The sequence below is a fragment of the Neovison vison genome, chromosome 4 (genome assembly GCF_020171115.1).
Source record: "Neovison vison isolate M4711 chromosome 4, ASM_NN_V1, whole genome shotgun sequence".
Taxonomy (NCBI): Eukaryota; Metazoa; Chordata; class Mammalia; order Carnivora; family Mustelidae; genus Neogale; species Neogale vison.
The window spans coordinates 190187820-190476177 of NC_058094.1; the positions used below are offsets into that span (position 1 = coordinate 190187820).

The 288358-nt window shown below is 42.5% G+C and overlaps 1 protein-coding gene across 3 annotated transcripts; it reads right to left on the bottom strand.

Annotated features, from left to right (window-relative positions):
• Positions 1-38647: 38647 nt before the first annotated feature.
• AOAH (acyloxyacyl hydrolase) lies at positions 38648-200263 on the bottom strand. Of its 3 annotated transcripts, none has more exons than XM_044246374.1 (22): positions 200209-200263; positions 199675-199829; positions 181188-181283; positions 167300-167366; positions 159526-159625; positions 142480-142539; positions 137085-137155; positions 131527-131587; positions 130394-130464; positions 129510-129558; positions 128277-128325; positions 126469-126563; positions 106626-106717; positions 87578-87660; positions 72760-72796; positions 71681-71755; positions 63380-63552; positions 56097-56155; positions 55951-56010; positions 54545-54641; positions 48476-48552; positions 38648-39026 (listed from the first exon to the last, which is right to left on the bottom strand). In XM_044246374.1, the coding sequence occupies exons 2-22, from the start codon at positions 199799-199801 to the stop codon at positions 38898-38900; spliced, it is 1728 nt and encodes a 575-aa protein (XP_044102309.1). In that variant the 5' UTR covers positions 199802-199829; positions 200209-200263; the 3' UTR covers positions 38648-38897. The 3 variants fall into 3 exon arrangements, with proteins under 3 accessions (XP_044102309.1, XP_044102310.1, XP_044102308.1); XM_044246375.1 differs by lacking the exon at positions 200209-200263 and adding an exon at positions 200007-200202; XM_044246373.1 differs by lacking the exon at positions 200209-200263 and having other exon boundaries at positions 199675-200202.
• Between the last annotated feature and the right edge of the window lie 88095 nt (positions 200264-288358).

Below are 288358 nucleotides of genomic sequence, written 5' to 3' on the forward strand. Positions count from 1 at the left end.
ATCCAGAACGCACGAAGAAGTTCAAGTGAAACATATGCCTTTTCCCCTTGTCATAACCATGTTTAAGTTCTTGTGTGTCCAGTTAGACTGATTCTAAGCATAATACATAGGCATAGTAATTGTCTCTTCTTCATTAAAAATATTCCACATATATTGTTTGTTCTAAGTTAAGACAAAAAAGCACAACAGAGTGTCCCTTTTCAGTCATTGCTTCTTAGGGTGTAGAGAGGGTATGTGAAGTCTAGTTTTAGAAGAAATTTAATTTAAGATGGCTGTGGAACATCAAGTTAGAGATACCTGGTGACAGCAAAAACCACTGCTCTGTCACCAGCCCGCAGTGGATTGTCGGAACCATGAGAGTAGGTAAGATGATCTTAGGAGAGTGGTCCCGAAGGAGAAGCAAGAACAAAAGGAATGTGTTCTTTCAGGGGAAAGAGAAAAAGGAGAGGCCTGTGAAAGAAAACCAGAGTGATGTCTTGAATTTCTTCTCTGAATTATTAGTTAATGATGATTGCATTTATAAACGCTAAATTCTGTCACCTCCTGTCATTTACTTTTGCAAGAGAGATCAATGTAGAGTAAGCCCAAAGAAGAATCTTAAGATCTGGCCACAAGATCATAGGACAGGTTAAAGAAAATGGGAACTGAAATTTGGAGCAGTCACTTCAATAATATAATTAAAAAAAAAAAAATCAAGTTATGACAAAAATCCATAGAGGAAAAGAATGACAGATTTAATCAGATAAAAAATTTTTCTGATAAATGTCTACAAATAAAGTTTAAACACAAGCATCAGACTAGGAGAAAATATTTATGACATATTTAATAATCAAAAAAGTTAATGTGTAAAATTTAACATAAAGAGCTCCAATGCCTAGCTATCACTGTCTGAGCATTTACTATGTACCAGGTGATATTCTTGGAGTTTTGTATGGATTATTTCATATAATCTTCACCTGACTTTAGGAAATAGGCATCGAAATGAGGACACTAAAGCTTCGATAACTTGGGTAATGAATAAACAGAAAAATATAATTTTAAACAGGTTGAACTGCTTCATTGGCCCCCAGACTGGGGAAACTGGAGTCAATGTTGCTGAGAAACAAATTCAGACTCTTGGTGAGGATAGAAGTGCTAGAGCCTTCTTCAAAGATTTTTATTTATTTATTTGAGAGAGAGAGACAGTGAGAGAGAGCATGAGCGAGGAGAAGGTCAGAGAGCGAAGCAGACTCCCCATGGAGCTGGGAGCCTGATGTGGGACTCGATCCCGGGACTCCAGGATCACGCCCTGAGCCAAAGGCAGTCGTCCAACCAACTGAGCCACCCAGGCGTCCCCTGCTAGAGCCTTCTTGGATGGCCACTTGGCTACCTCCAGCGATCTCCTCTCACACGCAGGGTCAGACTCCCATGCATCCGAGATCTCATCCACACAAAGCTTGGCTTGTAAATTCAAGCACAGAAGCAGTTACGGCCCCGGTGAAGCAGGGAGAAGTCTGTGTCACCGTGTGCATCTCCCAGGTCTTTCATCCCGACATTGGACACTGTCTTTGGCCCAGGGTTATAGGTAGGGTGTCACGTGGGGTCTGTGGAACAGCTCACAGAGGGAGATGGTGGGGGGGATGTGCTGCCATTTTATACCCTATACAGTTATACAGCATGTGTGCCTTTGCCTCCCAGATCCATAAATTCTCAGTTTATTTACCACAAACTATCCCTAACCAGCCACATCCTTCTAAGAGCATTCCACAGATAAGAGATCTAGCAAATATTAGTCCACTAACCAGGAGGTCCGGTTTATAGGTTTACAAGAATTTAAATGTGTCACCTGCCTTCTTTACCTGGAACAAAGAGCCAGCTACTTTAACTCCTTCCTTCCCACTACCCCCAGATGAACTTGCAGGTGAGGAAAAATACCCATAAAAGGATAATCGTTACGATCGTGTTTTAAAGGGAAAAAAACTGAAATAACATGAAAATCCAACAGGGATGAAAATGAGAAAGAATCTTTAAGCCTAATAAGAGGAAATTATGGCGACAGTTTCTACAAAACACCAAGCAGTGTTCAAGAAAAGAAACATGTATGTATATATATTTGGACCAATTTTCCAGAACACCTTCTGGGGAAAAGGCATACGCTGTGCAACGTGACATAACGTAATGTATATGCATGTGAATACCTAGAAGAAACTGCGGAAGGAACCACAGGAAATTGTATATGGGAAAGGACAGCACTGGGAGCAGTGCTGGGTAGAGGAATGCTTTGACTTTTGACTCTTTCTAGAACATTTGATAGGTTTACAATGAGAATATTTTCATATTGCTCATTCACAGGACCTACAAGCACTTCAAAAATTAAAACTGGAAGGGAGCATGGAGTGAGTGCAAGACTGAGTAGAGCCTACAGGCTATCGGGCTGGGAAGGGAGGGGCACCACTGTGATGACAGTATGACGGGGCAATGTTGAGGGGCAGGTGGTCTGGATGAGAAATTGAGTATGTTAGTCCCCTGGTGGGGAAGAGCAGAGGGAAGGTGGGATCTGAGGATAGTAGTAAACAGGAGTGGAAGAGATGAGGGAGAATGAATGCATTTGTGGAGCACAATGAAAGGTGATTGGACCCAGTTGATAGGTGGAGTGGAAACCCCTTCCCAGGAGTCAGCATTTAGGAAGGGAATATGAGTCAGTATTGAACAAGGGCATCCGAACTAGGCGGTCATGCAGGACTAGGTGCCTGGGGCGGGGGGGTGGGGGATGGTGTTGGTGACTCACAGGCCTTCCTTGTTCAGGAAGTGTGCTGGCTGGTGGAGAACCACGTGCAACCATCACACAGGGGGTTCGAATGGGGAGCCAGAGCATGGCCAACCACGGCCAACCACAGCAGACGTGGAGAGCCTGCAAAGGCATATGGGGCAGTGATCTCTAAACTCTGAGAGCTCATATCCCAAAGAGCCTAAACCTGAAGGAACTATATATACTCCTCCTATTTTCAAACCTAACATTTTCCATTAGGACTTTGGAAAGTGCCAGGGGATGTAATTTTTATTACATTATTATTATTATTACAATTATTACAATATTATTTTTAGAAATATTTACATATTATTTTTAGAAATATTAATATAGAAATATATATTAATATATATATTAATCTAATATTAGAAATATTAACATTTCAGATTAAAATGTTTACATTTTTTAAAAGGGTTATTTATTTAAGAGACAGACAACATATGAGCAGAGGGAGGGGCAGAGGAAGAAGCAGACTCCCCATGGAGCACGGAACCCAGTGTGGTACTCAATCCCATGACCCTGAGATCATGACCTGAGCTGAAGGCAGATGCTTAACTGACTGAGCCACTAGACACCGCTTTACATTATTTTTAAGATCAAATCCAACAGAACCTAAATGCATGTGCAATTTTATCCCCTCCTTCACTGTCAATTTAAACATTCACAAGTAGGATATTTTTGGAGATTTTATAGCCTTCTTTTTATCTCAGTTCTTAGTATAATTTTATACTAATGTAATTTATATTTTGTGCTTGAGCAAGTGTATATAGCATGAAATGGAATTTTTAAAATGTTCTGTGATGATAAGATTTTTAATGTTAAAGGATTATTTTGAGCTGTATTATCATTACAGTTATTATTAGTTCACAAATGATCAAAACTACACAAGACATTGAAAAATTTTAAGCATAAAGAGTAAAGCTTTATAAATGTGTTTCTTAATGAAATGGGTGGACTTTTTATCAACTGGCTTATGTATCTATGGATAAATATCATTTATTTTTAGAATCAGATGTGGTTCAGCATCGATCCTTTTTTTTTTCTTTCCATTTTTACAGAAAACCTAAATAGATGAAAATGAAAGCTTTGTTATTGCAAAATCACTCAATTCTCTGGACTTTCAAATGATCTATCAAAAATTATTTTTAATGATAAACTCAATTATTCTTAGCTGATACAGTAGGCAGGATACATACTGTGCTACCATAAAAAATGGAAAATAACAAAAGTACAGTGGATCGAACAGAAGTTTCTATTTCCTATGCGAGTCTAGTAAGGGAGTCAATCTGGGCAGAGAAGTGAACTTGTCGGGCGTCCAGGGACCAAGGAACCTATACCAAGTGTAGCCTAGGATGTGGCCTTGCCCTCATAGTCGAAGCTAGCTCCCTTGCATCACATCCACCTTTCAGGAAAGGAGACAGAGGGGAGCTCATACTGGGCATTGAAAGATGAAGACACAGAACTAGCACACATCACTTCTCACATCCCACCTGCAAGAACTTAATCACATTGCCATACCTCGTGGCTAGGAAAGGTAGTCTTCGTTGAGCGTCTTCAAACCCTGCTGAGATGCATGAGCTTTCTATTATAAACATCACCAAGTGGCATTCGGAGGGCACCAGCAAGCCCTGCCACTGCTTCTAACTCTTTTGTTGAAAGCAAACATATGAAAGCTACCCATCTCACAAAGGATGTTTATTCTGCCTTGAGAGTCCAGGAAACTACTATTTGAATCGTCAGTTTCTCCTGATATTGGGAGGTTTTTATATCCCAGGAAAGTGACTGCAGGGAGAAGTAGGAAGTGTGTTTTTCCTTTGCAAAAAGGGAAAAAGGCAATTGCTCAAGGCATTCAGTCCAGAATATATCACATTAAAAGAAAGCACAGAGAACTCACCATCATGCTGTTCCTTGGGTTTCAAGTTCTCTGGATGGGCTTTCTTTTCCTTTTCACCTCTCAGAGCCTTCTGATGTTTGTTTTCTATAATGCCCAGGGCTTTCACTGCACATAGAGGGAGAAATAGGGAGAAATACATCTTCTACTCCTGGTTGCCACTGATTGAGTTTTAACAGTCTATAATTTCTAAAGTTCTCAAGCACATCTTGTGGGGTTTAATTATGTTAATTTAAATGATCCTCTCTATTATGGAATAAATTTTTTTTCTTTAATCAATTCTATCAAGAAGTGTCCCAAAGCTGATGAGTTCTTTTTAATTACTTGGGCAATTTTGGTAGATTCTAGTGAGGTTGAATATCTTTCCATCTAACTTTTTTCAAACTACATGTGTTTACTGGTCCTATTCATTTGTGAATTTCTTTTTTTTTTTTAAAGATTTTATTTATTTATTAGAAAGAGAGAACATGAGCAGGGAGGGCAGGTGTAGGGAGAGGGTAGGGAAAAGCAGACTCCCCACTGAGCAGGGAGACTGACCCTACTGAGCAGGCAGACTGATGCAAGGCTTGATCCCGGGACCCTGCGATCATGACCTGAGCCGAAAGCAGACATTTAACCAACTGAGCTACCCAGGTACCCCCCTGCTTGTGAATTTCATGTTTGTATCTTTTATTTTTCAGTTGTCCTTATTAACTGATTTATAAGGTTATATGTTAAGGATATTAATTCTTGGTTCTGTGTAACTGGATCTATAATGAGCTCCTTTATTAGCTATGCAAACTACAAATTGGAGTTTCAAGCTACAAATCTGAGATCCCAGTAGCTATCACAAAATCTGCTGGGCACATTAAATAAGACAATCAATATTAAAGCCTCAGGCCAGTAAAAAGGCAAAGAGTAACTTCCTAGTAAGTGACAGTGATGGTTTATTGTGGAGTTAGCTGCCCAAGAAGATCTGGACAGAGGCAGATATAAATCTGGCTGGGCTAGCTGTCTTCCCAACACCACGCTTTCTACTCCATCTGAAGTTAGAGATTACTGAAGTGGCTAGAAATTCACTTGGCAAAGAATCACACTTCGTGGCATTTATCGAAGTTTTGTCACAGAGAAGATAACCGTAATACTACAACTTTAGAATAGTGTACACACAACACAACGTTTTTGTGTATGTTTCCAAGACTTCGAGAAGTTAAAACAACTTTTACTTCTATAGAAGGATGTGTAAAAAAGAATTTGTTTTCTAACAAAAGTTAGTTTTTTGGGGCAAAGTAATTTTTAAAAATAACAGGTACTTCACAAGATCGTGTGGTTTGGGTGTAGTATACGAGGTTTAACAAATTGTGGGGCTCCAGAGTGGAAAGAGGAAGAGTAGGAGGGGATAGAAAATTTACTATTATGGGCATATGGTAGATACTCCGTATTTCCTACTGTTAGGCTCATAACATTTAGAAATGTTATGTGCCCCTGGAGACTGATCCACAATGTCCAGTCTGCTTGACTCCGCTTCCCACAGTGCATTTGAAATAAACATTATAAGGGAGAGCATTTCCCCATCTTCTGGTTTCAGACTGTAGTGGAAAGCTTATAATGCCATCTTAAAATATGAAACCCCAAACAGTATAGTCTCAATCAAAGCAAATATGAAAGTCGATGAGAAAGAAGGGCAAAGAGCTTTAACTGTACCAAACAAAAACTTGTAGAAATGCAGGAAATCTCATATAAGAACGCTTCTGAGAATAAAAACCAAAGGAAAAATACATGCTGATCGGATCCCTCGTCCACTTTTTGGTTACTCAGCTGAGGAAGAAATAGCGTAATGAAAGAGCCCATGTTGGCCCAGAGCACCGAACAAGGAATGTGAAGAAAGATTTGGGTATGAGCTCTTTTTCTATGCCTTAATTCCGTGCTTAACTTTTTATAAACTACTCTGTTGCTCTGAAATTCCTGCTTCCTAATTTTGTAAAATAAAAAAAAATTTAAAAAAAAGCAAAGCTCTGAAGGTGTAGTAAACCAATTACAATCTATCACTGATTTGAATGAGGTCTTGGGTAAATCCCATTCTAAAGGTTTTATATAGCTTGCTTGGAAAATTAGCAGATAGCACCAGACCTCCAAGGATCTTTACACAGAATTCTAGTGCAGCAAGATTCAAAAATGTGTTTAGCAGTGACTCGATCCTACCCTCCTTCCTTCTTTTTTTCTTTTTCTTTTTCTTTCCCCCCTTCCTTCTGTGGATTAGGTAGGAATTAAGAAAAAGGGAGTGAATTGTACATCCAGGTCAACTAGGAGAACAGCAAACAGAATAACGTCACGTACAAAGAAAGGGAAATTGAGAAAGCCCAGCGAGGACAGGAAATTGGGTCATGGCTGCCCAGAAAATGGAAACTCCTGGAATTATACAGAAATCCTGAGAGCGTTAGAGGCACCAAAGATACCTGAATGAAGCCATATTTATCTCAGTTTTACATGGCCTTCAAAGTACTGTTGACCGTTGAGCTTACATGCCCCTCTTACCCCTGTCAGATTGAGCTCAACCCGAGTGATTCTGAGAATGTCAACACAAATCAGGAAGGAGAAGCGGGTAGAAACTGAAGCGAAAACAATTTCCACAGGAGAAAAAAGACTCGCAAGATGAGAGAATTTTCTTCCACTTAAATAAAAAGGCTTTTTATTTTTTATTTATTTATTTAGATTTTATTTATTTGTCAGAGAGAGCATGCACAAGCAGGCAGAGTGGCAGGCAGAGGCAGAGAGAGAAGTGGGCTCCCGCTGAGCCAGGAGCCCAATGTGGGACTCAATCCCAGGACCCTAGGATCACAACCCAAACCAAAGGCAGATGCTTAACCAACTGAGCCACCCAGGCGTCTCTCAAACTGGCTTTTTAGAATGAGTGTTTTTTCCTGCTGTCTCTCTTTTCTGCCCTCAAACTCATGCTAGCACTGTCAAATCCCACTTCCTCTGGAAGTGAGGAGTTTGGGGGCCACATTTGTAATGTGCTGGAGCCCATTCTTACTGGAAATTGCATGCTTTTGTTCCCAAATCCAAGTTCAATGATGTCAGACTGGTAGCCTGAAATCCAGCATGGTGGGGGTCTTCACAGCAGGGAATTAATTGCGAGGACATTACAGATGATAAAACATGTCCCCAGCCCCCAGCCATAATGTACCAACACATCAGTGGACCTGCCTTTACTCTGGATGGACAGTCATTTAAGACTGCTGTGTCTTCCTTCAAAATTAATTTTGTTGTGGGGCGCCTAGGTGGCTCAGTGGTTAAAGCCTCTGCCTTCGGCTCAGATCATGATCCCAGAGTCCTGGGATCAAGCCCCGCATTGGCCTCTCTGCTCAGCAGGGGGCCTGCTTCCCTCTCTCTCTGCCTGCCTCTCTGCCTACTTGTGATATCTGGCAAATAAATAAAAATAAATAAAATAAAAGTAATTTTGTTGTTACCTTGGGGGAAGGAATACCAGGAGCCAGGATCAGGCCAGAAGAGAGTTTTTTTTTTTAGCTGGGAAGTTGCCATTCTGGAGGCAGGTAAGTGGTTTGCATGGAACACCAAAGCTGCGGCCATGGAAGACACTCAGGAAAGAACCTCTGGACCTGACGGAAATGGGGTCGAGGCCTGCCCTGCTCGGAAGTGATACTGAAGACAGACGCATTGCAGACCTATGCGGAAAACATGCTGACTCTTAGAAGGTTTCATGATTCTTTGGTCAGTTTGACCCAGCAGTTTCTGGCGCCCCCAGGTGTAGACGTTATGGGGTCACTTTTCTGAAACGTGCCAGCCTTAAAAATAATACAACTATTTAATCAGCAAAATCAGTTCATTTGGGAACAACAGAGAAATCCGCGATTCGTGACAAGCAAATCTGGGGGCAAACCTTAGGCAAGTCCAAAGAGACAAAGGGAAGGTGAGCCCTATGAGCTCTATTAGGTTTTAGGAGGAACTGGGGTGGGCTGCTCCGAACAAAAGGTCACTGGAGCACGAGAGTTCCAGGTGACGGCGGTTTCTCACTGGCAGCAGGCGGTGGTTGGAGCTTTGGTGCTAAGGCAGGCAGGATCCTGTTTTATTTTTACAAATGTAACCATCTTTGGAAATGAGATGATCAGCAATGCCATCTTCTCTTCCCCAGGACTCTGAAATTGCAGCCCTCTCCTATGTGGGGCTCTGTGCCATTCAACAGCAAGATTTAAGGATCCTTCTGTAGATTTCTGGGGACTTCCTCCAGCGGGGACCCAAACATTATTCCTTGGGTACATGTGGTGCCCTAGGCTCGTCCCTCACTATGTATGCTTTCTGCTCCAGTTGTATATACCAGTGGCAACTGTTGTTATGATCTGAACTTCATGTCCTGTTGAGGCCTGAGATGCATCTTCTCTTTGAGATTCCAAAGTCTTCCCTTCGGACTTCCCCTCGAAACAGCCTTGTGGCGTTGCTGAGGTCCACCCACTGCCGGGAGGCCGTTTCCACAGTTCTCTTGCGTTTCTGCCCAACTTGCACTAATTTTGGAAAGGCACTGGCTACCTTTGTTCTACAGTTTCTTTCCAAGGATGTTACATAGTGAACAGCCTTGGAAGATAAAGCGTTTGCCTCTGGAGCAAAGAGCAAGTTTGCCTACAACCTTGGAAGAGACACTGTCTCTCAAGTGCAGAAGGCAGACGTTCTGTTTCTTACACAAAGATGCAGTTTTCTGCAGCAAAGGGCTCCTCTCTTGTAACACAAGCCAAGCCCTCAGAGGTGTCACCCAGCCCTCTTTGCTTTGCCCAGGGAACCAGCACAGACGCTAATACTTTGACTACTGTTTTTGCTGTGAGTAATACAATCCTTCGTCTCTGACCCAGGAGTCTTGTATCTTCTGTCAGCATCCATGAAACTGTGGTGGACCACCTGGGAAGCCTGACAGTAGAACTAACCTCAGCCCCTTTAACTACCTGAATTGATCTGATCTGTCTCTTGTTTCTAACTGACATCTGAGATGGAAGGGGGAAAAAAGCCCAGGTTGTGAGAAGTAATGTTCATTGAGGACAGACTGAAGGATGCCCATTTCTAAACATTACCCTTGGAACGTGTACTTTTGGCTCTGGGACTTGTCCTAAACTGTGTTTCCATTTTTTGCCATCTGCCTATTTCGATGGACATGATAAGAAAAAGCAATGTGAAATTTACTGTTGTAAACATCCTTGGGATAGTTTCAAGGACACCAACTGTGAGATTAAGCAGTGTCCTTTTTATGAGGGCCCATGGGAGAAATTTGTCTCAGGTATCAGGAAAAGCTGCGTTTCAGCTGAGCATCTGTGGCGTGTTTGTCGATGGACACGATAAATCTTGTAACTGATAGGGTACTTCTATTGTCTCAGCATCTTGGAAGAATGGAGCCAAATCTGTAACCCAGCTCTTAGAATTGAGGCCAGACAGCATGCATCCGAGGTACCAAGTTTACCCCAGGTTATTTCCTTCGCTTCATTTCCTCATGTCTTTCTTTTTTTAAAATTTTTTTATTTTTGCAATATATGTATTAAAAAGTTATTTTGATCAAATTTTAAGGGTCTGACAATTTTCTAAAACTTATTACAAGACCAACACTTTTCTGCCCCCTTTTCCCCTTCCCATGCCCCCCATGCCCTCTTTCTTCCTCATCCTTGAAGTGAATTCCGTTTTGGTGACCCATCTGGGAAAGACCATGGGAAACATATTCAGTAGAGCTACATTGTCTGACAAGGTCCTTACTCTACTGTCATACTCCGCTGGTGATTTGGTCACTTCTAGCCTTGACATAGTTTTACAAAGACTTTTGGAGACTTGGCTCTGGGTTCCAAGCCATTTCTGGGTTCCAGCATTTTTTTTTTTTTAAGATTTTATTTATTTATTTGACAGAGAGAGATCACAAGCAGGCAGAGAGGCAGGCAGAGAGAGAGGAGGAAGCAGGCTCCCCGCTGAGCAGAGAGCCCGATGTGGGGCTCGATCCCAGGACTCTGAGATCATGACCTGAGCTGAAGGCATCAGCTTAACCCACTGAGCCACCCAGGTGCCCCTGGGTTCCAGCATTTCATTTGTGAAGTCCAAAGCCATTCTGATTCTAGATCCTTTGATTTGACTTTTTTTTTTCCTCTCTCTCTCTCTCTGGAAGCTCTCTTGGGTCTTCTCTTTGCTCCCAGTGTTCTAAAATCTTGGGAACATGACATGACTTTGTGGGGTCTTTTTACATCCACTGAGTTGGACATTTGTAATGTGGGAACTCATGTCCTTCAAATGAGTTGTTCTTTTTTTTTTGTAATCTCCTCCCCTGCGTTTTCTAAGTCCCCTGTTTTTTGAGTCATTTCATTAGGTTCTAGATCTTCTGGTTCAGTCTTCTCACGGCATCTTTTTTTTTTTTTTTAAAGACTTTATTCATTTATTTGACAGACAGAAATCACAAGTAGGCAGAGAGGCAGGCAGAGAGAGAGAGGAGGAAGCAGGCTCCCTGCTGAGCAGAGAGCCCGATGCGGGACTCGATCCCAGGACCCTGAGACCATGACCTGAGCCGAAGGCAGCGGCTTAACCCACTGAGCCACCCAGGCGCCCCTCACGGCATCTCTTGACTCCAGCTTTCCTTCTCTTTACTCTCCAACTCTGTTTCTTGAATTATGTATCAATTTTCTATGGCTGCCATAACAAATTATCACAAACCAAAGAGTTTAAGACATTACCCATTTATTATCTCACAGTTTCTAGGAGTCAGAAGTCAGGGCAAAATGTAGCCCGGTTGGGTCTTTGCTGAGAGCCCCACTGGGCAAAAGTCAAGGTGTTGACTGAAGAGTTGGGGAAGAATCTACCTCTAAGCTCATTCTGGTTGGTAGCAGAATCCAGTTTTTGTCGTTGTAGGGTCAAAACCCCGGTTTCCTTGCTGGCTGTTAGTCAGGGGCTGATCTCTACTTCTAGAAGATTCCTGTATTCCTTCCCATGCTTTCTCTGAGCACCCAGAGGCCTTTCTAAGGTAGTATGCTTGCTCCAGGCCCCTACAGTGCAGACCCTCTTATACCTCAAATCTCTCACTCAATCTTTTGCATTCTTCTGCAATTACGGGCTCATGTGATTGCACTGGGCCCCTCTTGATAATCTGGGATCACCTCCCTCTTAAGACCAGCTGATTAGTAATCTTACTTAGTCACATGAAGTCCCTCCGAGGCACTAGGTTAGCCCTAGTTATCACTAGGGGATGGGGATCTTATCAGGACACTTTTTGGAAGTCTGTTCTTCCCACTCCCCAGCCCTACTGCAATGCCCTTGTTTCCTGAATATTTCTTTTTTATAGTGTTCTGTTTTTGGGACTTGCGGCCAGTATCGTCTCTTCCTTTGAGAGTCTTAGCTTTTCCAAAAGTTTTCTTCCCTCTGCATTTCCTGTTTCGCCCAGGTTTCTTCCTTCAGTTTGTTAGCACGGGGCTCCCTTTTGCAGTGTGAAAGGCTTTGCCCCAGTGTTCAATGTCAACCCGCAGCTCTGTGACCGTGTGGACACAGCGGGACTCACTGTTCCATGCAAACTCTGCCCAGGAGGCTCCAAGAGGCATCCTCAGGCCAGGCATGTCACTGGGGAACCTATGATGTCAGTACATGTGGGATTTTTTTCTAGGACCGGTAGGAATCCCCAGAGAAGAAAGTCCCAGTCTCTTGGTGGGGGACCCGGCCACCAATGACGGAAGGGCTATGGGGCTGTCTCCAGATTCAATGGACCATCTCCCCAAATCCCCGTTTGCTGAGTTCACCTCAAACCTCTACTCTACCCAGTGGCCTGGGGCAGAGTCCCTTCAGCTTACCATTTTCTGAAAATAAACCTACACCATTTTGCTGAGGTTGGGGGGAATCCAGGGATCTGCTGCTTCTTACTAGTTGTGCAAGCCCTCCTCTTGCTTTCAATTCTGATTTGACCCTCAGTTTTCAGGCACCCAGCGCTACTTGTCTCTGAGATTTTGTGAAGTTCTGTGAGATCACCTAGATTGCTTCTGGGCTTCCTCTCTGCTGGTTTGGGTTAGCCAAGTCAGCTGCGGCTTCTAACTCTCCACGTGCCACTGTTGCTGTTTCTTCTCTCATTCACTTCGACTCTGTAACCACCTGTCCCTTTACTACAACTTCATTGCTGTCATTTCGTGGGCCTCCAGTGGACAGCCAAGGTGACGACAATGGCATAATGTGCAGTCGTGAATCAGAAACACCACCATCGTAGGTAGGGTTCTAGGGTTCTTTATTTACTCATCCATTTACTTATTTGTTTTAAAGATTTATTGATTCTAAAGAAAAAAGAGAGCACAGGAGTGGGGGCGGGGCAGAAGGAGAGGAAGAATCCCAAGCAGACTCCCTGCCTAGCACAGAGCCCAATGTGGGGCTTGATCTCACAACACTGAGACCACGAATGGAGCCAAAATCAAGAGTTAGGCACTTAACTGAGTTAACCAGGCATCCCTGATTAACTTATTTATTCAACAGAATCCACTCCCAATGTGGGGCTCGAACTCATGACTCCAGAGATCAAGAGTTGCATGCTCTATCAACTGAGCCAGTCAGGCTCCCTGCGTCTTAATTTTATTATTTTTTAAAGATTTTGTGTATTTATTAGAGATAGCACGAGCAAGGGGAAGAGGAAGAAGCCTCTTCCCAGTGAGAAACCCCAGTGAGCAGGGAGCCCGATGAGGGTCTCAATCCCAGGGTGCTGACTGAGATCATGACCTGAGCCAAAGGCAGATGCTTAACTGTCTGAGCCACCCAGGAGCCCCTGGGCTTTATTTTTAAATGAAAAGCCTTAAATCCCTTTTGGAATGTGTCGAGGGGGGAAAAAAAAATCACCTCATTAAATAAATTAATTAATCTTGTGTCTGGGAAGTTACTTAGCTTCTGAAATGAATTTCATTTTCTCATTTGTAAAAATCCAGATAGGACGGCTATAAAGATACAATGTGATGATATTTGAGAGTACCTAGGATTGCACCCAACGTGCAGTTGACATTCACCTGATATGCTTGTTGAATGAAGGAGTAAAATGCATTCACCCAGAACTAAAAGAAAAAAGCAGTACCGGGAGTGTGTATTATAAGTCAGGGCTGCGTGTAGACGTGTGGTGCCCAAGGCATGTTAGGAGTTGCAGCTCTCCTCTAAACCGAAGGACCTCCTATGTTTACTCCACATTCAGTTAGCTGGTGGCTGAAGGAAAGAAACGGATTTTCTCTTAAAAACATTATATGTCTCTTTCTTCCAAATTAAGGGCTTATGATTTACTGTAAATGAAATATAATACTCCAAATTTCTTAGAAAGGTCTTTTAGTTCCCAATGTTCCCACCACTCATAACTCTAGAACATTCTTCATGCTTCCTCCAGATAAAGGATCACGAATGACTATAGTTGTAAAGTTGCATTAAAATATGTTAAAAAAAAAACATTTTTAGGACTTTCATGACTGGCAAATATTTTCAATTTTGGGGTAGATCCTGGGGTTCCTTCGGTGCTATTTTTTTCTGAATCGGACAGTGTTTTGGGAGGCATATCAGAAGGTTACAATACATATAGCAAAACAGGTGCTAGAGCTCTGCCTCACTTCGTCCTTGCCAGAAGACTGGGAGCCTGTTCATGTTCCATCAGTGTCAAAGATTCTCGGCCTCTCTGACACTGATGGACTAGCTTATGGGAAGACTGCCTTCCAAGTGTCCACTTCTACTGTGTGGGAATCAGTGAGAGCAGGACCCATGATAGTCTTCCAATAAAGCAAGGAACTGTATCTGGCACATTCCCTCCTAATCCCAGGATATCTGGGTTCCCATTAAGAGTTGGCACCCTGAGCAGCTGCCAGATGGGCTTGCCCCTCGATCTAGTTCCGCCTTCAACTCCTGCATTTACTACCTTTCTTCCCCAGTGCTCAGTGCCGTGATAATCTCTCCCTCACACTCCAGGAACTGGTGCTTGATAACAGTGTACAGACCTATGATTAGGGAGTTTTGCACTTTAGTAAAGATCTGTCTTGTGGCCACACACATGGTTTATAAGATGGGTTTTTGGTTATCAGCCCAGAGAAGAGCATCCAGCACCGTAACTATCCCACATAGTCTTTGAAATGAATATTGCAGACCCCGTCTCCCAAATTCTTGGTCCTATGGCCTTCCTTTAAGTGGCACCATTTGCTAGAGAAATACTTAGACCACATGAAGCCAAGCTCCAGGGTGCACTTGCCATTTGCGTTTTGAACCACCTTTGACCACTTCCGAACTCCATATTCTGCCCTGCGGCCAACCTTCCCAAATCCTGTTTTCGCTGCTTTTTCTTCCATTTGCATCTTGGCTCTTCTCTGGGTATAGTACTTGGCTCTCTTTGGCTTTTGTGGGCTGTAATTCTGACTTGTTCTATTCTGGCTACGCTGCCTCAGGTGAGCATCCTTCCTAGTCTCACCTGACCTCCTACTTTGACTTCCCCAGGCCTTCTGAGTGGGGCCTGGGCAGCAGGTGAAGCTAGGCCAGGAGACAAACCAGAGAGCCCGAGCCACGCAGAGCACACTGCACGCAGGTTAATGCTTAGAGAGCTGGTCTGAGGGACCGTCGGCTTATCTTCCTGGCAGCTAAATCCATGGTGGTCTATACTGCTAGATGCCTATGAACATTTATTCCTTCTCCCTCTCTCTCTCTTTTTTAAACATCAGAATCACTATACAACTGGGCAAGGTGCGGGAGTCAGAAAGGCAGGGCAATGTGCTTAAATTTAAGACTACATTTCTTAATGCTCCTTGTATCTAGATATGGCCATATGACTTAGTTCGGGTCAATGACATGTAAGGAAGACTCACAAGGGTCTGACAACCAGGGAAATGTTTGTGTTTTTCCATCTCCTTGGAATAAAGTCTTTTTTTTTTTTTTAAAGATTTTTTTTATGTATTTGACAGACAGAAATCACAAATAGGCAGAGAGGCAAGCAGAGAGAGAGGAGAAAGCAGGCTCCCCGCTGAGCAGAGAGCCCGATGTGGGGCTCTATCCCAGGACCCTGAGATCATGACCTGTGCCGAAGGCAGAGGCTCAACCCACTGAGCCACCCAGGTGCCCCGGAATAAAGTCTTGATGATTGGACTACAGCAGCCATATTGGATCAAGAGGATAGATGCCATGTCCTGAGCATAGTAAAGCATAAATATAAAGTAAACATAGGTCCCTGATAGTTTAATATGCCAACACACCTTCTTAGATTATTTCTGGACTTTTCTATGGGAGACAATAAATTTTTATGGGTTTAGGCCATTGTTACTTTTGGCTTTCTGTTACACGTAGCCAAACCTAACCCAAACATATACCAACAGTGTCCATTCCCCTACTTTTATCTTGTTGTTGCCACCTATGAAAGGGAGAGGAGCACCTGTATTGATGGTGACAACCCCAGGATTGCTGCCATCACTGCTGAAGCAAAAATAAAGTACATGGTTTGTTAAATGTTATAATATCCATGGCCACAGACTCTAAACCCCACATTCTCAACACATTGGCATCTACCAAAAATACTTACATGCCCTCCTTGACTCTACCTTTTACTTATGGAAGTGTGTCCTGCTTGGAAAATGTGCAGACAATCTTTACATCTAAGCAAAGATTTGAAATCGTTTTATCACAGTCAATGTAGGAGAGTAAGACCTTTACTGGGAATTCTTAGTATTTGCTGAAAATGACCTGTTGTCCAGGTTCACTCCCTCCCCAGCCTCCAACTTTTTAATAAAACAAACAAACAAACAAATATGCAAAAAAACCCAACAACTTCAAATATGCAGAAAAGTTCAAAACATCACAGTGGATTGTGCTCATATCCCTGCTCCTGAGATTCAGTAGTTGTTAACATGTTGCCTTATTGCTTTATCTATCTATCCCTTGATTTTTAGAGCTTAAATCTGTATCTAGAACAACATATTTTGCACAACCATTTGAAAGTGAGATGTAGACATCCTTTTCCACTCTTGACCTATTCTGAATTTCCAAGTCTTACGTGGTCCAGAGACTAAGAAAACTTACAAGTTTTACATGGTCCAGAGAGTACCATGGTCAAGACCTTTCCTAAGTGTTTTTAGCCCAAGAGTGCGTGTGGCTTAGAAGGAAGCTTTAGCATTGCTGTGGAGCAGCTACTAAAGGAAGAAGACCAGAGAATGGTGTTATACAGTGAGTATCAAGGATATCTGGACTTGTTGACTTTATGTAGAGAAATACTGACTTTCTTCCTAAAAATGTTGTAAATTTGACTAAATTCCACCAGATCCGTTCATTAACATCTCAGCCATAATGTTTACTCCTGTTTGTTACTGGAAAGCCTTAGGCAGGCTCACTGATTTGTCCAGGTTTATCTGGTACTTTCCTTGTAGTAGCATTAAACATCCTGGGGAGCCCTTGTCTTGGGCAAAACTGGGCCACTGGTTTTCCTACTTAAAATAATTCTCTGACTCAACCTCCCTAAGACTTGATAGTTGTTTCTTCATTCACGTAACAAACTCTCAGCGAACAGCTGGTAGATGTGGGCCCTATGTGCTATTTACTACGACACAGCCTGAGCTCTCCAAGGCCTGCACCCAATCCTCTATCTTTGCCCTGGGGAGTTAAAGACAAACATGTGTGTCTCAGAATTGAAATTTCTTTTCTCTTCAGAGTCCCATGTAGAAGAAGGAATGAGAGAATCACCTGGATACTTAAACAGGCTTCGTCCAATTGTGGAGGAATTGCGCTTTCTTTCCTTTGTGTCTCCAGCTATGTGGTTCCTCAACATAGAAAAGTCACGGAGGAAGAGTCACTGTGGTCGCCCAAGAGCCCTCTGGCTGTTCTGTTGCTCAGTGTCTTTTGAAATAAAACCTGATGGCTTTGCACAGCCTGGGAGTCTATTTGAAAAACAAAGCTGATGACAGATTCCTGGCAGGTGGTGCTTATGGCCGAGAATCAAAAATGTCTCTGTCCCAGATGGAGAGAAGTGTTAGCTGCCACCAGGTCTGTGTTCTAAAATCCTGAATAGGGGCGCCTGGGTGGCTCAGTTGGTTAAGCAATTGCCTTCGGCTCAGGTCATGGTCCCAGAGTCCTGGGATGGAGTCCCACATTGGGCTCCCAGCTCCATGGGGAGTCTGCTTCTCCTTCTGACCTCCCCTCTCATGCTCTCTCTCACTTTGTCTCTCTCTCTCTCAAAATAAATAAATAAAAATCTTTAAAATAAAATGAAATAAAACAAAATCCTGAACAGTGTCTGACCAGTGGCTGGAGGCTCCGGAAGGCCAGACGCTGGGCTTCCTCATGCCTGCTTCGGGCTCCAGTTCAGCATTGGGCTTAGAGAGGGCTCACTTGGCTAACTAATTTGCATAAGAAAGTGAAAAAAAAATTCCTATCATCTTACAAAGTGTAAAGTACAATCCGAAAAATACAGGACACAAACGGAATGGCTGCAGGCTGGAGAAATTTTAGGGAATAATCCTAATAATTGTAGAGAATTGTAGGGAATAATTCAACAAATCCTGTTGGATTTGTCTTCTGCTCTGACTGGACTAGGTTTCCATTCAAGTTACTTAAGATGCAAAGATTATGGGGCGCTTGGGTGGTTCAGTTGCTTAAGTGTCTGCCTTCATGTCAGGTCATGATCTCTAGATCCTGGGATGGAGCCCCAGCTTGGGCTCCCCGCTCAGTGGGGAGTCTGCTTCTCCCCGCCCCCTTCCACCCCCCACGCATGCCCTCTCTGCCTCTCTCTCAAATAAATACATAAGTTGATAAAAATCTCTTTTAAAAGCTGCAAAGATTACCGTTCTCTTGTTTAACCCCAAAACAAGCGTGCACACACAAACTCCTAGGCAGAAATGTGGAGTATGAAGCCGCACCTGTTTACTTCTCCGGAGCTACTGAAGTGTCCTGCTTCTTTTGGGCGGGACTTCTTTCCAAGGGTGAAAGGTCAGTTCTTAGCTTCAGTTCTCAAACTTAAGGCCTCTGTGGAATCCTATTATGGTTCCCCCCTTCCCTGAAAGGAGCAGCTTTTGTTAGGAAAGCTGAAAAGCTGTCCATAAACACTCACCTAGGGACAAGGAGATTCCGTCTTGGAGTCTGATCCAGGCTTCCTGTGACTCCCAACAGACCTGCGCAACGGCCGGCCTATAACACTCACCTAACAGGGGAACAAGCTGAGACCCTGGGAGCTTAATTAAGTGGTTTGCTGAAGATCACGGTAGCTACCAAGTGATAGAACCTAGGTGCTTCAGTTCCCTAATCAGCAGTCATTCCGCTGCCTTTCTCTCCACATGGTGACCCATAACGTATATTTTCTTTTCTTTCTTTTTTTTTTTTAAGATTTTATTTATTTATTTGACAGAGATCACAAGTAGGCAGAGAGGCAGGCAGAGAGAGAGGAGGAAGCAGGCTCCCCGCTGAGCAGAGAGCCCAACACGGGGCTTGATCCCAGAACCCTGGGATCATGACCCCAGCCGAAGGCAGAGGCTTTAACCCGCTGAGCCACTCAGGCGCCCCAAGTATTTTTTCTAAAGAAGTAAAACCATGACTTTATCATAACTATAAAATGAGCACATGTCAAAGGTTTTCTGTAACTGTCTAATTAATGAGGGAACCCGTACAGTACAAAAACCAGTTTAAAGAGCACTCGGGCTGTCTGCTGCGCGGGAAGCCTGCTTCATCGTCTCTCTCTCTCTCTGCCTGCCTCTCTGCCTACTTGTGATCTCCATCTGTCAAATAAATAAATAAAATCTTTAAAAAAAATAATAAAAAAAAGAGCACTCACGGAAAAGATATTTAGATCTAGTGTTTGGGTAAGGTTGCTGGGTTAGATACAAAACAGGTTAATGTCCAACAGGGCAATAAACTATACCCCTTGGGGCTATCTGTTCTACTAAACAAATTATTTACATCTCCGCTAGACAAAAATCTACAAATTAACCTCTGCCCCGAGAGATTTATGAAATGGCTCATTTGCTAGGAAGTCAAGCCCAACACGGCACACCACACAGGCACCCTGTAATCTTTTCTATTTCCAAGTCTCAGATAATTTCAGATGGATTTTGAGACATGACTTTCAGTTGAAATTGACAGACACATAAAGAGAAGGCTAACGTTTTTTTCCTTTAAGGAAGAAGGTACAGGGACTGATAGCATTCTCTTTATGCACTATAGTTCCCTTTCTTATACTGTATGTGATAAATTATTATTGCTGGAATACACATGCCAGTTCAAAACCTTTAGGAAATCTGTCATCAACTTTTTTGTATAAAGATAAAGCTGTGAAAAGCTTTCACTTTTGGTGAGAAAAATGCTTTTTGAAACACTATGTGATTACTACTCTAAAAGTCTTGTATTCTCATAATGACTTATTGAATTTCTACTTAATTGAAATTTTAAGGACATAAAGCACATATTTTTCTATATTAGACAAATAGTAATTACCTGAATAGTTTTTTTTCTGCACACTGGAAAGAGAGTACAGAGTTGGACTCACTGTCGCTAATTTGGCAACTTCATTAACCTTAGTTTCATTATCTGTAAACTGGTAATAATACGGAACTAAATGCATTCTTCGGTTTAAAAGCATTATTAAATGTCTCCTAATCTATGCTGTTAATTAGCAAAATATTGAACCAAAGTATAACTGGACCAGTATCATTCTATTTTCTGGTAAGATGTCTTGGGGAATGTAACTTGCTTTGGCCAACTAGCCACAACTGATGAAAGTCCATCCATTTTAACTGCCTCATAAAGTTAGAGGTTAACTTAAACAAAGCTGATATGGTGTGTGTGTGTGTGTGTGTGTGTGTATGGGTTGACCTGATAGGGGACACCCCCAAGTATTATGGTATTATTGCTCTAGAGAAAGTTATTCAGTTTTACATCCAACTAGACTTTCTCATTTCTGCATTCATTTCCCCACTATTACATCCCATGTTTCAAGTGCTCTTCTTGTCAGTTCTTTTATTTATTGATCTCCTCCTTAAAAATTTAAGTAAAACTTTGCCTTATATTTCTATTTGTAAAAGAAGTGGGTTTTTGCCAGCTTGAGAATTCAATGTTTAACCAGCTCAACAGAAACAAAAGAAAATAACCCAAACCTGATCCCAAAATTTTTGAATGACAGTGTAGATTTTTACTAAATACTCTCAGAGATGGACTAGAGGGAATTATCATGCCAAACTGACAAAATGTTCTCCAGAAATTTCTTTGTGTCTCCCAAACCCCTGCCTAAATTCCCTGTCTCTCTCCCAACTCACTGTCTCCCAGGCCCCACCTGTTCCCAGGCTCTTCTGACCCTTCTCCCCTCGTGTGGCAGACACATCCAATGGTGACCCCCAGTGAGTCAAACACATGTAAAATCTCCTCCCTGGGTGAATGAGGGGAGGAATCTGGGACTTGCTTCTAACCAATAGGATATGGCAAAGTTTATAGGGTGTTACTCCTTTAATTAGGTTCTATTACATGCCAAAGGTGATGGAAGGTCACTCCCAAGATTATGCTTCGTTATCTAAGACTCTGTTGTAGCAGATTGGAGGAACAGACTTTCCTACTCGTCTCTAAGAAGCAAGCTGTTCTCACATGAACTGTCTATAGAGAGGGACACATGGCAGGAAACTGCTGAGTCCTCTAGAAGCCAAGGGCCTCAATCCTGTAACCACAAGGAAGTGAATTCTGTTATCACTCAGGAGCGCTTAGAAGAGGACCCCCAAGTTCCAGGAAGGAACATAACCTGGCTGGTGCCCTGATATAACCCGTGAGACCCTAAGCCAGCTCGGCCAGCCTGGACCCCGCATCCACTGGAACTGTGAGATAATAAATGGATGTGGTTTCAAACTGCTTGGTTTGGGTTAATTTGTTACCCAGCAAAACTCTCTAACCCTATTGGCTTTTTTTTTTTTTTTTGGCTTCTTTCTTTTCCTTAAACCACCATTTCCCATCAAAACATAAGGATTTTAAAAAGTTATTATTATGTTCAGTTAGCCAACATATAGTACATCATTAGTTTTTGACGTAGTGTTCAATGATGCATTAGTTATACGCAACACCCAGTGCTCATTACAACACGACTCCTCTCTTCGGATCCGCACTTTGGAGAAACCAGGGAGTATGTGTGTGTGTGTGTGTGTGTGTGTGTGTATGTCATAAATGGGCCATAAGTCTCATTTTACCCTTGGTAAAAATCTATTGACTAACAACCACCCAGATGCCAGTAGGCTGCTCTCCAATGTGTGTATGCATCTCTGCTCCCACAAGCAAATGGTAGAAGAGTCATCGTGGTTTTTTTCCCAAGTCTGATCTTATCAGTTGTAAATGTTATTGTAAATGATATAGTTAAATCTTGCATACACTGAAAGTCTGGAAAGAAAATTTTTTTCTATGCGAACCATAGAAGGTCTATAAAGAAACTGCTGTTATATTAACTAGAATAGGGGCAAATAATAGAAATCTAGAAAGACATTGCTCTGAGATTAATTCACAAGTATCTTTATATTGGAGGGTTTTGTTTTTATTTTTGTTTGGGCATAGGGCACATTGGTTGTTTATGTAAGGAAGAAGCTGTATAACTCACTCTGCAGACTTCTGCTACAAAAAAAAAAAAAAAAGGCCCTGTCCTTATAATATGTTTGATGAATGAAAATGACTATTTGAAATGTGTGTGCAATCTTTTATAATGCGCTCCCACTTTAATTGGCTTTTTCAATTAATTGATTGTGTTAGATAAAAAGATTCCTTCTGAATTTTAATTTTAACATTTTTCCCTCTGTCACAATAAGATTGCATAAATTTCTATTCTGTTTTTAAGAAAAGGAATGTTTTGTGCTCACCGGCTGGAAGTATTTTAGGAAAAGTTCTAAGGCCTTGTCATAAAGCTAACTCTTGAATTCTGTTTGTCTTCGAGCAGCAGCAAGAATAGTTGAAGAGTTAAATGATAGGTTTGACAACAAAATAGGAAAGCGATCTCCAGGTAGCTCTCGGCATGTTTTCAAATGAATAACATAACAGGGTTGGAAGATACTCTCATTGCTGACCTTGACAAAGAATTACTGGCTAGTGTGAATTAATTTATAAAAGGTAAATAACAAAGGACTCCCAGGAAGGATTTCCTTCATTCCTCTTTTTCTCCTTCCCTCCCTCCTTTCCTCCTTCCCTCCCTCCTCCTTTAATCTATATAACCCACATTTGTCCTAAGGCACAATGAAATCCTGTTGGCCAATACAAACACATAAAATGATCCTATAAACTAAAAATCCAGATAACTGGCTTACCAGTGGGGACAGACTATTTGGAACTGGGACATTCACTTCACTTTTGCTGTGGATTTATATAAAGAAGGGCTTGTGACTGTGGCTAAGAGCATTAAGAATCTGAATTTGGACACTGCCTGAAGGGGTGCCTATAAAATTTCTATTCTGTCCCTAGGCAGGCCTTTGGAGAAGACAGATATATCTCCCAGCCAAGGGAATCTTCAAAATCCTGCTCCAGAATCTGCAGATAAGGGGAGGTTAGAAAGTGGGGAAAAGAACCTTGTAAGTGATTTACTTCTTTAGGAAGACTCAAGAAAAAGCCTCCCAGACAAGAGAGCCCCTTCCTTGGTCTCCAAGCTCTTGACACTTGTCCTTTCTTGCTTTGGCTCACCTCCAACCACGCACCCCCTCTGCAAGGCCCAGAACCTGCGTCTCCCCTTCTAGGCCATGCTTCTGGCAAATGTGTCCTCAGAATCCCTTGCACGAGTGACTGGAGTCTGCTTCTAGGGCCTGTGCGAGGCTTTTCTCTGGGCCACCCTGCCAAGGGTTGACTATGATGCCAGTGCTTCCCTGACCCTGAGAGGTGGCTGTGTATGGGTGGTGTGGAAAGAGCTCAGCAGGGTGAGCTAGGGTGTTACAGTGTGAGCACAAGGTCCCCCGAGTATGGGATTGGGACAGCTGCGGAGAGAGGAGGTATCAGCCGCAGGCCAAAGACTGCTCATCCTTTTGTTTTATTTTATTTTATTTATTTGAGAGAGAGACAGAGTGAGAGAGCATGAGGGGGAAGGTCAGAGGGAGAAGCAGACTCCCCATGGATCTGGGAGCCCGATGTGGGACTTGATCCCAGGACCCCGGGATCATGACCTGAGCCGAAGGCAGTTGCTTAACCAACTGAGCCACCCAGGCGCCTCTGCTCACCATATTTTGATGTAGGACTCAGAGGATTCCATGGTTCCTAAATTCAGATTTGGACATCCAGGTCCACAGGAAGATCTATTTTTCATGGCATCAGAATAGGGCACACAGACCTTATTTAGCAGCTTGTTAGCTTAATATATAAGTTTTGCATATACTTTTATGTAACTAGTATATAGGTCTTCCCTGTACTTTGTCCCAGCCGTTGCTTAGAGCTGCGTTGCTGGTAAAAATACAAAGCAGCCTAACCTCGGTGGGGCAAGCTGGCAGTATCTGTCAAAATTATAAATGTGTCTTCTTTGGCTCCGGAAGTCCCTTTCTGGGAATTTATTCTACAGGGTAGAACTCTGACCCACCATCTGTAGCGGCGAGTGCAAAAACCCACTTAGTACCTACAGAAACCAGCCCAGCAAGTCATCTTGCTATCTCCAAGTCATACTTGGAGAAAATTGGGCCACCATCCTCCTACCTGGGCCAGAAAGCCAAACAATGACCTCGGTAACAATTGGCTTGATCAGGCTTAAATCATCACTGACAGCTCCCCTAATTCTTGTCCCCAATCCAATTTAGGACCAACCTGAGAAACCAAAATATGCATCCCCATCCAGTCACACGGGACGCTGTCCTTCTAGTTGGCCTGCCTACAACTTGCCCATACCAACAGCTTCCAACCAGGGCACATGTAAGCCCCCCCTTCCTCCCACCACAGAGCTGTCCCATTCCTCTGCCAACACAAGTGATGGTGACCCCCTTGCTGGGGCAGTCCCCAAATAAGGCCCCTTTGCCTCTTCTCATTTGAGTGGTCTTGTTTGTTTCCAGAATTGCCGCCGCTTTTCTGATCTCTCTAGTTCTCACAGCTAACCCAAAGGCAACGTTGTCTTGCTAAAAATAATTACTCAAAATATTTGTGTCTTTATTATTTACTTACTATATTAAATATTGTTTAAAGTTTTCTGAGGCAGAGTAAAAGGATTACAAGTATTGACTGCTGGGAACTAGGGAGTATATGTATGTGGATTTCAATTCTTGTTTATTCTTTTTTAAACGATTTTCTTTATTTATTTGACAGAGAGAGAGGACAAGCAAGGGGAACAGCAGAGGGAGAGGGAGACGCAGACTCCCCACTGAGCAGGGAGCCCAACACAGGGCTCGACCCCAGGTCCCCGGGGATCATGACCTGAGCCCAAGGCAGACGCTTAACTGAAGGAGCCACCCAGATGCCCCATAAATTAGTTCCTTATGGAACTTCTTTCATGTGAGTTTTCTTCTGGCCTAAACTGGATGGATATCTCAGTCCACTGGTGTGAATTTGTGGGGCTGATTATAGACATTCTGGAAGGAGGGCAGCACTCGAAGAAGCAACACCAGCTGGTGGATCAATAGCCTCCCTGGTCTAAGGTCTGGGTTTGGAACAGCTGAAGGTCGTTCAAGTGCACGTGCAGTTTTCAGTTTGACCAGAGGATGGTGCCAACACCTCTCCAGTAGATTTGGCCAAGCCGCCTTGGGACCCTCCCCAGCAGCATTGGAGACATGGAAAAGACTGGGTGCTTAACTCTCTTCATCAAACTAAGGTTTTTTTTTTAATTATTATTAATTCAACTTGATATGTAGTTAAAAGTGAGTATACACGTATAACATCTTTCAGAACCACTTATGCCCAAGAAATCAGACAGCCTGAAATGAATGGAGAGCTACTTATTTCCTATAAATGTACCCACACTTTATATTTTAATTTATACAACTTCCCAAAACCAGTTTTTACAAGAGAGATCTTTTGAAATTTCCATTTGTGTGCCATCTGCTGCACTGTAGACCAGCCATTTAATATTAAAAGTTGTTCAGAAGCTGTGCTCTTTAACGCAAGTCCCAGCTCAGCAGGGGTCTTGACCCTAAGCTGGGAAGCAAAAAGGAAGTCCCTTGTCTGTCGTCTCAGTCTTCATGATGGAGCTGAGCCAAGGGCATGGCCTCTCCTTCACTTCCCCTTCGTTGACTCCATTCATTTGTTCAATGATGTCTTCTGAATAAAAGTGGTTGTAACATGTCCCCCGTGTCCAGGAGACTTGAGCCTGGTCTGGAGGTAGCAGACTGCTTTGCTCAGAAACTTTTGGAAGATGACCCCCAAACAGCCATAATCAACTCACAAAGACTGTTTTGAGATAAACTGACTCCATACCTCCTGAGTCCATAGTTGGTGCCAACAGCCCAACTCGAGAAGCACCTTTATGAGCTGGGACATGCATTAGAGAGCGGACCTTCCAAACAACTCAGTGGGAGGTCTTAACCTGCCATGAAGTGGGAATAGGAAATCTATAAAGTAACAATAAAATAAGGATGTCAGGTGGTTTCTCTATCCCTTATCTGAAATTCTTGGGGCCAGATGTGCTTTGGAATTCAGAATGTTTTGCGTTTATAAAGCTCGTGTGGTATATATACCTAATATTACACAATGCCCCAGAAGGGTCTAAGGCAACTCCCCATAATCCAATCATTAATATTTCTTCAAAGAAACATGAATATTCACATTAAGTGGGATAAATAAAGACTAAGAGGCCTCTTGTCAGGGTATAGGTCAGGTTTTGCCTCCAAATGAATTAGGAAACAAAGCTTTGGTTTGTAGGAGTTTTTGGATTTGGAGAGTGCAAATAAAGTATTGTGGAGCTGTAATGAGTGCTTTCCATGTGCTATTTCATTTGCCACTCACAGATGTCCTATGTTAAATACATGGATATAAGAATGGGGGGAATGTGTGTCAGAGTGGTTAAGTCACTTTCCCAAGATCACACAGCAGAGCTAACATTCAAACTTCGGCCTGGCCCTTGCTTCCTACATTTAATAAAAATACTAAATATTCTCAAATTATAAAAATGCTCTAACTTCTTTGCCAACTTTTGGCCTTTCACCCATATTCTGCACTACCCTCTATTTCCCTAGTGGCCCATGAAAAATAATAATATGGCATAATGAACTCTTCCATTGTCATGGATAGAAGTAAATCTGTCTGGCGTCTGCACAGAACAGGCTCCCCTGCTTAGGGAGAGAGCAGGGCTGCAGGGCTGAAGAGTAAACTATCAATGCTCCAAACGTGAGATTTGCCAGTGGTTACAGATTCCTGCTGTGTACTTGGTCTGCACAGCTGATCAGGCCTGACGTCATCGGCAATGTGATCCAACATCTAATTAATGTCCGTGGCCTCGTTTGGCAGATTTTGCACCAGCCTGCCCTCCCATAGAGGATTCTGCTTCTTCGAATCAGTGTATCAGAAGTCACTTGGCTTAATAAAGTTGTCAACGGCGAGGAATCTTCGGCTTTTTTTTCTGTACATTTTCTCATGATGGGAGTGAATTAAGATATCTGTATTTTAAATTTGTGCCTTCAAAGTAATTCATGAGCCATGTTCCTTTTTTTGCATTGTTAATTATCCTTTTCCTCTCTTCCTTTATGTCCTTCTCTCTTCCAAATTATAATCCTATTTCTACTCTAAAGTTTACAGGCATACTGTCTTTTCTCCCTCCCCGATGTTTCTTTCTTGTAATGCTTAGCAATTGCATGGACAGAAAACTCTTTTTATATTCTCGTAAAAATATTACAAGTCACAATAAACTGTGGAGCATTTTAATGGATTGTTCCAGTGACCTTTTATAGACTTTCAAGATCTGTTAGAAAGATGATTCATCTATATAGATGTACATATATCTGTATGTCATGCTGAAGGTGATTAAAAAAATGCTTGACTTACTTTTATAAAGGAAGATAGCAGACACAGGCAGTCATGCATTTGCACACCTTGCTTCCCATCTGTCCGTAAAATTTCCATAAAATGAAGTGTGCAAATCCGAAATGTTTCATTATGCTAAGTGATGCATCTGTGTCATAGAAACCTTTATCAAGATAGAAATATCCTTCCAGAAATTTCTTTGATGCTCTTCCTCAGTTCTCTCACTTCAGGCAAACGTTTTTCTGGCTTTTTTCATCATAGATTCGTTTTGTCTGTTCTCGAATTTTATAGGTATACACATACATACAAATGATAAGGTGTATGCTCTTTGTATAAGACTTCTTGAATTCAGTATAATAATCACAAGACTCATTCTTCCTGTCTGTGTCAGTAGTTTCTTTTATATCGGTGGTGGTGTTTCATGTGTTTATTCCATTTTCCTATTGACAGATATCTGGACAGTTTTCAGATTTGAGCAATTATGAATAGAGCTGCTACAAACATTCTCATACAAGTCTTTTTGTGGACATATGCTGGTAAATAATTAGGAATAAATTTGCTGGGTCATAGGGTAGACTTATAATTAGTTTTATAAGAAAACTTTTTTTGATATTTTAATTCCAGTATAGTTAACATATAGTGTTAATTAGTTTTAGATGTATGATATAGTGATTTAACTATTTTATCCATTACTCAGTGCTCATCAAGATAGCTGTACGCTTAATTCCCTTTGCCTATGTCCCCCCATCCCTGACCTGTCTCCCCTCTTGTAGCCATCTGTTTGCTCTCTACAGTTAAGAGTCTGTTTTTCTGGGTTGTCTTTTTCCTTTGTTCATTTATTTTGTTTCTTAGAGTCCACATAAGAGTGAAATCATATGCTATTTGTCTTTCTCTGACTTACTTTAGTTACTTAGCATTAGATTCTCCAGATTCATCCATATTGTTGCAAATAGCAAGAGATCATTATCTTTTTTATGGCTGAATAATATTCCATTGCTTGTATATGAATGGCTACGTGGGCTGCTTCCGTAATTTGGTTATTGTAAATAGTGCTTTAATAAACAAAAGGGTGCATAACTCTTTTTGAATCAGTGTTTTATAAAGAACTTATTCAGAAGCACTTCTGTATAAGAGTTCCAGTTTCTCCACACCCTTGCTAACACTTGCTGCTGTCTGATCTTTTCATTTCTTGGCTATCCTGGCGGACGTGAGGTAGTAGTTTATTGTAGTTTTGATTTGCATCTCCCTGATGGTTAAGGATATGGAGCACTTTCTCACATACTTGGCTCTTCACATACCTTCCTTTGTGAAGTATATTTTCAAATCTTTTGTTCAGCAAAAAAAATGGGTTGTCTTTTAATAATTTTAGTTGAATCATAGGCGTTCTTTAAATATTCTGGAGTCATATTTTCTCTCTGCCTGTGGCGTTTCTGGATGAGCAAGAGTTTTAAACTTTGTGTAATATAACAGAATAATGTTAATTCTGTCTAAAGTTTATCCAGTTTTTTTTTGTTGTTGTTTGTAATTGTTTCTGTGTCTTGGCTAGCAAACTCTTACTTATCCCCAAACTGTGAAGATATTTTAAAAAATATTTTCTTTTAGAGGGGTTTCGGTTTTAACTTTTACATTAAGGTCTATAATCCATCTCAAATTAGTTTATATATATTGTATGCTATTGGGGTGGAGGGTTGTTAAAAACATATAATGTTCCAGTACTATTTATTAATGACTTCCATTTTCCCTTGCATTTCCTCAGCAACTTTGTAAAGGAATCAAATGACCGTATATATTGAGGGTTTTTCCCCCCAGCTACTATATTTTGTTCCATTTAGTTATTTGTGTCTTGATGTCAGTAGCACACTGTCTTGATTATTGTAGTTTTATAGTAAATTTTAAGTCAGGGAGTGAAACACTTTCATTGTTTTTTACTATTCTTTCCAAAATTATTTTGGTTAACCTAAGTTCTTTGTATCTTTCTATAAGTTTTAGAATCAGCTTCAAATTTTATCCAAAATAAATCTCTGGGATTATGTATAGGATTATGTTGAATCTATAGATCAATTTTAGTAGAATTTACAAGTTAGTAATATTTTTTCTTCTTCTTCTTCCTCTTTTTTTTTTTTTTTTTTGAGAGCGTGAGTGCAAGTAAGGGCGGGGAGGGGCAGAGAGAGAGGGGGAGAGAATTTCTAGCCAACTTCCTGCTGAGTGCAGGGCCCAACATGAGGCTTGATTCCACAACCTTGAGATAATGATCTGAGCTGAATTCAAGATACAGATGCTTAACTGACTAAGACACCTAGGCTCCCCAATAGTATTGAGTTTTCCAATTTATGAATAAGGTATATATTTCCATTTATTTAGACCTCTTAGCTTTTTTATCAGCAAAATATTATTTTTGTATATATGTCTTTTGCTAGGCCTGCACCACTTATGACTGGATGTCTTTTATGCGTGAAATAATTTTCTCTCTTTTTAAAGCACTGCCATTTCTTTACTCATAAGCAGCTGAACCTAATCCTAGAGATTCTTGTGCCTTCTAGCAGACTGTGAGTGCGTCTGTATCTTCTCATCTGTGACAACAGTGGAATGAGCTGCGTCTTGAAGAATGAATAAGAGTGTTCCAATCAGAGAAGGGTGTGCAGGCTAAGGAGATGGCCTGTGGAAGGACATGGAGCCGTGAGAGGGCTAGGCCTGTGTTTTGGTTCACTGTTGACGTACAAAAATCTCCTCAAAAATGAGGAAGCTTGGGGCGCCTGGCTGGCTCTGTGGGTTAAAGCCTCTGCCTTCGGCTTGGGTCATGATCCTAGGGTCCTGGGATCGAGCCCTGCTGCTGCCCCTTGGAACAATTTGTTACTTAAACTGTAACCCCTGGAGGATTTTACTAGCTACCAAGCACATTTAGATATGGTCTTAAGAAATACATATACTGGGGCGCCTGGGTGGCTCAGTGGGTTGAGCCGCTGCCTTCGGCTCGGGTCATGATCTCAGGGTCCTGGGATCGAGTCCCGCATCGGGCTCTCTGCTCAGCAGGGAGCCTGCTTCCTCCTCTCTCTCTGCCTGCCTCTCTGCCTACTTGTGACCTCTCTCTGTCAAATAAATAAAATCTTAAAAAAAAAAAAAAAAGAAATACATATACTGGCAACAAGTCTTTGGGGAGAAGGACGATGTACGACCCTGAAGCTGGGCAGCTGGGGATACCTGGTTTGCTCAGGGCGGAAGGCCGCCCCTTCACAGAGGCCGGGCAGCAGGGAACGTCCGGCCCACCCAGGGCTGAACGCCGCCTGCTTCAGGGAAGCCAAGCACCCGGGAACGCCCAGTCAGCTCAGGGTGGAACGAAAACCGCCTGCTTCCCTTTTCTGTTATCGCTCCTTTCTCTTCCCAGAAGCGCCGGTTGTTAGTTAGATGAGTCCTTTGAATGTGCTTGTTTAACTAGAAACTTTATCCTCCTCCTTGCTTGTCTGCAAGACAGGATTTGACCTTCATCAGTCCTTCTGTTGGCCATTGTTTCTATCCAATAAAAGTGAGACAGGGGAGTTGCTCGAGGCAGCAGTCCTTTTCGACTGTTGTCCCCTGCTCCCAGTCTTTTGCAGCTGACTTGTTTGTGCCTAATTCTTCTCTCTGGAAGCGGCAGAGTCCGACATCGGGCTCTCTGCTCCATGGGGAGCCTGTTTCCTCCTCTCTCTGCCTGCCTCTTTGCCTACTTGTGATCTCTGTCAAATAAATAAATAAAATATTTTTTTTAAAAAAATGAGGAGGCTTGGGGCACCTGGGTGGTTCAGTGGGTTAAGCCTCTGCCTTCTGCTCAGGTCATGATCTCAGGGTCCTGGGATCGAGCCCCACATCGGGCTTTCTGCTCAGCAGGGAGCCTACTTCCCCATCTCTCTCTGCTTGCTTCTTTGCCTACTTGCGATCTCTCTCTCTCTGTCAAATAAATAAATAATCTTTTAAAAAAAAATGAGGAGTCTTGGAATAAGAAGTGTATGATTCCTCATGATTCTGTAGGTTGGCTGGGCCCCATGTGGTCTTGGCTGGGATTGCCTATTGGGCAACATCCAACTGGTGGAGGGCTGGGCTGGAAACCCCAAGAAAGCCTCTCTCACACCTCCGAGGTGTGGCTACTTTCTTCCACATGGCATCTCATCGCCCAGGGCCTCTCTTATGGCAGCATGGCCTCGACTTCTTCAGGGTGGCTCTATGACCCAAGAAGTAAAGAGGCAGCTCTGCCTCCTTGTGCTAATCTGGTGTGGAAGTCTCCCTGGACCAGGCCAGCTTCAAGGGGGTGGGAATAGATACCGTGTCTCTCCGTGGAGGGAGCAGCATGTGCATGAGTGGCTGGCCACCATCTTGGAAGACCTACCCATTGCCTGTGTTTTTAAGGACAAGCTTCCTGCAGCTGGGAGGTAGGATAAAAGATGGGACAGGAGAGGAGGGAGCTTGCAGGGGCATGGGCTGTATCAGTTGATGAGTTCTGGTTTTACTCCTCAGAAAAAGCCAACACCAGCGTGTGTGGTGGCCAGACGACACCCTGGGTGTAGAGACTATGAGAGCAAATGTTGATGGATAACTTAGCATCTTCTATAAACGTTATCTTACTTAATCAGAGCGGTGTCACCTAGTGGCTGGCAATGCAGAACCTGGAGCCAGAGGGTTTGGCTCAAATCCTTGATTCATCATTTATCAGCTGTGCAAACTCCAGCAAGTTACTCAGTTGCTCACTGCCTCTGTTTCCTTACCTGTGAAAGCACATAATCAGGGTAGACCTGCCCCGTGTGGTTGTTTAAATGCAAAATATATGTCACTCAGCCCTTTGTGAGCATCGGCTCTTAACATTAATGTTCACCATAGGGCCGGGAAGCAGATGCTACCGCTCCCATTTTGAAGAAAAAGTGACTGAGGCACCAGCGGCTTCAACAACATTCAAACCCAGATGAGAACTTCCAAAGCCTGTTGCTTCACGAAGTCCCTACTCATTGTGTTTTGATGTATCCCTCAGCTTGCAAAGGCAAGCAGGACAGAATTTTGTTCTTGCCACAAGAGTTGTATGCACCCAGAATCTCCACTTCTTATCCCTCAAAAGCTCTCTGCTTCCCCAGCAGCCTCGCTCGACGTCTGTGCTCTGGCTGATGTTTGCAGAACTGCAATGGGGAGGCTGCTGTAAAAATATTAACACCTGGGTTTTTTTCTGAGCCTGTGTAAAGTGTGCATCTCTGAGGACAGAGTCTTTGACGAGACTGAAAGTCTCCGGGGTCTGAAGCTGCCTTAAGCCTCGCTGGCCCCAGAAGCCCTGGGTGCGCCCCTCCTACCCATCCTTCAGCTGCTGCTTATTGACGGAGGCTCTGTGAACCTGTGTGTTACATTTGTAGCACTCCGAGGCTGAAAAGCGTTCTTCTAAATGCTCTGCGTATTTAATTATAAACAAAGCAGCCAGCCAAGAGCCCAAGGCCCAGAGCAATCCTCAGCAAGCCTCATCGTGTGCTCTTTATTTCCCCTCTGCATTTCTACCCATCCAAGATCTTCGGAAGTGTAATCCTTCTTAACGACAGATTCGTGATGATGAAGCCATTATTTTTGGATACTGTGGTTTTAAGAAGCGACCCAGAAACAGCCTTTAAAAGAAACCTCTCCCCAACCCCCTTTACCCCAAGCAAAGGACCAGATTAAAAGAGACCTAGCTCATATGAATATTTATGCTAGAACCTCTGCCAGATCAGATTAGAGGAGTTCATCCCGCCGGGCAAACACGGATTCCGTACTCAGATTTAATGAGAAACTGACGTGTTAATAGCATATTGATGCATCCATTCATCAGGAAATCCATAAAGCACAGTGAATGTGCCCTGGGTCTCAGGGCCCTGGAGAGGTGCTGCTTTGGTCATTTTAAGTTTGACCACGAAAGCTGTTGTTGCAATGAGAAGGATTCCAAAGACCTTCTACCTCACAGAGAAGCTGAGGAGTGGTGATTCAAGTCTAGATATACCTGGGAAATTGCCCTCTTGCACATCAGTGAGTACACTGGACAGACGCTCATTTCTCTAGGCAGGATCTCCCAAGGCAGTTCCATAGAGCACAGTACCTACAGCGTGTTAACAGCTATCATACAGGGAAAAGGCTTTAGGTTGAACATGTGGGGTGAATGGTGAGTGGAACACCCTTCTTCACTACAGAACTTCTGCCCTATGACTTTTTGGGAAGCAGAGAAATTATGCCATGCTTCCAGCTTTTTTGGACTGTGGGGTTCTTTGCCGAACACCACCTCCAAAAGCATATAACCCTTTGTGTCATGAATCCCTTTGGCAGTCTGGGGAAGCCTGGAGCGTCCTTTTTCAGAATAACATTTTTAAATGCAAAAAATAGAACATACAGGATTACAAAGGAAACCAAATATCACCCTACTAAAAATACTTCGAAATATCAAAAACAGGCACACATTAATACATGTGCTTCTTTTGCTTTTACTTTTTTATGTGCTTCCTTTATAACAGGTCTAATAACTAGAATGATTTCAAAGTATTTAGGCCATAAATGATATTTTAAGAAATGGTCAATCCTCATTATTCAGGATTCTGTATTTGTGAATTTGCCTACATGCTAAATTTATTTGTAACCCCCAAATAAATACCCATGGCACTTTTGCAGTCATTTGAATAGGGAAAATTTAATTCCCCTGACCTGTATGTTTCCAGCTGAGGTTGAATAAGGCAGTGCTCTGTCTTCTTGTTTCAGCCTTAACATTGTTAAGTAACTCATGTTTTGGGAAGTTTTATGCTTTCTGTTGGTGATTTCATTGCTTAAAATGCAGGTGCGGTGCTGAAGCGTCATGTGGGTTCCTGAGTGCAAGAAGGCTGTGACGTGCATTGTAGAGAAGACAGATGTGCAGATAATCTTCATTCGGGTGGGAGCTAAAGGGCCGTTGGCTATGAGTTCAATGTTAATTAATCGACTATAAATGAAATAGGTGTCTTTAACAAAAACCACACATGGAACAAAGTTATGTATTGATTGGCTGAATGATAAATGTTATGACCAGAGGCTCGCAGGAACATAACCCTCTATGTCCCCTAGGAGCGATGGTTCATTATTTGCTAATTCAGTGTTCAGAATGACTTAATGGAACATAACTCCTATGAATAATGAGAATTGAATGGATTGTATCTGTAGCAAATGGAATGTGATATGTAAATATTTGTGACAAAAATACAGCTATTTTGTTGCCTACATTCATAATAAAAGGAAATGCCATTGTAGAGGGTCTTGAATACAATTTTTCCCCCACTCAAGTTCATAGGCATTCTAAATTCTGGGGAGAGTAGGGTTCCCATGGGCTTTAGTTAAGAATCCCTTTTCTAGTGGTGTTAATGGGGTGAGAAAGTGGGATGGGGAAGGAAGCTACGTTCCTGGGTTTAGGTCCTGCTATGTCATGTGCCAATACAAGTAGCATACAAAGATTTTTAGCTGATCTACTCTGGCTAGGGGCCCTGGAAATTTGTCTTTCACCAAGGCTTGAGCCCAAAAGGCTCTCTCCCAAATGAAAAATGCCCAGGAGTGGTGGGGGGAAGAATAGAAGTTCTTAATAATTGTTCATATGGAAAATGAGCAGCTCTATTTCAATAGGAAAGGGCTAGACAGGTCTTCAATGTGAAAGTAGGAGAAACCAATGAAAATAGAGGGCTGGATGTTTAGATGAAGATTATATGGGAGCCCAAGCCTCCCCACCAATGGTCCCTGGGAGCAAGGCATCTTCTCATTAATTGTTTTTCTCTTACCCTCTCACATCACAAGTGTGCGCCAATGGGGCAAATTTAAATGTGTCAAAAAACAGCCTCCATTTTTTGTTTTGTTTTTGAGTAACAAGAAATAATGAAATGTGGCTTGGAAGGCAACAGTAATGTCTCCTTCCTTCTTCATTCATTCACTCATCCACTCAGTTATCACTTGGTACTACTCACTGAACATCTCTTGTGTTGTAAGGCTGTGGATACAGGAGGGAACATGACTGGCCAGGTTCTCATCTCCTGGAGCCTCTCTTCCAGTGCATCTCATCAGGAGGCCACTGCAGGAATGGGGGAAGGAGATGGAGAGGGATGTGAGTCCCCTGGAAAAGTCCTTCACGTGCCTCTCTGAGGCAAGCACTCATACACTATGATTCTGAAAACATGGAGGCTAAAGACAGGATCTCAAGAGGCACCAGTGCAGAAATACAAGATAAAAGTTGCGCCCTGCAGCTATCTTGCAAATTCTGAACACTCGGAAGTTATTAGAAGTACACAAAGCACCTTATAGGGACAGAACATCTCTCAGTCAGAGAGAAAGATGTGATTGAATCTCGAAGAAGGAATGTGTTTAGATTGGTGGAGTATAAAGATGGAGGCAGAGGTGGACTTGCTTCACCCATAGGTCCCTGATCCCGGGGTGAGGGCCTGGCCTCGGACTTCAGTTCTTGAGGAGACAGTAGTGGTATTTAGCACTTACTTTGTGTAGTATTGATGTTTTGTTAAAAAAAAAAAAAAAAGTGAGATGGATGTGCCATCTGTTCCCACCCTTGGATTTTGGGATGTCATGCCCCAGGAGCGAGGAGGAAGGCCCGTCTGCCTCCTGACATGAACCTGTTCACGTCGGAGAGGGGAAATATGGTTCTGGTAAAACTGTTCCCCAATGTGGGGGCTTCTGTCCCTAAGAGAATTTGAACAGGGAAAAGTGGCCAGGCCAGAGATGACTTCTAGGGTAGGAAAAAGGAGGCGGATGGTCTCAGGATGTTTCAGTCTGGGAACCTCTTCTCTGTACTTTCTGAATCTCCCTATTTACTCCACGCTTTTAAAACAACTCTAGTCCTTCAGGGCCTTCTGGAAAATGGCTAGGCCTAAAATGAATTCTCTATCCCCCCAGCAACAGCAAAAGCAATATGAGATTATCAGCTTCACAAGTAGCCTGGAAAGTAGAAGTTAGAAGAGCAATAAAATAACTTGAAAGCATCTTAAAAAGAGTGAGGATTAAATAGAATTCTTTCTAAAGGAATAAAAAATTTTAGTGCAGTGTTCTCTGTGTATGTCTTGAGACTACCCGCTTAAGATTTCAGATTTAAAAAAAAAAAAAGAACCAAGAAAACAATGCTATGACATGTATTGGTATCTTGGTCCTTAACATAACACGAGATGTTGGAACACCAAAACCAGTGATGGACTTACCAAGACGCTGTTAGTGGACACATGCCCCAGGAGGAGACAGATAAGATTTCCATAGTCTTACACCTCCACACCTTTTATGCTCCGATTCACTTTCCTCATTTGTATTTCCTGCTGGAAACAAGAGGCCTCCCGCTGGCATGTTGGTCCCCTGTTGATCCATCTCCCCAGGACATGTCCTGGTCAGGCTGAAGTAAGGGTTCTATCCAGGGGACAGAAATTAATGGGTCGACAACATTTTAAGTGTTTAGGCCCCTAAAACGGAACTCACACACCATCTGGCAAATTAATTTTGTGAGCTGAGGTGGATTGACCATGAGTCAAAAAGAGATTAAGTTTAGGGTCCCTTCCAAAGCCTCACAAGGGGCCCAAGCAATGGTTTCTCATGGTTACCTGCTTGTAAAATTGGCAAAAGCAAGGTATTTTAAACACAATTGCTGCTTCTCTTTATACTTTCTTTTCCATCTGGTGACTGTGGGCTAGCCATGGGAATTTTGGGGCAGTGGAAGTAGAGATCCATTTAGTGTGGGTGTACGTGGAAATATTTATGTTGTTTGCAGTCATTTCTGGGCACAGCTGGGTGACTTTCAGTTTCACCAGACTGGTTATAAGGGTGCAGGGCCAATGGGCAGATCAGAGTACGAACGTATCCTACAGCTCCCAGCACGGGAAGTGGTGGATCAAGGAGGAGAAACAGGTGTAAAAGGCACAAAGCCAGACACTGGTCCATGGCAATGGATGGTGTACTGTAAGTAGATTTGGTTTGTGTTGATGTCTAGTTGAAAGAGAAGCATCTGCATAAAGTAATAACGCATATACAATTCTGCACATACCATCATTTTAACTTTGTCTCTATTGAGACCAAGACTTAGGTGCAGGTGGTTTATTTGGGAATTTATTTATTCCTCCAGAGAGCAGGAATGAGGGGACAAGGAGAGTGACAGAGTAGAAGGAAACACCATCCACGGCATTGTTGCAAGAACAAAGGGGCTGATTCTGCCCCTGAGAAGCACACTGAACGCCTCCCCAAACTGACCATGAAAGGAAGAGGCTGGTGCATTTATTCCCTGGCTCCTGGGATCCCTGGAGTAGAATAGCCCCACATCTCTGGGCTGTGGCAAGCAAGCTCCTGAGGGCAGAATGTAGGAAGACGTGCCCATGTGAAGTTGGGCACTGGCAGTGTGATGTGGGTCTGGGTGTACACCTACACCCACTGACCCCCCAAACCCACGGCTGCATCAGAGATGGGCAAGGGAGGTGAGACACCAATGAGAATGGTGTCCAATAGAATTTACCAGAATTCCTGGGCTTATATGCACACAAAACATGAATAATACTCCAAATAGGGAGCATAGCTCTAACAGCTCTCACTCAACAGAAATTTGATAGAGATGCTCCCAATTTGACAACAATCCTAGAAAGGTACATGACTTTACCAATGAGTTCGGCAGCTGAAAGAAACTCCTCTAAATTATCGATAAAAAGCAACGCATTTTTGCTTTTCTGTCCTTTCTGTAGACCATGATATCACTGAATCATTGTTATAGGGAAAGATGATGAGATTATGCAGCCAACGAATGTAAGAAAATCTTTTAAAGAAAGATCAATTGTCATTTTTTCAATCATCAGGATTTTGTGGGGCTTATGCTATTTGTCCATTTTTAAAAAAAATTTGTCATTTGTTGTGATTTCTTTTCTTGTTCTAGATAAACATTCAAGTTTGTACCACATTTTGTGTTTGTAGTCTTGTGTCCTCTTCTGAGAGTCCTTGGCAGCCAGCCAGCCAGCAGCCTTCCCAGGAGCCACCCCAGCTTGCTGGCCATCTCAGAGAAGCAGCAACAGACCAAGGTTCAATCCTGGGGCACGAAGACCCCGGCTAAGTTGCCGGGCATCGCTGGACTTTGAATTTGTTTTTAGAACAATTAGCTATTAGAGGGCAGAGATACCCTCTCTTGCTTGGAATGGCAGCCACAGCACTTTATTAAAGGTGATTTGAGGGACAGATAGAGGGGACTGCTCCTTGAAACACTCAGCATCACACTGAAATTCAGATAGACTCCAAAATGAGAGAAAAGCACTTTGCAAAGTTGCTGCGAAAGAGGGTCCTATGGGCTGGCAAAATGGCAGCCCCATAACCATCTGTTGAATGAATTCACTCAAGTTCTTGCTTCCCTGAGCTTCCCAGGAGTGGGTCTCCTAGAGGCACTCAGTGGCCCCCTTGGTCTCCAAACACCTGTTCAATCTGAGAGTTGAACGGATTCTCCTTTCCCAGAACCTGGGGCCATTGGAGCTGCACCTTCTTCCAGAAGCGATCTGCCAACAGCTGGGAAGCCACCTACAAGAGAGAACCCAAAGGAGGAACAAAAGGAAAATTATACCAAAGTAAAGAATTTAGCAGCAGGATTTACCATATTCTTTGTTGGTGGGCAGACTCTGGGATGGTCTCCCATGATTCCTTGTTTTGTGTCTTTGTAGAATCCTTTTCCCTTGCTGTGGGTGGGACCTATCACTTGGTTCTAATCAATGGAATATGGCAAAGGTAAAAGGATGTCACTTCAGTGACTGTAGAACATTATCTACTGCTTTGCTGGCAGACTTGGGAGACTCTGTGGGATTGTCACAGAGAGAAGGCTTGTCAGGAAGCCTGCATGGCAGCAGGCTGACATCCAGCAAGAAGCTGGGTCCTCAGTCCTACAACCACAAGGAAATGAATTCTACCAACAACCTAAGTGAATCTGAAAGCAATTCTTCCCCAGTTGAGTCTCTGGATGAGGATGGGACTGGGATGACACAACTGGATTTCCACCTTGTGAGACCCTAAGTAGATGCCCAAAACTGCCTGCCTCACAGAAGCTATAACTTCTGTGTTGTTTTGAGCTGTTAACCTTGAGGTGATTGATTTTTTATTTAGTAACAGACAGCAAATGTATGTTTTCATTTATCTGTGGACAGCTAACATCTAGTGCAGGCCTAAGGCCTAGGTTTTAGAGATTAACAGGGTAAATCTTTCCTTCAAGGAACTCCAGACATGCAAAATGACACCACCAAACCCACCGGGGGTTCTGTCAACGCTGGAAGGGGAGGAGGTGCCGGCTCTGCTGGGGGAAGTGACACGTCCTCCCTAAAGAGGGTGATGGCTGAGCTGTTTCAAGGGGGACGTTCCCCCAGATGGGTGATGTGGGAAACAGTGCACCTTGCGGAGGACACAGCCTGTGCAAAGGCACAGAGGTGTGGAAGAGAATGGCACGGTGGGAAACCAAGGATGCCTGGGAGACGAGGCTGCAGAGTCACCAGCTGAAGGAGGCTATAAGCACAAAGAAAGTGGTTGGGATTCTAGGGTGAGCCCTGTCTCTGGCTTTTCCAGCTTAACGCCCACCCTCTGGTTGCTTGGTTTTACAGCAGGTTTCTCTTTATTCATAGTGTTAGCAGAATCCAGTCTTGGTTCTCTAGTCCTCTGGCTCGTCACTAACATGACTTTGATGAGGACTCTTTCTCTGCAGATAATGCCCTTATTTAGCAGATGGGGCCTGGCCAGGCCCAGATGTTCTAACTTGGCTACATCGGCAAAGGGAATGCTGACAGAGAAATGTGGTTGCTGAAGGCCTTTTGGGGGGAACGCACTGTTCAGAGCAGGTGCTCAGGGATGTCCCCAACTTTATTCAGAAGCACATGAACATTGTCCCCAAAGGGCAGGTCCTGTTCACCATTCCAAAAGGTAGTGCTGCCGGGGCTCTGAGGGATGTTAGGCAGTTCCCTTCTACTCTCTGGGCTGCAATTCTCTCACTTGCAAAATGAGTGGGCTAGAATATATGGTTTAAAGACCTTTCTGGGTCTAAACTGCGTGTAAGGTTTTAGCAGCTGTTAGAAAAAACTAGAACTGGTTAAGTTGCTACATTAAATACCCCCAGTATTTCAGTATGTTCCTGAGCCTTCTGAGCTGGACCCAAATTCTGCGTATCCAATACTGTCATCTTGATCATATCCATGTGGTGCTACCCCTACCACATAGAAACATACTCCCAACATCACACCCCCCAACACCTCACCCTCCAAAATCACGCACCACATACCCCAGCCACCCTCCTCCATAACGGACACACACACACACACACTCTCGGGCCTATGCTCATTCCCACCTCCTCTGCTCCCCCTCCACCTCCCTTCCCGCCCAAGGATAACTATTAAGCCCATAGGTTTCCAGGAAGGGGCTACTCCCGTCTCACACACCAAGCGATCAGCATCTTCTGAAGACAGAAGGCTGGTCTGTCTTCAGACCATAGTGGCTGTTTCTGCTATTTCTCAACAAAGGAAGCTGCTGCCAGGTCTGTGGAAAATTACTGGTTCTTCTGTTTTGTTTTCTGCCCTTCTGCTATGTGGTACACCTAAGCTGTCTTCCTAACAATTATGTAAAACCAAGACATTTGTGATTATTTATTTCCCAATCTAAATTAATAAAGGAGGAGATGGGATGAGGATAAGAAGAGGAAAGTTAAAAGGAAAGAGCTCAGCTTTGTGCACGCGGTAATTCTTCGGCTTGAAAGCAATTAGTTGGCTGTCACTCTAATGGAGATGAAAATATTTATGAGTGTGCACTGTTCATATACTGGGTCTAAAGCGAGAGTGGCATGGTTATTATTAAACTGGAGATTTGGGGTAAGATGACCCACTCTCATCACTCACTCATGTGACAAGCGTTTACTGAGCATCTACTGTGGGCTTCTCTTAGGACCAGCCTCCTGTTGTAACTCCTATGATACCCAGGGCAAGGCACGGCCACCCTTTCCCCTGGGTGAGGGTGAGCTATTCCCTGAACCTGAATATTCTTTTGTGCTTCCCTGGTCATGGTTTAAAATAGTAAAGCAATCCCTACTCATGTGAGAAAAATCTGACAAGACAATTAAGCAAAAGGAGAAAACAGAGTAAGTGAAAGTTATCTGTAATTATAATAGAGGGAGCCCACGTGCACACACACGCACACACGCACACACACACAAAGGCACACAGAGAGCGAATCCTTCTGTAAATATCATCTGACGGTCTGCTCTTCCCGAGGTATAATTTACACACTGTGGAATTAACTTCTTGGAGTAAACAGCTCCGCCAGCGTTGACAAATGCATACGGTTGAGTCATCGCCCCCACAGTCTGTAATCCGCTTTTGTTTGCTTCCCTCTGTATTAAGAACGTGTTTCTGTGTCGCTCAAGGTAAATCTGTATCACGGTTTTTTTCAGGGCGCCGTATTCCATCAGAAGCTCGCCGGCGGAGACTCTGGTCACCCACCTCCCTGGCGTCTGTCCTCAGGACGGGGAGAAGAGACCGAGCACCTGGAGGGGGTTCCGAGGCTGTGGGGCTCGCCTGCCTCCCACGCAGGTGCGCGGGTGACCTTCCGCCCAGCGCAGTGCCGGCCAAGAGGAGGTTCTGGTTCAGGGGTCTTCCCGGTTAACGCAGTCAGGCCAGTAAGTGTCTCTTCCTTTGCGGGTGACGCGGCGTGTGAGCTCTGGCAGCCCCCGCTGCGGTGCGTGCGGACACCATTGCTAAGTCCAACAGGTGGGGCGGCTCCCTTGGGCCACCCTCTGAGGAGCCCTGCGGCCTTTCTGCAGGCGTTCCTGCAGCCCCAGTGCTTCTGTGGGATACGGCCACCCTCACCTGTCCGCCTGCAGGCCCTGCTGCTGCTCAGAAGCTCACGGTGCCCATTCCATGTGGGGGTCCCTGGTCCACTCTGAAGGCTCCTCTTCGAAATTCTCCCAGAAGGGGCAACAAAGCAGGGGGACTTACCCCGCCGTTGACTTAGGTGGGTCTGGTAAAATAGATCTTCCAGGGTTGATGTGCGGCCCTAGAATCCCCCAGGATGGAGTCAGGAGTCCCCGGAGAGGGGAAGGGGAAGGTGGGAACCTGGCGAAGTTTCTGGAAGAGCCACTGTGGGTCTTCTAGACTCTCTCTCCCTTCTGATGATAGCTTTTAAATGGAGCCAAGCTTCTTCTCTTAACTATATTTGGACTTACGCCGAGCTCCTCTCCAGGACAGCGTCTGGTCCTCCCCGTGAACACACACCGTTGGGTCCGCCCCACAGGTTCCTGAGACACACCTGCACACCGCAGAGGCCCAGCGGGGCTCACAGCTGGACGCGATCCAGGATTCCTTCGCATTCCTACTTGATAAACTAATTTTATGTATTTTGCTATAGAAATAGAACTCATTAGTAAGACAACTATAAAATCAAACCCTGAACAGTAACTACCTTTTTATAATATTAAAAAAAATAAATGCAATTCAAAGCAAGATTGCATAGGTTTCATCAAAAACTTATCATCTCTGATCCCTTTAAAGTTGAACCCTTGCTAAATTTAACTCTTGGGTTTTATGAGACCAAAGTTAAAAATAAACTCTGAATTTATTTTTCCTGTAGGAAGAACATTCTGGGCTATCTTGGTAAAACTGCTTTTAAACGCCTGCAGGGAAGCCCTTACCACAGGGAAAGCATGGCTCTGCTTCCCTGGGCTCTTAATCTGCCCAGAAACATCATCTATTGGACCCAATTAATTTAATTTTATTTTTATTGAGAGAGATTGAGAGAGAGGAAACCGGGGGGGGGGAGGGAGAGAGAGAATCTTAAGCGGGCTCCATGCCCAGGGCAGAACCCGACGTTCAGCTCCATCCCAGGACCCTGAGATCACAACCTGAGCTGAAATCAAGAGTCAGACGATCAACGGACTGAGCCATTCAGGCATTCCTGTCCCAATTAATCTTAAGTTTGTAAAGCAACAACGTGTCAGTGGTGTAAGATGTATTTAAACATTTACGTCTATGGGAAAATGGAAATTCCCAGCTCGGCCCTCTCTGTGCTGACTCAGTGTGTCATTCCAGAGCCACTGTTCCTAGCTGGCTTTATGTCTGAAGCAAACTGAACAGATACAGTCCTGGAAACACGGGCAGGGCCAGCCCAAAATGTTTGAGGGTTCCCTGGCCCAGGAGGCCCTCCTCTCCACCCTCCCCACTGCCAGCATCATTTCCTTCTTTGGGGGACTCCACAAGTCCACTCAGGACCTTGGGTTCCCAGGGGCTTACATGCTGAGATAAACAAAGACCTGGAGGCTTTAACATTTAATAACCAATTATATACATAATAAATATTAAAGCCAAAGATATAAATACAATTTAAAACCAATCCACTGATTAGTATCTCATGTCTACTTCCAGCGATGCACAAGGTTTAGGGTTCAAGAGAAAGGAGGGGAGTTAATGTCCTGGAAAATTTATTGCTTGCAGGAAGAGTTTTAGGAGGCTGGTTGGAGCTGCTACTGGCATTGTGATAGGAGAGGAGGTGGTCTTGCAGAGAGCTCTGTGGGGCAAAACTGCTAAGGCAGGAGGTGTCGGGGATGGTTAGCTGAGTGGTCTCAGAGTAGCCAAGGACACTGGACTTGATGTATGTCTATGGCTCTTCCAATATTTTCTGTTTACTGTTGTCTGACCCCAGGCCCAGAGGTCTTTTAAGTACCAATTCAGAAGCTTAGCTTTGCAGAGATTTTAAAATATTTTTAAATAGTAGAACTGCTGTGGCTTCCACAGGCTACAGATCTAGGTCTTGGCCTTATTATTTCTTTTATAAGTTGAACTTTCTCTGCATTTGGTCAGCGCTTTCTCAGTCAGCTCTTCTCCCCTCTCTACCATACCTGCTCAAATGGTCTCCTGGGTCTCCTCTCTAGGGGGTCCTTCTGTGATGGGCCATGCTCACAAGTTGAGCCCATGGGCCAGTCTCTACCCTACAAGTGTCTCTAGTTCTCAACTAGATACTGTTGATTTCCAAACTTGTGTCTCCAGGCCAGGCCCCTGTCCCGAGATCAGAACCCATCAATTTGATCTAATGGTGATTCAGACATTTCCATGTGGATATTGTGCAAGCACCCCAAATTCAGAATGCTCAGATCTGCCCCCTTCCTCTTTGGGGTTCCTTGCCTTGGTATTTTTCACTTCTGTTCCTCCAGATGACCAGTCCTGTGAGTCATCTCCTTCCCACCCACCAAAGCCCATCAACTGTCAAGTCCGGCATTATAACCTACTTTCCCCTCTCCTATTGAAGAAGATATTTCTTAAAATTCTGGTTCTACATTTGGGCAGTGAGATGAAAAGGTAACACAGTTGTCAGTTTGTACTAAGATTTTTTTCTGTGCCGGGTTATTTTCCATTAAAATATAAGCAAAGGGTTTAGATGGTCGATACAATTTGGTCAAAATATTTTAGTATATCAATCATAAATTTGAACTGTTCAACACGACTCATGTTTATACTTAATTAAACTTACCTTCCTAAGAAAATTAGAGCAATTGAATTAACATTTCTAGTAGTTCTCTTGTAGGGTTTTAGGAAAAAAAAAAAAATAGGCCAATAGGATAAAGTTTGCTCCCTCCTTGGTGGTTCCCTCCTAGTTGGGCCTGCACCAACTGCTTTTGCTGAAATGCACAGGAATTGGTGGGCGGACATGTGAATATGGCCGGCGTGTACTCCTTTTGTTGGTATTATGTCCATGCCATTAATGTGAGGCCCTTGGGCCAACCTTGCCCATCTGGGAAAGACATGGACTCCCATAGCTCCCTATATTTTGTGGATCATTTGCTTGTGTGTGTGTGTGTGTGTGTGTGTGTGCATGTGTGTGTGTGTGTGAGTACACACGTGTGTGGCAGTTTTAAGTTATTAGTTTTTAAATAATAACCTAAGGTTCTAAAAGGAGCCATCAGTGCTGCCTCAGCTGTAAGGGGCATCATCCGGAAGGGACCTTGCAGGTAGGCCAAGAGGTTCCTCTTCAAGGCTTTAAGTCACAATGTGCTCAGCGGCTCACATCTGTAGCTTCCGCCTAGACCCCTTCCTGAGCTCTAAGCTTGTATATTCTCTGCTAAAATGACACCCCCATTTTGGATGCCCTGCAGGCTCCTTTAATCCAACATGCACCAAACTCCTCCTCAAACCACCCTGCCCTCTGTGTTCTTCACCTCAGCGAGCAACAGAATCATCCCTCCAGTTTCCCATGTCATGCTTAGCATCTCGTTCTCTTCCATGCTCACGTCCAGTAAATGGCCATGTTCTGTTGATTCAACTGTGGGAAACCAGCCAGTGCACACCTTTCTCTCTCTCCCCACGCCCCTGGGCCACCACCTCTCACACACAAAAGCACCCTCCAGACCGTCTCCCTGTCTCTAGGATGGGCCCCACTATGGACCACAAGTCTGGTTATTTTTCTTTCTTGCATGAAAACCTTCAGGGGCTCCTCCTTTCCCACAGGAAAAAGGTCAAACCCCCTATAGACCTTATGTGATCTGGTCCCTGAGTAAGTATGCTTGGTTGCTCTCTCTCAACCCCACGCCCATACTCTATGACCCAGCCATACTGCAGCACTTTCATTTCCTCCAACATGCCCTGCTGGCTTTTTTGGTTTATTTATTTTATTTGCATGCAGGTCTTGGCCCATGCAGTTTGCTCCGATCAGAACACTTGGTGCAGCCCCTCCCTCTTCCCCTGCACCTGACTAGATCCTGCTCTTAGCTCCGAGTGGGCTCCTCTGAAAACTTCTCCAAAACCTGCTCTCTCCCATCCCAACCTGCAGAATGCTCCCATAGCCTGGTGCTCATGTGACTGGAGGCGTCGACCACACTGTATTTAATTGTCTGTTCACTTGTCATTCTTCCCCTCTAGACTACCATCTCCTTAGATGTCAGGGGCAGCTTCCTGTTGCCTCTTGAATTCTCGCTGTGTTAGGCACTCATTAAACATTTTTGCATGGCAAGTTGCAGTCTGGACGCTTTGGCTCAATATATGATAAACAGGCAGGTTTTATGCATGGCTACCCACCGTCGCTCACTTTGATTGTGGCTTTAGCATGCCATTGTGGACCACCAGTAAGGGAACAAATCTCTCAGGAGTAATGTGTGATTATGGCACACACTGATTTTCTGCTTTTTTACTTTTTAATTATTTAACTAATTAATTAATTAAAAGTAGGCTCTATGCCCTATGTGGGACTTGAACTCGTGACCTTGAGATCAAGAGTTGCATCTTCTATCCGACTGAGCTAGCCTGGTGCCACCCCTCCCACCTCCGCCCCAATTTTCAGCTTTTGACCCGGTTCTAAACGATCAGTTATAGGCAAAGCTGTTTCAGTGCAAGATAGAGCCCTAATGTGACAGACTTTGAACCCTAATATTATTTTAAGTGTCAGGGACAGGATGGTCTTTTGATGGATCAGACAAGTATGTCCCAAAGAATAAAAATAAAGCCATTTTTGACCCTCTCCTTTTTAGTTTGTTCCTAATTAACTCCTTCTCTGACATTTCTTCATATACATAATTCTCTCTAGAATGAGAAAAGTAAAACTCTGTGATATGCAGGAATGACAAGAACCACTGCCTAATTATTGCCAGAAAGAAGGTCTCTATATTAAAAATCATCCTAAGACAAAAGTCATCATTCTATGGGGAGCAGACTCTAATATTTAACTACCTTCTAGCCAATAATTCTGTTGGATCAGTTTATCCACACGATACACAGGGAAGTTGATATTCTGAGGTACATTTCCTAGATTTATTTTTTCAGTTGTTTAAAGTGGGAAATGGGCATTTGATGCTCACTTCCAATTTACCCAGCATTTATGGAACTCCACTGTTTATTCATTTGTAGACAGAGTGGCACTCTCTTTTGTTTCCTCCGAGACAGTTCTTAGCCCTGCCTGGGCACTCTGCGAGCCTGCAGCTTGAAGGAAGGTGGGCTGCCATTCCATTCAGGTTCCCAAAGGGATGGCCAGCCCCTGTGGCCTGGCTGACCACTGAGACCAAGCTGTGGCCTGGCTGACCACTGAGACCAAGGCTGTGGCCTGGCTGACCACTGAGATCAAGGCTACTGGGAGAGCACACCAGGGCTGCTTCTCTGGTTTAGACCCTGGTCGCGGCCACGCCATCCTTACCAAAACTAGGCAAGGAGGCTAGAGTTGCCAAAGATGGCCAGCTTTTCAAAATTTGAAAAGTGGCAGGACTACTCCCATACTTACTTCTTTCTTCTTTCCTTCCTTTTCTTTCTTCCTTTTTTTTCTTCTTTCTTTCTTTCTTTCTTTCTTTCTTTCTTTCTTTCTTTCTTTCTTTCTTTCTTCATAAATGAAGAAATACCACAAGCAGGTCCAGTATATATGACAGATAAAAGTAGAGCTTATCTGGTTGAAGCTGGGATAATGAGTGGGGTGAGCACTGGAAGGGACAGAGTCCCACGCACCAGCAATTCAAGCTCTGTGAGGAGGCCAGATTAGAACTACTTTCCAGAACTGAACCTTGGAATCTTAGTTAAGAAACAGCTCTTACTGCAGGATATTGCTATGGACACTGTTTTTCTCTCATCCAGTGTCCTTTCTGGAAAGATCCATAGAAGAAATTTCTCATAGGTCTCGCTTCCAGGAATCCTTGTGATTTCTTTTTTTGAGTATTTGATTTATGATTATTATTTTTTATGGAGGCCATGACGTATGCCCCTTTTTACATCAGCCCCTAGAAAACAGAGCCGATTTTGGAGGCTCTCACTGGCAGTCTGTGAGGACTGCCCCGCACACATGATAGGAAATGCAGGAAGCCAGGTATCATTTCCATCTCACCTGCCTTTTATTCTGATTTTCAGTTTGTTTTAATTGAATCGCCTATCTTTGACATGTGAGTACATCTTTCTGGAATAACATAAAGACAAACATATGGATGCCTGGCTATATTCTACAAGGAACCTAATAGCCTTCAGCAAATGCCATGTGACCGCACTTACCTCATTGGGGTGGAATCCATCAACTGGTTCAATGAGCTGCCAGGGCTGCCCGCCTTGCTTCCGCCACTCCTCCGTGACTGCAGGGCACACAAAAGCAGAGGGTTAGGGACCCTGCTTCTCTAAGTGATGGTCAGTGCTGGAGAGCAAGGAGCACATGGAAAATGCCAGAGCTTCCCATAGCCTGCCTGGCTGATGCTTACTCAGTCGTGGCTGCTCTGGGCTGTTATCTCGGGCTAGAGGCTTTCTCATCAGAAATGACCTTCCCATTGTATGTTCTCTCTCTCTCTCTATTTTTGAATTTTCTAACTCAGGAAGAAAATATGTGAGGGTTTAGGTGAATGTGGTTTGTGCAGGGAGGAGGGCAGTGGGAAAAGGTGAGCTCTGAAATATTCAACACCAATGTAAATTCATCTCACTTCTCAGTGGGAGAGTATCGCAAGAGAAGGGGGAAAATTAAACATTTTGTTAACATCTCTTTAGGTGGGCTGCCGTTCCCAGATACTGCCTGCATATGTCAAGCCGTCACCATTAAAAATCATAGTTTTTCAGAAATATAATTACATGAAATGATCTCAACATCACATTTAGAGTGAGTATGGCTACCGAGGAAATACTGTGAGCCCCAAAGTGTCGAAAAGCAATAAAACTGCCCTTCAAACAGGAGTAAGAGACCAAGACTGTCAGATGCTCCAAGGCAATGGCACCAGGAACTCTCTACTGTAATATTATACGGTCAGGAAGAACTCCTCAAGGAAATTTCGAAATCCCTAGAGAGCCTCTAGAGAGAGAGATTTGAAGCTGGCTGCTCCCAGCGTCACCCCTGCCCTCACTTCCTTGGCGCTCAGAAAGGGGAGCAGGCGTGGCTGCAATTTTTCTAGCTCTTCCCTCTTCACCCCATGAAGACTCAAGAGCAGGAATGTGTGCCCTCTTGGTTCCCCGCATCACACCCCAAAGGAAGGAATGGAAATTCTACCAGAAGCTTTGACTGTGCAAGTGAAGGCTGTCTCAGAGCTGAATCAGCACCACGCTGCTTTTGTAATTAGCCCTACTATCACAGCATGCTACCCCTGCTTGCTACCCAATCTCTGTTCCCTGAGGGGCTTCAAATACTGCTGCCCTTCCCAGAGCTCAGGAAAAAAAAAGTCCTGCTGGGGGTCTGAAGTCCTACACACAGGACCACCAATTCCTATGGGCTTCATCTCCTGCAAAATGGCCACCACCGACCCACTCCTCCATATTTCACGTCTGGCTCTTATTGGGAGTCAGTGATAACATACTCCTTCCTGCCAGGAAACATGTTTCTGCTGCTGCACAAGTCCCTATCCCTCCTCACTACAAAGGAGTCCAGTCTTTAGAAGAACTGGCTTATCGTAGAGAATAATCCAACAGGCATTAAAAGAAATGCCGCAGGTTACCAAGGCTACAATCAGTCTATTCAGAGTGAAAAACATTTTCCAACACGATTATTGTGTCTGGGAGGGTTACCCATCATTGCAAATCTGCAGACATCAGTATTATAACACATAAAGAGAGAATCAGAAACTCACAGGCAAGAGTTTAAGGTTTTATCTGTATCTGTACTGTGACCAGTGCTAGACAGAGTGACCCTTTTATATTTGTTGATCTCAGGGGGAAATTTTGCTTTCTTAGAATAAATGCAATACCAGTGAACTCTATTTCTTCTCTGATTGGTTTTATTTATTTAACTTTAGAAAAGATTTTATTTATTTGTTTGAGAGAGAAAGAGAGAGCATTGAGGGAAGAGGAGGGGCAGAGGCAGAGGGAGAAGCAGACTCCCCACTGAGCAGGGAGCCCCACATGGGACTCGATCCCAGCACCCTGGGATCATGACCTGAGCCAAAGGCCGATGCTTAACTGACGGAGCCACCCAGGCGCCCTCTGACTGATTTTAGAGGAGGAGATCCAAGCAGGGGCAGCATGGTAAGTTGGTCTGTTTTCTTCCTGCCTGGGACCACAATTAAAAATAGGTAAATGAGGCGCCTGGGTGCCTCAGTCAGTTAAACAGCTGCCTTCAGCTCAAGTCATGATCCTAGGGTCCTGGGATCAAGTCCCACATTGGGCTTCCCGCTCAGCAGACAACCTGCTTCTCCTTCTCTCTCCGCCTACTTATGCTCTCTATCTCTTTGTCAAATAAATGAATAAAAATATTTAAAAAAAATAGGTAAATGAATTCCTGTTTCTTCAGAAGACCTGAATTAAACTTCTTGAGTAATCACGAATGATCTCTTGGGATTTGATGCATAACATATTTTCTTTTTTTATTTTTTTTTTAAAGATTTTTATTTATTTGACAGAGAACACAAGTAGGCAGAGAGGCAGGCAGAGAGAGAGAGAGAGAAGCAGGCTCTGCACCGAGCAGAGAGCCCAATGCGGGGCTTGATCCCAGGACTCTGGGATCATGACCTGGGCCGAAGGCAGAGGCCTCAACCCTCTGAGCCACCCAGGCGCCCCGCATAACGTATTTTCTATATCTGTAAAGTCAAGGCAGCTCTGCGAATGACCAGCTTTTCAATAGAAGCCATTGAAGAAGAGTCTTAAGCACTCGGAAGCTCCTGGATGAACAGCAACACTAGCAGATACTTAAAACAAGAAATCTGAATTCTGGTCAGCACCAGGAAGTCATTGGCTGTTTTACAAACAAACACGTGGGGAGAACTAAGAACCAAGTTTACTCCAATTGAGTTGTCTTGGAAACTGAGGGCAGCTGGTATATTTAAACTGTCAGTGTAAAAACGGCCTTGTCAGCCAAGTGGCATTTTCCTTCCTCTGTTTGGGAGGTGCGGTACAGACAAAGAAAAAAGGGTATCACCTGCTCCAGCTGGGGTTTCCTGAAGGGAGAAAAGATTGCTGCTTCTGTTTAGCTCATAACCAGTTAGAGGATGAGTCAGCAAGAGACAAAAAAGAATCTTTGAAGATGAGCAATAGCCCTTCACTGCGGGACTGACGCTGTCAGAGTGGAGAATAGATAGGATCGTGCCTACCCTCAAGGGACGGCGGCCCTCAGCGGCAGTTTGCTCTGTCATAGGGGGTGGAAGAGGCCATTTGCTATGAAAAATGGGGATGTTTGTGAGGCAGTCGTCAGCTCAAATACAGCACTGAAATGAGAGGGGAGATTTCCATGTGACCCGAAGACTGCAGGTTTCAGGGGAGACTGGGTGGTTTAGCAGGTTAAGCATCTGCTTTGGCTCAGCTCATGATCCCAGGATCCTGGGATCAGGCCCCGCATGGAGCTCCTTGCTCAGCGGAGAGCCTGCTTCTCCTTCTGCCTGCCGTTCCCCCTGCGTGTGTTCTGCCTCTCTCTTTCTCTCTCTGACAAATAAATAAGTAAAAATCTTTAAAAAAAGAAAAAGACTGCAGGTTTCATAAGTGGCTATGCGGTTTTTATGCCTGGTAACCGAAGACCACAGTGTGAATGAGATACATATCCACATGGCTTCCTCTAGGGGACTCAAAGTCATCCACAGATATGATTGGTCATGGGAGGTGGGTTGGACATTGGAAGAGAATCAACATTTATTCTTCTATGATAAGCCCTAGGAGAACGTAGTCGAGCACACACGGATGACAGCAGTGGTGGGGGGACGTCAACTAACAGGGTTCTCGCTACATTGCAGTGTTGTTTCAATCCTCACACAGCCCTGGGGATTACCCCTCCACCCCACCTGCTCCCTGGCTTAGTTATTGTTATCCTACACAAAAGAGAGCAAAGCAGAGTGATTACTCTCTTTGTAATCAACTCAAGGTTACGTAGTCACTCTGTGTCTGAGCTGGGATAGGGGCACATTTCCCTCTGGTGCGGAATGCTGGGCTCTTTCTACAATAGCACATTGTACCTCCATGATTTCTGGGGTCATGTGCTTCGCAGGCGTGGCGGTTACCCACGGAGATGGATCTGGGAGTGAATGAGCCTCCTCTGTATTGGCTGTTCAAGGGGAACAGATCATGGGCCGCCTCCTCCTCTGCTGTTGGCTCCCTCCCGCTGGCCCTGGATGTCTTCCCTGGAGCAGTGCCCCTAACTTCATATGGAGAAGGCAAAGAAGGCCCTCTACCAACCTGGATCTTCAGGTTTTATTTTTAATAAATGTCTCTCAGGAAAGTCCCTGAACTGCTGATGATTGTTGCCAAGTAAGGACAAATATGGAGGAGGCTTCTCAGTAAGATGACCCACTGCCATTTGGTTTAGAATGTCCCATTTCAGTGAACTTTTAGCTTTTATCCTGCATTTACTGTTGCTGTGAGGACAAGAAGGGGCCGAGGAGCCTCTGCCTTCACGCCTGTGAGGTCATCAGTGGGAAGCGGGTAGCACTGGGTCAAGGGTAAAGCTCTTTTCCCCTATCCTTCGTGAGGATAAGGGCTGTTTTGTTTTTGTTTTTGTTTTTTTTGTTGGTGATATTCCCAGCACCCACAGAACGTGGTAAGACTTAGTAAAACTCAGATGACTAAATCCTTAAACTTGGAGCATTACAAAGCCCCATTTATTAAATTGTAACGTGCTTACGGGACATCCGTGGATATGTTGAAATGCAAATTTCAATTAGGTAGGCCCTAATTAGGGGTGGGGCCTGACATCTGCATTTATAACGCCCCCCAGGTGGGGGCGGGGCGCGCTGCCTGCCCTAAGCCACATGTTGAGCAGCAAGGGTGTGAGGGGACCTTACTCCTTCCTGGGCACCTGCTATGAACCAAGCAGAGCATTTAGGGGAATTACACATTTTTTCCATATAGTCATCACAAAGATTTGTTATGTAGATATGGTAGCCCCATTTCCAGGTTTGGAAAGGAGCATTTAGATATGTTCAGGGAATTGCCTACATTCCCAGAGACAATAAACGACAGAGCTAGGGTTTACTTTGGAAAAGGGAAAGTCCCATGTGAATGTTCGACTTTATTATATTTTTAATAACTTTATCTATATTCAAGGTTGATGATCATCAAAGATCACTTGGTGGTGCATTTGTTTACACCAGGAATTCATTAATGAGTCTTTAGCTCTGCATTTTAATGAGCGGTTATTTATCAAAACGTCTCTCCCCAGGAGACAATCGTGTATCACCTAGGCAGGAAATCTAGTTAAGGGAGATCAGTCCTGTTGAAAGCCTGTTCAGGACTGAAGTACGAGGGTATGCAATGCCGTACGTGTCAGCTAATGTAAAATTTGATAATTCATGATGGCCATCTGCTTCATTCCAGCTGCTGGGGCTGGGGATGTTGGTGGCAGGGAGAGAGAGATGATAAACTCTGGATGAGACCTCTTCCATCATTTGCATACACTGTAAAGCCTTCCATTAGCATCATCTCAGCTGGCAGTCAATCAACAGGAGGCTTTTCTCTTGTATAACAAGCGCTTAGCCGTGAAAATGAGGCTGGGAGGATTAAAGTCAATAAACAACAATTTTCCAGAGTTAAGACCCAAAGTTTAAATCAGTAGCTCTGATAATCACACCCATTTTTGTGTGGCCACTCCTCAATGACCCCCATATTCTGACAGAATGCTAGAAAAGAAAGAGCCGTGTTCTTTCCAGAAAGCTGGGAGAGTGGACACACTTTGCCACTGGCCAATCCAAGATCCCATCCTTAAAGGCTCTGATAAGTTACATCATGTGTGGGGGGCTGGGAATCTACACTGCCGCTGAGTCCCAAGGTCATTCTGTGTCCACACAGGGGAGGCACTGCCTTATCCCTCATTCCTGCCACACTCATCTTTAGCCCACAGGTAAGCAGAGCATTGGTGAACTGGCAAGAATGATCTAGGTGATTCCATTGATCTGCTGGCTCCGGGCCCAGAGCTATCTCCAACTGGTCACTGGCTCTGTGGCTTCAGGGATTCCAAATTGATGGTGTAATGAGGTGATGGTAAGCTTCCCTCCTCCCTGAAAGGGCCTCACACTCGATCTTTCTTCAGTACTCGGAGCTGTGAGTGTGCCCGAATGTGTGGGAATCACGCTGCCCAATCCACTGCCCGTTGGCTTATAAAGGTTTTGCTCAGTCAGGCTCTAAACTGTGGTGGCTACTTCTTTTGTGTCAGTACCAACTCCAAGCAAAACTTACCTTCTTGGAAGTCAAAATCCACGTAGAGAAGATCGAAGTTCGTAAATTTCTGGCTGGCTGCAATTTTTTTCAGTGTATCGGAGAGTTGTTTTGCTCTCTGAATACAAAAGAAACAGGGAGAATTCCATGAAACCTAGACTTCAGTGAGACAATTCAGGCAGAACAAAGAAATGGATAGTCCCCACCCTCTCTTGGAGCCATCAGCGGAGGGAAGCTGCCTGTGAAATTCTAGTCATGCACAAACAGCTAATGAACATACAAAACTGTTAACATTCATTAGGAATCAATCAGTGAAAATTAAAGAAATAAGATAACCCTTCTTTCCCATGGGGTTGGCAAATAAAAGATGGATAATCATGATAATATAGAATATTGCCATGGGAGAGGTGACTGAGAATGTCAATTTGTTTTGCCTTTCTAGAGAGCAATTTGGAAATGGGACCAAACCCTTAAATGTGGCATGCCCTTTGACCCAATAATTTTTCTAAGAATGTGTCTAAAGGAAATAGACAGAGTATAGAAAGAAATATAGATCTGCGTACATACAGGTTCATTGTAGTGCTATTTTTCATCATGAAAAACTGGAAACAACCTATCTGTCCAACACTAAGTGGTGAAATAAATCGTGGTACATTCATATGCTGTATGCTTTAAAATGATTACAACATCATGATGTGGAGGAATCACTTATGAACATTGGAATGCACAAAACAATATGTGTACTCTGATACTGTGTAGGCAAAAATCCCCCAAAATATCTATGAAAGTAATATAGGAAAGACATACATACATATTGACTTGGGTGATGGGATTTGTGGTAATTTTTGTTATTATTCTTTGTGTCTCAGGTTTTTTATATTCCCTAAGTTTTTTTTTTAATTGAAATATATTTCTTCTGTAAAAAAAAAAAAAAAAAATCAATAGGTCTCTTACAAAGAGATTACCCACCAGCCATGAAACAAGTACATGGACCATGGATCCCCTCAGAGAAGAGAGGAAGGTTACAGAGCACCTGGTCCTCATGTACCTTGAGGGGAATGCCGGTCGTCTGTGCGCCTAACCTTGCTCACTCCTCTACAAATACGCCTAGGACTACAAATACTCCTAGGACCAGCTTTAAACAGGGTATACATGTGTCCATACATGTGTGTGTACAAGAGAAAAACGCACATCACAGAGACAGTGACTGAGAGATAGCCAGAGCCACAGACCCAGAGCATGGCAGAAAGAGAGGGACAGGGCAGCCCACATGCTCTTGGCTTCTCAAACACACTGGCAGTTGGATGTTTTTATTCATCAGCTTGGAGGTCCTTCCCCTGCCCAGATCTTTTCCCCAGTGGAAATGCCAGAGTAAACACAGGCAAGAACGATCAAGGATGGTATCAGAGGAGCTATTACAGTCCCACCTCTGAAGTGAGAGTCCGGAGCGTCTTGTTGGAGGACATCCAGCTGTGGCAGGGGCTGACCTGAAAGTAAGAAAACAGCTTTGATTACGGAGGAACCAGGCCAGTAGCAGGGAATTCGGCCTTGGAACAAGTCATTGTGGGCTCACCTGGAGACAGTTCAGGAAGGAGTAGAAATGTGCATAGGTCACATCCTTATTGAGCTGGCCTGGAAGACACAAAGAACTGGTATGTTGTACTTGTTCAGATCTAGCAGCCAACTAGGGACACTTGTGGGTAATCCTGTCATTTCTGAGGAGGGTGGCACTTCCAGGGACCTGCCGTGAGTTTTCATTCAGCTATTCCTCTTGAAGAAGGCCTGAGTGCCCTAGAAATCAGACTGAGCTGGGAGGGGCCCTAAGAGCTTTTGCCCCTATCTGGACCCCAGGTAGAAGGATACAAAGACCCCATACAGACTGGAATACTACTAACAAAGGACTTGCAGAGCAGTGGCTCTGTCCTGGCAATGGTATGAGATGCCAAGTTCCTACAGGGTATGAAGAGCATTCAAGGTGGTCGTTGGCCAAACCCTCCTTTGTTTGTGACTTTATGTAACACTCAGATCGGCCCAGTTATCCCATGATGAGGACCTGCTGGGACACTCTGGGTGTCTGAAGTTCTGACCATGCACTTCCCTGACGTTTGGAAGACTGAAAGCCTCCAAACGTGCATGGGTGGCTGTTGGATGGGAGAGGAAAACACGTCCTATCCCTTCACAGCCCGGTGCATATCTTATTTGGGCCCTAATTACTAGCTCTAATTTATTTTTTGGTTTAGGTTAAGAGGTGCAGAAGAATAAAGGTGGGGGCACCCAGCTTGCACAGTTGGAAGAGCTCGCCACTCTTGATCTCAGGGTTGTGAGTTTGAGCCCAACACTGGGCATAGAGATGACTACAAAAATAAAATAAAACTTGAAAAAAAAAAAAAAGAATAGAAGTGTTAAGTGCCATATGTGAGTTCATCCAGAGTATTTCCAAACATCAGTTGTAGACCCAGATCTGTGGGGGTTATTTCCTCTCTCTTTTCACACACCTCCCCACTTCCCTCACCTCCCAGCCTATCTACCCCTGGGGGCGATTTGACTTTCATGGTGTGGCTGAGAGACAAAACCCAGGCCCTCCCAAATCTCAGGGGTGAATTACTGATGTCTTATCCATTAACACTTCTCTCACACTTGAGAAAATAAAGGAAAATAATAGGACCTATCTCGGAGTGAAAGGAAAGATTGAAGGTGATAGAACACAGTCTTATTTTTCACTTATACCTCAGATCAGTTAGACTGAAAGATAGATTCAATTTTCTTGTCATAGAGAAAATATGTATTCTCTCTCTGTGTGGGTGAGTGAATCCCAAGCCTGGAAAACCACAGGGTTATTATCGCCATTAAAGTCACAATGACACACCAGGCTTCCTCTGTTCTCAAAGGTGTCTGCATCTTTGTATTTTGGATGAATCCCAAGCCACTGGCTTCTGTCTTTGCTTTCATTTTTTTGCTCAACATGAAGCCTTGAGCTCTCATCTTTCTCCAAGATCCTGCTTTCCACCACTGGGGCTTCTTTCCCTCTCTTGTATATGTGCACATGTGTGCATATGTGTGTGTGTGTGTGTGTGTGTGTGTGTTTTGTAATTAACCTTTCTATATGTGTCTGCATCTGTCCCAGCCTAGCCAGCTGCAGTGACTAACATCCCTACCCGCACTCCCATCCTCCATCCTGTGTCCCAATGACTTGGCTCTTGCCTCCGTTGGCACTGCCCCTGAGCTGCAGCTTTCCCTCTGCCATCTTGTTTTGTTGTGTTTGTTCTTGTTGGGCTGTGGCCTTGTAATTAACCTTAGGTAGCTTGGCTTGAACCCTGTTGACATGCTTGGCCCTGATGACTCCCCTCTCCCTGAGAACTGGCCTCTCTCTCTTTCCCTTGCCCAGTGGCTGAAGTCTTTTTAACCTGTGTGTGGTGTCACCTAAGGCCTGACTATAAGGAACACTCTTGCACTTTCTCCCTTCCCACCAGCAAGCCTGGATTACTCTGCTATCCAGAGGGACCAGAGTTTGTCCTGCTACTGGATACTGGGGATTCATCTGCGGGCTCCCATCTAAGGGCTAAGTCCAGTCATAGCCTTGTCTATTCTGGCTTACTCCTCTCTACCTGCTGTCCTACTGCTGAGGTCCCAGCACACCTCAGGATGAGACCACAAGGTGTGTCCTCCTTCTGAGCCTTCTCTCCATTCCTGTCCCTTTTCCCCATCTTCTTGCTCATCTGGCACTAGCTCTAATTAGACAAGGTTGTTATAGGAAAAATTCTTAGTTGAGTAGATAGGTCTGTTGAATAGGATAAAGGCATGTTAGCTGCAGTTAGGAGGGAACTGGGAAAGGTATAATGAGTTGGTTTCCCTTCTCTCCGGAATTTCTGCTATGGAAGGTAGGGTGACTCTGGAGCTGGCCACGTGGAAGGTCAGCTGGGCTTATAGTTTAAAGAAAGGGAGGAGGGAAAATAATTCTTATGCTTTTCTCCACCTATTGGTACTGTCAGTTGGTTATTCATGCTTTCCTTTTAGGTATTACTTTTCAATGGTATTCTTGCATATCGAGGAGCCTTGGTATAAAGATTGAGCTCACCCACATGTTGTACCTATAAAGAAGCAGTGTCTGCCACATTCTGGTCAGAAAATGAATCTGGTGAAGAAAGCTGGTCAACAGTTGCCCAGGACAGGGGCAAGAGGACTGGAATTATGAGGGCTGAGGCACTATAAGTCTCTCTCTCTGTGTGTGTGTGTGTGTGTGTGTGCGCGCGCGCGCGCGCATGTGCGTGCGCTTATGTTCATGCACAGGCACAAGGAGTGGGGAGCCAGTGGGCTGGCCCAGTGGCCGCCATACTTCCCCTTGAAGATTAGAGGGCATGTTCTTCCCCAACTAGCTATAGCAGCAGCTCACATCTTTATTAGTTCTTTAGGGCAAAGTCTTTGGCATTTACTTAACGCTGGTGGGATTGCAACTCAGATAAAAGCTTAGTACCAACAAAGATCAGCCACACCTCCATGAAATACCATCTGAAAGTATAAAGCCTGAGTAAAACCACATGAACACAGACAGGAGGTAAGCCAGTAATAAAATAAGGTATGCTGCAAGGTACTTTAAAATATATTAGGTTTCAAGTTTAGGAGTAATTGGGGAAAAATTAAGTTGTTGATGTTCTGTGGCAGAGGCCTTTCAAGGAAGGCCTACATGCAGACTTCTTTGTGGCAGCAATCCTGGACTTTTTGACTGTAGTCCTCTGGGAGCTTCAGGTAGTTCCCAGAATGCCCATGGCTTGTGCCAATGTCAGTGGCACAAGGTGATTTCACTGATAGGATCTATACAGTATTTTCCCCAGTGGAATTATCTTTTCTCTCTTTTTTGAGGACAAGGATACCATTTTAGTATCAACTTTACCCCCAAAGCACATAATAGGTCTCTCAGACATATTTATCGAAAGATTGACTTTCTGTGCACCTGAACGTTTATAGCAGCAATGTCCACAATAGCCAAACTATGGAAAGAGCCTAGATGTCCATCAACAGATGAATGAATAAAGAAGATGTGGTATGTATATATATATATATGAATACTATGCAGACATCAAAAGCCCAAATCTTGCCATTTGCAAGGACGTGGATGGAACAAGAGGGTATTATGCTAAGCGAAATAAGTCAACAGAGAAAGAGAGTTATCATATGATCTCTGTGATATGAGGAATTTGAGAGGCAGGGTGGGGGGCGTCACGGCAGGAAGGGAGGGAAAAATGGGAAAAGAGGACGGGGAGGGAGACAAACCGTAAGAGACTCTTAATCAGAAAACAAACTGAGAGTTGGTGGAGGAGTGGAGAGGGAGGGATAGGATGTTTGGGTAATGGACACTGAGGAGGGTATGTTCTATGGTTAGCACTGTGAATTGTGTAAGACTGATGATTCACAGACCTGTAACCTGGGGCAAATAATACATTATACGTTAATTTAAAAAAAAAAAGTTTGCCTTTCTCATAGACTGTGTCTGTGAGCACTTATCCCTGGTCAAGCTTGAAAAGATCTATGTAAGTAGAATCCTAATGTGTGAGACTTACTTTCTGGTAATTCCTCAAAAAAACTATACATTCTTGCTAGGAATTTTAATTACTGGTAGAGACTGTGGGGCTGTTGCAGTCCTTGGCAGCCAGACTTGGATTGGGTAGTAACTCAAACATGGCTAAGAGATGCCAGGAGGGATTTATTACCCCCTCCTCCTTGGCAGGAGGGAGCTAGGAATCTGTTCTTGCCCTGGGCCTCCACTACCTGCTGATGCGACGTTACAGCATTTAACCTTTTTTTAGGTGAGTTCCTACCTTGTCCTACTGAGGCAACAGAAAATGTATCACTGACCCAGGAGTTCTGTTTGGTTCTTTCTGCTTCCCGACCTCTTCCTTAATCCATAATGGGTGGCTAAAGTCAAGTCTAAAGTGCATGGTCACCATGTTTCTAGGCTCAAAGACAGAAATAAATGGAAAATCCTGCTTATTTGCTTACACAATCCTTCGCACAGTGCCCTGGGAATCAGACTCTGTGTTTGGTTATTGATTAAGACAAGACCTACTCTAACCTAGGCAGAGCAGCCAAACCTGAGACTGGCCTGGCTTTAACCTGTTCTACCCTAGCCTACGTTGGATGGGAACGAAGGTCGACAGGCTGGATTTGAAGCAGGAGCGGAGCTGAGATGTAGGGCAGCAGCCTCCCCTCAAGCCTCTCATCTTATGTGAGTTATGTGCCAGCCAAGGGAGAAATGAGGAAGCTGGGTAAATCCCACCTACTTCCCTGGACTGTCTAGGAAGGATACCGATGCTTCGTTGAGGAATTTATAATTTATTTCCCATGGCAACCAGGCAGCAGGGATAATTTAGGATATGAATAATAACTTAAAAACATTAAACAAATTTTAGATGGTTTCAACTTTGTTCCTAATTGGATTCTCCTCCACCCCACCCCCACCCCAAACCAGGTCTGTTTATATAGAACAAACTCATTCTACCTTTTCCTTCTTCGTCTTTTGTGCTGTGACATGCTGGTGCCTGATTAGTGGCTGGTGAAAGGGCATTTGAGGACAAGGCCAAGCCTAAAGCAGGGTTTTTCAACCTTGGCCCTACTGATAGTCTCTGTTGTGGGGGGCGATCCTGTGCATTTCAGGATGTTTAGGAGCATGTCTGGATTATACCCACTGGATGTTAGTAGCACCCCTTCTCCAGTTGTGATAATGAGTAGGGGCGACGTGAGAACTACTGGCGTAGAGAATCCAGCAAAGTGACTGGTGAGTCTCCCCAGTCGCCCTCTTTCCCTCCCTTCCAAATTGTACCGTGTCATTATTACCTACTGTGGTTGAGTCAAGTGAATTGTGTGGCATATCCGAGAGAAAGTATGGAGTTGTCTAACTAGAGTTCATGGAAAGAAAATGGGATTTGAAGTCAGAAAACCCAAAGTCCAGTCCCCATTGATGTGATAGAGTAAACTGGAAGCCCATCTCTTCCCCAAGCATTTCTTAGTATGGGAGAAATCTAGGAATCTGAAAACATTTGTTGGGGGAACTGAAATTTTCAACCTCAATGGCTCAAAGAGACTTCTTGGCCCATGTGACTGTCCTTCCTGTGTTAGGGCAACCTAGAGAGGAGTCACGTTCTCTGTGTGACCGTGATATTATTTCTAAGGGTCACAGTCAAAGCTGTGGAACAGAAGGAATATGCTTTCCTCTTGGGAGGTTGGACAGTGTTTGGCCAGGATGATAATGATATTTGTGGTGCACTAAGTAACTGAAGGGGAAAAATGACTTCCATCTTATTGGTGGGAAGCCTAGAATGTGGGGATTTACTGTTGTTCCCCTGGTGAAGGCACCACAGTCCTTTGAGAACTGGTTAAAGGGAACCTGCTCTTTTCATGTGTTAGGAAGGCCAAACTTCCTGAAGGAGGTGGTGGGGGTTGGCTGAAGCAGAGACTACGGGAGGAGGAGAAGAGGAGACTGGAAAGGTACAGGGAAGTTATTAATGCAAGGAAAAGCACGCCACCCCCACCCCCCAAGGTGAACACTGAGGAAGGAGTTGTAGGGTTTTCCCTTTGAATTGCTCACCTGACTCATTAGAAACTGCTTGGACCTCCAGAACACGTTAGCAGGGATCGGTCTAAGAAGGAGGCTATGGCCATTCCAGGGAAGGGGTCGCCTCTTTAATGAGACTGGCACACGTGTTGTTGACATGGGGCTGAGGGGAGGGAACCCAGGCCCCTCAATGCACATGCCTGTCAGAGAGGCCTGAGGCCAGCACTTCCTAACCCCGTCCCTGCTCAATTTTCTAGTAATACTTATCATCCTCTGGCATACTCCTACTGCAATACAAGCCTATGTTGGCAGGGATTTTTTATTATTGTGTTCACTTTGGTTATGCAGTGCCTAGAACAGTGCCTGGCACATAATAAATATTTTTTGAAAGGACATTCTCTCCCAAACAGAGAGAGAGCCCTACTACTCCCAGATCACACATACAATAAGTCATGCAACATTTGGAGCCTTGGGCTTTTCACCAATAACATGGAATTAACAAAAATACTGTTAATTGGATTAACAGTATTGTTTTAAGGATCAGCATGGCAGCCCTTCCTGATGTGAATTATTATTACTTTTACAATGTTTAGAAAGAATCTCGAATGCTAGAGATGCTACTGACAGTTTCTGGAGATCTTCGAAGCATTTCAGAGCCAAGGACTCCAAGAGAGTGTAGAAGCAGGAAGCAAGCTCATGGGAGGATGTGTTGTGTAGAATTGTAACTGCCACCAGGGTCCACAGAATTTTTTAGAATCTGGGGCGCCTGGGTGGCTCAGTGGGTTAAGCCGCTGCCTTCGGCTCAGGTCATGATCTCAGGGTTCTGGGATCGAGTCCCGCATCGGGCTCTCTGCTCAGCAGGGAGCCTGCTTCCCTCTCTCTCTCTGCCTGCCTCTCCATCTACTTGTGATTTCTGTCAAATAAATAAATAAAATCTTAAAAAAAAAAAGAATCTGGCCACCAGGGGGCACTCACCATTGGGGTTTGGAAAAACCCTCCTCTGACTAGAGCTCTATCCACTTATTCTAGGTTTCACTTTTCCTTAAAGGAGTTTCCTGATTAAACTCTTACCCTTCGGTTTGTCCTAATTTTACATTAAAAATTTCTGCCCTTTCTGACTTTGGATCTGCTTCTGACCATCTTTGGATACTGACCTTCAGAAGCATACCTCAGGGCTCTTGCCTTCCACCAGTTCTGACCTATGCCCTGTGGTGGCACTTTAGGTGTATTCCTACACGGTTTGAACTACATATATTTGAACGATGTAAAACGGTCATTGTTAAAGAGTAAAAGTATCTTCAAACTAATACCGAGAGGATAATATCTGTTGTGCAAATTATCCCAGAGAAACGTTCCATCTGGTAAGCCGTATAAAATAACATGGCTGCCATTTGGCAGGTGGGAATTGAGATACTTCAGAGTCTGCATCATACTGGAGTACAGTTTCTCAGGAGTGGTCATTTCTGGGACGGGGTCAACTTTCCTGTTGGTGAAAGAAATAGAAAATATCTTAGTAGATAAGGATAAATGCATACACATCCATTAACCCTCCCCAACCCCTCCTCTGCTTGCCCCCCCACACACAATGAAGTAGTTATTGGTGTTATTGGCAAAATATGTTAGGCTTCCTGATTCTCTTGTGGTTGGGTGGGCCATGCGACTGATCTAGCCTATCTGTTGTGAGCAGAAGTGACATGTGTCACGTTTATTGATATGAGAACCTCTAGAATGCTGTCATGAGTCTGGGCAATGCTCTATATAGCAGCTGCTTCCCTAATCTGAGTCCTGGAATAGAGTCCCGTGGTGATCCTTGGGTGACAATGTAGTAGAGTAAATGTTTGTTGCTTTATGCTACTAAGATCTGAGGTTGTTCCTGCAGCAATGACCTTACTTATCCTGACCAATAATAGAACCAAAGGGGTCTCGTGTTACTTATTCTTTGTTTGACCCTTTGAGATCTGTAGCTTCATCTTTAAACTTTTCACATATATCACAGTTAGGAAAATACAATTTTACTGAGAAATAAAATGTCATATTATGTCTCCATACTACATCCTTCCTTTCTACATTGAATTCGAACTTACACACTTTCAGGAATAGTTTGAGTTAAGATACTAATCTGCATTAACCTGGGAATACATTGTAGACTTTGCTAAGATTTTCAGGTACTCTGTAAAATGCCTTTTGTTAACCTAAATGGAATAAGTTGTTTTCTATTTGGAGTCCTTAAAATTCCTAATTTACATAATTATCCTACAGTGTGTTGGAGAGTTTCCCTCAGAATGTGACCTTATTCAGAAATAAAGTTTTTACAAATGTAAAGATATGGTCATACTGGATTCGAAATGGCCCTAAATCCAAAAACAAGTGTCCTTCCAAGAAAAAGAGGTGTTATGCAGACTCACAAACAGGAAAGAAGGTCATGGGAAGCTGAAAGCCCAAGGAATATTCTGAGGATTGCTGGGAGCCCTCCCCACGGCCCCTACCCCCAACAGGAGGCAGAAAGGACAAGAAACAATTTTTCCCCTGGACCTCTCAGAAAAAGCAGAGCCCTGCTGACACCTTGATTTTGGACTTCTAGCCTCCGGAACTGTGAGAGTTATTTGAAGTCACCCAGTGTGTGGTGTTTTGTTATGGCAGCTTTTGGGAACTTAATACAGGTTCCAAACCAGAAAAAGTTATTCTACTACTCACAGGCTGGACCTGAGGCATAAGAGACAATGGAAGGAAGAGACAGAAAAAAGCCCCTAGGTATGTTCACTATTATCACTTTTTAAAAAATTTAATTTTTCTTTTTTAAGATTTTAAGTAATCTCTATACCCAACATGGGCTTCAAACTTACAAACCTGAGTCATGTGCTCTACCCACTGAGGCTGCCAAGTGCCCCTCCACTGTTATCCCTTAAAAAGGGCTCCTAAATGGACATTAATGCTGCAATTTTGGAGGCAATTTTTCAAAATGTATCAACATTTGGTGCACCTGGGTGGCCCAGTTGGTTAAGTGTTTGGCCCTTGATTTTGGCTCAGGTCGTGTTTTCAGGGTCATGATATTGAGCCTGAAGTTGGGTTCTGGGCACAGTGGGAGTCGGCTTGAGATTTTCTCTCCCCCCCTACCCCACCCTCTTGCTCTCTTGTCTCTCTCTCAAAAAAAAAAAAAAAAAAAAAAAGTATCAACATTTGAAGTTGGCTTAACTTTTGAATTTAAAATTTACAGTAACATTTCTACAAATGTGCAAAGACATATATACAACAATGCAACACTGCAACATTGTGGAAAATAGTGTAAAGTCAGAAAAAGCCAAAATCCTGGTTATATAAATTATAGTACATCTAAGAGGTAGAAGGCTATGCAGCCACTAAAAAGAAAAAAGTAACTAATAGGGTGATAGTTATACAACATTCTGAGTTACTAAATGCCACTGAATTGTTCACTTTAAAATGGTTAATTTTACATTATGTAAATTTCACCTCAATAAAATAAAAAAAATTAAAAATAATGAAGTAGTCTGTATGCATTAGCCTGGAAAAGACTGCTAAAAAGTACTGTTGATTGAAAAGAACAAATTACAGAGCAGTAAGCATACTATTATTTCATTTCGATGAATATTAATCAGTCTTTAAGTTAGAATTTGCATAGAAAATATCTGGATGCAGATACATTAAACTGTCTCTATTGGGTAGCTTGGAGCAGGCTGGTAGAGGGCTGGTAGGGAGTGATTATGGGGAAACTCACTTCCTACACCTAGTATTATTTGAACGTTTCACAGCAGATGTTATTTTGTAATCAGAAAAATAATAAAAATAAAACAGATTCTCATATTATTTTTATTCTTTCTCAAGGAAAGGGGGAAAAAACTGAACTCTACCAAAGCTTTAATGGGAAGAGCAGAAAGCATTGTAATTTTATGTTATTTGTCCCCCACCTATTTCACTTAGCCAAATAAAATCACTGAATTGCTGCCATCCAGAGGTGACAGGCTGACCATGGATGCAAAGAACACTTCGGCTCATTTGTGATGAGCAGGATGTACCCAGGAAGAGGAGAAGGCAGAGCCAGGCTGATGGGTTGCCAGTAAGGTCTTAGTTGTAGGTGGGGTCCATACTTTTATACTCTCTAATGGGTTGCTTAGAACTCCCCCACCCAGCCCTGGGGAAAAAAAAAAAAGAAAGAAAGATGTCCTATTTTACAAAACCCCAGCATATAGAACAGAATGCTAAATTCATGCTTTTTGTTACCTAGGGAAAAATTATACTACTTTATGAGTAAAAATCTCTCCAACCTGAATAAAAAGATCTCATAAGGATATGCGATTAGGGTGCCTACCTACTAAGGGCCGAAGGCTGGGTAGTGGCTTTGGCTTAACTTGTATATGTGCAGAAAGTGCTCGAAGTTTGTGAAGAGGACTCAGACTGCCTTGAAGGTTTGCTCAGCCCGGGAGGGCCCACCCAGAGTCACCAGGCTTGATATTCACACTGTGTGTGTGTGTGTGTGTGTGTGTGTACTGTCGCAGCAGGGCTGAAATGGATACCTTATCTTCCATCATAGGTAAGGCTAGCACATACTGCTTATTAACTTTTGCCTTGGAACTTCAGCTTCTTCTTTTTATTTTTTTTTCTTTTCCTGCTGATACACCAGCGCTCTGGCACAAGGCAATTATGCTGAGCTATGGCTCTCCAATCACATAAAGCCAAGATGAGTTAAGATGGAGAAAAGTCTCCCAAACTCCCTATTTAATGATTATTTTTTGGCTAGAGACACAACCCTGATGATAACAAGTATTCCGAGCTACTTTGTGCTTTTGCAAAAGCACCCATAACTGAAGCAAGGATCACAGAAATGGCTAACTACTAAGTGAAATCAAAATGGAAGCCTTGGTGTTGCTGGCAGAACATTCTCCAGTCATCTTTGCTCCTTCGTGCACAGCTACATAATTTACACATGTGTGCTGTTAGATAGAACCACTTATTTATTTATTTTTTTAAAAGATTTTATTTATTTATTTGACAGAGATCACAAGTAGGCAGAGAGGCAGGCAGACAGAGAGAGGAGGAAGCACGCTTCCTGCTAAGCAGAGAGCCTGATGTGGGGCTCTATCCCAGGACCCTGGGATCACGACCTCAGCCGAAGGCAGAGGCTTTAACCCTCTGAGCCACCCAGGTGCCCCAATAAAACCCTTTAATGTGCATAGCAAAACTCACTGGTTCTTTTTTTTTTTTTTAAGTAAGATCTAGGCTCAACGTGGGGCTTGAACTCATGACTCCAAGATCAAGGGTTGCATGTTCTACCAATTAAGCTAGACAGGCACCCCCAAATTGACTGATTTTTAGTTCAGGCAAGAGGGCAAATGGATCTAAGTGACAAGGAGATGGGTCACCCCTTCTGGATGTTTCCATAGGTGCCTTCTGACTCCGTCCCTGAAAGATTGTCAATGCCATTTCGATCTGCCCACTCCTTCTTATCTGGTAGTTTCTGAGGAGAGTTAGCACTAGTATCTTGGAGACCCGAGTCCCAGGGGTTTGGGAAACATCTCTTAGGCCTTCCCTGATGTCCGCCGCAGGTTGAGCGGACTGAGCTGGAGGCGTCCAACCCTCTCCAGCCCACGTGTCAGGTCTGCTTTGTGAGCCCAGGCTTCCCTGCGTCCGCCAGTGCCTGCATCCCTCCGCACATACTGGCGAGCTCACACCGGCCACTCAGAGAGGGGAGAAGTAAGGGGTGCTGAGCTTACATAGGGCAAGCCTGGGGCATGTGATGCTGGTGACAGGGAAATGATGAGGGAGCGTTGGCATCCCGGGCTGGGCTCTCAGGTCAGGAGCACGCGGCTGGCCACAGAGAAAGATTCTCGCCCCAGGGGTGGCTCAGAGCCTGTCCTTATCCTCATGAATTGTGTCTGACCGTAAAAATAAGCCTTGTGACTTGGGTGCAGGGCCGGCTGTGGCTCTCTCATTACCCTGGCAGACATTCCAGCCAGATTTCACCTGGCTGATGCCAGAGAGCTGTGCCCCTCTTAAGGAAGAAGGCAAACAGCCTCTGTGGAAAATATTTCCCAGAACCACAGCTGAAGCCTAGACAGGCGTCACGACTGAGTGCTCAGCCCTCACTCAAGCTTGTACTGGAGTTCTCTCAGCGGCCAGGGAAGGCAGGGAGCCCTTTTCTTCAGGCCAGCCCGCTGGAACCGCATCGCTGACCTCCCACCGACCCACCTTGAGGAGGCATCTTGACACAGACTGGGGAGGGCTGGGGACTCCGCGGGCCCACATTACCCCACGCATGGAGATCCTGGGTCCCTGAACGTGGGGGTGACCTGGAACATGCTGGCTGCTTGGGAACCTCATTATCCTTCCCTTGGCTGCCCCCGCCTCCACAAGGAGGCTGGGAGAAAGAACTCCTCTGTGCATTCCCTTCCCCGCTGGTTTTTCTACCACTTGATTGGATGGAATGGAGTGTTTGCTGCCAGTGCAGGCTCCTTGGGGCCAGTGACCTATCAGCATGCTGGCTGGTTTCCTCTTTTTTATTTAAAATTTTTCTAAAAAATTTAAATTCAATTAATTAACATATATTACTGGTTTAAGAGGTAGAGGTCAGTGATTCATGTCTTATAAAATACCCAGTGCTTATCACATCACATGCCATCCTTAATGTCCAGCGTCTAGTTATTCCTGCTGGTTTCCTCTTAATGCAGTGCTGATCGGCTGCCCTGGGTGACATTGGAAACACTGGCATTGAAAATGCCAGAAAAGGGGCACCTGGGTGGCTCAGTGGGTTAAAGCCTCTGCCTTTGGCTCAGGTCATGATCCCGGCATCCTAGGATCGAGCCCCGCATCGGGATCTCTGGTTGGCGGGGAGCCTGCTTCCTCCTCTCTCTCTGCCTGCCTCTCTGCCTACTTGTGATCTCTCTGTCAAATAAATAAATAAAATCTAAAAAAAAAAAAAAAGAAAGAAAGAAAATGCCAGGAAAAAAAAAAAAAAAACAACTTGGGTGCCAGGGGACACAGATAACCTGTGTAGAGTAGTCCTAGCACTTTCCATTAGGTGAAGAATGTACAATTAATTATTTCTGGGTCCACTATTAAAACAACAACAACAAAAACTGAACCATGTCAGTATATGTGGCATGTCATGTTGTGGGGTAGAGGAAGGATTTATGATTTGAGGCCCTTAAAGCCATTCCCTTTCCCAGGCCGCCCGGGCTACTCAAGGTTCTGCTGCTCTAGCTCACTCAAATTTGCCCTATTTCTAGGCATTTTTCTCTTTTTGTATCACAGTCATTCCATTGCTTTTGAGGGCAGTGATAGGACAAGCCAGGGAAACTGGATTAACTTTGGCCAAACAGAGTAGAGCCACGGGGGAAAGCTGTGTTTGTCTATGTGACCTTTCTTCTTAAATTCTAGACATTAAAAAGCTATCTTCCAATCATGACCTTCATTCATTTAGCACGTACTTACTGAGTAACTGGGTGAGTTTGGAGAATTGAGAAAAAGCACAGGGCTGCATTATTTCAGTAAATGCTAGCATCATCATAAAAAAAAGGAAAGAAAAAAGTCAAGCCAATATCCCCAAACTTGTTCCAGGGCGGACTTATTATGCAACTCGTTGCTGGCTGGAGCTTTTTATGCGATCGCTCTGCTCATTTTGGGTTGTCTGCTCCACCTTGATGTGCTGGCAGATGGGGAGGTACAGCTGCCATCTGTCTTTATTTTTCTAACCCCACCGCAGGACATTGCAAAGTGGGCACTGCGGGGACATCCCACGCTGCCAACCCCATTCTTTCACCCAAATGCTCGCTGCTTCTCTGCCCAGATCCCTGGCGGGGGGAGAGGCTGGCACAGGTCTCTGGCGGATGTCTGCCTGCCCTTTGGCTCCTTGGAAAAGGAAAAGCAGGCCTGGGCTGGAAGGGACTCTGAGTAAGCAGGTTCTGCTGGAAAATGCAGGTGGAGAGGTTTGGGTTCTTGGAGTCAAAGCCTCTCTCTGCAGGTGTTCTGGGCTCATTAGCCATGGTTTGCTCTGTGTCCCCTCTGGGAGAACTTGATCCGGATGCTGGAAGGATGCTAGCTGATGTGACACAGGTTCGTTCTGTTCTGTGATAGGGCTGGGGTTGAAGCTCAGTGCTTCCCCTTCCATAAGCTCCTTGTGGTCAGGCCCTGTGGCCTCTTTGCCATTATGTCCCAGAGCCTGGTACAGCATTTGGCACACCATAGGTGGTCAGTACATATGTTTACAAAAGTGATTGTCTAAAGGAAAGCGGTTAAGGCAGGTGTGGACTATGAAAAGATCACAGAACTTCCTCAGAGAACCTGGTCTGCCTCTCAACCTTGCTACTCTTAGCAATATAAGCAAGTTCCTTAACCTTGCAGAACCTGTTTGTTCATACAAAATAGGGACAATCATACTTTCCTCTTAAGGCTGCTAGGGGGTGGTGTGACTCTTGGTGCATGAAGAGTTGGGGGGGTTCTGCTATTTGCCAGGGAGTTCTATGTGGCTCATCACAGAAGTTGGGACTTGAGTCTTTCTTGGGAGCTTTGGGGTTTGCGGGAGGGTGGTAAACTAACCCAGGGGGTGCCAAGGCGGAATTTGGCACATCAGTATTTCTGCACTGCAGTATGGTATCTCCCGACCAGAACTCACTTCACTAATTAGGTCTACACCTCCTTCACCGTGAGAGTTCCAGGGCTTTCCTACCTCATGGAGGTGCTGGTGAGGGCAAATGCATTTTAGTAATATTGAACTGGGTTTCTAGCACAGGCTTAGAGAGCTTGGTGAGTGAAAGCAAAGGACAGGCAGTCAGTAGGATGACCTACTTCTAGTACCGTTTGGGTTGGAGGCCAGCTCTGCCATTAATCAATTAATCAGGCAAGTCACATAATCTCTCTTGGCTTTACTTTTCTGTTTTCTGAGATGGTGGGTGGGTGGCTACTGGGGAGTTGTTCTAGATCTGATCTCACCTTTTTTTTTTTTTTTTTTTTTCCTTTTTGGCCACAATCCCAGGACAGATGGCATTCACATGTGCAGCATATTCTTAGGGGTACACACAATTTTTGAGAAACCTTCCAAAATGTTGTGGGAGACTAAGGCATTCAACAATTTGAAATCACTACTGATATTAGCAGTTTAGCAAAATTGCTTTCTTACTAAGGGCCATGGGCATAAATAAAAGTGGCTGTAAACTATACAGTTTGTTGGCAAATGCTCCAAATCTATGCTTTCTCTCCACATGAATACCGACATCAGAATGTGAGTGAGGAAGCTATTCTTATGGGGTAGCTGTGATTCAGCCTTGTTTTATTTAAAAGGCCATGATATTCAGGCTTGGATTCTTGGCTAGTAGCAGCATGTATCTTGTGATACAACTGAGAACTCATATCGTGACATACCCATCTGCTGGGAATCAGAGCAGAGAATTAATGGATCAGATATTTTTTAAAGGGTCTTCCAGCTTTACGAGTTGGTTCTATCAATTTCATATGTATCTAGGACTTGCTAAGACAGAGAAATTCAACTCAATAGTAGGATACTGTAACACAATGGAGTGCAGAAGAGAAGACGGCGGGCGGGTGGGGGTGGGGCTGGAACCCAGAGTCCAAGATTTTCGAAGCTTTCTTTCTCCTTAACTCACCCATTGCAGACATCGTTTCCGATCATGGCATATATGACGATGGCTGGATGGTCCAACAGTTGGTTCCTAGACAAACTGAGAAGCCAGAGATGGACTCTAAATGGCAAAACCTCAGAAACCAAACTTAGTCTTAGCCGATGTCACAGCCTGGGCCCATGAAAGGATTTTTGTGTGCCCCACTCACCCCCTACTTTGGTAACTTTTTGCTATTTTTCTTTCTTTCCATGATCACTCTTCCCCTTTTCCCCTTCTTCTGTATAATCTGTACATTACTTTCCCATGAGGGGAAGACCGCTTAAGTGCATAGAGTTGAAAACGGTGGACTGAAGTCTCCAGGAGGCAGACACGTTACCATCTCCTTAGGAATTTTCACAGCTTTTGTCCTCAAGTGTTACTGGTTTCCCTCTGTCCAGATTTGTAGGACATCTGGATAGCTGAGCTCTAGTACTGAACTTTCGAAATTCCAGGGCTTCCCAGTGTTTCCATTCTGGGCAGCCAGGGCCTTGCTTCTGAATATTAAGCTCAAAATGAGCACATAAAGTGGGAAAATGAAGTTTTTTTTTTTTTTTTTTTTTGTTGTTGTTGTTGTTGTTGTTGTTTGTTTGCCTTTTTTTCCAGCTACCTCAGCTAGACTTAAGTTTGACCCTCTTTGTATGCATTTTTATGATCCTTCTTTAAGGACATATGCACATTAATCATGTTCTATGTCCACTGGTCCAAGAAGTGATAATGTCCAGTGTGTGGGAGTCACTAGCAAGGTCCTGGTGCTCAGTACAAGTGATTACAGGGTGACAACAGAGGGTTTTCATTCTTTCCTCACAATGAGAAACCCAATTTAAAAACAACTTCGTTGGGGCACCTGGGTGGCTCAGTGGGTTAAGCCACTGCCTTCGGCTCAGGTCATGATCTCAGGGTCCTGGGATCAAGTCCCGCATCGGGCTCTCTGCTCAGCAGGGAGCCTGCTTCCCTCCCTCTCTCTCTGCCTGCCTCTCAGTCTACTTGTGATTTCTCTCTGTCAAATAAATAAATAAAATCTTAAAAAAAAAAAAAACAACTTCGTATATCCCTCTTTCACTTACGTCTCTAGAAATTTCTCCAGGTTTTGGGAAGATCCACCTGAATAATTAAAATTAAGACATAATTAAGGTTAGTGAGTTCATTTTGACACTATCAGTATGGTAATCTGACTGACTGAAAGCTCGGAGAAGCATCGCTGTGCAGCCAGAGTCATCCACCCCATCACAGGGACGGGAAGGACGTCATCCTGGAACGCTCCTTAATGGGTTTTCTGTTTACTTGGTGTTATGCTAACATAATTCTAAATTCTTTGGGTATTCAGATCTCAAGATATTTCCTAAGGATGAGTAAACCTTCTAGTAGATGTGAGAAAATGATATACATCTATCTCCAAGAGGAGACTACTCCAAAGATTAAGAAATTGGATGAGGGGCAAGAAGAAGTAAAAAGGATTCTTTGAGAACTACCCATCCCCCTAGAAAGCCCCATTTAATCCCCTGCTGGGATCCCAGCTCACCCCTGAGGCTTCTTCTGGTTGGCTGGACTGTGCAAGATGCTGATTGTTCAGAGCCTATATTTCAATTCCTATCATGACATGAGTGACCAACCTTGCTCTACCCATTACCACCTCTAATGTATCTCTTCCACAATAGTATTCATTTGATACTCATTTTACTGTGGCCATGCTGTTAGGCACTTACATTATTATTTCATTTAGGCCTTCACACAACTCTGTGAGGTAGGTACAGTCATATTCCCATTTTATAGATGAGGAAACTGAGGCATACTTAAGTGAGTTGCCTAAAGCCACACAAGTCATAATAGGGAGAACTGAAGTTCAAATTCAGTCCCTTCTGTCTGCACTGCTGAGCTCTGGCATATGCTCCTCCTCTAGAAAGAGTGAACCCAAAGAGGTTTACTGCTAGTTTGTCCCTTGGAGGCTGGTCTGCAGTAACAAGTGAGTAATCATGAGGTTAACTCGTGGGTGGTACAACTCATGGGACAAGGCAGTCTCCTGTAATTTCCGGCCTTCAAAGCTTGGGGGCAGATGCATTTTATGGCAGACCCTGAATGTTTTTACGGAGCCACATGGGGAAAGGGGGCCTGCACAGCTGTGAAGGCCAGAAAGGCCCACATTCCCCTGAAGCAGTGTGGCCCCCTTCTTCACATACAGCTGGCATCAAACTATACCGGCAGCCCCGATGTTCCCCGGGTTAACTCAGAAATGTCAGTACATTCAATGAAGGTTGCTTTACTTCCTTCTTTATTGCAGTAGAATATACAGCCATAAACTTTACCATTTTCCCTTTTTTTGAGCCCACAGTTAAGTGGCATTAAGTATGTTCACATTGTGGTGTGACTGTCAGTACTATCCACCTCCAGAACTTTTCCATCATGGCACACTGAATCCCTGTACTCATTAAAGAATAATCAGGTACCTCATATAGAGGGAATCACAGAATATTTGTCTTTTTGTACCTGGCTGATTTCATTTACTCTTCACAATTCTTCCGCTGGTAGCATGTGTCAGAATATCCATTCTTCTAAAGGCTGACGAATTTTCCATTGTATGGATATACACTTCTGGACTGTCCACTCCTCCGAACTGTCCATGGTGGATAGGCACTTGCTTGGTTTCTACCTTTTGGCTACTGTGACTAATGCTGCTATGAACACTGGTGTACAAGTGTCTGTTTAGGTCCCTTCTTTCAATTACCTTAGGTATATATTTTATTGAAATTGCTGGACCATATGGTAGTGCTAGGTTTAATTTTTTTTTTGAAGAACCACCATACTATTTTTTATTTCCTTCATGTAGCGAGGCGGGGCTTATTCAGTATGCACGCAAACACAGAAATGAAGAGCAGTCAGTTCATCTCTGCACGCATGCGTTCATTCACTCTCTCCATTCAATCGCCGAACCTGCCACATGCCTGACATGCTGCCACGTGCCTGTATGAAATTTACAGATGGGCTGGACACAACCTCTATACCTGAGGAGCGGCATCTGCAGGGGTAAGGTTTAATGGGAACCCAAAGGCAATGCTTAAAAAGAGGAAAGCCCAATGTGATTTCAGCCTCTTCTCTCTGCTCAGAGAATGTGCCAGATTTTTACAACCCTGAGTCCTGAAGGTAGAGACTCCAAGCATTCCTGGGTGTTAGATGGCTCCCTACTGTACTCAAGGGGGAGGAGAAGGACAGCCAATGCCTTCTGACATGCCCTATGGGGACTCAGTCATCTCAGCTGGGCCTTTCATTCAGTTCCTGCCCCACAACTCTCAACTTCCCATTTTCGGTAGGATAACAATCAAGAGGTGTTTAATTCTCACTCTTTGATTTTTCTCTTAATGAGAAATGAAAACTAATGAAAGCTCAAACCATGAGTGGGAAAAAAATTAAAGGACCAGGTCAGGCCAATAATTTTCCTCATTATCCAGAGTACAGCTGGGAATTTGAGGTGCAGAGCACCCACAGAGCTTGAGGGAAATCAAAATGAGAACCTGTAATGGCTTGCCACATAAGCAGCCTCCTCCCCTGCCCACACCATCCACATCCCTTGGCTGCTCCAGACAAGGATCGCAGGCCAGTCGCCACTGGGTGTGGTGAGTTTAGAAACGGCCATCACAAACAATCACTCAATGAGAGATCTCTATCCAAATGCTGATTTTTTCTTCTGCTGAATATTTATATTATAAGCACAGAATTCTCTGTGCTCTAGAGTTGTTGTGCCCTCCACAATTTCCATTTCCTTTTGGGAATCTTCCTTTGATGAGATTATGTAATTAGTTTAGGTAATTCCCATACCACTTTTTCTTCTTAATTCCCTCTCGCTGTCATTCTCTACTCTTTTGAAGCCCCATCAACATTTGCTGTCTCTCTCCCTCCTGAGCTCTATAGTCTTTCTGCTCCTGGGTGGAGACTTCTCAACTGTGGATTTTGCTGCTGCTATTGTAGAAAATACTGAGCAGCTGGACATACCTGGAAGATGTGAGCAGGAGACAAAGGCAGTTCCTAGCCTGTGGGATGTAGCAAAACAAGGGGGACATTTGAAGAACCGCCACCACCCCTGAGAGGCCCATAGTCTGGCCTCTACAATTCTAGTTCAGAGAAGTAGAAAAGATGTGACTACAAAAGAGGGGCATTTGATTTATGCATCAAGGTGACCCAAGGGAGAATCTATCTGTCCACAGTTAAGGGAAGAAGGGGGTCTTTTTTGGCCATCAAAATCAAAATTCTGGTTCATTCAGTGCCTTTTAAGTGAGGAAGAGTGCATTGCAAGAAGAGAAGAAGGGTTTCATATTCTCTCAGCACTGGCTCTCCTTCCTAAATAAATTTCAGCTTACACTTCCGCTGCTAGATCAGTGTTGACCACAGCAGCAAGTGCTTCATATCTTAGACATGCAAATCAATTGGTAACATACTTTCAATGGTCTTCTAGATGAGCTTGCGACTTTTTGTGCCTGGCCCAGAATAGGAGTGCTCAGTCTCAAATTCCTCATGGAAAAAGATAAGGTATATTTAAGTATAATAGGTCTTCATAAACTAATGCATTACCTTGATCATGTTTGGAGTACTTTGGGCCAGGCATTGCAAACGGATGCCAGGAACACATCAGCAAATAGAAAAGACATGGTCCCTACTCTTGTGAAGCTGATAGTCATGAAACAGACAATGACCATAAGGTGGTAAGGTTCTGCGAAGCCCTGAAGAAGTCATGTGAAGCTGTGTACTGAAAGAAAAGTAGGTGTTTCCTTTCTTGAATTTCTAAGACAAAAACCTGTTAATGAATTTCTAATAAAATACCTGTGGATTCTTACATCAGAATTCCTAGCTGAATGCCATCTTGGTTATAAGTATCTGAATAGGATGGGGGCAGATCCAGGTTTCAAGCTCTGAAGCTTATATAATCTGGGGGGCCCTCTTTAAGGAAAAGGACACAAAACATGAAAATGAGGCCTGACCTGAAGGGAAGCCACAGTGGAAGGAGACAAGGGTCTTAACCAATTGAGGTTAACTATTTTAAGTTGGCAAATTTTACAAACTCAAATAGTCACCAGGATTGGGGCTGGGGTTGGTCCTTCAGCTGCAGCCTCTTTACCTTCCTAACTCTGCCTCTTGGTGCTCCTTAGAGGTCATCTGTGAAGTCTTGGAGCATCCGCACTGGGTGGGACCTCCAAGAGCAAGTGATCAGGCAGTCCACTTTACAGAGGAGGCCCAGAGGTGGAAAGAAACTTGTCAAGGTCCTACAGCTAGTAAGCAGTGATCCATTCCGGATGCCAGTTTAACAACAGACATTAGTAACCACTGAGATAGATCAGACAGCCTTGTGTCTAGGTTGGGAGATATCAGAGGACAACAAAATGCTAACCTCACTGTCAGTTTGGTGGTGCTCCTAATTCTGGTTTTCTTCTTCAATCGACCTACTACTATTTACTTTTCACAGCTCTCCAGTACCTGTTCCATATTTTCTGGCCACGTTTCACAGTGGTATTCCGTGGGCCAGACTGGGTGGCGTGTACTTACTCTACTGTACCCAGAACAAGAAACCTAAAAAGCACTATAGAGAGTACAAAATGTTCATGGAAAACGTGTTGTCATACACAGACCTAAAGAAAATCTAATAATGCTTTTTAACTTTCATCAGATTTTAAATAATGGAGATTTGGCTATTTTTATAATTGAGGAAACATTTTGAAGAGTATGGATTGTATAAATCTGGCTTAAAAAATCAGCCATAAGAAATTTAAACTCCTTCATTTCTCTAAAGTTGTTTTCTTGAGATAAGTAGAAACATTCAGACTAAGACACTGACCTTGAGCTCAAAATAGTAGGCACTTAATAATTGTTTGTTGTGACAGTTCCTGATGGTGTTTCTACTACTGAAAATGCTTTCAAATTCACAAGTGTGGTTCTGAATTTCTGTGACAAACTAGATAAATGATTCCCCAAACATATATTTTTAAAAGAAAGTAACAGCCTTCCCACCATGGTTCTCACCTGACTCCTAGTCTCAGAACTTGACATAACTTCACAAACATCCTTCAGCCACTCTGAACTTCTCTCCTCCTCTTTCCCAAAGATTATTTTGCCCTTGGAGCCTCTTTGCACTGAGTCACCATCTCCTTCTGTTTTTTGGTTTCCTAATTTTTTTTTTTTTCTGCAGGACACTCTGCTCAAATGTACCTCGTTAGTGAGGTTTTCCTGTCCTTCTCCAAGCAGAGGTAAATGCCTGCCACCTCCAACTAATTCCTCAGACTTCAATCTACCTCTCTTAGTGTCATTTAACAAGAACCATAGTGGTTCCCTTATTTGTCCCTCCCCACCTTATTTTTGCCTCTTTTATGCTCTCCTTGAAGGCAGGGACTTTGTCCGCTTCATCTTTCTATTTCTAGTAGCTATTACAATACTGGAGAGGATACAAAAGGAGTGGTGGAAGCAAAATCGAGTGGAAAATGAGAAAAAGGGAAGTAAAAGAGAAGACCAAAGGTAAAGGCACATCCCAGCAAGATTTGGAGCTGATAAAAAAACCAGCAAGTTCATGTAAGTTACCAACACAAGTAGCAGTGAGCTCCCCTCCCCACCCCAATGTCCCTTATCTCAAACCATAAACAAAAGGGATCTCTTAGAAAGGAGACCCCCTAGGACTTCAGGAACACTTGCCATTGACAATGACATAAAACAGTAGAAGATATTTGCTTCTGTATTTGCCATTGGTAAGTGTGCAGACTAAAAAGGTACAGGATGGAAATCTTGACCTAACAGAAGAATGGAAAGCTCACATTCTTCACATTATGATCATGGTCAGGTGTTCTGCCTCAGACTGCATGAGCTGCCTGGAATAAGGAGAAGCCTTAGGAAGGGCTGCAGAGATAAATCCTAAGAAATTGCTCCACTCGGATCACAGTGTCTCCATTGTTTAATAATTCTTGGAGACTGAAAGCCTTGAAAATATTAAAAAAGGGAATAAATCCCCCTAATTAAAAGGAGGGAAATGTGTTCCTCTATAGAAAATGTGTCAGATTGAAATGTTTTTCTTTCAAAAGTTTCTGTTATAATAAAACATTGTATCTTGGAGATGCCTTTGGCCCTTAGGAGAAATGGCAAGTTTTGATACCTGCGGGCACTGAGCCTATCTGCATTTATCTTTTAGATCAAAGCATCTCAAAAATTGGTATTAAAATCGGGCTTTGTTGCTGTGAGCACACTGGATCGTGGCTCCCAAATAGAAATGTCCTAGTTGTCTTGTTATAAATAATTTCTGTCATCTCCTCTCGACATTTTGGGTTGAGACCAAAAATATGACCCAGGAGTTGGGTTCACTAAATACTTTCCTGAAGGCCTACTTGTACTTGGGAGGGTAACTTCTTTGCTTCTTTCCAGTACTCTGTAGTTTTTAAAAAACTGCCTGAAAATTTTCATTTTGAGATCATTTCCAGAAAGTTGCAATAGTTTACAAAGATTGAAATAATTTACAAAAAGTTGCCAAAACAGAACAAAGGATTTTCACCTTCTCTTTACCCAAATTCCCTAAAGGGACCATCTCTCACAATCACAGTGCTGTGATCAAACTCAGGAACTTCCCACTGGCACAAGCCTACTGCCTCATCTATAGACCTATTCAGATTGTCCCACTGGTGGGTCAGCCCAACTCAGACCCAACGCTTTCTGTGTGGGACCAACTCAGGATCACATACTACCTTCAGTCTCGTGTCAGTTTAGTCTTCTTTAATCTGGACTAATTCCTTGGTGCTTTTTGACCTTGACACTTTTGAAGGGTATTAACCAATTATTTTATAGCATGCCCTTCGAATTTGAGTTTGTCTTATGTTTCCTCCTGATTAAATTCAGGTTATGCATTTTTGTCAAGAACACAATAGCAGATGCTCAGTTAGCCAGTTACAGGTATAAAAAACAGGTACAAATTTTGTTGGAGAACAGAGATCACGAGGCGGCATGTAGTGTGATGAAAATAAGTTCTTGTGTGTATGACCGAATTCAGCAAAGCCTTGATTAATACTCATTTATAGTTTGTTTCTTCATCATTCTTTTACCTTTTTCCTTGTCTATCCTTTTCAAAGAGGACCACTTGTGATAAAGAGGGGACACCGGCACAGAATGCTGGGTCGGGGTATCTAATTGTGATCGCCTACCTCTCCAGGGCTGGTGTTAGTTGTTCTAGACAGTGAGGTGAAGACAGTAGAAATTTAGTAAAGATGCTGGCTTTAGAGGCCAGACTCTGAAAGGGGGACAGCATGGTGTGGCTGGAAGCAGGGACAGACATGCTCTGACACGGCTGGGATAATTCAGACCCAGGCTTGAGCTCTACCATTGACAAGTTGATGGACTATTAATCACCTAAGTTATCAAGTCTATCGAAGCCCCAGTGTCCTCACCTGTAAAATAGGGCTGTTTGTGGATTAAATGGGGATAGAATATGTAAATACTAGGATAGTGTCTGGGTAAGAGAAGAGAAGGTACCTTTAATGAACTGAATATTTGTGTTCCTCCAACATTCATTTTGAAATCTAACCGCCATTTTGAAGGTCCTTGGAAGTGGGGCCTTTGAGAGGAAATCAGGTCCGAAGGATAGAGTTCTCATGAGTAGAACTGATGCCCTTTCAGAAGAGGGGGAGAGCTGGTGTGCTTCCTTTCTGCCGCGTCACAAGTGGGGGCGACCGGAAGTCCACAGTTCACAAGCCGTGAGCGGGCTCCCACCCAGGACCCAGGCCTGCTGGCGTTATCCTTTCGGACTTCCAGCCTCTGACACTGTCAGAAATGCATTTCCGTTGTTTATAAGCGGCTCAGTCTCTGGGGTTTTTTTGTTAAAGCCGTCTGAACTAAGTCGGCAGGCAGGACTTAATAGCTAAAACCTATAAAAGTAATAATAGCACTAGCAACCTCACACAACTGTCCAAAAGCATCCACCCATCGTGCTAACGGATGGTTCTGGAGACTCGAGCCCTGGCCGATGGTCCTGGACTATAGTCCCAGCTGGAACACATGATCAGCTGCCTCGGGCCTGAGAGGACATCAATGTGTTTTTTCTGGCTCAGAGGAAGGCCTGACTCACGTGTGGTGTTTCTGTGCCCCGGGCACGCTCCTTCCACAGTTCTTCTGCTTGTTGAGGAAGGACACTCTTTTCTGGCACATCCAGCAGCAGGATGGATGGCTCCTCCATGTCCAGCCTTGTTAGAACATCCCCCAGAGATGTCTTCTCTCCTCCTGCTTCTCAGCCTGGTTACCTTGCAGGAGCTCTTCCCCACTTTGGCACCTTCTGATTTGTTGTGCTTCCAAGTCTTAGTTCTACTTTTCCTTGAGTAGCTCCTGGCCCCTTAGACTTAAGGGGAGGGGGATGAAGGTTCAAACAGCCACAGGCGCTGGGTAGCTAAACCTGTAGTCCCCTGGAGTGGGAGGCCACCACTCAGCTCCAACGGACTCTCGCCAGGCAGGAGTGTGGCTGTGTTGCCAGGGTTGCTGATTTTTGGAGAGAAATAAAAATTGGATTTTTATGTAAAAGCTCTCAAGTTTGAAAGATCAGCAACAAATCCAATTCAAAATGGAACACTTAAACATGGAGTGGGCCTGAAGATTGAGGTCTGATTTAGAATTTCAGAGTCATCGAGCTGGATGAACATTGAGATTATCTGGTTGAAGCCCTTTATTTGATACCTAGGGAAACTGAGGCCCAGAATGGGGCACAATTCCCTGAAGCTCTGGAGCCATCCAGGGACAGATCAGGGCTTGAAGGTGGTCCCGTATGCATTAATATGTAATCTTTTTATCTTCTGTGTCCATTAGGGCGACCGGTGCTCAGAAATATCAGCAGAGACAACGAAGGCTGGAGATGAATTTAGGGCTCACTTCTCCACCCAACTTTTCACTGGAGAGCAACAGGAATGAGTTGTACTGTCCTGCGGTACACGAATAAGGTGATTTTCTTTGCTGGTAATCTCAGAGCAGTGATGTGGAGAAGCAACAGCTGAACAGCCGTCAGGGGAGAGCCCAGGGCTGAACTTCTAGCCATCATGGACACGCAGTTCCCTGCTCTCCTCTTCCTGCCTCTCCCCTCCCTCCGCTTCTGCTCCAGGACCCCCTTCCTCAATCTGCTGAAGAATCTCCTCCTTCACCTCTTCGCATCACCCACCCCCAACTCCCATTTAGCCTTCCCAGCCCTTGATCATGGAGATGGCCTGAGTATAAATTCCATCTGCTGCCCTGAATGTTGTCCCTTGTCTCTAGTTCTCCAGTCTGCTAGATTCTCTCCCACTCTCCAGAAGGTTTAACGCAAGCTTGAAGAAGGGGACCACTCTCCCATTCTCCAGAAGGTTTAACGCAAGCAAGAAGTTCTTGGAGTGGGGCACCATGGGGAGAAGTGGAGGGATCCAACTCACATCCGGCTTGCAGCCAAAGGATTGAGGCAGGGTCGGGGAGGTGAGGCTAGAACACATGCGCTTTGGCCACATGTTAGAATCCTCCGTATTTCTTATCCATATACTTCCGGCTAGTCCCCTGCTCCTACTCCCTGTGAGTGAGTGAGCGCCCGGGTGTGCACAAAGGTGTGGCCCCACACCATGTAGGAGATTAGGCCTGGAGAAAAATATTCCTGGGAGCACTTCTGTCTTTCTGAAAACAAAACAACTCGAAAGAGGTGTTTACCCTAAGGTTTTGCTACACCTGCAAAAACAGAAAGAGGAAGCTGCCAGAGAAAAGGACATCCCAAGCTAGTGAAGTGTCCCTTGGAGGCCCCTAACCAGTCAGTCAGAGTGGCCTCCCCGGCAGGCTGTGGGCTGCAGGCCGTGGGGGCTCCGGGGCTGTGATCTGCTTGCCTTTTAAAGCAGATGAGTCTTGTTTATTTTAGAAGTGGGTGACTCGTGAATTTTTATTTACTTAAAAATACATATTGAATACCCCTTTAACATTTGTTTTTCTTCTACCCTTTATTTTAAAAATGAAGTGTAATCCTGCCAACGGTGGTTTTTGTCCATCGTGGAGGTATTCAGGTTGGCAAAGGATTACTGTGTGTGCTTTTCCTCTCTTCAAAGGCCGAACTTAACTCCTGAAAGGTATTTGGACTTAAAAGAAAGTGTGTGTCGGGTTGGCAAGTCCCTACTACGCACGGCAGAGCCTGACCTCAATGCCAGGAGTACAACTGTGGGTCCCCCGGGGCTCCTGCTCACTGTCACACTGGGGAGTCAGACTCGAAGCAAGAAAGTCAGCTATAAGCCAAGTAAAGGGGGAGAGCAGAGGCCACGACAAAGGGCTAGTGCGATGAGGCAGGAGGTTGGCTCTGGGGGACGTGTGAATGAGGGGGCAGGGACGTCAGGCAGGGACAGTGAGGGCTGAATAAATAGCATTCATTGAGCCTTCACTGAGCATGAGGCCCTGAGGCCCACTGCCAAGACCCTCAAAAGTGGGACATGCAGCATGGGTACGGGAGGTGGTTTTGGGGTCCATGATTGCCTCACCAGCCACCCAGGCCGCACCCAGCTCCCATTCCCCAGGGCTCCCTTGAGGTCCACCCATTTCTCCTTTGGCTCTGGCTCCAGCTCCCCTCGGTCATCTCAGATCCGCTATTTACCAGGCTTCATCTTTCTCACTCCTATCCTTGGCCCAGATTTTCCTTCCAGAGGGAGCTCTCTTTTTCCAGGTCCAGCCAGCTGCCCCTTACCTGTTCCCGTTACCTCCTTGCCCACTGCTGTCTCAAGGGGCCTGGAGACCCAACCCTAGGTGACCCTTCTTTCTGTTCTTGCACTCTGGGAGTAACAGGCCTTCCCATTACAGACATGTGTATTCTAAATGTATTTTTGTTTTCAAATCTAGTTTTTTAAAGAAACCCTTTACATTGAAAAAGTGACTGATTTTTTAAAATTGCTGAGGAAATAACAGGACAGGTGGTAAGTGGAGTAAGCAATAATGACGGACACTGAGGGAACACTGCATTTTCCCATTCAACTTTATAATAGCCCTGTAAAGTTCAGGTATGGCCTGTTATCATCCCTACTGTGCAAAGTAGGCCCCATCTGGGGTTTGTGATGAATTCCACAATGTCATGTGATGTAGTTTAAAAATTGGCTTTATTGGAGAAGGGGCAAACTTACAAGGCAGGGTTTGTTCCTGGAACCCCATAATCAGACTGACTTTGGGTGCAGCCTTTCCTCCAGGGTGGCCTACTAGAGCTAGCTTTTCGTCTACACAACCCAGGATGATAGCCTGGGTCACTGCTGACAGTTGTGTTCATTGAACCATGACCCCCATTTTATAGATGCAGAGGCAGGCCCGAGAAATTAAAGCATTTATTCTAGTTACACACCCATTCCAGCACCTACATTCAAAACCAGTCTACCGGTTTACAAGGCAAGGAGACGATTTTATGAAGTAACAAGTTGCAGAAACCTCTGTGGTCTGTTCTCTGGGCCTCGCTTTGCATCTCTGAGTTGTGAGGTGACTTTGTGTGTGGAGCCAGCCAGCTACGAGGGTTTTTGACCCTTTTCCCCTTCACTACATGGGTCCCTCCACTTGGGAACCTTGGGGAAAGCTGGAAGCTATAGGAGCCGCTGTTAGCAGGAAGCTTGCTGTGCCTAACCCCGGTGTTGGAGAATTGGTACCCAAATTAAACACGACTTTGACACTTTACATTTTAAAACACTTTATCAGGGGCACCTGGATGGCTCAGTGGGTTAATCCTCTGCCTTCAGCTCAAGTCATGGTCTCAGGGTCCTGGAATCGAGCCCCACATCGGGCTTTCTGCTCAGCAGGGAGCCTGCTTCCCACTCTCTCTCTGCCTGCCCCTCTGCCTACTTGTGATCTCTCTCTGTTAAATAAATCAATCTTAAAAACAAACAAACAACCAAACAAACACTTTATCATCCCTGGCAACCCCTGGATCAGCGGTTCACAGCAGAGGAATTTATAGACGTTTTCCAGGTCTTGTGTATAAACACCAAGAGGAAAATAAGAGCTGTTTCTTTAATTCTTACTGTACAGTTTTTAAGAAAGTCTTTAATATTCTATTCAACTCTTTCTTCTCTTTCTCCTTCCTGTCTCTCTCCACCCGCCCCTCTTTTTACTGGTTCTGAAACGTCAGTGTAGCCATAAATATGCAGGGCAGAGAAGGCTGACTCTTCCTATATCCAATAAACACCTTAGGGAGTAATTGAAATAACTTGGCACGGCTAGTCAGGGTACACACTGCATAATATCGAGAGAAAACCCACAGTGAGGAAAAGCAACAGCAAATAGGAAGAAGGGCTGCAAATAAAACCAGAATGTTGAATAATGAGTAATTATGAGAAACTAAAACGACAGCGACAATAGCAATAAAAACCTTCTTAGAATTACAGCCTTAGAAAACGAGTCAAGAAGCATCTTTGAAGAAGTTACACTAGACGAGGTACACATTCTAATTATTTCTAAGAATTGCAAATTTAAAAAGGAGGAAGGATCTCATTCCCCCACCTCCCCTCCGCCCCATTCTCCCGCACCTACTCATTAGAAGTATGTCAGACAGACGGCATAGGTTTTTGATCCCGTTCTGACATGCATGCTTTTTCATGATTAGGCTTCCCTCCCATCTCCTTTCCCGTTTTTATCTCCATGATCTGAATGTTAAAGGAATGCTGTCAACATGGCATACCGCAAAAGGGAGAAACGTCTACTACAAATTTCACTTTGTACTTTTTGCAGTATCTTTGTTTGGTCTTTTTGATTTTACAAAAGATCTCTGTATGCGTTGTGGGTAGAAAGGAATGTTGAGTTGACATGTCTGGGTGGTGTGCGGGAGGGAAGTGCTGGTGTCCTAGGCACAGGGAGAAAGGAGCTTAGAGCCTGTGTTTCCCCAGAATCCTATTGCTTCTTCTCACCCCTACCGGACACCCTCAGCTTTGGGATCTTGGGCAAGCCCTTCACTGTTGCTACACTGTTTCTTTCTAGGCTATTTTTTTAAAAGGTTATTTCTATGTCAAAATAAAATCTTCAGAAAACAGAAAATTAAAAAAAAAAGAGAAGTGATCATCCATAATTTAGCAAACATCATGATTTTGGTCTATTTTCTATATATCTTATGGATTTTATTTCTTAAAATAGAGAAACTAGATAGTTTCTCCTTTTATTTTAAGAAATATAGAATATTTTAGAAATTAAGCTATACCATCCAACTTTATATCCTGATTTTTTTTTTTTGGCAGTGTTTTGTCTTTCTAAATAAATACATATATAGACTCTGAACCTTCATTTTCTAGCGTTGTATGATATTCAACTCAGGCATTTTTGTTCTTTGTTTTTTACAGTCTGCGTTGACAGAGAGCTTTTGATAGCACTGGGGCTGTTAGATTATCTCACTGAAGGAAAAGAGAAAGTATAAGGGCTGCAGTTCACTTTGTATCTGTGATGATCTGTAGCCAGGTTCAATTCGAACTTTCCACTACATTGTCTGATATGTTCATCTGCAGAGAGGTGAGGCCAATCTGTTTCTGTAGATCACCGCAGATCCCAGACCAGTGACTGGAGTACCTGATTGTAGTAAGACAAGCTAGCTACAAATTCCAGCCCTACAACTTTGTTTGTGATCACAGGCAAGGTTCTTGGTCTCTGTATGTCTCTGTTCTCTCAGCTGTAACTGTGTGGATATCCTGATAATCCCTCAATTCTGAGAAATACATTTTAACACGTTTGATAGGAGGTTGAGTGCTGCAATCAATGTGTATGTCGTAATTCTTCCTTGCTTTTTCCTCCCTTAACACTTCCCAGAGCTATTATCATCAGTGGTATCTTAGAACTGAAGAAATATAGTAATACTTGCCTTACAGTTTATTGAAAAAAAAATCAGCTGAAATATTACACATGAAGTATTTTTAGCACTTGGTAAGAGAGCAATAAATAGCAGCTATTATTTTATTAGTAAGAAACCTTATATTGTTCTTAGAATAGTAGAACATTTATTCTGTGCTGAATATTTATTATAAGACATAAATTCTTTGCAGGTCATATATTTAGTTAAAACTTGAACTGCTTGGAAAATGCCTTAGCACTCTTGTTAATTAGAGATGGCACAGGGATGGCAAATAGGTCTAACTCTCTGTGCCAAGTCTAATCTGTTGATGATGATTGTCAGACGTGCTGTGCTGTGTGAATTGCTGAGGCAGAATCTGGGTGTAGCAGACAAGAGCGCCAAGGTTGATTAGTAACATCCTAGGGAGATGGAGTGGCAACGCACACCCTAAGTGTCTGCCATGTCTGCATTACGTGGCCTGAAACATTACTTGGCAATTCATTTGGCATGAACCAGACATTGGTCTCTCAATCAGGAGTTTCACTGAAATCCTGTGGCAATGGACTACCTCTGGGTCCAAGGTGGGGGCTGAGAACCACGCAGGTAAGAAGCAAGCCCAGAGGACACTGATATCCTGTGAAACATGGGAAGCTGATGGAGACCTGTAAGTCTCCACGACACTCTGAAAATGCATTCCTTTCCTTAATGACTTTGGAGATTTCAGCCACAATCACTTAGCCATTTTTCTTAAAATGCCAACCCAGTAGAAATGTGGGAGACTTTGCACAAAGGGAGAGGCAGAGCCTTTGCAATCTTTTGATTTTGCTCAGCCCTTATTCTGCTAAGGCTTGCTGAAGTTCTACCTCCTGAGCTTTGAATGCCCTGCACCTTGGCCTTTCCAGAACCTGGCTGGGGAAGGATTGACCGCATCTTGTTCTTGTTCTCCTCTGCTGTGGGTAAGATGCTCAAATCCCAGGGCCCTTCTGTAGAAAGGAGACTACTCATTCTATTATGTGGTTCTGGTCATCTAACTCTCAGCTTTTGTGACACTTATGAAACAAAATCAATCATTAAAGGCACACTGCTAAAGGCTTAAGTGGAAAGTTACATACCATTTCTTGAAATATTCTGGTAGTCTCTGTGATTGCAGTGGTTTCTTTTCCGTAATCGAAGGTAAACAGAGTTTTCCTTAATTCTGAAACAAATATATATGTGCGTAATTAATACCAGGACAGTCACATGATGAAGTTCAAAAAAACAGGATTTTGTTACGATTTTTCAAAATGGGTGGTTCAAATGAACTCAGAAAAAACAAATTTCTGCAGACATGTTTTTCTCTAAACTGTTAGTACATTAGTGAGCTGTTACAAGAAGCAATCCTATAAAATGGGTTGCATCAATGTAGTAAGATTAAATTCTTTTTGTGAAGACCTCCAGAATCATCCCCTTCTTTTTTTTTAAAAAAAAAAAAAATTCAGGCTTTTGTCATATCCACAAACCTCAATAATTATTTAACTAATAAAAGAAACCAAACAAACCCAAATATGCAGAATGAACTTTTCAAAGTTGAGTTTCTAGATCATCATAGAGTTCAGTTAATGGGTGGCTAAAAATGTGATTTTGTTTAAACAACCCCATATGCAGAGTCATCCCTTTCTAAACTTTTTACCAAGAGCTGCTATAAATTTCTTGAGCAATTGGTCACCTTTATAAAATGTCTTTTTAAAATAATTTTATTAAGTTTAAAATTTTAATTCCAGTGGTAAATAGACAGTGTTTATTAGTTTCAGGTGTGCAATACAGTGATTCAACAATTCTATACATTGTTCAGTGATTTTGAACCTGACCTTATACACTTTCTTCTTTTGATTGCTGTGAAGCTGTGGCAGACACTCTTGCTGATCTTCAGATCCATCCCTCCCCTACATCCATTTTAACAGAAGTTTTAGTAGGAATGATGACGCCACATGACAACTGCTTTACCCAGCTTCTCTCGCAGCAACAAGTGGCCACTTCACTCATTTCTGGACAATGAGGTAAAAGTATCCAATTTCTGGGAATATTTCTTAGGAAGCAATTGCCAAGTGACCTTTTCTCCTTCTGTGTCATCTTTCTCCATTTTGCTGCCCAGAATAGGTAAAAAGCTGTCATCTTGGACAGCGGGGGTGACTTCTACATTGGGAAGGCAGAGGGGTGAGCTGGAAGGACCCTGGATTCTGGAGGACCAGGGGAGTTGACATCCCATACCAGAACCGGACTACACATCTCTGAAATTTTACGTGTGAAAGAAATAAACTTAAGTATGATCTTATTTTAACCACCCACATGTGGAGTCTCTTTGCTACTTGTAGCTGAATCTAATACTAATGGACACAGAGTTTAGAGACAAATTTGTGACCAGTATCAGGTTATAACTGCACACATACTTTAAGTCATTTTCTTGGCTTCTCTTGGTCCCATCTTTGATTTTCTATCTTCTTTTGCCAAGCCTTAAATTTAATTTAAATGTAATTTAATGTTATGTTCTTTATGCTTTTATAGGCTTCTGTAAAATCCTTTTTGAAACAAGACCAGGTATAGACTAATGAATAATAATTAAACTCAGAAGTATTTGATTACTCTGCAAATGTATTGTATCTTCTCTTCATCACAATAACTTCGTATCTCATGACCTTACATAAATCACCATTTACCTGTGTTACATGAGTCTCACTTACTGTATTAGAGTACTTGCCAGCTGTCTTAGTGCTTCAGAAAGGTAAGCATGTATGAGGCTTGGGCACTTGGCATGCACTGAAAGTGTCTTTTTGAAGTCTGAGAAAACTAATGATAATATTTTTTGATAGAAGAGCATGATGCCTGAGCAATATTTTAAGGATGGGATTTTTGCTTTGTGGTGGAGTTTTGAGGTGAATGGTTTATTTTATTTTTAAAAATCAAACCTACCTATGCACATAGTTTTAAAAAGTCAAATTAGTATTACCTGAGTGATGTTTAATGAGCCCTACTATGTTCCAGGCACTCCTGCAGGCACCTGGGTTGTATTGGTAAATGAGGAAGACAAAGACCCCTGCCCTATATTGCTGACATTCTATCAGGAAAAGCAAAACCACTAAGCATCCTCAATGAAAAAGAAGAGAGGATGCTAGAAGATGGTAAGTGCTATGGGAAAAAAAAAAAAAGGAGGTAGCAGAAACAGGGTTAGAGTGGTTGGAACAAGCTTCACTGGAAAGGTGAATGTGAACCAAGACAGTTGAACTCTTTATGTCTATAAGGCTTGTAGAGATAAAGAGCAATCCCATACTACCCTCCTTTCCCCATTTCTCCATTCCCAGAGACAACTAATTTCAGCCTTAACTGACTGAGTCACTGAGCATTTCCTTTCTTATCTCTAAATAACATACCTTCAAGTCCACTTTGTAGTCTTTGGCATTATTTACTTTCCACCACCAAGAGGAGGATTTAGCTATTCACAATTGATCTATGAATGCTTTCTCTTCCATTCCAAATTCTTTTATTTCCCTGGAGTTAATAGCAGCTTTCTGTTTCTTTGCCTAATTTTCTAAGTATTTGTCATCAATTTATTCTCAAATCTTTTACAGTTGTTTGATACCCTTTCAATATGCTTTATCAGAGAGCTTATTTATTTTTGTCTTGTGGAAATCTCTTGACCTGATTGCTCTGGACTTGCTACCCTCTCACCCTTGTGCTCAGTGGATATCCTGGGAGCCTCCATCTTCTTCATCCTGGGGATTCTCTTTACTTAGCAGATCTATTTTCTAGAAGACATGTTTATTTATTTATTTATTTTTAAAGATTTTTATTTATTTGACAGAGAGAGATCACAAGTAGCAGAGCAGCAGGCAGAGAGAGCTTTGCTGAGCAGAGAGCCTGATGCGGGGCTCAATCCCAGGACCCTGAGATCATGACCTGAGCCGAAGGCAGAGGCTTAACCCACTGAGCCGCCAGATGCCCCAATTTTTATTTATTTTAATTTTATTAAAAATTAAAAAAAATTTTATTTGACAGAGATCACACGTAGGCAGAGAGGCAGGCAGAGAGAGAGAGAGAGAGAGAGGAGGAAGCAGGCTCCCTGCTGAGCAGAGAGCCCGATGTGGGGCTCGATCCCAGGACTCTGGGATAATGACCCAAGCCAAAGGCAGAGGCTTTAACCCACTGAGCCACCCAGGGGCCTCTTTTATTTTATTTTTTTGATGGAGAGTGTTTTTAAGTAACTTTTGAAGGATGTGGGAGAAGTAACTTTTTTTTTTTATCATTTGTATATCTAAAAAGTTTCTATTTTTTCATTTGCTGAGGTATAAGGTAGGCCCAGAAATACAGCTTACATCATTAATATAAACATAAATATGGTTAATAAGGCTTGTTGGGGAAAAACTTCAAGTAGAGAAGTAATAGTGCTTCCTTGGTCCCTGAACTTTCATTACCTAATAGAAAGGTGTTTCAGATAGGGCATAGCTAGACTAGACACATCTAGGACACCCTACATATTTTTAGGGAAAGAGGGTTTTGGTGTTTATAAGCCGCTATGTAACAATAACAGACTTATGGTATAGGCGATTGTTTTGTTAAGTAGGAGAAATCCCAAACATGATGAATCAGCTTCTTGCTAAGCCATCAATAGGAAGATGGAAATAAGCATCCTGGACCATCAGAGTTTGTCTCTCCTTGGCTGGTGTAGTAGCTTAGAGATAGCCTCATTATCTTTGACACCCTTACCCTTAAATCTTGACTGTTATGTGACTTTTTGACAAACAGGGTATAGTAGAAGTGATTCTATGTCAGTAATGGCCTGGTTTTTAAGATAGCTGGCAACTATGGTCTACTGAAGCTCTGATACACCATGTAAAAAGCCTGACTATCCTGCTGGAGATACCATGTAAAAAACCCTACAATGGAAGTAGCCAAAATATCCTTCAAAGGGTGAATGGGTAAATAAACTGTGGTATGTCCATACAGTGGACTATTATTCAGCAGTAAAAAGAAAAGAGCTATCAAATCATGAAAAGACATGGTAGGACCTTAAATACATATTGCTGAGTGAAAGAAGCCAATATGAAAAGGCTATATTCTATATGATTCCAGCCACATGACACTCTGGAAAAGGAAAAACCATGGAAACTATAAAAGATTAGTGGTTTCCAAGGATTTGAGGAGAGAGAGAAGGGATTAACAAGTGGAGTGCAGGGGTTTTTTTGGGGGAAGGGAGTCAATGAAACTCATCTATATAGAATTGTAATGGTAGACACATGGCATTATGCATTTCTCAAAACCCATGGAAGGTTCTACATCAAGTATAAACCCTTAGGTAAACTAATGGACTTTAGTTAAGAACAATATGTAAATATTGGCTCTTCATTTAAAACAAATGTCAGAAGTCAATAATAAGGGAAATTGCCACACTAATGCCAGAAGTCAATAATAAGGGAAATTGAAGAGATGAGAGAGTATATAAGAATGCTATATTTTCTGCTCAATTTTTCTGTAAACCTAAAATTGTTCAAAAATTAAAGTCTATTAAAAAAAAAAAAAAGCCCTATCTGGAAAGAAAGAGGGATGCAGCTAAACCAAGTCTTCTAACTCCTTTTTCCCAGGCACCAGTTATGTAAGTGAAGCCATCTTGGACCCTTTAATCCAGCCACTAGGTGAATACCATTGAGTGACTATGGTCAATGTCACATGGAGAGTTAGAATTGGGCAGCCAAAATTTTCCTGAATTCCTGATACCCTAAACTGAGAGATATAATTAAAATGGTTGTTGTTTAAGCTAGAAAATCTGGAGTACTTTGTTACACAGCAATAGATAAGCAGAACAGATGGTTATAGAATTCTAGGTTAAAATCATTTTCCCTTAGAAGTTTGAAGGAATCAGTGCATTGGCTCCTAGCCTCCTAGTGTTGTTGTCTGAAGCTTTTCTGTGCCTTGATCCTTTGAAAGCCCATGGTAGCTTTCAGCCTCCTCTGTTCCAAGAGTTCTAAAATGTTGTGATGACAGGCTTGGCATGGCTCTATTTCCATTCACAATGTAGTCACTAATGGACCTTTTCAACCTGGACTCATGTCTGTCAGTTCTGAGAGATGTTCTTGAATTATTTCATTGATGATTTCTTCCTTACTTCTTTTGCTTAGAACCCCAATTATTTGCATATTGGGTCAGTTGGGTTCTGGTCTTCTGATCTTCCTAGTTTTTCAGCCCCATTTTCTGTATCTTTTTGTCTTTTGCTCTATTTTCTGAAGGATATCCTTAAATTTATCTTTCAATCCCTTTATGGAAGTTAACTGATGTCACTAGCATAACTTCCAAGTGACCTTTTTTGTTCTTTGAATATTTTAGTTTTAGCATAACCTTATTACATGAATGAAACCTCTTTACATTTTTGAAGATATTAATTCTAGTTAATTTTTGTAAATAGGATATCAATTAGAATCTAAGAAAAACATTTTCTTAGAAAATAGGGCAATAGTTTGTTTTCTTGAAGTTGCCTTTTCTCTTTTTGTGTTGTCATTCACATTCAAGGTTTCCCTCAGATGTCTGATGATCCTGGAATGTTTATTGGCTTGTATTTAAAAGTGGAAACTCGTTGAAAATATAAAAACTGAATGGAAAATGGACTCCTGGGTGTGACTTGTTGACTATGGTCCTCACCGTAGCATGGGCCGACTTTCTCAGGGAACCCCTGCTGCCTGTGTCTGGAACCTTCTTCCCTGAGATGTGCAGATTTCCCCTGGGAAGGATCTTCTGGTCTTCAGCTGGCTTGCCAGCACTCTGGGGATGGTTCTCTGCATTCAGCATGCATGTACTTTAGTGGGCTCCTCTCCTCACTTATGTCTGGTGTCCCTCAACCCAGAAGCCTTTGATTTTAGCATCTCCAGAGAATAATAAACCTCTAGTCTTATACCAGAGTAAGGGGAGGCAGCTGCCCACCTGTGTAAAGTTGGGCAAGTGTCGAAGTATCTAACTACTTCTTCAGCAATCTTTCAACTGACACTTGTTTTTACCCTCGCCTCCATTTCTAGAGCTGCCATATGTGGTTAATCGCCAAGTCTTTGGGGGGCTGCAGTGTAAACTGGTTTGCTTCTTGACATTCCTTTCTACTGGCTTGGGATGCAGCTTTCTGAGTCAACTAGGTCATTTACCTTCTGGCCTGCTTTCTGGCTTACAGCGTTTTGTAGCGATGACTCTTCCTGTTCTCTTTGTCCTTGTAGACCAAATCATTTACTGTCATTTTAGTGGGGTTTCTCAAGGGAGAGAAGTAAATGCTTTGTTCAATCTGCTATCTTACCCAGAAGCCTGAAATGAATACTTTATACTCTGCATCATTTATGCCGTCTGCCTTGACTATTTTATTATATTTTGAAAAAGCAGATGGGAAATGGACATTAGATCTGAGTTCAATGCTAAAATAATTTCACGGTCAATAAAGAGGGGTTACTTTCCTTTGGGAAAGTAATTGTTACCAATATTTAGCCATAAATGTATTTTTGATAATTCTAAAAATGGAATTTATGTACCAAAATACTGTTTGGCTCATGACCTGCTCATGGAGAGTAAATAGTGTGGATATTAATATTATAGATACAGTTAGTTGCATCTTTCTTTATAAGAATACAAAATCTTTGCCAACTGGTGAATAGTTTCATTAACATTTCTGACCAGAAATAGTACATAGAATTTTGAGATCAACGATTTGGATAGGCACTAGAAAACATTTCACATAATCAAAGATAATGTTTTCTTTCCTCCCACCTCGAATACATAATCTGTCTTGTAAATTCTAGGGTTGAATTTCTCATGCAGTGCTCAAGAATCCAGAGAAGACAGAAAAATCAATACAATATTTTGTGAAGCCTATAGCACAGTATTTTTGAGATGTTAACAAACTGAGAAGAATGCTTGATGGAAAGTCATCTGTATACAAGGTCAGTTGGATTTGAATTCATAGGAGAAACCAAGGATACTGTGGATAGTAAGGTTAACCCTGATGACCTCTCTGGTTTCAAATCCCTACTTCTCGGGCTCCCCAACCCTACTTGGACTCAAGTTTCTCAGTGTGACCTTTCATTTCTCCCTTTTCCCTCTGTTGTATATTAAAACCAAGTCCAGTGGGCTGGTAGAAGAGGTAACAGTATAGTTTGAGGGATGCGAAGGAGAAGTACATGAAGTACTTGAAGGTTCTCTGCCTTCCACTTGCCCCAGTGCCCAAGATTCTGGTGTCCTCAACCTCCAGGGCTGGCTTGGAAGCAGGCCATGTTGAAGTCCCACTTTGACCAGATCTGTCTACTGCAGGGAGTTTCATGGGAGGACACACTGTCAGCTTTCAATTTCTATTATTTATTTAAAAGATTTTATTTATTTATTTGATAGGCAGAGATCACAAGTAGGCAGAGAGGTAGGCAGAGAAAGAGGAAGGGAAGCAGGCTCATCACTGAGCAGAGCCCGATGTGGGGCTCCATCCCAGGACCCTGGGATCATGACCTGAGCCGAAGGCAGAGGCTTCAACCTGCTGAGCCACCCAGGTGCCCCCAGGTGCCCCCAGCTTTCGATTTCTAACACCAAAATTCAAAATAGGTAAATCTCATACAGAATGTCTATTGGCTGCTCTCCCCAACGTGGGTTCAGGGAGCAGACAGAAAACCCTTTCTCTGAGAGCCTTCCAGTAACCTACCACCTCATACCATTTCACTATCAAGAAATGGAGAAAAACAAAACAAAGAATAAAACCAAGAATAAACCTCAAGCATGATACAGACAAATGAAAGGGGTTGATTTTAAAACTAAACAAAATCATCACCTCCTATATTGAGTCAAAGTGGAACCTTCTTGGAAAGAGGCATCAGAATGCCTTCCCAATAGACTTAGCATGTCAGAGCGTTTGGGGATAGACCAAGTGTGATATTATGCAAGCAATAATAGTGTATCAGGTGCCAGTGAAGTTTCTGGGGGCAATTTCTGACTCTCTGCAGAGCACTGCTAGTTTGGATATAAATTCTGACACCCTAATTAAGTTGCATCATAAAGAAAAAGACACACAAAAAAGACCAGGGTGTGGTAGACGAGCAGCAGGGTCTGTGAGAGAAAAGTGGTAACATCTGATGTGAATGGTTAGGGCAGGGGAGTGAAGTAGGATAAAACTGAATAATTTAGAGACTGGAACAGCTTTATGCAAGGACTGTTATTGCTAGGAATTTTAAGAAAAGGGTGGATAGTTTTCTTTCTGATGTGGGTGGAAGTCAGACCAGCATGGGACCAGGGAGACAGATTAAAGAACTTTCAGAATTCCTTTTAGTTCTTTGATACTAGATCCCTGTGTAACGTCTAATTCACCACATCATGGAACAACCAAGATTTCAGCCTCAGAGAGAACTAAATGTGCAGAATTCGACTCGTTCTGTATTCAGAGAGACCGGCAATGGGCTAATTATGCAGGGGTGTGTGCAGGGGTGAGAAGGGCTAGAGAGGAGGTCCTAGGAGTTCAGACATGAAAAGATTAGTCAGACAGAATGATAGATTTTGAATTTGGAGCAGCAAATAATACAGGGAAATAGACTTCATGGGCCTTGTGTTCAATAATTCATGAGCCGCTGTACTCAGACAAGGCTTCTTACCTGTTACGTTAACCTCCCACTAAGATTCTTCCCTCTGTCCTTTTCAGAGCTCGGAGCAGTGATAACTGTTTCCCTCCTGGCATGTTTGGTCTCAGATTTGATTCTAGGCCACTGCATCATCATAAACATTAAACTATGATAAAACTGAGAGATAGAAGGTGTGGGCGCTTATAAAGGTAAAAAGATCACTTGTGATGCACGAAAGATTGTTTTAATAATCTAAACAGCCTTTCTCAAAAGATGCTGTGAAACACTACTTTCTTGAGATGTATCTTTCTCATAAAATATACACACATACATACAGGGAAGGAGAGAGAGGGGGAGGGAGGGAGGAAGAGAGAGAGATTCTACATAGTTCTGTGGTCAAGTATGTAAATGAATTTAGGAACTGTTCCATATTAAACCTTGGAGATATGCAAAGTATTTTTGCCTTATCAAAGCTCTTATTAGTCTTATACTAGATAAATGTATTTCTCCTTGTTCAAACCAGCATCTCCAAAACTTAGTTGACCCAGGAATCTTGTGAAAAATGTATGTGACAGCTTGTGGAACTAGACCTTCCTGGAACAGTGTTTGGAGAATACTGATGAATTATTTCTATCTGTATGTGAGCACGGAGATGGCCTAAAATTTCAGGTTCGGTTGGTTATAGGAATCCTGTTAGAGAAATTTGGAGGTTTTTCCTTTGCTTTGATCAATTTAGACTGCGCATTTTATTGTTCTGGACAAAACTTTACAATGAGGCTTGACTCATCTATAATTGGCCAAATTCACTTGTAGCAGACCTCTCTCTCATTTGTTCTATTCCCTCTACCTGGCTACTGAATCAGTATTTTACTTGAAGTTCACTATTTGCAACTTGTTGATTGTGTGGTTATTTTAATATTTTAATGGATCGCACTAATCTCTTGCAGAATATTTATTCTGGAACACACTCAGAAGTCCGAGGGCTTACATTATGCTGATTTATTTTTACGTGATCACATCATGCAGCTGGAGATTCGATTCATGCTGTTTCTATTCCTCCTCCCTCATCCCTAGCATTTTTTTTGGAAATGTTAATTCCTGCAAATCTGATTTGATTTAGGCAATCTGAGAAAATGCAAGGGAAAGAGCCTCGTAGATTGGAAAGCAATCTACAAATGTAAAGTGATATCGTTATGAATGTATTCAGTAATTCTTTTATTGAGCACCTCCTATGATGTCCCGTAATGTGGGAGGGGGGTATGTGTGTGTGCTGGGGCTACAGAACAAAGTCAAGCCTGATTCTTGTACTCAAGAGGCTCAGGGTCTGGTGTAGGGTAGGTGGAGGGGAAAAACAATAAAGAAACAGTTATGACCAGTGAGATGACATTGGTATTGAAGAAGCACAATGGGGAGTATGAGATAGAATCATCCAGTTAGATGGGAGTTGGCATGAGGAGGTTGTCTAAAGGAACCAACTCCTGAGCGGTGAGTGTCAGAGCGTGAACAAGGGCTAAGTAGATAAGACAAAGGTGAATGTAAATGCTCCTGAAAAGATGCTCAAACTCACGAGTGACCAGGAGGCTACATATGAGAACAACAATAAAATATTATTAGACTGGAAAACATTAAGAAACTGGGCGATACTCAGTATTGGCCAGGATGTGGGGAAACAAGTATTCTCATCTACTGCTTGTGGGAATGGAAAATGGGATAGCCTTTTTGGAGGGATGATGAAAATTTAAGAATATATACATTCAGATTTAGCCAATTTCCCTAAAGAAATCCTCATGTGTGTTCATAAAGAGAACTGCCGAATGTTCATTATGGTATTACTGGGCATAATGAGGATTTGGAATCGATTGTCTGTTGGTAGGAGAACCAAACAACCTTGCTACGAAATACTGTGTAGAATTACACAAGAATAGAAAGCACTTCAAGAAGTATTGTTAAAGCAAAGCATTAATTTACAGTATGTTATGCACAGTATAATGTTATTTATGGAAAAATCCCAATGAAATATATTTTTTTATATACTGATATGCACATGTGATCACACAGAAGGGATCTGAACAAAATCACACTAAATTGATAACAGGGTTTTCTCTTGGGAAAGGGGATGAAATTGGGGGAAAGCTTTGGCTTTTTACTTTACATACGTCGGTATTTTTTTTGTTAAGATGAAAATGTATTCATGATTTGAGTAGTTAAATTAAAAAGTGAAAATTTAGAAATGAGTAGAGTCAAGGGAGAAGTTGTTGCAAGTGGAGAGACTTGCCAGGGTGTGGTAGGAAGAGTCCTGGGCTAGGAGCCGTAGCGTCCATAGACGGTCCTTCCTAATCAAGGGATGGTGCCTCTCTCCCGTGCACTGCACCCCTTCTTGCCTTCTCCAGGACCTGGTTCCTTCCCTCATCCACCTTTCTCTCCTTGTTGGATCGTCCTCTCACTAAAGGCATGCTATAGGAGTTCTCATCTAAAAATGTCTCCCTGACCTTTTATTCCCCACGAGCTATCACCCCCTTTCTCTGTTCCCTTTAATAGTGAAACCTGTTAAGTGAGTTGTTGATGTTTACTTCCTTCATCACCTCCTGGAAACTATTCTCAGCAGTCAGGCTCCCCTCTCTGTCCACTGAGACGTCTCTGGTCAGTCTCTCCTGATCACCACCCTGCATACCCAGGGTTCTTTCTTCATTCCCGCCCTCCTCTGCCTCTGGCAGTATGTGGCTGAAGGCACCTGTCCTTTGTAAACACTTCTTCGGTCTGTAGGATGCTGAACTCTTCTAGTTTTCTCTCTGCTTCGAGAACTATTCCTTTATCCTCTCTTCTCAAACTTCTGCATATGGGCATTCCCCAGCCTCTGTCCACAGCCACATCTCCCTTTCACACTCACTTCCTGGCACAGAAGTTCTCAATTTGTTGCTTTCAAAACCATTTTATACTCTCAAAATTACTGAGGAACCTAGAGAGCTTTTATGTGAGTTACAGCTGTCCGTATTCATATTTTAGAAACTAAAGCTTAGAAATTTGAAAGAATATTTAATTATTACTTCATTTAAAATAATAATAAACCCATTACATGTTAACTTGAATCTTTTTCTGAAAAAAATATATTTTCCAACCCCTCCTCCAATTAGTGAGAAAAACAGCATCATTTTACAATTCTGTGAATCTCTTTAGTGTCTCACTTTAATAGAAGACAACTCAGTTCTCATCTCTGGTTCTGCATTAAATCTGTTGTGATATGGTGTTTTGATGGAATTATATGGAGAAAATCTCATCTTAAACATACATGTGGTTGGAAAAGGGAGTAACATTTTCATATCTTTTTTATGTAGGTTTGATAGCCTTCTTTGATTCTATACCAAAACTCGAGATGTGGTATTTTCTTATAAAGATTGGTTAGTTGCAATGTACAATCTGAAATTACATCAATGAACTTTTTTGCACCACATTACATTAAAATGCATTTGTCTGTCTTGTATTTTGAATGGACCTTTTACCCTGCATTTTAAAAAAAAAGATTTTATTTATTTATTTGACAGAGAGAGAGAGAGAGAGAGAGCGAGCACAAGCAGGGGGAGTGGCAGGTAGAGGGAGAGGGAAAAGCAGGCTCCCCACTGAGCCCGGGGAGCCTCACGTAGAACTTGATCCCAGGACCCTGGGATCATGACCTGAACCAAAGGCAATGGCCTAACAAATGAGCCACCCAGGGGCCCTACCCATGCATGGTTTTATATATCATATACTGGCCATTTAGAAAATTTTGGCTCACTGAGTTGTGTGGATATTCTAAATGCTGATACATTTTCTGATACAATATTGAAAAATCATACTTGTTGGTACCACTACGTATCTAGTAGAAAGGTTTTGAGTATTAGGAAGCTGTCAAGTTCCTAACAGAAAATTCAAGTTTTCAAAAATTCAAAATTTTCTCTGAAAGCTCAAATTTTAATGATTAACAATCAATACTGTCAGTTGTTTTCCTTGAAGCTCCCTCACTTCAGATGCAATATCTGCCACATATCCAATCTGAATAACTATAATTTATTTTCTGGTTCTTTTCAATAAAACCAGTGTTCCATGAAAAACTGACTGGAGTGGAATATAGCTCTCAACTCCCTTACACTAGTGTTTTTCCTTAAGAAAATCGTATTTTGTTACACGGCAAAAGTGCTTTATATGTATCTCCCATTTCGTCAGATGAAAATGTTAAAAAATCATGTGTATACGTTAATAAAGTTAATGATTTTTCTTCTTTTAAGTGAACTTTTCAGGGGAAGATGTCCCCCTCTTTTTCAAAACCAGGACCATGTAGAGGTGAAGACCACAGTGACTACTAATATAGTTCGGTGCCACCACTTTGATTTGTGCTGGGATGTCAGCACCTTCATCCCCTGCTGCTCTTGCATGTCAGTACAAAGGGCTGCAGGGCGCAAAAGACAAATGCTGTTTTAATTCCGTTGTGAAAATGGCTTTTACCTAGTGGATCCTCTGAAAATGTCCGAGAGAGCTACCTCCAGGCAGTCCACGGACCACACTTGGAAAAAATAACTGATGTAGACTATATACTCCACTCCAATCAGCCCCAGCTAACTTCAAATGACCAACTCTCTGGCTAATTATTTGTTTTGCAAAGTATAATTATAAGACGGCTAATCATTGGCACTTACATCACATGTAATTTTTGAATAATGGATTTAATAAGGTTATTAAACCCATTAGTGTTTAGTACTTACATGTCTTTTTTTAAAACATGAAATTAGGTTAGCAAATCTTAGCTGCAAATCCCTTCTCTCCAATTTTCTGTTTTTAACACCCCAAGTGACTTGGTTTGGAATTATACACTGCTTTTCAAAATTGTTCTCTCATATAATGTCTGCTGGGTTGGAGAGAATAGATAACCTTTAACACTCGGATTCTAGGACACCTCTCATCAAAGATGTGTGTTTAAATGTCCTTGAATAGCATTACTGTGCCACTTTTCACAATACCTTTGTCTATTTCTTTCTAAGCATGTGCTATGTTTCTGGCCCCAAATAGCAAGTCTAAGCCAGAAGCAGAGGGAGCAACATTTACTCTAGAAAATTCCAAGTAGTTTGCATCCACTTACATTGACCCACTGCTCTCATTCGTATTCCTCCTGCTTGATATGATAACTTTGGTAATTGCTCTTGGTTCTTTAGCTTTCTTGATTTTCTATGGCTAGCTTCACCTTCTTTTTTAAGGCTCTGATTGGTAACCTGTTTTTCCTCCCAGTCTCCTCTGCCCTCCAGCTTTGAAGGACTTCTCTACCATTTAGCCCTGGCCTGCGGAACTCTACTGACTGGACCATCCCTGCCTCCATGTTCAGAAGGGGATTTGGACAACCATAAATGCTCAGGTTATATGCAGTTGGGTTCAAGTGGTTATTTTGTTAAGGGTTTTGTGTTATCTGTTTCCCTTGCCGAGGTTTGCCTGGAGGAAAAAGTACCCATAAAGGACAATTACGGAGTGCCATTTTAATTAATAGCTGGTCCAGCACCCAGTATCACACAGTGCAGTGCTTACTATGCAGGGTTTCAAACTTTATGACACAGCAATGCTGGCCCTAGAGAAACATGGTTCCTAGAATGTTTCAGGCTCTGATCCATTAAATTACCCAGGTCTTGTCTGAAGGCACAGCTAGTTAAAGGATGGAGAAAACATATTTGGTGGGAAGAAGCAGGAGCATTGTTCCCCACCAGCTTCTTCCAGTGCTTCTAAACGAAGCAGCATCATGAGGTCGGTTGTGGACTTTAATAACACCTTGCCCTATAGCCACTAAACTTGGACACTGGGGAGAACTTCAGAGATGGCTAGGTACAACTCAACTCAAACATATAAATGAGGTCCAGGGATGCTATCTATTCCACTGAGGGTCGTACAGAACCAGAACCCTTGTATGTGTAAACATGATCTTCCTCCTACTTTTCCACATGACTCACAGGGCTCTGAAATTTCAGATATTGCTTTTAAACTAAAAGTTATTCCCCATATTTCCATATTTGTTACTGGCCTTGGATTCTCTCCCTTAAATAGGATTTTTCTCTTCCACTAATTGCTTTTGAAGGTGATCTGAGCATGAAGTACTATTTTTAATCTTTAGAAAAAAATACCTTTTTCTTCTCACTCACAGTTCTAGTTCTCCTTCCCAGTGTTAGTTATCGTTGGGCTCCCAGCTTCCACGCTACCAACCTCACAAGGTGGGTTTTTGTTTTATGTTTTTGCCTTTCAATCACTCAACTGCTTTCTGAATCACATTGGGAAGACAAAATAAAACACATGGTTTTACAGGAAATTGCTTTTTGAATTTTCTGGGGCCTGAGAGTTAAGAGAACAGATTTTGTTAATGTTGACTCAACTGAAGGATGTGAGGTGTTTTTTTGTTTGTTTGTTTTTTGTTTTTGTTTTTGAGAGAGAGAGAGAGAGAGAGAACATGCACTAGCTGTGGTGGCAGGGAGGGAGAGAGTGGGAACCTTAAGCAGGTTCCACACTCCCTCAGTGCAGAGCCTGACCAGGGCTTCCTCAATGCAGAGCCTGAGCAGGGCTTCATCTCATGACTTTGAGATCATGACCTGAGCCAAAAACCAAGAGTCAGATGCTTAACCAATGGAGCCACCCAGGTACCCCAGAATGTAAAGATTTGTAATGTAAGGGCTTGTGTTTGTCTTTTAATGCATGTGTGTAATTTCAATTAGTTACATTTAGATATGAAATTTTGATGGTTGAAGGGTATATTGGAAAAAGGAAAGCAGCCATTTTCTCTCCCAAACAGCATTCTTCTGCTTTCAAAGGTACAATTACAAAGAACATTGTTAATACACAAAGCATGAGGCTGATCCCAGATAACAGGAAGCACTTTCTAGAGATCCAGTTGAACAGAGAAATCAATACATTCTATCCTGTGTTGATAAGCATTTGGACTCAAAAGGACATTTGCTGGAAATGCCTGTGGAAGCTGTCTACGTGGCTCACGAATGCTGCCTCTGGGTCAACATTCTTTTCATTCTCCCAATTCCACCGGAAGAGGATCTTTATCATACACTAATCTTTAATATTTTTTACACACTTTACAAATCTTCATTCTTTTAAGAAGGAGACTGGCTCAGCATAGATTATATGCAGGTATATTTTGCATGCGACTACAGAGCTAGTTTAACAGGACCTACTGCTGGGGTGGGGGGGGACACATCCAGAATGGTGACACACAGCGGGTGTCATGCTCTGTGTCTGCCTAATGGGGGGGTCCACGGCAACTCACATTCCAGACGGAGAAGTTCCTTTTCTATCTAAAGGAACGGAATATATTTTTTCCCATTCCAGCTGGTGGCAGAGGACACAGGCAGAGCACACAGAAACAGGTAGCAAAAAGAAACAACTAGAGAGCCTGGGGCCCCAGGCAGGGTAGGGGACCTGACAGCCCACCAGTGGGGGTGCTCACCTCCTTAGAAACAACAGATAAGGACAGCACTCAGAGTCACACCGAGGGATCTGTACAGGCAGACTGAGTTTTTGTAATGGCAACACAGAGTCTCACACTGTGCAAAGTCAGCACAGACTAGCTCAGGATGCCCCCGTGTTCATATAACACGCACCTAGACAGTCGCTTCCTTTGTGAGATGAAGTCAGAATGTCTCTGCACAGCCCTTAGAAGGATTATAACCCATGCGTGTCTGAAGACTGGCAACTTTCCTCTCCCTCTCTCCCCACTGCCTTTTTCCGAAGGAAGATCTGGCTGCCTGCTGGGCTCTGATGGGATTACAGGGGACCCCCCCCCAAATCCCCACCCCCAGAGAAAAACCCTAAAACAAATGAACAGTGTACTTGGGAGCAGGAGCTATTTTGGGGTAGAGTTTGCGGGAAAATTCAATGCAGGAGATGTGGGGCACCTGTTGGCGAGTGTGTGTTTTAAGTGGAAAGAAATGAGCAAATGAGTTTTCGCTTCGGCTGGGCCTGCTGAGTGAAGTCTTTCATTCTTTGCATGAGTCCAGGGAAGATTTAAGGTACTTGGCAATTAATTTTAAACATCAGACTGGTATTTCTTCAATGGCAACTCTGTGAGGCTTTAGGCCAAAAAGTGGCTGAATTTTACAGGGTTCAACTTAAAGTTAAGCTTCCATCAAAATTATAATAAATGATGTCCACTTCTCCCTCATAATGAATTCCTTTTGTTATTGTCATAAAAGCCTTAATACAAAGAAACTTCTAGGTAGTATTATACACGGCTGGATGGTGGAGGCCCACTTAAATATTTTCTCAGTTCTAATGTTGGCAGTGGGAGATCAGTAAGAGTCTTTCTTCCAGGAAGCTGCTCCAGCCCGGCCATCTCTAGATGTAGTCCAGGTGACAAAGACAACAGAAGGTGCAGCTAAGGAGAGAAGGACCAAGGCTAGGGAATAGGGGGCCCCAGACCGCTGGCAGCATGGGTGTCCTAGAAAGGGGCTCCTTGAATGACCTCTGAGGCAATGCATGCCACATCTCCCTGGAGAAGGGCTCCTTTAGCTTTTAGTCATTTCTCCAGCCCGTAGCCATGCCCTCAGACAGAGTGACAAAGTGACTCCAGATAGCCACATTCCCATGGCTGAAATGAAAGAGCACACAAAGATTGGGAGCTGGGGGCTAGGAAGATCCACACCAAATCACTCTCTGAGACAACATGACATCAGGTTCCACGACGAGAGACTGCAACACTTCTTATTAACATGGGACCCTAGTCAAGTTTCTTAACCTGTCTACTTAACCCTTAGATTCCTCGGCTGTGAAAGAAATTAATGCCATCTCCCTTGCATAGAGATGAAATGAGAAAAACCTCTATGTAACACTCAGGACGGTGATTGGTATATAGTGAATGCCTCACAAAGGTTACTTCTTATTCTCCCTATCACTCTTATTATTATTACATTAACCTAATTTTTCACATGATTAAACTTGAGAAACTACACTTAAACTTGAAAATGCCTTTCCTCTGCTTTCCCTACATTCACAGATGATTCCTACATAATTATGAGTAATTATGATCACTTTTCCTAGTTTCTTCTCTACCTTTTTCATTACCCCAATCTCGTAAATCCTTCAGGGTTTGGGCCCCCTTGCCTAACATCCCCCAAAGAAGTGGCCGTTGATAAATTCTATGCATTATTTCTTCAATGACTCTGCAGCTCTGTGTTGAGAGTTGTCTTTTGGCACATCTCTCTTCTACTATCATCATTTGTACATTGCCTTATCTGCCCTACTCCGTTGTAATTGGCTGTAGAGATCGGTCAAGCCCTATTTACCTTTGAAATATCTGTAGCTCCTGCCTGATGAGATGGTATTTAATGAGTACTTAGATGAGTGAGAGAAGATAGTAAGATAATAATCAACTAAATTATTCATGATACACAGTGTCCTCTATTAAATTAAAAAACAGGGTGCTAACCTATGAATGGCCTTTCCCACGTTCTGAGTCAGCACCCAATCGCACACAGCAAATTGGGATTGTGTGTCCCTCCGATTTGCCATACATTGTCTCCACCTTCAAATCCAAAGCATTAAAGCCAGGGTGATTCCAGGACCTTGTGACTTGCCTGTTAATTTTAGCCGTTACCTTTATAAATATTAATTTCTGAGAGTGAATAATCATAAACATCCTTGTCCCCTGAGTGAGAAAAATTCAGTGATGTGTTTATGTATTTTCCATTAGAGGTCAACAATCGTGCCCCTGCAGCAGGAATACTCCCTCCTTGCCAGCAGTGATAAAATACAATTTGCAGCAAGCTGGTGCAGCCACTCTGGAAATCAGCATGGAGGTTCCTCAAAAGGCTGAAAATAGAGCTACCCTATGACCCAGCAATTGTACAACTGGGTATTTACTCCAAAGATACAAATGTGATCCAAAGGGGCACGTGCACCCAAATGTTTATAACAGCAATGTCCACAATAGCCAAACTATGGAAAGAACCTAGATGTCCATCAGCAGATGAATGGATAAAGAAGATGTGGTATATATATGCAGCCATCAAAGAATGAAATATTGCCAATGATGTGGATGGAACTAGAGGCTAAGCGAAATAAGTCAATCAGAGAAAGACAATTATCATATGATCTCAATGATATGAGGAATTTGAGAAACAAAATAGAGGATCATAGGGGAAGGGAGGGAAAAATGAAACAAGATGAAACCAGAGAGGGAGGCAGATCATGAGAGACTCTTAATCTCAGGAAATAAACTGAGGTTTGCTGGAATGGAGGGGGTGGGAGGGATAGGGTGGCTAGGTGATGGACACTGGGGAGGTATGTGCTATGGTGAGCAGTGCAAATTGTGTAAGACTGATGAATCACAGATCTGTACCCCCTGAAACAAATAATACATTGTATGTCAATTAAAAAATACAATTTGCATTATATCCCAGTACATAGTACACTCTATGTCAGTGGTGGGTTTCTAGTCTATTACTCATGTTCTAGAAGAAATTCCTAATGATTCCCATTTCAACATCTTGGGAACAAGCCCCATTTCTTGTTCTTTCCTTACATAGATACATTGAAAGGCTTAAAGGTGGTCAAACATACATACCCACTAATGGAGTCCAGAAACCCAGTAACACCAGAGAGTTGGGGCCAGTCAAGCTCATTGGTAAGAGCTACCGGTAAATCGATGAAGGATTTCTAAAGAAAAAATAAAGTGGTGATTATAAAAACAGTCATTTGTTTTTTATAGATAGTAAGATTATTGATTGCCTAGGCATTGTCCTCTATCTCTCTTACTCTCTTGTTCTTAATCTCTTTAAGAGACTTTGACATATATGAAGCATATGCCTCTCTATCATGAGAAGCTTCACAAAGATCAGCATCACTCATGAACTGGCTTCCATTCAGCTTCTGTGAATGATGTGAAATGCATGGCAGCTTCGGCCCATCCCTCATTTGAAAGGGAGGCTGCAGTAGATGAGTAAACTTTCGACTCTTTTAAATGTGCTGAATTTTCTTCATATTTTAGTCGAGATATTCAGGAAATCAACTGTCTAAAGAGAAATAATACCCAAGCCTCCAGCAAAAATGTCTTCCCTGAGTTCAAAGCTATGCCCTCAGTCAATAAGATATGGTCTCCTGACCTCCTTGGGAGTCTCAGGCACCTGTGAGAATCTAATTTGGGCTCCTTTGCTCCCAAAGAGGCACATATACTCAACGTGGTCTACAATTTCAAGGGGTTCACAGACCCCCTGCCTCTCTAGCACAGACTCCAGTTCAAGAACTCCTGACACAGAGTGTTGACAAAACCAGGATTCATTTGAACCGTGTTTCTATGGTTTGTGCAAAATCAACAGCCAAAAAATGATGTCAGCTATGTCCCCTTATGTTTTCTTTTATAAAGGCCTTCTGGGATCAACCTCTATTCTGGTCTAATTTCTACAAGAAGCTTATTTAGACTGATGTGTTTAGAACAGGGTTGCCAAATTTAGTGGGTAAAAATGGAGGACGCCCAGTTAAACTTGAGTTTCAATACACAAACTGTGGTGTAGACATACAACGGAATACTACTCAACCTTTAAGAAGAAGGAGATTCTGACCCAGGCTACAATGTGGGTGAAACTTAAGAGCGTTATGCTAAGTGAAATAGGCCAGTTTCACAAAAAAGATAAATACTGTATGATTGCATGTATATAAGGTGTTTAGAGCTGTCAAACTCATAGAAACAGAAAGTAGAAAGGTCGTTGCCAGGGGCTGGGGGCAGATGTGGGCCCAGGTGGGTGAGGGCCCCATCCTTATACCTGTCCCAAGTGTGATTTCCAGCACAGGAGAGGCTGGAAGTGGCAGAGAGGTGACTCAGAAGGATGGCTTCTTGGGACTGACAATGTTAATTCACAACAACATGGTGTATTATCATTAGTAATTATAATAATTAGGTATTAATTATATAACAATACTAATGGATCAGTTACAATGTGTCTCCGTCAAAGGAGTAGAGACAAGGTCATGGAAAAAAGGCTCCTGATGAGTCTTGAAGCACCATGCAGTTCCAGTGACTGGCACTTTGTCACCCGTCTCCCTCTCCTTAGCAGGAGGCACCCACCACTTTCTGCTCAACACTCCACCATTATTGTGAGTCAGATACTCTCTTTTGGTTTTTCTTTCTGTTGCCACCATAAATCATATGTTTTCTCTCTCTCTCTCTTTTTTTTTAAACCTTATTTTTTCGCTAGGTCTTTCTGCTTACAAAGTGTGTCTGCTGTAGGATCTGAGAATATTCAGTTCTTCCAGAGAAGACAAGGAAAACAAGCAGAATGGATGAAACTTGTCAGACATTTTAAGAGGAGGTAGCAAATAAGCGAGTGGCTTGTGAGATGAAGACAGAATTCATGCGCTGTGCTAAGTAAGCTAGTAGCCTGTAGAAGACACTAGAAGTTAAAAGAAGGACACAACACTCCTGGCAACCATTCTCTGTCCTTTTTCTCAGTCATCTGCATAATGACCACCCCAGATTTGGGGAACCGGCAGGAAGTGAACTAGGCTTCTCATTCTGGGCAGCTGGCTCCACCTTTCCTAAGCAGTGAGACAGGAGCCCTGCTGGCACAGGGAGGCAAGTCTGATGCTCTCTGCAGCCTGGAGCCAGAACGGAGGGGACAGCAGTTCGGAACTGTGCCAGCAAAGTAGGAAAAGACTTTACTTTAGAAATCCAGGAGCTCTGACTTCTGTGGCTGGCTCTCCCAGTACGGTAAAATGCCACAATTTGGACATGATACATTGGCAGTGGTTTCCATATCCCATCCAGCCCCATTCTCAGGCGGGGGTGGCTGGTGAAGTGTTTTTCTTCCCAGCTGGGGAAGAGCAAATGGGGAGGGAGAGGTAGGACAGGTGAGGAAATGGCCGGCAACCTTATCTTGGGAAGGGGGTCTCTCAATTCAGTTAATTGATCAGTTGCTGGATCAATCTGAGGAAATGGATCTTAAACACGTGGGAGATTCTGGGACTTCTTGATGCTCTCAAAGAAGCCCCAACCACTCCTGGAAGCATCCCCTCCAAGATTTAAACCAGAGCAGATGGCAATTGATGCTGAATCACAGAGGGGACCAGGATGGGTCTGCATCTGGCTCCTGGAGCCCCGGAAGGCCCAGGAAGGTCAGCTGCATAGGTTTCTCTCTGTCACCTGATTAACTCTGACATAACACACATATGTGTTTTCCTGGTTAAGTGTTTAGACTTCACTTACAGTGTTATGGCAAAGTTTTACTATTCCTAACTGTGCAAAATCAGGGAAGATGAACTTTATTATTGTGTCAGTTTTGCTATCTCTGATGGCTATCAGATATTACTCTCTCTACTTCAAAAGCAATGTCGGGAGGATCTAAGGACAGCGAGGAGAGCAGGTTGACAAGTAGAAGCCCTACACTATGTAAAGGTTTATGCTTGGATGGTCACTTAGTGTCCCTTGCCAAGTGGATTGTCCCAGGTTTAAGAGAAGTGAAGTTTATTGCCAGATAATAGAACAGATTTGAACAGACAAATGGAAGCCTCGACATACTTTTTCTTCCTTAGTAAATCTGGTAGATAAAAATGAGAAGTAATGGCCATTAATAGCAAAGGTTTTATAGACCCTAGAAAAAGAGAATGTTTAAGTCATATCACATTAAACACTAAAAGCCTTATTCACGCAACATTATACCCAAGATATTTCAGGCATTTAAGGCAGGAAAGATGCAAATTAAGATCTCCCTCATCAACTCCTGCTTATTCCTCTCGAGCATTTATGTTCTCAGGAAACTCGTCTTAAATGTACCTTAAATGTACATATGTGGAAAGACTTAATATTTACCAAGAAAAATTTCCCCAATTTGTAAAGAGCATCAGATGCTCAGTGAGCACTAAGTCAACTATAGCACTGCCTCAGATGTTATTCTGATTTTATCAGCGACATAAAGTGTTTTTATGTCATAATTGGCACGTATATACTATATTTGTGTGATATTTTAACATTATTCTCTGTGTGTATGTGCACTGAGTAAGCCCACTGGCTCTCATTTTTAATGCACATTCAGAAAACGTAATACTTTGGATTTAGGTATATCTTAAGCCCTAACCTCAATGAGCAACTTATATTTGGGTTTCTTAAAACCATCTTCAGTGAGAGAAAGAGAGTAAAGGTATCAATCAATCACACATTCATCTGGTCTTGCCAATCTTCCAATGATAAAGGGATTCTTTTTTTTTTTTTAAGATTTTATTTATTTATTGACAGAGATCACAAGTAGGCAGAGAGGCAGACAGAGAGAGAGGAAGGGAACCAGGCCCCCTGCCGATCAGAGAGCCCTAAGTGGGGCTCGACCCCAGGACCCTGGAATCATGACCTGAGCTGAAGGCGGAGACTTTAACCCACTGAGCCACCCAGGCGTCCCAAGGAACTATATTCTTGATGCTTTTATTTCACTGTTTCCACTCGAGCCCTCCCTATCCAGCAATGCTATGTACTCCCTTTCCCAATACTGCTAACAGGGTTAGATCTCAGTTGTTTATTTTCAAATAACAGACAGTCACTTGGCAGAATCTGCAGCTAATATTCCGCTGGAAAAATAAATGAAAAACACCATCCTCAGTTAAATTAGTATTTTTAAATTTATCTCCCAGGAACTAAACTGTCAAAGCAGACAGGTTTTGTTGTTTTACTCAAAGAAGAAGATAGCTCTTAGGCTGGTCTTTTGATAATGGTGCAAGAATTTCAAGGCCTGAGAATCAGAGGCTGCTCTCTCTTGAGCTTTGGGAAGAGGAGTCTACCAGCTGGTCTGCCACTACTTCATCTGTCCTGCAGGTGGCGCAGATGAGGCTACCCTTCCACTCTCTGCCTTTCAATCCCAAAGGCCCGCTCTGATTTCCCCATTCAGCTTGCATCTCAATCTCATCACCTCCGCCTCTCCTCCTCCTTTAAGTTAGTGGCGACTAAAAGCCCTTCCTTATAGGAATACCAGCTCACGAAACTTGAAGGGCCCTCCTTGACCTTCACACAAACCCTCCTGCTCTGGTCCCATTCCTTTAGACTTTGACATTGAATAGATCCAGTAAGTGAACGTATATCCATTCATGATGTTTGCATGTGCTACGTTTCCCAGATAACTTTTGTGTTTTAGGCCAGAGTAGGGAAGGGAAAGAGTAATGAATTTCCCTTATGTGCCAGGCACTGAGACGCAGAAACTTACACACCCTGTTTAACTTCATCAAACATCTCTGTAAGACAGGGACTCACTTTTTCCTTCCTTCCACTCTCCCTCCTACAAACACTTTTTGAGAAATTACTGTATCAGATGTTGGACACTACCTCTCAAAAAAGCAATGAGTACCCAGGCCTCAGACAAACAGCAGTAAACTGAATGAGCATGCTTCAACCTACTTGAACCTACAGAAAAAAAAAAAAAAAAAAAAAGTTTACCGTGGCCTTTCCCATCCCCAGTTCTAGGCCACAGAGGAGTCTATTTTCTGGGGAGGAACTGGGCAGCATGGGACCCAGGAAAACTATGGCAGACAGAATTCAGAAGGAGTTTGGATGACTTGCCAAGGTCACAGAGCTGGTAGTAGGGGGTGAGGATTTGAACACAGGTTCCGGTGGGGCTAGGAAGAGAGAGGCTTGGAGCACGCTGGAGTTCTAACGGTCCTTACTTGTTCCCTAAACAGCCAACTCTACAGAATCACACATGTGACTAACCTGGGTCTTCCAGCTGTTGAAAATGAGGCTTCCTGGGTGTCTACTGAGTGGATGGTCTCTTGGATACTGCTTTGGCTGAAAAGTTCAGAAAGCTACAGATAACCCAGGAGTGGCTGTCATTTTTCCTCTCTGTTTCTCTTACATGGAAGCCCTACATAACTTATGAGGAGTACAGCATGAGTATTTTGGGGATGCTTACAGAAATGATTTGTGACCCTAAGCCGACACCTACATACACACCCCACCTTACATATTCCCAGAGCCTGTTCTGTCCTCGCATCTGGGGAGAGGCAGTCAGGGCGCACAACACACACTGCTGACCCAAAGGTTTATCTTCCCGTGCGGCCTGGCAGATGAAGCTCTGGGAGAGCGGGGAAAGTGCATTTCATTTGGTTTCTGCCTCTGCAATCTCTTACTTAACTCGGTCGGGCAGCATCATTCACATAGGCTAATGCTTTGATATAGACAACCTCAAGAATGCAATTTAACTCCGAATTTGATGCTACAAACTTTCGAATCCCATATGCAGCCAAGTGAGTCTCCTACTGAGGCCCCTGTGGCCCAGTAATTCATTAAACATACAGAGAAAGAGAGCAGAGAGGGAGGGACAGAAACGTCAATGCCAGCAGAGAGGGAGGGACAGAAGCGTCTGTTGACCATCGAACCGGGCAGCCATAAGTTCCTCCTTCTTGGAGCTCACAGGCTGGAAAATAAAGTCTTCCCAGCTGGGTAACCTTGAAGACTTGCTTTCACTCCTCTGCATCTCAGTTTCCTTGTCTGTACAATGGACTCACCACAGCACCTATCTCATCAGGTGGGTGAGAGGACTGGAATGGAAAAACCATGCAAAAAGTTCAGAATTATCAGTGTTCAATGAGAGTTAGCTGTTAGCAGGATTGACAGGGAAGCCCAGGGTGCTAGAAAGGACATCCATCCCACATGCGGGGGTCGGGGAAGGAATCTTTTTTTTTTTTTTTTAAAGATTTTATGTATTTATTTGACAGAGAGAAATCACAAGTAGGCAGAGAGGCAGGCAGAGAGAGAGAGAGAGAGAGAGAGAGGGAAACAGGCTCCCTGCTGAGCAGAGAGCCCGATGCGGGACTCGATCCCAGGACCCTGAGATCATGACCTGAGCCAAAGGCAGTGGCTTAACCCACTGAGCCACCCAGGCGCCCCTTGGGGAAAGAATCTTGAAAGAATTGTTATCCCATGTGAGTCCTGTGAGGTTGCTAAGAGGGAGCCAAGAGGCAAAGAGAGGCAAGGGAAGAGAGAGTTCAAGTGTTGGCAATATCATATGCAAAATTCCAAGGCTGAATTCATCGTATTATGTACAAGGAAGATGAACAACGTCTCCTTCAAACAAACCCAAATAACCAGTATGCCAATTATCCACTGCCCTATCTGTTACTGGTCATAATATTCATATATTATGACCAGTAACAAGAACTGCTCAGCTCCTGCAACGATGCCTACTGAAGGCACATTTAGACTTTGGCCAGCGCTAAATAAGTAATTTTCAGGGAAAAGGAGTAGCATTTCATCTTTGACCCTATGCCAGTCCAAAACCTTACAGGGCAGTGAAGAAATAGTCAAATAAAGATTGCTAGCAAAATGTGACCAGGAAATATAAAGAGGACAGAATAGCGGGCAACAATTTTTCATCATTTTCCCTGAATATAGTTTTTTATTTATCTATTTTTTCACCTTGTCAGCTCCTCTTAGTCTCTTTCTTTCCCCTTTTCTTTTATCTATTATTTAAGCTCTAACCCCATGATTTATTTATTCAATGACGCTTTATGGACGCTTTATCTAACTGCCCCATACCAAATGAAAATGCATCGCGCAGTTGGATTTCTTCCACAGAATTCAATTCCCTCCAACATTACTTCCAGAGTGATTGAAGAACTGTATCCAAATTCATAAAACTGAGAAAATAAGAGTTTCAAGTGTCCCACTGTTATGCAGAAATAATCACAACTCAATTCTTACACGGAGCCTGGGAAACAAATTCTTCCACAAACAGAAAAAAATGATTCTTCTAAGGGCCAGGAACAGGCAACAAGGCATGCATATCATATTATAAAGGTCCCCTCTTCAGATAGTTTCTTTTGATTTGTAAAGGTTTGGTCATTTCTAAAGCAGCCAGGCTGTCACTTACTCTGGCATGGAGTAGTTCTCCCTTTTTGAGAGGTAACATCCAACTTAGACTCTAAAAGTCCAAAGTCCATAGCCAAGCTATAGAGGTGAGAAGAGGGGAAGCCACCACGGGGATACCTCATGACCAGGCCAGAACTGGGGTGTCACTCCCCACTATCTCACTCATAAAGGATAATATCATTTTCTTCCTCTCCCCTCTTTCACCTTCTACTAAGAAGCTGTCACAAACCTCACTGCTTCTAGCCTTCCAACCTGCACGTAGGATTGGCCTGGGTTACCACCAGAGCCTGTGGCCAGGGTCCCTGCCTTCTCACTCTCCTCCTACTATCTTCAGCAGTATATTCCAGAATCTTGTGGGGAGTTTCTTGAAGATATGGATCCTGTTTGGATAGATTTGTGGTGGAGTCTTAGAATCCTTCTTTTTAATGGCTGTGGCGATCGGCCAGGTTTGGTAAACAGTGCTTTCAGAGCTAGTGTAGCTATTCAATATCCTCCACCACACTGCATCACCCCCTGTCCTAACCTCTTCTCACAACCCACTCTACTATCAGTGGGCCACTCAGACCTCCAGGTCTGTCTCAAGCTCTTCTTCCTACTCAACCGTCTTTACTGATTGATCGCTGCTCATTAGTCAAGAGTTAGCTAAATCCTGGCTTCCTTGACTGGCCCACCTCTTCTCTGTGAGGGGCTCTCCTCCAGCTCTCGTCATACCCTGTGCATGCCCAGCTAATTACTAATATAGTAACTATTTCATCTAATATAGTAAATATTTCAGGCTTTGAGGGCCATTTGGTTTCTGTTGTGACTACTCAATTCTGCCACGGTAGTGGAAAAGCAGCAACTGACTATGTAAATGAATGCGTGTTAAAACTTCATTTACCAAAAAAAAAAGGAAGGGCTGCATTAGGTTCAAGGGCCATAATTTGCTGACTTCTGCTCTAGGGTTTGACAGAATCAGTTTTTATCTGGGTTCCATGTTTAACTGCATTATCTTGGATCAGTTAGTTAACCTCTCTAAGTCTTCATTTCTTCATCTATAAAATATATATAATAATGGAGTCATTTCAGTATGACAGGAGGTAATGCTAAGTACAGTGCCTGGCGTTTGGTAAACACATGGTAATATCTGCTTACTGTTATAATTGTGAGTTTACTTGTCTATCCTCCCAAGTAGACTTCAAGCTCTTGGAGGTTAGAGCCTGCTTTTCACATCTAAAGCCCCATCTGTCCACCCTTATCTCTTTTTCTCTGCCTTTAATAGAATTCCCAGAGCGTTCGTTGGGCACACAGCTGCCCAGCCAGGCACTCCTCCCCAGCCTCTGCTGTCGCCTGGTGTGGCCATGAGACTGGGTTCTTCACCGTGAAGTGTCTGAGAGAGTAATGTGTGCCACCTCTAAGTCAGATTCTCCCAGGGAATGTGTGTGTCCTCACTTGGTCCTTTTTCTTTCCTACAGGTGGGAGGTGGCAAAAGCAGGAGCAGCCCCCTTAGACCCAGGGGTAGAAGCTGCATGTTGAGGGTGAGCTGGTCATCTTGCCAGCCCTAGACTGCTTCTCTTCGGATTATTATATGAAAGGAGAGCACATTTCCATGTTCAGTCACTAGATTTGGGGATTCTTTGTTACAGCAGCTAAGCCTATACCCTGCTGGATTAATAACTAGTCTTTTAAGAAAGGCTCTCCCCTTCTTCTTGCTCTACTTGCTGGCTCACAACTATGATACCAACAAGAGAACATGACCTTTTCGCTCCTTATTGATCTATTTTCCTATGGGCTCTTTCACAATCAGTCTTTAAATTCTTGGCTCAGCACTGCTGTCCTTAATCTATCTGAAATTTTTGGACCTTGTGTTTCAGAATGTTCCCCTTGATTTTCCTCTAGAAGTTATAGTTTTGCTCACACCTCTCACCAATCTGCCAGCCATAGCCTTGAGTAGAAAAATCCCCAGGAAATCATTCAGAAGCCCGGCACTGGGCAAGGGCTGAGCTGGGCTATCTCTATTCTTATTACTCCAAGGAATGGCATGGAAGAAATTAGCTAAATGAACTAATGAATGAATGGGGTGTAGCAATCAATTCCAACCAGCTCAAATTATTTCTAAATGCCAGAATTTCCTCTTTCTACATCCCCACTGGTTCAAGATCCTAAATGTTTTTCCTGTGATGAGTTAGTTCCCTGAGACCCATTTCATGGTTGAGGAACTTGAGGGAGAGTGAAGCAAAGTGGTAAATATAATTAACTAGAGGGCAAGAGATTGCCTCGAGTCTTAGCAGCACACCGGCTGGCACAGGTGTTTATGGACTCATGCTGCCTGTCTCTGACGAAATCTCCATCTCGTGTGCTGGGAGAGCAGGCATGTGGGCTGGCTAATTATAAATGCCTTTCAGAAGTATGGAGCTTAAAATAATTTTTTCTTGTAGTTTTTCATAACAACGAGCGTTTGTCTTTTTAATTCTTGCAGAAACTGGTGAGGGCTAAGATCACTGACGTTTTTGGAAGAATGAGCCCCCGAGAACACCATACTTTGCTGGCAGGTAAGAGCCCCAGATGCTCACCTTGAGCAGGGAGAAAAGGGCATCACATTGATCAGGCCTCAAGGCAACAGCCTGTCTGGGCTGTGCCCATGAACAGGGAATGAGAATCGAAGAACATTCTGTCTCTTGTGGCCTAAGAGCTGCTGGAGAGGATTCACCAAGATGAACACAGGTCTCTTTTTCTGACAGAATAAATGAGAAGTAACATGGATTGAGGCTTCTCTTCTCACCAGTTAGCATCCTTAATCTGCCAGCCTGCAAGATGTCTGAGGAGTAGAAAATGTAATCTTGTTCCAGTTTTACGGAACTCTGGCCTTTCCTCGCTGGAAAAACAATAATCAAGTATTCTAACCCCTAAGTCTTTCTGGAGTTGACACGAAGTTAGTGGAAGTAGGATTTTCATATTTTACGTGCGCCGTGAAAATCAGCCTTATGCTTTATGGAAGCCTCATGCTCACTGTTAAATCGAGCAGGGCAAGTTAGGGAAGGTCAGGGTGTGAGCTCTGATAATACCGGACTGTCTGCGGGCTAATAAAGGGCAGCCAAACTTGACCTGGACACTCATCTCAAAGAAAGGAACGAAGCACATGTGGGCTTGAAGACAGGAGCCGCTAGGCTCTCGGGTGAATATGCATTTTCTGCAGCCAGATTAAGGATTCATTTTGTCCTTGACACAGTACGAAATTCAATCTGCGCCTACTTACCCTACAGACAACAGCCTGCCGGGGGTCGTGCTAAGATTTTATAATAGTACAGGCAACAGCCTTCGCTAGCAAAATAAACATTTGGAAAATTGTATTTCAGAATCTCGTCTCCCTCCTCTCTCCCCCAGCCCCAGCCCGTCATGCAATTCTGGTTCAGCGAAATGCAGCATTTAATATTTTGGAAATAATTTTCGAGCAGATGGGAAAGAGGCAGGAGGGCAGCAACTACTGCTGCCCTTGATGATCTCTCTGCCTCCCTTTCTTTCTCAACAAAACATCTCAAGCAGTGATTGTTTTTCCTTTGAAAGAAAAAAAAAAAGCACGAAAGTGTTTTCAAATTTGCTCGCTGCTTTGCTTTGCAATCTTTCTAAGCTGAGATCTTTCCTGTGGCATGGGAAGCTCATTCTGCATCTGATGACTACGGGTATCTTGGAGAGAAGTGAGGCTTGTTTAGGGAGGGAGGGGGCGAAAGCCTCTTTCTGCCCCCCCCCCCCGCCCAGCGGAACGAGGCTCCTTGTTTCTGTGGAGCCAGTAGGGTGATTCTTCACACTCTCTTTATTGAACTACAAATATCTTTCCAGATGAACACACTCCTAATCTAATTAGCTGTAAACAGGCCTCTCGGGTGCCACACTGCTTAACGAGAGGACGGCAAGAAGGGGAGAGAAGAGGCCGTGGCAGGAAAGATACCCCAGGCCGTGGAGTCTGTTTCAAAGGTGCAGTCGGGATGGGGCGATGTATTTGCGGCAGCGTTTTCTGCTTTATAGGGAGACAGAGGCCAAGAAATGTTGAGTAGTCTCATAAACGGCAGAATGGCCTATGATGAAACAATGATTCACTGATTTTCTTCAGCACTCCCTGCACTTTCCAGACGATATGATGTATGACTTGGCGCAGCAAATGCAGAGCACCAGACACGCTGGGGCCGTCCTGACGGGTCTTTGTTGGCCATACCTACTCCCACTGGCAGACCCCAAGGGAGGCCACCACAGCTTGGGGGTTACTACGGTTCCTGCATGAAACCAGAGTTTGTGGAGGGATTGCCAGGTGGGGTCACGGGACGGTGGATATTCTCTGGTGTCAAAGCAAAATAGCAAAATTCTGTAGCAAAAATGCTACAGAATCCAAATTCAGAACCCCTGTCTCCCAAATCCCTCAGAGAAAGATCCAGAGGCTTCATTTTTAAAGGTGATTCCTGTTTGTTTGCCCTCTTCTGGTCATTTTGGGAAGGCTTCCTCAAAGGTAGTTCACAAGGGAATCTGGAATCTGACATTTGGTGAAGAGAAGCCTTTACGGAACTCCAGAGATGAGACAGGTCCCAGTGTAGAAGGACATAAAGGGATGAGGCTCTAATTGGCTAAAACCATGCAGACAGCCAACCAGGCCTCCCATTCCACTGATGGCCTCTGGTCTCTAAGCCCATGCCTCTACTCTCTGTTCTGCACAACGGGCTTGGACTTTGCAAACTACACTTCCCAGGCTCTTCTGCATCCCCCAGCCAATGGGAGGCACAGGTGGGAGAGGGGCATATGGGAGAGGAACTATTTTGTGGTTTCCAGCTGAGGTCAGCAACCTCCAGCAGCCTTCAGCCTCCAACCTCCCGCTTCCTTTGCTACTTCCCACTCATCTCCACATCCCAAGGTGGTCCCAGTAGCGGCTGGTCTGTGTGCCCCTGGCAGTCAGTATAGGATCTGCCAAGGTTCAAGCATCGGCCACACCCCTTGCTCTAGCTTCTGAGAAACCCCCATCTTCCTTTTTGTTCACTAGCCTAGCGTCAGCAATGATTAATTTCTTCAGAAATTCCCTTGTAGTTCTAATACCGATGTAATCAGTTGCTTGTATTAAATCCAACATTGTGTAGCCAATCTCCTGTATTAAATCCCCTCGTTGGAATGCTTTTATTCTCCTGATTGGGCCCTGCTAACTGCTGAGTCTGACACTGACTAGAAACCCAGACTAAAAGGGGTTCCACCTACTGAATTAGCCAAAAGGTTGGAGGTTCTCTTCCTTTGTGGTGACATTACTAAAAGGCTCTCAAATAGTAGAACCCAGGGGCAGAGTGAGCGTTTTCATGGACACTCTCTTTGGGAATCTCACATATCCCAGTGTGCTCTGGGAATCTTGGGTTGAGAGGTTAGTCCACCATGTACTGATGGTTTCCCATTTTGCCCTAAGATATTCTATCTTAGAGTACCTCTTTTTTGGCATTTCTCGATTTAAATAATTTTGGAAACCACACTGTGGTACTCCATAACCACATCTTTCTTTTGTAAATCCTCCAAGTTTAGACACTGGAGGCAGCAGGAAAACTCTGTGACAGTGGTTCTCAAAATATGGTCTGGGGAACCCTGGGAATCTTTGGGACTCTCACAGAGAGTTTATAGATCACTATATTCCTCATACTTCTAAAACTTGATTTGCCTTTTTCATTTGCCTTTTTATTTCACCCATGAGGGTACAATGTAGTTTTCAAGAGGCTACATGAATGCATATGAAAACAGATTGAAGAGGGAAGCAGGTATGGGGATCTGGCTGTCTTTAGCCAGATATCAAAGAGATTCACAATAATGGAAAAGAAAACTACCCTTCCAGCTTGTTTTTTGTTTGTTTTGGAAAATAAAGTTATAGGTCATAAAAATGTTACTTATATTGATTGTTTCTTATTGTTATTGCCAAATGAATTAATGAATAATTCACAGCGGAGGCTTCCGACCACAGGTGGTGCTGGGTGAATGGAGAAGAGGTATAATCAGATGTGATTCTTCTGGCTGGGCTGATGTCCAAAGCTGGCTCTCTCTAATGGGGGCTCTGAGAGGCCCTGTTGGGAACACGTGACTAACTTTGCAGGTGCAGTCAGTGCATTCTCTTCAGCCCCTCTAGTCTTTTAGTATTCGTGCTTCAGTCCCTGGTCAACTGGTTTATCCTCCATGGTGCAGTCATCTCCAGGCAATCTTCTCCAGGATTTGTGATGATTCAGGCTGTCTCTCCCTTCCTGGGGTCCTTGTCCTTGCCCCCAGGACACACATTCGTTCTTTCCTCAGTCACCACTCTTACATTATTCATGAGAGTGTTGGACACCAACCCCTTTGACCCCAGTCTCCGGAGATAGCTACCCAGGTCCGCTAGTGGTCGCCTACTCTGAGGCGGAAGCATGTCCACCCTTTCCCTGAGGGGAAAGCTGAGCCCCACTGCCATGCTGACACCAGCCATGCCCTGCCTCAACTCTTAGAGATTTGAGGCGGGTCTTCTGCTACAGGTAGCAGAAGTGATTTTTCACTCCCTTCTGGTGCATGTCCTGCTGAAGTCCTTCTGATATTTGACTGCGGAAGGTGGGAATTGTTGGCCCACATTGTCTTGGGGCCTCAGTTGAAACTTAGGTAGAAATAAATAGTCCATTTTAAAACATCCTCTTGCAAAATCTTCCCAAATTTCTGATGAGATAGCTATCATTACTTATATATAGTTTAGGTGAAGAAATTAAGCTCAGGGAGGATTAGTATGTGGCTAAGCTAGGATTTGAACCCAGGTCTTCTTAAAAGTCCAAGATTATTTTATAGAGAGATGATTTAGGGGCTGGAAACTCCTCTGGGCAAGGCTCTTGGCTCAAGGTGTCAGTTTCCTACATGGCTGTCATGCTATCAGTTGGGTGGCCATACATCCCAGTTTGTCTGGGCCAGTCTAATTAATGCCTATTATCCTCACATAATTACCAGTGGTGATCTCCCTTCCCTCAGGTTTGGATAATGAACTGTAAGTTCACTATAACTACTGGGAGTTAGGGGTATGATGCAGAAGAGCCAGAGGCATCCGAAGTTTCTTAGGGGGACAGACTCTTCCAGTAGAGTCTCCAAAAGCTGGTTCGACCCTGCAGGGAAGACCTGCATAAGGGGGGTGCAGTCGATACAGCAGCCTCTTCTGATGTGTGGATGCCCTCACGGCCCCAGGGTAAGCCGGTCAGGCGGGACATCTCCCTCCGGGAGGCTGATCTCTTGAGGAATTGGCTGTAAAGTCCACAGGGTGGGAAGTGTATGGGAAAAATACATGTCCACTGTGCATTCTAGATAACTGCTGAGTTTGCCCATTTCTTTTCTTCCTCACTATACTCTTCCAGGTTAGGGCACTTTCACTAGAAAGAACCTAGCTGGTCTACTTTCCTGTCTCCCCCAACCCCTCACCAGTCCAATCCAACTTGCCACTGGAATCAGGGTGATATTTCTAAAATTCAAATATGAATGCTGCTATTTCTCAGTTTAAAACCCCTTGACAGCTACCTACTGCCTTCAGGATAAACTCTGAATTCCTTAATGTGGCCTCAAGGACCCCTGAGATCTGTCTCCTATGCACCTTTCCAGACTCTTCTCATACCTTCTGCACTTCATATTCTATTATCATCAATGCAGCCACACTAGACTTCTTCTCAGAATGCTGAACCCTCTTACTTCTGTGAGCCTTTGTGTGCTCTTTCTGCTCCTGGGACACTCCTTCCTGTGAGGACCAGACTGCCCCAACTCCTTCTTTCCTTGAGTTCGGGGCATGCGTATGCATTGCAGCAGCTATGGAATCTGGTCTTCATTTGCCCATAAGACTTGAAGCCTTCTGAAGGCCTGGTTCTTTCCATGCCCTTTACTTCTGTGTCATTCGCTTCTATCACAGGACTTGGTATACAGTTGGTCCCAGGTTAGTACTTGGCAACATTTTGTTTACTTGCCACAAGTATTAAAGCCAAACAATCAGAACATGAGACATCAGAGCTCAACATATGCCATGGATGTCTGCCAGGCATTGTAGTTATATATATATGCTGACTCCCTGGCAAAAGAAGAGATTCTATAGATAATACGTTTGAAAGATTAGTTTTTTTTTTTTTAAAGGAGTATGATCCATAGTAGTCCAGAAATGAATCAGCTTAATATCCAGTCGTGGCCAGATGGTTTAGTAGATTATGGCTTGTATACTGAAAAAGATGCTAGAGAACACTGACAAATATAATGAATACAAAGACTAAGTAGCAATGTGGAAAAATGATTATAATTAGTGCTAATTGAAAAAAAGGAGAATGGCCAATTGCATACTTGCTACTCTTATAACTACATAATGTGTGTGTGTGTGTGTGTGTATGCACAGTAGGAGTCGAGTTCTGGGAAAGAATGGAAAAATAATGAGAAAAGGTCAAGATGGTGGGGATTTTTTTTTTTAACTCTCAAAATTGGTTCTAGTACTGACTTCCTATATTCTTTTTTCCCACAATAAGAAGAATATTAAGAGAATATTTTAAAACTAATCTGATACTCCCAAATGTTAAAATGATTCTCCCCGGGTGGTAGGATTAAAGAGAATGTTAATGATTTCCTAATAATTTCTGTATTGCTTATTTTTCTCGATTGAATATTTAACATTTATAATTAGATAAAAACAATAATGCAAATATTTACTTTCTTCCCTCTCTCACTTTGAGCAGATATACTTGCTTCCCCACTGATCTTGGGCATGGTCGTGTGACTTGCTTGGGCCAATGTACTGATTGTGGACAAGACGTAGCAAACGTATTTGTGTGGGGCCCTTGTCCTCTTACACTTCCACAATTACCATGAAAAGAATACTTTCTGGATAGACTGCCCAACCAAGAAAATGGAGAGATACATGGTACAGACTTAGACCCAACCTTTAGCTTGGAATCAAGACCAACAGGGTTTAGCTGACCCCAGACAACCCACAGATGTGTGAGTGAGAAGAAATGGGGACTGTTTTAAGTCCCTAAGACGTGGGGTAGTTTGTACAGCATTATTTTGATAATAACTTAGTGATATACCTTCTTTTCAATGCTAACTTTCTAAGCAAAATATTTCGCTATTATCCTTGTCTCATCTTCCATCTTATAAATGGCACAACACAGAAGTGGCCCAGGCTTGGAGTGGCTGGATTGATCTGTAGCTTGGAGATGTATATTAACCCCTTTGAGAACACTAGAACATCAAAGGCTTGAAATAGGTGACAGAATGCCGCTAAATCTGTGGTGTTGTCCCTACCACCAACAGCATTATTAACATGTTGGTGAGATTCATGAACCCAATTACCATTATGCCCAGTTTGGCTTCCACATCAACTCTATGTTATTGCCCTTCTTGTGGCCATTTCTCAAGACTATAATTTACTGCCAAAAAATGACAGGGGAGTGGGGTGGGAAACACAGGTTTCCCTGGCTATCTAAACAGGGAGAGTTCTCAAGGTTTGAGTTAGGCCATTCTGCTTTTCTGAAAGACCTACATTAGCATGGTAATGGTTTTTGTTTTTGTTTTTTTAAGTGAACATCTTTAGATTTCTTTTGGTTGGGAATAAAGGGGGCTAATATAGGTCTTCTGTAAAAGCAAAGTGGCATAAAAAAAAATAAAAAAAAAACTTTCAGCAACCAGGGGACTCCTGTAACCCAACCCAAACCAACAATGCTGAGCTGCAGTATTTCACTTAATTTGTTGTTGCAAACAGCAGATGAAAAAATGTTAGAATTCAAATCCCAGTTGTCAGGACTTCAGACTGCTGGGCTAGCTTCTCAGTGAATCTTTCTCTTCCCTAGAGATTTCGCACACTATAGAATGAGCTGCTGGCTCTCGTGAGAGTTTCTGAGATGCCATTCTCTCCAGGAGAACCCTAAAGGGAGAGGCACCCTTCACCTCAGCCTCCAGAGGCCCAGATGTGGGATAAGAAGGACAAGCACAAGGACATGGACCAGCCTGGTTAGCTGCCACCACTGCACTGCATGAGCTGTGAGTCAATCTACTTTTTGTCTAGTTTGAACCCAACATAGAGTCCAAAGCATTTTCACAGCCCTTAGATCATGAAACACATGGCCTTGCCTGAGATTGTTCCTACCATCATTTACAGAGTTTCTGGGTAAGTGGCTTATTCAAGATGACAATGAAAGGAACTGAATCTTCCACCCGTTAGCTGTGTGACCTTAGGCAGTCTACCTAACCTCTCTGAGTATATGTGTGTACAGTGAAGCTATGTTGTGAAACACCTACCTTGGAGGGCTTTTACAAATACTAAGAAAAACAGCGCTTTGGTGTGTTTTTTAAGCTATTTGCTCAAAACGAAACAAAATGATACCCCAGGTCTTGGATTGCAATATTTGGTACCTACATAGTACAAATTCACTGAAGAAAAATGAAGAAAATGTTACCCTGTGTTCTACAATCCAGACATATCAGTGTTAATGTACTGATCCACAACCTTCCAATTATTTTCTTTGCTTGCACACACAGATGCACTTACATATTCACAAAACTGGTTCATACATTATTACTTCATAACCTATTTTTGCCCCCTAACAAGTTATTATTTGTATATTTCTTGCTAAGAAATATGTCTATGACATGTGTATTAGTGGTTGCATAACATTTCATTTTATGGGTATATTTTTGCATGTCTAATCCCTGTTTTTTATTTTTAATTTCTAATTTTTGCTCTTATAAGTAACTCTTTGATGAATACTCATGTACACAGATTCTTGAGAAAATGACTAATCAGTTTTAGAGGTAAACTTCCAGATGAAGAATTAATGATTAAAACCACCACCATTTTCATGTCACTTTATATATTTTGTCAAATTGCCTTTCAGAGAAGTTCAACCAACTTAAACACTCTTGGTGGTGAAAGAAAATGTCCATTTCACCATATCTTTGCTGAAAATAGGTCTTTTATCACTTCAAAGCTTTATCTGTTTGACAGATGATAAATGATATTCCATTGTTTTGTGTTTCTTTGATTACAATTAAAGATGAAACTATGTTTATATTTATTAGTTATGTTATTAAAACATTAAAAAAATTTATTATTGACATGCAGGAACTGTGTGCTATTAGGGGATTTAAATATTGCCTTGTATGTTATAAATATTTTTCTCATTTTTCATTTGTCTTTTAACCTTATGGATTTTTTTTACATTGTTTACATTTGATAATGTTATATACTGAAATCTAGTAATATTTGGAATAGTTGGAATAGTAATCTGGAATACTTCTTAAAATAATCTTTCTCAGGAGGGCATATGTCTGTTATGTTTTCTGAATCTCTGAAAATGGAGAATAAGTTTCTGGAAGAACAAACAATATTTTGGCAGCCTGAACAATTCTGACATGCAACCCTCAAAATCCTGTCGAGGCTATTCTACTATTTTCTAAAAGTTAGCATTGAGAGGTAAGTCTGATGCTAAAATGTTTTTTTCCTCCTAGTAAGTACCTTGGTGGTTTTTGTTGTTGTTGTTGGGCAGAATGATTGCAAGATTTTTCTTTATATTTGGAATTAAAAAAAAAAAAAGGAAGACATGGTAAATAGAGTCTATTTTACACTTGGGCCTGTGCTCACTGTGGGTGAGGATTCCCTCAACTCAGTAATTGAGTTATCTTTTATTGCTTATTTGGTCACCACTTCCTCTTTGCCTGATATGTTCTCTTTTCTGGTTTTCCTATTCAGTCTCCAGAACCCATCCCGAATGCCGGTTCTCTGAGTTCCAGAATTTCCCCAGCAGGAGGACTGGTTTGCTAATCTTGTTTTTTTGCATCATCAACTTGCTCGTCAGTGTTGTCACTGGATTTTTACATCGGATGATTATTGTTCTTTCTCCCCAAAGTAGTCTTTCCTGATGTCTGACTGCTCCTTTTTCATGGGTATAATCTCCTGTTGACCATTATTGAGAACCTGAATTTAATATTGTACAAAATGCCACTCTGTCTCCTACAGCAAGCTTTTTGCCTTTTCTTTTTTTTTTTTAAAGAGCATTCCTCTGTTGAGACCATGAGCATTTTTTTATACATCCAGATGTTTCCCTCCTTGCTCCCCTTTACAAAGGGAAGTCTATGTCTGTTCAGTTTTGGGACTTGGCACAGGTTCAGTTGGAGTGTTTAGATGTATGTTCAGTTTCTCTAGTTTGAGAAGAAGGGGTCAAGGAAGAATTTATAATTCCTGTAGTTGGATTTCTCCAGATTGGAGTTTCAGGGTTCTTGGAGAGGGAGAAGGGAACCACGGCCGAGGTGGCCATATGACCAGGGTTTCCCCATTGTGCCCAAGTCTCCTTTCCACCTGGCAGAGGCACTGGCCCCCTTCTCTAATGGACAGGACAGTTGCTGTGATGAGCCGGCTGTGACAATGCCCTCACATTTCTTATCACATTGTTTGAAATGAACCAAGCTGGAATGGCTGTGGCTGCGCCTTTTTACAACAGATTTTGCTGAGGAGGGAGATTTGCACCTGTTTGGAGTTGGCATCGCATTTAGATGGAGCAAGGGGGGACCAAACACAAAGGGTGGCACATCCGGGATGATTACTGCCAAAATTACTTACCAAAGACATCTGTGAAGCTGTGATCCATTCGGGAGAGATGTGAAAATGAGCCCCAGCTGAGTCTCCCAGCAGAATGATTCCCCTGGGCTGTGAACCTGGGAGGCACAATTTATTTGCATTATTTATGCACTCCAGTAGTTTGGAGCTTCTGGATTGGGTGGTCAGAAGGGTAGATACCCTGGTGTGTATCCCACACAGAGCCTCATAACAGTGACGCACTGCCGCTTTTCCAGCGTTGGGGAGCAAGGGGGATCGCATTTAGGAGTTGACTGAGATTTCTAGGCCACTGAAACTGCTAGCTAAGCTGTACAGATGCAGGTGTGCTTCCTAGCTCAGCATAAAACAAAACTGCTGTGCAACCTCATGAGTGAATGATGGATGAATCAAAGAATCCATACTTTATCTGAACTCAGAAATACACCCTGGGTTTTGGTTTTGGAAATGGCTCTCTTGAATTCTATTGTAATTCACTATAAGCATTAGTGATCTCATGGAGCAATTTGGACTTTTCAAAGTTGTTATGGTCTTTTAAAGCCCTTAATCCATATACACGAAAGCACTGGGTGGACAATTCTGGCTGATTAACGGGAGATGAACATAAAGGTCTCTGCAAAGCCCTGTCTGCAGGTTAGGAATCTCTTAATCTGCCTCTGAGGTCCATCTGCATGATTCGTCTACCCATGGGTGATGGATGTACTCTTTTTTTTTTCTTTTAAAGATTTTATTTATTTACTTGACAAACAGAGATCACAAATAGGCAGAGAGGCAGGCAGAGAGAAAGAGGAGGAAACAGGCTCCCTGCTGAGCAGAGAGCCTGATGCAGGGCTTGATTCCAGGACCCTGGGATCATGACCTGAGCCAAGGCTGAGGCTTAAACCCACTAAGCCACCCAGGCACCCCTGGATGTACTCTCCTAAATTCCTTAAGATCCTGAAAGAATCAACGTATCCCTCCCAAAGTCAGACAGAGGGGAGTCTCTTTCCCCTGGACAATCAGACTAAGTTGATTCAGGGCAAAGACTGTGTGGCATCTGCCCAGGACAACTCAGAGCCAAGCATAGCCCTTGGTGCATAATAGGGATAGGCATTCAGGAAATGTCCATCAAGTGGAGGAATGAATGAATGACTGGAATGCTTTTCAATGTTAGGGAAAAGCACTGCCCATATGTAAAAAGTGAGGCTAGCAGAGGGTCTTGCCTGAGACCCTTTGGGTATTACCAGGCACAAATTTTCAGTAGTATGTGGGTGATCATAGGTTTTTCCCAACAATACTGGCAGCTCAGATGTCTGTGGCATTTGGGCATTTAGAACACAGAGCTTTTGCTCAGATTTTTGGGAACTCCCCAATGGCTATAACTTGGAGGTGTCCCTCAAGTAACCCAGATATGAATCTTTAGCCCAGTTGCCTGCCACAGGGATTCTGTCAGCACAAACCTAGATGTCTGACCTTGTTGTGTATTGAGAAGGACATGGAAATGCCAGCACCTCTATTTGTTTTCATATTTGAGAGAAGCCCTAGGTTTCCATTACCTTGTGCTCTCTCCTGTTGCCTTTTCTGCCCTCATCATTCAAGTTTCCAATCGTTTCCAATCTCCACATAAAGGGGCAGTCAGAAAAATTAAGTTGTACTTTTTCTAGGTTCTGCCTCCATTTTCTACAAGTTTTTTCATGAAAATAAATGGACATCGATCAACTTGAAGCTCTAGCACCAGGCACTTCCTCCCTTGGGTGGCCTGTTGGCTTAAGTGTGACTCAGACTAGAAAAGAGTGTCCCTCTTGTGATAAGCACATTAACTCTACAATACATACCTTCACAGAACTTCTTCTCATATGGAACTCCATCTTTTGGATCAACACCCTTCAAAAGAGAAATGATGGGATTAGCAGTTTGTTTTTAAATGTATGAGACACATATACTGTGGCTTTCCCTAATGGCTTTAAAAGTACAAAGGCAAGTCAGTGGATAAAACCCATTAAAGTCTCCTGAGCCCTTACTTCAATAGGGACACTCTGTGTGAGCTGGGCTTTAGGGTTGGGGGCAGCAATAAGGAGAGATCCAGAGGGCCAACCATCTGGTCCAGAGGATGCCCCTCTGGCAGTGTCTGGAGGGCTGGCAGTGTCGCCGCAAGGGGGCGCTCTGGGCCCACTAAGTGACCGAGACACAAGGTCAGTGTGTGTCCCTCTGTCTCTGAGCTGGACCTCTCAGTGCGCTGATGTCTTCACTCCCTAAACATGGATGCTTCCAGAGCAGAGATTCTCAGCAGGGCTGGCTTCCCCCCACCTCTGCCCCAAGGGACATGTGGCAAAGTCTAGACATTTTTGGTGATGACAACAGGGGGAGGGGGAGCGCCTGGCATCTAGTGGGTGGAGGCCAGGGATGCCGCTGCACATCCTACAATTTTCAAGGGACCTGGATTTCCAAGACTCTGGGATTTTGTTGGGATTTATTCTATTGTTCTAATTAACTATTAGTAATTTGGTATTCTTTTTGTTCAGGAGGATCCTCAGTCATGTATTAGCTCGAGACCCCACAAAACGGGGGTCTGCTGCCGTTGTTGTCCTCAGAGAAGTATTTGGTTGGGCTTCCTCCTTTCTTCCCTCTCTCTTCCTAAAATCTTCAAATCTGCTGTTCATGGAGAGCTGGAACACCAGCATTAATTTCCACCCTGACTGACTAGCTTTGTGGAATAGAAAGAAAATGGCTGCCTTGACGCAGTGGCGCAGGAAGAGCTTTTCTCCAACAGCTATGTGGGTCATGTAAAACTTTGCTAACAGAATTCTTCCTTTAATTTCTCCTGACTCAGTGCAGAAAAAAGGGGTTGGATGTGGGTGACTTCAAGGGACTGTGACTGACAGACCCTCAACTCTCATTACATCCCCGCCATCCATCATGTGAGATCTGACTCTACAGCCCTCTTCCAGTTTGCAGAGAAAGGTTGCTTTCATCTGTCATCTTCTTCCATAGGACTGACTAAAGCAAATGGGCTTTTAAGGAGAGCGGAACGTCAGAGGATGGGACTGGGTTTGAATCTGGTTGCTTACCCAAATGCCATTACAGTTTGAATCCTCATGTATATCCCAGTTGTCTGGCCTAAGAAGAAAACAGCAACATTGGCCTTCAGCATATACTTCTCGCCCCGTGAATGTCAGCTGAATGAATGAGTGAACAAGTGCTGTTTGAAGGGTCAGTGATGGACAACAGGCTTGTCAAGGAGGCGTGCCACGCATGACTGTCAGTGGCACACAGAAACCTCCACTTGGCCTCTGCCAGTATCTCGGTTTGGGATATTTTCTGAGCATGGCGGACCAGCTTCAGTGGCCTCCATTCATGGACTGTGCTGGGGGATGGAGCCGATGGCAGAGTGAATGAGTCGGCAGCCCACTTTATTCAGATAGGTGAGGCATCACATGGCACTCTAGACTCCCAAACATCTGGTAAACAGAACACTGTGGCCCCACAGTCAAGAGGAAGGTCACGCGTCTACTTTCTGAAGTTCGAGATGTGGCCGGCTGAACATCAGCCCGGGACCGAAAGGCGACGCATGGTCCACTCACGGGAGCTCCTGCCTCACTCCTCAGTCCTGCGTGTGGACCTCAAGCAGGAGGCTGGACACAGCCCCCCACCCCCGGACCCTGTGGACTCGCATGTTCCTCCTACTAGACCAGAAGCTCCACGAAGGGAGGCCCTACTTCATTTCGTTAACCGCCCGACACCAGGCAGAGTGCCAGGCAATGAGCAGGTGCTCCAGGAAGGTTTCCTGGACAAATGGTGAGCGAATGCTGTTCTTTCTTCACTGAGCTTTACTTTGGTGAGGACACGGAGGTCCCTTCTCTAAGTTCAAATCCCCTAGGCTGGGGCTGGAATGACGCCTCCTGCCTCCTTTTTAGAAGGTAATTTCCCGAGTCAGTGACCATTGGAGACGAACCTTCTGCCCGGGTATGCCATCCTGTTGCTGTCATTGCAGTCTCTCCCTCGCCAGTGGTAGCCCCTCAGCGTCTGGAATTGAAGAACACACCCAAGAAGGGTTCATGTCCGCCCCTTGTTATCCACGAGGAAGGGCAGTCAAAGCTGTCCCAGGGGTACCAACATGTGTAATTCTTAATTCCAGTACAATCTAGGAACACTAGAGGTTACTAAGAAAATTAAGATTAATATGCTGAGACATGCTATGTGAGGGAAATGTAACAGAGTCCCAGCGCCAATGCCGAGTGGTAGTGTGTGTGTGTGTGTGTGTGTGTGTGTGAGAGTGTGTGCGTGCTGTTGGGTGTGTGCCTGTACGTGGGTGCACAACAGTGTATGCATGTGGGCACAGTGCATGCCTGCTGTACGCACATGTGCATGTGTTCTTCTGTGTGTGTTCGTGTGTGTTTGTGTGTGTGTGTATACACTTCCATGGACAGCACGACATCCAACTCTCTGAACGTCATTAGTTATCAATCTTCTTAGCCTCCAAAATAGTTGATTTATTTGGTCAAATGAGTAATCGTTGTACTGGATAATTTAAAAATCTCTAGCCGAGTTGGCTAACTTTGTGGATTTATTATATGATTGACCTGTCTTGATCCTTGATTTGAAAGACTTAAGAGTCACAATAATATCAAACAACATCTTCATTTCCCCCATTCCCAGGTAGACTATCTGAGATCCCACCAACTTGGCAGAGTTATACGTGCCAAGTTCGCTTGTTCGCTTTTGCAGAGAACATCCTGACATCCTTACTGCTCTAAATCAAACATGTGGATACACATAAACACAACACACACGCACTCTAAAAATAGGTTTAAGAATTTCCAAAATAATTCTCAGTACCTTTCAAGATAAATGAAACACCCAGCTGGGAATGGCATCAAGAAACAAAAAATAGCCCCGGCCTAAAGACCCACTCTGATGGTTTGTGTCCTATTAAGATGCCAAAAAGTCCATAAAAATCATGGGATCATATATTAACAAATTTTAATACATTCCAATGGAATTCAGTCTTGTCTTATTAAAGGTATGATATTTGTAGAAAATGACACAATATTTAGTGAACATCTGGTTACTCTTAACAATACTTACTGGGAAAACGCTGTGTTTGTCTGAATCTACATCTTTGAATGGCACAGAATTTTGTATCGTTCTAGAAAAAAAGAAAACAAAACAGCTGGTGAGCTAAGAAAAAAGAAACTGTTTATGGAAACAAACAGGGACATTTCAGATGCGCTGTGTTGAGTGTATGTGATAGAAGTCCATTCTAAAAATAAAATGAAGTGTCTCCATGGTATGGAAGAGTGCCAGCCCCACTTTGCCAATCTCTGCTCTCCACCTAATTAGAACTATTTTCTCTCTGATATTAATTTGGCCCATATGGGGAAGTGAAACAATTACATCAACATTTTAGAGAAGACAGGATATTGATGTTGAGATGCCCAGAGAGGAAGGAACTGCATTTTCGGTCCAATGAGCTCAGCACTATAGATTGAATTTGTGCCATTTTACACATTCTGTGATGGAAGTTTTTTCTTAAAATCTACTCTTTTAAACCACTACCTCAAAGAATCTTGAGGCATTGAGCTGGCAACGTTCACTCCCATTCATGAGCCTGGAAAACCAAAGACTTGGATCATTGATGACCAAGGAAATTCATGCTAAAGCCACACACCCCTCACCCGAGGGAGGCTCTCCCTCTGTGTCTTCACTACCAAACTTTTCCCAGCTCCTGCATGGCATGCACTGCTTTCCCTCTAGGAAAATCTCTTACGGGGTAGTAGGCTAGTGCCATCAGATGGCAGGGTGAGACTACTGGCAGAGCCTAGAATGTAGAGAGTAACATGAGCCTTTACAGAATTTATTAAATGGTCTTTCGAATCAAGAGCATTCCAGCAGTTGTAAGAGCCTCAGGGCAAATGGATTCAGCAAGAGCTAGCATGGAGCTTAACTGGTGTCTTGGAGTCTGTCTTACTAACTCGGGGATGGTGGACCCAGAGTCTAGGTCATAAGCTTCTCTGGAGATGGCCTCATGATCTTGTGAGGCCTTCTTGTGATCTCTGTGGGTCAAATAAATAAATAAATTCTTTAAAAAACAAAAAACTGTATGTAAATCTGATACTCATGTATCCTTATAGACGCCTGGTTGTAGGCTGAAACATACATTCATTCATTCCATAGGTATTTTTAGAATCCCTTCTGTGTGCCAGACACCACATTAAATATTAGGGATGAGTGTAAGATATATTTCCAATGTTAGAGGAGCTTCATGGGGGCAAACAACTCATCAGTAGGCAACTACAATGCTATGGAGAAAATGTTAAAAAGGGTTGGGCATCAAGAGCAAAAACATTTCTAATGCAATACAGGGAAGAAAGTAATCTTAAGTTTAAATTTAAAGGATGACAAAGCATTTTCAAGGCATGTAATTGGGTGAAGAATGTTCTAGTAGGAACAAAGAGTCATGGGAAGTCTCTTAACATAGCTCTGGGTTCTGAAATTAGACTCTCAGGGTTTGAATCCCAGGTCTGCTGTCTACTTGCTATATAACCTTAGGCAGATTATTTAATCTTTTGTGCCTCTGTTTCCTCATTTGTAAAACAGGGGCCAATATTAGCACCCGCTTCCTAGGGCTGTTGTAAAGAGTGAGTTGCTCCATGGGAAGCATAAAGACCTGTGCCAAGTATGTGGAAAACGCTCACAAAACATTAGCTTTTTATTATTTTGTGTAATGGTTACAGTTATTCCAAGGGTGATTTCTAGGGCTGGGCAAACAGGAGGCAGGGATCTGCTCCTATGGCATTTTAGTTTCTGGAGCCATCCCAAATCCAACCCATGGACCCTCTTCAGATTTTCAGATTTCGAGGCACACGGCATTCTACCCAGTTGCCTTGTCGGCTGGGACTTGCTCAGGGATGAATATAAAATCTATCTCCAAGAGAGCCATTGCTCTAGGACTGCCGGTTGTCGAGCTAGCGGGCTTGATCCAGTGAGCAATTGTAATGCAGGTGAGTGTTATTCATTACATAATAGAATAGCTATTCAAGTTCAAACTCCCTAAAATTATTTCATGAAACTGGAGCATTACAACAAAAGAAAACTAGGGAGAATAAAGTTTCCATGTGTAGCTGTCTCACATTCGAGTCCCAGGCAGCACTCCAGGGCTGGGAATGGTTCTGTTCAATATGCATGTGAATGTGTCAGATGCATCTCTGTAAGAGGAAATGAGAGCTGAGAAAACCAGGAAAGAATACACCCGGGCTCACCTTGGTGGCAGGGACAGGGACCGATATGGTTGGGAGGAGTGGGCCATAGGGAAGAAGGAACAAGTAGAAAAAGAAAAGAAAAGAATGATGAAAAAGGCAATTAACATGGGCTAGGATGGTCTGTATGCCTTTATGTGAATTGATCCACATGCAGGTTTATGCATATGGGAATTAAATAACAAGAAAAGATTATTAAGAGGGGATTCTCTTGACTTACCATTGTTACAATAAAAAGTAGACAGTGCATAGGCACTGTGAATTCTTACTAGCACAAAACAAAACACAAAAGAACAAAAAACTTGATTGCCCCATGGTAGTAGCTTGGTATCCTACATATTTCTGTCCTAGTAAAATAGTGCCTTTTCTTTCTTTATGCCTTGTTTCTTCAGTGAGTCCCTACTAATTGGAAGCAAAGTGTCTAAGTACAAGGATAAAAGGTTTACTAAGAGATGGTGTCCCCGCCCTCTAAGAGCTTTGGGTGGTATGGGAGCCCGATGGGGAGAGGCCTAGAAGAACGGGGTGCACAAGCAGGCACTGGTGAGCTTGGGGTATGGAGGGCTAGCCAAATGCTGGGGAGCAGGGAGCTAGGAAACTGCCCACAGTGGGGACACCGTCACTGTATTTTGAAGGCATTAGACCAAACAGGATGAGGCAGAAGAGGCACAGAATAGGAAAGGCATTACTCCTGGAAGGGACTTTAATGAAGGATTATGTAATAAAAGACAGGTAGGCCTTATCTCTACCATCTGCTGACTGTGCTTTGGGGTCAGACATCCAATATGCTAGAACCTACTTGCTCATCCAAAAGTGGAGAGAAAAGTCAAGGGACAGACAACTGAGTGGCTCTGAGCCCCGCCTTTGTAACCTGGCTGCTGGGTTCCAAAGCCTGATTTACTGATTACTAGCATCACAGCCTTGGGCAAAAGACTTTACCTCTTTAGAAAGGGGACAATGATGCCATCTGCCTTGTAGGGCTGCACTGATAAGAGTTCCTAGTGCTTAGACCTTATCAGACAACATTTAGTCATTGGTATTATTACTAAGCCACAGGTTGCTTTGAAGAATAAATGAGGCTGCATTTAAATGTGCTTTGTAAATCATAAAGCACGGAATAAATTGTGATCTGGTGCAAATTATATTAGAAGCACAATTATTTTTTAGAAAGAAGGAAAAAACACACTGCTTTTGCTTTTTCATAAAAGAAAAATTTCCCTTTTAAATAGCGCCAGGAAAATCCCTGGTCACAGATGCTCTTGAATTCAATTTTTCGAAGTTGGTTCAATTGCAGAATTGTCACTTTGGGTTCTGCTGGCCTATGTTTGATGTAGAAAATGCAATGACGCTTCAGGAAGGAGGACAGGGTGTCTCAATTCAGTAAGAGTTAGGCATGATGAAACGACTGGGGGCCTAGGGAGCTGCCTGCAACTCAGCCTTCCAGCATCTTCTTTCCTGTCTATTTCTCCTCTGCTCCCCGTGTCATGGTAGTCACTACATCCAGCCCTAGTCATGAAAAGTGGGGCTGATCCTGTTTCCACGACCCACGACTTTGCATAGCTGACCTATGGGAACTCATGTAGGCAGATGAACTCGGAAAAGTTTTAAACTCTTGGATCTCTAAGAGGTTTTGAATGTAGGTCAGAAGATAGTCTCCTCCTCTCCTGAGAAGCTTTCACAGCAGACAGGAGATGTTTAGTGGATTGAAACTCATGAAACTCCTGAGATAAAGGAGGAGGAATGTAGAAAAAGTGCCTCTTCGTATGGGTTGAATTGTATTCACGAGAAGTCATGTTGAAGTTCTAACCCCCAGGCCGCATGAATGTGACCTTTTTTTGGGAAACAGGGTCTTTGCCAGTGTTACAAAGTCAAGATGGGGCCATGAGCCCAGCCCCTGATCCAGTATGACTGGTGTTTGTATAAAAGGGAAAGACAGACACGCAGGGAAGACGGCCGTGGAGGAGGCTGGAGGCAGAGACTGGAATTGCCAGCAGGATTGCGGGCTCCCATCAGAAGCTAAGAGGCAAAGGGTTTGACCCAGAGAGTCGGAGACACTCTTGGAGAGAGCAGAGTCTCAGAGGAACCCTGCCAGCACCCCGCCTTCGGACTTCCAGCCTCTAGAACGGGGAGAGGATACATTTCTGTTCCTCTAAGCCATCCAATATGTAGGTATATTATTATAGCTGCCCTAGGAAATGACTAGAGCCTCTGAGTCCAGATGTGCAGCCTGAATCACATCCAAGCCCTTGCAAGGGGAGCTAGATGGAGCAGACACACGGGGCAGCTGGGAGAAATTATCTGTTTAAGACTCAGTGCCCTTCGGGATTCCTGGGTGGCTCAGTTGGTTAAGCAGCTGCCTTCGGCTCAGGTCATGATCCCAGCGTCCTGGGATCGAGTCCCACATCGGGCTCCTTGCTCAGCAGGGAGCCTGCTTCTCCCTCTGCCTCTGCCTGCCATTCTGTCTGCCTGTGCTTGCTCTCTCTCCCTCTGTCTCTTTGACAAATAAATAAAATCTTAAAAAAAAAAAAGACTCAGTGTCCTTCAATGTAGGAATAATAACAATTAGGAAAACAAGTAGGAATAATAACAATCCCTACTTCACGGAGTTGTTATGAGAACTAACATGGACAGGTTTGCATGTTTCCATGTGTGGCACCCACAGCAGTGACCGTATGCTGTGGGACAGCTGCCACTGTCACATGAGGAAAGTGGCCAAGTGCAAGGTAGAGCCTGTGATATTTTGCCTCTTGGTCCAATGTCCCTCTTGGCACACCATTGCATCTTTTAATGCTGTGGACGGTGATTATGATGACACCCAGCATAACCCCAGGCTCAGATGAGAGCTAGGGTATGGGATTTAAATAGAGACAGGAGGTCCTGGGAATTGGGACAGTGTCTCTGCATTGGCAACACTGTATATGCATTTCTGAGCCAGAGCTTTTAGGTAATGGGTTGGGTTCTGTGAAATAAATTAGTCCCTTTCCAGCCTCGTGAGTGCCTTGGACTAAAGATGCTCAGTGTTCCTTTCATGATGAGGCACCAACCTTGACCTTGTCTGTGTCTTACACAGCAAGGAGGGGCTGTCCCCGTGTGCGGCATGAATGTGCACCAAGTTGCCCAGAAGTTTCACCAGCAGCCTGCCTGCCAGCCCAGGGGATAAGTCAGATTTTTGGTTCAAAGATACTGTTATGCAGTGGATTTCCAAAATGATTTGTGCAGACCTCATTTGTCTTTTAGTTTCTGTCCAAGTCATGGTATGAGACACGACCAATGCACACCTTCAGGAAGGTGCCTTTTGCGTCTGACAATTATTTTAGTCATTGGAAAATGGGGACAACCAACGGTGTCATCTCATGCCAGTATTCAGGGAGGTAGGAATAGTATACATACGATTTAATCCTCTGACAGATCTTGGCCAAAAATGGGAGCGAACAAATATCAGAACTACTTCTGGAATGTTTCTGGAGAGGAGAACAAAAATAACAAAAAGAGTTGCTTAGTTCACGGAATAGCCCTGCAACTTATAAAACTCCTTTTCCCCCTGCTGGCTCCATAGTCTGGATTTCGGGAGCCTCTTTCCTTTAGAACCTGGGCCATCTCGTTTAACTGAACTGACCTCTTGTTTCTGTCTGCACACTCTGCCCTCACTCTGTCTCCATGCCTTTGTTCTTGCTGGGGTCTCAGCCTTCAGCTCCCCCTTCCTCCTGCCACCTGCGACCCCCACCTTCACCTATGCTCCATTTCTTTCCCAAAAGGTCTGGCCCACCACGATCTGTTCCACTTGTGCAACAGCATTCTTCTCCCTCCTTGTACCCAAGGGCTTTGAGAAAGGGTTTGAAAAAAGAACGTGTTCCAATAGAATAATCCCAGCCTATTATGAGAGAAAGACAAGACTAATTGGAGAGACATGCCAGGGCTTGGAAGAAGGAAGGAGGAAGTCCCCTTTCCTGGGGGGTGCCATGGGGGCAGGTGAGGTGGACGGATGAAACTCCTGAAGCGTCATGAGCACAGGATTTCAGAAAGCAGTTTCCATAAGACTCTGGCTGTGTGACGGATGGAAATCCCGGCTCTTGACTAAAAGATATGTATACAATGATCATGGTTTCCATGATATGTTCCTCAGATGAAAGTAAAAGACAACAGGGTTGAAAAAGTTAGAAACTAGCATTTATCGGTGAGCGGGGAGAGCGGGGTGATTTTCACCAGCCAGAAGAGTCCTTCAGACGGCCATGAGTTGGATCAGTAGCGTCGGTGATACATTGACCCTGACAGAGGAGAACAAATCAAACTCATTTTCATGCTATGAATCAAAGTTGAGCAAAACTTCGTGAGGTTTGCTCAGCTTTCTAGAATGAGAGGAGCAATCCTTATTGGTGCCCCATCCATGTGTAAGATACAGAGACAGAAGAGGCTGTCCTTTTCCTCATCAAGCTTACTGCTTAGGGGAGTGTAGGGGTGAGCATCTCAGCTCTTGGTGTGCTTTGGGATGTCTGCAGTGGTCCCGGCATTAACACAGCTGTTTAGAAACCCAGTGGAGGAGGCAGGAGATGAGCGAGAAGGCCTGTAGGAAGGATGCTGCAGGAAGGGACAGATATTCTAGGCTTTGTGACCCTAAGTGTGGTCCAGACTTGCAATAGGTTCAATTTGTGCACTCCTCCCTGATCTACTGACTTGGAAAGCCTGGGGTGGGTCCCAGAAATCAGTGTTTTCTGAGTCTTCAGGTCATTCTGATGGTTGCTAAAGTTTGAGAACCACCGATGAAAGTGTGATCACAAACCCAGAAAGTGTGCCTGGGAACTTCCGGAAATGCAGAGTTTTGGGCCCCACAGCAGGCCTGTTGAATCAGTCTGTGTTTTATCAAGGTCCCAGGTCACAGGGAGCGCCCTGTGAGGGGCCGTGGAAGTGTGAGGTGTGGTATCAGGGGACCGCCGAATGTCTCACCCTGGCTGGGGGATAGCAGAGCACAAGGACGTGGTGAACCCCAGAGGCAAGGAGGCACCATGACCAGTCTGGGATGCCGCACTGTGCACTCTCCCCCATGGAATTATTTCTGAAGGGTTAGCCGAGGGATCCCATTCGTATTTCAGGAAGGTATCCTGGGGGTGAGAGGGTGGCCTGGAGGAGGTGAGCTGGGGCAGAGAGACCCGATCCTGGGGTTGCTAATCTCAGCATTAGTGCTATTTTTGGGCTGAATAAGTCTTTGTTGTGGGGCTGCGCTGTGCCTGGTGGGATGTTTAGCAGTGTATCTGGCACCTAGCCATTCAGACGCAAGCAGCCCCAAAATGTCACCAGACATTGCCAAATGTCCTCGGGGGAGAGGTGGGGAGGATCAAGTTGCTGCTGACTGGGAACCACTGCTGTAAGGCAGGAGAAGGGGGATGTCAGGCCAAGGAGGGGTGTTCAGAAGGTCGAGTCCAGAGACCTGGTAAGTGAGAGAGATGAGCATTGCGGACACACGTAAAGCAAACACCAGCATGAAATTATACGGCAACAAGGGTGGCAGTTTGGAAATACAGACACATTCTGAGACTCAGAGCTCAAAGTCAGGTTGCATTTCAATGTCTGAGCTCTGTCTTTGAATATTTACTTGAACCTGAAGGCCTCGGTCTAATTAACCTAACGATCAGGTAGATTTTAACACTGATGTAACCAATACATCAGAAAAATTTACATGGACAGCCTTATCATTACTGCACAAGAGGTACAAAAGAATTAAATGTTCTATCTGCACAGCTGTTCACTGTCAGAATTCAACGGAAGGCTGTGGCTGTCTATGACATTCATTGTGCAGAAATGGGGTATAGGGTGTGTATAATAGATGATGAAGCTTGCCCGGGGACCACCTGGTCCCCCCACCCTGAACTCCTCCTGTTCAGACAGAGGTTTTAATTATCCGGTCTTTTCATCACATGGCATGGGAAGGACTAGCCTCTTTTCCTTTCCTTGCAAAGAGAAATGAGACAGACACAGAGTAATGTTGCAGAGTTCCTCCCTTGCAGTTTGCCAGCCCCTTCCTTTCAATTTGAACTTTGCTAGACAGAGGGAAAATGAGAGCTGTTATTGATTCAGCAATGGTTTTAAAATATTGCACCTGGCGGCATGTAATCCCATTTAAATGAAAGTCTCAGTCTGGGCTGTCCTTGGGCACAGGAGCCACGCAGCATCTTCATTTAGCAATCTATTCGAACCAGTTTCTGCTTGTATCCTGAGCTTTCCCATGCACCAGGATGTTAAATGAAAACAGAACAATACACAGGGGTTGAATAAAGAAAAAAAATGTGGTGACTGGGGTAAACAGAAGGTCAAAGGGGAGAGAACAACTACTCTTCTATACACAGCCAAAATGAAGTTGGATTTCTCCATGGTGAAGTGCTTTTCAACACTTGCTACATATTATTTTACCTGGTTTTAATTGCAGCGGGGAAGATGATTCTATTAAGTAGGTAGGTTTTTGATGAGTGATGTCAGGTACAGTTGCACAGGTCATGCACTGCATAATTTTAACCTACATAGCCTGTGATGTGAATGGTGCTTCTTGAAAGTTAGTGTTGAGGAGGTTGAGAGCTATTGGCATAGTGGAGAAGGTAGGAACTTGGAAGTAGCTAGATCTGAATTTAAATGATGGGTTTCTCCCTTACTAGCTATGGGGAATGAGTGTATTACTTAACATACCTGATCCTTAGTTCTCTCATCTATAAAACAGGGTTGATAACAAAAATATACTATTTTCTATGAGTTTTTGTGAGAATTCAACAAATTGATTCCACAACTCAGGTACTCTAAAACTTAGATGCTCCGTTTTCTGCTAGATCCATGAGGAGCCTCTCACTGAGATGCAGATATTTTCTGGAACATTCTGGAACATTCCACAATACTTCACTTTTCCCCAGTCTGATAGGCTGTGCTGAAATGATATGCAACCCACTGCATGTGTCCTTCTACATCCCAGCCAGGTCTGCGGTTAGACCAGCCATCCCAACGTAACTAATTGTAGCTGCTATCATCTGAGCAGTAACTCAAGAGACACTTATTGGCGTTTTCTGATTATTTTTTCCTTGATAGCTTTGATCTAGAGAGTACATAAATTGGAGGAGGTTTTTGAGGGGTTTTGTATTATTGTTTGGTAGTTTGTTTGTTTTTGGCTTCTCACTAGAAATTATTGGAATCTGGCCCTATGAATTATGCTTGCAATTCTGATGACAGAAACAAAAAAATCATAAAATCCTAATTAGCTTCTGAGCTAATGCCAAGGCAGTTTGTGCTGGTGGTTAACAATGCTCCTAGAAGAAGTTTTTAGATGCGTGTGGAGAAGAAGGAAAGAAGGATCGTATTGTTCTCCAGTTTTGTTTAGAGCTCTGAAGGTGGTCAAGGGTTTCCTATGATGTTTCAATTCCCTTTCTATGGGTTCAGCTGATTAGCTAACCCACTACTGTTGGTCTTTAATTACTCACTGAATTAAATAATGGTTGACAACATTGTGATTGATTAACTGATTGCATAGAAATGCCTGAATAATGCCATTCCCTGCATCCCAGCTCTGTACATCAAAACCCATATGCCCCCCAAGAGTGGGGTTGCCAGATAAAATATGGCACTGAACATACTTACACTAAAAATTTATTCATTGTTTATCTGAAATTCAAATTTAACTGGTCTCCTCTATTTTTATTTGCTAAGTCTGGCAAACTGAGCCATGAGGGCTTTTCCTCCTCCTTCTTTCTGTGCTGCCAAATCAAGATTACCTTAAATGTACTGCATCGGGGGAATGACGAGCAGGGTGATGAGGGAGAGGCTGAGGAGAAAGGCCATGCCCTCTCATCTCTGAGGAATGCTTCCTTATTGCCGGGATCTTTAGCATGGAGGGAGACTTGGTTCTTTGAAGGTTTACTTTTCTGCTTCCTATCCAGTTGGGGCTCATTTGCATTCAGGGCCCAAGTCAAATACTTGACTCCATGATAATCAATTTGAACTAAACATGGTATTGATTGAGGGCTAGAGAATTTCCAGGCATGACACCAACACTTGACACACATCGTTCTCTTAGTCCTCACAGCCATGCTTTGACAAAGGAGCACTACCACTGTCTCTATCTTGCTGATAGAGAACCTGAGGCTCACCTTGAAGTCACATATTTAGAAAGTGGAGGATCAGGGGCGCCCAGGTGGCATAGTGGGTTAAAGCCTCTGTCTTCAGCTCAGGTCATGATCCCAGGGTCTTGGGATCGAGCCCCACATTGGGCTCTCTGCTCAGCGGGGACCCTACTTCCTTCTCTCTCTGCCTGCCTCTCTGTCTGTCAAATAAATAAATAAATAAATAAAATTTAAAAAAAAAAGAAGAAAAGAAAGTGGAGGGTCAGAAAGCTAGAGCCTCCTCTAAAATGGTCTGCTGGCAAGTAGCTGTCCTCAACTGCGCATACCAGAGGACTTTTGGCAACATCAGGAGCCATTCATAGTTGTCACGACTGGGGAAGGGCGATGTGGCCGCGGGCATTTAGTCGTTAGAAGACAGGGATGTGGCCATACACCCTACAGTGGACAGGACAATGCTCGCAACCAGGGAGTAACTAGCCCCAAATGTCAGTACTGCCCAGTTTGAGAAACACTGCTGTTGGGAGAGAGGGAGGAGAAAAAGGGGGGGCGGCGCTCACTTTCCTACTGCACTGCAGCGACGGTGTGTTGTGGGCATGGATCTGGAGTAGCCCAAGGCCTCAGGGGTGTAAGGGCAGGGGAAGGGGAAGATGAAGGCACCCAGCACAACGCTGCTGTTCTTCTCATCTGCTGCTTACCAGAATGGGGGATTTCTTCACAATCTGTCTCGCCTTCTCTAATGTAAATTTCCATGGCTCCTATAAAAACAAAGTTAGACAACATTACAGCTTGCGCTTCATCTCTTCTTTGTATGTCTTCTCTGAAGTTAGGGCTTTTAAAGTCCATAAGTTTGCAGTAAAGAAATGATTTCATAAAACTGTGAAAAAAAATTCGCAAGAAGGCGATTTCATGCTAATAACTCTTTATTAAAGGATTTACTCTGTGCCAGATGCCAGGCTAAGTACTTTGCAAACAGGATCTTATTTAATTTTCACAACAGCTCTGAGAGATACGACCTTTTTATAGATGAGGAAATTGAGATGCAGGAAAGCAAAGAAACTGGGTGAAGATCGCAGAGCCAGGTCTGGCAGAGACCCAGTCTGAACTTTTACCTTCCTACCTGCTCTTCTATGTGGAGGCCTCTAGATACCTCCTCCTTATGTCTGGAAGCCCCATGGCAGAAGGTTGCCAACAGCTCACCTGAGTGGTGACTGCTCCCACACAAGGTAAAACCCCATCTCCCATGCACAAACTCTTCTGGTTCCACACCCCTATTCTTTCAGCCATGTCTACAGCAACCAGGTTTATCTTCTTAGTTCACATTCCATGTGTAAAGAGGTAGGTGATTACGACCAATGACTATTGCTACATAATCCCATATTTGTATACTTGTGGGCAGTTTGGGAGAAAAGTAACCCTTAGGGAAGGGGGTGGGAGAATTTGCTCCCAGCACTGCTTCCCAAAGCTTTTGTCCTCCCCCCATCTGGACCTAACCACGTACTTCCTTGTGCTGCTCTCTGTAAAACCTAGGAGAGCCTGGGCGATGGTTTGCACACCGGGGTTCAAATCCCAGGTCTACTGAGTATTAGCTGTGTGCCCTTGAGCAAGTTAAACTCTGAGCCCTTCAGTGTCTACAGATTTACTTCCTTAACATGTAAGAAAGCCCTATTTTTGTCATCTGTCGTATGGGGGTGATGTCTACCTCCTAGGAGTGCCGGGAGGATGACAGGACATCATGCATGTAAACCCCTAGGCCAAGGCCTGCCCCAATAATCCCCAGCTCAGTAATTGATGGGTTGGTTGGAAAATTTCTGTTTCAGCTCCGGATGTCCCCTCACGCACATCAGTAGGGAAGCTGGGATTATGGGAGAGTGCCATAGTTCTCACTCCAGGAAACTGAGAACATGGCCCTGCATTTTAGCAGAAAGAATGGGGACTGGAATGGGATTCTGGAACTGGCTGACAGCAGGAGAGGCCTCCTGGGACATGTGGCCCTTGCTGCTAATGGACGTTCAGGACTTGTGTCCCTGCTTGACTCCTTTGTGTATTCTTCACCCCTGGGGAGATGCCTCCCTCCATTATGGAGCACCGTGCTATTCTGAAGACCTCAGCCATGCGGAGTGAATGCGGGTGGAGGAGTGACCGCTCGGTGTGAGCTTGAGTTGGAGCCAACTTTCTAGCAGGTGCTTTAGGAAGGAGGAGAGCAAATCTAGCCACAAGAGCTAGCTTGCCCTCCACAGGCTGGCTCTGAAACCCTCTCCCGGGCTTCTGCCCACATCACACTCCTCCAGCTCAAATTCAAAGGAGGACAAACTAAGCCTCTTGTGTCAGAGGCAGTAGGCCCACTGGCATCTAAGAGTGCATGTTAGCAACTTGAGAAAAGAAGATGCTCTCCAGGTCAGTCTGGTCACCAGGATGCCCCTGTACAGTGTATGTTTCATAAAATACTGAACCACGAATGTGCCAGTTGATGAACACCCATGTCCCTAAGCCCCTGAGTGTCCCCATCATTGATCTGGCCATACAGCCTCTCCCTAGAACTTCCAGACTTCCTTATGATCCCTCCACGAAGGGGCCAAGGTCATGGTACAACCTCACGGGCACCTGTAGACTGAGCTCCAACACTACACCCAGTGTCCAGTCTGATTGGCTGACAACAGCCCCAAAACAATTCATTATAATCCTCCCTTTAAAATCCTAGATGCGTGAATGCAATTTTGGCTTCTTCTGGAAATTCTCACAAATCCTTGAAGCTCTCTGGTAAGTAAGCCTCTTGGGCAAGGTCATTTAAGAAACTGGATCTGGGCGCAAATTTCTGTCACAGTGCCCTTTTTGGCTGCTCTCATTAACCTAAAACTCATTCTCTGTGATACCATAATGTGATGTTGGTGTCCCTCCACCTTAATTAAGTGCCCCCTGCTTCTCTGCTTGGAAATACCCCTTTCATTCTAAAGCTCAGCTCAAGCACCCGAAGGGCCTAAAACTGTCCATGCTACACACTAGATGCTCAACTGATATGTAAATAAAAAGCAAGAGAAAACCTGTAGGATATTATGTTAATCAAGGAAAAGAGGCTCCCAGATATTACACACAGAGAAAAGAAATCCTGCAGAGAAATATGCCCTAATAATTGTAGGTGACACCTTTTTCCTTTTTGGTTCTTTCTACATTTTCTAAATTTTCGATAATGAGCACAAATTCAGCAATGCATGCTTTTTAAAAAGAACTCAATATATATTGCCCTGTTCCTTCCTGAAGAAACAAAAACATGATCATGGCATAGGGACGCAGTGAGAACACTGGAGATCTAGTGTGAAGAGACATTCCTGCCCTCCCAGGGTTTCTGGGTAGTGGAGGAGACAGATGAGGAAGGAGCACAGCAAGCAGAAGCAAGAGGGGCAGAAAGAGGCCTCAGCAGGGTCCTTGTAGGACAGGCCACTTGGGTCCCCTTAAGGGGGCTAATTTGTTTTTCATCCGGCTCTGTTCTCTGAGGGGACTGATGTGTAGTGAGGGATAAAGACAAGCAAGCAAAACAAATAAACCAAAAGCCCAGTGACAAGGGCTGCACCAAATACCTTCTGACCCCCATAGTGCCATGTGTGATGATGCTTCTGTCGACCTCCCTGGAAGGCCGAGGGCAGGAACATCAGGACCTGGCTTGACTAGAGTGTCACTTGCTCCCATAGTTCAAGTGCACAAATGTCCACATAAAAAAGAGAATATAGATACCAGGCCTGATCTTCTGTCCCCAGAAGAAAATGGATGTAAGGATTCAAAGATACTTGGAGGGGCAACTGGATGGCTCAGTCAGTTAAGCATCTGCCTTCGGCTCAGGTCATGATCTCCCAGACCTGGGATCGAGCCCCAAGTGGGGCTCCTCGCTCAGCGGGGAGCCTGCTTCTCCCTCTCCTGCTGCCTCTCCAACTGCTCATGCCTTCTGTATCTCTCTGTCTCAAATAAATAAAATCTTTTTTAAAAACTTAAAAGAAAGATACTTGGAAAAGCTAATCTTTTTGCTTGTTGTGATGACGGGCAAATGGGCAAATTGTTAGCCATGGGCAAATGAAGATAATTACTCCCTCTCATCGGTGACCTTTCACCGTTGGCAATCTGGTGCTTACAGCGCCGCTTCTGAAGTATGAGGACCGCTCTTGCATCCTCCAAAAAATTAAGACTTCAGAATGGAGGGGGCAACTGTAATCAGTGGTTGCAGAGAACATTCGGGCGAGATGGTGAGCTGGATATGACCCCTTTCTGGTTGGAAGCCATACTGGGGTTTATGACTCAGAGCAATGATCTGAGGCATAAACAGATTCTCCATCAACAATGAGGAGCTTGGTTCTGGAGTGTTCATTTGATCCTGCAACTTTCTATGGTCGATCCTTTCCAATTTCTCATTACTTTCTGCCTCTAGTTAGAGTGGCTCCTATTCCAGGCTCAAATCCTCTTCAGGGTCTCTTTAACATTCTCACGAGTGGCTTGCCAAGGAGGGCCCCACACAGGTTTACAAAGAAATAAGCTCTCAGTGTGGGAGCTTTAGAGTCCCAAGAACCATGGATACATAGAGTGCATTTCTTTACTCAAGAATTTGGAAAATTCCAAGGACGGTATGGCACCGTGTGCCAGCAGGCTACAAAATGGGGAGAGGTCGACCTTTTGCTTGATCTTCAGAGCATAGAGTAACACATAGCCATGGTTGTTCACAAAGACATCTGCCTAGAATGACTAAAGTGTTCATGCAGACCAGAGCCAGCCCAGTCTTTGGACAAGAGGAGAGGTTCGGTGACTCCCGATCTTCCATGGAAGATATTTAAATCCTGTACCAATCACCAGGTCATGGTCTCCATCATCATCTTCTATTTAAAGTGAGTTTGGACTCCAGAGTGCTTGCGGGTTTGAATCCTAGCTTTGCCATTCACTAATTGTGGGACCTTGGGCAAGTCACTTAAGCACTCCGAGACTCACTGTCCTCCACTGCAAAATGGGGATAATACTCTGTGTGTGTGTGTGTGCGTGTGTGTAATGAACAAGAAAGCCCTTGGCACAGTGCCTTGCATGTGGTAAGCACAACATTAGTGTAACAGCAACCGATGGTTTTGAGTTGTTATGTCACTAATGCATAGCTGGAAAAATTACTGTAATTACAACATCAGCCTACAAAAATGGATGCCGTATTTCAATGATCTTCAAAACCACCCTGAGTGGAAAGCGGTGAGGTTACATAATGTAAGCAGGGCCACTCAGCAAACTGAGCAGACAGTACTCAAGTCCCTAGACTCCAACACCTTTTCCACCATGTCCACACTGTTTCCCGAGAACAAAGTAAGCCTGAAATTTTAACCAAGTGAGAAAATATGACTCCCAAGGTTCCACCGGGGCTTAAGGGAATGCAAGGGGAATTCACGTGTGTGGGGGGTGCTTTCGTGCAAAGGCTCACAGGGTCGAGGAGAGAGATGTGGCTCTGTAAGCCAACGCATGCACCTGTGTGTGGAAATGCAAGTACAAACATTGTAGCCAGCGTAGGACTGATCATGAGAGAGAAAGAAAGTCATTCAGTCAGTCATTTTGTTGGGCTGTCATTCACTCTACTCATTCATTCCACAAACGCTTACTGATTATGCTGTGTGGCAAATTATGTATTAGGGCTGTAATAGTGAATGAGACATAATCCTTCTCATCAAGGGTTTTATAACCTGGGAGAGACGATTGGCAATAAAATGTAATTAGAATACAATGTAGCAAGTGTTAAGTAATAAGTACCATTATTCCTATTTTACAGATGAGGTAGACTGAGTCTTAAGAGTGGCTAAAATCCAAAGTCACAGAGCCAGTGAGGGGCACAGTCCAGATTCAGTTCATACCCCCTGGGCACAAAACCTGTGCTTTTAACCCTGCTCTGGGAGTTGTTAATAGGTATGCTAGAAAAGAAAACTGTTGTTTTAAGTTGAAGAAGTTGGGGAAATCTGCGAACTAAATGCTCCTCTGAGAGAGCCCTAACACACATTAGCATATTCAAGGCTTTCAGCCACTTTGTGTTAAGAAGCACTAGTTAGGAAAGCATTTCCAAACATTCAAATCTTTCAGCCAAAGTGTAGTGTACCGTATTGTCTATGATGGGGAAACACGTAAAGAACACAGTGAACGGGGAACGCTCCAGAACTTGGTATCATTTCTCCTGAAATTTTAGGAGTACTGGTGAATTGGACAAGACACATTCATTAATTGGGCCTTCTCAGGTTTTGTGATGTTAAATAATTAAATCCCGGTACACTCAGGAGTGAAGGAAGTAAAGAGAAATAGTATTTTTAGGCACGAGTTTCTACGGTGAACAATTTTTAGCAATTGCGTTCTCTACTATCAATTATAGCAGCAGGTAGATTTAAAAATTACAGAAAGTGCCTTTTGTTCACTTCACACTCCTGACAACAGTGACAGGTACCCACAAAGGAGAAAGCCCCTTGGGAAGTGAAATGATTTTAGATGCAAGATTTTTATTGTCAAAGAGCAGGCATGTACACGGGAGGGTTTGAGGGTGGGGGGATTTCACTGATCTACTTGGATCTTCTCTAGAAGTTTATTAGGACAGGTTTTTTTCCCACACCCCCATACTTAATGGTGTAAGTTGATTCAAAAACGGAGCAAGACTTGAGAGACGCTATCTCCAAAGACTTGACCACCAGAAGCAGTAAGCACGGGACACCTCTAATGTAAGGCAGACTAGAAGAGCCAAGAGAAGGGAGGAAAAGCCCTTTAAGGTGATTTCTATTAAGTAGAAAGACAGAGGGGGGAAGCGCCTCTACTTGTAAGATTTTATGAAATCCTGGTATGTCTGGCCTTTGGGTGGGATCTGCTCATCTATCATTGTATCTCTATTCCATTGTATCCTACAGTGGTGATTTTCCAATATGTAGGATGAAGTCTACCAAAGTCCAGTTTGATTTCCACGATTTCCATGTTCCAACGAGGCCCAGCTCTAAAGGGCATTTATGACTCTTAGCTGTGTGGAAAAAATGAAGTCAGTTCATGCCATCTTCTTCTTCCAGGAGCATGAAGGAAGCGGAGGAGGGATGGAGGAAAGGAGGGACAGAAATACGAAAGAAAAAAGCCATTATCTTCAAATGTATTCCCTTTTTATCACTGAATAGCTCTTCTTCATAGGTATTTTACCGTTAGCTACATTTTCTTCTTTCCTTCTCCTGGGCTACTTCTGCATTGTAGAGCTATTAGTATCATTAATATATTTAATCATACTATCCTTATTCTTCTCCCAGACAGCATCTTTTAAAAAAAGCATTGTTTTAAACAGCACAACTCCCATTCCGCTCTTCTGACATTGTCATCCATCGAGTTTCCCACCATCACTGCACACATACAAGGTTCTTCGATGCTTCCAGGTCTGTACCAGGCATTGTATATGCTGTAGCTCTTCACCTTATACTGACAGCAGTGGGGTGGGAGGGATTAACAGTTCTTAATCCTGCTTTAGAGATGAGAAGTCCAAGAACCAGCGCTGGAATTCTCCAAGGCTTTACAACCAACATTCTTCAGCTATATTTTGACTGTTTCTTCCCTAGAGTCTGCGTGCACAGAAGTTCTCCAGTGCTAGACTCTATGGGCTGTTCTTATTACAGGTTATTGTCCTACTTTTAAACACACGATTTCTGGCAAATAAGTGGGTTAGCTAGATGGTTAAGTGTGGTTTGGTCATTGGGTTGTTTAGACCAACTGTTTTGCAACATAATACTCTATTTGTTGTCGTTGTCGTTACGATCTATTATTATTCCGTTTGCATTCAGGTTGCTAGATCAGTCTTGTCCAATGTTTCACAATTAACCTGTGTTAGTTTCCTACTGTGGCTGTAACAGATTATCACATAGGGGCTTCAAACAACATCAATTTGTTATGTCACAGTTCCAGAGGAGGTCAGAAGTCTAAAATGAGTCTTAGGAGGCTAAAACCAGGTTTCAGCTGGGCTAACAGTTGTAGTCCTGGGGGAATATCCATTTCTTGCCTCTTTGGTGTTTCATGGCTGTATACACCCCTTGGCTGATGGCCTCCTCATTCCATCTCTGTTGTTGTATCTTCTTCTCACATTCTGATCCTCTTGCCTCTCTCTTATAAGGACCCTTTGGATTACATGGGGCTCATCCAGATGATCCAGGAGAGTTTCCCCATCTACAGATGCCCTGCAAAGTCCCTTTTCCATATAAGGTAACATTCACAGGTTCTGGGGATAAGATGTGGACCTCTTTGGGTCCACTGCTCATTCAACAAGTATTTATTGAGGGATTAATAAGTGCAGTGAATTGTGCTGGGCTCTGGGGAAATCACACATAACAGCATGTGCCTGGGGGATACAACAGCTGGGTTAGCTGTTGTCATGGAATTTATACCTTAACAGAAGGAGCAGATGTTAAATAATAATTGTATAATTTTTTAGCTTATTGTGCAATTGTTAATTATAATTGTAATACGTTCTGGAAGGAAGGGGTCTGATGAAAGGCAAGGAAGTCTGGGCACCAGGAAAAGCTTCTTTGAGGAAATGACTTCAGAACTGAGTTCTGATGTGGGTGACTATTTAGGTGAAGGCAAGGGCCAAGAGTGGATATTGGAAGACCATTGATTGAAACTTGAGGGAAGCCTGGCTGGCTCAGATGATTAAGCGTTTGCCTTAGCTCAGGTCATGATTCCAGGGTCCTGGGATCAAGTCCCAAATCAGGCTCCTTACAGCGGGGAGCCTGCTTCTCCCTCTCCCACTCCCCCGCTTGTGTTCCCTTTCTTGCTGTGTCTGTGTCAAATAAATAAAGAAATTTTTTTTAAAAAAGTCAGAATTTGGGGACGCCTGCGTGGCTCAGTCATTAAGTGGCTGCCTTCAATTCAGGTCATGATCCCAGGGTCCTTGGATGGAGCCCCTCATCAGGCTCCCTGCTCAGCGGGAAGCCTGCTTCTCCCTCTCTCACTCCCCCTGCTTGTGTTCCCTCTCTCGCTGTGTCTCTGTCTGTCAAATAATAAATAAAATCTTAAAAAATAAAAAAAAATGTCAAAAAAGTCAGAATTTGAAGTATCTTTTGAACTGTTCAAATTCACTAGAGTCATTAGCTTTTCTTGAGCTAAGGAAGGAAAAGAGCATATTATCAAGAAAAAAACAGTTATTTTTTTAAACTTTTCTAAAGTAGGCAAGAAACATTTTTAAATCTTGAATGCCATATAAGTACATTTCTTGGAATCATTTGATTTCTTCTACTTAGCAGAAAGGGTAACTTAAATTTGCATTATTACTGCTGTATTTTGAAGCTTTTAAAGATCATATGAGTTTAATCACCTCCAAATTTGTCTTTAAACAAGTCTAAGTAGATAAATTCTCTAAGATTCCAAATATGGGATTACACCAAAATAGAGGATGGTATCTCTGTCAAGATACCTCAAAATGCCCAGAGAAAAGACTGAATAGTATAGTCTGTATATCCAAGTATGGGGCTTAATGCTTTCCTCAGTTCTGTTAGTGTTTTAAGCCTTCAAGTCTTCAGGAAGCAATTTAATGTAGTAATTTCTGATATTTAAAACCTTTCTGTTTCTTCAATAATTTCTTGTCTAATGACCTTCAAAGAGGTTTGCAAAGGCAAAATACATAAGAGACAGTTGGCCTCTCATTTAATTTTCACTCTTTTTGTTATGAGAAGAAGATCGGTATTTCCCCCTTAAATTTTTGGTCCTTTCATCTTCTTTCTCTGTGAACTAATTGTTTGTGACCTTTGCTCATTTTTCCTTTCTTTTTGATTTTATAAAAGCTCTTTGAATTGTGGAAAAATAATTCTTTGTGTGGCATATTACAAACATATTCTCCCCATTTACTATTTTTTTGACTTTGTGTACAGCAGGTTTTTTTTTTTATCAGTCAGATGTATTCATATCTCCCTTTATGACTTCTATATCACAAATCACAATTAAAATTGCTCAGATTTTTCTTCTTTTAAGGTTTCATTTTTAATGATTCAAACTTTAACTTATTTGGAATTTATCTGGCTATAAGAAATAGATAAGCATTTAGCTTAAATTTTATTTCCAAATGGCTAGTCTTTAGTTCCATCCATTTATTGAATAAGCCAGTGTTGAACCACTGATTTGAAATGCTGCTTTTATCAAAAACAAGAGTCTCCCATGCACCTGGGTTTATTTTTAGGCAGTATACTCTGTTTCCTTTTCAGCTGACTTTGCACATCTAGAAGGCTATATCGCCCTGTCATTTATCTCATTGTTCAACATTTCCCGAGATGTTTAAATAGGAACTTTACAAACATTGTCAAATAACTCCACAACCAGCAACTTATTTGGATTTTGATTTCCCACCTGTAAAATTAGGATAACAGAATAAGCTTGCAGTTGTGTGGAAGGACTTTAAATGCTGTATGACAAGTACATAGGCCAGCTTTTGGTACAGGTATAACAGGTACAGGTATAACAACTCAAATTGTGTTTGCCATTGCCTTTTACCATTCATCCCTAATGTGTGCCTGTCACACAAAAGGAGCCTAGAAAAGGACTTGTGGGAATAAAAGAATGACTGTCTCTGCCTTAAAAGCCTATCAATTTCACCCAAGACACGTCTGACCCTAGTGCCATTTCTGGTCTCGGTTAATAAAGATATGGTTACCTTCTAGCAATAAACATGGATTTATAAAATGGGAAACTTTATTAACTCTTCCAGGTAGTACACAAAAAAATGGTCCAAAATTGTAGGTTATTCTTCCTGGAATGTATGTTCCCTTCACAAGTAACACCTGATTTTTTAATAGTTTGCCAAGTCACAGCTGAAGATCAGCCATCATTCAAGAAGGAAATTTCCTTAACTTGAAACTCTGATGATCACAAAAATGGGTATTATGTAATGATTTGTTTGCCCCTAAGCTTGGATATGGGAGAAAACAGTCACATACTATACAGAGTTAGGGTGGAAAAAGGGGAAGAGCAAATACGAGCTGGAGGGGTTGACCAGATGACCAAACAGGAAGAGAGGCTTCTATTTAGTTTAGGTTTGAGCTACTATTTTGCTAGAATTGTCCATGACAGTAGCCACGGAGGCTCCAGTGTAGTGATGATGACAGAGGAAGTAATTTTTTTCTTCCATGTTTGAATACGGATTCTGTTTAATGGAGAGCCCTGAATTCATTTTTATTTTCTCATAAAAAAAGACAAGTCATCATTACAATGTTGAGAGGACAAAGGCGGACTTTAGAGGCTTGGGTCTTATTAAACAGAGATGGAGTAGAGAAATTTACCCCAAGACACACACACACCATATTGGACAAAACAGAACTCATTGAAAAACCTTGGGGGAAGATTAGCTCGCACATCTGAAAGCACTGTGCACAGAGCTCAGCTCATCCTTCGGAACAGAAGGGCCCAGCTGATGGTCCAGAACAAAATGTAGTGATTCATGCATTTTAGAAAATGTTCAATTTCCTGTCCACTTGTAATTTTTCCTGAACTTTACTACCTGAGATATTTGAAGAGATGCTAGATATTTTATTTTACACTTACTGTTTAAAAAATGAAAGTTCCTGAGATCAGCTTATTTATCTCTCAGCTGAACAGCAAGAATTTGTTGCGTGACATTTTCTCATAAAAAGAGTACAAACTTATTCCTTCCCAAGCCTTTTTATGTCAGCTTTGTGGTAATTTGGGTCCCAAGAAAGCATGAGTTCCCTGTGTATGCATACACTCCCACACACTCAGCCTTGGAGAGCTTCGGGTTCCTGTAGCAATCAGACTCACTCAGGAAAAGCCATTTCAAAGTCTGGATTGCTTTCCTCAGGCAACGGGTCCCCTCACAGCAGTTTACTATTTTTCTGAAATACTTTTCAAAATTGGTATTAATATGGTACCTGCATTAGAATCACCATTTATGTAAGATGAGATAAAAGATGAAGACAAATGAGAAATAACTGGGAAGTTCTTCATAGCTCAAGGATGACCTCCATACTAGGCTAAGATGACTTAAAAGAAGATCGTCATTTCATTTCATATTTAACCCCCATTATACTTTATTTTATGTAGTGCTTCTTTGAAGTAATTTTTATTTTTATTTTTTTAAAGATTGTATTTATTTATTTGACAGACAAAAATCACAAGTAGGCAGAGAGGCAGGCAGAGAGAGAAGGGGTGGCAGATTCCCCACTGAGCAGAGAGCCCGATGCAGGGCTCAATCCCAGGACCCTGAGATCATGACCTGAGCTGAAGACAGAGGCTTTAACCCACTGAGCCACCCATGTGCCCCAATTTTTATTTTTATATTAGATACATTTAATGTATATTTCAGTATATTTGCATTTTACTTCTCTTTTATGAACTTTTGTATTTGAAATGTATTAAATAGTCTGTTTTACTGATTTCAAGTACTTAAAATTTGTTACGTGAAATAAATACCAAAACATGCTGAATTTTCACTCCAGAATTTGAATGACTCTTTAGTTTAGCACTGGAAGCCCTTCCAATCTGCCCCTTGTCTCCATTTCCAGCCTCCCTTGCACTCTGCCTCATCCAGTGATAAATATGTCTATGTTTCCTTTCCCATATAGAACTCACATCTGGCTACCTCTCTTCCTTTGCTTAAGGCCCCTTCTCCTACCTGTGATGTTTACACTGAATAAGCACAACTGGTAGAATAGGCTCTTAGAGCAAATTCATTCTCAACTCCCCCCTCCCTCTGCCTCTCAGCCCTTTAAATGGGTTGGAGGCCCCAGGGAAATGAGGAGAATCTATCTGCAGTAGAGCACATGCTCTGAATATAATTCTCTTTTAATGTGGATCAAAGTGGTGTCAAGTAGGTCTTGACTATGCCTTTGAGATGTCTGTGAATGTAGCATGTCCCTGCAGCTCGGGGGTGGTTAGGAAGGGCATCTGTTCCAAGTTACAGGGTGTGCCCAGAGGGAGCCGCATAAAGCCAGGGAGGCTCCACTCCTGGCCTGATGGGTGCTCTCTAGCACTGATCTAATAAAGACACAGTACACGTGGAAGAACCACATTCAATTTTCAGGGTCAGAGTGCTGCTCGGGCACATAGGTGCACATTTGCAAGAGTGCACGTGCACACGCATTCACGCAGCAGGTGCTGCCTAGTTTTGTGTGCAAATGAGATCGGAGTGGGGTATAAACAATACCCTCAAAGTCGGTAACAAAAAACCACCTGGGTGGTCTTTACAATGCAGTCTGCAATTTTCTTCTTTCTGTTCCTTTCCTATTCTGTCTCGTCCTCCTTCCCCACCCCCCACCCCCAGCTGGTGCCAACTGAACACTGTAGACTGTTTCTTGCTTCAGTTAATCATGGATGACGCTCTGTCATTTTGAGCACACGGCAGGTAAGGATATGAGCTGCAGCTAAAAGATGGGCAAAAAGTGGGCTTGGAATGTCAACTGCGCCGTAGGTGATGACTAGACAGTTTCTTCAGGTCCCTAAATGTGCTTCCACTTTTACTTCTGTTCCTACTGTGGTCAGACCCCATTGCTCTGCACTTCTGGTTTCTGCCCACCAGAGCCCTGGAGCAGAAGGACCCCCTTCTTCTCTCCACCCTGCAGCATGCATTTCACAGGGGCAATGGCTCGTGTCATATTATTTGTATTTCACCAGAATTGGAAACACATGCAAAGCAGGACACTGAGGGTGTAGAGTTCCATTTGTGAGGAATTACTGACCCAGGATCGGTGGTTCAATTATAGAAGTAACCATAACCCCGGAGTAGCACGTGAGGCCTAGAGCACAGTGGGGTAGAACTTGGGCTTTAAAGACAAACAGACCTGGGGCTGAATCCTCTTGTTGCCACTTACTAGTTTGTAATCTCTTAACTTCTCCTTGTCTCAATTTCTTCTCCCGTAAAATAACCCCCGCCCCCTGGGAGCACTGTTACATGAGATCGCACATGTCAAGGGCAGTGCTGGCATATCATCCAGACACCAAACACGTGCCTGGCACAAGGGAGGCAACAAAGATGGCAAGACACAGACCTGTCATCTTGATAAGCTTACATCTTAATAAGAAAATCTGTGTAAACTTAATATTTTAATATCTCTGTGCTATACTTTCCTCACCTATAACATGTGGACAACAACAATACCTATTCATAAGATTAAATGATTCATGTACCTAAAGCATTTAGAACAACACCCTCACATAATAGCACTTCAAAAGGTATTTAAGATGTTAGTGGAGAATAGAGTTAATATTTTGCGGAGAGGATTAGGAATTATCCTACAGAGAAAGTGACAGAGACATGAGCTCAAAGGATGGGCCTGGTAATGGACAGGGCATCCTGGATGGAAGGAATGATTGAGAACAAGGGCACAGAGGTGGGAAGATTGGGCACAGAAGGTGAGCTCAAGGAAGAGCCAATCACTCTATTTTGGCTGCCGCAGGGGGTACCCAAGGAGAACCATGGAAGTCCAGGAAGGCTTTTTGAGAATCCTGAAATGCTAAGTGAAAATGTATACCTAACTGGGTAGGCAATATAGAGATTGTAAGCCAGGCACAGAGACAGGCACTGGGAAAACTAATGTGTCCATGAAATAAGGGAAATCAGAATTTTCACCAGCGATGCAAAGGATAAGCTAGAGGCACTTTATTCATTCAACAAATATGTCTTTGTTATGTGTGAGGCAACCTAGGCATTGGGTGTACAGTGGCGACCAAGGCCAAGTCCTCTGGGAGGTGACAGCATAGTGGGAGAGATGGACAGACAATCACCCAGTTCTATCGTTTAAAACAAGGCAGGTTCTGCGGAGGGACCTACAAGAGCTTCAACAAGACGGGTGTATAGGACGCGTCAGGGATGCACTCCCTGAAGAAGCAACACATGAGCTGAGATCTGAAGGACGAGGGAGAAACTGATTTCCGCATCAAGGCACTGGGGTGGAGTTCAAGATCAAATTTACCTTACAGAAGGGCCTTTCTGGCATCAATGTGGAGAATTTTTTGGAAAGCAGGCAAGAGCAGAATTTGGTTGGACTAACTGGGAAGATAGAGCAGGAGTGACCCAGAGGATGATTTGTGTGTGTGATACCGTCACACACACAAAACACAATGACCCTCACAGGCAAAAGAAGCCAGACGTGGAGAAGACCATGTTGTATGATTCCCTCTATGTGACATTCAAGAACAGAACTTGATATGCATGAACTAATCTGTGGTGATAGACTTTAGAACAGTGGCTCTCCTGAGGGGTAGGTATTGACTGGGCGAGTTATGGGGGAGGCTGTTCTGACAACAGACTGGAAATTATTTACATCTTTAGTATGTAGGTAATTCTACCCACTAATTCACATCTGCTTTGCAGGTGTGCCACAGCAATGAAAAGAAGGTCTGATATATACCATGAAAAAAATACATGCTCAAAGTGTAATGTTAAGGGGGCAGAGTAGGGTAAGAAATTACATACACGTTATCGTAACTCTCAAAAAATCAATATAATAGCAATTAATTTAAAAATTAAAAAGAAAACATCCAAGATTTTGACATTGGTTATTTGTGGTGGTGGGAATTCAGCAGACTGATGCAAAGAGACAACCTGGGGAGGATTTTTAGAAACATTGACAATGGATAAGAGATTAACCAACTGCTCTCAACAGGTTAGGGATACGAATCCCAGTTCTGTTCTTTCCTAAGGGAATGACCTTCAGCAAGTTACATAACCCCTTTACCCCAGTTTTTGTGACATTAAAAAAGGGCTCATAATGAACAATGGTGCCTCCATCCTGGAGTTATCTGGGGAACTAAATAAGGTGACGGGTAAGCACAGCACCATATAGGACAGTGAGTCCTCAGTAAGTATCAGTTGTTGCTGTTAAAGAAATCTTGGAGGCGGTGGGACGCCTGGGTGGCGCAGTTGGTTAAACGACTGCCTCTGGCTCAGGGCGTGATCCTGGAGTCCCGGGATCGAGTCCCACATCAGGCTCCCAGCTCCATGGGGAGTCTGCTTCTCCCTCTGACCTTCTCCTCGCTCATGCTCTCTCTCACTGTCTCTCTCTCTCAAATAAATAAAATAAAATCTTAAAAAAAAAAAAAAAAAAGAAATCTTGGAGGCGGAAGAGAGGGAAGCTGTTCATGTTTGCACCAACTGCCCCTCTTATTTGGGGCACTTGGAGGGAGGGAGGCTGGTGATAGGGATTTAAGGAGGTGGGTGAAGGTCCAGAACAGCAACTAGGGGAATGTCAAGCTGAGCAGGGAGCATGGCCTGAACATTTCTAGGGTGAAATCTTCCCACCTGCTCTGAGCCAGCTAGGACGGCTGGAGCCATTCTGAGTGAGGAACTACAAAGGGTGTCATGACGGGAAGACAAGGAAATGGTATTCTGAGTATAAACTGCATAGGGTAAGAAAATAAAGAAATGTCATTTTACATGGGATAGTTTAAAGTTGAGCATTTTGTGACTATATATAACTGTGAGTGTGATGTATATAGAATGTGATGTTATTTAAGGAAATGACGAAAAACCCCTATCACCTGCCTTTATACATAGAGACACGTTTCCTCTGTACGTTATCAAATAGTGAATTATTATGACACCATATTCACATGCTATTTGAACGTATGAAAAAGAAATTTTTAAAATTAAAAATGCCTATCCCTTCTAGAAACAAGTGGATTCCAAAGCTTCTCAGGTAGATTTCAGGGACATGTAATTGGCACATGGTCAGTCACTTAGGAAGCATGACATGTGCTCATACTCTAGGTATTTGCACCTTTTTCTTCCTTCTCCGGGGGACAGGCTAATGATGTTTAATGCTGTCAGTCGGCAGCATCATGTTCATTGGTTAGGCCGCAAAGTGTTAAACTGAATTTATTTCAATGAGAGTAAAAAGGAAATTACATATGAAACAGAAACCTATTGTGTCATACACAGAAAAACTACAATTCTGGAATAGGAGGCACAGAATTTTCTTTTCTTTTATATTTTCTTTTATTTTTATAGGAAGCTTCTGAAAATTCAGTATTTTGAAGCCTAATTAGATCCAATATTATACTCTCACCCAGAATGTGAGCTGAGAATTTTCTCAACATTTGCAGTCCTGTCTAGTGCATTCCAATTGAAAATTGTCCAACGTGATACAATGCACACAGGGTGTTCTGAAGAGCTATCTCTGAATAATAATGATACTGATAATAGTGATACTGACTACCGCTTTTATTAAGACTTCTTTACATAGCAGGGATTGTGCTGAGCATCTTGGGTGCCTTAGCTCACTTACTTCCTACAGCAAACCTATGAAGGAGTTATTTCAGGCATTTTATTATACCCATTTTATTGGTGAGAACAGTAAAGGTCAGACCAGAGTGACCAACAGCTCAGGTTTTCCCAGGACGTGGGAATTTTAGGACTTACCCCAGGAAAGTCCTGAGCAAACTGGATGAGTTTATCTTGCTATAAAAGTGACCTGCTTGATTTTTAAATGTTAGAAAGAAATTTAACCTCTTCTCTTCTTGGCTGATTAGATTTCCCACTTAATGCAAGCCCAGTTCTAGATTATAGTCTATGGTAGTTAAATAGAAAAGACATTCTTTGGCAACATGGTGGAGGGAGGGGGAAGGGTCTGGGTTAAAACTGGGCAATATGATTTGACACGATGTAGTTGAAAATGTCATCTTGCCTCTCTCTGTTCCCAAACCACTGGGCCTGCGAAGCTGAACCTCCCTTTACAACATTTTCAAAGGGCTTGCATGTCACCATAATCTGACATTCAGAGTGAAAACCCACTCACCTTGGGAAGTGGATAGAGATGACACAATGGTTGGCCGGGGTCCTGCTTACAAAACTCCAGGGTATGACACACCACATCAGCATTAATATCTGTGCTAAGCCTGGAGGGAAATGGGACAAAACAAAGGCTATTTAAGATCTCTCAGGCATTAGGAAATAGAGCCTATTTCAAAGGAAGGTAAATCCCCAGAATGGATTCTAGCATGGTGTTTGAGTCCAGCCCCATGTAGGTGCCAGGTCACAACCATCTCCTGCAGTGTTGTTCTCTCCTCTATGTAGAAGAAGGTCCTGGGGGTGGAAAGGGGGCACGGACAGCACTGAGCTGTGGTCAGCCTCTCACATGGGCACTGTGATTCTTTTCAGGAAAAGCCACAAATAAAACTGGGAAAGGAAAAATGAATGGGGGTTATAATTTGGTGGAAATAATATTTTAAAGTTTGCTAGGACTTATAGCAAAAAATCATGTGTGATAAAGCCTTAAACACCTAAAATTATTTTTAGGCATAATCCAAATTTCTTTCCCTTTAAAATAAATACATTTCTTTTAGAATAAAATACAATAGAGTTGACTTCCCCCCACCCAAGGATGGTGCAAAGAAAGTGTTCTTCAAACATTTTGGTTTAGATCTAGTTTGAAGGGGCTAAAACAAACCTTCCATATCCATTTCCTACCTGACACTTCCCAAACCCTTCTTACCAAGAAGAATGAGAACAATGTGCTGCTTCAAATGAAGGAAGAAATAGAGTATCATTTTCCAAGTAAATCACGGATTCAAGCCCAACCCAACCCAAATCAAAACAATGAAAAGCATCCATAAATATAGGATGATCATACCTAAAGACTAATCTCAGAAAAACAGATCTAGATATTCTTCTCAGCTCACATGATCATTTAACTGTCCTCCTTCACCTTATAGGGGCAGGTTCCTGGCAACTGTGTTTGTACTCCCTATCTCTTGGCCAGTTGTTTGGACCTCATTGGATGACATTGGACAAGCAGGATCAGTCAGATTCTCTCTTATGGAAATTTAGAATTAGTACTTAAAGATTTCAACTTCATTCTGGGCTGTTCCCAGAATAAAAAGAGCCATCGTGACTTGGGACTGTAATGTCATCTTCTGCCATGTGGAATAGCAGTTGGAAAGCTAATCTCTAGGATGGGGTACAGGGGTGAGAATCCAGTCTCTGCAGTGAGGAAACCTGGGGAGAATATGCCCGTGTTCCTTGTGGCTTTCAAGTCCTGATGCCATCTCTGTCTGAGGCCTGGCAAGATGGTGTCTTAATTTTTTTGAGCCACTGAGTTAAGAGGGAAAAAGAGAGTCATTTGCTTGTCCCCAGGGCTCTTTCGTGAGAGGTGGAGGGAAAGGTAACAAAGTAGAAAAGGAGGCCACATCTTCTAAGTTGTGGGGCAAGCTGTATATGGCAGATAAAGTCTATTAGCAAACTAATGTCTACTAAGGGTCAGTAAATCAGGAGAGGGTAGCTGTTTTCACACATCTGTTCTCAACTTAATGGTTCATTTATTTAACTGATGACTTCTTTCTTTATGGGGGTATAATATTTAGTGGGCTCAGGAGGGTGATAAATAGGGCTCTGCTTAACCTTTTTTTTTTTTTTTTTAAACCTACAGCCAATATCCCATCTGTGGTAATCCAGGACCACTAACTAATCATATGACATCCAAGATCTACTCATTTTCTCTGCAAGTAGAGCACAATTTCAAGTAAGTGAACTTGATCACTGGACTGGTAATGGGGTCCCCACAGTCAGAGAGTGAGGCTGATGGTCTTTACGTTGAGGAATAGGAGTAGAGAACTAGGTATGTGGTATTCTTCCCAGAGTCCTCTAAAGTCAGAGCTTCATCATCAAAAGACTGAAAGTGAGAAACGGTCCTTCAGACAAGAATAGAAAATGCTGAGCCTCATAAATCCAGAGAAGTGTAGGGCCACTAGAATGTACAAGATGGAAAGAAGTGCCAATGTGTGGCAAAGAAGTAGCATGTGTGCTCTTCACCAGCCATGGAACAGAAGGCTCAAGTGACTCATAAAATGTGAAATCCTTAGGAAATCTCCAAATTCTTTTTTTTTTTTTTTTTAGATTTTATTTATTTATTTGACAGACAGAGATCACAAGTAGGCAGAGAGGCAGACAGAGAGAGAAAGGAGGAGCAGGCTCCCCACTGAGGGGAGAGCCTGATGTGGGGCTCCATCCCAGGACCCTGGGATCATGACCTGAGCTGAAGGCAGAGGCTTTAACCCATTGAGCCACCCAGGCACCCCAGAAATCTCCAAATTCTTAATAACTATTCCCACCCAATATTGTTTTCCTATAGCAGCAAAAAGACCAAAATAGTCACATTTTAGTTTACTTCCTTTTACTACCCTTACTGGTACAGAGGTGTGCAGGAATGAGGCATGTGGTGGGGGAGCAGGGCTGGTGGGGAAGGAGGCGTTAACACATTTGGCAGAGCTAATTAACAAGTTTAATTAGGATCACAGTAGAATGAATTCAATGAGGATGATCATCACCATAAATCAAAAGAAGGAAGCAAGGTCAGGGTTAACAGACAGTGAGAGTAACAGCCTATGGCAGGGAGTAAGGACAGGACCTTCCACACATGAAAGCTCTCAAATTTAGACCTTGACATCACTTTCAAAGAAAGTTTAAATATTAATATATAGTCACAGAAATATACTCACAGCACTGAAAGATCTTCCTCATGCAACTTAATAATTTTATTCCATTTCTAAACCACATCCATAGCATGTTATTAATTTATTAATTTCCCTAAATCTTGTATAGTAGTCCTCCTCTTATCTGTGATTTTGTTTTCCATAGTTTCAGTGACCAGTGGTCAGCTGTGGTCTGGAAGCTGATGATTCTCCTTCTAACATATTATCTGAAGGTCAAGAATAGCACACACACCCCAATATTTGTAGCAGCAATGTCCACAATAGCCAAACTATGGAAGGAACTGAGATACCCTTCAACAGACTAATGGATAACGAAGATGAGGTACATATATACAATGGAATATTACTCAGCTGTCAGGATTAACTAAAGGATTAATAACCACCATTTGCATTGACATGGATAGAACTGGAGGGGATTATGCTGAGTGAAATAAGTCAAACAGAGAAAGAAAATTATCATATGGTTTCACTCATATGTGGAACATAAGGAATAGCATGGAGGACCACAGGAGAAGGAAGGAAAAACTGAATGGAAAGAAATCAGAGAGGGAGACAAACCATGAGAGACTCTGGACTCTAGGAAACAAACTGAGGGTTGCAGAAGGGAAGGGGTGGGAGGGGGAGGGGTAACTGGGTGATGGTTTTTTTTCCAATGATTTTATTTATTTCTTTGTCAGAGGGAGAGCATAAGCAGCGGGAGTGGCAGGCAGAGGGAGAAGCAGGCTCCTTGCTCGTGGGATCATGACCTGAGCTGAAGGCAGTTGCTTAACTGACTGAGCCACCCAGACATCCCTGGATGATGGGTATTAAGGAAGGGCCTGTGTTAGGATGAGCACTGGGTGTTATATGCAAATAATGAATTGTTGAACACTACAACAAAAACTTGTGATGTACTATATGCTGACTAACTGGACATAATGGAAAAAAAAAAAAAAGTAGCCTAACTCTACATCACAATGCCTTGTCACTCAGCTCTCTTCACTTCAACATGTAGGCATTTTATGATCTCACATCATCACAAGGGTGAGTACAGTGCAATAAATATTTTCAGAGAGAAAGAGAGACAGAGACCACATTTACATAACTTATATTACAGTGTATTGTTATAATTGTTCTATTTTATTATTTTTGTTAATTATTTCCTATGCCTAATTTATAAATTAAACTTTATCACAAGGATGTATGTATAACAAAAAATAGTATATATAGTTCAGTACTGTCTGGTTTCAGGCATCCACTGGGGGTCCTTGGAATGTACCCCCCCTCTGAATAAGGGGGTGCTGCTGTAATTATCTTGTGAATGGCACAGATATTGCTTTGTATTTTGGGTGTCTAAATAATACATTAATTACATTTAAGGTGTACTATGTTATAAACCCTGTTACACATTTTCTTCTAAAAAATGTTAGTAGTTTAGGCATCTCCTGATCTCTGAGAGTTCCTAGGTTTGGAATACAAGGGCTTAAGATTTAGAGGCAAGCATAAATAAATCCCAGGAAGCAAAGTGAGATGTACAGAAGACAAGCATCAGCCTTGCTATGGCAACAAATGGCACGATGGAAATCAAAAGCAAGTAGAGGAGGTCCTGGTACTGGCTAAGATTGGCTGCTCCTGGAAGTAGTCCCTCCCTGCACAACCCAGGCTCTTGGAGGAATGCCTGAATGCTCAGGTGTCCCATTTCCCAAAAACATCCTGTGGCTTGACAATGGGCAGGAAATGTAATTGCTGAATAATTAGTTCATGAATCATTGAGAACTGACTGGTATCAAATAATGAGGAGGGATGCCCTCTGGGTTAGGAAACACATTTAATCCTGGAAGCCTGAAATTCAGGTAGAACTAAATCATAAGGTTGTCATTTTCAGCATCTATAACAACCCAAAACTATATGTGATTGATTAAAACAAGTTGTAAGAAGGGTACAGTCTAAGAGAAGAAATGTCTATCAGCAAACAACTAATATGAGTACTGGAAAATTACTCACAAATCAAACTAATGGTGGACTGAGCCATGAAGAGCGATGATTTACTACATTTGACTTTCTTCAAATGGCCCAGCCCATACTAAGGAGTATTTGTCATCTTAGTATTTTGAGTCATCTCACAGGGAAAAATGTCCTCCCCTCCCCGACACCTACTCAGGGTGTGCTCCTCTTTTGGTGGTTTGCTGGCACCATTCTTCTCTATCACCTTGTATTCATTTGTTGTCATTTGAGGTGGGGACTGTCCCTTGTACAGTTCACATCTGCAGTACCTAGTATAGTGTCTGTCTGTCCTTTCTGATCCTTGTGCTTAAATGTCTCCTGCACTTGCCACTCTCCAGGCAGCTACAGAAGAGCAATGGGTTTCTCCACCAACCCACACCACAGCCCTTTTGTTCCCAGCACACGTGGCAGCTAATCTCTGGCTCCCCCTTTTGGGTATCCGTATGCCCTGCCCTTTTTAGCTTATGTGACTTTTTCCCACCTACCTTTCTGGTTCTCTGATCTAGGCTCAGCAGAACCTCTCTGGTCAAGCTGACATTTCCCCCAGAGCACTTGGCTTATACAAGGTATATAAGCAGATTCAATGAATAGGCTAAAAAGTTTTTCTTTTTCTCATTTAATATGTTCAATCTATTTCTTTGGGGCAGTCTAGTCATAGCTCATAGCTCATCTGTAGTGATACTTTTGTTCTTTTAAAATAATTAATTAAACAAGCATTTATGGAAGGCCCTCAATATATATTGAAGACTCAAATATAGCATCAAGCCCTGAAGATTCAAAGCCTTCTCTTTCTTCCCCTCCTTCTCTCCCTCCCTTCCTCTTTCCCCCTTCCCTCCCTCCCTCCCTTTCCTTCCTTCCTTCTTTCCTTCCTTCCTTCCACATATTCAGCATTTTGCTCTCATAAGGCTTTCAATCTAGTTAGCGACTCAGAAAAGTCCACACTTTTACACGAAGGTGGGGTAAGTGCTGTGCCAGGGGTTTGCATGGGGCCCTAGGTGTGAGTGAGAGAGAAAGAAAGAAAGAAAGAGAGAGAGAGAGAGAGAGAGTGTGTGTGTGTGTGTGTGTGTGTGTGTGTGGTGGTCGTGGTGGCAGCAGTTGACATGTCTGTCTTAGTCTGCAGAGGGTCAAGAAAGCTTCCACAGGAAGTGACCCTGGAGCTGAGGTCTAAAGAAGTAGAATTTGTCTGGGGTAGGGGTTTCGGATGCATCAAGCAGGGCAAATGTCCTGAGGCCAAAACATTTGGTGTGTGTGTGTGGAGAATTACAAGTGGTTTGGAGTATGGAAGGGATAAATCTGAAAACGTCCTCAGGGACTGATTTATAAATAGCCCTGTGTATGCCACTAAGGAATCCTGCTAATGGCATGAATACTGAAGAATTTCACGTTTGTACCATATTAGTTTGGCATTTAAAAGACATTGGCCAGCTAGAATGTGGACTGTCAGCTTGCAGGCCAATGGGCAGACCCAGAAGCCTAGAATCTAGTTAGGAGGCAGGGACAGTAATAGAAGTATGAGTTAAAAAGAAAGTGTTCCTGCCTTCCAAATACTCACAGTCTGGGGTCATTAGAAATCATTTACCATAACAAATTGAGGTACATATTGATAGAGGCAGGTGCAGAGCATGACGAAGCACTCATGACCACTGAGGACTGTATGATTTTCAATTCCTCTTGTCCTTAATATTCTGCCATTCTAGGCTACCTAGCTGTGGGGAATGATGCTTCCAAGACTCTCTGCTTTGAGTCTTATGGCATATAAAAGAGGAATCACATAAGAATATTCATCATATCATTCACAAGAGAGAAAACCAGTAAACAATCCCAAAACCCATCATTGGAAGAGTGAAGGAACTGACTTTTGTAGAGGCACAATATTCTATATAGTCAGAGGGAATGAGCTACAGCAACAACACTAGGTTATGTTATGGATGAAACTTAGACATATAAATCAAAGTGGTATGTCCCAGAAGATTATATACATTGTGTTACCCACTTCATAAATTAAAGAAATAACTAATATATGGTTTAAAGCAATATATATATAATAAATGTAGTAAAATTCTAATTATTTTATGTAATTATATTATCATTCATTATAATGATTAATCATTAAGCTATTAATCCTATAATATTTGATTAAGATTAATTTTCTATATTTGATTGACATATTTCTTATATACTAATTATTGATATTGCATATATTTGTATATTACATATATTTATATTTATTGTTCTTTATAAATATATTACATATATTTATTAGCATAAATAAATATATATAAATTTAATATAATATATATTAACATAAGTATTTATACACATATACGAAAACTACAAAAAAAGAAAGCAAGAGAAAGATGAACATGGAGATTATTACTTGGAAGGAGAAAAGCATGAGAATGACAGAGGAACTGGACTGTTAGAGTAAATTATAACTAAGGTCCTAGACTTGGTTTTTTGGGTGGTGGGTTTGGAAGCTAATTACATTATTCAAAGTAACTAAATCATAAATGTAAGAAAGCCATGTATGGATCCTTGATGAGAAAATGCCATGAATAGGAAGGAAAATCATTTATCTGATTCAGTGCACCTGAGCTCAAAATAGAAAGAAACATAAGAGACAGAAGGAAACAGACTGATGATAATGACATGCATGTGGGAACCTGAGAGGCATGGGCTGGGGCTAGGGAAATGGAGAGGGCCAGGAAACCCAGGAGAATAGCCTAGGAAGAACACAGCCTGGGACCGGAGCAGGAAGAGAAGGGAAAGGCTGGGGCTCCTTGGGGAGCTCAGGAGAAAGGGTTAAATGCTTAGGTCCAGACAGTAGGATCTGGTTACTTGTTGGTAAAATTCCTTCTGAGATGCTCTTGAAGAGAAATCGAGCTAGGTGCCACACTGTAATTCAAGGGGAGTCTTTGCCTTGAGTAACAACCGATCTGAGTCAGGTCTGAATGCTCCACTACTAACAAGAACAAGAACACAGCTCAAGCCCTTGTTCTGTGAATACATCCTGCTGGAAGTGGAACCAGCTGCCTGGCAGCTTTCCTGTTGCCCCCATGTCCCAACACCGGACCCAGGTTACTGTGCCGGCATACTCACAGTTTTATGAGGTCCGGTCCAAACATTCTTATTACTAAATAGCAGGTCGTCTTCAAGAACAGCTTTTCTAAGAAGAAATAAAGAAAGGGAAATAGATTATTTTTTATTCTGATGAATTTAACACATGAGTTAAAAATAATCATCTTTACTAGGAACTGATGCTGAATGATTAATTTAGCATTAATTCAAGTGATTAATTATAAAGGGTTTAGGAAAAATGTTACAGTTAATGTATTCATTAAAACCTCATTTTAGGATTATGTGAATGCCACTTTGTTTACCGTGCATGATAAAGATCACCAGTTTATTATAAAAATACAGTTACATTTTTGGGTTTTATTTTCTTTTGTACAGCAAGGAACATCTGAATGTTGATGAAGTTCTCCTTTGTTGAAATAAAAGAAACAGAACTCACATTGAAGTAAGCAAGCTGAAATATAGCTTTGTTAAAAATACACTTCTTTTGTGTTCATTCAGGGAAAAAAAGATTGCATTTAGGCTATTTGGTTTTGGGTGTTGGTATTCCAGAGACAGGAGACTGTCAAGATCCCTGCACAGCTATCTACCCCAGAGACACACAGACCCCCCACCCCCACCAACACATACACACATTAACAAAGCAATCCCTGTGACAGTGCAGGGATGCCCTGTGGATTGATCTGCACAATAAAACCTATGAACTCTCTGGACCTGTTTTTCCAGCTTGTAAGTCCACTGTGAAACCCTGGGAATTAGAACCTTAGCACAATTAGGACAGATGGGCTATCCTGGGAAAAGATGGGAACCTCTCCCTGATGAGAATTTATCTTGTCATGCTTAACTCAAACGGGGCTACACACACCTTGCCTGGAGGGCAGGTAGTGAAAGAACAGCATAAATATGGGGAACTCAGGCCAGTAGTTCATTTTTACTCAGTAGTAAATAATGTAAATAGTATTTTTGTATTCCGATAGATCTATTGATAGACTTCTTTTTTCCTACAATAAAGCATGAACTTCAAACACACTGTGCTTTGGGAGTAGGAACTTAAAACCATATCCCCACACTGACCTTCCAGAAATGAAAAGAACCATCAGGGAATACTATGACATGTGATGACAGCAAATTAGATAACTAGAGGAGATGAAAAAATTCCAAGGAAGACAGGATGTCAAAACTGACTCAAGAATAAATAGACAATCTTAATAGATGTATAACAAGAGATTGAATTAGTAATCAAACGCTTCCCCCAAAGAAGAGCCCAGAACCAGGTGGCTTCACTGGGGAATGGTACCAAACATTTAGGGAAAGATTTTCTGAATTGATTTTCTCCAAAGAATATATATGAATGGCCAATAAGCGCACGCTCAACCTTTTTAGATATTCAGGAAATGCAAATCAAAACCACGGAAAGATACCACTTCATACCCACTATGATATGCTATAATAAACACAACAGATTAGCAGGTACTGATGTGGAGAAATTAGAATCTTCATCACTGCAGGTGGGAACAGAATACGGTGTAGCCACCTTGATTAATGGCCTTATAGTTCCTCACATGGTTCAACATACAGTTGCCATAAGATCCAACAAGTACACTTATAGGTTTATACCCAAAAGAATAAAAAATATACATCCACACAAAAATGTGTACATGAATGTTCATAGTGGCTTTCTTTAAAATAGCTGAGAAGTGGAAACAACTCAACCCTAATGTCCATTCACAAATGAATGAATGAACTAAGTGGGTTATATCCATACAATAGAATGTTATTCAGTTACGAAGACTAATGGAACTCTCCTCCATGCCACAACATGGACAGTAAAACCATTATGCTAAGTGAAAAAGATGTAATTGTATTTATATGAAATATGCAGAAGAAGCAAATATGTGGAGGCAGAGAATAGACTCATGGTTGTTTGGGTCTCTGGAGGATAAATATTTGGGGTGGTGAAGCTTAGAGGTGCTAGGGTCCTTTTTGATATAATGAAAATGTTCTAAAGTTTGTGGTGATGAAAAAGGGGAATTTCAGAACAATATCCCCGATGGATATGGATGCTAAGATTCTCAACAAGATCCTGGCTAATAGGATCCAACAGCACATAAAAAAGATTATCCACCATGACCAGGTGGGATTCATCTCTGGGTTGCAAGGATGTTTCAATATTTGCAAATCAATCAATGTCATAGAACAAATCAATAAGAGAAGAGAGAAGAACCACATGGTCCTCTCAATTGATGCAGAAAAAGCATTTGACAAAATCCAGCAACTGTTCCTGATTAAAACGCTTCAGAGTATAGGGATAGAGGGAACATTCCTCAACTTCATAAAGTCTGTCTATGAAAAACCCACAGCAAATATCAGCCCCAATGGGAAAAAGCTCACAGCCTTCCCATTGAGATCAGGAACACAACAAGGATGCACACTCTCACCACTCTTGTTCAACATAGTATTAGAAGTCCTAGCAACAGCAATCAGACAACAAAGAGAAATAAAAAGTATTCAAATTATAGAAGAATGAAACTTGACCATTCTCTTACACCACACACAAAGATAAACTTGAAATGGATAAAAGACCTCAACGTGAGGCAGGAATCCATCAGAATCCTAGAGGAGAACATAGGCAGTAAGCTTTTCAATATCAGCTACAGCAACTTCTTTCAAGATGTGTCTCCAAAGGCAAAGGAAACAAAAGCAAAAATGAATTTTTGGGACTTCATCAAGATCAAAAGCTTCTGCACAGCAAAGGAAACAGTCAACAAAGCAAAGAGGCAACCCGTGGAATGGGAGAAGATATTTGCAAATGACAGTACAGACAAAAGTTTGATATCCAGGATCTATAAAGAACTCCTCAAACTCAAGACACACAAAACAGATAATCATGTCAAAAAACGGGTAGAAGACATGAGCAGAGACTTCTCCAGTGAAGACATACAAATGGCTAACAGACACATGAAAAAATGTTCATCATCACTAGCCATCATAGAGATTCAAATCAAAACCACACCAGTTAGAATGGTCAAAATTAACAAGACAGTAAATAATGTGTGTTGGAGAGGATGTGGAGAAAAGGGAACCCTCTTACCCTATTGGTAGGAATGCAAGTTGGTACAGCCACTTTGGAAAACAGTGTGAAGATTCCTTAAGAAATTAAAAATGGAGCTTCCCTATGACCCTGCAATTGCACTACTGGGTATTTACCCCAAAGACACAGATGTGGTGAAAATAAGGGCCATCTGTACCCCAATGTTCATAGAAGGAATGGCCACAGTCGCCAAACTGTGGAAAGAACCAAGATGCCCTTCAATAGACGAATGGATAAGGAAGATGTGGTCCATATATACAATGGAGTATTATGCCTCCATCAGAAAGGATGAATACCCAACTTTTGTATCATCATGGACGGGACTGGAAGAGATTATGCTGAGTGAAATAAGTCAAGCAGAGAGAGTCAATTATCATATGGTTTCACTTATTTGTGGAGCATAAGAAATAATAAAGAGGACATGGGGAGATGGAGAGAAGGGATCTGGGGGAAATTGGAGGGGGAAATGAACCATGAGAGACTGTGGACTCTGAAAAACAATCTAAGGGTTTTGAAGGGGCAGGGGGTGGGAGGTTGGGTGAGCCTGGTGGTGGGTATTATGGAGGGCATGTATTGCATGGAACACTGGGTATAGTACATAAACAATGAATTCTGGCACACTGAAATTAAAAAAATAAAAATAAATAAATAAAATTTGTGGTGATGGATGCACATCTCTGGGAATATACTAAAAGACACTGAGTTATACATTTTAAATGGGTGAATTGCCTGGTATGTGATTATACCTCAGTAAATCTGTTTGAAAATAAAAACATCTCCCTTTTCTCCCGGGGAGCTCCTTGTCGGGGCACTGCAGTGGAGAGTGTCGAGAACCTCGGATGTCCTAGGACTCAGAGATCGGATTTCAGCACCTGTCCACCTGCCTCTGACCTTCGACTACTTACCCTTTCTGGATTTCAATTCCTTCATCTGAAAAAGGTGGGACAGGGACTCAGTCTTCTTCACTAGACCATCTAGGAACTTGGGAGAATTAAGTAACAGACATTCAGAATTAATGAATCGGCAAAGCACTCTGCCAGCCAGTTGCAAGTACCCTGACACAGAACTAGTTTAGCTGAGAGCTGGGCAATAGTTTGCTCTTGCAGTACTTCTTGGAAGAGAAAATTTGCTTTCTTTCGGGTAAAATAAAAGACGTTGGGGTGTGTGTGTGTGTGTGTGTGTGTGTTTGGAACCTCGCTTTGCTCAAGTTGAAATGAGTGGCTGCAAGTGTTTCCCCTCGCTCTCTGAGTCGGACCATCTGAATGACCCATTTCTTGAACGGATTCTGTGATCATTTCTCAGATGGATTCTATGATGCTTAAGAGTGAGGGGCTCCTGGAGCAATGGCTGGTCTGAAGCATGAGATGGCTCCTTGACAGCTAAATTCTAGATCAGCACAGTAGGGTACAGAGTGAAGACATGCAAAGTCCCCAGAGCAAGCCAGATAGAGCCTAATCCCCATGATCAGTTGTAACCTCGCCATTAGTGATGGAAAACAAAGTTGCTCACATATTGTTAGTTACCTGACTTAAAATGTACACAGTTAAACTCTCTGTGACCAGGAAGGTACGAGAGCATTTAATTTCTACAGAGTCAGACTTGGAACAGCATCGGAGAAAAAAAATCGTGGCCATTCCCAAGGGCAAAGAAGGGTTAAAAAGGAGCCAGTGAGCAGTCATCATACTTAGATGTACACAAGTGTATGTAAATAACACCAAGCACATTCTAGGTTGTCATTCACCTTCACATTTACTGTGAAGAAGTTTCTCATAAGAATCTTTTGAGGGAGTGTTTATTCTTACCCTTGTTGTATAGGGAGGAACGTCCAGGTTTAGAGAACTTAAGGCCCCAAGTCACAGATCGGCCAACTGGTTCTGTTAGAGATTGTATTTTTTACTCTGAAAGCCCATGTTATTTGCAGCATGACTGTCAGGTGTACTTAGGACATTTTATTTGATGCTTTGTCAACTCCAAGTATGACAGGGTCAGTGACAGACTAAGTACTGGTGAGAAATTTGAAGCACAGGGAGATTAACTGACACACAGCTAGTTTTGAGGCTATGTGTTTTCTAGCTTGTTCATAGATTTTCAGAATCTCCAGAACACGAGGAGAGTTGCCTTCCTCATTTCAATCTACATGAGTTTTTAGCTATCATATTCCATGAAGATAAGATTTTTGCAGAGGTGACCCCCAGAAGAGTGAAGTTCCGGCAAGGGTCTCAGGGCATAGGAGTCTGCTCACCCCTAGGGAGAATGATTCCATTTATCATTTTTTCATTAACAATTCTGAGATTCTTCCAAGGTGTTTACTAATGAGAGCCAGAGGCAAAAGCAGTAGGTGAAACGGAAGGTCAGTAATGCTTTGCAAAATTCAAAAAAAGAAAAAAAAAAAAGTCTTCTCAGGCAAGAAAAAGCCAACATGATTTGCTGAGTGATTATTCTCAAGAATGTTGTTTACATGCTTTCAGTCTGCTAAAGTTATGTTTTCTGAGCTTGTGTTGCTTTGGAGGTAAAAGCAATACTATTTTAAAATAGTTTTTAAAATAGTATCTGTGGGGGCGCCTGGGTGGCTCAGTGGGTTAATCCTCTGCCTTCGGCTCAGGTCATGATCTCAGAGTCCTGAGATCGAGCCCCACATCGGGCTCTCTGCACAGCAGGGAGTCGGCTTCCCCCTCTCTCTCTGCCTGCCTCTCTGCCTACTTGTGATCTCTCTCTCTCTCTCTGTTACATGAAGAAATAAAAAATCTTTAAAAAAATAAAAATAAAATAGTATCTGTGTGTTGAAATCCATAATTTCACTTCCTCTGTCCCCATTCTCATGGCTCAGCAGACAGGAGGCAATACTGGGGTTCAGGTAGGCACTATGGTTCAGGCCTATTTGATTTCAAGAAGGAAAAGTCCTGAGGTAGGAGGCCGAGTGTCTTTGTCTCCCTCTACCATCTGCATGGCCATTCTACGCCCTGGTTTCCACTTCCGTAAAATGGAAACAGTAAGGCCCACCCTAACTTAATGTATGTCAAATGAAAGAGCCTTTACTGAACTGAGCATCTTAATTTTTTAAAATATTTTATTTTATTTTTTTAAAGATTTTATTTATTTGTCAGAGAGAGAGAGAGAGAGCAAGCACAGGCAGACAGAATGGCAGGCAGAGACAGAGGGAGAAGCAGGCTCCCTGCTGAGCAAGGAGCCTGTTGTGGGACTCGATTCCAGGACGCTGGGATCATGACCTGAGCTGAAGGCAGCTGCCTAACCAACTGAGCCACCCAGGTGCCCCTTAATATTTTATTTATTTATTTGACACAGAGAGATAGAGAGAGACATCATAAGCAGGCAGAGAGGCAGGCAGAGGGAGAGGGAGAAGCAGGCTCCCCGCCAAGCAGAGAACCTGACTCGGGGCTCCATCCCAGGACCCTGAGGTCATGACCTGAGCCGAAGGCAGAGGCTCAACCTGCTGAGCCACCCAAGGCACCCCTGAGCACCTTATTTTTATCCAGAGGTAAAACATTAATTAATAAAATGAAAATAACCCCAAGCAGCATTCTTAATCCTTTGAAATTCTTTCAGTTGAGAGGTAACCCACCCCAGAAACTGAAATACCTACTTTGCTTCCTTTGGTAAAAAAACAACTTTCATTTTACCAGAATCTGACCTTCTGCCTCTCATTTACCTCAGCCGACACTGAAATGTCCTGCGTTGAGTCAGAAGGAGCCCAGACCATACCCCAAAGACCAGCAATCTTGGTCCCTGTTGTGCTACATTTCGCTAGTACATTAGGACAAGGTCATCTAGGAAGGAGAATTTTTACTGAGCCTTTCATCTTTGAACAACACAACCTTGCCTAAAAAGAGAAAATCAAACACTAGGTACAAATGGTGATTATCTTCAGTGTGGTCTATTACACGGAAATGACAACCAATAAACAAATCTTAATGATAATTATGACTGTTTTCACTTTTTTTCCTGTTTTGTGAAATGGTAATAATGTTTTCCTCTTCTTTCTCTAATCCAGGGATGTGAAAATGCAAAGTAAGGTTTATGATACACTGTAAACATCCAGTAATGGGGGATGGGTCAGGAAAATATGGGACATTTATGTGGTGAAGAACTGTAGAGTAATTAAGGGACTTGACCTAAGTCTCTATGTCTTAACATAGATCTACAGATCTCAAAAACATACTGTTGAGTGAAAAACAGAAGTTGCAGAGCTATACATACAGTAGACATTACTATGAAAGCAAAATCCCACATGGGGAGGATTCTGGAAAGATAATGTTGAAGGCAGAGGAATTTTGGAATTTCTTTGAGTTTCTACCTAAGAGGGGAAAAAGAGCTCCTGGAAAGAAAAACCCCCAATCCATGGACAATTGTTAGAACATAAGTAGGTATCTCCATGAACCCCAAAACACATTTAGGCAAGGATAAACCACTCATGGCCACAAGACCTATGGGTTATCAACGTCCATATGACAGAAAGTAAAGGGAAGCAATGGAATGCCAGAGAAACCTGAGAGTAGGGGACTCCCCAGATAGCCCATAGGTATTGCTCAGAAAGTATGGTGGGCCAATTAAAGAACAGCACCCGAGACTGGGAGGGGTTTGGCCCACTGTGACAGATGAGTACAAAGGGCCCAAGGCCAAAGGACTAAGATGGCTGGCTTGTCCAGGCATCTATAAATTGCAGAAACTGACCTGCCAGAGCTCCCCAACAGGACAGTGTGCATAATGAGGAGAAACTGCTGGGTTTGGAAACAACACTGAGCTGGACAGAAGCAAAGGAAAGAGAAAATCCAGATAAAAGTGGGCAGGGAAATAGTCAGAAACTCTCTCAGCAAGCAAGCTTCTGTGGTTTGTGTGTCTGTGTGTGTGTTTTAACACTACACAGGAACAACAAAAAAAGTTTTATGCATTCAGAAAAGTACCCTGAACCACTTCTCTTTAACTAAGAGTTTTGGAAAACTAATTTCACATAAAAATGAGCAACAGAAATGTATCTAGGTCAACTCCCATACAAAGTTATTATAAGAAAAAAAGAATAAGGAACAGAATCACATCCTTATAGATAGCAAAAGCATGCCAGAAAGTCAAGCCCAAAAAGGACTAAAAAATAACATAGTATTTCGTAATGAGTTAAGAAGCATTAATAAAATGTTACAAGTCGTGAAAGAACAACAGAAATCCGAATTAGAATAACTCAGACATGGAATAAAAGAACTGAGGGAAAAATACAAGATTAAAAGAGAAATGAAGTCTAAACTAGAGTGTATACAGGAACTGAACACAATAGCTAATGTCTTAAGTAAAATACAAGGTGAAAAGGAGTACAACTTTCAAGAGAAAAAATAAAGGGATAGAAACTATTCAATAGCTAGGCAACATATCGAGGTTAGGCAAAGAAGATTCAAAATACGGATATTAGAAATCTCTGAAAAAGAAAACCAAATCAATGAAACTGAACAAGTAAACAACTTTCTTGAAATTATAAAAAAATGTACTCTGAGGAACAATCTGGGGGGTTTGAAGTGGCGGGGGTGGGTGGGAGGTTGGGGTACCAGGTGGTGGGTATTATAGAGGGCACAGCTTGCATGGAGCACTGGGTGTGGTGAAAAAATAATGAATAATGTTTTTCTGAAAATAAATAAATTGAAAAAAAAATGTACTTGAGAATATTCTCTGTGCCTGACGTCAACATACAACAACTAACACCAAGACACATTCTACTTAGATGACTGAATTTTGGAGAAGAAAGGAAAAAGCAATCTTTGAATTTCTAGGCAAAAACAGCAAGTGACTTACAAGAAAAAGGGAATTAGATTACCAGCCGGCTTTTTAAAGACACATTTAAGATACTTAGGGAAAGAAATTGTGTGCCAAGGATTTACATATCCAGAAAAACAACTGATTTTCAAGTGTAAAGGGCACAGAGAGCTAGCTATTGACAGGCAAGAATTCAGGGAATATTGTTCCCATGAGTCCCTCCTGAGGAATGAACTTTAGACAACAGCTCAGCTACAGAGACATCCTCATAAGGGCTGGTGGTGAACATCAATCAAATAGTTGCTGATGGGACCGAGACAAAGTGAGGGCGGGCAGGGAATGGGTATCATCCGTAATAGCTGTATGCTCAGGGCATATAGTCAATGACTAGAAAGGGTGGAGAAACAGGAAAAGTATATACAAAAAACAATGTTAACTGCTCTCAGTGATTATAAAGTATATTAATGGTAGCAGGACGAGGATTAACATTCTGAGACGTTATATATGTAATGAGGGAGAGGTGAATGAGTAATGATGGGATATTTTATCCCTCTGCCCTTGAGAATTAGGCCTTCAAGTATGGAAAGAAGAGATACAGATATGATTCAGAAGAGATTAAGAAGAAAATCCTGTCAAGAAAAGTATCCTGTAGGGGCGCCTGGGTGGCTCAGTTCCTTAAGCTGCTGCCTTCGCCTCAGGTCATGATCTCAGGGTCCTGGGATTGAATCCTGCATCGGGCTCCCTGCGGAGCCCGCTTCCCTCTCTCTCTCTGCCTGCCTCTCTGTCTAGTTGTGATCTCTCTCTCTCTCAAGTAAATAAGTAAAATCTTAAAAAAAAAAAAAAAAAAAGAATCCTGTAGTCCTGAATTTGAAGTGTTAGTATGAACTCACTAGACATTTTGTCTTAAAATTATATGTAATATAGGTAAATGTATGTATATATAAATTTATGTTTTTTTCCTAGCATTGTCTACTGAAGAAACCCAGAAAGAATGACAAACTCAGTGGCCAATGAACACCCAAATTGTGGTCTTAAAATACTATTTCCCAATAATGGAAACCAGAGCTTTTGAGAGAAATGATTGATTTCAAGCCTGGGGCTGGAAAAGCACAAGTCAGGGCTGGAACATCTTGTATCAATTAGTAAGGAAGCTATCAAAGGTTACTTAGACTCGTGTCAAAGGGACTCAGGAGCCAACTTGAAGTTCCCACTGGTCAAACATGATACAGTTTGAGTTACAGAAGGATGGTAATTGAAAAAAACAAAACAAAACAAAACAAACTCATGAAATACATATAAATTCAAGAGTTCATATTGGTATTTTAAAGAAAAGTGATTGACTACTGTGGGATGATCATAGAAAGGCAATGAATTATTTGAAAACTGGCAAGTAGAGCAAAGGAATCAGGAATGTATCTGGACTTTCCTACTATAAACATTATCATTAGTGACTGTGGGGAACATGTCTTTAAAATATGATGAGGATGAGGGAAGTGTCTCTAATGCATTTCCACCACTAAATATAATATGAATGTTATATTAGAATAGCACCATTTTGCAACTCCCAATGAACTAATAGATCGGGTTATTGAGCATCAACAGCTGCTAATATCACAAAAAGGAAAAACCACATTTAATGGCATCTCAATGAAAGAAAACATCACCACTTATAGTCTTGCCAAAGAAATCAAACTGGAGTCTGATCAAGCCTCTGGATCTAGCTGCAAATTTTCACGAAATACAGAACACACAACAACATACTCAACCATACCACAGGGAAGCAATCAGCAAAATCCAGGCTGTGGGAAACTCTACAGAGCAAATCCCACAATTAAATTACATGGCGAAGAAAGGGAAGGAAAGAAAACTTGTAGATTAAAATAGACTTAAAAGACATATCAAACATTTTAAATACATTTTTTAACCAAAAACAGGTTAAAAAATTATTCACTGAATAATACCATACATTGTTTATTAATTCATACAAGTGAATGTGAAAGTATAAAGCTCAACAAGAGCAATACTCATCAAATTCATATGAGTGGTTCCCTCTAAGGAGATTGGAGGAGAATGGAACTGGGGGCAAGGGGAAGCCAAAGGGTGCTTCAAGTTTATCTGCCACACTCTAATTCCATAAAAGAAAGATGATGTAAATATGTCAAAACCTTAGCAATGGTTAATCTGGGACACTGTAAACACATCTGTTCTATTCTCTCTTGATCTTTAAATTCCAAGAAATTTAGCTTGTGAATGCATATTATAACTGGATGCAGTAAATCCTCCAAAAATGCTTCTGTGCTGTTCACACAACATGCTGTATAAACCCAAGACACAGACGCCATTAGTCTAGCTTTCTTACTTCGAGAAAAAATTCATCCTTGATGAATTTGTTTCTTAACGTTAAATCAATGACAATTTGATTCTCAAAGAAGTTTACCCATTGTGATTGTTCACTTAATAGTATTCTATAAAGGATCTATAAAGGAAACAGAATCAGCATTTTCTCAATTTTGTTGAGATTGAAAGAGAAATACACAACTTGTGTATTTTTGTACCTAATCAGTTTTATTCATTCTAGAAGATGGAGATAATGTTAAATTATGATTGAATCATCAAACATAATACCTATTCCACCCAAATCTGCAAATTCACTAATTATGCTATTTCTTTTTTTTATATAAAATTTAGATAGTTAACATATAATGTGTATTGATTTCTGGAGTAGAACTCTGCGGTTCATCACTTACATACAACACCCAGTGCTCATCGTAACAAGTGCCCTCCTTAATACCCATCACCCACCTAGACCATCCCTCACTCACCTCCTCACCTCCCTCCATTGACCTCCATCACCTCCCCCAGTTTGTTTTCTTATCAAGAGTTTCTTATGGCTTGTTTCCCTCTCCCCCTTTTTTTTCCTTTTCCCCCTTCCCATATGTTCCTCTCTTTTCTTTCTTAAATTCCACAGAGTAAATGAGATCATATGATATTTGTTTTTTTCTGACTTATTTCACTTAGCATAATACTCTAACTTTATCCATGTTGTTCCAAATGGCAAGATTTCATTCTTTTTGATGGCTGAGGAATATTCCATTGTATATGTATCACCTCTTTATTCATTCATCTGTTGATGGACATTTGGGCTCTCTCCATAGTTGGGCTATTGTTGATAATGCTGCTATGAACATTGGGGTGCATGTATCCCTTCAAATCTGTACCTGTGTATCCTTTGGGTAAATACCTAGTAGCGTGATTGTTGAATCACAGGGTAATTCTATTTTTTAACATTTTGAAGACCCTCCATACTATTCTCCAGAGCGGCTGTACCAGTTTGTATTCACACTGTCAAGAGAGTTCCCCTTTCTCCTCATCCTCACCAACATCTCTTGTTTCTAGTGTTATTAAATGAAAAAATAAGAAGAATAAAAGAAATATAGAATACAAGTAAAAAGGAAGCTCAATCCTATTTCCCCTCTAGCTGAAGCTTTGCAGCACTCAATGATAATAAACTTGGTGGGAGCTAGTTGTTTATGCTGGTCAGCTGCGGGAGTGTCCGCTGCAGTGATTCTCAAGCTGACCTGTCTCCGTTGGAAACCCCTCTCCAGGGCTCAGTGGGGTGAGGCTTGGGGGCCAGGGCTCCGGCCTCCACTAGGTGGCGCTGTTTTTGCTCCCTGAACGCTTATCAACGCAGACGTGCGGGATGAATATGGCGGCGCCCTGCTCTTCAGCCTCGGAGCTGACAGTTCACATCCCCTACTCTTCTGTGAGCCCTGTGTATTTTGTCCCCTGTGTATGCTAGAACCCTGCATTCACTCTGCCTGTGTCCAAGCCTTTTTATTTCTGGCATGTGACTGAATTTCAAAACCAAATTTTGGGGTGGCCCACCCCTCAAACCATACTGTTCCCCTGGGAGAGATTCTCCTCACGCCTGCCTGCCCTTCCCAGGAAAGGGGTCGCCAGACCGACGGGGGGTCCACACTTTATAGCGGAAAGCCTGCACGAAGTCCCGCTGCTGCTCTCTCGGACCTCTGGCTTCTATGCCTGGGCACCCAGGCGCCCCTTGGTGCCACACATTCTTCCTGAAACCCAGGGGATCCTCAGACTACCTTGTCACTCCTGGGATTCTGTCCCTCTTCGCCACCTGAGCACCTTTAATTCTGGCTTATCTGCCCCCATAAGGATCTTAAAAGTTCAGATTTTGCGTAGAGAGGCCTCTAATACTTAGCAGTAGCTCGCCCAAGCAGGTTCCCTCTCTGCCCCGTTTCCACAGCTCAGTCTCCCCCGGTGAATTTCTGCGCTTCCTACCTCCCAAAAGGTGGTCGCTTTTCCACATGGAGCCTTGCAGTTCTTTCTGACCCCGAACGGACTTCTTGGGTGTTCAGAATAACTTGATAACTATCCAGCTGTGTTTGGGGGGCAAGAGGAGCTCCGGGATCTCCTACTCCTCCACCATCTTAACTCCTCCCCCCACAACTTGTTTAAATCATCAATCAGTTCTTTTTTTTTTTTTTTTTTGGAGGATGGGTAAGTGATTTAATTGAGATCCTGTTCAAATCCATCGGCTGTTCCCAGATTATTTTCCCAGTTAGGTTTTTAAGATCAGCTGTCTTCTCAGCCTAAACAAAGCTCCATGTTGGTAGGGCTCTGGGTGCCTCTGGGAATGTGCATGCTGTTAAACTAACATAAATCACTGAAAATTATCCATTTTTTCATTATTTTGACCTTCTTGGTACTTAAGGCAATGAACCCCAGTTGGTGGGCAAATCCTTATAAATGTAACACATGAAACAAAAATTAGCCATTCTATGTTTTATTCCATAAATGTCCACAGCAGTCTCATCCCGCCATGATGGAAAATGAACATCGGGGAGCACAAATATACTAGAGTGGTTTTTGTGTGTGTGTGTTTGTTTTAATTTCTATTAGTCTCATAAAAATATCAACTCACATAAACACCTCAATTACTTTCTCCTCCCTAAGCAGGTGTAGGGTATAAAATCACTCATGATGACCCAAGAATCAAATGAAGAAGCAGACCCACAGCTGCATGACCCTTTCTGTACTTACCCGGCAGGTAGCTGCAGAGTCTCTCCATCGAGGCCTCCACCGTGGAGTTGTGAACGTGAGCAAGCTGTTCAATCACGGAAACTACCACCACGCAGGCTGCAAGGGGGGAGGGGGGAGGGGGCAGAAGAAAATGTCAGCAGTGTGGAAAAGAAAACAGTGTTGGGGGGCCAGAAGAAAGGAAGGGATACGTGTGTGTCCTTAGGAACATCAACCTCCCCACAACACAGAACGTTTGTTTGCTAAGCCTTTTAAAATCTGCCGTGTGCATAGAGGCACTGTGAGTTGTAATGAGGTGTGAAGTGTGCTAAGATGGTGTGTTTGAGGACCAGAAAGACTGGTTGTCAGTTCAGTTTTGCTACTTGGAAGCTATGTGACTTTAGGGAGCTAACGGAATCTTTGTTTATTTCTATTTTGATCACATGGGAGAAAGACATGACATTTAAAGGAGATAGCGCAGAAATAAACCAGCCAGCACAGAGTAGAAGCCCAGTAGGCATTGGCTTCTTTCCCCTCTCCTTTTCTTCCTTTTTGCAGTAGTTGGCTTCATTGTGACTAGGATCATTCCCACCCCATACATGCTCAGCTGTGATCCAGGGTCAGTTTTTTAATTTTAGAAAAGTGGTGGAAATTGCTCAGCATTTGGAGTCAGAAGATCTGGTATTGAGTCTTGCCCTTGAATCTTGGACTCAGCATCCTGGCTTTCTAAGACTTGGTCTCCTCACTGCAAAGTAGGTAATAAGTTTTCTACAGGGCTGCTGTAATGCTTAAGGGAGATAACAGTGCAACTGAATGTGGCTTTGAAATCATAGTACTATTGTAAAATATCATTTTACCTCCCAGCTATAAAGCACTCTGCTTGAAAGCATGTACCAATATAATAAGTGTCTAGAAGGAACCTCAGATTAAATTAAAAATATATTCCTTCAGCTATCTTGATATATAAATGTGTAGGCCCAGAAGTACTAGGCTGACACCCCTTAGAAGGTTCTATTACCAGCCTTGATCTCCTGAATGCCTGTGGAAGCCCAATCCTCCTTTTTCCAAAGGGAGGGGACTCTTTCTTCTATACACAAAGGGTTGGTTGGCCAAAGATCAGTAAGTCTGTGCGAGAAAATTGATAGGCCTTCTTGAGATAACAGGAGTGGCGTTTATTAGCAGAGGTTGGTTTCTAAGGAGGCAAAAGAAAGCTTATATCCCAAATGAAGAAGTTCCAGGGGGCCTGGCCCAGTAGTAAGCTCGCTATTATCCATATGCTCAAGGAGCTGGGAACCCAAATTCACATGCAGTGTCATTAAAACTAGATTTCTACAAGGACCCCTTGAGGGAAGGTGGCTGATAACAGATGTGATAGTACAACCAAACATTTATAGACAGATAAAACTGGACAAAGCTGGACTCCCCTAATCTGAGATAGCATGATCTTAAAAACCAGTCTTACTGTTCTGAGAGCAATGGCACGTTTATCAACGTCAAATATCAAGGCTGATTAGATGTGCTTTTAACCTAATCCATGCATTGAGAGTCTTATTACACCCAGTGAATTCAGTAGCTAATACTTATTAGCACTTTATAGTCTAAAAAATATATTTTATTTTAAAAACATTTCAAAAATACAGATTCAATGCAATCTCAGCAAACACAAAATACAGAATACTGTAAATAAAATAAACATCCTTTAAATCACCCAGAGATAGACCAATTTCATTTTTATTTTAAATATATAAATATATTTAACATATGTGAATATATTCAGCATTTATAATATGCTTTTATACCTTAATATATGTCTCCGCCAATCACCTCTTAAGTTAGGTGGAGCCAAATAAATTTTAATAGCTGCAATTGAAAAGCAATTATAAATAATTATATTGCAGTGTGGAAAGGGGATACAGTGAGGTATAGTTCAAAAGGGAGAGGCTTTGAATTAAAGAATAAACTTGGGTTCCAATACTGGATCAGTCCATTATAAATAGTGCAACTTGGCACAAGTTACCTACTCTTCTAGAACTTCTTTTCCAAGAGTTTAGAGTTGGACCTTAAGTTCCTTGAGGGTGGGAATGGGGTCTTAACTCTGACTTTGAGTGCCTGATGCAGGGTCTGTTTTGGAGTCAGGGGACAGCGAGGTTTTCTGACTTCAAGCAAGCTGATTGAGAAGCACTGAAGGGACATTTCAGTTGTTAGTTGCCAGGGGTCTCCACAGGAAAAGCTGAATGGGTACACTCGAAGCTGTGTTCTGACTCAGTCACGATCCCCAACAACATTGCTTATAACGGTTTTGTCTTGTTGGAGGGCACAGGGCATGGCGGTACTTCTATTCTGGTGTGAAACAACCAGAGCCATCAGCTGAGTCATATAGCAGATTCTATAGCAAATAGTCATGGCGTGCAGCTCAGTATCAAAGAAGGCAGAGGAGGGACATCTGGGTGGCTCAGTTAGTTGAGCGTCTGACTCTTGGCTTTGATCTCAGGGTCATGAGCTGGAGTTCTGAGTCAGGCTCCACACTCAGTACAGAGTCTGCCTGGGAGTCTCTTTCTCCCCTCACTTGTGCGTGCATGTATGCACTCTGTCTCTCAAATAAATAAACAAATCTTTAAAAACAAACAAAGAAGGTGGTGGAGATTGGGTTGAAATCTTGCATCACAGTCACTTCATCTGCCATTTCATCAATGAGCGGCTTCACCCAAAGTGGACTTGAAATACAAGTATGCCTTTGTTTTAATCCAGGGCTTGGAAGGATCAATGCAAAGCGAATTGCGAATCACGCTGCTCAAAACCAACCTGCTTCTTTGTACTTATAGATATGGGTTTTTCTTTTACGCAAAGGAATCCCATCAAGGACTCTTATGACTTTGGAGGCTCCTTAGCACGGCTTGCTAAAATTGGAAATCATTAGATAAAAAGGAGCAAAAAAAAAAAAAAAAAAAGTCAGCTGCCTCTGAAGATCAGTAGGATCTTGCCATTACCCTCACTCTGCCTGGTGAAAAGTTACGATCAAAAGAGCTCTGAAGAAAAGGGGGTAATAGGTTTGAAATATGTAAACGCCCAGGTTGGGCTCCGCTTTGATTTGAGTCCTGCCCACTTGGACATCCCTGCCCATTTCCAAAGGGGCTCGACTCCCCTTCCAGCTGGATTGTTAATTTAGGGTCTGCAGTGAGGTGTGTTCTGAATCCTTCAGTTGGCAAGAATAGAGAAATTGACTTTGCTGTAGTTTCTAATAAGAGGTTTCCCCGGGCTTGACAAGCTAAACAATGTTTTCCTTGGGAGAGATGCATGAGCAGAGTAATTTCTCCCATTACAGACCATTCTCTGGCTGCTAATAAAAGGCATGGCTCTGCGCAAGTGAGTTTGTCCAAGCTACTGTTCATATAGGAAGTCACGAGAGCCGGTGAGAGCTGTGCATTTAGCTCAGTGGTCACCATTTGAAACCTCACCTATGACAAATCTCTTCTCACACGGCATCTGAGACTAAGGAGGGTAATCGAAACAGACACTCCTGATATTGTACGAGAAGATGAGAACGGGCCCAAATGAGAACACCTGCCAAAGGGATCTGCTTTTGGACACATACTGGAGGTGGGTTGCGTACTATACCCAGAATCCTTTTGAAATGAAACAGGAGTCTTGCAGCTCTAATTATAATCATATCCACACTGGCTGGAAATGCAGGCACTGTGGAGAGCAGGCTAAAAGATTTCCCACTTGTCCGAAGTCCACCCTTCATGGAAAAGCCTGGAAAGCACTTGGCACTTGTCAGAGCCAGGGTCAGCATGACTCTACTACCTTTTTGACCCTAAGTGGGGGCATAAATAATTCATCACATGGCTAGCGTGTGCCCTACACATTGTTTTTTTTTTTTTTTTAAGATTTTATTTATTTATCTGAGAGAGTGAGAGAGAGAGAAAGAGAGCATGAGTGGGGCGAGAGGCAGAGAGAGAAGCAGACTCTCTGCGGAGCAGGGAACTTCCATCCCTGGACTGCGGATCATGAGCTGAATTGAAGGCAGACGCTTAAACAACTGAGCCACCCAGGTGTCCTTGCCCTACAGTTTTTGAAGTGTTTTGCATATATTATCATTTCATTTAAACTTCACAACAACTCTTAGATGTAGGAATTACTGCTCTCAATTTACAGACTAGTGGACAGAGGCTTGGAGAGGTTAGCATACCTTGCCAAGTAACCAGCTGGGACTGGAACAGAGTATGCATTGAGTTCCTTCTAGATGGAGGCACTGTGCTGGGCTCCTAGTACATGCTGGAAACAAACTGACAGAGTTCCTGCCCTCTTAGAGATTATACTATGTTAGAGAATAGTGATCGTAAACAAGTAAACAAACACAGAATTATAAATAATTTTAGGTGCTAAAAAGAAAAAGAACAGGGTGAATTAGTAGAGGGTAATGAGGATGCGGGTGTTATAAACCTTAGCTAGAGCCAATAGAGAAGGCTTCTTTGTAGAATACACACACACACACACACACACACACACACAATGACTAATATAATAGAAAGGATCATGAGGAGCTGGGACAAGTTTTGTAAGAGGTGGGGGCTGCTGATGGCCACTTCATGGCATAAAACTAGGAAAGCCAGAACCCAGTGGTCAAAGATGAAATTCAGGGAAAGGAAGGGGCCAGGTTCAAGGGATCTGTAGATTGCAAAAAAGCCAGGGATTTTTCCAGAGAGTGATGGGGAGCCATGGCTGGGTTTTGTTTGAAGGGGCTGCTGCTATCTGATCTATGTCTTTAAATTATCATGCTGACTGTCATGGGGAGGAAGGGCCTTAGGGGACAAAGGTGGGAGCAGAGAGATGAAGTAGGAGGCCATTTTGGTCCTGGAGAGAGATGACAGTGGATCACAGAGAGTAACAGGTGGCAGGGGAGACCGAGGAAAACAGACAGATTTGGGATCTACTGTGGAGGTTCACCTGATACAATTTATTAATGAAGTGATGTATGAAGGAAAGAAGTGGGAGGAAAAGTGAGAATCAAAACTGACTCCTTTGTTCTTGGTTTGGGCCCAGGGAGGGGCAGAGCACAGGTCTGGGAGCCATGCCACACCTCAGTCCCTGAATTTCTGTTGGACTCATGTGACTTTGTACATCCCACCTGCCCCCACAGTGCCCCTCAGTTCTGTTCTCCTCAGATTTCCCTCCTTGGGTGGGAGCAGAAGACATGGCTTTACATGTTAACATTATTTCTCATATTGGTGAAAAGAAATAAGAAAGAAAGGCATGAAAATGATCACTTACAATTATCCTACTCTCAGTCTAGTTTCCCTAAGCTATTAGTTACTAAGCCAGAGCTGGTGGCACACCACCCAGGGAGGGAGAGGCGGGCAGGGAAGAAAAGAGAATGGAAGAGAGGGAAGAGAAGGGAGAAGCTAGGTACCAGGAGAGAGTAGAAGAAAGTGGGGGGTCAGACAGACCTGGGCGCACATCCTGCTTCTACAACTTACGAGCTGATGTATTTGGTAGGATGGTTAATCTTTCTGAACCCAGATTTTGGCACCCACCAAATGGAATAATAACACCTGTTTGCACAGTACACTAAACATGGATGCCACTGTTTTGCACTTATTCCCACAAAGAGGGTTGACCTACTTCCCAGTCTTCCAAGTGAAGTAACCTGCTTTGATCAGTGGACCATGGAGGAAATGACAGCATGTTGGGTCTGAATCCAGACCTTCAGAGGCCTTGCAGCTTCCACTTTTGCCCTCTTAGAAATATCTAGCTGTGAGCTGGAGGCAGCCTGCTGGAGAGGCCACAGGAAGGGAAATCAAGGTGCCCCAGCCAACAGCCGGCCAACTACTAGATTTGTGAACGAGGCCATTCTAGAACATGCAGCTCCCGTCATCTCCCCGTCTACCACCTGAATACAGCAGCAGGAGTGAGTTGAGGGGATACAAGTGGGAGGACCCCCCAGCTGTGCCCACCCCAAATCGCCAGCCCACAGAACTGTAAGCTAATGAACGACTGTTGTAGAAGTGTGGGGTGGTTTGCAAACGTAGCACAGGCTGTCTGACACACCGGGCAAAAGCGTTGTGAGGTTTAAGCAATCCAATACATAAAAATGCACAGTTTCTATTCCAGCTGCTGAGACTATAGGGCAAAGACACATTCTCTGTGACTCTTTTTTTAAAATGGAAACTCAGAGGGGCGCCTGGGTGGCCTAGTGGGTTAAAGCCTCTGGCTTCGGCTTAGGTCATGATCCCAGGGTCCTGGGATCAAGCCCCGCATTGGGCTGTCTGCTTCAGCGGGGAGCCTGCCTCCCTCCTGCCCGCCTCTCTGCCTACTTGTGATCTCTATCAAATTAAAAAAAAAAATCTTTAAAATAGAAACTCAGAAAACTTCTTTGAAAAACATATTGCAGCATCAATAGCATTTTCACTTTTCTACGGCCGAATTTTGCTTTTATTGCCAATAGCTAGTATTTTCACTCCATCTGGGCAGATCAGGCTCTGTGGTCTAAACTGACCATCACCTACAACACCATCTTTTATGAGAAAGTGCTCAGTGAGTTCCAAACTTCTAACATTCACAAGAACATTGGCAACAAGAAGAGGGCCATTTTCTGGTGAGAGGCTGAGCACACTCAAAGCTGAGCAGAGCGCAAGCAATGACGAAGAGAAGAAATAAGCAAACAGTGCTGAGAGATGCAGGATGGTGGGCTTGGCTACTTTACAAATACATACAAAGCTAATAATCAAGAAAGAAGAGTACAGACGCAGGAGTCATCCCATCCTGTTATTAACTCAATGCATACTTATGAGCACCTGCTATGTGCTCAGAGGCTTAGGATACAAACGTGAATAAGAGAAATCACGGACCAGGAGGGCAGCCCGAGGACTAGAAAGACAGTCTAGTCCTGGCAGCCTGTAAGCACTACGGTTCAGGGACCCGTTAATGCTTTGGAAGCACAGAGGAGAAAGAAACGCACTCTGCCTTGAGGAACCGGGGACAGTTTCCTGGAGATGTTGAATATTGGAAAATGGGGGAACCTCATTCAACAGAAAAAGGCAGGAAAGGGCTTCAAGGAGAGAGGTGTAGCCTTTATAAAGCCTTGGATGTAAGAAAGAGAACAGTTGGGCATCCCCAGGCTCCGTGGGAAAGACGGAGTGAGGGAGATAGGAAGAGATCCCATCTTGAGGTGCCTTGAAGGGCACACGGCAGTGCATGGGCTCTTAATGCTCTAGAATCTAGATTATACACCAGTGGTGTCAAATATTTTGCTTTGTACCCCCCAAAGGAAATTTGAAAAATTATGTACCCCTTTCACATTTTAATGGATGTTAAAATATTATTAATGGATATTAATTTACCTAGTTGCAAAGAGTATAATTCCAGGCAGACTATAAATATTATAGTAGAAATCATACATTAATCTCTATGTATCCAAAGGAATCTAAATACTATAGTGATTTATACCTACTCACAACCACTGGGAAAAAATATAAGCTCAAACTCTTCTTTCACAGTGAGAAATTTATGTTGATAATCCCTCTCCTTGAATTCATATTTCAATAAAAAGTTGACTTCCTTGAATTTTTCTTCCACTATAGAATTTTATCCCAATGTAATATATTTTGGGGGTTGAAAGTATTTTATCAATCACACTGTTATACCTCTTAACACTAAAAATATGAATAAAACTTACATGAAAATTTTAGTTTCCTGTGAATATAAATCTAAGTATTAAAAAAAATTCTTCTGGATAGAGTTTTCATTATTAGTAAAATTAGCTTTTCTAAGCAATATGTATTGCCAATTTGATAAACAATTCCTAAATAACAAAAGTAAAATTTTACTGGAATTGTACTCCTTAATGAGATGATTGGTCTTTTCGATTAGTACTTACATCTGTTGAAGAATGGCAAGACTCCATATCATGTCTGTTCCTATTTTTCATTATTAAAGAGGTAGGTGCTGAGAAAACATGTTTACTTAAGTAAACAGAAATGGAAGGACTTTTGATAGAGTGATGTCCCTCAATTCTGTTACTTCTTCTGAGTTAAATATCAAAAATCTTTACGTGATCTATCGTTGGAAATTATTCCAAATGATCCATCACCTGACAACTCCATTAACTACCCCTTCAATTGTCTTGAAAGCAAAGAACTAGAAACCACCTGACTTGCAAAAATAGTTGTCATCTAATCAATGGAGTTTTCTCAATTTCTGGGAAGTTATATTAAAATAAGAAAAAAGTTTTAGTAAGACTCTCCTTTTAATTATACCCATTACAATTCACCCAGAGAGACCTTGTTAGAACTTAATATACTCAGAAAGAATTGGGAAGTTGAAATATTGTTCGTTTCAATGTACTTTTGCCAACATAATATTTTAAGCATAATCTTTTCTCTTAATGCATACTTCATATATACCTTTGCTGAAGTTGGAGCTGCAGATTTAGTTCATCATGTTATGAGACATGTCCTCTGTGTAATCCAAAATGGCAAAGTCTGACCTTATCATTAATGCCATGAACTAATCAGATTATCTTTCAGAAAACATATGGTTTCATTTTTCCTTTCTCTTCTGTGTTTGAATTCTAAAATAGATACTTAGAATATAGATGAATAGAAAGATAGAGGGATGAAAGGGTGAGTGGGTGGGTAGGTGAGTAGAGGGATGAATGAGTGGAAAGAAGGACAGACTGATAATGGACGGAGGGATAGATGGGAAGATAGAAGATGTTTGGATAGATAGAAATAATAGCTCATCTTTGACCATGCCCAACAGTTTTTATGTACAAACCTACTTTTTAACTTGAAAAATTTCCACCTGCTAAAAAAGACTTACAACTACAAAAATTTTTACAAATGTTTGTTGGAAAAAAAAAAACCAGTATTTGATTTTAGATTGTTTTCTTAGCCATCCCCATTTAGAAATCAAACAATGAGATAAGATCCAAACACCATAAATATATACCTAGACAATTTTGAAAGGAAATATAACAAAATATCAATAGTGTTCATCTAGATTTTGGGCTTACAGTTGATTTTCTTCTTTTTTTTTTTTTAAGTGATTTTATTTATTTATTTGCGAGAGAGAGAGCATGAGAAGGGGAAGGGACAGAGGGACACATAGACTCCCTGCTGAGCACAGAGCCGGACACAGGGCTCGACACAGGGTTGGATCCCAGGACACTAAGATCATGACCTGAGCTGAAGTCAGATGTTGAACCAACTGAGCCATCCATGCACCCCACAGCTGATTTTATTATTTAAAAAACTTCTTCAGTATTTTCTTTTTTTTTCTTCTTCAGTATTTTCTAAAATATCCCTGAAAGTCACATACTTCTCTACAATTAGAAAAAACAATTATATTTTATCAAATAATTTCTCATTGAATAAGCTTTTTAATAGTTGCCCTTTACCTTACAAAGCTCTAGGAAAACATGAAATGACATTTTCTAGAATACCTTCAGCTCTCTGCTGGGTGTTTTTGTGCACTGTGTCTCAGTTAATCCTCTTCCTCATGGGATCATTACTTTTTACAGATTGTTACATTCGAGGCTCAGAGAAGTTAAAGGACATATCTAAGGCCTTTTATACAAGCAGGAATTGCACTGTTAACTGGCTAAATCATTCTAATCCAGACCAGCTGAACTTTGAAATCTATAGGCTTCTAAGTGTCACACTGAATATATAAAATATGGGATACTGAAAGTGAACATTGTCAATAACATTTATTAAAATAATCATTGCTATATTGTAGTCTATATGATTTGTACATACTTTCCCACAGTATTCCTTTCACTTTCTAATGACATTTCCAGGAAAGCAAAAATGTTTAAATTTAATAAATTTGTAAATTTATTATTTTTATTATGTATAACATATATATTTATATATAACTTATATATGTTTATATATAACTTATGTATTTATTATATATAGAATTTTAATATAGCCCTTTTGATGTCATATTTAAGAATCTTTAAATCCAAAGTCACAAAGATTTTCTTCTACGTTTTCTAGAAGTTTCATAGTCTTAGCTCTTATCTTGAGACCTAAGATCTATTTTGAGTTATAATTGTGTGTGATTTTGAAATCAGATATATCACTTCTCAGGAAATCAGATATATCACTTCTCCAACAGTGGTTTTCTAAATTTGGGGCTATTCTGGTTTCTTTGTGTTTTCATTAAATTTTAGGATCAGTTTGCCAATCTTTACCAAAAAAAAAGACATTAGGATTTTGATTAGAAGTGTGTTTAGTGTATAGGTCAATTTGGGGAGTACTGCTATCTTAACACCACTGTCTTCCAATCCATTACCATGATGCTGCTCTCCATTTCTGTAAAGCACACTTTCATTTCTCTCAGCAATGGTTTTTAGTTTTCAGTGTCGCATTGCTTTTGTTAAATTTATTCCTACATATTTTTTGGTATATCGTGCATGGAATTTTTTCTTCAGTTTCAATTCTTAAAACTTTGTTGTTAATATAAACAAATATAATTGGTTTTTACATTACTCTTAAATCCTGCAATCTTATTAAACTTTCCTATTCAATATAGTCATTTTATTTAGATACCTCAGGATTTTCTATTCAGGATCATGCTGTTTGAAAATAAAGACAGTCTTACCCATTCCTTTCCAATTTTCAGACTTCTATTATTTTTATTTATTAAACTGATTAGAATTTTTAATAAAATTGAATGTGGTGAGAGTGGACATCCTTCCTATGTTCCTGATTTTAGGACAAAAGCATTCAGTCTTTTATCATTAAGTATGAAGCTGGCAGTAAGGTACTCAAAGATGCCCTTTATCAGGTTAAGAAAGTTCCTTTTTATAATTTGTTGAGTGTTTCTGACATGGATAGGTGATAGATTTTGTCAAATCATGTTTCTCTTTCTTTTGGGGTTGATAATGTAGTTACAACCTCTACTAATTCAGTATATTCCATTAACTGATTTTCAGATGTTAATACCATCGTACATATCTAGGATAAATCCCAGTTGGTCATGGGTATAATTCTTTTTATATGTTGCCGGATTCAGTTCGTCAATGTTTTGTCAAAGATTTTTGTCAATTTTGGACTTTTCTCGTAGCATAAGTGTTTAAAGTTTTAAATTTTCCTCTAAGCACTGGTATAGCTACATTCCATAAAATTTGGTATATTGTATTTTCTTTTAAGCCAAACTATTTTCAAATTTCTCTGATTTCCTCTTTTATCTATTTTTTTAAATTGTGCACATTGGTTTTTTTTTCCAGATTTCTTCTTGTTGTTGATTCTTAATTTAACTGGATAAATGTTTGTATGATTTCAGATTTTAAAAATGGATTGATACTTGTCTTATTGTCTAGTATATGGTCCATAGAGGACAATGTGCCATGTATAGTTAAAAAATAGTGTGTACTTTTCTGTAGTTGAATGGAATGTTCTATAGATGTTAGTTGGGTCAAGTTAGTTGTTAAGTGTTGTTCAGGTCTTCTATATCCTTACTGACTTTTTGTTCCCTTGTTCTATCAGTTATAGAGGGAGGAGCATTGACATTTTCAACTGTATTGTTGAACTATCTGCTTTTCTTTAGAATTTTTTAATTAAATTTTTAAATTTTTGTTTTTTGGGGCTCTGTTATTAAGTGTATGCACATTTACAATTGTTACTTCTTTTTTGATATATTGATCTGTTTATCATTATGGAAGATACCTCTCTGTCTTAGGATTATTTCCTTTTTCTTTTCTTTTCTTTTTCTTTTTCTTTCTTTCTTTCTTTCTTTCTTTTTTTTTTTTTTTTAGAGAGATTGAGACCGTGAGCAGGGGAGGGACAGAGGGTGAGGGCGATGTAGGGCTTGATCCCATGACCCTGAGATCATGACCTGAGCTGAAATCAAGAGTTGGACACCACATTGACCGAGCCACCCAGGCACCCCAAGATTGTTTCATATCTTAAAGTATATTTTGTCTGATAATGCTTTATTTACTCCAACTATCTTACTTTCAACCTATTTGTCTTTGAATCTAAAGTGCATCTCTAGGAGACAGAATGTAGTGGGGTCTTGTCTTATCTCTTTGATCGTCTTATGTTTTGATTGACAAGGGCAGGTCATCCACATACGTGGAAACTAACAAACAGCTGTGCAAATAGGTGGACATACCATAACTTTACAGGGATTTTACTACACTTAATGCTTTGTAACATTCTTTTCTTTCCTCTTTCCTGTAGTACATTTGATCTACGATCTAGTTTCACCCTCCTCCCCAAAATTTATTCATAGTCTTCCTGAAGAAAAGCATACTGTTAACTTGAGTTCTTTCAGTTTTGCTCACTTTGTGACCTTTCCCCAAAGTTGTGGCTTGCTCTGTCTCTAGACTGTCTTTGTGGTCTTCCTCTTCAGAGTTGTGAGCCCAGAACAATCCAGGAAAAAAACGTAGACGGAGTGAAAGTTGAGATGATCAGAAACCTACGATTTGTGCTAAGGTTGGAGTTAAATTCTAGAATTTGAAAATAAAAGTAGGGGAATTAAAGAGAGGAGAAGGTGTGAAAAGTGGGGGACAAAGTACAGGGGGCTTCAGCGGGGACCCAGGGGGTGACCTGTTAGAGCAGCTCGGTCTGCAGGACCTAGGAAGGTGAACGTGAGCTGCAGACCCCGGAGAGTGACTTGACTGTGTTGCTGAGACAAGCCCCGGAGCTACACCAGCCGGGAGACCCCACGTGGGAGCGGCCAGGACTGGGGACAGAGACATCCGAGAACTTAAATGGCAGAGGGGTACATAACCCGGCCCTCAGAACTGAGACCAGCCCTCAGAGAGGAAAGAAGAGAACCCTGGTGGAGGAGGGGGAGGGCGACTAAATGTAAACACAGAAGGGGTAACATGAAGAGTTTTCTGTTAGCAGCAGCAGTGGTGGCTTAGCAGCAAGTGTTCAGTTACAGAGAAAAAGAGAAAATGAAATTTCTGGATATAAGATTGTGATCGTAAATTTTTAAACTTTTCTGCCAGCTCTGTCTAAATCTTCCCTATTTTTGTTGGTGACCCTGTCATTTTACCGCTCACCACTTTTTCATCATCCAAACTAAAAAGTCATCTCTTACCACTCTGTGTGGGATGCTGGGGGTGGGGGTGGGGAGACGGGGGTTAATGGACTCTGAAGATGTTCTGTATATTTAACCAAACATGGATGAGGGGGAAGAAAGGTAATGTCTTTTTTGGTTTTGTTTTGTTTCTTAATCTTTTAGAAGGTTTCCTGAGCACCATGTGGTGCTTTATAAAATAAAAAATTTTTTAAAACCCTCAAAACTCAATGAATTAATTTAAAATGTCAGTGATTTAGAAACATAAAGATTACTTTGCCCCTAAATCACCCAGGTAGAGAAATGATGTTTTGCAGAAATGAACATGGCTTATTATTGATTCCATAACATTTGGAAAGTGGCAGGAAGGAGCACTGCTTATTCAAGCGCGTTAGAAACAGCGTTTGCTTAGTGATCAAATGAGAGGTACAGATCCATGCCAACAAATCATGGTAAATTGGGAGGGGGCCACTGGGGCTTTGCACAGCTTGATTCTGCAATATGTTTAAGTCCATGTCCTCCACTTCTGCCTGTGGTCTCTACTGCAAAGGCTACTTCTGGGACTGATGCTGAAGGTTTTTGTTTACATAGGGATATTGGCTTAATCTCTCAGTCACATCTGTGGTGGTTTCTTTTAGAGTTACCTCTCCAGTGACAGCATCCCCACTTCCGTGAGAGCAGTCTTCTCACCCCACAAATGCATCTGTGCAGTAGGCTCTCCTCATTCCACCTGCCCCTTACTTAGTGGCCTAAAACTTGGCCCAGATTCTTGGTTTAACAGCAAGGAAAGTCCATCTCTGTGTGTGCTGAGAAATGGTAGGCAAACACTGGACTGTGGGAGCCCATAATCAGCCAAAGGGCCTAGAGCAATAAAACCAGCTGGTCTGTGGGGTCAGAGATGGAAGCAGTACCAAAAGGCCAGGGAAAACTTGCTGGGACCCTGGCAGCCACCATTTTTGGGATCCTGGATCATTGTTTTTAGAAAAATGGAGTGAACTCTGTTTTTGTGACTTTTGGTTCCAAAATTCATGCTTGAGATTCTCATAAGAAAACTCCTTCCTTTTTCTTTTCTGCTTACCCTAGCTTAACTCAAGTTAATTCCTGCTACTTACAACCACAGGAGTGATGACTGGGGTTGCCAAAACCCAATGTCTAGGAAACAAGATAAGGGGATGGGCACATGACAATAGGAAAACAATAGTTAAAACAATAATTTTTTTAAAAATATAGGATTAGATAGGACACAAAAAGCACAACAGGCAAAAGAAAAAAAAATAGATAAACTGGACTTCATCAAAATGTAAAACTTCTGCACTTCCAAGGATATCATCCAGAAAGTAAAGAAACCCCTACAAAATGGGGGGAAATATTTACAAATCATATATTTGATAAGGGATATATATATATCTGGATGATATAAATAACTTTTACAATTCAACAATAAAAGGACAGTAACCCAATTTAAAAATGGGCAGATGAGGGTCGCCTGTGTGGCTCATTCAGTTAAGCATCTGACTTTGAGTTTCAGCTTGGGGTATAATCTCAAGGTCTTGGATTCGAGCCTTACGTTGGGCTCCAGCTCTGTGCTCAGCATTGAGTCTGCTAGAGATTCTCTCTCCCTCTCCCTCTGCCCTTCCCCTTATTCATGCTCTCTAAATAAATAAATAAAATCTTAAAAATAGAAGGGTAAATGGCTTGAATAGACATGTTGTTGAAGGAGATATGCAAATGGTCAATAAGCACGTGGAAAGCTGTTCAACATCATCATTATTTTGGGAAATTCACATCAAAACTCGAAGGAGGTATCCCTCCATATCCTCTAGGATGACTATAATAAGAGAGATGGGTAATAACAAGGGATTGGGGAGGTTATGGGGAATTCGTACCCTCTTGTTCATGAGTGTAGAGAAGTAAAACAGTGCCACAGCTCTAGAAAACAGTCTGGCAGATCCTCAAAACGTTAAACATTGAGTTACCCTATGACCTGGAAATTCCACTTCTGGGCATATACCCAAAAGAAAAGAAAACAAATGTCCACACAAAACCCTTGTACATGGATATCTGCAGCAGAATTATTCAGAATAGCTAAGAACTTGAAACAACCCATATGTCCATCAACAATGACTAGATAAACAATGTGGGGCATATCCAGACAATGCAATATTATTCATTCATAAGAAGAAAGGAAGTTGGTGCATGTTACAGCATGGATGAACCTTGAAAACCTTGTGCTAAGTCAAAGAAGCCAATGACAAAAAGCCATGCATCCTTCCATTCCATTTATAGGAAGTGTTCATTAGAGACATAAGGGAGACTAATGATTTTCAAGTGCTGAAGGGACAAGGAGATAGGGAGTGACTGCTAATAAATACTGGGTTTCTCTTTAGCTTGATAAAAATGCTTGAATTAAATATTGATGATCAAGACACAGTTAATGAATATACTAAATAAACATTATACTTTAAAAGGGTAACTATTGTATTGAATTATATCTCGACAAAGCTAGAAAATAAAACTTTATTTAAAAAAATGTGGGGAAGAAATACTGTGTCCCAACCTAATCATGTAGAAAACAAACAAACAAACAAACATAATCACACTTGCAGTGACATCTAAGGCAATTTTTTAACTGGCTGTGTAAACTTGGCCAAGTTGCTTGTTTCTCTGAGTCTCAATTGTTTCTCCTGCCCAGTGAAAATAATGATGATTTATAAACCATAAGGTCATTCTAATGATTAAATGAGGTAGTCCATATAAATCTCTTGGAAGAATGTTAATTACACAATATGTGCTCAATAAATGTTAGCAGTCTCATAGTTATTAACTTACAAATGTAATTGCTACGGCTGAAGAGCCCTTCCTTTCCCCACGCACCACTCCAATTAGCCCAGATGCAACTCAGAAAAAAGATAGAGGGCAGCATCGAGAAATGCCAGGAAGCTGCAAGAATGGCTGCAGACCAGCAGCAAAAAAATTTCATGAGTAAGAAACAATTACGATCACTAAAAGTGCGTCTTGATCAAAATGGATGGAACCCAATTAATTCAATGGAACTGCATGAAAAATGGGAAAGCAGAACTACTTCCATGTGTTGAGAAGGTGACACTAAATATTTTATTTTATTAGGAGCTTATAAATCAAGGCCAGTGTATACTTTAATGAACAAGGGAACATTTTATTTTGGAATGGTGATTAGGATATTGCCAGCAGCTAACTAAGATGACTCCCTACCACTCAGTTGGGTGGCCAGAAATCCTACTGGCTCACCAACTTTTCTCAAGGTTGCCCAGCACTTTTAAGCAGAGAGGTAATGACAATGGAATCTTTGACACCCCTGAGACTTCCGTCTTCAACACTTGGGTGGAAACTCTTCTAGAATTCTAACACTTTACCCGACTCCTCTTCCTTTTCACCCAGCTTATATTTTCACCTTCCTCTGGAGACTTTATGAATATGATGAGGTTCTTGCGTTCAGCAGTTATCTGCTTTGAAATGGCTTGCCTTCGCTCTGTGCCTCTGGGCTTTCTGCTGGCCCTCACAAGAATGCTGTGGTTTATAGGGTTCCTGGGAAAGTGGGTATCACCATGTGCACTAAGTGCCCAGTTTGTCTTTCATCTTAAACACCGTAATCTTTACAGTCCAGATTCTCTCTCTCTCTTTTTTTTTTCTAAACTGGGTAGTGAATTCCTGAGGACAGAGACATTTTAAAAATTATTGGAGTGGTGGGGGTGTGGGAGGTTAGGGTACCAGGTGGTGGGTATTATAGAGGGCACGGATTGCATGGAGCACTGGGTGTGGTGAAAAAATAATGAATATTGTTTTTCTGAAAATAAATAAATTGAAAAAATTAAAAAAATATTATTGGTATTCACCTTTGTGTCTCTAACTCAGAGCACAGGGCCTGGCATGTGGTGGCCACTCAATGACCATGTGGAGGATGGACACGATGAAGGTGCCTTTGTGCCAGTGGACTTGAAGTCATATTGTCCTGCTTTTCATCAGAAAGGAATGGAAGACTAGCCAGTATCCCTTCTCTTCTCCTGCCTCCTCCGTAATGCTCCTCCACTTACTACCAGCTTCCCTCACTGCTTCCTAAGACATGTCCCGCATTGGCCCCATAAACCAGAGCACCCCCAGATTCCCTTTAAGGAGATCCGCCCTCTCCTTGTTGCTGGGACTGTTGGTGTTAAGAGCTCACACCAAGTGCCTCTGAAGGCATTGCCTCTCCCCAAGGAGCTCCCCATGGGGTTGGTTCCTATCCACTGACTGCTCACTGTGGCAGTTCCAGAGTCTAGACCCACCTCAGACCACTCTGAAGAGCCATTCTGGCTCCAGAGTTCTCTGTGGGATTGACAGAGTGTGTGTGTGTGTGTGTGTGTGTGTGTGTGTGTCTACAGTATATCCCATATTTTCCTCCTAACTATTCCTGTTCTTCTCCCTTCCTCCTGGTGATTTCCCCAAAAACACACCTCGATGAGACACCTGGGGGCTTAGTGGGTTAAGCCTCTGCCTTCTGCTCAGGTCATGATCTCAGGGTCCTGGGATGGAGCCCCACATCGGGCTCTCTGCTCGGCAAGGAGCCCGCTTCTTCCTCTCTCTCTGCCTGCTTTTCTGCCTACTTGTGATCTCTGTCTGTCAAATAAATAAATAAATAAATAAAATCTTTTTTTAAAAAAAGGAACACACCTCGATAAACTCCCCTGTGTACAAATGTCTGACCCTGTTTCTCCAAGGAGCCATCCAGACAGTGAGCCCTCCAGCTCTGACGGCCGGCAGGCCCTGGCTCAGCACAGTCAGTGACGAGTCGATGTTGATTGCATGACCGACTCCTCTTACCCTTGCCTTTCCTCTTACCATGAGGACAGGTCAACAACTCCAGGCAGAGTTAGCCAGAAGTTGTGAACTGGGAAAAGGGGTGTTAAAGCATCATCAATCCTAGCCACAACAGACTCCCTGAGCTCTGGGGGCCACATTTGCATAGGAAACCAAATGAACCCCCATGGCTAAAGAGGAGGGCCACAAATTCCTCAACACTCCCCATGGAAAGGAGGGAACTATGTCCTCTACTCTTGAGTCTGAGGGGAAGGATCAGGACCACCTTCAGCAACAGAAGATGCTGCTGAGGTCACAGGCCATTTTCCTTCTACTCTGCGATGCTGCCCACTATCCTGACAGAGGTAAGAATTTCAGGCTCTTCTAAGGGTTGCCCACCCAAGAGAAAAAAAAGTGCCAGTCACCAGCAAGGTGGAGGACTTTCACAACTAATTCAAACTAGCAACTGGGTAAGGCACTTTTGTGCGATCGTGTGAAAGCTCAGTCTCAGGCTCAAAGGTTTTCTCTGTTGGTGAGGCTGCTGGTTCCCGACCTGGAACTCACAGCTAGTGACGTCATTAGATAGGTGATTTACTACCCAAGGGGAGTATTTGACCCCATTGTTACGTCTACTTGAAAAATAGACAAAACCCTCACTTACCTACACAAGTGTGGCCCTTGGAGTGTCCAGTGCTGGGCTGGTCGTCAGAGGCTGGAGAGGCCAGTGTGTGAAGGGGTAGGAGTAAGGACAGAGTCGTCGCCAAAAGGATATTCCAGAGGGACGTCATCTCAGGCCCGTGCACCAGAGAGATCAGCCTGTGTAGAGAGGCCGCCCTCTGAGGGACGCCGAAGCTGGGGCCACAGAAGCTCTTGCTCAAGCCCCCTCCTCTCACGTCCTCTCTTGGAAACACTCCCACCACACACGCCCCACACTCTCACATAGACACACTTTTCGTAAGTGTGAAGGGACTAGAAAAACATACAACCACTCACAGACACCCTTGTTCCTCTTGCGGAACCCCCAGCGAGAGCCAGAGGCCTGCGCCCGGTTAAGAGCTGCGAAGCTGGGAGGCAGGGTTTCTGAGTTACAAGCTGCAGCCAAAGGACAGACCCAGGTGGCCGCAGCGGCAACAACGTGCCCTTCTGTGTCCGCCAGCTGAAGTCAGTCAGAAGCACGGGGAACCTCAAGGCTTACCGGAATCATCCTGTGGGGTGGTTAGGAGGCCCTTCCCCTTTCGCTTGTGCAAAATGAAACAAAACTAAAACTGAAGGTTTGAAAAAAAAAAAAACCACAAACACACACCCTTTAGCAATGTGACCAGCAGCATCTACACATTCTAGAGATTATAATTTGCTCTATTCAGAAGTTATCTAGTTTTGCTCTAAATAATTTTATATGGTGAGATCGAGCTCCTTATTCTGTTGCTGAAGAATATTCTGGTCAAGTTGTTCTTTTCCTCAAGCTTTCTGAGGGCCTTCAGTCCAGTACGCAGGGAAAAAGCAATATAGACAGGAAAGAGCACTCAACATGGCTGGATTTTAAATCTAATGAGAAAAAGGACGTGCTGGAATTAACCTCTTCATATTTACTTGACTTTGTGTGATGCATCTCTTTTCTCCAGAATTTCAAAACATGTTAATATTCCCTACCTGTAGATGATTTGTTCACTTTTAAGAGACCAATTTTCTGTTTGGAAGATGAGAACCAAATACTGTTTCTCTGGGTTGGGGGGGAATGGAACCAGATCATAGATAGAGAAGAGACATATAATCTAAGTGCTTTGCTTTGAAATAGGATACAGCAAAGTCATTGCCATTCTCAGGCAAGATAAGGGGATTGGGCCAAAGTCCCACCATCTAGATAAGCCTGGGAAAATCCTGCAGTTTTTATTCCCCTTTGTTTAGGCTCTGAGGAAAGCTTATTATAAAATGTGTGAAATATTATGAAAGCTATCAGACTTGGTAGAGAGCTTTCCTTCTCCTCTTCCTGCTTTTACTTACGAAATAGCAATTAAGGGGTGCCTGGGTGGCTCAGCGGGTTAAGCCTCTGCCTTCGGCTCAGGTCATGATCCCCAGGTTCTGGGATCGAGCCCTGCATCGGGCTCTCTGCACAGCAGGGAGCCTACTTCCTCCTCTCTCTCTCTCTCTCTGCCTGCCTCTCTGCCTACTTGTGATCTCTTGTCTGTCAAATAAATAAATAAATAAATCTTTTAAAAAAAAAAATAGAAATGGCAATTAAAATAGCAGGCAGAATTTTAGAGTTGTATTCTTTCCAGGATGTAGGAAATACTAATTTTTATGGTTTGAAGATTTCCTTGTAAGCATTAGTTTAATAAATGCCAATTGGTCAAATCTCTGAATCTGCAGCGGAGACATCATATGCCAGAATGTTCTCCTGCTTATGTCCCAGGACAGGTTGGACCAACAGATGCCATGGATGACCTTGGTCACCAAGGAACTGCGATTTCCTTTGAGGCTGGTCCTCCAGGTCCCTGACCCTGTGACCAAGGAAAACTCTGGAGGTCACCAAGTCATAGGTCACCACAGAGGGCAGGGCCTAGAGAAGTTCTAGAGACTTCCTGGAGAGGCCACATAATGGAATGATTAAGAGTTTTTATTGCAAAGACAAAAAGACCTATGTCCAAATATAACCTTTAAATGCTTCAGTTTCCTCATTTATATTGGAATAGTAATAATATTTGTCCTACAGGGTTGCTGGAAGGACTAACATAAATGATGTAACCCAACTATAAAGCAGTGTACCTGGCAAGAAGACAGCACTTAGTAAATCAAAGCTTTGGTTATGATTCCAGCAGCTGTGTGATGAAATCTGCACCCCAGGCCAGCCTTGGAGAGAGGGATAAGACACCCGCACAAGGTGCAGGCCAAGGTGTGGGAAAACGGCATGGGTTGGAGAAGGCAGCATCTATCGAATGCCTTCTGTGTACTGGGCAACACTCCAGGAATGCACAGTTTCATCTGCTAACCCATAGGTAGGTGAGGAATCTTCCGGCAGCTTCCAGAAGAGCACTTGGCATCGACTCTGGGCCTCCTGAGGTTCTTTTGGTCTAGATTTATAGCTGTGAGCAGGCTGTAAGCAGGCCTCTCGGGGTGAGAGGAATTTCTCAGCCTAATGCTGTATGCAAGTTTTCAGCCTTGGTCAATGTGTGTGTAATGCCTGCAGTTCTGCCTACAACCACCGCCCCCCCCCCCAGCCCCGGGCAGGAACAGTGAGCCCTGAGGCAACCTGGGGTGCTTGGGCTTCTGGGCTGGCCAAACTGGAAATTCCTCGCTTAGATGTACAGCGCTGACCAAGTCCTTCACTGTTTCCAGGGGTGAGATTTCTCAGCTGTGCTGGTATGTCATAGTTATACTTGACACATGGTATGTTTTCCACAGAGTGATTTTCATGCTTGAAGGTCAAGTTCTTACTGGGCAGGGTCAAAAGAAGAACATAGAAATCAGGAAGTGATTTCTGCTAACTAATGTTAAAGCAAAATTATGTGTCTCTATTCCCCCAAACATAACCTTTCTGTCACCAAGTGGGGGGTTCCTCGAAGTGTCCCCCAGACTGGCTGCTCTCATTTCCCCCCACGGGGCTGCCTTTGTTCATTGATCATTGAGTGCACAAGACCTAGGATCTCTGCCCAACTTGCTCAAAGGCTCTGGATCTGCCCGTGGCTTATAATAACTAGCTGGACCCTGGACAGTGTCCCTAGGGGACACCTGCTGTCAGATGCTCCAATTCGGATTTTCTTTTTTTTTTTTTTTAAAGATTTTATTTATTTATTTGACAGACAGAGATTATAAGTAGGCAGAGAGGCAGGCAGAGAGAGAGAGAGAGAAAGGAGACAGCAGGCTCCCCGCTGAGCAGAGAGCCGGATGTGGGGCTTGATCCCAGGACCCTGGGATCATGACCTGAGCCGAAGGCAGAGGCTCAGCCCACTGAGCCACCCAGGTGCCCTCCAATTCGGATTTTCTTGATATCTGCTTTGAGGAATGAGATTTCTTCCTTGCAGCATTTTGTTACTTTACTTGGGAAGTTTCAAACCACAGTCCCTGTAGCAGAAGGCTGAGTGTTTCTGATTCCCAGATGCTGGACCTGTGGCTCTGGTTTGCTCTGTCTGAATATGCTTCCTGATTATTTTTTGACCTGCCTTGGCCTCAGCCATCTCATTCATAGCAAGTGCCTTAACGGGGGGGTGGGGCTGGGGGGTGGGGGGGAAGAGACCTAGATGGCAGGAGATACTGGAGAAGCTGATTCTGTCACAAAAGCATATCTTCCCTTTGACTTTCTCCCCTTCCTGACACCAAGGGTCCCTCTCTTTGCTTCTGGCTTCCCAGGATTCTCTGCAGTGGTGCTCGGTTCAGACCCACCAACCTCAGACGCTTTGCTGACACTCTCCTTCCCCGTCAGAGCTTATTTATTCTAGCTTTAGCCAGTCCTCTTTCTGTTCGTGCTAGGGAAATAGTAAATTAATCCACAACAAGGCTGCACATCTGTTAATTAAAAGAGATAGGAATTTAGGAGGGAGTGCCTACATTTTCACTGTGGCTTCACTCTTTCTTAGCTGTGTGCTTTTGGGTGAGCAGATCCACCTCTCTGGGATTAGCTGATGTCACTGTAAAATGGGACATGATGCCAATATTATAGAAAATTCCTAGGATTAAAGAGACGATGTGAGGGGCACCTAGGTGGCTCAGTGGGTTGAGCCTCTGCCTTCAGCTCAGGTCATGATCCCGAAGTCCTGGGACCGAGCCCCGCATCGGGCTCCCTGCTCAGCGGGGAGCCTGCTCCCCGCATCTCTCTCTGCCTGCCTCTCTGCCTACTTGGGATCTCTTTCTCTCTGTCAAATAAATAAATTAAATACTAAAAAAAAAAAAAAAAAAAAAAGAGAGAGGATGTGAGTGAAAAAACCCTAATAGCAAATGTTAGATAAATTTAAAGCTAACGATCAATTAACATTGTCCTTCTCAAGTAATATTGGAATTTTATCATGCTTTGCTTTGTACATTTTCTGAGGACATTTAAAGAGATTTCCATTTTAGTAATGCACATAAGTAGATGCAAAGATGGAATTCAGAAAGCCCCAGGGAAGTGGCCAGCCACAGTTGCTATCCCTGGTCAGCCGGGGGACTTGTGATGTAATATGAGTAGTAAGCGTACAGTGGGCAGTGGGTGAGAGTGTAGAGACCAGGAATGTCTCTCCCAGAGGTATGCTGGTAGCTTCCAACAGGAAGAGCCATGCACCAAGAGATAAGCCAATGATCCTCTGGTGATGGGTGGCCAAGCAGCGGTGCAAAGTAACCTAGACACACAACAGGCTGTGTGCTCCAACACTCTCCACAAACCCCATACCCTCATTCACACAATTCTAGGTTCTGAGAGTTTTAGAGCTATGTATCTGGCAGGGGTATGCGATTTATAACCACAGCCTTCTAAGGAGGGTGCATTCTATTAGAAACCATTGCGTTTGTCTGCTGGGCACCTGATCGAAGTTTGGAAAAAGGAGCTGTGGTGAGTGAACCACTTTTCATAAGCAGGGCAGAAGAATTTGGACATAATCTAGAAGGAAGAGTGTATGAGCAGAGAAGAGTGAAGGGAGAAGCAGGACAGATGAGACACTAGGATCTCTCTGACTAGAAATCAAGAGAGAAGTGCGGGGAAGTGGGGTGATAAAAGACTGAGCTAATAGAAAGGTCTGATGTAGATTTGCAAGTTGTTTGCTATGCCATGTGTGAAATGGTCCTTGGCCCAGATCCTGAATGGATTTTTGTGGAAATCAATGAGAGCACCTTTCCTGTTTGGATCAGAACAAGAAGAATCAGAGGCAGAAGAAAGTGCAGAGGCAGAAGGACCAAGAGAATACAAGCTCAGGAATTCACAGGTGTCTTGGGAAGGGATTTGGACTCTCATGTGCTATAGACTGGGGAGGGGGTAGTCTTCAATCACTTTGAGTAACATCTCCAAAGTGTAAAGTTTGAATGCACAGAGAATAAAATCAAATAAACATCGTCAAAATAAGCTTGAAGCTCATCCATTCATTTTTTCATTCATTTTTAGATAAAAGAAGTCCAAGGTTAGGCTGTTCAGTGGGAGGCTGGCAGTCCCCTGATATTTTCAGGGACATAAGCTCTTGATTTTCTTTTTTTTAAATTTATTTTTAAGATTTTTATTTAGTTATTTAATGGAGAGAGAGAGAGAGAGAGAGCGCACAAGCAGGGGGGAATGGGAGAGGGAGAAGCAGGCTCCCCACTGACCAGGAAGCCTGACGTAGGGCTCCATCCCAAGACCCTGGGATCATGACCCGAGCTGAAAGCAGATGCTCAACCAACCGAGACACCCAGGTGCACCTCCTCATTTTCTGTCCCACTATCCTAGAATTGATTTTCATCTTCAAGATCAGCAAAAGTCTAAAACGGCTGCTAGTGCTCCAGCTCTTGTGTCTACACTCCAGGCCAACAGTAGAAGAAAGCAGAAGGCTAGTGGAATCCAAACCTACCCCTTTAAAGGTGTTTCTTCCCAAACCTCCCCCAACACCTTTGCTTCCATCTCAGGTAAGCAAAACCCAGACTTGGCTGCAAGGGATGCTGGGAAATAGATTCATATTCCCAATTGCAAGGGAAGCTGGAGCAGGTGGTCTTTATTCTGGTGCATGTTCAGCTAAAACCCAGGGTTCTGAAAAGAAGGAGAAATTGAATTGGAGGCACTTGCCTACCATGTATATTACGCATAAACGCATGTACACATTTTTCTTTCTGAATTAAATATGTTTGATTAGGTTGTGTGAGTTTTTGGAAGATAAAACGAGCAGGCATCCTGACCTGTCCTATTCTTCTCAGTGGGTTTTCTTTGAATGCTGGGTAGACTGATGCTCCCCAAAGGCTCTATCCCCTCCAACTCTTGTCCTAGAGACTACGGGAAAATGAGCTGGCAAAAATCCTCATGAAAATCACAGCTGAGGCTGAGATGCGTTGGGCCAACCTGAGGTTGGGGGACCGTCATGAGTAAGATAGGCTCCCACTATACTGGGGAGTTGGCCACTATGTAGAAAAGTAAAAACAAAAACATGGACTAAATCTCTTCTGCAAATACTTTCTTGAAGGAACCCCAAGGAAAATGCAGTCAGGTGCAAAAGAAATGTAAACAAAATGCTAAAAGCAGCTTCAAGTTTCATGGCACAGCACATATAGGGCGCTGCAGTTGCAGAGGGCCCTAAGATTACGGGGTCGACCAGAGGGCTCATGGTCAACATTCTGGGTGATCAAGCGGCTACAGAAATGGCAACCCTGTGAACTTGCCTCAGCTGGAGGGGACTCTGTTCTGTGGCATGGGCCCCAGCTGCGCACAGCAAGCTCAGACCACTCTGTCGCTTCAGGCTTCCCCAGAGCTTCTGCATCAAGACTGAAAGTCTCTCGCTGACTCGCTGAGTTGTTGCATCAGGAGTCAGTGAAAGACAGAGTGAGGGGGGATTGCTTTGCTAGTGCCTGGCACAGAGCAGTGCGTCAAGTGTCGTCCCCAAACTACTGCCAGTGTTTCATTTGGGAGGATGGAAGGAGGAAAATGGGGTGGGGTTGAACATAGAGTTGGGGAGAAAATAAGCAGAATCAATATATCCCTGAATGACCTTATGTTAAGATTAAGTGGGCCTTCAGGAAAAAGAGAAAGATAATGGGGAGCGCAAATATAAAATCAGTGTTAAAGAAAAGTAGTAATCTTAGTCAAAACACAATAGATCATGTTATCCTGTTGCTTACAACTGCTCCAAACTCCTCAGGGCCACCAAATGAAAGGGTGAATTCCTCAGAAGGTTTCCTAGGGATCTTAATCATCTGGAGATTGTTATCCCCCAGCCAAGTTTCTAGGCACTTTGCTATGTGCTCTGTGTTCTGGTGATACCAAATTACAGTGATGTCCCCAGACATTCCCAGCTGTTCATGCCTCAGTGCCTTTGCATGAGCTTTCACTCTGCCTAGAGTCTTCTCCTTATCTTCCAGGACAACTCCTCCTTTTCCATCAAGGCCACCTCACTGAAGACTTCCTCGTCCTCTGCCAAGTACAAGTTGGCTCTGTCTTCAGTGCCTCCCTAGCCCTCGCTTCTGCAGCACGGCCACGAGAGTAGGCATCTGACTCCCCCACCAGTGGGCGGTTCCTAGAGGGCAGCTTATTTAGTGCCGTCCCCACAGAACATGCACTGGACTCATGGCAGGTACTCAGTCATGAAAAGGGGAAAAGAGGAGTGAGCCAGAAGAGAAAATATGTTAGCTATTACAGCAGAGAAGTGGAGCCCATGAGGATATTTTTCAAAAATGTCCTCAGGAGTGTTATGTGAAAGGAAGAAACATTAGAGGCAGGCAGTATATTTGGGGTTCAGAACTCAACCCTAGTGCAAATACTTCTGAGTCAGATGAGGGAAGGGCTGAGCATCCAAGTCGGATTTGAGAGGCTGGTCCCGGGTACAGAGAAAACAAGAAGTGAGAGAGTCATGCTGTCAGGGAGTAAAATCTAGAGTCATGCAATTTCCTCCTGGTTTTTCACAGTTTTTGTAATAAGGTGGTAAAGCTGATTTCCTGGGTGACTGTGGACCTGAGCCAGCCGAGGGGAGCAGAGAAGGGAAGCACGGGGAGGAAAGGGTGTCATCTTGCCGAGGGCGGGAATGAGCTGCTTTGAGGAGCCATGAGGAGGTGACCTCACTGACCACACTGACCCCCCCCCCCCGCCCCAGAGAAGGAAGACAGAAGGGTCTTAGTCTCTGCACCTGCAACAGCAGATCCTCTTTGCCTCTTGGAGATGCCTGAACCATCTTTGCAAATTACTTCTTGCGGTGATATGGGGTGGGAGGAGGATGGCCAACTTAAACGGAGATCATAGAGGAGCAAAGTGAAGCGAGGGCGGAGGGCCTGGGTGCTCTGCCACAGGGGCCGACACCTAGAGAGTCAGTCTGAATTGACCTGCAGTTTTCTCATCCCACATCCTAAATAATGCTTTTAAAAGTCACTCTCTCATAATTTTTTTTTTTTTTAGTTTTGCTGAGTTTTAGTGTATGTGCGTGTGTCCATGTGTGCATATGGCTGTTGGATTGAAGATGGTCCCAAATTCTTTGACACTCTCACTATCGAGAGATGGGTCCGTTGGCCCTTCTCCTGAATCTGGGCTGATGCATGACTGCTGACCAAAGCCGTCTGGAAGACATGTTTCTGGGCTAGTGCCAGGCACAGACTTTCAGAGGACTGGCAGCCTCTGCTTTGGTTTCTTGGAGCTCTAAGCTTCCAGGTAAGGAGTCTGGTGGCTTTGCTACAGAGACCACATGCAGACCCTACGACCGTGTGTCCCCTTCTGACTCAGCCTTCCAGCTGTCACTCCAAACACACCAGCCATGAGAGTGAGACCAACTTTGACCTTCCAAACAAGAGTAAAGCCATCCTGGACCCTCCAGACCAGCCCAACTTCCAGCTCAATGCCAACAAAGCTCCTCCCCCACCCCCAGTTGATATTACTTGAAGCAAAAAAACCCACCAGTGGAACCCTACCAGGAAAAGAGGTAATAAAATAGTTGTTGTTTTAAGCCCTTACATTAGGTGTCACCTATTATGTAACAGTGGATAATCAGAACAGTGTGTGAGATTGGAGACTGAGGTAAGGTTGGCCAGTCTGCATCAGCCGGGCGTTAAGGGTTTGGGCACATCTGCCCCATTTCTTTGGTGCTGTGCTTTTCAGAACACTAAGGTCCTTCATTTGAGATCAAACCAGCCCCAAAGCACTGGACTTTTCTAGTGATCAGTGGTGGTTGCTGCACATCCCAAAGCAACAGTAACCCAGACTCAGAAGATGAGACCATGTAAGACTGTCAAGGGCATGTATCTTCACCTTGAGAGCAAAAGTCACATTTTCTGGCTCACACTTTTTAAGTCCCCCAAGAATATTAACGTTGCTTGTTTGGGTATATCGGTTTTTATTGCAGGGAAGGTAAGGAGAAGAGGGTGAGGTGAAGGAAGAGAGGTTATCTGCCTGGAGCTTGTTAATATGTTGCAACTGGAGTAAGGGTTTAGGTTGTAGAATCCTTTGTTAACATTTGCTACCTTTGTACTAGGTTGAGATAACACATGACCTGTTCTCAAGCACCAGGAGGTTGATACAAATCTCAGAACCAGCAAACAAGGAGGAACTTTGCCTTGATTCCATTCCCCCGAGAGCTCAAGGGAGGCCATGTCTCCTGAATCAGGTTAGGAGCAGGTAACACATGCAGAACGTTACCCAAACTGAGCCCCAGAGAGGTCAAGATGACTTTTCTGGAATCAAAGCCCAGAATGGAAACCCCAAATACGATTTTGAATCCAGAATCCTTTCTGCTTCTTCCTTCCATATCCTTTCAAAGACTTGTTTCTTCTATTCTACTTTCAGGGGCCATCATTTTTATTTTATTTTATTTTAATTTAATTTATTATTTTATTCTATTTATTTATTTATTTAAGAGCAAGCGAGAGAGAGAGAGAGAGAGAAAGAGAACGCACAGGGGCATGGGCAGAGGGAGAGAGTCTTAAGCAGACTCCATGCTAAGCACAGAGCCTGATGTGTGGCTCCATCTCATGACCCTGAGATCATGACCTGAGCCAAAACTAAGAGTTGGACTCTTAGTCCAACTGCGCCACCCAGGTGCCCCATTTTATTCTATTTTATTTTAGTAAATGTTTTACAGATGATGTAAAAGTTTAATGTTATATGAATTTAATATATATTTAAATATTAATATTTAATATATACTTAAATATACACACACACATATATATATACACATAAAATTGTTAAATAGGAACCGAATGTCCTAATATAACTAGGATACAATAAATTTATTCTAGTATAACTACATAATTTTTAAAATTCAACATTGAAAGAAATAATTGATGCAGAATGTTTTGCTAAAACGTTATTTATCTCCTCTCTTTTACTCCATGTGTTTAGGCAGCGAATCCTAGACAAGGACATTGCCACTGGGCAAAGCTTCAGGTACAGGTGTAGTTTGCTTCAGCCTCCTTGTGCCTTCGCTTAGATAGTCCGGATCTGTCTGAAACCTTATGGGACACACAGACCCAAGTGAGTTGCTCCAGGCTGATGGGGATGTGCGTTCCCTCCAGGTGTGTCAAATTTGCTTTCCCCGGCTTCTCCCCGAGAGGACAGTCCTCCCAGATCCTCGCTAACTTATCCCAGAGCAAGAAGGCAGCTAGTTGCAGCTGGAGAGGTCTGAAATTAAGACTAATATATGTCAAGGCTTTGTGTTTTGGGGTGAGACCTTGTGCCATCGGTTCTCCAGGCTGCCTGCTGGCTCAGTGTCATTGACATTGCTTCCATTCCCACTAAGCTCTCCAGGTGCCAAGCTGACCTGCATTTCTGTGAGGCTCCTGATACCAGTTGAGCTCTTGCCCCTCCTAATGGGGCTAGAAGGCCTCATTTCCCCACCTTACAGATAGTTGCTGGAGTCTCACTGCATGTGGCCTGACCTCTCAAACCACATCCCGTTTGCTCACATGACTATCTGTGTTATCTGTTGCCTGCATTTCCATTATGCCTTGCCTCCTGGACTGTACCTCTTCTGGGTTCTTGGTGTCTGCCTAAAATAAGCTCAAGCTTTCTTTAAGCATTAGACCCTGAACTCTGGCCCCGATATCCACCTTGATAAGAACCAGCTTCATCAGTAATGGTGGGGCCACTTCCAATTTGTCTGTCTTGGTCTTGCAAGTTTTTCCATTCTCACTGGTCTACAAGGCTAAAGTCCATAAACTAAAGTTGGTTTTGCACCCAAGGCCATCTTAGATACCTGAGTCTCAGTCTTGAAGCCACTCCAGGGTAGAACCAGAATTTTGAATCATTCCAACACCTCCTCCCCCACCCTTCCCCCCAAAAGTTGCCAATTTTCATGATGGTGGTTGGCCAACATCTCAGATATGACTCATTGCCCTTACACAGAGTGCATTTGCCAGTTTGCTCTGACCAACCCAGAGAGACCTTCAGACCCTCATCCCTCCATCTCCTGGGACTAGATTCTTGACAGCCATTCATTAGACCCGCCACTCTCCCTGGAATTCACTGCTTTGCTGGAATATGTTTCAGGAGTGAGTTATACTCTGTCCTCACTGCTCTGTGGCACCAACACTTCTACTTTCCCAGAATTTAAGCCAAAAGAGAACAAGACCATCTAACCAAGTATTTTTTTTGTAATCGGGCTCATTTGCAGTCAAGTCCCTACAAACTGACAAGTTCAGGGAAAACAACCAGCCAGCACCTTGCTTCACCTGGTGAGACATTTGTCCTGGAGGGTCCGAATGCGTCTTGGCTGCAAGCCACAATATAAGAAATCGACTTAATTTCTGATTCAGAAACTTTCCTTACACTCTTTGATGTGAGAAAGTGATCAGATTTCAACACAGACCTGAGGGTTCAGAAGGCTGCTGTTTGGTGGGTCTGACATAAGATACCCGTGTGGGAGTGATCCATGCCTGGCTCAGACCAGCTCTGCCAAAGACAATACAACTAGCACAGGCAACACGAATAATGCCCTTGAGTTCCACCATGCAGGGAAAGAGTTCATTTTCAACCAACAAAAACAGAAACCTTTCATCCTGTCACTGTTAACTCTGGAACTTTGATCTCTTATCTCCATGGGGTCAGAAGTCCTAAATTACATGATTCCAAATGGAAAGCATCAGTTAGTGGTCTTGCCTCCCCATTTGCTTTCATATGTGACTTTTTAATATAAATATAAGAAAATGCTGCATTGATGAAAATCAAAATGTTTCAGGGAACAGCTTTCAGAATTTCAGCATGAAAACAATCACAAATAAAGTATTAAAATTTTCTATTCGAGGCCAATGTGCGGCTTTTAAATAAAATCAAATAAATTTCTTATTAGTGGTAGAGTACATTAAAAAGCCAGCCTAATTTAATTGGACCCACAGTCTTTGTAGGTTTTTAGAAACTCTTCATTGATGGATTCATTCAGGGTGTGTTATTGATCACCTTCTAGTCAGACATTGCTGGAGGCATGAGAGTGAGGAGAACCTACAAGACTTCTGCTCTCATTGAGTTCACATTTTTGGACTCACAGTTGACTTGCTGTGCCCTCTAGCAAATACATGTATTTAAGTATGGTTTAATTGCTTTTGCTTTTTGTCATTATTCATCCACATGATCAGAGGATACATGCTCCTTGGGACACTCAAAACCCCACAATTTCTCCAGAGCAGAAAGTCTGCTTTCTTCATCTGGACTTTGGACTTTGAGTAGGTACTGAGAATGGGCTCTAGGGCCGCCATGTGGATTGGTCCCCATGTTTACTGTGAGCACATTTCACAGATAAAAGGAAACAACTTCTTATACCAGGAAATTAATGACACAAGCACTTTTTATCTTTTTCTATTGATTACCTTATGGGAATACCTTATATTTTATAGAATCACAGACCCCTTTGATAATCTGATGAATGCTATGGATCATCTTTCCAGGAAAACATATTCAATTTTATACCTGAACTTAGAATACTATGGACCCCCTGAAACCCATTTATTTTCTAGGGGTTCCTGGATCTGAAGTCAAGAACCTCTGGTCTGGAAAGTCTTACTTTTCTCACTGCCTTACTCTGTTTCCCATATACATGAAATTTCCACAAACTGGAGTTTTCCTCTTTAAATTTAGCTACTTGGGTTGAGAAATCGTACAAAGTTTGGGCAAACCTATTTCTAGATTAGCACTGTCATGTAAATGCTTCCTCCTGAGAAAGGCACCAGAGCAGACACTCCCTGTCCTCTGCGATGGAAGCTGTTTTCATGAAGCAAAGTGTGGGGAACTCCAGCCCAAGGACTGGTCTCCTTTCCCTAAGCCAGACACCATACAACAGCTTTCATTTCTTCTTTCCAGTTTATGGCAAAAAAAAACCAAACCCACAAAAAAACAAAGTTCCTTTGTATATTTACTTCACATATTTGAGCGAGCTCTTTTATTTCAGTTTGTATTCCCCTTTTTGCATTTTGAAAAATCTGCTGAGCACCCTACTTTAGGCAATCAGAAAAAGAACAGGCGGACACCCGCCAGCACAGGCTGTCTCCCTTTCTGCTGCCATTAGAGAAGGCTTTCAGAGGATAGAATGCTGACATGAATCTTGAATTGGTTATGAGATTCATTTGCCAGTATGGCAGCTTGGTCAGTGGTCCTTCAAAGATGTTCATGTCTTAATCCTGGAATCTGTGAAAAAGGTTTTTCAGAAATGCTTAGAGGGACGCCTGGGTGGCTCTGTTGGTTGGACGACTGCCTTTGGCTCAGGTCATGATCCCGAAGTCTCGGGATCGAGTCCCGCATGGGGCTCCCAGCTCCACAGGGAGTCTGCTTCTCTCTCTGACCTTCTCCTCACTCAGCTCTGTCTTTCTCTCAAATAAATAAATAAATAAAATCTTAAAAAAAAAAAAAAAGAAATGCTTAGAGATCTTGATTGAGAGAAATTACACTCGACTATCTAGGTGGACCCAACATAATCACGAGGGGTCATAAAAGAGAGGCAAAAGAGGGGTGCCTGGGTGGCTCAGTTGGCTAAGCATCTGACACATGATTATGCCTCAGGTCATGATCTCAGGGTGGTGAGATCAAGCTCCAGAAGCTTGAGGAAGATTCTCTCCCACCTTCTCCCTCTTCCCCTAACTCCTGTCCCTGCTCATATGCTCTCTCTTTCTCTCTCTCTAAGAAAGAGAGAAAGGCAAAAATATCAAAAAATATCAAAATATCAGAAATAGGAGCTGAAATATGACAATAGAAGGAGAGGTTGGGATATAAAGAAGGAGTCATGAGCCAAGAAAAGCAGGGAGACTCTAGAAGCTGGGAAATCAAGGAAATAGATTTTTCCTTAGAGTGTCCAGAAGGAATGCAGCTTTGCCAACTCTTGGAGTTCATCTGTAAGATCCAGTTTGGGTTTCTGACCTCCAGGATTGTAAGATGATATTTTGTGTGGCTTAAGCTACTAAGTTTGCTTGGAATTTATTATAGCACCAGCAGGGAACTGATACAGTTATTAACTATTTTATTAAAAACAAACAAAGGGTCAACGTAGAGGCAAGAGCTACCTTCCTTAGGAACCTACTTGTGTTCTCTCCTCTAGACCATCTGTAACATAAGATGCTCTAGAGTTCATTCAGGTGTTTGTGGTTGATTCTCCTCATTGACTCTAGATGGCTTCAAACCTGTCAGAATGGCTCAAATCAGAAGGACAAAGGAGTAACAAGTGTTGGTGAAGATGTGGAGAAAAAGGAACAGTTGTGCACTGTTGGTGGGAATGTAAATTGGTCCAGCCACTGTGGAAGAGAGTGTGGAGGTTCTGCAAAAGAATGAAAAGCAGAAATACCATATGTTCCAGTAATTCCACTACTTGAAAATGAAAACTAGTTCAAGAAGGAAAATACATGTAGCACTGTTTATATGTTTATTGTATTTATTTATAATAGCCAAGGTATAGGAGCAACTTAAGTTCCCATCAATAGAAGAACAGATAAGGAAGATGTGGGGTATGTCTATATCTATCTGTCTATCTATCTAGAGGTATATTATATATATATATATATATAAAATGGAAAATTACACAGTCATAAAAAGATGAGATTGTGTCATTTGTGACAACATGAAGGAACCTAAAGGGTCTTATGCTAAGTGAAAGAAGTCAGACTAAGACAAATACCAGATGATTTCATTTGTAAGTGGAATCTCAAACAAAACAAATAAATGAACCTATTAGACCTATAAATATAGAGAGCAAACGGGTGATTGTCAGGAGGGAGGGCAGAGGGGGTGGCCAGATGGGTGAAGGGGAATGGGAGAGACAGGCTTCCAGTTTGGGAATGACTAAGTCACAGGAATAAAAGGCACAGTGTAGGGCACATAATCAATGATATTGTATAGCCATATATGGGGACAGGTGGGAGCCACACTTGTAAACATAGCCTAATGTAGAAACTTGCCAAATCACGCTGTGATACACCTGAAACTAATGTAACATTGTGGGTCAGCTATAAAAAATAGATGCAAACATTAAAAAAAAAAGGGGTAAGCTTTATGTGCATTATTCACAGGATGAAAGGATGATTCCATCATTAGCAGAAAAGAAGGAAGCTGTGTCTTCTTCACATAAACTGCAGTGTGTACAATTTTGGACCCCAGTCAACATGACAATGATAATGAGGAAGGAGGGGTCTGTAACGGGTGACCCAGCCCTGGCTCTTGAATAAGATGTCTTAGTACAGGCTTATGAGTGGCCACAGAATGAAGAGCTCAAGATCACGACAGAATCATGTCTGGAGACTTGAGGGTCACGGAGCCAAGGGTGGCTAACTCAGCCTAAGAGGCTGAAAGACCACCCCAAGGGAGCTGGTAGAGATACTGGGTGGGGGAAGGGAGATGAATGTGTTCCCTTCTTCCAACAAAAGAGGCCCCCCACCACACCAAGAAACTGATACCTTCCTTAGGCTCTTTTGGTTTTAAGTTATAGGAACCCATGGGAATCAGCTTGAGGAAAAACCTTAATTTCAATAGAAGGATACTGCAGAAGCACCTGGATACCAAGAAAAGGAAAAGCCATGGGTGAGGGTGCCTGGGTGGTTTAGCTGTTAAGCATGTCATGATTCCAGGGTCCTGGAATCGAGTCCTGCCTCTGGCTCCTTGTTAACTGCTTCTTCCTCTGCCCCTGCCTGCCACTCCCCCTGCTTGTGCTCTCTCTCTCACTATCTCTCTCTCTGTGTCAAATAAATACATAAAAATCTTTAAAAAAATATTTTTAAAAAAGGAAGAAAGAAAAGCCATGAGGACTCAGGAGGCACAGCACCCTGGAATCCATTAGGAATCTGAATGCCTATCTTCACTGTTTTTCTCTGAGCCTCCACCTCATTCCTCTCTTTGGTTTTGGGTTTTCTTCCTCTGTTTCCAGCCTGGAATGGCCACCAGTACCTCCTGAATTTGCATGTCGCAAGGCCAAGCTTCCCTCTCTCTCAGGTGAAACTCTTCATTTACCTCCTTCTGATCCACCTACTCTGGCCAGGAGAGAGGGAGTCCAGGTGTGCAAAACTGCTCCCAAAGCCACACTGTATATGGGAAGGGAGGGACCAGGTATGTATAAGGGGTCTAGGCTCCTCCCTCCAGGTCACCAGGGAGGGTCTGGTCCTCTCTCCACTGAGTTAAGCAAATTCTAGAGCGCAGGGAGAATGACTTGAGGGAGGGGATTGGGAGTGGGCAGAGGAGAGTCCCTTCCAACTTCCTCCTGGCTTTGGAAAGCAGAGTCCGTTCTTTCTGGCCAGAAATTGGAAAGCAAAGGTGTAAGGAGGGTGGGTATAGGACCACTGACACATTTTATTTCACTTTTTCATGATGTCCCCTTAAAGAAATTAAATGAAACCTTCAGCAAAGGGAAAGAAAATTAATGATGAGGAAGTTATCCAAAGGCAGAAAATCTGTTAAACATTATACCGGAATTTCATAAGAGGTTGGTGTACTGATTTTCTCATGGCTCCTTAACGAGTCTTAGGGAAAAATCATGATATAACTTTAATGTGATTTCGATTGCTTTCTTCTTAAGTCAACCTGTTAAGTTTCTCATGATGCTAAATTATTCATTTTTATAAGAAGCTCGCATAAATAAAAGTATAAGGGCTGAGGTGTCCAGGGGTTTGGAGAAAGAGGTGGAGATAAGTATGGGAAGAAAGTGAGAGGTAGCCAGAAAGACTGGATTTGCTCTTTCCCAGAATGATGACATCACAGAGAACTGGCTTTAGGCGTTGTCTACAGCCTTTAAGAATTGCCCTGCAGGGGCGACTGGGTGGCTCAGTGGGTTAATGCCTCTGCCTTCAGCTCAGGTCATGATCCCAGGGTCCTGGGATCGAGCCCCGCATCAGGCTCTCTGCTCAGCCAGGAGCCTGCTTCCTCCTCTCTCTGCCTGCCTCTCTGCCAAATAAATAAATAAAATCTTAAAAAAAAAAAAAAAAAAAAGAATTGCCCTGCAGCCCAAGACCACTGGAGTACAAAGGTAGTCAACAAAATTAGGCTTATTAATTCTGCAGCAAGGGAGAAAACATATCCTGCAGAGCTTAGGAGCCTCTCTAAAGGGAGGATTAGAAGGGAGGAAGGGACACTTAACAAGGTGTTAGGGGCTGAAGTTTAGTCATAGGAAGGTCTTGGCAGGATTGGATGGCATTTTGTAAACTCGGGAGTTCCTAGAAAAACCTGCAAATGGTCCTCTCTTTGAGATACACAAATCTGTGGAATTACTGTTAGATCGGTCTCTCTACGGACTCGGTGCACACAGGTCTGAAGGAGCTGATGTTTCAAGACTTTGAGCTCAGATGGTCTGTGCTGCACACACAAGACAGTCTGGCATGACTGATCTATTTTATGAGGGAGGTTTATGTTTCACACGTGTCATTTCTGTTTCCCTTCTCGGGCCTCCCCCCCTCCACTCTAGTCTGGGTGTTGGCTGGGTCTGGTTTCATTTCCGCCCTACTGTTCTGTGCCAGAGCCACAATTGTCCCCCTGCCCATACACACATATGAAACAGAAAGAGCTCTCCAGCTGCATAACCTCCTGCCAGATGTCTCCTGCCATCTGCACCAGAGAAACAGCAACTGTGCTCACCTTCCGGAATCGAGTACTCAGAAAATCATCTTGTTTGATTACTTGTCCCCCCTCCCCACAGGTCTACACCCTTCACTGCATATGAAAGACGTAGTATGTAGAGTTGACAAACAATTCAGCTCAACAAATGCCATATTGGGAACTATGAGTTCTAGGAAGTGTCCTCTCTCCCTCTGTTCAGACTCTTCCTTAGGAGTCTGGCTGGGATGGCCATTTCTTGGGGCTGGGTCTTACGGAGGGTGCGCGGTTAAGAAGGCCAGCAGAACCACAATGAAATACCACCTCACATGCACTAGGATCATTATTATCCAAAAAAACAAAAAAAGAAAAAAAAAAGAAGAAAGAAAGAAAGAAAAAAACAAGTGTTAGCAAGAATGTGGAGAAATTGGAACACTCGTACACTGTTGGTGGGAATGAAAAATGGTGCGGCTCCTGTGGAAAACAGCATGGCAGCACCTCGAAAAGTCAAAAATACAATTTTTATTGTACATATGATCCAACAATTTGACTTCTCAGTATATACTACCTAAAGGGATTTCAAGCAGGGTCTCAAAGTGTTATTTGTATACCCATGTTCATAACGGCATGATCTATGGCAGCCAAAAGTAGAAACAACCCCACGTGTCCATTGACAGAGGAATGGATAAACGAAATAGGATATACACATACTGGAATATTAGCTTTAAAAAGGAAGGAAATTCTGATACGTGCTACAGTGTGGATGAACCTCAAAGACATTATTCTAAGTTAAAGAGGTCAGTCACAAAAGGACAAATACTGTATGACTCCACTTATGGACGTACCTAGTGTAGTCAAATTCATAAAACGAGGAGTTATTCAATGAACACAGAGTTTGGGCCACAAGGGAGGCTTCTGGAATGCAAATGTTCTTAATCTGGGTGGTAAATACATGAGTGCATTCACGTTTTAAAAATTCAGGTCAAGACTTACAGACTTCATGATATACATATTACACATTAAGCTTCCAAAAAAAAAAAAAAAGTGAAACAAACACAGACTTTTCTAGGGACCATCCACTGCCTACACTCCAAGCCATACACCAACACTGTCTATACTTGGCTTATCTGTGGTTTTCAGATGCAATAGGCCCCTCTTGATCATGAGTGAGATGAATGTGAGTGAGATGTTGGGCACTTGTCTTTGCCCTCTGTTCACCCACCTGTCATTGAGGTCATTGTCCCAAGTTCAGAGTCAGTCTAGTTTCAGCTCAAGAATTGGTATTTTGATGCTCATCCTAACCCTTTTGAGGGAAGCATATGGTATATACCCGAAATGGGAATGACCAATATTATTAATAAAATTCTCTACTAGCAACAGCTGTGGGCCAGTCTTTTAAGCCAGGTGTATGCTTGGAACATATCCACCATATCCACATACACAGGTACTATATTAGGAAGTAGAACTTCCTGGATGCAAAGACTACCCAGTCTGATCTTTAGGAGATGACACAGGTATCTCAAAGGACACAGATTTGCTAGCCATGTGAACAAAATAAGACTCAACAACAGAATGCATTCAATTTGTCTTTATTTGGGCAGTGAAGAAACTGCTCTTCACTTTTTTTCCTATGTAGTGTATCCTCAGATGAGGTATGGATGTTCAGATAAGGATCACAAGCCGACTTACTCCTTTCAGTGACCAATACTCTCTGTATGGGCTGAGTGCAAATCAGACCTTCCGGAACATCAGCTCCCGAAAGGGCTTGGCATACTTGCCTCACATGGGCCCAGGCTCCTGCGGTATTAATGGCTCATTGATTTCCTCTTGGATGGGCTGGGGTGTGTGGCCTGAACTCTGAATGCCTAAGGGCTCTTGGGTTGGTTACACACATTGAGCTGCCTCACGGCTTTTAGAAATTGCTAATAGTGTCCTTCCCCTAGGAAGTGTCTTCAGATGCTCCGGAGCTAATGTCACAGCTGGCAGTGTTTCATTGCTCAGAAAGGACCCAGCATCATCAGACTGGTGTCTAAGCCATATTATAAATTACTGGTGTCTGCCCTGTGCCTCAGTCCTGGATTTGTGTCCTTCTCTCTCTCTCTCTCTCTCTGCTTCTCTAGATCCTCTGGGAATAAGGTCTACAGTCATGTCATCTGTGAATAGTGACACTTGGACATCTTTCTTCCAAGTCTTCCTGTTTCTAACCTTTCCTTTTTCCTTTTTTTGCATTGGCTAGGCCTTCCAGTTCAATGATAAAAATAAGTGGTGAAAGCAGATATATTCTTTTCCTACTCCCAGTCTCAGGGGAAAGTTTTCAGTATTTCCCTGGCAGATGTTATGTTTGCCCTGTGTTTGTTTTTTTGTTTGTTCGTTTTATTTTCTGGATCCCATCATTTCTGTTTAAAAAATAGACTTAAGACTTTTTGTAGGTAATGTATCTTTTTTCTCTGACAGCTTTGAGGATTTTTGCCTTGTCTTTGGTTCTCAGCAACTTAATTATCTGTGCCTAGGTCTGTTTTCTTTTGTATTTATCCTACTTAGGGCTCATTGAGTTTCTTGAACCTAGCTGCTGCTGCTTTTTTTTTTTTTTTTTTTTTAATCAGTTTTGGAAATTTCTTTGCCGGTCTCTTCAAATATTATATCTTACTTATTCTTTTCTTTTTTAAAAAGATTTTATTTATTTATTTGAGAGACAGCTAGAGAGAGAGAGCATAATTGGGGGGATGGAGGGGAGCAGCAGAGGGAGAAGCAGACTCCCTGCTGAGCAGAGAGCCTGATGGAGGGTTCCGTCCCAGACCCTGGGATCATGATCTGAGCAGAAGGCAGACACTTAAGTGACTGAGCCACCCAGGTGTTCTATTCTCATTCTTTTTTCCCCATTTCTGAACATCAGTTATATACTCCCTGAGTCTCTTTTGCTCTTTTCTGTATTCTTATTTTCCATCTTTTTCTTTTCTCTCAGTTGTTTTCTGTTTGTGGTTCAATACAGATATTTTTTGTTGGCCAACTTTCTGTTAAATTAGTTCATTGTTCTTTGATATCTAACATGCTGCTAAAACCATCTGTTGAATACTTAGTATCATTTACTACATTTTCCAGTTCTAGGATTTCCATTTGACTTTTTCATAGATTCCAATTATCTGGGAAATTCATCATTTTCCATTAGTTTTCTTTTTGTATGTATTGTAATTATCTTAAAGTTAGTATTTGATAATTCACATATCTACAGGATTCTGGGTGTCAATTTTCTGGGATTTTTATCTTTTATTTTTCAATGATTTCTTTCTATTTCCTGTTATGCCTATCAATTTTTTATTGAATGCCAAAATGTATGAAAAAGAATAGAAGCTCCAGATGATGTTATTTTCTTCCAGAAGATGTTGTTTACTTCTAGAAGGCAGACAGAGTATTGGCATATCATCTGGGTCCAGTGGAGTCAAGTCTACTTCTGTTTTTCTCTACTTATAAGTTGTGTCCTTCAAGAGTTTCAACAAAAGCTTAGAGGTTTAAAAGCTTAGAGGTTTATCAGGGCTCCTTCTTTTTTGTGTGTTCTCAACCCTTTTCTCTCTCTCTCTCTCTCTTTCGCATTTGCAGAAATAAAAATATCTGCTTAGTTTTTCCCACTCCAAAGTTTCTTTCTTTTTTGTTTCTCAGTATCTAGCCCCATGCAAACACAGCACAGGGGACAGAAAGTGCCTCAAGAGGTATTTGTGCACAGAATGTCCATCTCCTGTCAGTGCATCCCTTCTCTATAGGATTTTCAGTTTGTGAGAACTGTGTTTTGTTAAGGAAACGTGGCTGCCTTGGTTCTTCCCCAATGCCTTCAAATGGTCATTGTTGTTGTTGTATCCAGCTTCTGTAGTTGCTTTCAGTGGGAGTTTTGTCTGACACCAATGACTCCATCAGTCAGAAGAGGAAGTCCTCTCTGTTCTGCTTCTAATTGATTCAATATTAGAGACCCATTAAAAGCTCAAGACAAAAAACGTGAAATATTTTATGTCATTTTTATGAATGTCTTTATTCTTCTGCCTTCACGTTTTAGAGGAATGCTTGCATACAGCAAAATGTGCCAATCTTAAATGCATTGGTCTTGACACGTGTAGACTCATGTAACTGGGTCATTTAAGCTTTAAAAGCATTTTCTTTATAGCACCTAATTTTGCCAACACTGAAAAATCTTTGGCATGATGGTCAAAATTCATAAATCAAACAAATTTTTATAATTTGGAATTTAACAAGATTTATTTAAGCAACTGTGTGAATTACCATTTTAACACAGTGGTCCCCACACCCGCATATAGCTATGCTGGCCTTTTAGATCAGTAAATGTCTTCTGGATTGAAGTAAATTGCTGACTTCATTTTAAAAATTAAGTTGCTTCAGTCTTTGCCTTCAACAATAAATAACTCTAAGTTTGGCAATTTTGTTTGAGTTATTTTTAAACAACTTCTTATTATAAAGATAAATCATTTTTACTATTCAAAGATGGAAAAATATAGAAAGGTTTCCCCAAAATTTCCTCACCAGCAAGTTTATTCCAGATATAACCAGTATTTATAGTTTGGTATATACTCTCCCTGGCATTTTATTATTTTTTTAAAGATTTTAAATTTATTTGAGAGAGAGCATGAGAGAGAGAGAGATCTCCCTGACATTCTGTGCATGTACAGTTTTTAAATAAAAAATCCTGTCATATTTTTATAAACTCCTTTCTCTTAAAAATTTACCAATAAACATCTGTCTCTTGTTAACAATTATGCTTCCATACTTCCCTTTTAAATAGATGCATACAGTGTATTATATGAAATTTATTTAAAAAATACCCAATTGTTGGAACTTTGGATAATTTCCATATATTCTCCATTAAAACCCACACTGTTACACATTCCCAAAGTGAGAAAAATTCTCAATCTACTAAGTATTTCCTTAGGTTAAATTTGTATCAGTGGAATTGCTTTGTCACTGTTACACACATTTTTTTAAAGACATTTTTTTTCACACAGCAAAGTTTCCCAAGAGAAATCTTTGCCAATTTATACTTCTCCAGCTGCCTAGGAAAGATCTTCATTCTCTCCTTCCGTCACCTACAAAGGCAGAAAATATGTCATTGTTGTTTTAATTTGTATTTCTTCTGTTACTATTGAGGTTGGGCTTTTCCCCCTTATGTTTATTCTCCCTACATATATTATATTTTTCTTCTTTAGAATGCCTGTTTATATATATATATATATATATTTTTTTTTCTTTTTGAACAGTTCATGCTCTGCTTCCTGATCTGTGATAGCTGTTTATATATATCACACACGTGAGAATTGTCACATTTTCATATATGTAACAGGTACCACCCCGTTTGCCACTTACCTGTGTTTACATTCCCCGCTGCAGTTCTGCTAGAGCCCCGCAGGTCAGCCAGCAGGGCCCCGAGCACCAGTCAGACGGGGGTGTGAGAAGGCTGAGGCCGGAGAGCTAAGCACAGGTCGCCCAGGGCTAGCTTGTCGCACAACGGAACTGGAGGTTTCCACCAAAGAAGGAAGGATTTAAGAATATCTAGGGAGTGAAGTCTTGAGGTTTTGAGGGAAGTAAGAGGGACAGAGGTGACAGTGACAAGACTCTGACTTCTGGGCTGGGCAGTGAGAGGGAAAGTGGTGCCTTCACGTGGTTGAGGGTCAGCAGGTGCGGGAGTGCCTGGAAGGAAGGAGATGAGCATTGAAGTTACTGTCCTGCGGTGTCTGCAATACTCAGATATCAGGGGCCTTCCGGGCCCCATAGCTAAGTACAGTCCCTGCACATGGTGGTTGCCCACTGGGTCAAGTTTATTTATTTATTTTTTAGATTTTATTTATTTGAGAGAGAGAGACAGCAGGCATGAGTGAAGGGGGAGGGGATAGAGGAAGAAGCAAACTCCCCGCTGAGCAGAGAGCCTGATGTGGGGCTTGATCCCTGGACCCTGGAATCATCATCTGAGTCACAGGCAGACGCTTAACTGACTGAGCCACTCAGGTGCCCCTGGGTCAAGTTTAATTAAGAGGAATTCATTGCCAGCCTCTATCAAGTATGATCCACTTTTCTTTGGATCCTCTTGAGCTCTGTGCCTGGTGCCAGCAAACTCATAACTAAATTTAATAATCTCAGTTCTGCTTCTTTGAAACCCACAGATCCCAAAGAGAATAAAGGCCACAGGTGACTTTCCCCTCACATTTGGCTGAGGGCCAGCACTTTCTTAGGGGCCTTAATTATTTTCCTTCTCTACTCTGGAGTTTATGTGGCTAAGGTAAATGTTTCTAGAGCTCTGCATGGATTTCCTGGTGGAAGTCAACCCATGATTCGCCCGTTTCCCATCTTCAGCAAGCTTGGATGCTGGGCGCCTCCCATGGACTCTCGTTCAGCCTCTGGCAGCTCCATCCCTAGAGAAAGCACAGCCCCGAGCAACAGTGGCATGAAATGCTGTTGCCACACAGACAAATCTGGGGTGCTGCAGGGTAGGGATGAGAGAAGTGGAGTCCTTGTACTGGGGCAAAGCAAAGGCGGTCATTAAATGCTTCGTGTGGGGTGGAAGGAGGGGGTGGAAGAGAGTGGGATCTGAACAGAAAAGATCACAGGAGACGCAGAAGAAAACCTCACAATTCAGCAGTTCTCCATATTTACAGCTATTACAAAGCTCGTATTTGGGCTCATTCTATAAGTCACTCATCATCTGCTACCAGAAGTACTAGGCCCGTGGTCATATTAGAGTTCTGTAAGCAGTTAATACTTCTCTTTTGCATGTGGAATGGCCCAACGGTAAATCTGAGGAGGGTTAGTCTGTGCAGAAGAGGCAGCTGCATCAGCTCAGGGCCCAAGATAACTTGGAATGCACGGGTGGAACAGATCTCCGATCCACAAGCAGACCTGAAGATTCTGCAGCCTGCCGAGCAGCTTTGTCCTGGGGGCTAGAGAGGGACTGGAGGCGGGTGGGGGGGGGGAAAGGAACATGGTCTATCCTGTAAGAAAACTGTGCTTCCCTCTGGTATTTCATTCCACCTCTTCTTTTTCTTTTATACTTAAAAAACTCTCAGCCCCTACTTTGAGCCACACCATGCTGGGGATGGAAAATTCAGAGAGAAATAAAACACAGCCTTTGTCCTGGAGAAGCCAATGGGCAGAGGGAAGCGATAGACGTGTGAACATTTAGAATTCAGGGTCACTCTTTCTGCACAACTGCATGAAAAGAGTCCCAGGGGGCCCTGAAAATTAATGCAAGTAGCTCTCTGGGTTCGGGATTCAGAAATGTTTATGCAACATGGACTTTGACAGGTAAGAGGGATTTCGGCACGAGGAACATGTGGAGGGAGAAGCTGGGAAGCAGAGGGAGCAACAGCGTATGCAGAGGCATGAGGACTCCTGGATGGTGGCCAGAGTAGAGGCTGGCAAAGGGGGGCAGAGCCGAGAGTGGAAATGTGGGAAGGCTACGGCTGGCTGGGGAAGAGGCTGGAAACGGGGGTGTGCCTGTTTTGCTGATGAAGGGAGACCTGCCCTTTGGGTCATCCTAGATGGTGTGTACAGAGGGCTCTGGAAGACCGTGCAGAAGTGGACATGGCGTTGAGGGCTACTCCCAGTCCTTTAACAGACAGTGATAGTAGAAACTGGAGAGCTTGTCCTAATAGCTTTTCATTTCATTATCAACATCAAATATTTATGCAGCCTCTGTAGGGAAATGAGTCCCACAGACAGTGAGGGGTAGCAGATCTAGAGGTTAATCAAAGGATGCAGTCCTTGGGTCCTTATGTTTGCAATTTAAAATGGATACCCTGGGGTGGAAATGCCTGAGAAGAATTAATCATGGGACAGATACAACATTTTTGCTAATCAAATGTTAGCTAGAAGACTTTGCTATGTTCCTTGATTTTGTTAGCATCTCAGCACAGTGGCTTGCTAACATTTTTAACCGTGGCCCAAAGGAAGAAACACATTTTATGTTGTGACCCAGGAACCCACACAAAAATTTCACCAAGTACTATTGCAATGTGCTCTGATACTTTATACTGTATTTTACCATTTGATTTTACTATTTATTAAATGCTGGTCACTGACCCTCTAAATCAATTTCATGACCCATTGCTGGATTATAACTTGCAGCTTAAAAATTGCTATCTTCCCATTTCGTGAGGGGGAGATGCATGTGAAGGGAAAAGAATGAGATCAGGCTGGAAAGGGGTGGGTGAAAGACGGTGCACGTCCCTGGTGAAGGAAGGGGTGACATGCACAATCGCTCCAGTAAATTCATGTGTCCCAAGAGGGGAGTGGATGATCAACGGTGCTGCAACAGGAAGGGGGACTTACTTGCTCCTAATAGATTAGAAGGGAATTAATTGCTCGGTTCCCAGTAAAGATGTGGAGTAGCACTGATGAACCTGCATTGTGTGAAACACTAGGAAATAAACATAGTATTCCTTAAAAGGAATTCCTGAGTGGTGGAACGAGTTTGGGAAGTGCTAAAATTTATCTCCCCAATCTGGAAGGTCACAAATCATAGTTAAAGATCAGAGAACATTTCTAGTCGCAAAATCATTTTATCCTTAAAAACAAAAAAAAAAAACAAAAAAAAAAAACAAACCAACCCAGGATTTGATTTATCACAGAACGTTTTCTGTTCCATGCAACACCGATCGCTACCTCACAGAGCAGTTTGGGACACATATGTTTAGCCAGGCAATGTAGCAGAAGACAAAGCAAAGGGTGCAGAGTCACATGGGGCAGGGTTAGGGTCCGCGGGAGCCGCCCCGTTCGTGAAGGTTCTAAGCCAGGAGAGCGTTTTCTGTGAAAGGCCAGAAAGATTTTAGGCTTTGCTGGTCCCTGTTCTTTGTTGTAACTTCTCAGCTCTGCCCTTGTACCGTGAGAGCAGCCATACATAATACATAGGAGAGTGCCTAGGCTGTGTTTCAACTCAACTGTATTTATAACCACTGAAATTTGAATTTTATATGATTTTCCTGTGTCAAGACATTTTAGTCTTTTTCTATTTTTTTTCTAACCATTTAGAAATGTAAATATCTCTGCATAGCTCCCAGTGGATTTGGTCTGCCAGCCACTGGTCTAAATCTTTGGTACTTGCCTCTCTGCAATGACAAGGGAGAGTCCAAGATAGGTAGAATATTCCCTTTCTCTCTGCTGAAGTAGCCCTAACCCCAGGAGAAGAAAGTCCCCACAGGCCTAACTTGTTTGTGCCCTAAGGGTTTCCACTGTCAGTTGTCAACTTATTTCTCTCTCACACACAGATAAGAAACTGTGCAAGTTAGCTTAGGGAGACTTTGGAAGCTTCTTTTATTTATTTATTTATTTTTAAGATTTTATTTATTTCTTTGACAGAGAGAAAGATCCAAGTAGGCAGAGAGATAGGGGGAAGCAGGCTCCCTGCTGAGCAGAGAGCCAGATGCGGCACTTGATCCCAGGACCCTGAGATCATGACCTGAGCCGAAGGCGGAGGCTTAACCCACTGAGCCACCCAGGCACCCCTGGAAGCTTTGTTGGTTCCAGAGCTGTTTGAGGGCCCTTCTTCTGTCCCCCGTCCACCATGGGCATGTGTCTCTGGCTCCTCTTTCCCCATGCCTCCCTCTGTGATGGCTGCTCTGATCGGCAGTGACTCAGGGCTACTCCTGCTCAAAAATTTCCACCAGAGCAGGAGGAAAAAACGATGTGGAGTCTCAAATCTTGAGAAAAATAAATTTCAATTTTGCATTCTACTCCATGACACTTCCTCTAATCTAAAAAACAATGTGTTTCCCTCCCAGGAGAGTATTCTAGGAAAACCAATGCTCCATGAAGGGCCTTGCTTACCTGGTTTGAATATCAACTCCTGGTACAGCGCCGCTTACTCCATGGTTGGAAGCGTAGGCTTATGGGGTAGGTTTCAAAATCCTGGCACTTAATACCCAACAGAACCTGGTCCCAGCCTATCTTTGGGGACTCCCCGCAAAATTTCTCCTGCCTACAGATGCCAACCCAGGTGCACCCCTTCAGAAAATGTTCGTGATCTCGTGAGCTGATGTGATTGCTGCAGCCTAGAGATCATAGCATTCCTATTTGTATTATCATGTATTTACACATCTTGTTTGCTCAACTCAATGGAAAGCTCCTTAAAGCCAGAAACTATAATTTATCATCTTTATATTATAAGCTCCTCTGGAAATCGATTCCAATATTTTCTCCCATAATCCTTGACTCCTGATGTACACCCTTTCGTGTGATCCCTCCCTTCCAGTGTAGACTCATGCTATGACTTGCTTCCAACCAACAGAATATAGCAAATGTGATGGGGTATCATAACTCCATGATAATTATCATCTTCATCATCATCAACACCATCATCATCATCACCACCACCTAAGATGTTGTCATGCTAGTAGACTCACCCTAGAGATGTTCCTTCTGGCTTGTTGAAGTATTCTATGTTTGGGGGGGGGTGTAGGTGGCAAAGACTGTAGGTGGCCTCCAACTGATACCTGGGAGAAAGCCAGTGCCCCCAATCCTACATCTACAAGGTACTGACTTCTGCCAACAATCGAGTGAACTTGGAGGAGGATTTCCCCCAGAGCCTCTAGAAAGGACTGCAACCCACTGATACTTTCATGGTAGCCCTGGGACACCACAAGCAGAGGACCTGGCCAAGATGTGCTCAGATTCTACTCAGAAACTGTGAAATGAAGCATGTATGTCATTTTAAGCAGTTAAATCTGTGGCAATTTGTTGTATAGCAATAGAAATATAAGACACCTCCATCCCCCACTGGACTGCCCTGACAGCTGTGCCTTGCACGGCTTAGCTTGCAATTGCCTTGCACTTGGATGCTCACTGAGGACCCATGAATTCTTCACAGATTAGCCTCTAGCACGCCACACACTTGGAAGGTACAATCAACGTAATGTTAGAGGCAGAAACTTCAGCTTGTGCCAGCTATTTGTTTCTTTTTCTGCCTCACCCTTCTCATCCTCATAGACACAAACAATATAGTTACAGAAATAAGTGTAGGAAATGAAATCGCTAGAGAAAAAAAGGAACACCAGGGCTAGTACAGTTATTATGATCAACCATCTCCCTTCAGCCTGAGAGTCCTGGGGCATCTGGATCGCTTAGTCAGTTAAGAATGGGACTCTGGATTTTGGCTCAGGTCACGATCTCAGGGCGGTGGGATCAAACCCCACATCAGGCGCCGAGCTCAGTGCAAAGTCTGCTTGAGATTCTCCTCTGCCCCCTGCCCCCCACGTGCATGTGCTTGCTCACTCTCCCTTTCACTCAAATAAATAAATAAATCTTTAAAAACCAACAAGAACCAAGAAAAAAACTACCAGAGGGTCCTGGCAGCTCGGTGAAGAGGGAGGAACATGATTAATTACATGGCTCACAGCTCGGGGATAGGTGGGCCATAGCAGCTCTTCCAAGGAGACAATGTTTTGTACTGGATCTGCATTTTACCCCTATTTTCCTTTGGGGTTAGAGCTCGGCCTGTAAAATTGGACTTCCTCTAGGCAGAGTTGCCTTATGCCTGAGGTATGAGCCCATTTGGGAGTTCATGGAGAAAGATTATGCATGTGTGTTTTGTGTGTATGTATACATGCATGTGTACATATGCACATGCACGTATATATGCACGCATGTTCACTTGTGTTCCTATGTATGTGCACGTGCATATACATGCACATGTGCGTGTATGTACATGCATGTAATTATGCACCTGCTTGTGTGTATATGTGCATGTGCATGTGTGTGTGCATGTGTATATGCATGTGCGTGTGTGTATATGCATGTCTGTGTGTGTATGTGTGTATATGTGTGTGCATGTGTGTGTATATGTGTGTGTATGTGTATGAGTTTTATAAAGGGCTGCCGAACTCCTCCGACAAATCATGACTCCATCCAAAGCTCTTCCTTCACTAAGAGATGGCCAAACTCCCATCAGGCTCCTAGCAACGTTAAGGCCATGTCCCTAGGATGACACCAGTTCTCCCTTCAATAATTTTTTTGAGAAAGTTCAGTGCCGCTAATGCATTCAAGCACTGAACGGAACGATGCTTTATTCATGTGGAAAGAGGAGAGACAGAGATGGACTGGCTCCAAGAATGTGTGTTGGACCCCATGACTAGCAGTGGTGGCTGGCAGTTTAGGCAAGGCTGTTGGCCTGTGCTCACCCCACTGGTGCCACAGCAGAAGGACCTCTGCTCTCTCACCGGGAGTCAGAAATACTGAAAGCTGAAGGTGTGTCATCGGACAGCTGACACCCTTGCTTAAGTGGAACAAAGGAGCACAAGCAGGCCCCAAACAGGGGAGGACATTCCCACACAAGGTAATAAGCCCAGTGCAGACTGTATGGGCTCCTTAGCTCCTGGTAAGGAATGTTCCAGGCCCAGGACCCTTTCTTATGTAAGTGAGAAGACTGTGCACCGGAGATGCCTTCCTCAGCAATTTACTATGAAGTTCTTACAGTTGAAAATATGCATCTCCGGGGCGCCTGGGTGGCTCAGTGGGTTGGGCCGCTGCCTTCGGCTCGGGTCGTGATCTCAGGGTCCTGGGATCGAGTCCCGCGTCGGGCTCTCTGCTCAGCGGGGAGCCTGCTTCCTCCTCTCTCTCTCTGCCTGCCTCTCTGCCTACTTGTGATCTCTGTCAAATAAATAAATAAAATCTTAAAAAAAAAAAAAGAAAATATGCATCTCCAACAACTCAGAGACATCTTTCTTAAGGACCTGAAGGCCATTCCTATGAAATGCAATCATCAGGAAGGGTAGGGTCTCTGTCCCTCAGTTTTGATGGGAGGACAGAAACCTCATTTGGGCAATAACCAGCCAGCAGACACAGCTGACCTGGTCGCAGTTAACTGACCAACCCTTTGTAATTTTTCACTTCCCTGACTACTGAGTCCCTGCTCACCCCTCCCCTTACTCCCTTGTTCCCCTTTTAAATTTCAGTCACCTCTGCACAAATTGGAAGGGAGCTCAGCTTTCCCCCAGCTTTCAATAGTTACTGAATAAAATCTGTCTTAACATTTTAATGCCTCACGTTGTTGATGTTTGTCTCTATGCGTGTGTAGTAAGTAATATAAATGTATATGCATGTGTATAATGTGCATATAATATATATAATATCTGTGAGATATGCACAGATTTTATAGGCAACCAAAGGAAGAACCTCTGCACCCATCCAGGGAGGCAGGGGGCACTTCTGAAGATTTTAAAGCCATGTCAAGAAGATCTGTTACTAGGGGCGCTTGGGTGGCTCAGTGGGTTAAAAGCCTCTCTCTTTGGCTTAGGTCATGATCCCAGGGTTCTGGGATGGAGCCCAGCATCAGGCTCTCTGCTCAGTAGGGGGCCTGCTTCTTCCTCTCTCTCTGCCTACTTGTGATCCCTGTCTATCAAATTAACAAATAAAATCTTAAAAAAAAGAGACAAGGTCTGTTACTAGAGTATCTAGAAGAAAAATAATTATGTAAATACTGGCAGCCAAATCCTTAAAGGAAATAAGCCATGTTTTTGCTTGTTGTGTTATTTCTGTTTTCTTAGACAATTAACTTGGTAGAATAATTTGGCCTATCAGGTCAGGATCAATCAGAAGTGGAAATCATTGCTTTGCAAATAAAGTGGAAAACTTTTGCATTTTCTTCTTTTTTTAAAAGATTTTATTTATTTATTTGACACAGATAGAGAGAGAGAGAGAGAGAGATCACAAGCAGGCAGAGAGGCAGGCAGAGAGGGTGGAGGAAGCAGGCTTCCTGCTGAGGAGAGAGCCAGATGCTGGGCTTGATCCGAGGACCCAGTGATTATAACCTGAGCTGAAGGCAGAGGCTTTAACCCACTGAGCCACCCAGGCACCCCCAAAACTTTTGCATTTTCAAAATCGATGGCAGGGTTGGGCGTGGATGAAAAGAGTGGGGAGAGAGTGAGGACCCCGAGGACCCAGAGAGGCCAGAAGGTGGGATCTGGAAGACTCCACGCCAGAGAAAGACTCCCAGGAGCAGGTCAGGGAAAGGATATTAGAGAACAGGTATCAAATATTCAATTAAAGTTTTCTGTCATGAGCTCATCCCCAGGCCCCAAACTGCAGATGTAGCCTATGTCCAATGCCCAACTTTTTGGCTATACTTTTATTCCATGAGAGGTCTGAACCCTGACGCAGCACTCAATATTCCCCAGAGGAAAAACCACTTCACAAATATCATCACCGATGGTTTTGGGAGAAGAGTCAGAAGAGGGTTTTATATCATGCAGTCTGCAGCAGGTCCCCTCTGATCTGTCCCTTCTTCCCCAGACCTCACTCACCTGCTCTGCTGTCCAGTGAGAGGAAGGACAGAAGAGGTGCCCTGCTCCGGGGCTAGATTCATAAGTCCATGCCCTGTGCCCAAGAGCAAAGAAGCCCATACGAGATAAAATGCTCTGCTTTCATCTCTTTAAAATAGTTACTGTTTAATCTGTGAAACTCTGTTTTGTAGTAGTTGCATAGGACAACAGAGCCTGTGTCTAAGCCCAGGAGGGAGGTGTAAAACATACATCCACCATCTCCCCATTCACAATCAGTATCCACAATACCCCCTCAACACAGAATTTTGGGGGACCCTGGTGTGTGGGACTTCAGCAGGACTCAAAGAGAGAATAAGCCAATGATTCTCACACCTTCCACTCAAACCAGAACACACTTGGAACCCAGAAGGAAGGCAATGGTCCTCTAAGAAACATGAAAGAGCAAAGAACCTCATCCTGTCCTTTCCTTTTTTTTTTTTTTTTTAAATTTTTAATTAACATATAATGTATTATTAGCCCCAGGGGTACAGGTCTGTGAATCGTCAGGCTTACAAACTTCACAGCACTCACCATAGCACATACCTTCCCCAATGTCCATAACCCCAAGGCCCTCTCCCTACCCTCCTCCCCGTGGCAACCCTCTGTTTGTTTTGTGAGATTAAGAGTCTCTTATGGTTTGTCTCCCTCCCAATAGCATCTTGTTTCATTTATTCCTTTGCCACGATGTGGATGGAACTAGAGGGTATTACGCTTAGTGAAATCAGTCAATCACAGAAAGACATTTATCAAATGATCTCCCTGATATGAGGAAGTTGAGAGGCAATGTGGGGGGTTTGCGGGGTAGGAAAAGAATAAATGAAACATCATGTCCTTTCTTACTCCTGTGATATCAGAGCAAGATGTGATCAGGAGAAAGTAAGTCTTTCAGGAAACCCAGGAGATGTTGGTAGGGATGGAGGTGGGAGGAGGAGAGCCATCTTTCCCCACCCCCAACCCCCCAAGGAATTTCAGCCTTTAAATATCAAAGACTAGGGAGTTCCCAGCCAGCTGGAGGAAGTCTGAGCAGTTAACATCTGAGCTATGAGTGCCCCAGGAAGAGGAAGACTATTATTGGAAGTCAGTTGTTACTGGTTATGGTAACCCCAGCTGCTGAAACAACACCTAAATATAATAAAAGCTCATTTCTCCTTTTCCAAAATAGGTATTCCCAATGATCAGGAGGTCTGATCCTCTGAGGGCTGTCCTCTGAGTGGAGATTAAAGGACAGATCCTTTCTTTCTTCTGGCCCCACTACTTTATTCACGCAGGTCTCCTGGAACTGTGGTCCCTTCATTAGTCTGTATGGAGGAAAGAGGTCCTTTGGATCAGGCCTGCAAGTGACACAGATAACTTGCGCTATCATTCTATTGGCTAGAATCCAGTCTTTAGTTAATCCAGGCTATAGTTAACAGCAAAAGAGACTGGGAAATGCAGTCTTCTCTATGTAGCCAGGAAGAAGAGGAAATAGACGGACACTGGTCAATGAAGACGTAAGAAAGGCATTCTGGTAAATAAAGGCACAGAGGGCGAAATGCTATGGTGAGGCAGGGAACTCTGAGCCACGGTGGTTGTCAGAATGCCTGTAGTATAGCTCAGCCCTTCCCCACTCCACCCCCTCTTGCCAAGGACTAGAGATGACTGGAGTTTTAATGTGAAGAACATGAGTATTTATAGAAGATGGCTGGGAGGCTCTCTCCCCTCTTCTCTTCCTTGCCTTCCAAGTAGTACAATCAGTAATGATGGAACCTGCTAAGGTACCACCATCATGTGCGGCTTGAAAACCCACCAAGCCAATCCATCCAACAGAGACTGGAAGTCAATGCTCCAAGTATAAAGAACCCATGTTTTGGTTGGTGTGTTCTTTGTCTTCTCTCCCCCATAAGCCTGAGATGCCCCGGTAGACAACTGGACATGGGAACGGGGAGCAGGGTCAGATTTCCAGGGAGCTACTGGCCAAGCACAACACTAACCTATGAGTTCTCCCAGGCACACCCACTTTATGCTAATGATTCTCTTAGGCTTGCGCTGTGTTGTGCAACCTCCTCCTCCAAACGCTGAGAGGAAGAGCCCAGAGCCTTCCCCGGACACTGTGACATCCTCCTGGAACATTACCATGGCCAGGGTGAGGTGTGTTAAAGGGTGAAGGAGGCAGCCATCTGCATTAACTAAGTCCAGCCAAGGAAATTGTTTCTGTCTGCAGGGGCTTGACAAATCAATTGCTCTATCATGCTGCTCGCTGGGTTTCCTGAGTACAAGGGCTTAGCTTTGCTGCACAAATACGTCCCGGTATTGAGCTCGAGTAATAGACAGAAGGTTATCAGCGATCATATGAGAAAAGAGCCTTTCTCTAACATCACTTCTCAGCACTAAATTGCAGAGAAATCTGTGCAGTTTAAAGAGATGAACCTGCCTCTTTACACAAAGCATCTCTCCTTAGTGATGTTGTCCCTGTCATTCCTGGAAAGTTGTACAAGGGGCAGTGCCAAAGGAAGATAGTTGATGCCACCACCTCCCTTCCAAACCCCTTTCTCCCTGCATCCTCTCAGTGATGTTTGTGCAGCTTCTTGGCCTCACCCCTGTCTCCATCAGGTTACAACCAAAATGTCCTAAAGCCACTTGAATTGATGGCCCATGCAATCACAGGCAAGGCTGGCTATGTAATTTGCAGGGCCCAGTATGAAATGAAAATGTGGGACCTCTTGTTCAAAAAGCAGGTAAAACATAGCATTAAAGGTCCAAAAATACAGACCTTGTTTTTTCCTCCACAGTTTCTTTCTTACCCTGTCATGGTGTTTTTAATTTTTTTGTTTAGTATTAGAAGTGAAAAAAATTAGATTTTACATTATTAGTATGAATTTACCATTTGTATTCATATTGTGCAATACCAGGGTTAAATGCAAATATAAAAGCATTTAACTCTTATGTGAAATCACCAAAATTACACAATTCTTATTGCATATCTAATACATGCATATATATTTCATTTTTACGAAATACTGGAAATACTGCACAAGAAACCCTTCACTATTTTATGTCATTTCATATGTACCAACATTTCTACCAATACTCTCTACCTTTGGCTTCCTGATTTGGGAGAAAGGAGTGAAAGCAAAGGAACTATAGGTGCTAGATCTTTTCCTTTTGTTCTATATGATCATTTTCAGTACATGGTTGGCTGCTGCAGGGGAGGAAGAAGGGTAAGAAAGAATCTGACAGGATACCTTGACCGTTCATGTTTTTTAGAATGCTACTGCCTTCTTTTTGTGTTCAAAGCAACTTCTGGTTTGAACAGAGAGCCTGGGCTCTCAGGGCTGTCAGTACCTCCACTCACTGCATCATGGACACAACAGGCTTCCTCAGATTTGCTCTGAGTCTTGCTGAACTTCATGCATTATGGATCCTCTGGGATTCTCTGCTCATGGGCATCTCAAAGGCTAAATGTAAATGGGACAGCAGGAGCCAGAAGCCCTGCATAGAGCACCTGTCACCTCTGCACATTGCCGTGGCCCAGCGGACTTCACTTATAAAACACAAATCAAAGATAAAATTATTAAGAATTTCAGAATGGGGGTGTCTGGGTGGCTCAGTTGGTTAAGGGTCTGACTCTTGATTTTGGCTCAGGTTGTGATCTCAATATCATGAGATCAAGGCCCAATGGGGCTCCATGCTCAGCACTGAGTCTGCTTAAGATTCTCTCTCTCCCTCTGCCCCTCCCCCTATTCTCTCTCAATCTATCTTTAAAAAAAAAAGAATTTCAGAATGACTATAGCAGAACATTAAACCAGGCTCGGGTTCTTCTGAACTTGACCCTGTATTGCTGCATAGGTCACCCCTCTGTACAACCAGCCCTCATGAAAAAGCACAGCCCAAGAAAGCTAAGCTATAGTTTAATGGTCAGTCCTGCTTAATTTCCCTACCAGAATACTGACAACAATAGCCAAGGAAGGCATGGATATTTACATCTTACTTTACATGCATAGATTTAAAAAATTCTTGGATCTTGCAAAGACAATAAAATGTGAGAATTAAAAATCCTACAGAAATATAATGGTGTTAACTCAGATATCTTTATAATCAACAATCCCTAACGAGCATTAGTGGGGTTCTCATATTAATTTCACCAAAAGACTGGTAAAAAGCCTTAGCCTGGTATCACCAAGAGAATGGTCTGGTCTGTGCCAGACTATAGTTTGGTGTCTAAAGACTTACTGCATTCTTGTTACACAGCAATCCTTGCTGTAATGTGCACAGAGAGCTTTATCCCCAGATTCTGCTTATAAACATGAGCAATGTCCTTATTTAAGTGGTCTTATTATCCCAGGATGAACATATTTTTTCTGTTTTTTTTTTCAGTTATAAAAATAAAACATATTTGTGGTTAAAAATTAAAATGACACAGAAGGTATAGAGAAGGAGTAAGAAATTTCCCATCTAGTAATCTGCAAACATAACCACCATTAACATTTTTGTTAAGTTCTTTCTTTATTTTTTCTATTTACACACATGCACTCCTATAATTCTGGAACACACACACACACACACACACACACATTTTTGTTTGTTGTTTTTCCAAAATGGTAGCATTCTCGATGTACCATCAGCTGCTTCTGCTTTTCATTTCAATATTGTGATCATTTCCCCATAGATCTACAGATCTTTCCATTAATGCCTAATTGTAATGTTGTTTCTTTATCCAACTATATTGCTAGATATTTAGATTGTTTAAAGTTTGTTGTTGTTGTTCTGCTTTTAAGTCTACAAAGTGAAATAAACACGTTCAGGGGTATAAAAAGAAGGAAAGAGGGTCATCTGGGTGGCTTAGTCCATTAAGCATCTGCCTTAAACTCAGGTCATGATCCCAGGGTCCTCGGATCAAGCCCCGTGTCAGTCTCCCTACTCGGTGGGGAGCCTGCTTCTCCCTCTCCTCCCTGCTCATGCTCTTTCTCTCTCACTATCTCTCTCAAGTAAAATCTTAAAAAAGAAGAAGAAGAAGAAGAAGAAGAAGGAGAAGGAGAAGAAGAAGAGGAGGAGGAGGAGGAGGGAAGAGGAGGAGGAGGGAGGAGGAGGAGGAATGAACTATCTCCTTTTTTTGTCTTAGTATAGATCCACCATAATGTCTTAATTACCCTTCCAGTACTTCAGCCACCCACTGGTGCACACTTGGAGCCCCTCCCTGGCCGTGCCCTACTTGGGTGCCTTCTCCTACTTGGACCCTGCAGCAAACTCTAGTCTGGTCCCTCCTTCAGTCTACCTCTCCTTCATCCTATAGCCAGAGTAATCCTTCTAAAAATAGTTCTGCTTGTCTCACCTCTATTTAAAAATCCTTGCACAAGCACAAGCTGGAGAGGGCCATGCTCAGAAGCTTCTGGTGTCTTTCTTTCAACAGAGTCTAGTCAACCTCTTTCTGCTCACTCTATTGCCAATGTGAGTTGACTTGACTTATAACCTTCATGTCATATTTTATAAATCATTGGGAGGTGAAGTTCAGATCATTTTGTTTCCCTTGTCTTTTCTTTTGGCATATTGCCTCATCTTCCAGGATCCATTGCTTGAAACATACCCTATCTACAGAAATTGAGTTTGAATGAGAACATGAAGTGGAATTAATTCTTGGCCAGAAGTCAGACTTTGGGAGAAATATTTTCTATTTTTTGACCACTTGAGAATTACATGTAAACTATTGTTGGTATTAGAAATGGCTCTGGTGAATTTAAGCAAAAGAAAAAGAAAGAAAGGATCAGAGCAGGAGACAGGTTGCTCAATGAATTGAAGAAAAGGCTGAACACCCTGAGTTTGGAAAGCAGGAGAACTCAAGCTTGGTCAGTTTTGGACAGTGCCATTGCACAGTCTGCTGTACCATCTCTCTTTCTTGAATTGAGATTTCCTGAAGAGAGAGAAAGAACTGGTCTACTTGGGATAGGGAGCCTGTTGGCTTTGGGGATCATGGCTTGGGAGTGGTATGTATTGATTTTGTCATGCCATGAAAAAGGGGGAAGAGCAGTCCCTTATTTTTAGTCTGCTAGGATGGCTATAAAAATACACCAGAGACTGGGAGGCTTAAAAAAGGAAATTTATCTTCTTACAGTTCTAAAGGCTGTAAGTCTATCATCAAGGTGCTGGCAAGTTCGGTTGCTCCTAATCACCTCTCCTTGACTCGTAGAGAAGCACCTTCTCACTGTGTTCCCACACGGCCTTTTCTCTGTATGTGCCTCTCTACTGTCTCTTCCTCTTCTTTTAAGGACACTCATCCTATAGGACTGGGGTTCCTATATGACCTTATTTAGTCTTAATTTCCTCTTTAAAGGCCCTATCTCCAAACACAGTCACATTGTAAGACACTGGGCAATAGGGCTTCCCCACAGGCATTCTTGGAGGTCAGAGTTGAGCCTGTAATACTGCTCAAGATAACAAGTGACACTGTCACCAAATGAAAGGGGAAGTGCTGCTGGGCAGGCAAGAACAGCAGATGGCCTCAACCTTGCTCCTCTAGACCCTCATCATACAAACAAGCTTGTCTGATCTATATATATTTTTCTAACTGGTGCCATTCTGTTTTTTTAATGATATAAATATATTGAAGTTCAAGGGAGGAGATTTAGGAGCCTACAAGAGTGAAGGTTCTCAGTTAACCACGGCTCCTTTTATCCCCTCCATTGCTATAATACTGCGGCTGAGAGAAGGAAGGGGAAGCACGGAGTAAGGTGGGGGAACAAAGGGAATCTTGGGGGGTGCTCAGGATAATTAACTGGACTAGGTAGGCCCATTTCAAATGCTGATCACTTTCTCTTAAAAATCCTCAAGTTAAATAATATATTGCACTTCTATGAGATGAACTAGAAACAACAATCAAACACATTCCTCCCAGGCTTTCTCTCCTTTTCTAACATAAATTAAATCTCTCCTGCTGTCATCTGCTGTCTCCCTCTTTCTCTCTTCTTTCTATACCTTATAGTTTTTCTATCTCCTCTCTTTAAGATATCTGGAAGATTAGAGGTTCATCACTGGTATATCAGCTCTTAGGTTTGCCTTGTTCTCTGTCTAGCTCCTTCTTGTTATTCACAATTCATTGTTTTTATTCATCTCTCTATATATAGGTGATTAAAAGAATATATATATATATATATCTCCTATATGTACACCATTGTTCTTGGTAATTTGGAAGCATCAGGAACCAAAACAGATAAAGATGCTTGGGCCAGGAGGGCTTACTTTCCACTAGAAAGATAAAGTGCCATAAATATAACAAATAGGTAAATTACATATGGCAGATGATAATGGAACCAGGGAAAAAGAAAAAGCAGGGGCATGGTAAGGAAGAGTCCAGGACCTGGGGACATACTGATACATTAGAGAGCTCAGGGTGGGTTTCCTGGTGGAGATGATATGCTGATAGCCCCTCTTAGCCCCTCCAGGTCTACTCTTTGCCCTTCATCCTGCTCTCTGCTGTGGTGGATGACCTATATGGGCTGCACAAATAAGTTCTCTTGTTCTTTGGCTTCACTTTGGGTTAGGCCTATCAATGACACTGATAGGACACTGAGGGAAGTAGCACACTGAGGTCAGAGTATTAATTCTTCTGGCTCCCTCCTTGCTAAGCCAGAGTTTGGTAGTGGCTGCAATCTTTATTGGCAGTTACGGTTCTTTGTGGGTCTCCATAACTATTCTTTTTGAGTTCCAATTGTTACTCCCTGATGTTGTTAACCCCTTGGTACTTCTCTGTCCCTTATTGGTTTCTATTAAATCTACCCATACTTTTGTAAAATGTCCCTTTATTACACTCTTTAATTACCCTAATTTGGATGTACTACTTGTTTCCTGCCAGAATCTTGAGTTACAGAATAATTAGTATTGGAAGAAGTGGGCCCAAGACACGGTCTCTCAAAAAAAAAAACCCCAAAAAACCAAACCAAGATTCTATGAATGGATTGTTAGATAATCTCCTTTACGGGAAGAGAGAGAAAGGGATAAGATACTAGTAATCCTTGGCAAGAAGAAGTGTCTTCTCTGGTTATTTCCTCACTTCCAAAAAGTATAGTGAGAACCGATATACTCAACTGGCAGGATACTCACATTAGTTCTCTACTATGTGGAATGAATATTGTATTGATAGGAAAAGCTAAGTGGAAGCCCCAAAATAATAAGCTCAAGGCAATGTGGCATTCCTTGGAGGAACTGCAAAGATTAATGGCACCATCAGAGACTTGGGAGACACAGGGGTGATTATTCCTACCTAACTAGTGTTTGGCAGGTGCAAAAGCCAGATGGGTCTTAGAGAATAATGGTCGATTTTTCCAGCCTTAATAAGGCGGTTATGGCAATCAGCTGAGGTTTTGGATATGGTACTTTTATTAGAAAAAAGTCAGTAACTACTCCTGGCACCTGGTTTCCAACTATTGGCATCCAAATGCTTTCAAGAAACATGTGTGAAAAGTGGCTGTCAGTCACTCTCCTTCCTTGGCCACTTTGGTGCTTATTCAATGAGCCTATGTAGAAAGTGGCAACAGAGACAAAGATGGAGGCTTACAATGGATTTCTCATCCCCACCGCTAATTTGACAAGAGCCACTGCTGATTGCCTAACTTTTCAGTAGCCATAGTCAACTCTTGAGTCCCTAATAAAGCATAGAGAGAGAAATTATTTGTCTTCACAGGAATATGAATATATATATATATCAGATATATATCAGATACACAGATATATATATATATATATATATATATATATATCAGATATATATATATATATCAGATACACATTTGCCTTCCTTTATCAAAATTTTTCTACTGGCATTCCTATTTGTGGACCTACAAATGCCTTACTCATTGACATGATATCTCACAGAATGTCACAACTATTTGGCGACAAAGAGGTAAGGTAATCGGCTCTTTGATATTTACTATTCTCCTGTAACTAAGAAGCAGATGGTTTGATATATTATTGGAATGGCCTGGTGAAGAAAATCCTTTATAAGCAGGTGCCTTAAATTAGTGGCCAATATCTTGTGCCATCTTCTCTGCAGGCAGAATGCATGGGCCTATGAACCAAGAGAGATGAGAGTAGCTGGAGTAATGTTTGATGTTATCTGCAGAATCTTAAGATCTGTACTCTAAGGAGGAATGTCTTAACTGAAAACAGTGTCATAGTTCAACTTAATTGGGAGCTGGGATTATTCCAAAGTCATTTTTGGGTTCTTCATGTTACTGAACTAACGAAGAAGGTGGGGAGTGGTCACTGTAGTGACTAGGGTAATTGATACAGTGAACTTATCAAACTAACTTCTGAAAACACAGGAATAAATTCACAACCAACTGAAATAAATGTTTAAACAAACTGTACCACCAAAGGAAGTACATAAATGTAAAATATTCATCAAGGACTTCTTTCGAGAAGTAGAAAATAATGTCCCATGAGTCAGTAGTAATTACCCTATTCCCTTTCTTCCAAGGGAAATATGTGCCAAGATGTTCTGCCATTCTGGCACTTAAGCCTTTGGATTCTGCAAGGCTTCCATGGCCATCTTTGTAATTTGTTCTTCATATTCTACATAATTTTTATTCATAGCCACATCAGGATTTGAAGATTGGCCCATAAAATAAATACTGAGCCAAAAATGTTCAGGCTTTAGCCAAGACTAAAATAATTGCCGAAAATTCTTGTTTGGGAAGAAGGCAAGTTTTTTTCTTATTGGCATCAATGTTTTACTGCTATCTATTGCAGGAAGCTTTAAGAACAATGATTCTGCAAAAACCCTGCACTAATTGACATCAGAGGGAATGAGCACTAAATCCCCTGGCCTTTTGGGTGTTGGTCTGCCAGATATAGTTTGATTGAGAGTCAGTGGTGTCAAGGTCATGGATCAGGAGTGGTAAAGCGGTACTGGTGAGACAATAGTATGGTCTGACATCTGGGTTGTTGTCCATCATTGGGGTTAAACAACTTGGAAAAGGAAAGATCTGGCTGTCCTTTGTCTGAGGGTATACAACAGTTCAGGGAATCTGCAAAGCTGCATTAGGAACCATGGGCAAAGAACACTTCTGATTATACCAGCTAGACGAGAGTCATGGCTATAATGGTTTCAATAGTTACGTGAGGGCTACCACAAAGTTTTAAGATGAAACTACCTGCTCAGGTCTGCCTTGCTTGGTCAGATTCTACAGATTTAAATGGCCTTTGATTATGAATTCAATGTCCATGTCTTCTATCAGTATCTTATTGCCAGTTGTTTGGAACTTGGGTTAAGGGTTTAAATTCTGACCCTAACATCTACTGGTGTGGGTCCCAAGTCTAGTTATATAACATTTCCCAAATTATCAGGTTTCTCATAAGAAAAATGGGAATCATATTTCACAGAACTAAAAAAATAATACCAAAATGTGTAAGGAAAAAAAAGGGCATCATAATACTGACTTCATAAGGATGTTGTAAGGATTAGATGAGATCATGTTTGTAAAGCACCTTCAGTAATGTCTCATGCATATCAAGACCCAATAAATGGTAAAGGTGTTTATCAGTGTTATCATCACCATGAAGGCAGTTTCTCCAGAGTCCAGAGGGGAAGGAGATTCAAGCAGCCTTGGAACTGGTCTTCTTTTTGATGCATCTTTCATGAACTGTGCTGGGCAAGAGTTACACTAATAAAGATTCTGAGAAGGTAAGAATGAGAGGAATATATTTGAGTCACTGGTCCTAAGTATAGTCAAGACCATGAGGATTGAAGTCCACCTATATGAGAGAAGGAAGAGGTATAATATATGGGCGCCTGGGTGGCTCAGTGGGTTAAGCCGCTGCCTTCGGCTCAGGTCGTGATCTCAGGGTCCTGGGATCGAGTCCCACATCGGGCTCTCTGCTCAGCAGGGGGCCTGTTTCCCTTCCTCTCTATCTGCCTGCTTCTCTGCCTACTTGTGATCTCTGTCTGTCAAATAAATAAATAAAATCTTTAAAAAAAAATAATATATGGCAAAAACACTCTTAGGAAAACGACCAAAGTTAAAGGAACAAGAGGAACCAGAACAGGAGAGAGAGAGAGAGAGAGAAAAAGAGACTGGGAAGAGAGTCTCAGTGGTATTTCTAAAACCAAAGGAGAAGCAATCTAAAGTGGAGATGTTGCTGAAGGCATCATGCAAAATGAGGACTAAGAATGCGTTTGAATTTGGCAGGAAGGAGGTCTCAGTCTCATTAAATGAGCAGTTTCCATGAAGTGGCACATGAATCAGTCAGGGTTCAATTAGGCAAAAGCTATAGGATACATATATTGAATATAAATATTATGAATTATAATAATACTTCTTATCAATCATAAAAATTATAAATATTAATATAGATATATCAATTGGTTAATAATACATATTAATGATAAATATAATACACTCATTCTTATTAATATATGATGGTATTTATCACAAAAAGTTGAGTTACACGATTATGGAGACTGGCTTAGCTACCCTAAAGTCCATAGAGCAGGCAGATGGGAGGAAAAGACCATGTACAGGCTGGAACCCCATAGACCCAAGCTGAAACTTACTGTCCACAGGCAGGCAGGCAGGAAGATCCAATGCAAACAGAGAACCAAAAGCTAGTTTCTGTTTGCAGTCTCTAGCTCAAAAAAGGCCTAAGCTCTCTTTTAAAAGGTTTCCAATTAATTAAATAAGGCCCATCGAAAGTTAACCCAAAGTTAATGTACTTTTTGATGAACTTAAAGTCAACTGATTAGGCAATTTACAGTTTATGGTTTACATCTGTAAAATCCCTTCACTGTACCATCTAGAATGGTATTTGTTTAGCTAGGAGAACATTAGAAAATAGTTGCTTCTGCCCTTCTGTCCTTCAACTCACACAAAGGAATATTCCTTGAAGCCTGCCCAAACTAGAAATACCAGAAAGATAATTCTCTGGTAACTCAGCCTAGCCAAGTTGACATATCACAAAGTCACCACACAGGGGCTAAATGGTGGAGGCACAAAAACAGTGTTTCTTTTTTTTTTTTTTTTTTAAGATTTTATTTATCTTTTTGAGAGAGAGAGAGAGTGAGAGAGAGAGCGAGCACACACCAGCCGGAAAAGGGGCAGAGGAGGAAGAAGAAGTAGACTCTGTGCTGAGCAGGGAGCCAGATGCAAGGGCTCAGTCCAGGACCCTGAGATCATGATCTGAGCTGAAGGCAGACACTTAACTGAGTGAGCCACCTATGTGCCCAAGACAGTGTTTCTAAGAACTTTAGGAATTAAGTGGGAGACATCTGCAACAAGAAAGAGAAGGAGCTATAAGAGATATCAGCAAGGGATGATTCCAAAAGAGAACAAAAGAGTGAAATTGCAGTTAGAGAGAATAACTAGGAACAAGGCCTTATTTTTGCCTAGAGAGGGACTCAGTTCTAGAAGGGGCAATTCACCATGGGCCTTTAGCCTTCCTACACATTCTTGCTGGGTATGCCCAAAATGCAAGGCACAGTCTGCTACTTACCTCGGCCATTTCTCAGATCTGTGTTTGCAGGTAGGCAATCTTGAGGGATGAGGTAACATCTTCCCCAGACAATGAATATGCTTGCCATCCCTTGCTATAAAAGCAATAAATCCCCAATTTTAGTGTTCCTCTCCTGTAATGCAACCCATACCATGTGTGGTCACTCACCACAGGCTCTCTTTGTCACCCTCATTGGCCTTAGTGGTTCATGAGGATTGGAAACAGACCAACACAAACCAACATAAAGCTCTGGCTATTACTTTTGCTGTGAATAATAAACCCCTTTGTCTCTGACCACAAGTCTTATGCCTTCTGCCAGCATCCACAAAATAGTAACAGGCTAGTTAATTCATGTCTAAGTAGGGTAAAATCCCAGACCCTTCACAATTCTTGACACACAGATGAGGAGATACAAATTTCTAGTAACTTCTGAAAGCACTAGACTTAAAATCTAACAAAAACCATTCACAACCAAAATTTAAATAAATTCTAAACTTCTTTAAAATACTGGTTGATTGGTCCTTGTAATCAGGAAAGAAAACTAAGCCTATTCTCATCAAAGTCCCAAAGTCTGGCTTCAAATGTATTTTCTGGACAGTGGAATAGTCTAGTGATTCAGTTGTAGAATCTTAAGACCTGGGATTTGAGCCTCATTTTCCTCAAATATAAACTGGGGACACTAATGCCTGACACCTGCAGTATTGCTTCAAGGGTTACATCAGAGCCCGTGTGGTAGACAGTAAGATACTGTGGATACCTCACAAATGCTGGTTCTCCTTTCTTCTCTTGCTTCCCGCTCCTATCCCATACACGGCCTTAGAACTGTTTTCTAACTTTTGTGTAAATTTTGCATATGTTTTTATTCAGGCCAGTGACATTAAGTATTGTGTGTCCTTTAGATGCCTTATAGAAGATCCAATCATTAACTAGTTGGCTTCCCTATTCCTCTCTCAAGAGTTCAGCTACTCAGAGCCCAACTTTTCCTTTTTGGTCTCTGTTTCAGTCCAAAGTCTCCTTTTACTCTGCTGCTTTCTATGTAATAAGTGCCATTTTAAAGCACTTAACATTTACAAAGAGTGCTCCCGTTTATCATCTCAGGTGAGCGTCTCCCAGCGCGCCGTGTTATATATGGCAGCGATATGATAGTCATCCACTCTGTAGACCATTAAATGGAAATGTTATGCTGTTACCCAAGGTTGCACCTTACCAAGGTCATTGGTAAATGGCAGAGCTGGATTATAAACCCTAGTGTTCTGACTCTAAGTCTTGTGCTCTTCTCCGTCTTATCGGCTGCTATCACCAGTCTTTTTTCTTCCTGTCCCTGTCTCGCCCACCCCTGGGTTGGTTTTTTTCTGAGGTCTTGACAGTGTTTTTGCAATGACCCTGTGTATTAGCCAGGGCTCTTTCAATTTCAAGTCCTAGAAATCCCACTTAAAAAAGATTTATTGGCTCATGTACAGAGAAGGATGGGGAGTAAGTGGTGTCAGGCACTGTTGGGTCTGAGGGCTTGGAGATGTCATTAGGGTTTTTTTCCTTCGCTCAATTTCTCAGCCCTGCCTCTTTCTGGTTTTTGGCCTCATTCACTTCCTGTTGATGTGTTTCCTTTCTGTGGTGGCAAATATGACAGGCAATAGCTCTGACATACACCTCCACTGCTTGTTGTTCTAGCGGAAAGAAAATCAGGGTCTTCACCTCTCCGTGTGAAACTGGCTTCGTTTGGATCGTGTGCCTACTCATGTGACCAATCAATGGCCAGGTAAAGGGCTGTTGTGATTGGCTGGGCCAGTGTCACGTGTCTATTCCATCACCCGGAAGTTGGGGTTCTGGGTCCAGCAGTTTGCTTGGGTCACCTGATGAGAAGGGAGGCAGCAGGACTCAGAGGGAAAGAGTAGGGGAAGGGGACATCTGAGAGCAGAGGAAAACAAAACAAAACAGAAACAAAACTGTCCCGATGGCTACCAAACCATACGTTCTAGATTATCATGAATAATTCAAATTTCAAATATTATAAAAACCGGTCTATGTTTTCCCTGAAGTTTTGCTTGAGATTCGATTCTTTGCAGTAAAAATTATCCACTAAATTTCATGTGATTTAATTTAATACCTGTGAAAACCTTTTCATAATGCTAAATTAAAACTCAGGAGCAAACGTGCTTGTCAGACCACACATCCTGATTTGGAGCTCATAAAACGTGGTTCTGCTAAGTAAGGACAGCAGAGTTTATGGGCGGTGGGGGTGCGGTTTTGGTGTCTGTCTTTCCTCCACCTGCCCACCTACGGGACTCCATTTCTTGGCGGGGAAGCCAGCCTGCTCGAGCACTCATTGAATATATATTTAATGGTGCGACATTTACACGATGCCAAGGAGACTTTGAAATGACTAAATTTAAAATAGATTTTAATACCTAAAGCAAGAGAGAGAAAGCAGAAGGAAATGAAGCACATTCTGTGAGTTAAGAAGACACATTAGAAAAGAGCTAAAACCAAATATGCCTGCAGATTTCCAAAATAGACTTTTATTGTGTTATTTCCCATCTTTTTTCCTCTGTCTCTTCCTTCTCCTCCACCCCAGATGTATTAGGCCAATTAGTGAACAACAACATTGATGATATTAAATTACTACTATTTATGGAGCACTTACTCTGTGCCAAGCACTTTACCAAGATTTTTAGATATAATATCTCATTTAATCCTCACAAGCACACAGTGAATATGATTCCTATTAACAAGATGCGACAGGGGGCTTAGGAAGATTAAATGTCTTGTCCAAGTCCATTCAGTTGATAATACTTCTATTAGTTTCCTATTTCTTTTGCAACAAATTACCACAAATTCAGTGTCTTAAAACAACATGTGTTTACTATCTTATAGTTCTGGAGGTCAGAAGTCTGAAAGGGTCTCACTGGCTAAAATCACTGTGTTAGCAAGCCTGTCTTCTTTTCTGGAGGCTCTAGGGCAGAACCCACATTCTTGCCTTTTCTAGTGTCTAGAGGCTGTGCTCATTCTTTGGCTCATGGCCTCTCTTCACTACCCCAGCCAACAAGATTAGACTGAGTCCTTCTTACACAGCCGTCTCTCTGCTTCTCCATCTTTTGCCCCAATCTACCACTTTAAAGGTGATTACCTTGGTCCCACTAGAATAATCCAGGATAATCTTATTTTAAGATCAATTGATTAGCAACCTAATGTCATCTGAATCATGAGTTCCCCTTTTCTATGTAGCCAAACATATTCACAGGTTCAGGGATTTGGGACATGGAATCTCTAAGGGCCATTATCCACCTATCTACAATACTGTCTTAGTTACTCCACTCCTGATCTCCCTTGCTTCTGAGCCTTGGACTTGGCATTTGAACTCTTAGCCTCACTTGTTCCTTCAATGGTCTCTGAAGATGCTGGCTATACTCCCAGCCTCTGGCTGTTAGGCTCCTGGTACTTCAGTTGAGATGGCTCAGTCCCAGACACATGTGTACATAGTCACAGATACGCACAGACTTCCTCTAGGGAAACTTTGAGCATACGGAGCTTCTCTGAATACTCACTTAGTACACATTTGCTGAGCCCCAACTATATGTCAGAGATACAAGACAGACCCTGCCTGCAAGATGCTTACAATCAGAGAGAAGACACACAGGTAAACCAGGGACCACAAGACCTTGTGGTAGAATTGGCAGAGTTTTGTGGGAATAGAGGAGGGGTGTGGGGAGCATATTAGGAAAGATTCCAATGGGAACTGACTCTTGACTGAAGTCCTAAGTCATGAACAGGAATACTCAGGCAGAGAAATAAAGGGGCAGACTCTAGACAGAGGGATCTGCATGGGCATAAACCTGGAGAATAAGAGAAATGGACCATTTAGAAATGCAACTAGCCTGGTTTAGATGGAACATAAGAGCCAATTCAAGATAAGGACCACAATGGCATGAGAAGGCCATTTAACGAGTTCAGGTAAAGACTAGGGTAGAGTGATAAAGAACCCCAAAGAACAATACCCTAAATAAACTAGATTTTAATTTCCCTCTCACAGAACTATCTTGCTGGCCTAGGCTGGTGAATAGCTTTGCTAGATGAGTATGTTCCAGAGTCACATTTTCCTCTACTTCTGTACAGTCAAGGACGAGACACTGCAGTGTCTGGTTCCAGCTTCAGGGAGTAGGAAGTGAAGACGTCTGGGCCAAGCAATTTCCTCTTAAGCAAATAAGGCAGAGCTGGTTAGGAGGATGCTATTGACCATGTGACAACATTTCAACTTTATCCTAAAAACAACAGGACATGGTTAAGGGCTGAAAGATTTCATTTCAAAAATGCAAATTCTAGCACTAAGGAAGGATAGTAGAGTGGACCAAGTCACGTCTAAGAATTAGAAGTCCATTTAAGATGCATTTAGCAGGACCCCAGGGGAGAGGGGATAAGAAAAGAGTAGATGGAATGGAATTTGCAGAAGCAGATACAGGTGAGTTTTAAAAGTGAGAATGTGGAGTGCCTGGTTGGCTCAGTGGGTTAAGCCTCTGCCTTCAGCTCGTCATGATCTCAGGTCCTGGGATCGAGCCCTGCATAGAGCTCTCTGCTCAGCAGGGAGCCTGCTTCCCCTTCTCTCTCTCTCTGCCTGCCTCTCTGCTTGTCAAATAAATAAATAAAATCTTTTAAAAAAATAAATAAAAGTGAGAATGTATTCAATTGTTAAATGCTACAAAGATATCAAGCAAAATAAGGACTGTGTTTGGCATTAGGGGTCATTGGTCAGGATGCTGAGAGGACTTCCAGTGTAGCAGTGACACAGAAGAAGGGGGTGGAGAATTGGAAATAAGGAATAGAGAATATTGCCCAAGATTTTTGGTGATGACAGCATATATGAGGCAGCATTTTTTTTTTTTTTAATATAGAAGAGCCTGGAGATGGAAGGGTTGAAGATAAATGTGAGCACAAGGTAATTAATGAACAAACGTGGTTAGAAGGAGGGAAAGAACAGGATCCAGGGCCCCAGGGAGGAAATAAATTCAGGGATAGAAGATAGATCCAGAGCCATAAAAAAGCACATTTTCCCCTTCTACTGAGACATTTAGAGAAAATGCCAGAGAAGCTGCCAACCATCAGCATAAAGATGGAAGACAGTAAGCCAAGGGCAGAAAGGTCCATCTGTGGTCTAAGGGTTTATCTCTGCTTCAGAAACTTAAGACTAGATGCAGGACAATTTTCAGCGATTAGTAAAGTTGACCACAAGGCAAAGATTACAATAGGAGTTGAGTTTAAGTATTACTATGAGATATAATGAAGTCCCTGCAGCCACAACCACAATTATCTTAACAGTCGCAAAGAGATGCACTGGAGTGTCAATTCTCTTCTTCCCATTCCTCTTCTCCCCATATCCCCAAGTGTTTCCTCAAGGTTCTGCACTAACTCATCTTAATGATGGGCCCTCCTTAACTTGGTTTGTTCTCCTGCCTGTGGCATCCTTTTCTGCCTTCCTAACTCAACGAATTCCATTTTGTTATCTCAGCATTTCCCTGAGGATCTTTTAGGCATAGACATTCTAGTTTCATTTTAGTATCTTCACTGTGTCTTTTGCATTACATCCACAGTCTGTTAGTTTCAGACTTTGCCTTCTGGTACCAAGTCAATTAATATGCGATTTTGAACATGTAAATATGCATACATACAGCAAAGTGCACTGGAGTCAAGAGAACAAAGAAGCAATCTGTGTTGGCCTACAGGCTGCAAAACTGTGCAGCGTAATGAGCCCTGAACCTATAAAGAGAAATTGGACTTGGTTTCTGCCCACCCAGATGATGTATGTGAATTTCCCAGTGGGGTTCACTGCAGGTATTCAAACACTGATTTTCCTTCTCCTTTCACTCTCTCGCAGAGTATACTTTCATAGGGAGGAGGCATAACTATGGCATAAGTACATATTTATAAAAGGAGAGGAAGGCAGGGGTGTGTCTGATGGCTTGGTGGGTAGATAAAGCATCAGACGTGACTCGATTTCTGCTCTGGTCATCATCTCAGGGTCATGAGATGAAACCTGCATCAGGCTCCATTGAGTTTGGAGCCTGTTTGGGATTCTCTCTTCCTCTCCTTCTGCCACTTCCAGACCACTTGTGTGTGTGTGTGTGTGTGTGTGTGTGTGTGTGCATTCTCTCTCTTTCTCTCTTTCTTAAAAAAAAAAGGAAAAGGAAGGGGAAAGGAACTATAGAAAGCTAAGATGTTTGGACAATTTTTTTCTATTCTTTATTACGTGAAGGAACAGAGTCATGAAAAAGCACATATCACACAAAGAAAAATAAGCAGAAACAAGTCCACCTGCAATATTCTCCAAGACCTTGTCAAGAACCATATTTAGATTTTGATAAATCACTTATACTAAAATTTTTTTTGGTCAGAGAGACCCCTGGATTAAAGTTATTTTGGTTCATGAGATCACCAAATCTAGGTTATTAAATTACACAGAAAATGCCAGTTTTCTTTTGTTTATTTATTGATGTAGACAGTCTGGATTTCATTCCCCAGTGTTTCTGATAGCAAACCTGTTGTAGCATTTGAGAAACATGCTTTGGGATATGATAGTCACTACCCGCTAGCCTTGTGAATCTGGTAAGTTATGAAATCTTTCTCCCTTAATAGCCTCATTTTCATAAGGATTCAATTAAGATAACCACAGAAAGTTCCTTGGCACATAGTAAGTGCTCAATAAGTTGTCACCATGTTGGAGGAGGTAGTCAAGAGGATGTACTGCCCCCTTGACTGAGAGTTAGACCCAGATAATCAGAGGCTCCTTCCTCCCAATCCTGTCCTTGGATTGTGCACTCTGCCTACCATTCCCACAGTGGGAGCTCTTCCAAGGACATAGCCTTGAGAGAGTAAGATGTGTTCATGACTGAACCCAGCATAGACCTTTATACTAATTTGACAATAACTCTGCAAAAGACAGCACCCCTGTCAGTAGGTTTTCGTCAAGCCACTCTGTGAGCTTCTGGCCAGCTGTGTATGGAAACTTTGTACCACCTAGAATACATCTGTGATTTGCTAGGTTGTAAGCAGAATAGTGGGATAAGTTGTCCAAAATGAATGATGCCCAAGAATTTCTTGCACAGAAATAGCGATGACAAGCAGGAGCCATCAGTAGAAATACTCCACCATACACAGACCCACCCTCATGCAAATTTGTGAAATGCGTTACATTTAGTGTGCAGATGCGGGTATATGAAAGCATTAGAGAAGAACATGTGTTTCCTTCCATTTTGCCCCCTTATATTCAATAGAAAAAAAAGAAATACTCAATAAAATGCTAACTAATTCCCCAAGATTACCAGTGTGTGTGGGGAAAGGGCTATTGGTAGCAGAGAGCACTTGCAACAATGGCAACAATGATTGAAGATCTCTTTAAAACCAAGCTGATTCTCTGATTATTGTATTTTTCTGTAATCATAGCCATACTCCAGAAGTAAGACAGTAAGCAAAGCTCTTTGCTGTTACTCTAAAATGTGCAGAAAATAACAATAACCCTGCTATTGAAATAGCAAACAATCATAAAGATTATCTTTTATAGCATGGTTAAAAGTGGGGAACATAGGAATGAATTGAAATTTCCAACAGTTGGGTAAAGGAGGGGTGACAAATTCATACAAGAGAATATTTTTCAGCTGTAAAGTGATGCTCTAGAAGGATAAGTAATAACTGGGAAAGATATTAAAATGCATTGTTAAGTGAAAACAAGTTATAAAACATGTACCTTAGATTATTTTTTGCTAGGAAATACCGCCTATCATTTATTCACCTAGCTTGCCATCAATCACCCACCTACTGAAGTCTATGCAGCAAACAGCGAACACCAGTTATCTCAGCATAGAAAGATTACTGGTCATTTTATGTTTTCTTTTTCTTTTTCTTATCTTTATTTCTATGGTATTGTTTTCTATGTTGACTGTTTCTTGCTTTTTAGAATAAGCAAAATAAATGCTATGTACTATAATGAGAGAGAGTGCAAGAGAGAAGCAGGGTGTGCTAGGGAGTGTGTCTATGGGAGAAGAAAGAGAACATTCATTCAGAGACAGACTGGTGTTTCCAGGCCCTAAACTCTGATTCTGGCTTTCAACCTGCCTTCTACATAAAGTAATTCAAGCCCTATTTTCTGATGGATAACTAGTCCTTTTGACTCTGAGATGCCTCCCTATGGCTCATACCTATAACCTGAAAATAAGTCTACATTTAAACCCCAAAGGACCCCACCTCCTTAAATCTATGTATGCAGTTACAGTATAAGAAGATTTTGCTCTAACTCGAAGCTGGATCATAGATGATATACCAGGCTATGTCAATTTTATGTTTGGTCGGGACTATCTGTAACACATACACAAACATACATGCAGTAAACGTCCAGTCTACAGCGGAGGTAAACTAATTGCCAACTGTCATTTACTAAAGCTCTTGTCACTTTTTTTCTTGACACCAAGATCAATTTTCTCAATTATATGACCTGCCCCTGATCCCTGGCATATATTGTAGAAGCATGAGTGTAAATTTTGTATATTAAAACTTATTTTTAGGTAAAATTTCAACAATTGGAATTTTAATGTATTGGGAAGTGAACTTAATATTTATAGCTTTATTCCTTAATGTTAAAAAGCGTACACTTGAAATTACTTTAAACTAACTAACTCTCAGTCAAGGGGCAGTACATCCTCTTGACTACCTCCTCCAACATGGTGACAACTTATTGAGCACTTACTATGTGCCAAGGGACTTTCTGTGGTTATCTTATTGAATCCTTATGAAAATGAGGCTATTAAGGGAGAAAGATTTCATAACTTACCAGATTCACAAGGCTAGCGGGTAGTGACTATCATATCCCAAAGCATGTTTCTCAACATGTTTAAAGCTGATTTTCTAAATCTTTTCATTTATCTATTTCATTTATTCACCATAATAGGGTGATGAAGTACAAAATGTAACTCATCTGGTTCGAATGAAGAGTTTAATGAAGGGATGGTGCTATGGGCTGAATGGGTCCCCCTCAAATTCGTATGTCGAAACCCTGACCCGCACACAGGACAGAGGTACCAGGAGGCAGGCTTTTGGATGTGATTAGATCACGGAGGCAAAGCCCTCCTGAATGGGATTATCCAGTTTACCGCTAAGAGAGAGCTCTCATCCCTTCCATCAGATAAGTTTAGAGCAAAAACCCAGCTCCCTTGTAAGTGGGTTCGCACCACAGAATCAGCTTACGCCTTCACCTTAGACGTCTCAGTCTCCAGAACTGTGAGAAACAAATTTCTGTTAGTTAAGCCACCCAATTTATGGTATTTTGTTAGAGCAGCCCGAGCTTACTAAGACAAATGGTTTGCTGAGATGTGGGCAGGGTCGAAGGAACCAAGAAGGGTGTGGAGAAGTCCAGGAACTAGCAGTGTAGGAAGGGGTTATCGGCCTCAGACCTAAAGGGGCAAGAGGAGAAAGTAGTGTTTCTGAAGCCCAGGAAGGGTTGGCGCCATGGAGGAGAGGCCACCCCATGGGACCTGTGGTTGTGGACACAGCCATCCCAGAAGCAGAGTGCAGGAGAGGGGCAAGGGAAGAGGTACTTGCTGGGTCTCTCTTTCTACCTTTTACCCTCCTGTTTCCTGTAACCAGAGGACAGTCACCTGGCAAGAGCACCTGGGTGATAATGTCTACAAGAGTCGGGACAGGAACCAGGAGAAGAGGGTGGAGAACAGAGAATGAATGGCAAAAGAGGAAAGAAAAACAGTAGATTCATGCAACAACTTTTTTTTTTTTTAAACTGATGGCTATTTTCCAGACATTGGGCTAAGTGTATTTGATTCCCTAAACTTAATTTGGGATTTGTAAGTTGATTAGTTGGGTACAATTTTGAAGGAAATCTCTGCTTTCTTGAATGTTTTTTCTATTTACAGCATTTCAATAAGGACAGCACATCATGGATTAGACTTCCAATGAGCTCCGCTACCTTTTGCTTCTGCTTGCTGTTCTACATAATGGTGCCATTTGAAAAGCCGTTAAGTATAGAACAGGCACGACTTCTCATAATTAAGCTCAGGAGTAAAAGACACAATTCAATTTTGGAATTTTACATAAGGGAGGTTTCCAGGCTCTTTGTTGGCTTTTAAGAAAAAGGACAAATAAGGACACAGAACACAGGAGATAGGAGGCAGGAACAAAAGCAAATAACTTAATGAGCTATTCAAAGGGGAATTCACAAACTGCTTCCTGAGCCTTAATGAGAAATATGGAGGCATTTGGGTGAGGAGCTCATGTTATTATTACTGGAAACGTGTTGTATAGAGAAAGGTAATGGATTCTCAAAAAAAAAAAAAAAAGCTTCTAATGAAAGTGAAAAATTATAGAACATGCCTCTTCATTCAGAGCTACAGAATCCTGGCTGTGGAGTACTGAATGAGCTTTCATTTCTCTCTTCTACCCTCTGGCAAGTTCGGAGTCCCAGTTCATTGCTTTTTAAGCACTACCCCTTCCTTTCCTTTCATAGAGACCAAGCAGAAGAATTTGGATAGTACAAGTATATCTTATTTCACACAGTAAATTAGTTTCTTTGCTACTTTATATAGGCTAGTATTTCTGGTATAGGTTTTGAAATTCAGACCATCCACCTTCTGATTCAGGTTCTGTCACTGTGTAAACTCGGACAAGTCACATGATTTCACAGGGTCTCAATTTCCTCATCTGTAGAGATCAACTGGAAGACAGAGGGTTTACCTGCGCCGTAGGAAGTCATTAAATGCATGCGTTGTAAAAACAGTTCTATCTGTACGTATCTGTGTGTGCATTTCCCACTGGAGAATAGGGGATCAGTACCATTCACCAGATTCTCCAAGAACTTTGTGTTCCCTAAAAACAATTACACAACTCTAAACCAACAGTATTAGGCACGCCCTATTTTAAACTAAGAAATTCTACAGCTTCACAAAAATCTTTGGGTTAGATGGCAATTTCCTAGCTGTCAGGTCATTTTCTTGAGATTCAGTTGATAGTGGCTCTGCCAATTTAAGTTTCTACTCTCCTCCCAGTTTTAATGATCTGTAACCAAATACATCAGACTTTAAACAAGGAGATAAGCCATCAAATATATTAGAAATATTCACATTTAAAAGAACATTTCTACAATATAAATAAATATGCCCTGTTTTATCTGTTTTTAAAATCATCATTTTAATATTTGGTTTCTCATAACATGCAAGGAACTGGAGCTTGAGATATTTAATAGAATTTCACAGTAAAAGATCTTGCAGCAGCGCTATCCAAAAGAACTTTCTGAGAAAATGGAGTGTTCTATAAATGTGTACTGTCTAATACAGTGGCTACTAGTCATATCTGGCCATTGAGCACTTGAAATGTGGCTAATGTGAATGAAGAATTATACTTTTGATTTAATTTTTTTTAATTTCTTTTTTTTTCAATTTATTTATTTTTAGAAAAACAGTATTCATTATTTTTTCACCACACCCAGTGCTACATGCAATCTGTGCCCTCTATAATACCCACCACCTGGTACCCCAACTCCCACCCCCCGCCACTTCAAACCCCTCAGATTGTTTTTCAGAGTCCATAGTCTCTCGTGGTTCACCTCCCTATCCAATTTACCCCAACTCCCTTCTCCTCTCTAACACCCCTTGTCCTCCATGCTATTTGTTATGTTCCACAAATAAGTGAAACCATATGATAATTGACTCTCTCTGCTTGACTTATTTCACTCAGCATAATCTCTTCCAGTCCTGTCCATGTTGCTACAAAAGTTGGGTATTCATCCTTTCTGATGGAGGCATAATACTCCATAGTGTATATGGACCACATAACATATAATGTATTGTTTCAGGGTTGCAGGTCTGTGAATCATCAGTCTCACATAATTCACAGCACTCACCATAGCACATATTCTCCCCAATGTCCATGACCCAGCCACCCTATCCCTCCCCTACCCCCAGCAACCCTCAGTTTGTTTTCTGAGATTAAGAGTTTCTTATGGTTTTTCTCCCTCCCTGGTCTCATCTTGTTTCATTTTTAATTTAATTTTAATAGTCACACACAGTGAGTGACTACCATATTGGATAACACAATCTTGGAGAATGCCCCTATGTAACTCGTACCAAGAGCTAAAAATCTCAAAGCACCTCTTATCAAGCAGGATTACTCAACAGCAATACTATCTGTTGAGGGGGACCAGATAATTCTTTGCAGGGAGCTTGTCCTGTGCTCTGGAGGATGTTCAGCAACATCCCTGGCCTCTCCCCACTTGATGCCATCTTTACTTGATCTCCAGTTGTAACAATGTCTTCAGACATTGCCAGTTGTCATCTGGAGGTTATACTCATCCCAGGTTGAAAAGGAAGTTGTCCTTTGAGCTTTTCCTCAAAAGTACCCAGGAAGCAAGCACCTTACCAGACGGACTAATTCTGTATCAGATTCTTGAAATTATTAAGAGGTTATTCCATATATATGGATGTCCAAAATTCTCTTCTCTAGTCTTTGTACTTCTTGGCAACTCTGGAAAACTGTTTGTTGAGAAGGAAGGCAGAACTAAACAAACTAGTTGAAATGTATATTCACAGGAAGCTCAATACACCGTGGTTAAGAGTATGAGGTCTAGGACTAGAGACAGACTCAGTTTCAGGTTTTGTCATGAGCTAGTTGTGGGTCATTTGCAAGTTAATCTCTGTTCCTTAGTTTTTTCACTTATAAAATAGGGATGATAATAGTAACCAGAGTTGTTTTAGAATTAATTGAAATAATGCCAATAATATGCTTGGCTATTATTATTTTAAGTAATAATGACAGTCATATTCTATTTTCTTGTTGTGGTACACAACAAAACAATGGTAAAATATTAAATATTGTATCACATGACCTTCTGAATGATTTTTATAGGTATTGGTATTCCCATTTGAAAAACATGGCAGCTCTCATAATTTAAGTGGTGTGTTCAAGCACATGCTTGGTGAGTCCAGAAAGCTGGATTCAAATCCAGTTCATCCAGTTACAACGTTGGTGTTCTTTCTGCCATACACCAAGAATTCTGCCTGATCTCACCATCTTACATTCTGTGTCTGTGAGGGATCAGTCTATGTATACCAGGTATGGAGAATTTTATAGAGTCATCAGGAATGTGTGTAAACATTTGAAGGGCCCAAGTGTGAAAGTCAGAGAAGCCTGAAACACTAAACCAGAGAGGTTCTCAGGAGCCGGTGGAAAGCTGCTGGGAAGCTGCTCGTGCATCTAGATACAATCACCCCTGCAGGATAAACTCCTCTGCTTCTCCTCTGCCTTCCAGATAGCTTACTGATACTCTCACCAGGAGCCTGCAGGGAATGGGATTCTGGGAAATGTAGTTCCTGCTCTGCTTCTGCAATGCAGTGGAGACCTAGAAGGGGATGGTAGTGATTCTAAGCCAACAACCAAAAATCCAGCACATAGCCAAGGGATTCATTCAGTCACCAGCAGATTATACAAGGCAGGGTGATATGTGGGAAGGACCATGGGTTCAAATTTTCCCTTTGGCAGCTATAGTTATCAGTGAATAATTCATTTCACCACTCAGCCTCTTTGCCTGTCAGGATTAAGGAAAATAATGTCCTGAATGATTCTCACAGTCTGGAATACACTGAATACTCAGTTAGTGTTGGTTCTTGCCTCTCCCAGCTTTATACAGACACGTGTATGCTGAAGCCTGTTTGTCCTAAGTGCTCTTACATAGTTTAAGGCAAATGTTCTTTGGGAAGAGATTACTGGTTGCCCCAATAGCCACTCTTCCTTTCTTCAATAAAGATAGAAACCCCATGATGGCCCGGATGAAGATCCTATTCCTGGGCTCTTTTGAAATCAAGTGTGACCACATTCTCACCGGCAGCTGTGAGGGGGAGGTGCTGCTGGATCTTCCAGGTCTGGCCTTTGAAAGGAACTGGATCTACACTGTCTTCCTCTCCCTCTTTCTGCAGTCTAGGATGCCACCATGTTGATGAGAACCAACAGTGGGCTGGCAGCCATGGATCAAAGGCAGCAGAGCAATAACCCAGAAGGAACTGGGCTCCTTGTCCCTCTGGGACTGCATGTCAGCCAAGACAGCTTGGGCTCGGACTCCTATGTGAGTGGGAAATAAACTTCTGTCTTGTTGCCACCACTGAGCCTTCCTTGATGTAGCAGCTTGGCCTGTCTTCTAACTATACACCACTGAATGCAGACACTCCTACATAATTCTTCAATTATTACATGAAGGCAGCTTTCTGTAAGGGTGTGAATGCTCACTTGAGACAGATTTCAAGCCAGAATGGCCAATATCTCACTTAGCCAGCTAACTTTATTTGAAAGACAGATCCTGAAAGTGGTGGGTGAACAACAGAAATGCAAAACTGGGGAGAGGCAGAGAAGCATCTGGAACCAACGCCAAGGGAGTTCAGATACCAAGCAGGGGAAGCAGGTAGCCCTTTCATACCACAAGCTGTCCTGTCCAAGATGACAGGAGGGCTGATAAAAAATGCTCTCAATGCAGAAGTCTGACATTTTTTGGCTTTCAAGAATAGTGCTAGTATTAAAAACAAACAAACTTGACAAATAGAACAATACTTCCCTCCGCTGAATGACGGGGTGATCATCTGTGTTTAGCAGAGCAGCACACATGCATCCAATAATCATAACTTAAAGATTACAAGTGATAAAAGCATCACATTGAAATATCTGTTGTCTTCATGCTGGCCTGGCTACACAGACACAAAGAACTGGAAAGTACTGCTAAGTAACTGGGATCACGACTGGCACATTTATTGCGGCATTCACTACACCATGACCTCATCAGTTGCATAGATGTCCTTTCTCTAGACTGCGAGCCCTCTATGAATTATTTGCCTTTGTACCTTCTGCTCCTAGGATGGTCAATAAATATTTAAGTGGATGAAACTGTTCAACCTCTTTACTTTGCAGTGACTCGTTCAAAGTCAAAATTAATAATAGAAAAAATCTGATTGCTTTTTTCGTTCTATGGGAATAGTTCCATTTTTTCCAGGGCATGAATGGCTAATACAAACCTCTTATTATGCATTCTATAACCCAGATGCACATATACACACAGACACACAAAAAATCACACATGCATGTACATACACACAAACACAAAGATACATAAGCGAACGTAAAACACACATAAACACAGAGACCCACACAACACACATGCAAATATACACACAAACACATGGGTTTTACATTTGAATTTCAGGCAAAGAATGAGTAATATTTTAGGATAAATAAGTTTTAAATATTGTATACTTAAACACAGGCATGGGACATACTTACCTTAGGAGAATTATTTGCCCATTTACTTGAAATTCAAATTTAACTATGTGCCATGTATTTTTATTTGCTAAATCTGGCCATTCCACCACAAACACACATACACAGGTATATGTGCAGAAACACATACAAAACCACATAAGTACACACAGACACATACACCCCAAGATTCTGTTCCTCCTAATATCCTGCCGCTGCCAAATTGCTCACCAGATTACCTGTCCTAGCTTTCCTTAGAGAGCTGGGGAGATAAAAAGTGTCTTGGGAGGGAGGCAGAAGGCTGACAATTCTCCACTCATAGTGATCCTGTGTGGAGGAGGGGAAGGGGAGCCTTATTCTTCTGTGATATGAACAGCTGCTTTAGAAAGGGCACACATCCCTCCAAAGATTCTCTCTCTCTCTCCCCTCCTCTCTCTCATACACACACCCTCAGCATCTCCAATCACCACAGTCACCACTAGCAACTCCTTTTACATGATTTTATAAATAAATTCAAGCTCCAGATAGAAACTTCTATTCCCCAGAAATATGATGTTGAGTTTACAAATATGCTTGGCAATGAATGATAGGATGAGTTTGTACGAAATTCTACCTCTGTTTACGGTGGTCCATGTATGCTTAACTTAGAGATCCTAAGTTAACTTAATGGGTAATTCTTGACACTCCTTCCCTTATTGCCCCCCTGACCCATAACCCTTCACCATTACACACCCACTAATGTCTATCTCAGAAGGGTCTTGGATATGCTTTTTGCCCTCCATTCCCATGGCCATTGGTCATCCTTTGCCTCTCGCCATCTCTCACCTGGATGTTGACCTCACCCCCTACTGCATCTCCCCAGCTTGTCAACTAATTCATCTTCTAAGAGGATATCAGAGTAGAGCTCGCAGTGTGCAAGTCTGATCATGATCCTCCCTTCCTTGAAATCCTTTGATGGAGCTCCGTTTTCTTCACCATGAACCCTGGCCTCTCAGCATGGCCTGAAAGGTCCTTCTCTGTCAGAAGCCATTCCAATCTCAGTTTCTACTTTCACCTCAGGTATTCAGCCTGATTTTCCCAAAATCGAATGATTTGGGGAAATCAAAATGAATGCTATTCCCTACAGTGACTCCCATTGCTCAGCCTGTATCCCATCATTTTCAGTTCATGAAGAGCTCTTCACCTCTTTCTCTGCCTACTGAATTAATTATCCTTCAGATTGCATTATATATCCTCTCCAACCCCATCTCACACTGCCTTCTGCTCCTGTAGAATCTTATGTAGCCACGATCTTCTACATATACTTCCCATTTACCATTATAGTTATTTATTAGCATTTGCAAACCATTCTCCCCACCACCCCAAGCTTGTGAGGTGAACTTTTTTTTTTTTAAGATTTTATTTATTTATTTGACAGACAGAGATTACAAGTAGGCAGAGAGGCAGGCAGAGAGAGGAGGAAGCAGGCTCTCTGCTGAGCAGAGAGCCCGATGTGGGGCTCGATCCCAGGACCCTGGGATCATGACCTGAGCCGAAGGCAGAGGCTTTAACCCACTGAGCCACCCAGGCGCCCCGTGAGGTGAACTCTTATTCATGTATGGACCACCAGTATCTGGGATCGTGCCTGCCACAGAAGAGGTTCTTAGGAAATGACATTGTTGGTAGAATGTACTGGGAAGCAGTGTGGATTAGGCTTACTAGCAGAGGCTTTGGAATCAAGAGACTAAATTTGAATCAAGAAAATACCATTTATTACCTCCATGGCCTGTAGCAAGTTATGTAATATTTCTGTGGCAGGCAGAATAATGACCCCTCCAAAGAGGTCCATATTGTCATCCTGAGAACCTGTAGATATGTTGCCTGCCGGACAGAGAGAAATTAAGATTGCTAGTCAGATGATCTTAAGAAAGGGAGAGTATCCTGGACTATCTGGGTGACCCAATATTATCACAAGCGTCCTTAAAAGTGAGAAAGCAGAAGACTGACCGGAGTGATGTGATGTGATGTGAGAAGGGCTCAACTCACTATTGCTGGCTTTGAAAATGGAAGTGGGTTAGGAACCAAAATACGTGGGCACCCTCTAGAACCCTGGAAAGATAAAGAAGCATAGTCTCCCCTGGAACCTCCAGAGGGCACGCAGCTCTGCCAAGACCTCGGTTATAGCCCACTGCATTCCATTTCAGACTTCTGACCATCAGAACTATAAGGTAATGCTGTTGTGTTGTTTTAAGTCACTAAGTTTGAGATAATTGTTACAGTAGCACTAGGAAATGCATACAAGCACTAAGCCTGTTCCTTTTTTGGAAAATGAGGACAATAATAATCCCAATCACACAGGGTGACAGAGAGAACCAAAAAGCTAACTATGTAATGCATTGGCACGGTGCTTTGCACGGAGTGGGTGCTAAAGAAAGGCAGTAGCCAAAGCAATAGCTACAGTACCAGTACTCCCACTAATATAATACTGTTGTCATTTAAAGAGGGGTGGGGTGGGGTGGTAAGTTGGGAGTTAAAAGAGATGCCCAGGTGGGGCGCCTGGGTGGCTCAGTGGGTTAAGCCGCTGCCTTCGGCTCAGGTCATGATCTCAGGGTCCTGGGATCGAGTCCCGCATCGGGATCTCTGCTCAGAGGGGAGCCTGCTTCCCTCTGTCTCTCTCTGCCTGCCTCTCCATCTACTTGTGATTTCTCTCTATCAAATAAATAAATAAATAAAATACTAAAAAAAAAAAAAAAAGATGCCCAGGGAGCAGCAGTCTCATCCAGCTGTTCATAACAGGGTAATGAGAAGAGGCTGAATCTGCTTCCGTGGATTGAGGACCTTGTAATGACAACAAATGGAAACTGCCACCATCCCTCTTCCCATCCGAAATTCTACAATAATTATGACCGTGTATTTGTAGGATGTCATTAGCTACACAACTCTTCATATCAGCCTGTAGCCCATCAGGTAGAAAGTCACTCTATTTCTCAATGATTTTTCTTGCATGATCATTTTACTGGAGAAATTTCTCACCTTTGGCTTTTGAGAAATTTCAGAATCTTACACATGATATGTTTTACAACTGTCGTAAAGGTAGAAGAGCCAAAGCCTGCATTCGAGGATGAAATTCTGTGGAATTTGAATAATAATGAACTACATTACTACTACTACTACTACTACTACTACTACTACTACTACTACTACTACTACTATTACTATCCAGTAGGGAAAGAAATGTCTATACAGGGAAATAACCCAGATTCCAATAGCCAGATCATCCATTATGTATTTGATATGAACTTAGTGTGAATTGTTTCTAATTTGACTTTCAAGATTAGAGGTCTGTGTCAAAGTCAATGCCAGAGAACAACAAAGACTAAACACAACTCTTTAAGGATCTCTTCTCATTAGAGTTGGCACAAACACTTAGGGAACTTTTATTTTTGTTCTAATCCTGGCTCTACTGACATCCTAACTTGTAAGTCAATAAATGCATGATGAGTCAACCCTCAGGGAAAACTTCACTCATGGTCAGAGATGTTTGTATTCAGGAGAAATCCACAGATAACCCTTGGCTGAATTGTTAGCAGACTAGTTAGCTCCCAATCTCACCAGTACTTTAGTCTTCTTAACCATAGAAAGCTTTGTTAATGTGGATTTCCTGCCTCTTCCCATCATGGTTCTCAATCTCATTTGAAGGGGCTACTGAACAGCAGAGTGGCCGCAGGAAGCAAGGAAATGAGGCAGTGGGGGAAGGGGTGGGGTAAAGGAAGAGGGTAATCATTGAGCTCCCACTCTATATCCAGCTCATATTTGGCAGATGTTAAACCCCTTGAAACTTTCTACGGTCCTGCAAGGTGGCCCCCCTCTCTCACACACACAACCCTGCTGGACTGTAAGCTTCATGACTGTATCATCGCTGTATCTCCAGGGATTAGTATGTGCATTAATGCCTATTTGGGGGAGTTAAATGAATTACAAGAGGATGTACAGCTAGAGGTGTACAGCCAGATTTTGATCCCAGGCCTGCCTGCCCACACATCAGCTCACACTGACCCCACTCTGGACACTTTTGAGCTTCCCCGCCAAGGCTTTACACAAGGCTTTACCCAAAGTCATGGGCACCTTTCTTGCAGCCGTGAACAGTTATAGCAGGAGATGCTCCTTCTGACTTGCAACATCTTCACTCACAGTCTGCGTGTGTCTGTGTGTTTTCATGTAGGGAGGCTGTCTGATCCTGGGAAAGAATGGAGATATACGGGAAGTGGAATCATGAGCCACACTCCTACGTAGCTGATTCCTTCACCTGGGCACACATCTTTCTTCAGTGTGTAGTTCTGTCACTCTAAGAGCATGTGACATTTCAGAACAAGATTACCCAAATTGCTTTAATCCCTCTGCGAAGAAGGAAAAAGAACTGGTTTTTCCTATTTCCATTGCAGTCCCAAACTCCTATGTTAGTCTACTTCCCTTTTGTAAAAGGGGGACACAAAGAGTTTACCTTGACATTAGAGTCCATGTTGATGGGCTCTATGGGGTGGTTGGCTCTAAAAGGTTGGAGTTATGTCCCCTTTGATTATTTCTCCTGGGGTGGAATCAAAGGGCCTAAGGATGACATCAAATCTTAATGCTATTAGATTTCAAATGCTAAGAGACTACCTTTGTTTTTCTTTTTTTCTAACAGAAGCATTAAATAGCAAGTGAGTATCATTTCTAGACTTAGAGGGAGCAAGGCTCAAAGGAATTCTGCAAATGTCGCACAGTCTCTCTGGGAAGGAATATGGAGCTTGGAAAAACTGGCATAGTTTATTAATTCCATTTGTTTTCAAAGAAAAGGATGGTTTTTCACATGGCAAGGCTAAAGAGCCCTAGCCCATAAAAAGATTTTCCAAGGGTTTTCCTATACACATCTGATTGTTTTTCATGTCTTTTATCTATTTCTGGGCTGTGTTGTTTGACATGGAAAGTGCATACCTGCTGTATTGCCATTGACAACTGTACTCTGATCCATTACAAATAAGCTTCTTTCTTCTATTTAATCCCTTGCTGTAGGTTCTACATTGTCAGATAATATTACCACCTCAAATTTTTGTGTGTTTGTAGGTACTTGGTAGATCTCTGCCTCCCTCTTTCATTTAAAATTTTCTCATCAGAAAATTTGCTTTAGTGGCATTTCTTTCTCTCTCTCTCTCTCTCTCTTTTTTTTTTTTGGTATTTAATTCTTGTACAGTGTGAAAGCCTTTGTCTTATAGTAAGGGAAGCAATTATTTATATTCACTGATCTCTTTCCTGTCATCTTGAAGAACTTAATGTTTTTCTGTTTCTATAGTAATATATGCTTTTCCACACTTAATGTTGTAGATATTTGTTTTCTCTCCTCTATTTTCTTTGCTGGCCTGCTCAGAATGAAATCGACTTTATCAATTCCACCTCAAATTTATGAATTTCAGTTTATATGTTTATTATTCTTTTTCTGGGGTCAGTATTTGGTAACAGCGTAAGTCATGTATTTTTTTTTGTTAAGAGAGATAGCGTGCACACACATGCATTCATGTCCATGAGTGGGGGTGGAGGCAGAGGGAGAAGAAAAGAGTATCTTAAACAGATTGCAAACCCAGTTTAGAGCCCACTTCTGGGTTCCATCTCATGATGCTGAGATTATGACCTGAGCCCAAATCAAGAGTCAGATGCTCAATTCACTAAGCCACCCAGGAGCCTCCTTATTCTTTGTGAACTGTCTTTGAGATAGCTTTGCTCATACCCCTTTAAAATGAATTCATTCTAGTCATTAGAATTGCTTTCTAAATCATCCCTAATTGCAATTTTGAATTCTTCTTTGATCCCAGTAGCATTTTTTTTAAAGATTTTATTTATTTATTTGAGAGAGAGAGAGAGAGAACAGAAGCAAAGGGAGGAGAAGAGGGAGAAGCTAGCTCTCCACTGAGCAAGGAATCTTATTCCAGACTGGATCCCAGGATCCTGGGATCCTGACCTGAGCTGAAGGCAGATGCTTAACTGACTGAGCCACCCCCCCAGATGCCCCTCCAAGTAGAATTTTTAAAAACCATTTGCCACTAACTTTCAGTTTTATTGTACTGTACTGAAAAATCAGCTAGTATAATGTCTTTTTTGGAATTACTGAGATTTTCTTTGTGACTCAAGATACCAATTTTTATAAATGTACAATGAATAATTATGAGTAATTTATGATAGATAAAAATGGAGATACAGACATTGATTATATCAGTTTTGTAAATCCTTAATAATTTTTTCTATTACTCTCCAGATTCAGGGACAGGGACACTGACACTGAAATTTCCTATTGGATATATTTTTTGTCAATTTCTCCTTCTAATATTTTTTTTAACATTTTAATACTATGTGATTCAATGACTAGGTTTAGTCATCATTCATGACCATTAGTTTTTTATTGTAGTATTATTCAAAAACATAAAACTATCTGCTTTGTCCCATTCAGCAATGGTTTCTCTTTATCTCAGCCTTATTTGATATTAACTATTGCCATCCCTACATTCTTTTTTGTTCACTATCTCTTTATTCACCTTATTATTTTTAACATTAATTAGCTGCAATCAAGTTTCTGGAAAATCCTACATAACTGAATTTTTTTTTTTTAAAAAGATTCTATTTGTTTATTTGAGGAAGAGCAAGAGAGGGAGAGAGAGCACAAAGGGAATGGGGAGAGGGAGAAGCAGACTCCAGGTTGAGCAAAGAGCCTGATGCAGGACTCAATCCCAGGACACTAGGATCATGACCTGATGGGAAGGCAGACAACCAACTAAGCCACCCAGGCAACCCTATAATTGAATTTTTAAACTAAGTTTAAAGGTTCTCTTGTTTTTAATACTTCTACTTAATATATTTATATTCATTTTAATAATTAATTTCTGATTTTATCATTTTATTTTGTATTTTTTAAAAAAGATTTTATTTATTTGATACACAGAGAGAGTAGAAACAGGGGGAGTGGGAGGTAGAGGTTAGAAGCAGCTCCCCGTTGAGCAGAGAGCCTGACACGGGGCTCAATCCCAGGACCCTGGGATCATGACCTGAGCCAAAGGCAGATGCTTAACCGACTGAGCTGTCAAGACACCCCTTATTTTGTACTTTTAAACATATTTTCCTTATCTATTGCTTTCTTTCTTTTCCTATTTTTTTCTTACATAAACCAAATGATCCTAATTTTTTTCCTGTTTCTTTAGGAATTAGAAGTTGTAATTTTGGTCTGCTAGAGTTAGTCTTTAAACTGAAAAAACATGTATTTCTCAATTAGTACCAAGGATAAAAATAATGTCTTTTTGAAATCTGTATAAACATGGGAGATTTACTGCCATCATCCTCCCTTTCCTTTCTCCCTTCTTGCCTAGCATCTCTCCTTAGGTTTTGTTAATAAACAGTGGACTTTCCTTTCAGATTAATAATAATAGTAATGATTTTTTTAATGTTATGAACATTAAATAATCATTCTAGATATGTGCATTTTTTATTTCTTAGAATTTAGATTATTTCAAACTTCCACTTATTTTATTGCCCTTTAATTTCCTATCCAACTTCCAGATTCAAGTTCTTGGTTTGGAGCATTTGTGCATAAGTACTTCTTCAAGTAGTTTTTATTCAGGAAAATATGTGGATGCTATGCTTCCTAGTTCTTACATGTATGAGACAGTCTTCTGGTGCACTTACACATGTAAATATCACTTTACTAGATGCAAAACCCTTAGGTCACAATATTTCCATCTCAAATGCTGTGGTAATTCTCTGTTGACTTTCAGCATTTGGTATTTTTAAGAAGTCTGGTGCCAACTGAACTATTTTTATATTTGGAAGACAACTTGTTTTTAATCCCTGAATTCCCATAAGATGTTTCTCTTTGTCATTTGAGTTTAAAAATTCTACCACATAGATGTGCATTTCTTTTCAGATATTTTGCCTGGAGACCCTTTTGTAGGTCTTTTCAGATATTTGTAGAGACCCTTTTGCTCTGAAGCCTCCAGTCTTTTGAAATCAATGCATTTTTCTTCTATTATTTGTTTAATGATTGCTTCTGCTCCTTTGCTCTGCCTTGCTTCTGGAATCTCTCTTTCAGATGAAACACATGTACACACACTCACATAATCCTCTGGGTCTACTTTTTATCTCTTTTATAATTCTGCACATTGCACATTAGCTTTCCTTTCCTTTTTTTTTTGGCCTGGGTTTTGGGAACCTTAATTTCATCTTATCCACTCACGTGTGTCTACAGCTTCCCATCTGCTGAAGGGTGCTTCTATTGCGTGTTTAAAAAGAACGAATTGTTGACTTTTTAGTAACACAAGTAACAAATTAATTCATCTTCTTGATAAAGGTTAAAGCAATTCAAGTAAAATGAAAAACTGCCCTTAACACCTTCCCAACTCGCTTCCCTTCCCCGAATTAGAAAGATGTATAGTAGGTGGATGTGAATTTGCCCACATTTTTTTGTGTATCTACATCCATGTAGATAGATGCTTTTGAATTTTTTTTTATTATTACTTGCAAAGAAACTTTCTATTCATACTGTTTTGCAGTTTGTGTCTCTCATTCAGTAACACATAGTGGAGGTCACTCCATACTGGCTTAGGTCAGGTTTCCTAAGCAACGGAAGATGAGGGGGTGAGGTGCATGTAGGGGGTTGATTGGCTACTGCTCTTAGGAATAACACCTGTGGGAGAGGAGAGGGATGGCACTGAACAGAAGGAGAAGTTAAACTGCATTGCAGCCACAACAAAGCTCTCAGCCATCTCATGGAGAGCTTTAGAGCTTTCCAGACTCGTCTCAAATTGGAATAAGGGGCCCAGGTGCACTAGAAATTAGATGTGACCTGCCCTTGAAAGGGGCCATGACCTGGCGTGAGGCAGATCCCCTTGACAGCTCCTGGGGAGGGATTCGGCTTTCAGACATTAGCAGGGAGCCCTCTGTGCAGCGGAGGAAACAGTCTTTCTATTCTGAAGGTGGACATAGACACGGCATCACAATGCCCACTAGACATACCCATACCTACACATCTAATCTTAGAAAATTCATGTGTGGTGACTATTGGAGCAAACAGGTCATTCAAAAACATCCTCTGTTCCAGAGGTTGCTTGTTTTGAATAATGGACCAAATGTCCATGATAATGAGCACATTGTCCATTTTGACTAAAAGGTCACTGATATAATAATAAAAAAAAACACGAACATTTTCAAACACACCAAAATGTGTTGAGAACAACATAACAAACCCTCATATTAGCAGCACCCAGATTCAACCATTATTAAGACATTACAATATTTTCTTCTTTTTTTTGGAAGGATTTAAAAGAAAATCCCATCTAATATACAGCATGGTGACTCCCTTGAAAATTATTAAGAGAGCAGATTTTAAAAGCTATCACCATAAAAAAAATGATAATTATGTGAGGGCATGAAGAGGTTAATTAACCTTATTTTGGTCATCATTTCACCATACATTCATGTGTCAGATCAGTCTGTTCCAGACCATTTCTTTTCTTTCTTTCTTTCTTTCTTTTTTTTTAAGATTTTATTTATTTATTTGACAGAGAGATCACAAGTAGGCAGAGAGGCAGGCAGAGAGAGGTGGGGGGGGGTGGGGAAGCAGACTCCCTGCTGAGCAGAGAGGCCTGTTGCGGAGCTCAAGCCCAGGACCCTGAGATCATGACCTGAGCCGAAGGCAGAGGTTTAACCCACTGAGCCACCCAGGCACCCTATGTTCCAAACCATTTCTTAATCTGGTTTATCTTTATCATGAAAATCGGGGAAGGAAGGGAGTTAAATATGGGATCTCCCATAGACCTCATCAAACCAACCAATCCAAACAAGAAAACATTTATTTATACAAAGGCAGCAGATTAGTGAGCTCTAACTTTTGCTTAAAAGCCATAGAATGCTCCAGTTAGAATATGTGTTAAAAGAGTATAAATACATCCTGTGTACTCTAAGTTTCATTACTAACTTAGCTGCTAAAGCTTTTCTTTAAAATATTTGCTTATTCATCTTTCTCCCACGTGTGGGCTTCCCAGGGCTATTTCACAGCTTTATGTTTCCTATAGCAAAATGAACTCTTATTGTGAAATAGACATGTTCATTATCTCCTTTACTCATTTTTTATTCTTCATGTTGTTCCAAACCCATCAAACATTCTTCCTTTTTTTCCTAAGAAACAAGAGCACTGCCTGAAGCTAGAAGGCTTATCTCTCTGGAGACTTTCCGGTCTTTTCCTCTGTTGCCTTTAAACACCCTGTAATATGGTAATGCACAATGTCTATCTCCACGTGCTCCTGATTTGGGTTCTTCGTCTAAATAATTAATATAATCTCTCAGTACAAAAGTCAGAACAATTATCTATCTATCTATTTATCTAAGTACCCGGCACTATCTTTCTATCTTAATATTTTGAAAATATTTTCAGAAATAAAACACAGATGTCGCCCATTAATTTGGTTTCCTAACTCATAGCCAATCATCACTGTGCCAGTGACTTGGAAATACTCCATTCTGGGTCATGCTCTCTAGAGGATTAACCTAAACCATTCAACTTCAACCCACTGACATCTTTACCTTTTCATAAGGTCCCACCATAATATTGCCACATGATTTAAATATGACCGTTGGAGCCAAAAATCAGGGAGTCATGTGCTCACATACTCTGTTCTCATACAAGGACCAAGATTACACAAACCCTCTAAGAGGTAGATATCTCCAGGAGAAACTTCTAAAAAAATCATTCTAGAAGGGGAGCATGAGAAGTGGAAATAACATGGTATTAGGAGTTTTGACTTCTTCCTTAAAGAAGAAGACCAGCATTGTTGGTCTCTGATTCCTCTTCCACAGAGTAGGAATAACAATATTGCCCCGGATAGGTCAGAGAAGAGCCTCGACTATACATCTGTCCAAACCACCCCCCCCCCTCCCCGCCTCAGCAGTTCTTAAATCGTTTCCTATGCAGATAGTTTATTGGAATCTGCCTTACCAATTTCCATTGTGAAATGGAAATGTGAAATTAAAAAAAAAACAACAACCACCTATTTTTGTGAGCACCGAATATAAGCCAGGTTCTGACTTGACTTGCTTGACTTGCTCACATTTATCCTCATGGCCATCCTATAGAACTGGTGCTGTCATTATCCCAGTGGAAAAAAACAAAGCCCACCCAAATGAGAACAATAAAAAGCTGGTCACGATTTGCTACAAGAGGGGACCAGCACTTGCCACCAGCCACCAGCACTTGCCTTTGGTCGACTCAGAGGCTGTCAGGGCAGCAGGGAAGCTTGCAGAAGGGGCCGTATTCAGGTGTGCTCTCAAGGCTGTGGCCATGCAGAAGCAGGACGTGGGCTACCTTGAAGTGGAGCATCTGATGTGATTTGTTTGGAGAGAATATATCTGGCTTTCTCTGCTTGGTGCTGACTTGGATGGAAGGGCAACAAAACTACAGAAGCTGGCAGTCAGTGGTCACATCCTAACGGTTCTGGACTGACGGCTGCAGACAGTGGTGGCTTGGTTCCCCGGGCTGGTTGCGGCACAGGTAGACAGTTAGGGTTTGTTTGACCTTCACACACGGTCTGGCTGTTGTCCACCTGAATGCTCAGTCTCTCATTCCTACCTTACAGTTGAGGACATCAAGGCACAGAGCGTAAGTGACTCGCTCAAAGCGTCGCCACCAGTAAGGGCCAAGCTGGGATTTGGACCCGACCAGGGGAATGCAGAGCCGGAGCCTGAGCTCAGCCCAGTTCATCTACCCCAGCTTCTGCCTGTCAGCCCAGGGCCTCCCCCAGCTCAGCCCTTTCCCGGTGTGACCCCAAGCAGCTTGCTTCTTCGCTCTCTCGGCTGCTCTTTCCTCCTCTGGAAGCTACTCAGAAAACTATAAAAGCCAACACTTTCACAGGGTTTGCATGAGAATTCACGGAGATATCTGCCCTCAAGTCATGGCCTATGGTAGATGCTCGCAATGTGTGTCTTACTTTTGAAGAGCGAGCATGCCCTTGGTAAACATAGGCTAGTTTCTAAGTCCGATTGATAACTATCTATATCATCACAACTTTTTGTTTGCTTCTAACAAGGAGGTTGGGGAAGTTTATTTGAAAAGTATTTCAGGCAGATTTCCGCTGGAAAGAATAAGGTGTTTTGGCTACACATGCCCACTACTACTTTTAAGAAAATAAAATATTTAACAGCTTCCCCATCATTTCTTCAAATCCTTTTCACTGAAGCTTTCCCAGCCTGCAGCCGTTTCTGCTTTTTTTCTTCCTCTGGTGGCCCCCACAGCAGCATCTGCTTTCTGTTTACAGAGCTGAACCCACAGTCCGGAGCCCGGAGCCCCGAGCCCCGAGCCGATGTGATTAATTAGAAATTACCGCAGCGGGACACACGCCCCTCCTGCCCTCACCCAAACACAGCGGTGCATCTTTTTTTTTTTTTTTTTTTAAAGATTGTATTTATTTGACAGAGAGAGGTCACAAGTAGGCAGAGAGGCAGACAGAGAGAGAGGAGGAAGCAGGCTCCCTGCTGAGCAGAGAGCCCAATGCGGGACTCGATCTCAGGACCCTGAGATCATGACCTGAGCCGAAGGCAGCGGCTCAACCCACTGAGCCACCCAGGAGCCCCGCGGTGCATCTTTTTTAATTCTCTCAATAACCAGCTCATATCCCTCACCTTATAGCAACCGGCCTTCACAGGTATCTTGTTTCAGGCCACATCAGAGGCCAGGGATTGGCCTGACCACCTTCCTGGTGATCAGAGGGGCTGCCTGAGCTACTTCTGGGGGAACAGATGGCTCCAACCAGACTTCTGAGAACTCAGGCAAGTGGGAGAACTGATAGACAGGAGGAACCTCGGTCTTCTCAAGGCGGTAGTACTCAGCTCACTGGGCCAGCAAGTGCAGGGCAATAAAGGTTGCATGAGACCTAGAGAGTTATTTAGAACCTCCTGCTCTGCATACCCGCTCTGTGTAACCTGTGCATGGATCACGACCTTGTAGAGAACAGCACTCCCCCTCCAGGGTCTCCATGAGGTTGACATGGACTAAGAGACACAAGAGAGAAACTCCACCCAGTCCAGGACCGGCACAAGTATTTTTCCAAGTAAGCCATCTTACCAAATGGTAAACGATTCTGCAACTGTAATTCACCAGTGCAGACTGATGTGCTTTGGAGCACTGGGGTTCAGTGCCAACGGCCAAGAAAGAGTTCAGTACCAAAAAGGTGGTTTTATTCAAACGCCAGGACAGGACCTTTGGGCAGAAAGCAGCCCCAGGATTGTGAGGAGCAACTGATTATATCCTAAGGAGTTGCGGAGGTCAAGGCTGGAGAAGTTTCCAAAAGGATTATCGTATGCTAAAGAAGACCCAGAGGATACTGGAGGCCTTGCTATCCTCAAGCTAAGACTGCTTTTCCCTCTAGCAAGGCATTAACATTAAGATAGTGGGGAGTTTTCTGGAGGAACATTCAATTCTGTCTGCCTCAAGCATTTATCAACGGGGCTGCAGGTTAGAAGGAAATTTAATTTTATCTACCGTGCCTTCTGCCTTTATCCCCCCACATCACAGACCACAGCCAGAGGCAAAGATTTGGCTAACATTATAGTCAAAAGACTCTTTGATTTTCTAGAAAAGAAAAATGAGCATCAGGTTCCTTAACCTGAATCATTTAATGCTCAACCCCTTTCCACTGTGTGCCCTCCTCCCCAAGGAACCTGGGAGCGTTGGATGGAGACCGGAAGTGAGAGACTCGGAGTCTGTGTCTGACTCTGGGCCTGACACTATACAACTTCCGACACTGTCTCACTTAACACAACCCAAGGGTTTTAAAACCTATGCATTGCAGAAGAGAAAACTGACGTTCATAGTGGTTGAGTGAATTGCTTACATTTACACAGGAAATAAATTTCAACTTGAACTCGTAACAAATTTTTCAAGCCCATGAGCTAGGACATACCGATTCAGATAAGATTAGCAATCTGTTTTGTGTGTGTGTGTGTGTGTGTGTGTGTGTGTGTGTTAATTTTCTCTGTTCCTAGTCTATTCCGTACCTTTTCTCTGATCCTCAGCACGACCCTACAGGAAAAGTGCTTTCAATTAAGACCTGCTGCCGAGAGGGATTGACTTTTCCCAGTGTTACACAATTAAATGGGAGAGACAGGATTTGACGCAAGGTCTGCCTGCTTCCAAAGGAACTGCATCTTTTCACTACATCATATGAAACAAGAAAGACTGAAAAGTGATACTCACTCTGCTCTAAGCCAAAGATTGTCCTTTGAAGGCATTTCTCAGTGCTTGAACTCTTGGCAACAGCAGCTCCAGGTCAGGCAGAGAGGGGCTGGCGGGGTGGAGGGGTGGGCCGAGTTACTTGTCCATATGCTCTCAATTGGCCCTTCAGCATACTGCCTTGTTCCCCTTCTGCTCTGCCATTCTCTCTTGCTATCGGCTTTGCACATATCCTTGTCCTTATGAGCCTGTGAGCTCATGAGCCCCAGAGTTTTCTTTTACTTCTCTGAGAATTTTAAATTCACGGTCAAGTGCACAGAAATGCAAAGAGGGCTGCCCCCAGAGGAAGGCCTGCAGGCTGTCCCCTAAAAGGGCTCTGGGGGATGGGGGAGATGCCGGGAAGGAGGAGACTTAGGCCAGTCCTCAGTGCCGGTGGCTCAGAAACCTGCCCTAGCCAACACACAGCAAGTGCAGCTTCATCCCTCAGAAGCTGAGTCACATTCATCACACGCATGATCTAATGTATTGGTATCTAACTACTAATTTATTGACTTAATGAGATCTCACTGTTGCATTTCAGAAACACGTGATGCTTATTAAGGTTTTTTGTCCCCTGGATTGAACCAACGTCTACTAGAGCTTTCCTTGCTATGGTTCCTTGCCAATTCATTTCCACCCTTGGATCTATGAATATGCTTTGCCAAGTTATTTCCAAGTCTTGCTGACCAGGATGCTATGTTTTTCTTTATAACTTGAAAGTTATTCTGTATATCTCCCATAGATCAATTAGGTGTTGATTTTATGGTTTATTTATTTATTTATTTATTTGGGAACGAGAGACAAAGAGAGGTAGGGGGAGGGAGGAAGGGAATCTTAAGGTCAGAGCCTGACTCAGGGTTCAATCTCAGGATCTGAGGTCATGACCTGAGCCCAAATCAAGAGTCAGGCTTAACCAACTGAGCCACCCAGGTGCCCCTGATTTTGTAGTTTAAATCTAAAAGTAACATTCCTTTCATTTATAAATTACTGGGGGAAGGGGTATCAGACCACAAGCTTTAGCTACTGACAACACTGAGCACTTGTTGTATGAATAAATAAATCAGATTCTAAATAGGTGTTCATTCCCCACATTCCAGTGAAGCTATTCTTGGCAATATAACCAGTGACCGCCACACTGCTAAAATATTGGTTAATTCTCAATCCTAAACTTAACAACTGCTCTTTCTTGTTCTTGATTTGATTTCTTCACTTGGTTTGTATCAACAGTTATCCCTCCATAGCCTCTTTTACTGGTTCCTTCTCTTTTTCCCACTCTACATGGAATGCTCCAGAAAGAAGTCTTTGGTTCTGGGTTCCTTTCTGTATAAGGGAATCTCATAGTTTTATGGCTTTAAATATCATCTATATGCTGGTACGCCCACATTTGTATCTCCAGCCTAGACTTCTCTCCTGAACACAAGATTCATATATCCGTCTAATTATTTGGCATTTCTATTTGGATACTTAACGAACATCTCCAATATACAGATCCAAAACTAAATTTCTTATCTTGTGGCTATGTAACTGAGTTTTGGCCTGTGGGATGTGAGCGGAAGTATGCAATTTTCTGGGTCTAGGCCATAAAAATCTTTCGTGTAATCCTCTGTTCATTTCCTCTCTGTCTTTTGGCTAGAAGTTGACTCCACAGGCAATCTCGAATGAAAATGGATCCATACCAATGCACATCATAATAAAATGCAGACCACTGAGTATAAATGGAAATTTTTCCTGAGAGGAGAAAAATAGATGGACTTTCTGTGAATTCTATCAGATAGTTAAAGAATTAACACAAATTATTTGAAATGTCTTCCAGAAAATAGAATAAGGAACACTTCTAAGTTTATTCTAAGAGGCCAGTGTTTGATACCAAAGCAAAAGACATCACAAGAAACAGTAAAACTATAAGCAATGTCCTTAAAAACATGGACGCAAAATTCTTAACCAAATGCTAGCAAACCAGCAGCATATTGCAAAGGTTATACGCCATGATCTGGGGTAATTCTCCCAGGAATACAAAAGTAATTAAACATACAAAAATCAACTAATATCATATGCCACATTGATAGAAGAAAAGAAAAAAAGACTTATATGATTATCATAATATACATAGAAAGAAGCATTTGACAAAATCCAATCACCTTTCATAATAAAAACACTCAACAAAGTAGAAATAGAGAACTTCCCCACCCCATATGGGAAATTTATGAAAAACCCAGAGTTAGTATCATTTTTAAGGGTGAAAGACTGAAAGCGTCCCATCAGAAATAAGACAAGGATGTCTATTTTCCCACTTCAGCTCAACAATGGGCTAGAAGTTCTTGCCTGTGCAATTAGCAAGACATAGAAATAAAAGGCATATAATTTGGAAAAAGAAGAATTAAAACTGTTTCTAACCATAGAGGATATGTTTTTAGACATAGGAAACCCTAAAAAAATCCATTAAAAATGATTCAAATTAAGGGAGGGGCTCCTCAAGGTTATAAGAATAGAAGATCAATATACAAAAATCAGTTTTATTTCTGTTGATTTTGTTTGCTGTTTCTTGTTTTGTCTGCTGCTTTATTTCAGTTGATTTCTAAAATCATCAATGAACACTTTGAAATGAAATTAAGAAAACAATCTGATGCACAATAGTATCAAAGAGATTAAAACACCTGTGCATAAATTTAACCAAGGAACTGCAAGACTTGTACACTAAAACAGTAAAATATTGTTGAAGGAAATTAAAGAAGCCCAAAATAAATTGAAAGACATCATCTGTTCATGGATCAGAAGACTTAATATTGTTAAAATGCAATACTCTCGGAAGCAATCTAGACATTCAGTGTGTTCCCTGTCAAGTGGGCCTCTCCGAGGGCCTTTTTAGAGAAATGGAAAAGCTCGTCCTAAAATTCATATGCAACCGTAAGGAACCCTGAATAGCCAAAACCATCTCAAAAAAGAACAAAAGAGGACTCACACTTCCTGATTTTGAAACATGCTCTAAAAACTTGTTTTCAAAGCTAGCACACACAGTATGTTACTGGCCTGAAGATAGACAAATAGATGAATGGGACTCAATTGGGAGTCCAGAAACAAACACATGCATATATGGTTAATTGATTTTTTTAAAAGATTTTATTTATTTATTTGACAGACAAAGATCACAAGTAGGCAGAGAGGCAGGCAGAGAGAGAGGGGGAAGCAGGCTCCCCGCTGCGCAGAGAGGCTCGATCCCAGGATCCCAAGATCATGAACTCGGCCGAAGGCAGAGTCTTAACCCACTGAGCCACCCAGGCACCCTGGTTAATTGATTTTTAAAAAGCAGGCCAAGACCTTTCAGTGAAGAAGGAATAGTCATTTCAACAAATGGTGCACAAGCAACTGGATATTCATGTGCAAAAGAATGAATCTGACCCTCTACCTCATACTCTACACAAACATTAACTTGAATAGAAGACTGAAATGTCAGAGCAAAAACTATAAAACTCTTTGAAGGACCTGTAGGTGTAAATCTTCGCAACCTCAGATTAGGCAACAGTTTCTTAAATATGACATCACAAGGATAAACAATAAAAGACAGAAAAAATAATACAATGGGATTCATCAAAATTTGTAATTTTGTATCAGAAGATATTATTATGAAGTGGAAAAAAACCACAGAATAGGAGAAAATGTTTGTAAATCATATATCTGATAAGGGTCTGGTAGCAGAAAAAAAGAACGCAAACTCAACAACACAAAGACAGACAACTTATTTTAAACCTGGGCAAAGAACTGGAGTAGACATTTCTCCAAAGAACATACAAATGTGCACCATCATTGCCTAATAGAGAAATGCGGGTCAGAATCATTTCATGTCCATTAGAATAATAATAACGGCAGTAATAATAAAGTGGAAAATGAGACGCGTTGCCAAGGATATAGAGAAATCGGACACCTTGTCTATTGCTGATGAGAATGTAAAATGTTGCATTTCTGCAGAAAGTGGCTCCACAGTTTTTTGAAAGGGTAAACAGAGTTGTCCTATGATGAGTACTTCCTTACCTGGGCACAAACCTAAGGGAACTAAAGACACCTGTTCACACAAACACTTGCACATGAATATCGACAGCAGCATTACTTACAATCACCCAAAGCAGAAACAACTCAAATCTCCCTCAACTGATCAATAGTTAAAGGAATGCGACGTGTTCTTACAAGGGACTAGCATTCATCCATGAAAAGAATAAAGTACTGTTGTTAGCAGCAGCATGGAAGAACACGGAAAACACTGTGCTAAGTGAACGAAGCCGGCGACAAAAAGCTACTTATTGTATGATTCCATGTCCATAACATGTCTAGAAAAGGCAAATCCATACACATGGAAGGAAGATGAGTTGTTGGCAGGAACGGAGAGTAGGACAGAATGTGGAGCGATTGCTTAAATGGTAAGGAGGTATTTTGGTGGGGGAAGGGAGGAAAACATTCTAGAATTAAATGATGATGAAGGTTGCGCAACATCATAAATACACTTAGCAATGCCAAACTTCACGCTTTAATATGGTTAAAATGATAAATGCTATTTGAACTTTATCTCAATAAAAAAACAACTCCAGAATGAGGGTGTAAACCAAGAAAGCGGAAGACTTGGGGGTCGAGGAATCCGAAAATGCCCCTGGAGAGAACCCAGAGAGTCCTCCGGATGACCAGGGAGGGAGATCCCAGATGACCACATTCATGGAGACAGAGAGCAGGCTCTGAGAGCGTATCCGCAAGAAGATGGCCTCATTCCTGATGTGTTTTAAAGCACTGGGGAGGTTTACACGATTGAGTCTGGGCAAATACAGAGAACACTAAATTAAAAAAACAAGCCTGCCGTTAATTTCAGAGAAAACAAATAGTTGTGCCTATTCGAGGCAGCTTAACTGAGAATAGTGTTTGCATAGTTATAATGTCAATATTAAACACTGAATTAATAAAAATTTTGATGTAAGTGGGATCTGAGGGATAGGAATATGTGTGTGTGTGAGAGAGAGAATGCGTGTGGGAGAGAGGCGAGCGGAAGAGTAAAGAAGAGATAGGAGAAAGGTAATTTATGCCGTCTAACACAGAAAGGACAAACCGCGCTAAGAGCAGGATGTAATTTATTGAGGTGCAGGCGAAAAACAAGACAGTTTCAACTGTGGCAAAAGGTGGCATCTTAGAAACAGAAACTTGAGACAGTGGGTAGGGAACAGGAGATTGTTTTGGCTTAGTTTGGTTTACTTTTGGTGATAATCCTGGTAGAACTATTTACTCTCTATGTATACATGTATAACTTTGATAAAAAATAAAAGCTAAATTATAAAAATTAGGATATTTGATCTGGAGAAGATCAGTAACACTATCTTTCCCCCCTCCCGCCCCCAGTAATTTATTGTTCTGTATGAACTCCAAGGCTGAGTAAGGGAGACAAATTCTTTCTGCGTGTGATCACACAGGTATGGGGTGTGTGTGCGTGTGTCTGCATGCACATGTGTGTATGGGCTTATGCCTACACATGTGTGTGTTCACCGGTATGCTGAGGTGTGTTTGTTCACTTACATGTGCTGAAGTGAAGGGAGGCATATCCATCCATATTAATGGAGACTAGCTGGTAAGCAGCAAGGGAGTAAATAATGTGATGATTATAAGAAAAGACAAGAAACAAGCTAAAATAATGGAATTCATTAAAGGAACCACAAGCAGATATTAAGTTTTTAAAAATCTAACTAAACAGTTCTTCTTTAGAATGTCACAGCATTGTGTGGATGAAATAATTGAGATATGGAAATGACTATTATTTTGTTTTGCATTCATTTTCTATAAATAGGGCCATCTGATAATTATCATTGTTAAAATAATCCATCATTCATTAGAAGACTTATAAACATAATTAACAGTAAGTTCTTGCCAGTTTCTGAAAAAAAATCAACAAAAGAAGCACTGAATGAAATAAATATTTAAATGCCATCTGATATTTTTTAAAAAGAAAATTTGTATTCAAAATATATAAATTTGGTTGATTAAAAATTAATGACCGTCTTACAAACTGTTTTATTTGCATCATAGCATGGTATTGGAGACTGCTGTATACTCTCAGAAAGAAGCAAGCTTTGTCAAGGTAGAATTCTGGAAGGGAAAGTGTGCATTTGATTTGAACCCTGGAATTTTGACTCTCACTGTGTGACTAGGAACCACCTAGTCCTGAGATTTTCTAGCTCAGACTGGCTAGAGATGACCAAAGATTAACCCACCCCATTAGTGAAAACCACATGTGGCCAGCATACACGTATTCATACGTGCAATAAATTAACAAAAATAGACAACGAAATCTGATGTTAATCTCTGACTTCCTGTCTCGGAGAGAGTAATACAGCCATCCCTTTGCTTATTCTTCTTTTGGGTGTTAGACTTTGCTCTTGACCCACAAAGGAGATGACCGACTGTTGTTTTTTTGTTTCAGAACTCTATTAAGAAGTCTTGGTTTTTGGTTGTGTTTCCTGCAAATACCATGTTTACATTCTGAGCCTCCTCCCTGACTTCTAGCATGGGCATCACTTGCCTCCAATGCACTTGACTGGTGCTAGCTGTGGATGTAGATTCTGTGTTTCTCTGTTCTGGCCATTACACCCGATGCTCTCAGCTCTGATGACCACGTGCTTGGAATACTGTAACAAGTTGAAGGATGCTTTAAACTCCTTTTGGAGGGGAAAGTCATTTCTGGCTTGAGCTGGAGCTGAAATCATCTCTTGTAAAAAAAAAACACAAGCACCAAGATATTTTCTATGCAGCTCCATGATATCCTCCCAGGAACAGGGATTCAGCATGACATCATTCAAACATTTGCAAAGTTGGTTATCATCCAACGTGCAGAAGGGACTTGAAGAAGCAGTGGAACCTGTTGTCTTTTCCTCCTTCCAAGCTGGATTACACTACTAAAAGCCACACACTGAACAGATGCTTGTAAAATGTCAGCAACTTCTCTGCAGTGTGTATCTTCATGGGCTTATCGTGTTCTCCTTTGCCCCATCTTCTGGTAACATACCTCGTTTACAGTGGAGAACCTATTCCATGAGATTTGAGAGGGTCTGATTTCCTATTTTAGGGTTGATTTTCATTTTCACCTATCCCAGCTGACTCTAAACTTGCTTGACCATCAGACTTACCTGAAGATGTTTAAAGAAGAGGAAGATTAAAAAAATGAACTCCAAAATTTGGAAATGGGATGTCGGAAATGGGTATTTTACAGAAGCTGTCTACAAGGTTCTTAATAGGAGCCAACTTTGGAATTCATGGGCCCGCTTAAGCTGTGGTAGCCATTAATTAAACCATTAGTTAGATGACCAAATTTCCGATGTTGCAGAAAGGCACACATTTGCCAGAGTCACATGACATTTCACAGTGTCTACGTGTTTGCCATTGCAGAGCCTGCCCTCAGCTCAGACAAAAGGAAGAAGAAAAACCTTTTCTTCCCACCCACAGAGCAGGCTGAACTTAGGGCAGACCTCTGAGTTACAGAATAGAGCTCCTCCAACCACGGAGCAGAGAGGCCATACCCTACAACAGAACCCACTTGAGGATAAAAGTAATTAGTGGCCAGTGTTTTGCCCGCTACATTGGAGGGAAGTAAAATCTCTTTATCACTGAAAATGGAAATATTTAAAATGAAAAGTGAGCTAGTTTATAAATTGAGGATGAGGAATCTTGCTTCAAAGCACAGACATTCCAAGACAGATAACATGGAACAAGAGTACCACATGGTCTACCAAGGATGGTCAGCAGCTCTTAGAGAATCCAGAGAGGAGAAGGAGTCAGATGGAATCAGAAGGAAGAGCACTCTCTTTGCCACACAGGGTGCCCAGCCTCCAAGATGGCCCCCAGTGACCCCTGCCTCCTGGCATTCACACCCTGGTAGAGTCCCCTCCCACATTGTACCCATTCAGTCTGTGTGACCAAGAGCATATGGCATAAGTGATGATATGTCATTTATGAGATTAGGTTGTGAAAGGCTACAGCTTCTATCTTGGGCACTGTCTCCTTTGCCTGTGTGCCCTCTTTCTCTCGGTTCACTTGCTCCAGTGTGAGCCATGTTGGGAGTAGTCCTGTGGAGAGATCCACACGGGGATAAACTGATGCCTTCTGCCAGGAGCCATGTGAGTAGGCTTGGAAATGGATGGTTAAGCCTCAGTCAATTCTTCAGAGACTACAGCCCCAACTTATAGCCTCATGTGATACCTTGAGCAGAAGCCACCTAGATGAGCCACTCCTAGATTCCTGACCCCTGAAATGAATATGATACAAATGCTTGATGTTGTCAGCTGCTAAGTTCAAGGGCTTTTCCCTACGAAGAAAGAGATAATATACCATGACAGCTCTACAGTGAGGAGGTCTATATATTCAATATCAGAAGCTACTCTCTGTCTTTACAACTTGTAATATATTGATGCTTTTGCCAACTTAAAGCATATTATTTATATTCCAGAATATTTGCCAGTAATTCTCAACTAATCCTTTTGTCACTGTGATTCATTAGTTCAACAAATATTTAATCACCTATAATACCAGATTCTGTTTCTGGCCCCATGAATAAAAAATGAACAAAAGTGACAAAGTCCCTATCCTTGTGCAGGGTTCATTTTACTGGTGACAGACCTTAAAAAGTGAGTGAAGAACTGAAAAGGTCACTTCATATAGTGATAGTTTTCACGAAGAAATAAATAGGTGAGCTGAACAAGAGTAACCAGCTGTAGGGCTGTGGTAAAGCAACTTCTCTTGATAGACTGGGCAGGGGCATGACATTCAAGCTGAGATGTGGGGGTAAAAAAGAAGGGAGGCCTGGAAAGAGAAGCCTGTTGGTTCAAACTATCCTCCGGAGTTCCCAGGAGTAATCAGAAACCAACTCCCTTTGCGAAGGGCAAGGTGAGAGGCAGGCCACTCTAGATTGGTAGGTGGTAGATTTACTCAGCAAGGGGACTTCCTGGCATGGCTTGCTTGTCTTGGGTAGCTGTAAGACAAGTAGATCTCTGCACCCACCTGCCAGAATCTAAAAAGTTATATGGAGGTCTTAACTGGGTTCAGGCCTGCATACCATCCAGATGGTCTCAGCACCACATAACTCTTCTGGGAGCAGGGAAGGCAAGAAGAATGCAGATTCCAAGGAAAGGTTAGGGATGAGGAGCGCTAGTCCTCAATTGCCTAGGTCCAGCTCACAGGTCAACTGGGGGTCATGTTCTGCCAATGACCACCCCCAACAGGCCATTAAGTAGTGAAGTAGACCAGAAAGCAATCCTCCCTTACAGAGTCCCTACCTGAACTCAGGGGCTCCTATCTGACGAAGGCTCCAGGTGTTGATACCTAAGGGAGCAGCATTCCATTCAGTATCTTGCTAATCCACAGCATAGCATCCACATGTTTGACTTTGGCAGATTGCTAATTATAATTTCCTTCTCCTTCAACATCCCTGGCGCTTTTTGGAGAACAGTGAGAAATACTCTTATATTTTATCATCATTATTATTATTATTCTTATTATTTGATTGCTAGGAAAGATATATTACTATCCACTTTACTAAGTAGTATTTGAGAAATTCCTGACTAACCAACATGGCAGTTTTTAATAAGCATTTTTTGGGTAAGATTTTATTTATTTATTTGAGAGAGAGACAGTGAGAGAGAGCATGAGTGAGGAGAAGGTCAGAAGCAGACTCCCCGTGGAGCTGGGAGCCCGATGCGGGACTCGATCCCCGGACTCCGGGATCATGACCTGAGCCGAAGTCAGTCGTCCAACCAACTGAGCCACCCAGGCATCGCAATAAGCATTTTTTTATACTCTTAGTTTCTTACCTGTTTCTCCAGAGCTTTGAGGTAATCATGAGTTTTAGAGACAAGATCAAGTATACTTTGTCACATCTTCCTGAGCCATTCACTTGCCCAACCTCTGGGGAAGCAATCCCATGGCTCTCAGTCTGTGTGTGTGTGTGTGTGTGTGTGTGTGTGTGTTAGTCATCATTAGTTTTTGATGTAGCATTCCCTGGTTCCTTTTTAATAACACCCAGTGCTCCATGCAATCCATGCCCTCCTTAACACCCATCACAGGGCTCACCCATTCCCACACACTCTGCCCTGCTAAATCCCTCAGTTTGTTTCCCAGAGTCCAAAGTCCATAGTCTCGCATAGTTCATCTCCCCCTCCAATTTCTCTCTCTTCATTTTCCCCTTCCTTCTCCTAATGTCCTCCATGCTATTCCTTATGCTCCACAAGTAAGTGAAGCCATATGATAATTGACTCTCTCTGCTTGATTTATTTCACTCAACATAATCTCTTTCAGTCCTGTCCATGTTGATACAAAAGTTGGGTATTCATCCTTTCTAATGGAGGCATAATATTCCATTGTATATATGGACCACATCTTCTTTATCCATTCGTCTGTTGAAGGGCATCTTGGCTCTTTCCACATATTTGCTAACTTGGTCCTCAGTCTTAGCACTCCACACCTGCTGTGTCACTGGAGGAGTGCCACTGGAATGGATACATGTCATCTTGACCTTGTGTTTCATTACCTTGCTGCCACTTATTCTCTCATGGTCCCATTTTATCAGTCTTGTCTTTCTTCTTGATGCTTCAAAAGCTTCAAATAGCTTGTCTTCCCTGAGAGATACAGCTGCTGTGCTCTTTGAGGGCACGAGATCCTGCAGTACATCAGCCAGCTGCTCGGGACACCCAGTGAACCCCTCCTTCTTCAGCAATCTGGTTGTGCCACTCCATCTCAACATATTATTTAGCAGCAGTTCATTTGGAGGGTGTGTTTTGCATTTGCCGTGTGATGCAGTCTATGATCAGTGTTAGTTTGATGCAAATACTGTGCATAGCAGGGTGAGCCTGGGAAGACCCTTGAAGAGAAGCTGGCCTGTGCACAATTTTTCTGTTTCATGTGACAGTGCAATGCCATTGAAAATCTGGCTAATTTCTCTTTCTTGCCCCCTAGACTCCCTGTGACATAAATTATAGTGATGCTCAACATGTCACCAGATTGGTAATTGAAAGAACACTTGGCATCCTCAAGAAGGGTTCAGTGGGAGAGATAAATCTATTGGAACATGGCGGAGATGTGCTTTCCACGAATTTCCTTTCTCCTGCCTGGATGGCTAGAAACTGACTAATGGAGTCATGAAGTATGGTTATTTTTAGATAAAAAGACAAAGATTCATGAATCAAAGTTAATTGTTGCTACAAATGATGATGATGTATAAGTTGGAAAGGAATTAGAGATACAATAGGAAACAGTAACTTGAAAGAAACCCTGGATCCTTTTCCTTTAAAGGTTAACAGAGAGAGGTATGTTGTCTCTGCTGGGTGTTGGCGGATTGCGTACTATGATTTGTTCCTTTGTTATTCTTTTCTTTTTAAAAAAAAAAAAAAAAATATATATATATATATATATATATATTTTGACAGACAGAGATCACAAGTAGGCAGAGAGGCAGGCACAGAGAGACGGGGGGAGGGGGAGGCAGGCTTCCCGCTGAGCAGAGAGCCCAATTCGGGGCTCGATCCCAGGACCCTGGGATCATGACCTGAGTCGAAGGCAGAGGCTTTAACCCACTGAGTCACCCAGGTGTCCCTGTTCTTATTTTCATTCAGAACACCTCTCACACCTACCTCTACCTTACCTGCCCCCCATACCAAACCCACAAGATAGGGTAATCCCAACCCCTCTGGGGCTCACTAATTCTTTATCTGTTCTTCTTTCCCAAGGTCTATGGGAAACAACAGTGTGTGTGTGCCCACGAAATGGGTTCTTAATAAATAATTGTTGAATTTTAAAAAAAGGACATCTCTAATACATTGTGTGCCCCTCCTGGTGGAGCCATAACAGGGCTATATTCACAATTTAGTATGAGGTTGATAATTCATAAACATTTCAATAAGAAGTACATCAATATCAAACAAATTGAAACACAGTCTCATGCTCTTGGGGTAGGCAATTTTTTCTTAAACAATGTATATAAAAATATTACTGACCCTAAAGAAAAACATTTGTAATCGGGACTACATTAAAATTTAAATTGTTTGTCAAAGGCACCATTAAGTGAGTGAAAAAGCAAGTCACAGAGTAGACGTTTTTGGTAATACTATATCCAACAAAAGATCCAAATCCAGAAAATAAAGAATTCCTACAAATTCATTAGAAAAAAGCAGACAAACCAATATAAGCATGGGGAAAAGCTCTGAATGGACACTTCAAAAAAAGAGGGTTTTAAATAAAAGAGGACCAATAACTATATGAAACAGTCTACATGTAGACTACAACTGATGCCAACATACCTCCACCAGAATGGCTAAAAGGAAAAGATATACCCTGCATTGACAAGGATCTGAAGCAACCATAACGTCCATACACTGAAGGTGAGGTGGTACCTTGGTGTAATTATTTTGGAGAACTATTGTGTAGTATCTAAAAAAGCGAATATATGTACACCCTGTGAACCAGCAACTCCTCATTGCATTCTTTACTTTATTGATTAGCCAACACCATGTTCCTGGCTCATTTGAACTACAGATTCCACATCAATTTGAATACCTGGACCAGGAATCCTAAACTTTTCTTTCACACAGATGGTGGCCCTGCCCTTAAAAGCTTTGTGGGCTACCAAACAATATGAAATAGTTAAAGCCAAACCAGTAGATTTTGGGAAGTGAAGTGTTAAGTACATTGAAGAGCCTTAAGGATTTTCTATTTCTAATAATTTGTAACTCCTGTGCCCATAAGCACATGCCTGTTACAGAACATTTGTCTACCATAGGTCAACACTTGCCTATGAACAGGCATGAGTCAATGCTCTCAAAGTTGCTCACACTCTCTGACCTAGTAATCCTACTTCTAGAAATCTATCCTAATAAGATCATTAGAGATATTTACTCAGATTAACTGTCCAAACACTAAAGGAAGAACAAAGTGGGATGGAGCCAAGGCCTTCCAACACAGAATAGTGCTTGTGGACACTATTGAGTCTGAGGGAGTCAGCCTGCCACCCTAACCCATTCCTCCCACACACACTTACTGGAGAATAGAGAAATGTTGACAATGGGATGTCATACATACCAAGCCAGATATGTCCAAGGTCCTTGTTCAAGTGGTCCTTCCTCTTCCCTTCTCTTCTCCAGTCTTGTTATACTTATTCCAGTTGTTCAGCTTCTGACAGTCCCTAAAATCCCCAGAAAGAACAAAGATAAACTTTTGGCTTCGACCATTTAAAGTCATCTGGGGAGCTTTGATCTGAAAATATCTCTAGGAGGCTGTGTAAATAAATGCTTGGAAATAGGACAGTGAAATCAGCTGAAGTGTTAAAACAAGGACATTCTCATTCACTCGCACCAATGCATTCTCTGCCAAAATATGTGATCTCTATTCTGTGGACAGATAGAAGCTAAGTGAAAAGAGTGGAAAGGAAGAGAAACTGGGCCACCCTGTCCCTCTTAGCTTGGCTTCCAATTCTTTGAAGAGGAACATAGCAGGGCCAGAGCAAGTGAGTTCCCTTTAGTGGTACTCCATGGGATTCTAACTTTTGTCTTAATAGCAGGAGACAATCTCAATATTTAGAGGTTACATTCTTGTAACTTGGTCTACTTTTTTTTTTTTTTTTTTTGAGAGAGAGAGAGAGACAGCACATGAGTGGGGTGAGGCAGAGGGAGTGGGAAAGAGAGAATCTCAAGCAGGCTCCATGCCCAGTGCTGAGCTAGACTTGGGACTTGATGTCATGACTCTGAGATCATGACCTGAGCTGAAACTAAGAGTCGGAGGCTTAAATGACTGAGCCACCCGGGTGTCCTAATTAGATAATTTTTAAAACGTTATTAGACACCCCTTTGAATGTTGTCTTATACGGTCTGATCTCTTTTGACTTTAATATAGAATGTAAAGGGGTACCTGGGTGTGCATACACTCTCTTTCTAAACAAGATAAAGAAAAAAAAAAAGAAGAAGGAGGAGGAGGAGGAGGAGGAGAAGAAGGCGAGGAAGAAGAAGAAACAAACCACTTCCTATCATTTTATTTATTATTGGCAAGCATTGAACATCTGTTATTAAAGGATTTCTTAGCTTCTTTGACTTCTACTGAAAAATAAAGATATAATCTTCTTACTAATTTATATACCTTGTAGAGGGAGAGCCCACATCTTCATTCTTTCACCATTGACTTCTTAGCCCTTATATAGTGTGTGGCACACTACACATAGTGTGCCACAAAAGAGACCCAAAATATATTTGTCGATTCTCTGATTCCTAGTGTATAAAGAATGTTCCAGTACAGATAACCTACCTTAGCTCCCACCCAAGTGGCCAAACCTAGGTCTGATATTTTAAAATAGCAAAACGTAGGTCTGATATTTTAAAAATAGTATGTTTGGTTCCTCCTCGTACCAGCTGAAAGTGTAGGAATTTATTTATTTTTTAAAGATTTTATTTATTTGATA

Coding starts and splice junctions, on each gene's coding strand:
- AOAH (XM_044246374.1), bottom strand. CDS start 199,801: ATGACGTCCCTCTGGAATATCCTTTTGGCGACGACTCTGTCCTTACTC. Junction 56,156..63,379: donor CAACAGATATTATCCTCTCG/GTATTAGTTTGA, acceptor TGTGTCTTCCAG/GCCAGCTCAATAAGGATGTG. Junction 54,642..55,950: donor TCCGGACTCTCACTTCAGAG/GTGGGACTGTAA, acceptor TTTTGTATTCAG/AGAGCAAAACAACTCTCCGA.